This window comes from Strix aluco, chromosome 22 (assembly GCF_031877795.1).
Source record: "Strix aluco isolate bStrAlu1 chromosome 22, bStrAlu1.hap1, whole genome shotgun sequence".
Lineage (NCBI taxonomy): Eukaryota > Metazoa > Chordata > Aves > Strigiformes > Strigidae > Strix > Strix aluco.
Genome location: NC_133952.1, coordinates 2,207,976 through 2,451,768, shown reverse-complemented (window position 1 = coordinate 2,451,768; position 243,793 = coordinate 2,207,976). Strand labels below are relative to the sequence as shown.

General features: G+C 40.3%; 3 protein-coding genes across 10 annotated transcripts; 2 read left to right on the top strand and 1 right to left on the bottom strand.

Moving 5' to 3' along the window:
• The first annotated feature begins 1,145 nt into the window (after positions 1–1,145).
• On the top strand, positions 1,146–70,335 carry PRKCZ (protein kinase C zeta). Of its 7 annotated transcripts, none has more exons than XR_012626164.1 (22): positions 1,767–2,081; positions 2,890–3,098; positions 7,659–7,780; positions 14,013–14,102; positions 14,506–14,556; positions 34,498–34,583; positions 37,528–37,659; positions 38,848–38,929; positions 39,609–39,661; positions 41,668–41,856; positions 44,815–44,912; positions 49,247–49,333; positions 49,988–50,123; positions 51,479–51,566; positions 52,316–52,435; positions 53,390–53,469; positions 54,032–54,121; positions 58,779–58,894; positions 59,073–59,512; positions 60,622–60,757; positions 64,755–64,870; positions 67,541–67,558. XR_012626164.1 is itself a non-coding variant. In XM_074848467.1 (20 exons), exons 3-20 carry the CDS (start codon positions 3,028–3,030, stop codon positions 67,626–67,628), a joined length of 1,779 nt encoding a protein of 592 aa, XP_074704568.1. In that variant the 5' UTR covers positions 1,425–1,596; positions 1,882–2,081; positions 2,890–3,027; the 3' UTR covers positions 67,629–70,335. The 7 variants fall into 7 exon arrangements, 4 of the variants coding, with proteins under 4 accessions (XP_074704570.1, XP_074704569.1, XP_074704568.1 ...); XR_012626163.1 differs by having other exon boundaries at positions 59,073–59,528; XM_074848467.1 differs by lacking the exons at positions 58,779–58,894; positions 59,073–59,512; positions 60,622–60,757 and adding an exon at positions 1,425–1,596 and having other exon boundaries at positions 1,882–2,081; positions 67,541–70,335.
• Positions 70,336–71,310: 975 nt separating this feature from the next.
• Positions 71,311–76,452, bottom strand: FAAP20 (FA core complex associated protein 20). Its single transcript, XM_074848477.1, has 4 exons — positions 76,343–76,452; positions 74,446–74,593; positions 73,175–73,797; positions 71,311–71,787 (listed from the first exon to the last, which is right to left on the bottom strand). Exons 1-4 carry the CDS (start codon positions 76,444–76,446, stop codon positions 71,715–71,717), a joined length of 948 nt encoding a protein of 315 aa, XP_074704578.1. The 5' UTR covers positions 76,447–76,452; the 3' UTR covers positions 71,311–71,714.
• A 9,308-nt stretch (positions 76,453–85,760) lies between these two features.
• Positions 85,761–227,064, top strand: SKI (SKI proto-oncogene). 2 transcript variants are annotated; one of them, XM_074848466.1, is made up of 8 exons: positions 85,761–85,779; positions 108,878–109,799; positions 212,754–212,879; positions 213,368–213,483; positions 215,172–215,446; positions 216,399–216,700; positions 219,293–219,523; positions 222,135–227,064. In XM_074848466.1, exons 2-8 carry the CDS (start codon positions 108,888–108,890, stop codon positions 222,321–222,323), a joined length of 2,151 nt encoding a protein of 716 aa, XP_074704567.1. In that variant the 5' UTR covers positions 85,761–85,779; positions 108,878–108,887; the 3' UTR covers positions 222,324–227,064. The 2 variants fall into 2 exon arrangements, with proteins under 2 accessions (XP_074704567.1, XP_074704566.1); XM_074848465.1 differs by lacking the exon at positions 85,761–85,779 and adding an exon at positions 108,071–108,766.
• Positions 227,065–243,793: the final 16,729 nt, after the last annotated feature.

The following is a 243,793-nucleotide window of genomic DNA, read 5'->3' as shown; positions in this document are numbered from 1 at the left end:
CAAAAGAAGGCTCAGGGCTATATGGATTCAAACTCACCAACACATACACACCCACAACCCCCCATAAAGATCTTGTGAAAGTGATAAATGCTGTCTAAAAAGAACTTGATGTAGGTGTACACAAAGTAACAGCAGGAGACTAAGGATTTTTTCTCTTCCATTTTCAAAATAGAGATATGGCCACTCAACTCCAGGTAGTCCAAAAAATTTAATAGTTCTGACACCTTGGTTTGGTTTATTTTTCAAATTTGGTGGGTTACTGTTGCCAAATGGCAGACATAAATAGATCAACAAAAGCCCCAAAGCAAACCTTTTGCTTGGATAGCTTATTTGCTTGGAAAATCGTTTTAAGAGGCAAGGGAAATAGCTGTTTGGCCAGTACAAGCAGCATTTCCACTAGAGGACTCTCCGAGTTAACTATCCCACGCCTCCATCTGAAGAACAGGCAAAGCCCCGATCTCCTTTACACAGGAGGCGGCTTTGCTTCAATCACGGCTGATTCACACTTTGAAAGCAAAAGATCAAAGTGTCATTAGGAAAACAACAACAACAACACCACCACCTTTATAAAGTTAAGGGCATTAACCATTTCACAGACTTCCTCTTGTGAAATTGTGGTTAATTCAAGAACACTAACACAGCGTATTCCGCTGTTTTTCTGTCTCCCCTCTGGTCTGGCCACTCAGAAGTTTATCTTTGTTATTTTATTTCCTCCTCACTATCTTGGCCGCAGTTTTCATGTTTTAACACTTTTGAAGGAAGCCTCCTAAGGTCGGATGCTACATTTACACTCGTGGCAGATTACACTCCTGTGGAAGGGAGCCTTCCCAGGAAGCACCGCTGACAGCTCCGGAGGCGGCAGCCAGGCTGCTGTGGGGGGTGGGCTTTTATTTTAAGGGTGGGTTGCCTTTTTTTTTTTTTTTTTTTTTTTTTTAAGAGAGCGAGCGAGAGCTGTGCTTGTGGAAGACCACGGCAAAGACCCCCTCCTCCGCAGGACTTCCCGGGCAGCAGCCACCACCGCCTCTCCCAGGCTCCGCTCCGCCCCTCGCCTCAGCACCGCCCCGGCCCGGCCCTCAGGCGGCCCCGCGGTCCCTGTCGCCGGCCCGGCGCGGGGCACCGCTCGCCGGGGAGCCCAGGGGAGCCCGCCGCCGCCACCCAAGCTACCTCACTCCTCCCGCCGAGGGCGAGCCCGCACCGGGAAGCCACAGGCCTGCGGCAGGCGGGACAACTCACAGCCTCTCCAGAGAGCTCCGAGGCGGGTAGAGGCGCCAAACCCCCCCAGCGCGGTATCGGTGGCACCCGCCTCTCCTCTCAGGCCTGGGGCCTCTTTCCGCCACGGCGCTACCGCCTCTCGGGGCGCGGAGACACTGCGCGGGCACCGAAACTCTGCGGCGGGGCCGAGGCGAATGGCGGCGGCAGCCCCCTGAGGGCGCGGGGGAGGGCGGGCCCGGCACTGCCCTCCGCACCTGCCCCCTCAGCCACCGCCCGCCCGCGCGCGAGCGGCGCGCTTGGCGCTGGCCTCTCCCATTGGCTGCAGGTGTTCCCCTACCGCGTCCTCGCTCGCTTTTGATTGGCTGAGGCGCCCCTACTGCCCAGGTAACGGTTCCCGGTTTATGATTGGTCGCGGGTGGGTGGGATCCTTTTTAGGGATTGGTTCCAGGTGAGTCGGGGCTTGCGATTGGCTGGCAGGTAGTGTAGGAGGTGTGCTATTGGCTGCGGGCGCTAACCTCCTCCGTCCGCCATGTTCGGCGCGGTGGCGCCGTTGCTCGCAGAGCTGGCGGGAGCGGGGTGCTGAGGCGGGACAAGGGCTGAGGGGGGACCCGCCTGAGGGGGGAGCGGAGCGTCTCTCCTCATCTTTCTTCTCCGGGGACTCGCCGGCAGGGAGGGCGGCGAGGAGCCGGAATCCATCCCTGAACTTCCTGGCGGGACTTTGAGCAACTTTCAGGCCGTGGAGGTGTAGCCGCGCACTGCGGGGACGCGTCTGGAGAGGCGGGCTCCGGGCAGGGAGCGTCGCCTGCTCTCGGTGGGTTCGCGGAGCAGGAGAGAAGCGGGACCCGTGGGGCCTCCCTCGGTCGGAGCAGGTAGGAGGAAGGGGCAGTCCCGAAGGTGTTGGGCGGGGAGAGCCCGTTGTCCCGGCACGGAACGCGGCAGCCGCCTGGGAAGTGCCGGCGCCACCCCGTCCCGAGCGACAGTGTCGCCTCCCGGCCGTTGTGTCCGTGTCTCCGGTGCTGAGGGAGCGTCCCTGGGGTCGGACAGGAGGGGTCTGCGTGTTCCTCCTGACCCTCGGGAGAGGATAGGTCGGGAGGCCGAATTCTGGGGTCTCTCCCTGGGACCTTTGTCCCTGCTTCCCCAGCTGGAGTGGGGGTTTAGGGACCTGCCTGAATGTTTACATCTTCATGGGAAGGTGGCGACAATCTTGAATAAACAGGATGTTTGTCATTCTCGAGTTGTAAAGGTAACTTAAATTGCTCCTTGGAGTTCCTTTGCTGCCTTTCTTGGGTAAACTTGTAACTAACGTTAATTGATAGCAGTCTTCCATGTGTATAAAAACTATTTTGAATTAAAATACTCTTTGGAAGAAAAGAGCTAGAAGCAGTGTTGAAGAATAAGTAAAGGTTTCTTTGGAGTACTTTTGGCCAAGAGAGAACTGTTGAATGTTTTATTAAAACACATCCTTAAGTGCTTGGGATATTTCTGTAAAACTAAACTACAGGGGTGTCTTTAACTGGTCTCATCTAATTTCTGTGCAGATCAATGGTCTTGTATGTTTTCCTTTGGATTTCTTGCTGTTCTCTGTAAAGCTATTTGTGTTTATAAAATTTGACACAACTCATTTATTTAGTAGTGTGTGTGTATATTCATCTGTATTCTGCTTTTCTTTCTATGTAGCTGGATTCAAAATCATCCAGAGGAGAAACACATATTTCACATGTGGAGCTGTTCACTTCAGAATTAAATGAGTTATCTGTCTTGAATGAACTTACTTCTATATATTTATAATTTTACTCAGAGTGCTAAATACAGACCATGCCTAGCAGAATGGGCTCAAAAATTGGCTTGAACAAAGACTTCATCAGAGTAAAAACACACTATAGTGGGTAAGTCGGTATGTTCTCTCCTTTATATTGTGTCCCATCTTAATTCTGAAGCATACTGAGCAGGAGTTCATAGTCTGACCTAGTGATAGAGTAACCAGGGCACTGGTGGATTTGTAATTAATGTCAGATCAGGTAGGTAAACTTCTGGGCTGTTGAAATACCACCCAGACTCCTGCAGCATGCTGACTGTGGAAAAGAATTGATAGTTTATTCTTCTCTTGAAAGGGGAGAGAATGTGCAGAACTGGCATACAGTTATTCTGGGTTGATGGGTTATTGATTCCTGTTTTGTTACAAATATTTGTGGTCACAGACAAGAATAGATCCATCTCTTGTAGCCAGATGCAGTTATTACGTAAAGAGATGATAAATCTTACATAATGAACTCTACAAGTTGCTGCTGAAATCAGCAGGAGACTATGAAGTACAGGTTTCCATTTACAGATGTCAGTTTGTCACTCTGCTCCTTGGGAGAAAACCTGTAATGATTAATATGAGTCCTTTTCTAGGGGGGATTTTTAGATACTATTTTAACTTAGAGCACTTCCTGTCTTGGAAAGTTAGAGGAGGTGTTTCTTTGTGGATAGATATTTAAGTCTTGATAAGTGGGTGCCATTGTTTTTGTCCTTTTTAGTTTGTCTTATAGAAATTTTAGAAGGAATTATTGGAATTATTTAGGTAAATATGAGAAGTGAGGGAATTTTGCTTACCTTGCAAGTTACCAGTAAATTTAGATGAACCTATGCAAGCTGCTTGAAGACTCAGTTTTAAGTGATTAAAAAAAAAATAAGTCAAACCCACAATATTTGTTTCCTGTTGTGAATAAATACTAAAAGTAAACTCTTGTATAGTTTGACCTTTAATTTTTGATAGCTGATTTCCCCTGTTCTTTTCCCAGTAATTTGACTAATGCAGCTTGAAGGGTGATGAGATGTTAACGCAGCTGCTTCAGTTATCTTCACGATGCTTATTTTTGCAGCTCTGATCTAAGGCAATATTAAAAAGTCATGGTCCTTTATGACATTCAGTCAGTTGTCAGTGGAGTCAGGAATATCTTATTACTTCAGCATGAAATTTTTCAGATGTGTTTAATTGGTTTGCTGCTACTGTGAGGACCTTGTAAGTTAATGTTGTTTTGGTCTCTCCTGTCTTCCTCCAAGGCATAAGTTTAAGTCAATTGAGGAGTTAAATATTTGGCCTAAGTAAATCCTTAGACTTGATTTGAAGTATTTAGACTGAATTTACTGGCGTTTGTTAAGTGACATGAGTCATCTTTTCTGATGTTCTACTGCTAAATAAGTAAATGTTGCTACTACTGTGGTTGTTCTTATATTGTGGTATAGAAAAATGCTGTTTTGAATTAAATGTAATGTAATTATGAAAGTCACTCCACCAAATCTTATTGAAAACAAAATGCTTTCTTGTTAAACTTGTCTACCAGGTCAATGCCAAGTAGTTTGAGGTCCTGAGTTTAGAATGCTAGAACAATTGTATTAATTTGGTAAATGCCAGTAGTTTTCTCATAAATTAATATGAAAATGTATCTGGTTTCACTTTGCCTTCAATTTCTAGCTATGCTACTGACTTTAATTCTTTCCTTATGCCTAGTCATTTGATTTTTATGTCTTCAATTTGCCACCTGTAAATTGAATGTCTAGTAGAATCTGTTCATTTATCTACAGGTTAAGTTTTCATATGAAAATTTGCTTACTAAAAATATAGATAAGCTTTTAGTGGTGAGAATTCATGTCGAAACTTGTGTCTTAACAAAATACAGAGATTTGCTACTTGAAATGAAATACACTTTACAAGAAATCCGTGTATGAAGGTAAATGCTGTGGTTTATTGTTACTGCTGCTCAGTGGTTTCTGAGATGTGTTCATAATAGTTAATGCAGATCAGTTGGGTTTTGTTGTTACTAATCTGCACTATGGCTTTGTTTTGGTTATTTAATAGATGCATGTGAACTGCTTTATGAACTCTGAGTGAAAGATTTGTACCGTATATTTGCCATTAGTAATAATTATTTTCTGTTCTGTTGTCTAATCCTATACCTCTGAATCATGTCATTCATAGGCTTAAGTTGAAAAGAGCACCTGAACTTCAAATACTTGGGTGATGCACTTCTCTGAGGTGCACGGATACACGTGCTTCTCTGAACCAGCAACAGGAGAGCTGCTTTAGCTCTCATTTATCATACATATCTCTATATTTATATATTTTTCATATATACATATCATTTCAAAATCCCAGTTAAAATTCTAAGTATGAGGAAGTTCTAAAACACGTGAACATTGAGCTGTCTCTGTACAGAGTCCTAGTATCTTAAGTATTCATGTTTCTGGGTGTGACAGAGTTCCTAACATAACATAGTATAAATAACTGCGTAAGTAGATTGCAAAAGAAAGTTAACTTGTGTACTTCTCATTGCATTACTCCAGTTACTTTAGCGTATCTGCTTCATACCTGGTTACTTGAAGTCACTTCATTTAAGTAGAGCAGTGATGCAGTATCATTTGCTCTGTTACCTTGGTTCTAAATGGTGGCACATTTAATCTGACAATGTGAACGATTCTCTTGCTATAACTGCTCATAGGTAACTTACTGGTCACTAGTTCTTCATGCTACTTTGTAGTGTCCAGTTTCAGATAGTTGACAAAAAAAGTGTCCTGTGGGATTCTTTAGTGTTGAGCTATGAATGATTTTCGTTTATCTGTGCTCTGATTGCCTAATGTGGCTGTACAGACATTAAGATTAAACACAGTAATTCTCAAAGGAACATGGGCGTCATTGACATAATAATAATTTGAATAAATATCATTAATGTTTGCATCTGCAATAGGTGCTGTTTAGCATACTTCAGCTGTTTTGTCCAATATGAAGTCTATTAATTGACCTGTAGAATGGCAGTGCCATCTGTTAGAATAATTTTAACAATTTAAGGCTGATTAGTATGCCAACTTTAATTGGAGTTTGTAGTGTGCATAGTAGAATATTGTGTTACTGCATAATTTCAGTTTTGGAATGTTGATTAGGTATCTGTGGGAGCGTGCTTGTCCAGAGTTACCCCAGATGTGTAGCTGCTTGAGCTCATGAGGAGCTGCATTTGTTATTGACCTTGTCTTGGTGCAAGGCATTGCACCAGACTTCAGACACTACCTTGAGAACTCATTTGGTCTCTTACTTTCATAAGTGCATAAAAGATGACTTTTTTAACAGGGGTGTTCTTAAACTTGACCTCACCTGACAGCTCTCAGTATTGTAATACTAATACAATTTACAAGTGGGCAGTTAGTGTACGTATTTCTTTTTCCATTGTTATTATGAAGAATTATTAAGTTGCTGTTCTTTGAGAACTTTACAAATTTTAGATTAAAGGTATACTTGAAAAGGTAGCAGTGCTTTTAATCTGAATTTGAAATTTATTACAGTTCTTTAAAATTGTTGTTTTAGAGCTTTGCTTACTGTAGTTTTTCTCAGCAAAGGCAAAATCCAAAGTTATTAGTGCTTATCATTTTAAATAAGTCATATAATTTAAGATTCTTAGTGTAGTACCTTGCGGTTTCTGGTTGAAAGACCTAAGTAGGCAAAATATGTAATATAACACGTTTTCTAAAATTACTTGTCACATAGTAAGAAAATAGGAAAACCATCTGTCGTGTTGGGAAACTTCTGATGTATTTACTGTATTAAACTAAGAGGGTAAAGAATTACACATGCCAGTAGCCATTAACTACAAAACTGTTTTCTAATTATCCCCTAAAAGGTTTTGAAAGCACTGAGATAACTTAAGTACATCTCCTCTTTCTTCCTGCACTTGTTCGATCAGTTGATCTCCTTGAGTCTGTCATTTAAAAACCATTTAGAAAACAGGAGAAAGTCTAATTCATATCCTCAAACTTTGTTCCGCATAATCCATTTGGGTTTTTTATCTTTATCCCGCTTTGACAGCGGTGCGTGGACTGTCATGAGAGGTATTCTCACACTGCATGGCTTACGTTAGCAGAGTTCAGTATTGGGTTCGTGTTCTCAGAACACTAAGGGTAGAGCACGTGATGCAGAATTTGAGTAAGGTTTTACCTCTGTTTTCTTGTAGTGGTATCTTTTGAGAATTTGCCTAATCCAAGCTTTCTCTCTAACAATATGGTGGATGTGAGGAAAAAAATACATTTTAAAAGGATTTTACAATGATTGAGATTTTACTTCTCTCCTGATGGAACAAGTACCTGGATAAAATTTAAGTCTTATGGTTTTTTACAACACTTCAAATGCTGTTAGTTATAATAAGGGAATTTGACTCACCCAAGTAAACATTCGTTGAAGATAGATTACTAAGACAATTCATTCCTCCATACCAAAGTGTTTTTAAGAAGTTAAAGGCTGTGAGATGTAATCCTATTGACTTCTGGCAACTAATTTATGTTAGTAGGAGCATTTTATATGAGGAGTGCTGATTCTCTAAGTGTGATTTTGCAGTTTAGAGTCAGTAGATTAAATTGTTGGAATATGGAGGCTAATGCAGATATTTTCTGATAAAGGCTTTTGTTTTCACCTCATGCAGGGACATCCTGATAACCAACTTGGATGCATCAATAAGCTATGATGAACTCTGTGATGAAGTGCATGAGATGTGTAATTTACAGCAGGAACAGCCAATTACCCTCAAGTGGATCGATGATGAAGGTATTGTACTGAAAATTACTTAGGCATTCTTGGGTGTATTGTTCATTGTGGTATAAAGAAGCGGCATTGAGGAGAACTTGTATGAACAAGTTTTCATGTTGTGGAGCTACTTTTGGTTTCTAAATACCAGGGTACATAACCCTGTCTTATAGACCAGGGAGCTTGGAGAAACGAGCCTCAAAACATCAAGGTTGATTGCAGTAGCACTTGAATTCACTTCTGTAGACGTGAAGGCTTTGTACTTTTCCATACTTTATGCTGAATGCTGTTTAATTTTAGACTTTCACAGGCCTCAAAATTTTCAGTTTCAAATTCTCTGCAAGATCCCTTTTTGATGTTTTTAACCCTGTCAGCTTCCAGAATGACAGGCATTTGCGTCTTCTGATTTGTGATTTATCTCTTGAATGAGTGTTTCTGAGAAGCAATGCAATTGTAATATCAGAAGACTGTTTTTAACTCTTCTAGGATTTTTCTATTTTATGCAAGGTAGGTCCTAAGAATTCCAGTAATAACTGATTTTTCTCTTCTTATGGTGGTTGTCCCTGGCAACTGCATGATTGTCACTGACTGTAGTTTTGATTATATTAATGGTCTAACACACCTTTACGTAAGAATTAGAGGGTAGATGTTGTCTATTACTATCCTGTTGGTGTAAAATGCAGTGACCAAACATGAAATAAAGATGACTTGAATTTGGTTTTGTGGCTTGTGGTTTGTTTTTTTTCCCACTTGACTGATACTTCAGAGCACCATTTTTCAAAGTTAATAGGCATTAAATAAAAATTTATCTGAAGTAAGTTGTTTCCCCATTGCGGTGGGGAAAAATGCCCAGTATATCTGAAGTCAGTCATGTCCAGAAATACAAAATGGAGGGGGGGGTTCATACATGGGAAAAATAGTGTAAACTTTTGTTTTTGTGGAATGTGGGGTTGATAAAATCATGTAAAAATGATTTGTTGTGAAAGTCTGTTTTTTACACTGTTCCTGCATGAAAGGTTGATGTTGCCAGATCTTGCTGTTCTAAGTTATCTTCAGATGTAAAGCAGTTTATCATTATTCTTCCACAAGTAGTTGTGAGAGAAACTTACCTTTTCTTCACCCTTCCTATAGGCCCTGAAATATCAGCATGATGTGAGATGGATTTGCATATTTTTCTGCTGTAAAATGTGGCAGTTCTCTGCAGCCTAAAGTTAGAGCTTTCTGGTTGCTGTGAGTAGTAGTGAAATAGGGATACTTGACACTGAGTGCCTTTGCTACCTTTTTTTGGCTTCATTTTGGAATGTGCGTGTCTGCTGATGATTTAACAGGAGCGTAGTGATGGGCCCAACTCGTGACCTAGTAGGTTGAGAACAGCTACCATGCAGTTATACAACTGCATGGGTGCTCAGTTGTTTTCCTGTGACACCTTGCCAAAGCCATAGTCTACAGCAGAACTCCTGGAACTGAATGTGGAAAGGTGAAACAGTACTAAATTGATTTGGCTAATGTGTAAGTATGAGTTTTGGTTTTTTTACTAGTAGCTTCTACTGTTCTTTTAGCCAAGTAGCATCGTTTGGTGGGTGAGTGGAATTTCAGAATAATGATTGAGGAAGGAGGTATCCTGTAGTCAAAGAAGATTCAGTCCTTTTAAGATACCAAGGAGTAGTATCAATTATTTTTAAATTTTACTCTTCTGATTTTCAAGACAGAAGCAACTGTACTAACTTCAGTTTCCTAACCCTCAGTTTCATGGCAGTCTAATAAATAAAAAGTAACCTGATCAGAAGTGCATGGAGAGTAATTACACTGCATGTGTTTAGCTATTTGAACTGCATGGCTGCTAATAAAGGGAAGATCATTGTAGGAAGAAGAAAACCTCATGAGTTTTGAGTTGAAGGATTTTAAGAGATGATTCTTGTTAGCTGTTTCTTGATTTGGATATCTGTTGCATTGGCTTTTTGAGGTTTGCTTAAATAAAAACAACAATTTTTTTTTTTTAGTTGTAATTCTAATAAGTATTTTCTCTAGTCTTGGTTAAATACATACCTGTACAGCCCTTTTTCTAATTCCTGATTCTAAGTTGTTAAATTTCAACCAATCTGCTGTTTTGGCTGCCTTCAATCCTCACAAGTTTTATAAGTTATCCTGTTTGTGCATATGAGTGAGTGTTTCCACTTATTGCCACACGTAATTTAAGTTCATTTGACCGATCACACAAACAAATGTTCTCTTTGAACTAACTTAAAGCAAACAATTGCTGATGGCTTAATTAATAAAGAAAACCTACTAAAGAGCTGAGGAGAATGAATTTTCTGTTGGGCTTTTTTAGTGTTTGTCTGGTTTTTAGAAGATCCAAAATGTTTGAACTATGAATAACTCATAATAAAATCCCATAAATATATAAGGAATATGGGTTGTTGATTTGCAGTACAAATAATTCTTTTGACTTTTATGTTGCATCATTGCAGTATTTACAGATCATGAAGAGCAGTGGCCTTCAAAGAGGGGTAGATGCACCCTGGCATGCATCTTTTTTTAAAAAATAAGAGGATTTTTTAAAAATTTGATTTAATTTGATTGTAATATGTGCATTGACGCTGGTGCCACCACGTGGCCTGTGTATCATACAGTCACGTGTCTCATGGTGGGCAAGGTGTGCTGTGGGAACAGTGGGTGTTCCACAGAGTTGCAGGGGTTGAGAGTGACACCCTCACTCATTTGCTCGCTTTCAGCGTGTTGTGACGTACTGCAGTTTACGTGTGTCTCGTTAAGTGGATTTATGGATTAATTATCTAGTTTTAGCTAAAATAACCCTCCCAAGGTAATGCTAATAATGTGAGCTCAAGCAGACAACAAGAAAATGGTGGAGCTGACATTTCTCGTACTCCTAAGGATGAACTGTCAGCCACACTGCAGGGTAAAAACAATGATTATCTAATCAGATCTGACAAGTCAGTCAAAGATTCAGAATTATCAAGAACAGTATTTGAAATATGTATTTACATCCACTATTTTTAATGATAAACCTCACCCTAAGTGTATGTTGTGTTTTGAGATAATAGCTAATGATAGTATGAAGCCATCATGAATAGCAAGACATTTAATAACTAAGTATCTAGAACAAGACAAACCTCTACCTCTTTTTTTCACTGATGTTTTAAGTCTTGTGATACTCAATTCAGTACTTTACAGAACTTCGCTAAACTTTATATTAAATTTTTAGAAGCCAGTTTTGAGGCTTATTACATAATAGCAGAAGACAAAAAGTCACATACCACTGGGGAAACACTTGTTCTTCCTGTCATGGTAAAAATGGCTGGAATAATATACAGAAAACAAGATGGGGACAAACTAAAATGTGTTCCCTTGTCAGAAAATACTGCTGGAAGATGCACAGAAGATATTGCTGAAGGTTTGAAGAAACAAGTGTTAAAACAGACTATGCAGTGTGGGGGGGATACGGGATATGTGAAGATGTAGTTTTCTGTGAGTCACTGAAGGAAAGACGTACTGGAAAAGATACAAACTCAACAGTAAATGACTTAAATAAAAACAATGTGTTATGGAAAAAGTGTGTAAGCCTCCACTGATGGAAAGGCTGATTTGACTGGAATAAAAGAAAGGATTCGGGGGTAAGGTTGCAGGGAGCGCACCGGACGGGGAATTCATCCACTGCGTCGTTCGTAGGCAAGCTACTGCAGCGAGGAGTTGGAGCCAGAAGTGTGTGGAGTGCTACAGCATGTCATCAATGTGATTAATTTTATAAACCCAAGAAATTTAGATAGGCTGGTGTTCATGATACTTAGTAATAAGTTGGGGAGTGACCATGAAACTTCCTCGGAGAGGTTAGCTGGTTATCTTTCAGCAGCGTGCTTAGAGTTGCTTGACTTAAAAGGAAAATGCTTAACTCATCTTTATAAAAAGATAAATGTTCCAAATACATGGACACTATCTGTGATGGCAAATGCCTGTCAGTAGTATGCTACCTAGCAGTTTTTTTGAAAAAAAATTAAACACTGAATCCTAATGATGGAGAAAGTAAGTGCTTTTCAAAAAGAACTTGTGCTGTATGGAGACAGCATTTTGAAAATGAAGATTTGGAGATATTTCTATTGCTCCACTGGTACACTTAAACGTGGAAACGGAATTTTCTAACCTCTTAAAAACTCTTCCAAACAGTTTCAGTGGGTTTTGAGCCCATTAGTTAAAAATGCAACTCTTTCAGGTTAGTTTGCAAGAACAGCTGACTGACATCAGGGAGGATGAAAATTTACTAACTGAATGCCAGCAAAACCTTTGCAGAAATGGTGGATGGGTTTGAAGAATGAGTATTATGATTTAATATGGATCTATGTATCTTTGAAGTATCTTTTTTTAATTGTGACACCATTAAAACCAAGTATTGAAATAAACTGAACTTAGAACCAGACCTTTGAATCATGATATCATAGAATATTAAACCAAGATTTTCAAGTCATGAAGCATGTTCAGTCACATAGCTCTCACTAAAAGTTAAAAATATTTTTAGTATTTTGAGAGGTAAGGTTTTGGGCTATTAATAAAAATATTTTTAATATATAATAATTTTTAAACTTGTATATTTTCATAATATACATAACTTATGAATATGTTTTGGGGGGTTGCGCTTAAAAAATTTTAATGATGGGATGTGCTGTCAAAAAAAGTTTGGAGACCACTGATCTAGAGATTATCATGGGCTGTTAACACAGTACTTCTGCCTCCCAGAGAGGTATTTCTGTATTATCTTCCAATTCAGATGTTTAAGATTAAGTAAAAATGTCCTCACTTAAACTGATTAGGATTTATGCCTGGGAAAGGTCATCTTCTGAAATATAGGTCTCAGTAATACGTGTGTTCTGGCTTAGCTTCCAGTTCTCCCAAGAAGCTTTTCCAGTGCTTTCTTTCTCTGGCACCAACAAATTAATTCAGTGTTTTCTTATGTAACATCACCAATGTGTCGTATTGTTACTTCCCAATCATATTGAAGCCTGTTCTGTTAGCTGAGAAGAGCCGTCCTTGGGCTGGCTGTCCTGCAGAGAAATGGAGTTCTCTATTTTCACTGCTTAAAGGCTAAGATCTGTACCACAGGTAGTTTTTAGTCTTCCAAATATTACTAGTTAGTAATGTTTTTGGGACACTCTGCCTGGATACTTGCATTCCTGCATATTTTATTAATATAAAGATAATGGTGTATGTCAGAGAAAAATGGTAAAGGTGTGGATAAGGCATGGTACTTGAGCTCAGGCCTTAGTGTGCAGTAATGCTTGGGTCTCTGTTTATTTTTTTCCCTGTGAATTTAATCCTGAGTGATATCTTGTAGTTTAGGGTGTGTGGGTTTTTTTGTTTTATCTATTTTAATAGTTAGGCTCTTCAGAATATGCTTTAAATTGTGGCTGGCATGTTGCCTTTTTGAGAACTTTTAAAAGCTCTGTTGAATCTGTTACTAAAGAATGTGGGTACAGAAGACAAAAGTCTTAGAAACTAAGGCTTGATATATCTTTCTGAAAGAGTGTGTCATTTGTGGGTAGGCTGGTTTCATTACTTATTTTCTGTTTCTTATTTCTTCTGTTTTGCTTTTCTTTTAAACCTAAGTTAAAAGAAAAAACATGAACCTATTTTCCTCAAAGCATACAAGCAAGCCCTGAAAACTTTAGAGACTATGAGAGAAATTAATTTTACTTTAGATTTCTACATTAGTGTTGACATTTGTAGCCCATCTGTAACTTTCATCCATGTGTCTTATTTTTTTACACTTTTTAATCATAGATTGCTTTTCTGTCAGTCTAGTAAGAGAGACTCACCTAGAATCTGTGTGCCTTCATAGCTTTTATGTTACCATATCATGGTTCTGCAGTCAGTGAAGTTAAGGTAGTAAGATAATGGGCGTTTTAACAAAGGGTAAATTCATTTTGAATTAAATTTTCAGGTTACTAGGAAGTGATCTTGCTTTTTTCTGCCGTGTGTTAAAGGTCTTTAAGCATATCTATTAGCTTTTGTATTTTGTTGTCACCTTGAAAGCCAACATATTTTTTTTCTATCTACTCGGTTTTGATAAAATTAGAAGGAAAAAAAAAAGTGTTGCTATATTTTGGCTTTGATCAAAATGCCAGCTTAATATCAAATGATTGCAAGAAAAGCAATCCTGGAGGCTGATACATTTCTTACTGACTAATTGCAATTCTCCAGTTAATTCTTTGGTCATAAATTTGCCTATGTATTGCTCTTTTATTAGGTGACCCCTGTACCATCTCATCTCAGATGGAACTGGAAGAAGCCTTCCGTTTGTATTGTCAAAACAGAGACGAAGGGCTGATTATTCATGGCAAGTATTACACAGTTAGAGAACCTGTATGAGTTTGTTTATAATCCTAACAGCTTCTTAAATGTCAGATTGGAACATCTTTGTCAAATAACATTATTCTGTATGTAGCTAGTGCCTTCTAGTTTGTTGTAAGAAGGAAGTGTTCCTTTGGGTGTGGAGCCCAAAGCTGAGACTATACAGTAGGCTTTGATGGGGCTTCATGTTCTAAACTGCACGTATTTGTTAATGCTGTAGTCAAGTATAAGATCTTTCCAGTATGGAACCAAACTTTGATTGTGTAATTTTTCACACAGAATTATTTAAATGCTTGCGGAAACTGTCTTTGTGTAAATATATTCAAGAATCAAGGAAAGCATACTACTGAGAATGTTTTGACTTAAAAATCTTAATGTTTTTGTTTTAGTTTTCTCAAGTATTCCAGAGAAACCTGGCATGCCCTGTCCAGGAGAAGATAGTGAGTACTAAAATGTTACCAAGTTTTATTTTTGTTTTTTCAGTCACAAGGAAAACAAATATATTGAAAGATGTTCATAATCAAGTGTTAAGTACATGTATATGTCTTGTGGTTTCTTAATAGAATGTAAAATGTTCCATATTTTATCAACGCAGAAGTATAAATCAACATTGTAGTACTGTTTCAATGTTTCTGAGGATTAATACTGGTTTCCAGTGACGGATATATTGGGAGGAAAAGAGGTCAGGATTTTAGATGCGTACTTGAATGTGGTCCTTTGCTTTTGTGGTTCTTTTGGTCTCTCAACTTCCAGGGCAAAGTGATGTACTGAAGGAGAGAGAGATGCAGCCTTTTTTTATGAAAAGCTTATTAATTTCTAAAAAGAATCCTGTGAAAGGTAGATAAACCTCCAGTGGAAGAATACGTGATTGATGTGGTTTACTTGTATTTCAGTAACAAACTGCACAGGCTTAGAAGTATTAAACAGCTGTATAGTCACTTTTCATTAATGAAGATGATGTTATCAGTACGTTAGTTCATATCTTTGTAAATGTTAAGGCAAGGAGTGTGACTGGGTGTCAGAGTTACCAGGTGATGCTTGGCTAGTCACAGTAGTATGAGTAAAAGCTAACTGAAGAATTGAAGGACCTTTGCTTATCTCCTTGGAAGATACAAGAGCAGATAAAATTAATTGCTGATAAAAGCAAGTAACACATACTTGCTTTTACATGTACTTGCTTGGTGTGGTTTTGAGATTGTACCAATAGGAGAAGACTACTTAGTTGGTTGGGATCTACTGACAGACTGGCTAAAAATGTGTAGTACAGTGGTCAATAGTTGGGAATCATATTTTTAGAGAAATAATACTAATATACTAATTGCCCTGTTGAGAACTTTTACTAAAATTTAGAAGATGGAGATGGAATAAATAACAAAATATTACAGTTTAAATACAATTTTTTACATTTAAACTACAGTAAATGAAAGGTTAAGTGTAAAAAGCAGACGAGTTTTCATGTTGTAGCTAGGTTGTTCAAGTTGTCTTACAGAAAGAAAAAAAGAGTAAATGTGCAACACTATCTGCTGTTCAGCCAGTTAGAGAAAATAAAGACTGTTTTCTATGCTGATTAGGAGTGTTAAAGAAACTATTTTCCTTAAGACGCTTCATTTTTTTTCCAAAAAGATAAAAGAAGATATCTATGTGATCTTCCCAGTTTATTTTTAGGGTGAGCCAAGCAAACATTTGTGTAGCTGTTTTCAATATACTACTTTCCATATATCTGAGGTTTTTTTCATGCCTTGTTTAATGTTGTTTGTGTACTTGCTTGTCTCTATCAGAATAGTAGCTCAGTAGGTTTCTTACTAATTTTGCTCAAGTTTCAACAAGGAAGTGGGCAACTGGTCCATCTTGCTATGTCACATAATGTACTTCTACTGCATGTGCAAGCAAATAAGACTTAATGTCAGTACTTGTTTGTCTGTGAGTTAAAATTCAAGTGAGGACCGTGTAGCTGTATTTTACCATATGTTGAAACTTTATAGATTTTACTATGCTGTCACTTTCCAGTTTAGCGTAACAGCTTGAAAATATCTTGTGGGAAAATATTTTCAGGCTTGAGTTTCATGATCATTCTGGAAAGAGTGGTCTTAGGTTTAAATGTGTTCTTGATGTGAATTGTGAGTTACAGAAGGTGTTATGACCTCAACTGAATCTCTTCCCTGACAAGGTCAAGTTTGGGTTGGCAGGCAAAAGTTGAACCTCTATCTACAGAAACTATTGTTAGCAGCAGTGAAAGTTTCAGTTTTCCCCACACATTCTTACTTTTCCCAAGTATTATTTTGGAAACGATGCTTTAGGATGTTTGGATAGTTCAATGTCTTGTGTGCCTTTGCCTTTTGTGAGAATGACAGTAAAAGAGAAAGTGCTGAATTTGGGGATTAGCTAGCCTTAGAATGTCTGTTATGTTCTACCAGGGCAGATTTTGATGCCAAAGATGAAATATAAGTGTTAATATAATACTCCATCATAAGTCTTCAGATGGTGTTCTGTGAAACAGCTGTCTTTCAGTGAAGACAGAACGGTTGATTTTATTTAAAATTCTAACTTTGGGGTGTCTCCCCCCCCCTTAATTCTGCAACTAAGAATGGAACAACCAAGTCTGGCATCACTACAGTATTTGGGGCTATTTCACAATGTGCTGAAACCTATTTTGTTTTCTTTTTCGAACTTGTTGGATGAAAACTGTGGGGAGTGAGCTCATAGGTGCATCTGGGCCACTCTGCTTTCCCAATATGGGAACTGAAAGAACCAGCTGACTCTAGCTCTGCTTCCATTCCTGTAGCTGTTTAAAGAGGGAAGGAGGAAATAAATCGTGTTGTATCAACCTAGACTGGTGCTAGTCCCAAATAGAATTAATTGCCCTTATTTGTGAAAACACAAAGCAAACTAATGTGAAATACTGTCAAGAAAAGTAAGCTAACTGGAGGAGGGAAAAGGCTGTTCCTTAAAGGGGTGTCTGTGCGAGTGGTGTGGCATAATAAAGTTCACTGCAATTTAATAATCTCATTAAAAGTGTAGATATTTTAGTACAGAAGTTTTTTGTGTTGATTTGTTAGATGCTTTAGTTATCTGAAGCCACGAGATGAACTACATAGCACATAGATTGGTGTGGCTCAGATGACCTGGTTATTCTGTCTGTAGGGTATTCCTCCCTGCATGGTATTACAGGTCATGTTGGATCATACTTTGTTTAAAAAGCCTGTTTAGTAGGATGTGCTCGGTAAATCATTTGTAGTCGGGTTTCTCATAATTTAATGAGTTAATTCAGGGCATACTGCCTCTTTGCATCCATGGGGCCTGCACAGAAATCTGGTATTGTGGCCTAGTTGTAACTATTTTCAAATTGTTTTACAACAGACCTATTAAATGGTGATGGTGCTAATTTAGCATAAAGTAATGCTTTTGATGTTATTGCTTGTTAGCTAAAGGCATACAACAAACATCTGCATTGCACTTAGACTGCATGGAAACGTTATTGATATTGGTGATATAGTTTATTTAAAGGACTGTTTATTTTGACAGGACTAAAATATTGTCCTTTTTTCAGAAAATATTTGGTATGTTTCAAAGTCTTTATTTCTATATGAGAGTATTACGTATGCACTTCTCTAGAGCATCATGGTTACACTATAAAGGAGCTTAAAAGTTTGCCTGAAGTTATTTCCAGAGGCAAATGAACAGTTAACTAGTCACTCTGTCCAAAATGAGCTTCTACTTAAATTAGCAGTCTCTAAGGGTGGACTTCTAGTTTGTTACAGAACTGCAGACAGTTTGAAATGGAATTTTTAACCAAAGTTATTCAATTGCTAAATAATTTAATTTGCAATATATTGCTCAGACTTGTTCATACTAGGTCATGGAGTGGCTCTTTGTGATAGTATGTGACTTTCTCAATTGCAAATATTTTGCAGAGAATTTCTGTAGAATTGTAAGTTTTTCTTTCCACTTCCTTCAGAACAAGAATGCTTTGGAAGAAGAGAGCAGAAATACATACTGAATGGTTTGCATTTGTGTTGAAATCTAATAATAGAGTTGCTAGCTGTCCTGGACCTTTGTGAAATTGATACGGTTTTGAACTGTACCAGCCAGTAAACCTTGAAATAAATGCATGTAATCCATTAATGGAATAAACCGTGTGACTAATAATTCAATTCTATTTGCATGCCTTAAGAAAAGTTCTTTTTGTGCTTGAAGAACCTACCTTCTTCTGTGGATGTGATGCTGTCTGCAAGATAGAATTTGCAGTCTCCAGCATCTGAACTTGTATTGTCTCTGTATTCCTTTTGCTCCTGAAATTTTACACTTTTTTCTTTCTTAATTTATTTTAATTTTGGTGAGACCCAGCTCCCACTATAAATGCACGGCTGCTGTTGCAGCAACAGTACCTTTCACCTTCAGGCAGACAGTTAACCCGTGCCCCCAGACTGGAATGACAGTGCTGCGACGTGGGTGAGGTGCCAGGATTTCTAAACCATCTAGCATCTCTTCCCAGATACTGAATGTGACCTCTCATAGGCGTTTCTAGCATCTGCTGGACTGGAGCCTCGGATACTTTATCACAGTGATTCCTGATAAAGATGGCAGGCTTTTAGACCAGTCTTTCGTATTTAAATTTTTTTTTTTTTTTACTTTTCTAGTAGATGAGATCAAATCTTTTGGATTTGATACTAAACAAGGCTGTTTTTGAAATGTTTAGGTGTGTATTTCTCTTCTGTGCTCATAAGCGATAGCCTTCCCGATAGCCTGATACAAGGCATGGTATCTGATTGGCAGTTTTATAACTTAGTTATTGTAGTCTCAGCTTATTTACACTGACAGATCTTGATCTGATTTATCACTCTTGGTGCTGCAGCGCATTGTATAACAAAGCATGTTCAGCTGAACAATTTCTATCGATTTGTAGGACTTCCCTAATGGAATTGCTGGTTTTATCAGAGAAATACTTGTTTTTGTGACATCAGCTCCTTGACATCCATGCCATGTTTTAGTTTGTGCCTCAGCTGCTAGCTACAGCCTCTCAAGGGAGCCAGTACCACCCGTGCCTGGATACATGAGGCAGAGATGTGAAAGGGAGAGACGGGGGTAACCAGTCTTCCATTAAATATTTGCTCTTAATGTTCGAGCTGATCCTGCCTATTGTCCTTGGTATCTAATGGTATTCAAACAGCGGCATCAGTGGAATAAAGGGAGAATGTTTCATTTCATACCTACTACATTGTAAAGCGTAAAGAATTACATGCTGAAGAAGCTAAAGAATAAAACCCAGTGAGTAATGCATGCTTTTTCTATAGATTTTATGTATCATCATTGTGATTGCTGTTATAAATTGAGGCCATTGATGCAGTATGTGTGTACGTGTGGTGCAGTAGATAATAGAACTCAGCATTTTGGTTATGATACAGTTGCTTTGCCTACCACCCTCCTTTGCAGCCATAGATTGTTACAAATGCAGAGATTCCTGCTGCCTCTTGTGCGTAGGGATGTGGCTGAGAGACCTCTCGGAAATGCTGATAAAATTGCATTGAAAGGACTCTTGGGGAATGTATTTTAGGAGGAAAAGAACAGAAGAGTGAGTGATGCTGCTGCTGCTAATACTGGAGATTAATGAAAGAAATGTATCCAAAAAACCCTGACGGTATGTGTTCAGGGCCTGTTTATTGTAAGATTGCTGATGTAAAGATTAATGATTTAGAAGCATCATTTTCTAAGGCCTTTTTGTTCAGTTGTGTTTAGTGGATTGTCTTGGATGTGTTTTAATTGTGAAATACTTGTTTTGGATTAAGGTTTACTTAGTTTCTAATATTGTCAGAATAAACTGTGCTAGTACACTTTGGCATTTTTACATCTGAACAAATAGATAGGTGTATTTAATGCTTAAATTCGTCTTGGATTTAGGTAGCTAGTGCTAAAAAATTTCAGGGTTGTTTTGCTGTTGGCTTCATTAAATAAAAGAATGCAGACTAGGAAACCTTTAAATAATTTCACAAAAGAGAAGAATATGTTTTTAATGTGTGAGTACTTATGGCCTTAGTATGACAGTAAATGAATGATGTTATTATCTAATATTTCTGGCTGATTTTGCTGCTTTTTTTTTTGGTAATTACACTGTGTTGTGGATGTCTCTTTTGCTCTTTGTTTATCTGCTCAGTATTTTAGTATTAGGTGTTGGGACTTCATTTTTCACCAAGCTGTCTGTCTTGAAAATTTCATCATAGGGTTGAGTAAAGGTATCTTACTAACCTAATTACTGTTGTGAGCTGTTTTATTTTAGGTGTAGATATTTGCTTTTGCTTTATTTCTGCCCGATACTACAAAATAGCACTGAAAGGCTTCTTGCTACAGTAGTGTGGCCTGTAAATATTTTTCTAGCTCATAAGGCAGGTTTTTCCCTTCATTTGTTACTGTATTGGCAGCAGTGATTAGGTTATTCAGAGCACGTGAACCAATTTCATCCCCCAATGAAGAAAGGAACTATTGCGACCATAGAGACTATTCTGAAGACATAGATTGGATTGCACTGGATAATTAGGCAATTTTGAAACTGCTAGTAACCCTCTCCTGGTTTTTAGTAATTGAGCTGACAGAGGGGAAAACTGTACTATTTTTAATGTAAGATATGTTGTTGCTTAGGAATTGAAAATAGCTGTGTCATAGTTTCTTGAGAATACCTGAAATCTGTTCCTCTGTCTAAACTGTGTACCACTTTTTTTTTTTTCATACATGGCATATTTGGAAAATATACATACAGATTATGAGAGAGCATAAGTTAATGAAAACAGAATTGTAGTTAAAGGTCTAGTTTGTTTATAATAATGTAATGTTTTTAATTCTAAATTTCAACACTTTTCCTACCTATGAAACATCCAATGAAGAATGAAGAGCTAGGCCTCCCTTTGATATCTTGCTTTACTTTAAGGTACTGGATGTTGTAGCAGATGTTTGTATACCAATTCATAAACTATAAACTAAAGAGGCAATGGAGTAAGGAATGCTTGGGCTAGTTTTTAAGGTGTCATAACAAATAGCAGGTGTTCTGGTTTTATTTATTTCACACACACACACACACACACACACACACCCCCCTTAGATATTGCTCAGAATGTAGTATAATCATACAGGAAAGATGTTACCTGATTTTAGAAAACTTCTCTTAGATGTAATGTCTAGCCCCGTCCCCCTGTGTTCTCTCTCATACTTCCAATTTATATACTTCGTAGAAGCTGGTAAATCCACTTTTGGTATATAGGCATTGGGGTAACTAAATTGGCAAGGAGGTGATGAAGCTTTTTGTGTTACTTATTGGAAGTAGTGGACATCTGTGAGCCTGTGTAAACCTTTGTTAGGCCTGTCTGTTTTGGTAGCTTGAAAGAGCTATTTAATGTGTGACCTCTTAAATGATATGGTCAAGGTTAATTATATATTATTGTACTTGGGATTCTGTGTAATACTGTCTTTTACAATTAGTTGCTCTATGCTAGTTACGATTTTTAATGTTTAACTGAGCCACAGAAATAGCAACTGAGGCCGGCAGTTGGTGTGAGTTGGTGTGAGAAACCAGATTTTGTGATAGATTTCAGGTGCTGCTTATTTGAAATGGAGAGCATTTCCGAAGTGAAGCCTTGTAAGACTGAGCAGTGACAGCAGTGGCTAGCCTTTGAAGGCTTGTTGTCAGTGCAAATCTGGATGGTAAATAAATCTCCTGAAGTGAAAAAGCCAAAAGTAGCTAACTTAAGGCATGCTGAGAGGGTGTTTTTCAGAAGAGGCATGTGAGAGCCCTAATCATCACTGTCAGTGCAAGAGTTAAGAGTTGAACAGACTGTGCAGTTCTGTCCTTAAACCACAGGGGGAAGGCAGTGACTTGGGTAGTGGGAAAAATGAAAAACTGAGATTCTCAATATTGACTAGAAAGCACCTCATTTGCAATTCTGAAGTTCCATTACTAATGCTTGTGCATTTCTAAGTGCTTGTCCTTGAATTGTTAGCTGGGGAAATATTTAAAATCAGAAACTATCTGGAGGCAAAACTTCAGTTTTTCAGTATGTTCCTCTTTACTTTTACAATAGCATGCTCATTCTAATAATAATAATGCTATTATATGCTGCTTCCAATAATTTCTGTTACCTACTGCGTTCTTCAGTAAAGCAGGTACGGATGCCCTGTGACTGCACAGGACTGTCTGTTCTTTAGGTTGTCAACTCTGATAAAAACTATTCTTACCCCTAGGGACTGCAAAGGAGGAAAGCCTCGGGCAGGCAGTGGTAAAATTGATACTGTAGAGCCTGAAACAATAGGTCTGGGATTGGAACTGATCCATTCATTTCAAGGTGCAATCATTGTTTTTAACAATAGCACTACACGCTGTCTCAGTGTTACTTTAAACTTGTTAGAAGGAATAGCTACCATGAAACGATTTTATACAGCAGATCTCATACACAGGCAATGGAGAGCAGAGTAGAAATGAAGAGGTTTTGGGTGGGAAGTGGTGTGTAAACTTTGTAGATCAGGTATAATTATCTTCCTGTCCTCTGTGGGGTGAGTTGAAAGCCTCCTTCCAAAAGCTGAAAGACAAATACCATCATTAATTTGAAAGGTATAACCATGCTTTCTTTAATGTGTTAAACACTGCAGCTTTCCACTAACAGACCAGATGAAAGGGCAGGTGCATAAGACTGTATCATATGCAGTTTTTTTTCTTGTAAGAATCAGAAGCTCTAGGATGGAAGGTTGCTTTCTTGGGAAACAATAATTCTCTGCATCATAAAAGAATTAACTAAGCTGGAAGACTTACTCAGTTTGCTATTAGAATTAGTGCATAATCATTTAATCCAAAATATAATGCATATGATGAATAACTCCCGAAACTCTTCAGATTTTTTTATTTAGCTACTGTCACTAACTAATAAGTTTAGTGATACTTTATATTGTTGCAAACTCTACTTATGTTATACTCATGAAATGTATAAATGCTTTATCTATATATAGTATATGGGGAAGCTTAGAAAAAGTAAAAGTACAAATGGGAAAAATCTGAGATTAGTTTTATTTATTGAATGATAAAAACTGAGCACAACTCAAAGAACTCAAATTGTGACCTAATAAGAACGCACACTGTGTGCATTTAATTTCAGCTTGCTTTCCTCCTAATATGAAGCAGAATAAGGTATTGTGAGGTACCTTATGTGTCAAAACAGTCAGACTGAAAAGCGATAGATCTGGAGAGTTAATCCTGCTGCAAGGTAGTAGTGTCCTCAGTCATACCGAGGTAGTGCGTACTTCTTGGTATAGCAGACGACTGATTAAATTGGAAGGAATTCAGAGAAATATGCTCCAGAGTCTGATTTCTTAGGAAAGCCAAAGTACACCTTTATGAAGTAATGGCTAAACTGAGTTTCTGTCATTCTACTAATAGTGGAATAATATAAACACTGGGGAGGGAAATGGAACTGTTTTAGGGTGGATCATAAGCTGAAGTAATGGAACCGTGCTGTGAAGGAAAACAGCTTGACTCCGAAAATGTGTCCCAACACTGAAACTGTAGGAACCAAATAATGGTTTCAAGGGCATTGTGAAGGCCACCTTATGAATTTGAAATAAGTGATAAATCCATTTTGACTAGCTGGTGGATTTTTTTGAACAGCTCTGCGTTTTTAGTGATCGTGTAATCAAGCAAGTGTTGATGCCTATCACTTAAGGGCAAATCAAGTAATTCAATATGCACTGGAAAAAACCTTAAGAAATAACATCAACTTAATACAAATAGTAACAATCTAAAAAATAGGAACACCATGCTTCTTATGAGAAGTAGCATGAACAGCCCATGGTAAATGCATTGCTTAAGGGTGGGGAGGTTAGCTAATTTCAATTTCATTCTAAGCACAGGTTTTGGAAACTTTTGGTAGTTCTGTGATCATCAGCTTCATGTTCAATAGCAGTTTGAAATACAAATAAATTGTTAAGGTGACTATGAAATAAGGGGATGGTCAGGTGCACGAGATGGGCCACAGCCAGATCTATGGAAAGGTTTCAATGCAAGAACAAGACTAGGACGTCAACTTAGAAAAGGACAACTGATGAAAAATGACACAATTAATTTGAAAATCATGTATGGCACCGATTAAGTGAAATCAGTTAACCATTTCCTACAGGACAAGAAGTAGGGATCTTAAGTCTTCTAAAATGTTTTCAGGGGATTTGTCAATACTTAGCTTTTTTGAACTTCCTCTGACCTTTTTGATAGACATGTTATCATTTGCCATTATCTCAAGATAAAAAAAATGAGACTAGGTGAAAATTTGATCTGACCAAGTTTTAACTGATCACACTTCAACAAACTGGATTCAGTTCCTTCTGATTGCTGTCTAGCTCACAAAAAATGGAATTTTCACTGCTTTCAATTACTTATAGATATGAATCGTGTACTCAGAGGATTAACTTTCTTCAGAAAATGTGTGGTGTCAAGTTTAGATTAAGATTCCTCCGCAAGCCTTAAATCATGCAGGCTACTGATAACATAAAGTAGAACTGAATTCTTGCAGGAAACTTCACTCGGTTGCTCCTTGCTTCTTTGTTTGCCTTCTTCAGTAATTTCACATTGTGTAGAAGACAGAGGCTTTCTGTCACCAGGCTTTTATTTATAATAAAGTAGTGCTTCATGTATGTAATAAGACATAGAAGTTTATTTAAAAAAAAAAATAGTGGCCTGCAAAGTGGATGCAGATATAGGCTAGAAGAGACAAACATGTTCTGCTGGAGTAATCTGGGCTTTGTGGCATTAGGTGGTTGCTAAATACAAATTATAGAGGTTTAGTTGAAGATGTAAAATTTGTAAATCTGAAAAATGAGCAATGTGTGGATAAAAATAAACCTAGAAAAGGTGCCAGTTTATTAGTTCAGGTAAGTAGAATACTGCTCAGGGGGTTCTGTTGCATAAATGGAGTTTAATACTAAAGAAATGCTTCATCTCCTGCTGAAGTTATTTTGCTACAGATTGCTTAAATATTCAGAACTTCATTTTGATCTGCTTCAGTACTAAGTTAGGTAGATTAAAGAATTAAATAATTTAAATAAGTAGTGGTTCAGTACTCTCTCAGCTTGATTAAAAAAACATTTTAATGCAGATCTTAATTCATGTTAATAGAACAATAAATTCAGTTTTCATTGTAGTAAATTTTTTAATGAAAGTGATTTTTATTTTGGGAGACTGTATGATGCAGTCATCAAAAAGAAGCCTTTTGGTCTTCCATTAACAATGCATTGCGAGCTTGGCTTTGTGGTGTGTGTAACCACTGTGGTTTTGTAAACAGAGGAGCCAACTACACATCATGAAAGGATGTAAAGTTTAAAGTTATGTAGAAGGACAAGTTAGAGGAGGGAAAATTTGAACCTTTTTTCTTTCCAAAGCAATGTTAATCACCTTCAGAAGTATGGATCCACCACCAATTGTCTTCTGTCCCTTTTCATAACGTGTTCTTTCAAATTAGAGCAACAAATACAGTGTCACTTTATCCTGTGTTTGGGCCAGCCTTGCCAAATGTGTATGTGTCGGCAAGAGCCGAGGAGAGGGATGTGTAACAGGTTGTGATCGCTGCCGTGCACAGGATCCTCTTATCGGGACAACTTCACTTCTGGAGTAGCAGCCAGTAACTGAACTCAGTGAGGATTTCTTGAGTAATGCTTTGGGTACTTTGCGATGTTATTTTTCAAGTAGGTCTGATAAATTTGAGATAAAATCATAAAATTCTGATCTCAGATTGCAAAATTATAGAAAAGCCACCACCATTGCATAGAAAAATGTGTTTGAGTTCTGAGTTACTTCTTCAACAAGCAGTAAGAAAAAGGCTTGTGAAGTAATGAAGTGTCTTCTGGACACTGAAAGCATAAATACCTTCAGTCACTTGAAAGTGTTTTAAACGAATCTATTTTTCCTATATATCTGCCATCTTAAATTCTTGGGGTTTTTGGTTAAGAAGGATTTTTAAATAATGCTAGTAAAATAATGCACTCTTATATTAGTTTGTTCTGTAATGCTATCATATTTTGGCAAGTAGTTCCAAAATAATTACTCTCCTTCCAAAGAAAATGGAAATTTATTCATTAGAGTATGCTTGATAGATCACAAAAACTTCTATAGACCTTATATACAAAGCAGTGTATCATTGTATATTTAAAACAAATCAACACTTTTCAGCAAACAGCTGTCTTGATGCATGAATACCAAATTTGTTTTCACTTAATTAACAAACATTTTTGCTTTGACTAGTTAATATACAAGTAAACTCGGGGCTGCTAGTCACTGAGTTCTATTGTTAACAGTCCTTAGTGATGAGTTAATAAATGGTTAGTCTCACAAATGAAAAGAGAATTCCAGTTCTGTGACTTGACTGTTGATGTTCTAGAATTCAGTATGGAAGTGGATCACCGAATTTGCTATAATTTCTCCAGCAGGTGACTGGGAGAAGCCTGCTTTTATACTAGCTTAATACCAGTTTTATCCATCTTGGCAACACTGCAAGTGTATTCAACTGTTCAACTCTTATGTGCACAGCGGTCTTTAATGAAAAGAAACAAATTGGTGAATGTGATGGAGGTATGTTAAGTTGTGCAGTCTTTCTTTGTTGAAGGGGATGTTCAGTTTTGCCCGAGGTTCAAGTGACAACTCTCTGTTCCTGTGCATCGCCCAGCTTGTATGCAGGTGGACAGATGGCCCCTGTAGCCGTGGGACTGGCTGCACTCAGCAGCCTCGCCGAAACAACTGCAGTTCTTACACTTGATGTTAAGGCAATCTGGATCAATTAAAAATGGAAAAAATCTCCAGATAGAACAAAACTCAAGTCTTTCATTTATTTATTTATTTATTTTGTTTGCCAGCAATGTGCCGAATTATCTCATGCATTTGTTTGCCATGATTGTTGGAGGGTTACATTTCCATTCCCATTTTCAAGAAATAATTCTGTAAACTGTGTTTGCCACTAAATGTTTAGATATCTCTTTTAAAGTATCAGTTGATTGTTTTCTTTTGCTCAAGAGGTATTAAGTCAAATCCTTGGATGTCTCCTGTCTGGTAGCTGAAGTAACTGTCTTGTTATCCTGGTAGGATGCATCGTTGTCTTCCACACTGGGTGTCTCTGTGAGGTGCATCTCTGAGGCCTCATCCACAGTATTTTTACAACTGATCAGTCCCTCTGAGCACAAGTAAAGGGAACATTTAAGGACAACTTACGTATTGTCTAGACATTTTATTTCTTGTATTTCTGTGAATATTGAAGTGGCATTATTTCTTTTGCTTGCAAGTAAAAGCCTGTATTTTTAAAAATAATTTTTAGATCCCTTTAATTTCTTAATTTTCTCATATATTTTGAATGCAGTCAGTATTTTTAATGGCAAGGTAATCCAGACTTTCTAATTGCTATTCATAATGAGCTTTTTAACTTGGAGACCAAGAAAGAGCCTAAGGCAATAACGGGTGTGATTGATCTAAAGGGACATTCAGCACCAAGGCAGCAGAGACTTTTCCAAAGGGAGATGTTAGCTCTGTTTTTGTTGGATGGCATAGTCTTTGTAAATGTGACTTACCACCTTGCAGTGGCACGGAGCCATTTTAACAGAAGGATATGAATATGAGCAACCAAGAGATCGTGCCTGAGAAAATAGTGTCTATGGAGGCCAGGTTTTCCACCTAGCAGTCCTGAAGTGGGAGTCATTGACCCCCTTCTAAGTCAGTGTGGAATAGGACATTCTAACGGTATTCTAGCTGTGTTGCAATAAATGCTGAGTAAATATTGCTGTTCTGTGAGATATGGTTTTATTTCCTTATTGGTTCTCTGCTGATGCTGTTTGTAGTACACTTCCTTTGTCATTATTGCTCTCTTAACTGTGCTTGACTTTTTTTTTTTTTCCTATAGAGGTTGATCTGACTTTGTAGTTAATTTTAGTGTCTGTTGAAAAAGAGAAGAAAGATGGGGATATGGTTTCCCAACTGCTAATCAGTTTTAAGTTAAACAAAAAATAAAGTGCTATCTTCTGAACATTTTAATTACTGCAAGAGGTAAAAGCACTTAATACCTATATATTGTTAAGGATACTCTTTTCCTGTTCTAACTTCTGAAAAGGAACAGCAATTGTACATAACAGCTTATTCACAATAAAAAAAAAAGGGCCAATTAACATCCCATACAATGTATGTCTGTTACATGCTTCAGAAAGCAGTTTTATTGTTTCAGTTTAACTATCTGGGACATACTAAGTAACAGATATGTGAAACAATGTCCTATCAAAGTTCTTCAGAACTTTCTTTCCCAGAATTTGTTCTATCTTTATATGTAATTATTTTTATATGTTATCTTTTTATCTAATTCAGTCTCTCTGAAATACCAATATCAGTTTCCTACTTGTAATTCATGAGTTGGTTTTGAAAGAATGCTCACTTGTCTGCTCAGCAAAACATTAAAAGAACAAAACAAAAACTGGGCATTCTCATACTGTCCAGCTGGCAGGCAATGTAATTGGCCTGTAAACAAGTTGCATTAATCTCTGAGAAGTGATTTGCAGCAATAGCAAATTATCTCTGTGCTTAGTATAGTAAAAGATTTCATTATAGTTTGATCACATAAAAGCAGACTTTGGGATTGCATTTGTAAATCCAAATGCAGAAGAAATAATTTTTATTGTGGCCATCTCACTGCCATTCATTGGTGTAAACCACACTTTTCAAACAACTGATGAATTGTCTTACATATTCTGGAAAATACAAGCATTTCTAAACTTTCAGATGGAAAAATAATATTTTGGGCTTGGGGGCAGGTTGGGCCTGTCTTTTAAATTGTTTCTCTTCTCCATGCTGGAAGAATGCATTGTCATTTGGAAAATAATGGAGCCTTCTATTTCTCCTTACATCACCAAGTTATATTTTTCAAAGAAAAGCTTCTCATCCTTTCTCCTAAGTTCTGAGGAGGTCACTACTGATTTGGGGGAGTATCTTCTTTAATTGAGTTAATTTGAAATGAGCACTGAACAGTAGCCAAATTTCTCATCCATTTATATCCACAATTAAATGTATGTGTGTGTATTTAATTTTTTCCTTAAAAGTTTTTTCTACAATATTTGTTAAAATATGAAAAAGCCCCAAAACCCTAGGGGAAATGCCTTTGAAAAAACAATATTAAATATACTTACAAGGTTCACTGTGCATTACTGTTAGTGATGTAGTTGCACAGCTTGACAACAGAGGGAAGAATTGCACAACAGCAACTGTCAGTTGTTTCACACTGCTTTTTACATAGAGACAGCTGGTTAATTTTGTTTCAGACATTCAGTTTGAGTATTTTTATTTCCCTTGTAATCTTAACTTGAAAAACAGTCTCTTTTTTCTCTAATTTTCCAATCTTGGAAGTAGATAAAGTTCAGTACCTTCATTGTAATTAGAATATATTTTTGTGTTCCCCAGTAAAAATTTGTTATCCCTGTTAGCAGCTTAAAGTACCCTCTGAGTTTTCCTCTAAACTTGTTCACATACATAATGAATATTAAACAAAAATTTTTTTTGTTAGGCCAAGGCTTGTCTTTAATACCCATCAGAGAGGAAAGATTACTTTGTTTAATTAGGGATATGATCTCTCGTTCAGCCTCTGAGCAGCTCAAAGTCCTTAATGAGTTAACTGATGTGTACTGTAAAATAAATGAAAAAGTAGCCCTTTTCATTGAACACGGTAATTAAATACTCATGCTTTTGTGCTGGCATTCCTTCGTCTAGGTGGCTGTGATCAGTCATGGCTGGATAAACTTGTTTTAATTTTTGGTTATCAAGAATCACAGAATCCCTTACTTATTTTATTCTCAAGTGTTCTAGAGACATGTACCAAACCATTTTGTTTCAGGTGTAAAAGTATCCTTTTCCCATATGAAGTGTAGGGATGAAATACATACTAAGATTAGTGCTTTGGTCACACATCGCACGGAACACTGACAATAAATTGTTTGTTTCTTCATTCAAGATGCATACTTCCTGCCATTTTAAGAATGTGTGTATTGTTCAGGATGGCTTCTTTGATCTAGTATAGCTTTAGCTAGGATTTTTGAAGCTGATAAACCTTCAAAATAATAATATTAAAAGCTCAAACTCCTTTTTATAATCTGCCATTATCCTTAAGTGAATTTTTAGGGAGGATGTCCCCTTTCATGAGTGCATTACTAGATACATACAGTACACATTTTGGTCCAGTTCTGTAGGTTGTTCTAAGCAGGCTGCCCAGATCACTTTTGAATATCTCTACAACTTCTCTGGGCAACCTGTGCCAGGGCTCAGTGACCCTCACTGTGAAGAAGTGTTTCCTGACATTCAAGCAGAACCTCCTGGGTTTCCGTTTGTGCCCATTGCCTCTGGTCTTGTTACTGGGCACCACTGAAACCAGTCTGACTCAGTCTTAATTATACCTCCCCTTCGGGAATTTGTATACATTGATGAGATGTCTCTGAGCCTTTTCTTCTCTAGGCCAAACAGTCCCAGCTCTCTCAGCCTTTCCTTGTATGAGAGACGCTGCAGTCCCTTAATCATCTTCAAGGCCCTTCTCTGGACATTCTCCAGTAGCTCCATGCCTGTTGTGTACTGGGGGGTGTGGAACTGGGCACAGTGCTCAGGTGTGGCCTCACCAGAGCTGAGCAGAGGAGATCACCGCCCTTGACCTGCTGGCAACGCCTTTCCTAATGCAGCCCAGGACGCAGGTAGCTGCCTTTGGCACCAGGGTGCATTGCTGGCTCATGTTCAGTTTGGTGCCTTCTTCAAAGCTGCTTTCCAGCTGGTCGGGCCCTGGCCGATCCTGGTGCATGGGGTTATTTCTCCCTGGGCAGAGGACTTTGAACTTCACGAGGTTCCTACCTGCTCAGTTCTGCAGGGGTTGAGGTCTCCAGCAGCAAAACCATGTGGTGCATCAGCCACTCCTCCCAGTTTGGTGTCCTCAGAGAATTTGCTGAGGGAGTGCTCTGCCCCATCCGGGTCACTAACAAGGCTGTTGAACAGGACTGGAGCCAGTTTTGTCCCCTGGGCTACACTGGTAGTCGCTGGGCTCCAACTAGGCTTCGTGCCGCTGACTGAATATGGATAACAGACATGAATACTATTACTGGTAATACTAAGAACGTATTATTCTGTCATATAAATTTAATATTATTGTGTAATAATAATAGAACTTGTGATACAAAGGTGTGTCTTAGTGATTGCTGTTTTCTACTTTTTTTTTTTTTACCATGACCCCTTTTAGAAATGGGGAACAGGAATGGGTTTGCCTTAGACTCCAGTCTGAATCAGTGGCAGTCACAGCAATAAACTGTAGGGGTTCCTACTTTTTAAGGCTATGCTATATTAAGTTCAGTTTTTGTTAGACTGTTGCCTCACAAGTATATGATATAAAACCCTGACTTTGATTTAATATTTATCATTAATTAGGGAAGTGACTTGCTCCTTTATTTACAGACTTCATCAGCACAAGCTGCTCGTTAACTTATTCACTTAATATTCCTCATGTCAGTGATAAGCTAATGTTCAGAACACAGATGTATTAGGTTGCCTCCATATGGTGCTTTGTCTAATGAATCAATTAGCTATTTTGGAAAAAATCCTTGTGAAGTTTTTTTTTTCTCTTGATAAAAAGTCATCCTACAAATGATAGAACAGTTTTTCATTGATGTTTATGTTTGAGCGTATTTTTAGGCAAAAACTTTGCAATGGTTTTGCTAGGTTCTCATTTAAATTTTCTTTGCACTTAGGAAAATCAGGGATTTTTGTTTGCTTTAAAGTTTATATTTGGCGGATTTGAAAGAGTTACATGAGTCAAACATATCAAGTGATACACCTCTGTTCTAGTAACTGTATCTTTGCCACTTCCATGGCATGCAGTCTCAGCTCCTTTGAGAAGTTGGGTTTTTTTCCAAATTGTTAACAATTCATTTAATAGTGCAATGCCTGTTTCGGATGCTTGCGAAGTAAACATTTGCACATGCAAATAGAGGAACATATAAATGTTTGTGGATTTGGCACTGCAGATTTTTGGAGTTGCAGAAACTTCAATACAGAAACTTCAATACAGAAACCTCAATGTGCCTTGCTTTTGAAGGACAAAAATAGAGTATCTAAAATTACAATCAGTGTTCACACATTGTTTGTCAGTAGCCTGTGATTTTTGGCTTGCTCAATATTAAGTTAATTTTTCAACAGAGAAGCTATTTACTGCTTGCATTGTCTTTTGACTGAAGAAGTTTGGGGTTTTTATTAAAAAATACTTTTTTTAATAAAAAATACTTCATTTTATTTAAAAATACTTCATCTTTAAGGTGTGGATATCGAAAACTTGACTGTTTAAAACTTGAAAGACAGATATATTGAAAATGAACATTTAAGACAGTTTTGCATTAACTTCTGAGGGTTATAAATTTACAGTTTAATACCTTGTCAGAATGTAAGTAATGTTTATCAGTCAAGTCTATCAAAGTTTTTATATTAGGTGTTCTTTGCTGTATTGTCTGGGGCGTTTTAGTTAATGTTACATATGTTTCTACATACATTATTGGTTGTTGTAGATTGTCCACTTCTGTTAGACTGATTAAAGGACAGCTGTAACAGCCAATATAATGTTGGACTCCCAATTTAAAAACAAGCAAACAAAAAAAACCCTTAAAACAACTCCCCACCCCTGTTCAACTTCCCAATTGAGATTCTTATGGAGAAGTTGCAGCTTCTGTGAAAGGGAAAAATAAAGCAGTGTCACCTGTTAAGGTGACAGAGAAGTGAGGATCATTTTATATTGACCAAATAAAATTGCTTATTATGACACTGAGTAGTTTTGGTTGGCAGAACCAGTGTACCTAGGTACTAAATATAGCATATATGTAGCCATCCACAAGATATCATGAAAGTATGTACTTTACTGTTTTCTTCTCAGATGGAGTTATTTATACCTGTGCTGTTTAGTTCTCCATTCCCTATGAAACTGCTGTATTTACTATTTTTTCTGTTCAAAATGGGTGAAATATATTTTGTACAAGCTGCTGACTGTGTTAAATTACATTATTACTAGTATAAATAACTTGTTTTTTAAAGGGCATACATAAAACTTTGTATTGGGAAATCTTACTCATCATGTTACTGGAGATAGCTTTAAAATAATGACATTGAAATAAGAGTTATTTTAGTCTTTTGCATTGCTTTTTCAAGTAAGAGGATATAACACCCATAAAAACACTCTAAAATACTTTTCCTGGAAATATTTAAGGGGATGTGTCAGACTTGTCTCACTGTCTAAAATGTGTTTATTAACTTTAAACATTACAGTAAACTTAGAGAAGTCCTGAATTTTAATCTAACAGGTGTCATTAGAACTAATTACTCAGAAGTGAAAAGCTTGCCAAATCTGGTTTGTTTTTTGGGGTTTTTTTGGTTTTGGTTTTTTTTTATTTTTATTTTTTAGCCTCTTGATAGCAGGACGATGTAGTCCATTTTAGCATCACTGCTGAATTTTTTCTTAACTCGTCCCTTGCTGCTTTTCCCCCGGACTCCCTGCTCCACCCAGTACCTGCTTGTGTTGCTTGCTATGGAAAGCTCATGATGCTGGGAATGTGTCACTGTTACAGCTCTGGGCAGCTCTAAATAGGACCAGTGTTACACAACACATTTTTCAACGCTTAGTATTAAATATCCAATTCTCTAATTAACTAGTCACACAAAAATTGCACATATGTGTGTGAAAAGAGACAACAAAAGTAATTTGGAGTAGTTGCTAGGTACTATCATGTATGGCCTCTTGGGAAGTCTAGTTTAAACTGATTAAATGATTTCTTGTTGTGATGTTTAGAATATATTAAAAATAATTGCAGACCTGCACTTGAACTGTTTCCATAACAGAAGAAATATTTTGGTAATGTTTAATGGCAAGATAAAAACGAGGTCAAATAATGTACCTCTTAACACTTGTAACATCTTTAATAGAAATACTAAAGCATTATTAGCACCAAACAACCTTTGTGTTTACAGACGAAGGTGACATGGTGAGATCAGGATCGTAATTTTACCAGAGGAAGCTGTTTCTTTAACAGTTATCTGTCCCTCTCACCTGAGCTTGAACAGCAATCGGCCAAGAAACTGTAACAAGATTATGATCATGTGAGGAAAAAGAGACAGGGATAGAGAAAAGGGAGAGGCAGTGGTGAAAGCACATCCTGCAGAAGCTGTCATTTACGGCTGCCTTTAAAAAAAAAAAAAATCAGCAGGGATTTTAGCTGTGCGTTGATATTGAGAAAAGCAAGATTGTTTTAAGGCACAACTTGCTTAACACAGTGTGTCTGGTATTGCTGTGCTACCATGCTGCTGCTTTACACCTTTTTAATTTCTTTCTTAGAATCAATCTACCGACGTGGAGCCAGAAGATGGAGGAAGCTGTACCGAGTGAATGGGCATTTGTTTCAAGCCAAACGTTTTAACAGAGTGAGTACTATTGCATAAAATGTTGGGCTTTGGTAGTGTTCTGTGGTAATTGTTTTCTCAGTCTGTGCTTTTTCTGTATTTGAGTGTTGAAAAGAAAGGAAAAGCAAGATGCTTATTCATGTGACTTCTCAGTCTATGCACTGTTATTCAGGTCATAACAATCAGAAAAACTTGAAGGTATTAGAATTTGGGATGGAGTTAATTTGTGATTGGTGGAAATTATTTATTTTTAGTGTCTCTAAAAAAAATGGTTTTGTGACTATGCATACTTAAAGCAGTTTTTCTCCTCTCCACTCTTTATGTGATTTTGATTACTTGTTAGCATGATCTCTTACCTTCAGTACTTGTTGTCATTCTTAAAGATTAGAACTCTTGATGTTAGCTTTAACTGTTTTGAATCTGAGGTATTACACAATCCTAATTAAGGAAAAAAAAATCTGGTTTACTGAGCTAAAATACAGCTGCACTAAGAATCTGACTTAATCCACATAAGCGAATGTAGCTTTAAGGCTGAGACACCTCCTTCATTTATCCCATTATGTCTAAGTATTGCAGCATATATGCAAATGTCATATACACTGTTGGGAATTCTATACAAAACTGAGTACAGTGAAGTGAGTTCACTTTTTGATTCAGAAGTAACATTTTCTTTTTTAAATTAAATTAGCATTTTTTTCCCTAATGCTCCCCACCCCAGAACTGCATTGAAAGAAGGAAAAGTCCCTTAAAACTCGGTATCTTATCGTTAGATATCTGAAAAATATAAAGTCATATATCTGAAATATAACATGTATTTGTATAATGTGGTGTGCCAACTGAATTTTTAAAATTTATAACATGAAACATATACTTTTTTGTGCTTATTTGCTGCATAGTTAAAACATATCTTTGAAACATAGTGCTGCATTAATAATCCATAATGTTATAGATAATGTTTTAGCTGAATTTAGGCAAATAGTGAATATACACATAAAGATTTTGAAACCTCCTTAGCATGCCCATTTGTCAACAACTCCAAACAAGACTACTTTGTTATAACTGTCCATATACAAATGAAATCATATAAAGCCAGGATACAAACCGTATCCTACTGACTTAGTAATAAAGTTGACATGAACTGTAAAATGTGGCATTAAAATGTATAAATTAATAATAAATTACAGTCACATATGTATTACTGAATGAGATACCAGATTTTATTGTTGACTCAATTTTTAAGAGTGGAGTACTACCTTATGAATCAATTCCTTTTCCAAAATAACCTTTTAAAACTTTTTCAGATAATTCAGGTAAATGAACACACACAAGAATCCGAACTTTAGTCTTGTTGAACATAATGTAAAGGTTAACTCTTTGTTACAGCTGTATTTGTGCATGTTTTGGAGAGGTATGAGAGGGATATATGTATTACTGAAGGAATTTGGGAGCTGCTTCTACATCCTTTTTCCTGTTTTTTTTTTTTTTTTTTCATTGCTTCCCTGCATCTGACTGAAGTAAATGAGATTTATTTTCTTCTATGTCATTTCTAGAGCCTAAAACATTTTATTTAGTCTTAATATTACTGCTGCCAAACCTATACAAGAATACTGAAGGAAGTCTGATGGACCAGGAATTTTGAAAGAAGTGGCTATAGCTGTCCAAGGCTTCCTCTCTTATGAGGCACTAGGGTTTGGGTATTTATTTTTTCCTGGGCAGCACATTTTGGGTTTCTCCTGATCTAGGAGGACTGGCTGTACAGATGAATTAGATGTAGTTAAGTTTTTTGTTTTCTACAACTATCAAAATATGAGAAGGGCCATACAGAAAATATTTTTTTTAAATGATCCATTCGTTAATATTTTTTTTTTTTCCCCCTAATACTACTAGTAAGGATTTGTAGTAGCTTAACGCTTTTGGGCAGGACAGCGTGTGTGATTCATTAGTCTGAGGATCTGAATAACCGCAGTCTGACTTACAGTTTGCTGGGAGGAACAGACTTCCACTGTTTTGTGGCTTTGGGACGGTTGCAGAGTTCTGTCTAAGCCTGAAATGGGGGATGAGTGCAGGGCTTCATGTGCAGCTTGCAGAATGACAGGCAGTGTCTTAGCCTGTTACAGTAATTACTGGAGAAAATTTGCAGATAGGGAATAATGAGTAAGTCTTCTGTTGGCAACTTGTGCACTGTGGAGAGGGATAACTGAGACTATAGGTGACTTCTTGGCATGTAAGAATCTTACATTGCTATTTGGCACTTTGGGTAAAGTGGATAAAATGACCACAGCACACGTACCCTGGAAAAATTATTTGAAGACCTGCCCTGTTAAAGTCAGCAGTAGAATGTCTGGCTTCTTAATTTGTTCTCATTTTGATTTAATTTATTCAGATGCCATTTTGTTGCATGTATGAAAAAGGTCCTATTTTTTTTATACTAAATAGTGCAACATACAGAGTTTATACATCAGACTTGATAAATGAGTTTTAATTATGCAGTTTCCACTGATGTTCTACCACTGTTAAAGTATATAGATGCGGTTATGGAATATTCTTCACACTTGTCTTTTGTAATGTTTTGTGTCAGTATTCTCCAAAGCAGTCAGTTTGGGTGCTTTTTATGCATAACTGTGTAGTACAAATTTCTGTCAGTTTTGTTTGGGTAACCTCTGTCAGAACCTGAAATTCAAAATACGCTTATTCCCTAAGAATGATTTGCTAATGTTAGGCTGTAATGTGTTCCATATGCTTGAGATACTTGTTTTCTTAAGATTCATTAAAAAAGGACTGCATTTAGCTGCATTCGAAGTATGAAGTGTAACCTTAGGTTATTAGGGAAACCCTGGATATTCTAAAAGAACTATTATTGAACATCTATTAGGAGTTGACTAGGGTGGATTCTTGCTGCTAGGTAACTACTCACCTACAAAAAGGAATTGATAATTGAATTGATAATGTGCATTCTGGCTTCTAGAGAGCGTATTGTGGCCAGTGCAGTGAAAGGATATGGGGTCTCGGAAGGCAAGGCTACAAGTGTATCAACTGCAAATTGTTGGTCCATAAACGTTGTCATATACTTGTTCCACTGACCTGCAAAAGGCATATGGTAAGTTTGTGCTCTGTATAGAGCGAAGATGTTTCATTGTGTCCTGTGTCGGGGTTTGTAGCTCTGCACCCCAAGCAATGAAATGCTGTGCGTGGTGGTTGCAGGTTTATAACACTTGGTGGTATTTGGTTTGTCTGTGGAGATCAAGCCTTTAGGTTGTGAGCAATAGAGACAAAGAAAAGAAAACTTGTGATGTGATTTAAGTGTGAGCAAGCTTCTCCAGTAGACACATTGTATTTTACAGATAGATAGACAGTTGTCACTGACGATCTTAGCGTTTGTTCCTTTTAGCCTATGGGAATGTTTTAAGAACGAAGGCACTTGTGTGGTTTTTGCACTGCTGCTTGCAAAAAGGCTTGTTGCTTCCGTGTTCTTGCCACCTCAGTTTCTCCAGCGCTGTTCTCATCCTCTCCATTTCCCTCCTGCATTCCAGTGGCGATGCTAGTGTCTTTCCCAGGCTTTAAATGTTAATCTGTATCCCTGAATTTTAGCCCTTCCCCATACTCATCACAGACTATAACCAGTGTCTCACTGGTGTTGCATCATGGTTTTTCTAACTCAAAACTCAAACCAGTATTTTTCTTTGTTGGTCTTGCATGTGACTTGCCTTGACATCACTACATTATTTGCCGATTTATTGATGCATGTTGCTATACCTACTGGCATAGTCCTACACGTCTCAATGAGTTGTGAATGAGACCAGTGTCCAAATGTACTATAAAACTGTTTAGTATTGTAATCTTTACCAATTTATGCAATACTCATTGCAATGCACAATGAGTGACAATTCATGTTTTTTAAACAGGAAAGAAATATGTTCTAAATTGAGTGTGTAACATCATGCTGAGGTGTTTACTTTGTTGTTCCATGTGAAACAGACTCAGAAGTCTTAAACAGAATTAAAGTTTGAACTTTTCTAAAAGATCAGTGTATTTTATTGCAGACAACTAAACCTCTGTTGTAGTTGCAGAGAATGGTTGACATAGCATTTATGCTTTTGGTGGGCTGGTTTTTATAATGCATTACAAAATGTTAATATTTGGAAGTACTTTCTACAAAATGCAGTTTTCATACTGGAAGATACAAATGGAAGGTTCTTGGATTGTAGTTATATGGCAAGGCATGCTCACTTAAAAGGGACTACATAAATCAATGTTTCTTTTCTATATAACTTATGTATTTTGCAAGGATTCGGTCATGCCTTCCCAGGAGCCTCAGTTAGATGATAAAAATGATGAAGTTGACCTCCCTTCAGAAGAAACTGATGGAAGTGAGTACTTTCTTAGTCAGCTGGAATTCATGTGTTTCCCCATTTGGAGGCCCAGTTTCCATTCCACCTGGTTGGGGTTTTTTTTTAAAGTTTACTTTGGATTAGCTTGTTAGGGACTCAATTACAATAAATGTACTTCTGAAGCATATCATTTGGTTCAGTTCCATCCTGAATTCGTATGCTCTGAAACCATTCCAGAATGTGAAGTTAAGCATGGAGCAATTGGCAACAATAGATTTACTTTTTAAAACAAACAAAAACCCCATGCTTCAGATCCAAACTGTGATGCTAATATAAGTGCACCCTCGGACTTTTAAGTATTTCTTAATTCTGTGCAATTTGGAGTACTGTTTTCTAGGTTAATATCTTTGATCATTTAACCTGTTTAATTTTAAGGGCCCATTCATCATACCCATTCTCCAAAATTACTCTGGCCTTTGTCAGGTACTATTGTGAGCTCAGAGGTTCGTTGATGAATTTCTCACTGTCTCTGAGTTGGTACCCTTAGGATCTGCTGTCAGGATTACAAGAATAAAGTGGAAAAATTTGATCAACTGTCCCATAGTATGTAAAACAAAATGCTGACCCTAAGATACTAAATCATCTTTCCATTTATCAATTTTTAAAATTATTTCTAATAAAGACCTTAACCTCACTATTTGTTTAATTTTTTTTCCAGTTCCCTACATTTCTTCAAACCGGAAACATGACAACATTAAAGATGACTCTGAGGTATGTTTTTAAAATATTTTTGTAATTCACATTTATACACTCTTAATCATACAGATTTTTATAAAACAGCTAGTTATTTGTCCTATTTTTTCTGCTACCTTTTAAAGAAAAAGTCTGGGTTTTCTTTCTGAAAATTGATTTTTTTTTTTTCAGCTTTTTTGTTGGATTTTTCTAATTTCTTCTGTATACAGCTCTTATCCCAATCATGATCTGAGAGACTTTTTTCTCTTTTTCTCCCCTCCATTCATGTTGGAACAACAGTGATTTAGCAGAGGGTTTGACTTTATTGCTCCTTGCAACAAATGGTGGCTTTGACATTGTCTTGTCTGCTCTCTCTAATGGATGTACACCCTTTGTCACCCTCAGGCTACCTCTACAGGCTGTCACTATGAAAGTTGGTTCAGTCTGATAATACATTAACTATCCAGCTCTCTGAGATGTTTCATATAAATACCAACTAATAATTTATAGACAGCTCCTTTGGAAATACAAGTAGCATAACATACACTTAAGCTCTGTTTTTCAGCTCTTTTGTAGGCGGTCTGACACAATCTCTGCATGCCAAGAATGTTGCTCCCTTAAAGCAGTTTGAAAAATCTCAATACGCTTTAATCCTAAAGGGCTTCAAGACATTTCTTTTAAAAATGCTTCTGGCATATTTAAAATAAATAGGATGCACTCTGCAGAGCACTGGCACTTAGTTTGATATCCCATTTTTAACAAGCCCGCATGTTTTTTCCTCTACATCCACGACAATACTTGTCACTGCCATTATTTCACACTTGAGTAGTTGCTGCTCTTGGGTAAGTGACTGCCTTATTTTCAGCCATGTGTCTTTAGATTTTTATCTCAAATTCAGAGATGAAAGGATATAAATTTAAAACACATTAGAGAATTTTAATTGCTATCTATAATTGGTGACTTCTGCTATGATTAGTGCTCAGGTAGATACTGTTTGTGTTTAAATTTTGATAGGTGCTGTTTGCTCAACTGTCCTGAATTATGCTGCTCTGATTATCCCACCTTGCTTTTGAGCTTTACTAAGATAATTTAAGGTATCCTACAGAGAGGAAGTGGCATTCTGGGAGCTTTGTTGACTAGAATCTTTAAGCTCAGAGCAATCTCTTCTAATAGCAGTCAATCCTAGATCAAGATTCTTTATATAAATACTTTCCATAGTTCAGCAGAATGCTGATCTGTCTACAAGTACAGTAGTATGAGGTCAGATAAAAATAGGCCACAGAAGTATGTCAAAGCACTGTATATATTGGTAAAACATGAAATGTCAAATGTTGTTGCATTTCTCTAGTTCAGCTGCTTGATCTTCAGTCTCACGTGTTCACGTTTAATTCCAGCAGACACTCAAGATAAATATTATCTTTTTAAATAATGAATTTTAAAGTAACATTCTTCATAGTGGAATATTTCCTGCAAATTCGCACATTTCAGAAATTGGCATCTACTTCTGTACGGTGCCAGGCACCTATTAGAAATCTTCTTTTTCATTAAAACTATAGTGAACTTAATATACACAGCTCTTGCCTAAACTGAAACCAAGACAGGTATATTCATTATCAAATTATTGTTTCCTTATCCATCATCTTTTTAGATGGCCTTTATTAATTTGTATTACAATATCTGTTAGAATATGAAAGATGCTCTTCACTTAGTGCAAAGGATAATTCTACATGGCCTGCGGTTGAAGAATTTGAATAAAACCTCATTTCTTAAGGCATTGCCTTCTGCTTTCCGGTAGGGAATATTGAAATGATTCATCGAACTAACTACTGCCTTGAAAAACACAGTAATTTTTAGCATGAGCGAAACCAACACCAAGCAAACATTTCTAAACAAATATGTTTTAGTCAGCCATTCAGATCAGTGTGCCAGTAACAATGGCAAGCAAACTCAGCAAATTCTGTCCAGCGCTTAAAGACCTCTTTGCTTTAATAGTTACTTGTTATGAAAATGTCTTCTGTTTCTAGCATCTGTTTCTTTTTATACAGGATATCAAACCAGTCATTGATGGAATGGATGGAATTAAGATTTCTCAGGGGCTTGGACTACAGGACTTTGATTTAATCAGAGTTATCGGACGTGGAAGTTATGCCAAAGTTCTTTTAGTTCGGTTAAAAAAGAATGATCAAATTTATGCTATGAAAGTTGTGAAAAAAGAATTGGTCCATGATGATGAGGTAAAAGTCTGTGTTAACTGCATTCTGTTACATTTTGTAAAAACTTAGTGTGCTTTAACAAAAAAACATCAGACAGCGTTTCTGTAATCGAAGTTTTACTGACTTTTGAACTCATTTGTCAGCAACTGTCTGCATGAAGCACCAAGATTAAATCTGAGAGAAATGTCCCTTATTTTAATACCAATTAACAGTTATTAATAGCTTTAGGAGAATGCACGTGAAAAATATTCCAGCCTGGATGTGCTAATCTGTAAGTGATGAGTTAAATAGGGTGGAATTTGGGCACTTAATTTTGAAAGAAAACAAAGATGTTTCTCAAGGCTAGTGAATGTAGCTGCAAAGTATTATCTGTATTTCAGAACAGGAGTGGAAACTGTGTTCTTAGAGTTGCTATTACAGAGCTTATGTGCAAGTGACACAGTACTCTGGAGTATTTTTTTTCCATGGGTTTAAAAAAATTATGCTAGTACCATTTGAGGTCACTGTGGTTTAACTGACTTGTAAAAAAAATTGTCTGCCATAGAAATCAGTGCAGCTTTTCTTGATTATTTTCAAAATCCTGTTGAAATTTTTTTGATACAGGATCTCAAATGCATGAGTTTGGGGTGGGCAGGGAGAGAAAAAAAAACCAAACCCAACCCTTTTTATTGTTCCTGTAATATTCACACTTCTTGAAAAGTATAGATTTTATATCTATTCTATTTTTTTTTTCATAAATATGATGAACCAATCCTAGCAAGGAAGGGAGGGAGGTTTGAACCACCTACAGTGCCATGAGCCTTGAACCTGCTGTGTTGAGTAGTTGAATGGGGCTGGGGAAACTGGACGTGTGTGGTCAGAGCGCAGCCCCGATACACCAGCCGAGGCACAGGGCAGAGCCATAACCAGTGCTGTCAGGCTCCTGGCTTGACTGGAATGCTGCAGTGTCGATGGCAGGGCTCATAAATATGACACCATTAGGTGTTTGAAGAGTAAAGTAGTGCTGTGTCATCCTTATGGGTGGAATCCCATACTCAAATAAAATAAAATGAAGAGATGGACAATCAGTCTCCCCTCAGAGGGAATATCTTATATAGCTGTTCTTAAAATAGAAAGTGAATTTTCCAAACACAATGCAATTTTTAGGCTGATGTTATATTCATTTTATGCTGTTAGGAAGACTGGATTTCCTGAAAGTAGGATGTTGGGGGAAAAAAAACCAACATTGTTTTAAGTACTATTTGTGTGGTAGTTTCAATCAGTTTCTCTGGCTGCCATCTTTGTCATTATTCCAGAGGCTAGGGTTAGGAGAGCAAAGTTGTCAAGTTCTTCTAAATAGTTTGGCTTGCTCGTTTATTTGATGGTTCTTTTTATGATCAAATATTAGACTCGTGTGTAGTTTATTTACTGGTTTTTTAACATGTATTTTTCCAAGAAGATAGAAGCTGAAGAAAAGTATTACTTAATGAGTTACACAGTTGTTCCTGAGAATCAGAGGTAGATGAGAAAGTCTTTCTTCAATAGTGGCTCTCATAGATAATTACATAAAAGATACAGCTAATTGGTTTTTCTTGCCTGTAAGATAGGCTGTATAATGAAATTCTGGGAATTGGTAGGAAATTCACTGAATTCTGTGAATGCATGAGATAATGCAAGTAATGGAAATTTTACCTACTAAGTGTTTCATGGAGAAAGAAAATTAATTACACAGCAAGTATCAGTATGTTTAAATCAGCTAGTGCTTTCCAGGTAATGGTGATATAGGAGAGAAGCAAAGATCCTTTTCTAAATGAGGTTGAAGCAAATTAAATACCTGGACTTTTCCTATTAAATTTTTTTAAGCTTGATCTTGCTAACAGTAGTGCACTTGCATAGTACCAGTGTACTAGTACACAAGTGCAATGATGAAGGGGTTAGTTTGAAGACTCTTAAAGAGAAGTTCATTCAGTGAAAACAAAAAGAAGTGGAGATGTTTATTGTTCTATTCAAAACTGAATTTTTTGGACCCAGGTTTACCCTTCCAAGGTGTTATGTCTTCAGGAGTGTCTGAACATAAAACCTTAACAGATTTATTTAATTTGATGGTGACATTCTTTGATTTCCTTTGAGACTCTAGTTTCACTAACTATCCTTGACAGGAAGGCCTGATTTCTCAGGACCTGCTATCGCTATCTCCAGATTGGTCAGAAAGCTGAAAGTATCTGTTGGAAATGAAGATTTTTTTGGAACAATTATATTTCTGGTTTATTGGCAGGGTACTGAGTGTTTGCAGGGTAGAACATGATCAGTGCATGAAGAGTGAACATCTACTGCTAAAACCAGTTGTCTGTAAGGTTTAAATTTTGTATGGTTGTATAAAAAAAATTAAATGCTTTGTTATTACAGATCTGAATTTTGCAGTGCTATGCTAGTGTCATTCAAATTTGGTATGTTATTATATGGTATTGCACTGGGTATTCAGGACTTCTCGCTGTTGAAGCATTAAAGGTAGTCTGTGATATTTTTAAGAATAACTTTAGTTGGACAAACTAATCTGGTCGTGGTAGTTTCATTGAATTAATTTTGAGTTTCAGATGAGAAAATTCAGTTTGGTTTAGTTGAACCTTTTAAAAACGGGAGATTCGCATTGCTTGTGTTACTAGAATGAGTTGCTTCAGCCTTAGGATCATTTCTCTAAGATAATTGAATTTATTTCTACGAAGCAGTATGAGCAGTGTATCAAATATTGCAGATGTATGATATTTTTAAATAGCTTAAATTTTGTGTAGACCTTTTGAAATGGTTAAGAAACTTCTGAATATATAATTGAATTAATGTTTTATAACTTCCTCCAGATTTTAGGGGGGTTTGTCTTTCTGAAGAGCATATGTAACAATGATGGTATATGTAAGGGAGCGTAGATGTTCACAATTTCTTTTCTGGGAATACCCACAGTGGTTATCCAGCAGGAGTTCTGATTGTTCAATTACTCTATTTCAGGATATTGATTGGGTACAGACAGAGAAACATGTGTTTGAACAGGCATCCAGTAACCCATTCCTAGTTGGTTTACATTCATGCTTTCAAACAACAAGTCGGTAAGAAAGATCTGAAATTATTTTGTTTTGAAAATCTTGATCATTGTACTAACTGCTTCTCATAAAGCAAACATAACCACTGCCATCACACAGTCAGTAATTTTTGGAAGGAAGCATTAGCGTTGTCAGGGATTTGCTACTACAGCAAAGCCAGTTCTAAGCAGGGCAGCTTAGCCAGTGTGGTGTGGAGTAAAAGGCAGGGATTTCCAGGTCCAGATCTGAGCAAGAAGATGAAGGAGAAAGAGGAGGAACCGTATGCTGCCTTCCTGAGCCCAGGCCGTGTGGCTTCAGGAATAGGAGGATGGTCGTGGGGTAAAACAGAGCTTTGTAAGAGACACTTTATAATACCTGATTCTGCTGAGGAAGGCCAAACTGGTTCTCAGAGGGCCAAACTGTAGTTCTCTGTTCTTCAAAATAGCCTAAGAGTTGGCTGCTCAGTCATAATAGTTTTTAATAATAACTTAAAAACCTACATGTGTGTGAAGTATTTCTTACCTATGAGGCTTATGAGCCCGTAGCACATATTGATGAAGTATGTGATTTTATTTGAAAAAGTGCTTAATAAACTCTTAGCTACTTTGAAATATCAATTTCTTGTCCTTGTGTGCACAATCCAAAGTGGATTATTTGCTTCTTATTTTGCAATTAGAATATGAAGGAAATCAAGAACAACTTTCATGCCCATGTTTATGTATGTCACTGGGGAATTTGGAGGGGGGGGGGGTTGTGGGTTGTTGGGGGGTTTTCATTCTCCCAGGCACCTGTTTACTGTTATACTTCTATGCCTGGTGCCATGTATATCATAATCGTAAGATAAGACGTTCTATTGGGCTTACTCGGACGGAATACAGTGTAGAGTGCCAACACTTTTAAGAAGTTTTCGTGGATTATCTAGTCATTTATCCTTAAGAACAATCACCTGTTCATTACAATGTGTATTACCAATTTTTAACATGTGAAGCCATGAACTGTACCGTTTCTTCAGTCCCCAGACTTTCAAGCCCTTGATGGTTATAGGCATAGGAAATAGCATTTTCCTAGCAGGGAAAACATAGCTAAGATAAAGGAAGTAAAGAAGTTGTGTGAAGAGCTGAAGGTACATGGACTAGGCAGTATTTTGTAGCAGGGAGAAAGAATGATCTCCAAAGGTGACTGACTAATCTGGCCAAAAGAAATTTGGCTTGCAGATAGGGGGGAAAAAAAAAATCTTCAGACAACTAACAAACTGTTGTGAAAGGCCCTTTAAGTTAAATCAGTGTTCCCAAACACCTTCTCACCAAGTACTAAGTAGTATTGAACATATAATATAAAAATTCAAGTGGTTGGGGAGGGTGAAGTATTGAGAATGAGGTTTCTTGTAAATATTGGAAACAGGAAATAGAAATAGGAAACAGTAATAGAAAGATCCTTTGCATGCCACTTCAGTAGTTACACTGACATAGCAGAGGAGCAGAAGTAGGGGAAAAAAAAATAGACTGTAGTCCAAGCTTTCTGTGTTCCTGTTGTATCTTGTCCTGTTTTTCCAGCCTAGCTTCTCCTTGCAGTGAAACTCTAGTTTTTTGTTTATAACTTCAGCCGTTTGCCATGGATATAGCCATAATGTCATGAATTCACAATTTGGTTACAGCTGTAATGTTACAAAATCACAGTTATGACCTCATGACAGCAACAAAGATGAGCACGAAACTGATTTCAAGTGACTAAATGTATCAACATCAGATTGTGTTAACTGGCCCAAAGAGAGCAAGGTGTAATATGAGAACAGTCTGTGTATAAGTGTACTAAGTGGGGGGGAAGTTGCAAAAGAACATGTTCTTTTTCCTAAATATAATTTAAACTAAATTTTTAAGACTAAATGTGTACTTAAAGATGCTAATCAATGCTAAATGTAGCTGTTTACATTGTTACAGATACTAGTGATGCTTTTATTATTGTAATAAAACACGTGCCTTGGGCTTGCCCAGAATTGCCAGATAAGTGTCTTGCAAAGATGGCAACAATCTGAAAGAGAAGGTTTGAGTAAATCCTTCTAAGAACAGCAAGGACTACCAGTATTCACACACTTAGGTGCTTGAACATGACTTGATACAAGGAACTTTAAATTGCAGGTTCTGAGTGGTGGTAAAATGTTGGAAGCTTCTAAGTAGGATAGGAAAGTTGGAAGCAAAAGATGTCAGGAATGCTGTAACAAAATAGATAACTGCCATGAGTATTTTATTTATTATTTAATTTAGTTTAGTGTTTATATTCTTGTGGGGAAGCCGCTGGAAGACTTGCAGGCAATAATTTTTCCTGGTTTACCTTCTAAGTTTTTAACACTTGAAGTGTTTCAAAAGAAGAATCCTTCTCAAAGGGGGCAAAAAAAAAATACCTTTAATTGCTACCAGTTAGATGGTCAGAGAGACTGGAGCATGTTTTTCCAAATGGAATGTTTTCCAGTGTGTGTATATATGGAAGGGAGCTTTCAACTCATGGAAACTTAGGTGTATAAGGAAATACTGCCTCCAGGGACAGCCGCAACCCTCGGAAGAAACTTCTCGCTCAGCATGTTTCTGTCCTGTAGTGCTCTCTGTCCTTGGCAGCATTGCCTGGATCATATTTTCCCAAGGATGGAACCTTTCCTGCAGACCATAGAAGTCTTTTTATACGGCTGATTCCACCTATATTTCTTTCTTCTACTGACTTTCTCTTGCTTATTTTGAGAAGAGTGTTTCAAAAACCTGCTCTACAGAGGAAATAATAAGCCTTGACACTGCAGCCTTTCTGTGCCCAGATCTTCCATTTAGTGAATATGCTGTGTCGAGAGTAACAGAAGTGGGTCCTTTACATGTTCTTTTAATTCCTGTTTTTCTACAGATAAAGTTCTTGGCAAAGTCAAGGGAGGGTGGGATTGCATTATCTGTTCTGCTAGCTCACCCAATTTAGTTTTCATCTCTAATAAATAATGGACATACATGAATTGAGTCTCTCGGTCCTCAAATTCTTTAGTCTCAGTCTATACAAATAAAACAGAACTCTCCTTTTTTTTTTTTTCCTAGGAATGACAGTATGTTTCTTAACAGTATATCAGAAAGAGTTCAGTGATGATCATAGTGTTTAATAGAAATAATTTTGTATGTGTATATTAATAAGATGCTAGATCATGTAACTTTAATTGGAAAAAAGATTATTGTGTCATGCTATTTTTTTTAAAGTAAATTTGGGTTACATTCCTCTTATTGAGTCTTACGTCATCTTGCTTGCAGTAGATCCGTTTGAGCTTTTCAGGAACTGAAGTGGCACAAACAGCAAGCTTCATAGTTAGGTACTAATATCACAAATCCTACAATACATTGATTATTGCCAAATAATATTGCCAGATAGTCATTAATTATTGTTAATGATGAAGTAATGTTTTTAAATGGTGACCCTCTATTGGCAAAACTATATCAAAAATAAAAATGAGAATTTTCAGACTTCCCATGCAGAAACCTTGTTGACTTAGTTGTATATAAACTATGTTTCATCTACAAAGCTCTTCAGATTTGATGCTGCAGCTTGGCTATTAAAAAAGAACAATATTTAGTCAAGCAGAGTAACAATTTAATTATTATTACATCAGGGTAAATCTGTGTCAGAATTAGTAAGAAAGGCTTGATTTTTAAATTGATGCATCTTTTAAAGTATATTTTAAATCTTAAAACCTTTGAGTAATCAGCATTGTTTCAGGCAGGCTTATTTTTTTCAGTCAATCAGAAGTTGCTATTCAAAGCAGTGCACTCGCTGAGCAAATTATGTACTGTGGAATTTTGTGCCATAAAAGTCAAAAGAATCAACATCCTTGAATAAGAGATAGTCATGTAACTGTGTTGTTGTTATGTCTTTTTCCAATGAATGGCAATTTTACCTTTTTTGGATAAACTTTCATTTTTGCCACATGTCATCTTCTAGCATACTTCCATGATTTTGCTGCTATTTCTAAGCAATTTTTAAAGAAGGCTCTATATTGTTATATGCTTAGGGTTTGGGTTTTTTCCCATCTATCGCCGAGTGAGTACCTCATTATATCAGGCAAATGCTGTTGTCTTCTGTACTGTTTAAATAGTTCTGCAGATTTCATGCCAAATAGTAGCCTGTTGTATGCAGCTGCCTCTCCTTTACATTTAGTCTGGCATTTAAATAAAGGATGTGATCCTGCATTATATGGATCAAATAAGTACTCTTTTTTTCTCTTAAATAGTTTATGTAACTATAAGAAATTTAGAAGTCTAATTGAAGTGTAGAAGTGAAAAGGATAAGAATAGTTTTTCTTGAGAGTTTCCTTGGAATCTATTAATTGTATTATATACTTTCAGATTGTTTCTTGTCATAGAGTATGTAAATGGGGGAGATCTTATGTTTCATATGCAACGACAAAGGAAACTTCCTGAAGAACATGCAAGGTACTTTACTCACACAGTTATAGTGGTTTTCTTGTGTTGTAGCTGTTTAATGTTGTATGAAATGCTTTCCAAACTGTATTCCATAAAAGAATCTGACTAGCAAAGAAAGAATGAGAGGTTGATTGTTAAGTTTAGGATGTACTGCCCTGGGAAGAAATGTTAATTTAATTTTTTGAAGGATATGTATTTTTTTAAAGACAGCAAGCATTTGATCAGTTGTTAGTTATTCCTGTTTACTTTTGTTTATTGCATCATATTTAGGTAATGCTTCTTTGATCTGTTGATAGAAGATGTAACTATTCAACTTATGTTGTTCTTATGTTGAATTAACACAGTGTTGATAGGAGAAGATGAAAAATCTATTTTGTATGGCTTTACACAAAGTCTCATTTTAATTCTTAATAAGCTGAAAATACAGATGTTCTATGTCATGCTTGGAATTTTCAGGGAAAAAAATGGTATGATAAATCATAAATATTTTAATTAGTAGAATGAAAAAATACTTCCCCATGTTTAATTTAAGGAATGTTTTTACACTAGACAAGATCAGTGTCCTTATGAATAAATGTAGTAATGTTTTAAGAAGAGATTTTTTTAATTGCACCAAGTTTTGTACAGTCTTAATGCTAATATTTTTCTCCTTCTTAATTTCAGGTTTTATGCTGCTGAGATTTGTATTGCTCTAAACTTCCTACATGAAAGAGGCATAATCTACAGAGATTTAAAACTAGACAATGTTCTTTTAGATGCAGAGGGTCATATCAAATTAACAGATTACGGCATGTGCAAGGTAGGATTTTTCTTACCTTTCTTTTGTCGCTTTGTCATTCAGTAGTTTATCTCTCTGGTTATGCTTTAAAGTCAAATACATTGTTATCTTAATGCTAGTGTTACTCAGCCCAGAATTTGGTTGTAGAATAGGAACTTTATGCTGAAAAATGACAGAAGAATAGAACCACATTCGTAATTTTTTCTTTTTAGCATTTCGAGTTATGTGGCTCATTTTGGGGAACAAAAGTGTAGCCTGTTGGCCAAGTCAGTTTCTCCTATCTGTTTAAGTTTCCCGTGTGACACAAGTTAGAAGATTTGTCTATAAGACAAGCATGATTTTAAAAGTGTCTTTTCCATCTCTTCATAACTGTGCTCCTGTGAAGATGAATTGCCTGTGGCTGCACTCTGCAGGTTATTGACCACCAGGGGCTCTCCGGTATCTCAGTTCTTAGCCTGCAATCTTTGGCACTGAGGGGCAATTTGGAGAGCGTTGCTTTCAAAGCACCTGGCAAAGTGTAGCATGTACTTAATGTGAGCAGGGGAAAGCAAGAAAACATCAATAGAAAATACGAGTATAGAAAATACTAAATTTAGATCTTCTGTGTGTAAAGTTGGAATGCCAGGTGTGATGGAAGTGGTTGTAATCTGACAAGAATTCTGCTGTCCCCTTAGAGCTGATGATTTGACCTCAGGTTTCCTTGTTATTGCCCCACTGTTTCTGACTAGTATGTGAAACTAGAGTAGAGTCCAGTCTAATTCTTGGTGAGAATAAGTTCCTGAAGCCAAAACTGCAACTGGCATTGTGTTGCTTTTTAAAAGCCCAAGAATTGAGTATGCAATGCTAATTGTTATTTAGCTTATTTGAGAACATGGTTAAGGCATGTTATGGTGATGTAATGAGGAAAGCTTGTCTTTTTCCCTCCATAGAACAGATATTGCACCAATTTCTAAGAACGCTGTACTAGAGTATTTCTCCACTGTCAGAATGCCCAGGCTGTGGGGCCTCACTTGGAATGCAGCAATTATGTAAAAGTTGGATTCTTTTATTCCTAAAAATAGAAGGGATTTTTCCCAACATCTATTTGAAAAGGACTTCCAAATTGATTTTGATCTGAAACTTTTTAAAATGTATCTGTAAATAGTAAGTAAAATGTTGTTACAAATGTGTTGTGACTTGGTTTCATTCATTTGCTGAAGATAAGCTGTAAAGTCATGTGCCAGCTTTGAGCACTATGAGTATTTATTTTGCTCTAGCATTGACTTTTTTGAAAGGAAGGTCTTTAGACTCCCGAAGTAACTTGACTTTGTAAGTCTAAGGGAAATTCCTGGAAAAGGAGGTCAGCTTTTAATTTATGAAATGATTTATGCATGTAGGAAGGTTTGGGCCCTGGTGACACTACAAGCACTTTCTGTGGGACACCAAATTATATTGCACCAGAGATCCTCAGAGGAGAAGAATATGGTAAGCTGTGACTAAACAATTTGTAGTTACAATAAATGACAAAACAAAGTTCTAGTTGTAGGTTGGTTCAAATACAATTATTTTTAGATTACCATGTTTTTGTGTCATTATGTGTTGAGAAAATGGAATGCATATTGTAGTTTACTTTTTCCTGAAATGAAGTTATTTTTGTTTTTCTTTTGCAATCACTCATTTCAGCTTCTTTTAAATCACACTTAGCCTGAAAAATAAGTATTGAATGATAGTGTACCAAAACTAAGTCCACTTCTTGAAGACCCTGACATCACGGCTACTGCTGTCCTCCAGACAAGGTTATAGAACACTGTAGCACAGTTACTGCTCATACACAAGTCAGAAGTATGAGCGTGTTTTTAACCAGTGTTGGTAGTTGTGAACTGATCTGATCAATAGGTTGAATCTGTCATTTAGTTATAAGATACTGAAATGTTCAACTTAAGCTGAAATTTTTCAGATTTTATTTTAAAACTAAAATACAGTGTATTTCATTGAAGCATTGCTGTCTGGCAGACGCCTGCAAACGCCTATAAAGGTTACAGTTGTGATCCCAATTCAGAAAACTCTCTCAAGTTTCATCCAGTGATTGTGTAAATCATGATGTCTGCAGCTGCACGGAAAGTAGAGAATTTCAGTACTTTGTAGAACCAAGGGCATTAATCCTCGTTTATATGAGAGATAGCACCTAAATTCAAGGAGTCCTGGCTGAAAATTTGCTCTGCAAATATCTACAGGGTTCAGTGTGGACTGGTGGGCTCTCGGTGTGTTGATGTTTGAAATGATGGCAGGAAGGTCTCCATTTGATATTATTACGGACAATCCAGACATGAACACTGAAGATTACCTCTTCCAAGGTATAGTCATTTTGATTATTGTTTTTCTTTTCCTTCTTGGGGGAGAAATAATGGAAATTAGCAATTCCAGTAGGACAGTTAGGTTTTCCTTTTCCAATGTTATTCTATAGCTGCCTGTAGATCTACTGTAAATAAAGGGACCCGGTATTTCCAGTTCTTCATCCCAGGGGTTTATTTTGGTGAACTCGGATAAAATGGTCTGGAATTATGAAGCCTTCTTCAGACAGTGAAATTTTTTTTTTAAATGTCCACAGTTCAGAAATAAGAGACAGAAATTGTATGCAATGGTGTCTGTTAGAAGGAAATCCACAGGCCAAGAATGAATTTTAAAAATCAGTGCTCTGTGAGGGGATAGGAGGATCTTTCTTGACTGAAACATATCAACCTGTAGTCTTGCTCCAGATAACTTTTTTTTTTTTAACTTCTGATGAAATTAATATAACTTTGTTAATAGTTTTACCCTTCAGGAGTAGTGATGTATGAATTTTTCTAAACAGTAGTAGTGATACTTGCCATATTTATTACAAGAGAAACTGTAACAGTTTGGGGAATTGTGAGGTTGCCTACTCCCTAATATCAGAATCATTCTTTAAACTAGTTACTGCAGTTATGTAACAGGATCTGCCATGGTTGCTTGACAAGTCTAATATTAAATCAGTTACTGTTTAAAAATCACACCTTTTCGTATGCTGAGAACACAGAAAAGTTTCTGTCTGTACTATAAATAATAGAAACGGATAATGAAGCTAACAGTTCTTTTAAGAAATCTTTGGAATGTCATTATAACAGTGCCTTGAATTATTGTAGCTCCTTTTGTTTGCATTAGTTTAAATAATTACTGTATATTCCCATTTTCCAAATGGTAACAGATTGAAATAATACAGTGTTTGTATTGAAATCATGGTCAATGTCATAAACCAAAAAACAATATTGCTGTTTTTAAACCTGTAACAGTTATTCTTGAGAAGCCAATCCGGATTCCAAGGTTTCTTTCTGTCAAGGCTTCCCATGTGTTAAAAGGATTTTTAAACAAGGTAAATAACATTCTCTTATTTTTAGCATCTGAGATCTGGAAGTCAGAGCTTCCTGTTGAAAGCAATACAGTTAAGAAGTTAATCTGCTTACTATTAAGAAAATCTGTAAAACCTTGGTATCCTGTATGTTAAAAAAACCCCCTTCTTAGTTGCTAATTTACTTGAGGGAATTCCACAGCACAGACTTGATTTAAAAGCCTGCACCTAGTTGGAAAAAATAACTATAGGTTTGTTTATAAACTCTTTTCTGTAATAGTTATTACTCATTCAGCTGATTGAAATCTGTAGAACCGTTATCATTTTTAATGGAGAAAAGAAGCATATGAATTGTACATTACTAAATAGATCTATTTTTTTAAGAAGCTGTAAAATATCTAAAAATGAAATTTCAAACAAACTTCATATGAAGAAAAAAGAACAAAAATCCCTTGATAGCCATAATATATCTTAGCAGCAGTTTGCATAGTCATAGGGAATGCTGGAGTCGTGTGTGTGGACTTTTGACAGACACGGACTGTAACTGACTTGAAGAACGTAATACGAGTTTCTGTGTTTTCCGCAGGATCCCAAAGAAAGGCTTGGTTGTCAGCCACAGACAGGATTTTCTGATATCAAGTCTCATACGTTTTTCCGCAGCATAGACTGGGATCTGGTAAAAACAATTACTTCTGTTTATATGTGTTCAAAGTAACAGATTCTTTGAGTTTAATCGTGTGCACATGTAACAACCCCATTAAAAACAGTGAAGTTCAGTTTCCGTAAATGTAAAAGCTATTTTGCTTTCTCCAAGCGATGGAGAAACAAACTTTTTTTCATGGCCATAATGGAAACAAGCTTTATTTCATAACCAAAATTCTGGCTTGCTTCAAAACTCTTAAGAATGGTTACAACTTCTGGCTATCTGTTTTAAAATATAGGATGAATTTTAAGAAACAACATATTAAGACTTTGGTGGAACCATTTATTCCTTGGTTTCTACTTGTAGATTCTGTGAACTCATGCACTGGGTTCTGCTCTATAAAATTTACCCAGCATACACACAAGGTGCCTGCAGTTGTAGTGTGAAGGACTGCACAGGTTTCTCGTGTCAGAATTCAGTGCCTTACTGTTCTGGGTGGTCATTTCATCTACTCTTGTAGATATTTTACTAACACCTTGAGCTCTGCTGAACGGACTAGCAAAGACAGCCTATTGAATGCTGTTCCAGTGCTTCAGCTCTGGTGTTGATCAGACACCTTTCTGCCTTGACAGGAGGGTCAGTAGTTGATTAACACAGCCACAGGCTGGGTAAAGTGTCATGAAACCAGTTTAGATACAGTCATGGAGGATGAGGTGCTTCAGATACATGAAGCATTTGTAATCAACTTGTAGTACATTTAAAAAAAAAAAAAAACCAGACTGAATCAACAAATTACATAGTTCTGAAAATGAGAGGGATTATTCAGGTAGGTAACAGGGTTTAGTGACATGAGTAGGTGTGAGTAGAATCGGGTGCTTTTTTCTTAAGGATGTGGCTTGAAAGCAGTGTGGTTCTTTAAAATGATTCTCTGATTATTACTTTCAGGTTTTCTTACTGCTGGTGTGAGGGAAGTTTTCAGTTCATGGTGGAGTAGATGACTTGTGTTTCAGTGGTTTTGCAAGCGTAAAATTTTACTGAAATTGTACTCTATCAAAAGCTTTGTTACTTTGTAATTGTGCCTCCTTCTGTCTTCATGGTAGAAAACTATCCCAGAAATGACGTTGTGTTTATTGACACTTGAGCAATAAAACAAGTCGGGAACACTGCTTTATCAGCATTACATTTTATTTTTTTTAATACCTAGTTGAATGGTGAAAAAATATGCACATAATATTTTCCTAGTCCTAGGAAGTCTACAGGAAGTGTAGAAACAGGCAGGCTGCAGTGCCTGTCATAACATGAAAGGGGTTCAGAGGAGGAGGGAGAACTGCATGATCACATTTTTCCTTTGAAGCCTGCTGTTCAGACCTTCACTGTTAACACTCCTCAGGGAAGACGTCCACTACATAAGGAGCCAGTGTTTTAAAATACCTGGTGCTTACAAAATTATTCATATTGTGAAGGCTGTCTTTGATTTTGTTGGACATCCATTGTTTTGGTTTCTCCCTTAAGCCTAAGTGCATTGTTTATGTTAGCTGCCTAGTGGTGCTATAATGCAACTTGTGTGAGTTTGTGGAGAGTATAAACGTCACGTACTGCAGGGTTTCTGTTCTGTTTTGCAGAGTTTTTTGAGAGAGGGAAAGAGAAGACTGTGGGATTTGTATTTTGTGTATTTTTATAAGAAACTTGTAATTGGTACTACTTGGTCAACACTTATGCTTATTTGAGTTTCGATTTTTTTACCTATTTTTTTGGATGAAAGCTTTGATATTACTATTTAAAGAAACTAATGGAAAGATTTAGGTGGTTGTGCTGTTGTTTTGTGATATGATTAGGACAAGGCTGCTCAGGAGGATCTAAATGTCAGATAAATTTTAAGCTAAATTTCTAATAAGTGTGTTGGGAAATTACATTCAGGAGAAAATGAAAAACTATTTGGAAAGTTTTTTTAGTTATTAGAATTTTCTTTGAAATGCAGATGATGAGTAGCAAAGATTTTGACTTAAAAGCTTTTTCAAAACTTTTCAAGTTGAAACACAGGGAAACAAGGGGCTAATGTTGACTAAAAATTTTTTGTTTGAAGCTTGAGTTAAATGGAAAAATAAATAAGGGTAAAGTGAACACTTATACTGCAAATGCTTTTTTCCTAGTGTTAGTCATCCGAGCTGTGTGTGGCACAGCTAAGAACATTTTAGATTACTTGCTCGGCATATAGGATGGCTTAACAGCATCCAGGGAAGTACCAAGACAACCTTTTCTTTGATTATTTCAGTACATGAAGTCTATTCTTATCATAGTGCCTTTTTTATGGAGTTTCTCCATTATATGCTGGAAAGAACTACAAAGCCATGGCTACTGTTAACTGTACAGAAGCACTAAGGTTTTTTGTAGAGCTGTACCAACATATTTTTTTCACTCTTTTCCTCAAATTAAAGGCTGCAAGGTCACGATATGGTTTATTTAAGAGTGCTTTTATGCTTTACTGAGTATAACATAAAAGAGGCAGTCTGATGTTTAGCATCTAGTTGAATGCCTTGCTGTTGAAATGTTAATGCATCGCTACGACTGACTCACAATGACAATCTTACCACCCTCCTTCAATTTTTAAATATTCATTTTGCTGTTTCTTTCATGCTGCCATTCTTGTTTGGGAAGAGCTAATTTTGTCTTCCTTACAACTTGCCTTTCGTGATGCTTTCAAAGGCCTGATAGCTGATGGGATGTTGATGTATTGATTCACTACCCAGTTAGTTTCATGATTTCCTCAGGTGTCCATCTGTACTCATCATGCTCTTGTCTCAAACCTGGAATGCAAGATTCTTCTGTGATTGATCATCTTTTTGTTGTTTGTGCTATGCCAAACATAATAAGATGTTCTGGCCCTGAAACCAGGTTTCTTGCCCACGTTGGTACTATAATCATTTTGGTAACTGTTGTTCACTTACATTATGTCTGTCTGGGTTTTTTTAGTTAGGTTATGGGCATTGTAGCTGTGGCTGTTTTTTAACTGAGTATAAATTTTAGAATTAGAATGTTGGTATCTGCTACTACAAATCTGACTACGGGACAGATTTTTGTCTCCACTGCTGCGGTAGTAAGACTTTCAGGTCAAAGGCTAATTCAAGTAAGTTATTTACTCTGTATAAATGTGTTGCAGTTAACCTGGCATGAGTTTCTCTTCCTGTTAAATATGATCAGTAGCTTTCCCATACCTGTATGCTTATATTCCTAAATGGTGAGTTTTACTTACTATACTCTTACATGCTCGGCAACTCTGTAGAACATTAAACTAGAAATCTAAGTATTAAGATCTAAATTACAATTGCAATTTTTATTTATGACCTATGGTATTTCAGAAATAAGTCTCCTAATTGCACACAAATGCTGTTCCTCAGGAAGAGAAGTAAATATACTGTGTTAACTCTTGTGTTGCAGCAGTAAGCATCTGTGTGGGAAATTTTCAGTCCTGAGTGGAATTTACCAAGTTAGAGAAAACTTAAGTGGCTGAATTGCAGCAAAAGGGTTGTTCTGGGAGATGTTCAACTTGCTCGTTTTATTTGCATGTTCTGGGGAGAACACGTGAATGACACATAGACTTGATAGCTGAAGTAGGTTACTGTGACTAGTGTGCAACAACGCGGAGGCCTCTGCAAAATGCAGTTGAACCTGATAATATATAGAGATGTGATAGGTGTCATGCGTTCCTCGTGGTAGCTGGGGAACCTTCTTCAGAAAAAGCCTTCAAAAGAATGTTAATGAAATGGAAAACTATTCAATGTTTAGTCAGATACAGCTAAGGAGTGTGAAGGATCTGCAAGATCTTTGAGAGAATTTGCAGATGTTCATGTAGAAGATCACTCTTTTCACGTGTTCCATCCAGACCTGCAGAGAAGTTGGAGCCAGGGAGTAAGCTGACCATGAGGGTTCACAGGAAGAACAGTCTCTGGTCAAGAGTAAAGCTAGAAAAGGGAGCAAGGCTTTTGGCATCAGAGCTGCTCTCAGATGATAATTGACCATCATCTATTACCTTAAAGAGTGCTACCCCTGCACTAAGAAAGCTGGACCAAAAAATCTTCCTTTGCACTTCGGGGGGAGGGAAGTGGGGGCAGGTTTTTGATCAGTTTATCAAATTCAAAGATCGAGATCTTTCCAGACAAATCTTAAAAATGCAATTCCAATTATGATCAAAATGCATTTTCCTATTTTCTGATTATTTTCAGCCATTTTTACCTTTAATAGTATAAGCCTTCAAAAACATACAGCCACGTTAATTAGGGAACCAGAGAAGTCGGAGTTGACCATTTAATCTTGGGCAGTGATCAGTGATGGACTCTGTGGTAAGGGATCAGAAAGAAAATGATCATTTCTTCAGGAATTCTGACAAAACATACATGACTTCTTTTATATTACAACAAAACTGTTAAAGTTTACTCATCATAAACATTACATTTTCTTATAGCTTTGAGGGCTTTTGAAATGTAATTAATATTGCCCTATATCATTGGAAATTTAGTTATGCTAATTTTGTCTTTTTACTGCAGTTAAACAGTTAAACTTTACTGAAGTTTTAGTCTCCAATTTCTTGGTTTAATGGACAATAAAACACTGAAGTGCAGTTAAGCAGGTAGTTTAAGTACCATCAATCACTGTAAAAATGCATTTTACTGAATTTGTTGTAATTACGAATTAGGATATGATGAATGTGATCCACATGTGAATTCCGTGAGGATGGAATTTAACCAGGAATGAAGCGAGACAGAACTGAAAAGATCCTTAATTGTGGTGGCTTGTCAAAAGGTTTTGGAGGTATTTTTAATTATGGTTAAAATCTCTGCAAGCTTTATATCTTGTATACATTTTACTGAATGTCTTTTCACAACTGTAAAATCATACAAATGGGGTGATTTTTACCTGTGATAGTACTCCTTTAAGTAATGATTGGAAAATATGATTGGAAAATAAGCTAGTTTTCTATTCTCCGCAGAAAGTATGAAATTGCTGCATCTTCTTGTCACCAACTCTCCTTTGTCAGCAGTGAAGAGCCACTGCTTTGCTGCCTCATGCTGTTCTGGAAATGCCTTCACTCAAGTTCCAAATTTGTTTGGCTGCACTGAAGCAGATACCATTTCTTGAAAAGAAGCAGGACTACGATTTGGATCTATAGGCAAAACCAGGCTAAATAAGGGAGTACACAAGTTGAACCTTTTCTGAAATTTATCCAGGAAAAGCCCTGTTACCTCCCTACAGATGAAAGGGCTCAGTTCATTAAAGAGTTGTCTTTCTTCCTAGGCACCCTGAATAATAAAGTACATATCCTACCCAAAAGCATGCTGGGACAGATTAGTCACCCTTGTTTTGTAGCAACATAGATATCTACTTTAAAAGGAGCAAGCATAATGGAAGTTTTATTGGAACAGCGTGGAGGTCTGAATTGTAAAAAGTACTTAAATTTCCTTTCTCATCTCAGAAGAGAGATTATCAAATGATCTAGCTGTGTAAATGATTCATTCTCAGTGATGCCAGAAGACCCTCACGATCTCTGAATTTGTTACTGAATTTCTTGCACTCTGAACAGACTATTCCCCGTCATTTGTGGCGTTCTGTTCCTGCCTTACTGGGACCAAAGGCAGCTAAATATGTCAACATGAAAATATTAAATTTCTCACTGCATAAAAGTTAGTAATTTCCATAAACCAAAGTAGATACTGTATGTTGGTGAGACAGATGTCCTAATGGGAAGTTTTAACCTCAGTCTGTGTTGGAAATTCAGTAATGTTGTTTTTTTTTTTTTTAAAAAAGGGGGAGGGTAAGGATGTGTATGTATCCATAGAAGGGGTTTTTTGTGTGTTGTTAGGGTGTTTTAGGTTGACATATATGGTTCAAAAGTAGAAAAGTCTGGAAATTGCTGGTAGACTGCTGGAAATAGTGTAGAAAGTGAATGGAAACCTAAACAGCGTGAATCATTTAAATCTCAGAAGACAAACTTAGGTACAGCGTGGCTGATGAGATGGTTTAGCTTTAATCAGTAGAAGATAACACAGACACAGTGCGAGCTGCAGTGCTACTGTTTCTTTAATATGGATCTTGCCTTACTGGCAACTTCACAGTAATTAACATTAACAGCAAGTTGGGCTTTACTTTTGCATGAGCAGATACCAAACGATGCTTCAAAAACTTAAGAATTACAACTGGTACTGAATACTATCTAGCATTTAGTATTTCAAAAGATGGTGAAACACAAAGAGAGGATTATCTGCTTCTTTTCTGGCAAGAGGCAGGTAGTGGTTGGCTAATAGCCTGATTAATGTACTTTAATTTTTAAATGAAAACTGTGAAAACAAATCTTCGTAAGGAATTTCAATCTCTGTACAAACCCACGTATTAAAACAGGCTTGTTGCTTTGCCATTTAATACTGTTATCACTGAGGTTGTGTTGCACGAAAACAAATTGTGATTTTCGATTTTCCGTTAGTGTCATTAGGTCTCTTCCAAAGGGAGTTTGAATGTTGATTTTCTATCTGATGTTTCTCTAGAGGAGCGGTGACCTCCAGTGGCCAGCAAGGCTAACCCAAACTGTATAGACCACGTAGGCCATAACAGATCAGAGTGTAATGATCAAGTGTGGTAGCCTGTCTCTATCAAAGCCAGTACCAGAAGCTTCAGAGGAAGGTAAAAATGGTTCCAAATGCTCCTAGCCTGCAATGTTGCTCATACAGATAACTAACTTCCTTCTGATTCATATAGTGCTCAATTTTATGCCCTGTAGCAAGAGTGTTGATATAGATTGTATAGACATATAGCTCAAAACTAACAGTCAGAAAATTCTATAACATTCTGTTTTTTAACTACAGTTTTCAAGTACAAACTTCTGTGGTGATAAATTCCTTAACGGGGAGTTAAGTGGATTATACTTCCTATGATTAAAAAATTAAAATATCTCTACAATTCAGAGAAGGCAGGAAGAATTCACTGAGGCAAAACTTTGTTCTGAAATAATTAGCAATTTATTCTTTTATCAATTGCATGCCTATTGGTATCGTTACCAAAAGGAAAATTATTAGTGGTGAATGAGTTATGCAACATAATTTGGAAACTTATCCTCCCTCTCCTGAAAACATCTTCTCTGGCCGTACATAAAACACAATTTTGCACTAGGTTGGATTTTAGACAGAATTTCCAAGGAATTGAATAAGGATCTTCAAGTTGAAGATATTAAGCTTAGTAATTATGTAGTCTGTCGTGCTGTTACCAGTGAAGGCTAAGCTCTTGTTTTTGTAGAGGCAATATATTTGTAAAATATTCTATGGCCTATCTGGAAGTTTTGAGTGTTGTTAATATTACAGTGTAAACTCTGTTACACAAGTGTTCTGTTTGAGATTCTGTGTTCATATCTTTAAGCCACACTGCTGACTTTTTTTTTTTGAGGGAGGGGAGAAAGGTAAACTGATCTTTGTCCCTTAATGATCTGACCAAAGGATTCCCTCCAGCAGGGACAGGAACATCGCCTGTCAGAAGTAATGCTGTGCATTCACAGATGCCTCCAAGTGATTCTGTTACCCAGAATTTACAGCTATCTTTCCTTCTCTTTGCTCTGTCACCTTCAATTCTGCCCCAGCATACCCGCTCTATTGCGAGGGGATCCACGTGAGAAGTTTTGTACCTCTGTTCTGCTACAGCTCTCTGAGATTCTTTCCGAAGGCTGTAACAGTGAGATGCTGATCCTGTTTAAGGTCCTGTAATTTCTGCTTAAGTGACCCACTGAACAAAAAAGACATATGATTGTAACAGGCACACTCTCAGTATTGGAATCCTGGTTTTATTTACTTTATGTTTTCCTTTGTTCTTCTAATTAATGTTTAATTCACTAATGCTAAATGAGAGAAACAGATCCCTAACTGTATTGTACGTAAGAAATCCCTGGTGTTTTGTAATACCATTTCAAAGAACTAATGAAGCAAAGAATGTAGATTGAAAGCTTCACTCTGAAAATAGCAGGCTTCCTTTTTGCATTTGAGCTTGTCCAGGAACAATTTGTTCATCCCTGCAGCCTCCTGGCACTCTTACCCGACTTCATCGCTCCTGAGCCTGGAGCAGCCACACTGAGCCCCTGAGGATGGGGCTTTGGGCAACCTGGGCTAGTGGAAGGTGTCCCCGCCCATGGCAGGGGGATGAGACTGTATGGAGCTTTAAGGTCCCTTCCAAACCAAACCATTGTGTAGTTCTGTGAATTTTGGACTTGATCCTTATGGGTCCCTTCTGACTTGAGATATTCTATGGTTATGTGAATTTTTAATATCAATTTGTGAGCTGATTTTAGACTTAAGTGTATGACATGTTCTTATTTAATGCTTAGTGAATACAATGGTTCTTTACTTGTTGAGCTAATAAGATTTCTTCATGGCCAGTTTGCCCATAAAGACTTGCCATACTTCTCATTAATATGTAGCTGTGAGGGTCTTGTGTTTGGAATGAAAGGTACTATTAATGGGTTTTAGTTCTGCTATTTTTCTGTCATTGCTTACTGCAGCACACAGACATTTTTGGGTTTCTTACTGTTTCTAATTAGTGAGGCATTAGAAATGCAGAGGTACAGCTTACACTTTCAAAAATGTTACGATTTTTCATGCATAATTCCTCTCCAGCATTAATGCATTCCTTGTTATCTTTCTGATATTCCATGTCTGAATTACGTATTTTTAGTAAAAGGCATATTGCCCACACAGCATACTGACAACTATGGATGTTAGTATTTGGTCAGTCATCTTCGCATAAAAGATGTTTGTAGAACAAACAACTAAAACCACATGATGTTAAGCAACATCACCTCTTTGAAATGCTGTGAATTTCTAGTTAGACTAAGAAGTGTTTGAATAATTAGCTGTTCTCATTGCATGTTAGCTATGTGGTTCAGTTCACACTGGTTTTATTATGTAAGTTCCTGTCTTCGATGCTAAGTGGTATTGTTTACCTATTATTGATTTTTGCAGAATATAATGCTTTGAACTCGCTTGTTTGCTTGTGTGAAGGAATTGAGCAGTAGCTGTCACTTGGCTGTTGTATGGGCTGCGTAGTGTGTAACAGAACAGTTTGAATGTTCCCCAGACTGTATGGATGGGAGAGAGGCAGCTAATGCTGATTTGCAACCAGTGAGTTTAAGCATTAATTGAAGTAATATGTTGCACTTGAGAATTATTTTTTTTTTCCCTTCGCTCTTTATGAAGCAGAAGTTTTCTGTGGTTTGTTAGGCAGTATTTGTATTAGGGTGCAGTGTGAAATTGCAAGTCATGATGAAGAGGATTCTGTTCACAAAAGTGAGTAGTGTATAATTAGTAACTTCAGGAAAAATGTGCATAAATGCATTTGAATAGTAGTCAATTCTGCAAGATCGCCATTGGTTTTTTGTAATTTAGATACTTCGTGTTCTATGACTGGGAGACAATATGATAGATGTAACATGTAGAAAACAGTAGTATGACTTGTCACTTGTGGTAAAAAGAGATTAGCTGGCCATGAGAAACTGCAAAATGGGATTATGGACTGGTTCTGGTATACTGGCTTCCAGTATATCGGCTGGGTTGGTTGCTCAGACTTCCACAAATTAAGACTTGTATCAGGGATTTTTCTACTGGGCGTGGGACTATGACTCCTTAAAAGCAAGCTTGAAAAGGTGGGATTCTTCTTGTACCTTTTTTTGGAACTGCTGTGGGTAGTGATTTAAACAAATAATAACATTAAATCCGTCATCAGTTCCTGTATCACTCAAATGTGTGCTAAAAGCAATCTAAGAACTTTGGAGGGTGGTAGGGATTTACCTTAATCAGAAACCTGTGGATATTGTTGAACATGCTACTGGTATGGCAAATGAGAAAAGGTTCTTCACAACTACAACAGCATTATTTGAGTCGAAACATTTTCCCATGTGTTGACTGTCCCTGCTGAGGAAGATAAATACAGGTTTCCAGTTTCTGTAGCAGAAAACATTGTATGTAAATGTAGTCATGGTTAAATTTTAATTGCAGAATAAAATTCTGGGCTGTTTCAGCTATTTTGTTGATTAGCACCTACTTGTGTTCAATGATTGCTTGCCCATGTGGCCAGCAATTGATTGGGATGTAAATATTGATAACTGTGCTGAATTAACATTAAGAAATAAGGCTGGTTGTGTTGATTTGACATAGTTTAAGAGGCTGCCTTTACAAGAGACAACTTTGGAAGAGCTTATAGAAGGGAAAAATGAGTTATAGTCTCGGAAAGCATCTAGGCCTGAATGGGAAGGTTCTGGAGCACGTTCTTGGTTTGAAAACTGTTGAGCCAGATGTATATAGCAACAGTGCTGCTTCATATATGGGGTAAGAGACTTGAGAAGCAGCTTTTTTCTGTAGTCTTAAAATTTTATTAATTTCTGATAATTTTTGAGGTTTTTTGTATTTAAAACATAGCAGTAGGATACACAGGATGAGCATATACCATTTAGTGTCAAAATCTACTGGTCTAAAAGTTAGTCAGATTGTATTTAATGTTTTTATATCTTCCACCAACATTAAAATCCACTAGAGCGACTTTTCTGTGCCTGTACTCTAGAGCCAATGTATATTGCTGTTCTTAGGGCACTCTGTAAATATTCAATATTTTAATTTTTCCCCTCTCCCATTATATTTTTTCTTAGCTGGAAAAGAAGCAAGCAACCCCTCCATTTCAGCCTCAGATCACAGACGATTATGGTTTGGATAACTTTGATACGCAGTTCACCAGCGAACCTGTGCAGCTAACCCCAGATGATGAGTATGTTTTTCTTTTTCCCCAAATACAGTTGCATATTAAGAAATGAATTAATTATTTGAAAATTACGAAGAGACTGTGTACTTGGCATTAGATCATAGTCAAGTTAAAGTAAATTTGAAGTTCTTTGTATGCTACATATCCTGTGTAACTTACATATTAGAAGACTGCCTAGTGTTCTCAGAAAGTTCAGAATGGAGTATTGATTTGCTGGGGAGCGTGTGCTTGGCTCTGAAAGAAGAGATGGAAATTTGATTCCTGACCCAGGCAGCTTGCATTTCCCTACTTGGGAGAAACAGTTCAGGCACAGCTCCTTGGGTCTCAGAATAAGCTTGAGACAGCAGGAAAATCTGTCAGGAAAGCTATTATTTAAATGTGCTATGGAAAAAAAATTTCAGAAGGAAAAAATATGTATTACTAAAGGAATTAGAAGGCTGAGGAGTGATTGCTGTACACGAAGGCAGAAGCTCCTCAGATACAAGGTAGCATATAAGACAACAGGCTATAGTTTTGGTGGTTAGGTGGGAGACTTGGCTTGCCCAAACTCTTTGAGAGCAATTTTACACAGTTTTAACGGTTTACTGAAGTGTAGAAATGTAAAACTGGAACTTGAACTTCCTTTGGAAAAACAAGAGGAAGCTCTGTGTGATGGGGGAAAATACTGGAGAAAAAAAGTCTTATTGACTTTGTTTGGTTATGAAGCATTTAGCATATGCCTGATGATAAATGTATTGTCGGAGCTAAGGGCAGAGGATGGGCCAAATGCCATCACTGAGAATCCTAGTATTTAATTGCTGAGGAATGCCACACTTTGAGGGAGTGTCCATTCTTATTTTTGTCTCAGGGTGTGTGACTTTAAAGTCTTGAGTGTGTGATGCTGTTGCCAGATGGCGCTTACAATACACCTTTTAAAGAACTTCAAAATATTGTTTCTCATTAAAGAGTATAGTAGTACATGCTTTCTTTTGAAATGTTTATGCTATTCTGTCAATTACAACAAAACTTTCTGCTGCTGGTTTAGCATTTGGATCAGAAATAAAAAGAAACAAAGGAAATAGGGGGTTTATTAAAAATCTTAACTCAGAATCCTGAAATTTGTGCAGCTAGGATTTTTAGGTGAACTTTATTGTCAGAGAGCAGCAAAGATTTTCTTGCTCATTATACATTTCTATTTTTCCAGTGTATTTAATTTACTTATGTTAATTTTTCCTTATCTGACTACGTGCCCTTTGCTGAAGACTGATTCTTTTCAGCCTCTTGTCCTGTTCACTGGTTTCATGTTTGAAGAAAACCCATTTCTTCCATTTCCAGTGCTTTGCATTCTTCGCAGTTCCTAAGTCCTCTATAGAGCTCCTGGTTGATGGTGTTCTAGAATGAATGTTTGGGTCTAATCAGATGTTTAATAAAGCTGATTCTAAAGTGTTGCTTTTGGAAGTGGGATTTTAATAATGGATTCATGAGTTCTACTTTCTTAGATACTGGCTGCAGCCCTGGATGTAGTGGGATCCTGTGTTGGCAAGCAGAGGCTGTTGTGTGCTGTGCAAAAGCTTTAGTAATTAATGGCACAAAATTGTCACATTCCAGCTGATGTGCTTCTGTTAGTTTTCCCTCTTTGTTACACAGCAAAGATAAGCTACTTTGAAAAAAAGACAATACTGTTTCAAAGTCTTTCATAAAGTGCCTGCTAATCCTCAGTCAACCCCCGGATTAGCTAGTTGGTCAGGGAATATTTTTTTTTAGAAATAAATGATTGAATTTGTGATGAACACTGTAACTAGCAATCCATTGCGTCTACTCCAGTGGCAATAAATTCACTGTTGAAGGGTCTTTCTCTCGCTGCATTCTTCGGTAGCAAGTGTTTATCCTCAAGTAATTATGCATTTGGAGCTTTCGTGGTGGGTATTGGGGTGCCTACGTGCTCAAGCTGGAATTTTGTAAAAGCGTTACCTCTGTGTCTTAGATCCACAGTTCACAACCTATTCCCTCTTTCTCAAGAGTCCAGCATAGGTGAAGCGAATAGTGGAATGGAAACCGAAGTGTACAGCGCTTCAGTTTCTGTTTGTGTGCCAGCAGAGCACTGCAAGGCCTGTTCGTGCTTTACAGGTTCTAAACAACAAAATTAGAAATACCAAGTGTATGGGCACCTATAGTGGGAAGTTTTATAAACATCAGATCTTAAAAAAACCTCTGTCTCTTATATACATCAATTTATAAGTCTTCTCTTGCATTTCCTGTGCATACAATATGTATTTTTTGAAAAGTATTAGCTTTGTGCTTAACTCTCCTGTAGTATTTATCTTGCATATAACATTAGCAGCCCTTGCTGACAGCAAAATAGCTGTTTCTTATTTATAAATTGGTGTTGTAAACCGCTCACTCACGCTGCTCTTTGGGCCCTGTGAGTATGCATGTCGCTGAACTGGAAGGGCAGAAGAAACTTTATCAGATGTTTCAGAATTTCCAGTCGTACTGCTTTAGGTATTGGCATAAGACACCGTGTTAAGTATTTGTATGTTCAGAGACTTATTTTTGTCCCATTTATTGTTGCTTTTGTACAACTTCATATACATACATTTCTGTAAGGTATTTTGTTGTTATTTGAAGAAAAAGTACAGCAACAAAATAATATTTGCAATTGATAAAACTAAGTAAATGCTTTTATTTGTTTTTCAGAGATATAATAAAGCGAATAGATCAGTCAGAATTTGAAGGATTTGAATATATTAATCCACTGTTGCTGTCAACAGAAGAAACAGTATGAAGGAATGACATCTTCGTTGTGGACAGTGTGAATGACCTTTAAATTTATCCTTAACTACAGTATATGCATGCGAGGCTGGGGAACTGTAAGATTTTGGATGGAGACCAATGATTTAAAAAAAAAAAAAAAAATTGCTGCTGAAAATCAAAGAAGAGAATAATGATTTTGGTGGGTGTCTTCTGCCACTTAGTGATTCTTAAGTTCTGGGCACTGACACAACTGGCTTCAGTAATGAAGGAATTTGCATTTTGTGCCTGTTTCATGAAGGATTGAAAAGTTCATTGCATCCCTGGAAAAGGACATTCTGAAAAACTGAGATCCACACACTTTCTACAAACATTTGATGCAATGAGCTACCAATTGAAGAATATTACAGTGTAACATCCTGAAGAATAAAATATATTAACGGTGGTGTTGAAGCTTATTTTTGATGCCTTTTTTCACAAGTGGTACCTGTCTAAACGTCTCAGATATATTTAAAAGGAGTTGTGTTTTATTAGCAATCAAAACATAAATTTGGGTACAAGATTTAAGTGCCTAAATGGATAAACTGCATTGAAGAATTATTACATATTTGGAACGTTCTTAAACCTGGTAAGTTCTGCTTGTTAATATTAAGTAACCATTTATGTATGAAACACACTGTTCACAGCTGCAGCCTAATGTTCATTTGCATCTTTATCGAATTTGAAATGCAGAGTGACTCAGCAATATTAATTCCAAATTAGAATTTACAGTATCAATTTCAAAAGCTGTTGTCTTAAACCCCAAATTTACCAAAATGTATAGATTGAAGAAAACTAAATTTGCACACAAAAGATTTCTGAAAATACTTAAGCAGTGCCTACACCTACAATGATGTTGTGTTGTATATTAGATTTTTGAAAAGTATTTTTGTCAACAATACAAATATTCAGAAATAGAGCAAAAGCGTAATAAAGCATAGCCTTAAAGTTTAAATAGTAAATCTAGAATAACCATAATATAAATTACACTTTCCTGATAAAGCACACCTCCTACTTATGATAAACTGTCTGCTTACGATTACTCAGTGTATATTAATAACTAATCATTCTACATAAGAGAATGGGATGTTTTGGTAAAATGATTTGCATCAAAGTAGTAAATTTTTTTAGGTGGAAGAAAAATTAATACCTAAGAAACTGGATAAAGCAAAAGATAACGATCAAACCCCTTCTCGTGGAAACTAGGGGCGGGGGGCAGGGAGAGGGTATATTGCATCCAAAAGGTTAACAATCTGCCGGCTTGGAAAAGCTCCTGTCGCTGCATGGGAGGTCAGGAGGTGTGTGTTGCTGTCTGAAACTTCAGGTGCTGTGGAGATCTACCTGCCCCTGTCAGTAACACAGCAGAGGCAGCGTTTCTTCTTGCTAGATTTTGGGTTAACTCTATTGTGTGGGTTGTAGAGATAGGAAGGAAAAAAAAATTATGTGGGAAGGCAAAAAAAAAAAAAGAGAAACCCTGTGCTGTGACATCTCACCTAGTCTGGTGTAAAATGCAGGATAAATTGCAACACTTCCACTGTCTTTACATGAACATATGGTTTTCTCAGGGTACAGCATTGCATTAGGTGCTGAACATGACATCTTTCGGATTCACATCCAAGTCATGAGGTGCTAGGACGAGACTGCCAAAACATTGTTTAAAATTTTCAATTAATCGTTGATTAACAATCTACATTTTGTATCCCCTCATTAGCCACAATTAGGCAGACCTGTGGTTATTTAGTTGTATTAATCCCATTCAGATTTCAGTTACGGGTTTCTCTCTGTTGGACTGTAGCTTTTCATATTAAGCAAAATGTGTTTTAATCAGCACTAAATTCATTTAACCAGTAAGAAGTATTTGCCTCAAATGCCTGGACTTTAGATACTTTATCTACTAAAGAAAACATTTACCTTTTAAATATAATCTGACTTTTTTTTTTAATTCTTTTTTTTTTTTCCCACCTTCTCCCTGGCAATTACTTTATCTACCCTGAATAGTTTTTCTTTCAGTGTTTTCAACTCCCCTGGTAATAAGTAATCAATAGTTATTAGAGTGACTGCAGGCAGCTCATGAATGGAAGTATGACAGATTAAGCTGTCCTTTGACATGCCAGGGCATAGGACTTAAAAATGGAAATATTAGAAATGTGGGTTGGGGTTTTTTTTAACCTTTTTTCTAGGTTTCAGAACACTTTGGGAGGGAGGGAAGGAAGAACAGAAAGACACATTTGCTAAACAAACATTGTAAAGACTACTTGATTTTATTTAAAAATTTACAGGCATTTACAATGTTGCTGTGTTGCCAAATAGTTTGCTGGATACAAGTTTGGTTGCTCATGTGCAAGTGTTTGAATAATGTTCTGTTCATGATGAAGGGGAAATTTTTTATATAAAGTACTTGTTTTATAAATAAAAGAAAATGAAGGATGTAATTAAATGTGTGGTTTGGAAAAAAAAATCCTAATATATTACAAATGGATCTGGTAATGATATATAGTTGTCTTATTTGAAATAGTAAATGAAAATTCTAGCTAATTTAATGATTGTAAAACAGTAAATATGTTCTTGTAGTTTTGTATAATTAATTAGTTGGGATCTTTGCTGACCAGTTTTAATTGTGCAGAAGATGGTATACTAATCCATAACAGCTAAGATCATTTATATTCTTGCACATCTATTAAAGACTTTAATGAAAAAGTTAATAGACTGTTATTATTTATCAGTAAACTGAGCTATGTCCAACTTGCACTTTTTAATGAGACCCCACTGTAAATTAAATCTATAGGATTCTTCCTGTATTTTGATACCGTAGTCTGTGTTTATTCTCTGTGTGTGGTGTTGAGGTCCAGGGCAGAGGTAGCTCCAGTATCTCCTGGTTTTCTGTGGGAGTTGTGCTGCTCTCGGCGGTGTGAGGGCGGTTGTGGTGGGCAGGGCTGGGGGCTCAGCTCCTGCTCTGGCCCAGAGCCCTCCGCCAGGACCCTCCTTCCGTGGGGGGCTGCGCTGGGAGCCCCGGGCCGGCGTGATGGAGCTGCCCTGCTGGGCCAGCGACGGCACCTGGGGGAAAGGATCAGCTGGCTCAGCCCTGCGCCTCGGTACTGAACTGTCACTAAATGTCATTTATTGTCATTTGCCCAAAAGGCTGCTTTTCTCAGGCTTACAAAACGTTTACTGGCTACTATGAAGTTACCAAAGTAGATGAGTCTTGGGTGTACCTTCCAGGCACAGCCAGCTCTCAGGTGTTCTGTAGTCTCAAACAGGGATGGTTTCGAGGTGGGGAGTGGGGAAACTGATACAAAAAGCAGCTGTTTTGGCTGAGTGCCTATATTAAATCTTGCTTTGCATTTCAGTGCTGTGAAACTGGCAGAAGTGTTCTTTCTGGAGCCTAATTAGTTTAGACTAGTCATGTTAATCAAGTGGATACTGACTTAGAAACCTGCTAAGTGAGGTGATGAATTTAGCTGTGTTTCTTCAGAAAGATTTAAAAAAAAAAACCCCACACCCTTTATTTGGTCTGGATTGTGTTTTCTTTTAGCATAGATATATTCACAGAATTAACTGTTCAATCATATAAATCCTTACTTAGATATTAAAATAATGAAAAATGCTAAATTTGAATGGCTTTTTAATTAAGCTTATTTTCACAGATTACCTGTTTAGAAAAAAAGGGGTCAGTAACCTTTTGGATTAGATTAAATAATAGTTAACTTTTATTCAGCTGCTTTCTTCTACACTTAGAGATTCAGAACAACTGTGGTGCATCAGACAAAACATCGGGGATTTACAGCAGGACATCTTTTCAGAAGTACCCAGATTGCAGGAGGGCCAAGTCTGATTGCCCTGGGGGTCTCTGGGATGTCCTGTAGCACCATTTTCAGAACTAGAACTACTTCACAGGCATTGGAGAGGATTTAAAACAAAAAGATCCCAAACAGGCAGGTGTCACTTGACCTTCTGTTGAGTTACTGGGTTGTGATCCTTAGGCAAGTTTGAGACAAGGGTGTGCTTCCTTGACACGTCGTTCCTTTTCCTTTGAGAAAGGTTCGTCCTTGGCCTTGGTCCTTCGCTCTTCATTCTTCTGGATTTACCACATGACGTCATCTGCACTTTCAGACAAGCACCTCGCAAGATGCCCATCAATATCCAGCTGTGACAGTCTGCAAATACAGAGAATTGGTTCAGTGAAAAACACAAGCCAAACCCTTTGATTTAAGCCATTCTTCACCTTTCACTGTCATTTCCTAAGCAATCACAGAAGTGTTCTCATAGCCTAACAGGTAAGTAATTCCTCAGAAGCACTGCGATCTGCCACAGACTCCAGACCTGCTGCTCGATAGCCGGACAACGGCACTGACTAGCAGACAGCGCTCACACCCCGTCTGCTCAGGACAGCAATGCCATCCTCAGAAACATGAGCCTGTTGCTACAGGATCGAAAACCGTTCCCTTATTCCACATCCACCTCCAACTCGGGGATACAGGAAACGAGATTCCAGTAGAGGAAGATGCTGTTTCATGTCTGCCTTCAGTTTCCTTTTTCGGAGAGCTCTTTCTGTGGTGGTGGTATGACCCTCCCCCCTGCCCACATTACAGTGACTTTTTTGTGAAGCTGCTTCTGTAAACACTGAAACTAATCCTGATCAGCACAGTTACCACTTGCATGGAACCAAATATAAAGACCTGAAGTATGTTCAGCCTTTGTCTAAATCTCTTGCTATAATGACCACCATTTATTAATGAAGCCATCCTTTTGTCTCCTTGTTCAGCCTCTGGAAGAAAACAAAGTTGCAGCCAGTACACCTTGCAGTGTTAGTGCACCTGTTGAAAAGCACGTTTTCAGCAACTCTGACAGCCTAAATCCTATTAAATGGTGTAATTTCAAGAGACATCATAACTATTACTGCAGAGTAGATACTCAATTGATGGGAGGGAGGATTTTTTCTTTCATAAAAGTAGCCTGACAGCAATGGAGGACTGAAGTATCATTTAGCTGATGAAATCTGCTTCCTTCCATCTCGCCCAGACCTTGAAAGTGATCTCTAAAATGAAGAGCACAGTTGCTCAGCTAAAGGCGCCCAGGTACTTGCTGTACAGGTACCAGTGTCACTGTAACAGTCTCGATCTTGAAGAGAAAGGGACAGGTATGAGATTAAACACTTTAGCTCTAAAGTTGGCGTTTAACTATCAAGAATGCTGCACTGGAATGGTATTTGGATTATGATAGAAATTTCACAAAAAGGTCTTTTCATACTCAAGTACTTAAAAATGCTAATTCTGCATATACTAGCAATGTTTACCAAAGAGCTCAAATGTTGCTTTCTTTTGAAGCAGTACTAGTAATCATGAACCTCTAAACTGAATGAAAAGTAGGTAATTTTGATAGTGAAAATAGTACCTTACACTAGAAGTTTTGTCTATTTTCATCATTTTGTATATAGTATATATACATATTTATGTATATAACTTTCATTATTTTGTATATAGAAAATGCATCCAGAGCCATTTTAGGTTTTGCATACTGTGAAGTTGTTAAGAAAAGACTTACGTTCTGCTGAAATGCATCTGACACATTGGACAGCTGTCAAGAGTTGAAGATGCTTCACTCGGATTTTCCATCTTCTTCCAGCTTTCACTTCCAGGTACGCTCGCAAGAGGTGGCTGCTCTTCTGCAGGCACGTGTCCGGCCTCACCAAATGAAATAATCCCTTGATGTGTTTGTATTTGAAGCTCTTTCCTATCATTTTCTTTTCTGTTTTCCCAGCTGTTCTGTACAGTCCCTCTGCACTGCTGTTGAAAGCTGAAAGCTTTTGCAGAGCTTTGCAACAATGCCGAGTTGCGTGTAGAGCTGGCTTGAGTGAGTTTATGTGATCTGGGACTTACCTCTGGGTTTGAGATAACTTCTGTGTCTTCCCCAACCATATTTTTGGCTTGATCTGTAATAGCTACACAGCATGTTTTTTCAGCTGTAGAAACTAAACTTTTCAATTTATCTGCTTGGTCCTGTCCTTTATGTAAATGGTCCATCGGGCTCTCTGTTAGCTGATGCGTGCTAAGATTTTTCAATTTTAGACATTGTTCTTTGCAAAAAGATGGGAATGGTACCCACTGAAAGTCTTTCATTCCAATTGTAAAGACTTCTTGTTTCTGTAGACTCTCTTCCTCAGAACTCTGTAACACACACATATAATGTCTTCAAACAAATGCAGTTCAATCACTACATAAAACCAAGGCTGAACATATTACAAACAGGGAGAAGGCTAAACTACATTGAAAAAAAGAACATTCTATTTTCATCCATCTCCAGCACTTGTAAAGCAATCAAGGACTTCCTGGAGTTTATGCAATGTGTGTCTTCCTTTAACATTTCTAAATTGATACAATAAGGTACTCTTTTAATATGTTCCATAGAGACTAAGGATGAAAACAACCACCTGCTACTGTTCAGGAAAAAAAAAAATTAACTTTAGAAGGACTGTGGCTTGTGTGTTCTGATAATTGCCTAATGCTATCAGAGCGCTCTAATGGTTGTGTCTGTGTAATGAACCTCTCTGTTACAGTTTGCCTTTTCCAGTTTTATTCTGTTAGGGAGATGCTAGTGCTTACGAGCAGTCAGTATACTTATACAGGTTACCTCTTCCCAGCAAAATGTTGTAAAGAATTTGCCATACTGCAAAAATAAAGCCCCTTTGGTTGTCCTTGCTGAAAACCATCTATTTAAAATGTATTTCAGATTGCTTCCCTGTTAACATCATCATTGTTCAGGCTGTCACTATTGTTAGCAGGACACAAGGTGCAGACAAGGATAGAACACGCTACCTTTCCAAAGAACTCTGGAAAACTGGGCACGGATTGCCAGTTCGTGCATTGTAAGTCTTCACTGATGCCTTTCAGTAACAGAATCCATGTTTTTTCACACTCCTTTAAGTCTTCTTTTTCAAACCAGGAACATCTGTCACTTAATGTCCTGTAAAGACAGAGACAGTCCAATAGTTTGAGAGTGGGAGACAGGAAAGAAAATACTCCGCAGTGCTATTAGTTTGCCTCTTTACCCTTCTATAATGCTGATGTTTCAAAAAACATAGCTATCCCTTAACTAGGATTTATCAAAGCATAAGTTTTAAAATTGACTTCTGGCAGCTGACAGTGCATCAACCTCTTTCAGCCCAATTCAGCGGCCATGTGTGGTCACCCCTTTCTTTTTGTTAATGGCTAAGCACAAGGCAGGGATTTTATCATTGAAAATGCATGTAACTTCTGCATTTGTGCAACATAAAACTCCCTTCTTACCTATTTTCTTTTGATCAAGAAGCACTATATGTATTAAACCAAGAATATTTGACAACTTTGCCCTGTCAAACCGCGAAGAGGCACATAAAAAGCATTTCTCAGTAGGCACAAGTATGCAAATGTAGATTTTTGAGTTTGAGAGGCAAGATGGCCTGTGGAGGAATAAAGATTTAGCTGTTTATAGTTGTTTACCAAGGGAACTTCCATCTAGCCTACAGCAACATTTTTTTGGAACACTGAGACATTATTTAGACTGTAAACTAATTTTTACAGCTTACCATGGCTTACATAACTTAGAGCTATCAAAAAAATTACCCAATTTTTAAGAAGAATGTCTGAAAGCCTTGCTTTCTACTTGTAACAAATGCAGGTATTTATTATTGTCTTCACTTCCAAGTGAAACAGTTAAGTGTAGTCACTGTTTTTTCTTCTCAAATACCAACCTCGACACCTGCTGAGCACAGAAATCACTGAGGTGTTTGCACTGAGAATGGCAAGTGCATTGGTTTCCATGTATGCTTGGCCATTCCCACACTGCCTTTTGAAATTACTGATTACCTTTCCACATGAGTAGATCTAATTCACCCTAGGAAGGCAGGTGTAAGGTTTACCTATAAAGTAAGCATTAGGTTTTTATACTAGTAATTTGTATAAAGACAATTTCAAGAGAAGGATGGATTGTTCATGTCAGAAAATGGTTTTCAGCATTCCCTCTTCTTACTGGTGCATTTTCTTAGATTACTGTCCAGGAATGATGCTGTGCTGGGAAGAAACAAGGGACAAGTCTCACAAGCCCTCAGAAACTGGAGCAATCAGCCCTTTGAAGCCTGTTTTTGAAAGGAGCACAGCTGAGAGCATGCCTGCGCATCCTAACAGGCTCCAACACGAACCCAACCCCTTGCTGCCTCTTCACCCTGCCTTTCTTCAATCCTCCCTTCCTCGAGGGCTGGAAAAAACAGGAATTATTTCTGGTCTACTGTGAGTCTTATTCTGAAGAAAAAAACCCTTCATTTTCACACGTTAACATTTCCCATGGGCCCCTTCCCCGCCGGTGCTATTCGGTGCCAAAGAACGTGCGCAGAAGGCGCAGGGCCCCGTGCACCTTATTTTACAGTTGGCTTCTCCATTTTTTAAAGGCACTACGCTCCGGGACGCGCTCCAGGCGCGGCTGCGAAACGCTTCAGGTCGCAGGTGTGTCTGAAGACCCCGCTGCACCCTCACGGCGCGGGGGGCAAGGGAGGGCCCGGCCCTGCCTCCTCGGCCGCGCCTGGTCGGGCCGCAGCGACCCGGCACCGCCTCGGCCGAAGGGCTCCGGCGGCCGCGCGGGCCCCGGCGGGGAAGCGGAGGGCGGGGGCTCAGGGCGGCTGAGGCGGCGCCGTTGCCGGCCCCTCCGCGGGAGCCGTTCCCCAACCCGGCCCGGACTCACTGGCGCCGCCGGGGGGGCTCCCGGCCAGGGCTGGGCTCCCGGCTGCAGGCTGCCGGCGCCTTCCTGGGCTTGAGGCGCAGCTTGGCGGCTCCTTCCTCAGACATGGCTGAGGCGCGGGTCGGCCTCCTCCTCCCACAGCCCTGCGAGGGGCGGTGCCGCCCCAGAGCTCCCCCGCGCCTCGCCGGCGGGCGGGCCGAGAGAGCCGTCGGCTCCTCCTCCGCCTCCTCATCCTCTTCTTCCTCCGCCCTCGGAGCCGCCCTGACCGAACGGCACGGGAGGAGGGCAGCGGGCGGCCACCAGCCGCGGCCTGAGGGGGAGCCCGCCTTTTTCCTCAGGGCGAGCCCGCCTTTTTCCTCAGGGCGAGCCCGCCTTTTTCCTCAGGGCGAGCCCGCCCTTCTTTAGCCCCTCCGCTGCAGTCAGCGTCGCGCTGAGCTCGGCGGGGTCTGTAGTACCCTCACAGCTGCTAGGTGCTCGTCTGCCTCGAAAGCCAACCTTTTCGTATTACCTTTGCTCCTTAAACTTTATGTATTTGTCCAGGTTTGGTGTGTGTAGGGCTCGGATATGGAGCGGCCGTCGTGGCAATGCAGTGTGCCCTGTCTGTGCAGGGCCAGGGCGGTTTATTGGGTGGTCCTCAGGGTGGGCCAGGCGGTGAAGGCGGAATGTTCTGGGCTTTGGTCGAGTTGGACAAAATGGTGGTGGGCTCCACTCTGTTCCTCATCGCTCAACTGATTTTTGTACTGATACCTAGGATATGTTTATTGCAGTATAAAGCTGAAGCCAAAGACTCTTAATCCAAATAGTAAAGAGGATTAGGAGTGCATCTCTGATCTAATTTCTCTTTCAGGAAAGAATCTGTTGAAATGATGCAGTTTGTCTTTTGGCAGGAATGTTGCTGGGTGACAAAATAAAGCACTTGTTAGAGCAGAGCCATCACTGATAGTTTTTGAAATGGGTAGACACACTAATCAGGGTGCAGCCTTTTCAAAAACAGATGTAATAGAGAAATGGTGACAGACTCTTCATAATTCTCCAACCTAAAAAGATCAGAAAGTAACTCTACTGATTAAATTCTCTATAATACATATGAGAATAACTGCATAAGGAAATCTGTTTGTCTGATACCAGGTGTTTATGAGGGAGAGTGGGTACAGAGCGCTCATTTTCATAAAACCAATTTATTATTGATAAAAGATGAATCCAAGTTCACATTCATTTTCCATAACTGCGTTTATGCAGTGCTGAATGCCTTATGGACTGTTTCATCCTTGGACTTTTTAGACTGAAAAGGAGGTATCAGTGTTGACTAGAGCACTCTTAAAAGTTATGCCTGTGAATTCTTGTGTTGAGTGCACAGACCACCAAAAATGTATTAACAGTTGACCTGAGCTTCTACATGTCTTGAACAGATCTGAAGCAGAAAAATGGCATTCAGATATCAGAGTTTATAGACTCACATTTGAAATAGATTGGTAGATTTAACCTGAGAAGTGGCAGGTACAGCCAGACAGCCACTTCCAGCTGTGTTCCAGGCTGAAGGTGATTCAGTTAGAGTGCAGCCAGAGATCTGGGAGGCTCAGTCTTACAGGTTTCCCATGTTAACTCAGGTACTTTGTGTTTCTGTAGCAAGGTAATGTCTTTTACTCTAAGTAATAACTTTTTTTTAACATTAAAAGAGTGTTAACGGGTTTCCTTTTTGTGTAGGAGTGAGGATAAAAATCTCAGAAGTGTAAAGTGTTTGGTTACTGATGGGAACTGTTTAAGTTTCTACAGTAGATAGCCTAGCTGAAAAATAAAAATAATGAAAAACGGTAGTCATGCTAGAGTGCTAGTATTTCTGCTATGTGATAGGCAGACTAAAATGAGAATGAAATTGAGGAAGAAGGAAGTGGCAATGGAAAAGCCAATCACTGTCACACAGACTAACATTTTCCTATATTAATATTTGTTACAGCTACTGCAGTACCTAAGAAATACCGGTACAGTTACAATGTTCTGCCTTTCATTTTTGTTGCCGTTTAGAAGCTGCTTCCCAGTGAGATGAAATGAGATTCCAGGAAATAGGTCCTCCTTCCCCTCTTTGGCAGGAAGGGCATTCTCCCAAAAGTGCCGGGTGGAACAAGGTAAGCTGAACAGAGGCAAGGGGCAAATTTGAATCTGAAGATTTTAGGCCTGCTGAGGTGGTGATGGCAGCAGACACAGAGCAAAGAACAGCAAGAGGAAGTGTATATAAATAAAGCAAAAGTGTAGACTGAAAGAGGGGATCAGCCATGTAAGTCGTTGAAAATGAGATGGCAGAGGAGGAGTAGAAATTTGATTTTGCAGCTGCTGATGCTAACTGAAGAAGACAAAACAAAAAGTACTTCATTTCGGGTTTTTTACTTGCCGGCCTTAATGACTGCTATGAATTATAAGACACAGCACTGATTATCGCCACTTGGCGGCAGCAAATAATATAAAAATCTTGCTTTAAAAAAATCTGAGGGGCAGTGAAATCGGATTGAGCTAATCTCTGCAGGCCTCTACATATTTCTATGTGTATCTACGTTTATGATTGTTTATGCCACAGAGTTTCTTCTTTTGCTCCTGTGCTGTTTGGGTTAGTGTTTTATGTGTCTTATGACTTGGATACTAATTTGACAATCCTCTGCTCCTAAATCATGCACTGTACCAACAGATTTATTTTCTTAGAGATGATTTCTTCTGAAACAGCAGTCAGAAGTGTAGTCTGTTTTTCATGCTGAAGGTGTTGCTGTGTGGTACTGTTAGTACTGTGAGTCATGCATTATAGCATTTGCAAAAGCTTTATTATGGATGAACATAAAAAATGGTTATTGCGCAGTGAGGGCCACAAATGAAATATAATAAAAAGAATAGTGAAAATTATTACTGCTGATTGTAAAAAGCAAAAAGGAAGAACCTAACGTCTGTGGCAACTATAGCTTGTAGGTGTTTTTGTATTTTGTGGATTTAACTGAAAGCTTGATGCTGTAAGATTTTTTCTTTTTCATTGTTATGTTTGATGCATACCCGTCATAACCTATGAGGACAGGCATGAATGTTTTCATTCTGCTTCTGTAACTACCTGTAGATTTGAAAGTAGCTTTCTAGAAATCTTTGTCCGTTACGTGTATGCGGTATTTTTCATCTGCATCTTTCCAGAAATAATAATGTACTTATAGCATGAAGGTGAAGTACAGAATAGGACCTGTTCTTGGTTCTGCCGTGTTGCACAAGATCGTATCTACTGTTTTCTCCACTGACATGAAAATCCTATTACTTCTTGCTTGACTTTGGGTCCTTCAGAATTTAATAATTAGAATGTTCTGTGATCTTAGAAGAAAGTTCTCATAGAAATGCAAAGAGTAGCCTTTATCATCATCAGCCTTGACTTGAGCCAGTGGTCAAGGGATTTGAGCTTTTGGAAGCTAGAGTGGTTCCACAGATTATCTTTAGGGATTTCCTTGTAAATGGAGTGCCAGCATGTGTAGTTATTCCCTCTAGAGTCTCATCAAGCTGCACATGCTTAATCTTTACTTACAAGGTCCCCAATTCTTGCTGTAAAGTGGGCCTTGGTTTTAACTTTTGCTCTTGGGAAGAAGGGGCTATTATAACAAATTCTTATCCTTTTGCAATTCCACGATCAGTAAAGCCTATAAATTGCCTGCCAAACCAACCAAGTGATCTTTTCCTGGGCTGAGGGAAAGAGGAGAGCGTAAAACGCAGGTGCCAGCATTTGCTGGGGAAGAACTGGTACATTATCAACTAATCCGCCTTCTGCTATTTCTGATTTCCTACCCAACAGCTGCAACATTGAATGAGAGCTTCTGCGTTTGGGAAGAATTAGAAAGCCTGGTAATGCAGGGTCTCTATTACAGATACAACAACTCACAGACAGGAGATTTTTGCTGCCGGGGTAGAATTTGGAGTGCTAGGCATTTTATAGCCTGGAAAAATTGTAATTTTCAGCTGTTGTTATGGAGTAATCAATGAAGAGGAGATGCCATAGTTTCTGCTAGGTTTCTCTTGGAGCCTGATGTAATTGCATCCATGAGCTATTATTTTTTTTTAATGTACCACTTTGAGGCTAAAGCATATGCAGGTTTTATTAAAACATTTTTTTTATGGCAACTAATGCTCGCAGATGATTTTAGTCCTTCTGAAATATCTTTGGTTCCGTAGTCTGCAGTGATAGCTCCTCTATCAGATAAAAATGCTCAGAATAAATTGTGCCTTGCTAGAAAATTGAAACATTATTATATATTAATTATTTTATCTAATCAGTGCTTGGTTTAGGAGTATATGTTGATAATATTTTGCCCTTGTCAAATAGCCTGTGACTTCACTCAAGGATCAGCGTGTCCATTCTGCTAAATGTCATAAAGGAAAACATCCCCAAAGATACCACAGGAGACAGAGGTATGTGTAGTAGAGCATCAGTGAAAGCTTCTGCAGCAGATGGACTTTACAACGTATCTCCTCTACAGCCTAATGGCAGCAAATGTAGCACTGGAAAGAGTAACTCAATCATACTGGCTCACTCGGTATTGTGCTAATCACTGTCTGTAGTGAAATGGGAAAGTCTGACTATTTTAATCAACATGCTGTATTACAATTCAAGCCACAGAATTATGAAAGCTGTGTAAGACTTCCTTTAGCATAGTCAGGAGAATAAAGATGACATGCAGTTTCAATTTGAGAAGTGCAGGCTCATTGCTGTTTCCAGAGAAAGTCAGTTGAGTGGAGACAGTTTTGTAGGCTCTCCCTAATTTTAGTTGTAGGTGACATAGTCTTTTCAATGAAGAGTCATTGCCTTTGAAACCTGCCTTCTCTAGTAGCTTACCAGAGCCTGAACTTGTTAATGTAGAGTCCAGTGCACAGCTCATCTGTCCAATTCAGCCTTCCCTTTTCAAGTATTAGGACAGAGCAGTACCTGTGTGGCTGGATATAGAAATCAAGCCTTGTGACATTTATACGCAAGGATGGGAAGACCTAAAAAGAGGACTAGGGAGACTGGCATGGCATTTGTGGGTACCAGGTTGCCAAGGAGGCATATTGTATTGAAACAGTTGCCTGGGAAACATTTAAAAATACATTGAATGGAAAAGCATATGTGATGTGCCCACAAGTGTTCTGTGTGAATGAAATGCCATGGCTGATGATGGCACCAAGAGACTGTTACTATTACATTTAAAGATGCTGCAAGTGATTTTTTTTTTCTTTTGTGTTTTTTGGGGTTTTTTTCCCATACCGTGTTTGTAGAAGGTGCGCCGAAGGAAGATTGTTTTGCTCTTGGCCGATGGATTGAAGCAAATGTAGAGAAAGCGGTACATGCAGTCATCGGCAGCTGGAGATGGTAAGAGCAATTCGGCTTCATTTAGGCAACCTAAACCAGTTGACAAGAAGCCTGCACAATTCCCCCTCAAAAATAACAACAGCACTGCCAAAACTCCTACAGTGTAAAGATGAATGGTTCTCTAAACATTACCACTTTAATTTGTGCTAAAATTGTATTTGGAGGCTCTGATGTCATTACAATAGGACTTATGTGTAAACATCATATAAAATGCAAAGAGTTTATGATCAAAGCAGGTCGGACAGCATATGTGAAAGAGTCTCTCGCTGACCGGATTTTTTTGTTTGGGACATTGAAATAGAGGGAGATGAAGGGAGGAATTTTCAAAAGGTAGCCTAACTGCTCTAGTTCTTCCTCAGATCAGACTCAATTATTGAGAAATGTTACTGACAAAAAAGAATCACGAAGGAAGGGAACAATGTCACTGGAACTAAAACAAACAATTATATCCACTCTCTTGTTTCACAGAAAGAAAACTTTTTTCCTGTGCAGCCAAGAAACAAGGGACCTAGCAACTGTAATCTCTGATATCCTACCTTGGACAAAGAGGTTCATCTGCTAGTAACTTCCAGATATTAAAATGCATCTCTCCTTCACTAAGAATGAATGGCAGGTGTGAGGCTGGTTAGGATTATAATTTTCCTGCCTAATCCTCCTTTGGAGGTTTAGAAACAAATATCCTACTCTTGACTTGCTAGAGTCTTAAGAAGCCTGTTTGGGAGCCAGCAGATTTAGCTTGGTCCAGCCTTTACGTGGTACAGACTGAGACAGTAAATTTCTTGGAAGAGAGACACAGTGGAGTTCAGCTGACTAAGAAGGAAGGTCTGGAGGGTTTTTTGTCAGTAGCAGCTCTGCAAGGATAAATTGCCTTACAGGGAGAAGATCCCAGGGGCTTAGCTTCTTGAAAATGTTGCCTGTTTGAAGCTGTGAAGTTGCTGTTTGTTTGGTAATGTGTGTGCTTTTCCCCAGTGAGGAAGCATTCTGACTGACAGAGACTCTTCTGACTTTGCTGTCATTTTGGCCAGCGAGGGGATGCTTTTTGGCTGGTGATCTAATTTGGGCACGGTCTGCTCAAGGGTCTGAGGTGATCCAATGATTGTGTTGGAAAACACTGAATCAGATGAAGTCTTCTGTGTGTCAGTCAAGTCCTAGTATCACTCATCATTTTTCTGGCCCATTGTGTGTTTGGTTAAATCAAGTCCTGATGTTTCTAGTCCCTGGGGTTAGTGTAAGAGAGGCGGGGAGAATCTGCCTTTCATCTTCCTCTCACAGTTTTGCAATGTGACTGAAAACTGTTGGAGAGAACATTTCAGATCTCAAACAAAGATTAGGTTTGATGGCATGAAGCCGTGGGTTCTGTGGCCTAGCCTAGAATTCTGCTGAGGTAGTTGTATAAGCTCCCCATACTTTAAAGGATTTCCTGAATTTAGGATCAAATAGGGCTTGAGGTTTTCATATTTCTTTCTTGCTTGCTTTCTTGGTGGTTTTTTGTTTTGTTTTGGGGTTTTTTTGGTTTTCTTTTTTTTTTTAATTTTAAGTGTATCTCACAGTATTATAGCCTATAGCACTTTGAGTTCCTCCTGTTTGCTGTGTATCATTCCTTCATTTGAAATCAACATACTAAAGGACTCCACAAACAAAAAAAACCCTTAAAATAGCATGTAATTCAACAGATGAGTATTTATTTATTGCTTCAGGAAATATGGATAGTAGGTTTAGTTAGTTTTCCAATTTTTTTAAGGGCTAGCAATGGTTTTAGAAAGAAAATCTAGTAAATCTGAAGGTATAATCAAAGCTGTAGAGGCAAGTTTAAATCTTTTCACTGAGAAGGGTGTATTTTAATTGCAATTTAGTGGTGTAATAATTTTGTTGCATAACAGAAATGTCCTGGAAATATCCAGTATGTCTCTACTACCCTTCATCCCTTTTTCATATTCACTCTCCCTCTGTCCATCATCAGTGCTTAAATTGATAAAAGAAATACAAAATGGGATTGATTTGGAAGACCTCACAGTAAAATACAGTAGAGCTATAGTTTCATTTTTTCATCTGTTATTTATTTAATTGTATCAGACATGGGCTGCATTTGGTTTATTTACATTGTCTTATACCCACTGAACTGAAACTATCTTGTGACATTGTCAATGTGAAAGGTCATTCTGCCTGGATTATATCTTGTTATGACAGAACTGCAACACCTAGTTAGAGATATTAGTAGGTGTTTGCCTTCCTTTGCTGTCACTTTGCAGCTCCCAGCATCTGTGAATCAAATCCATTTAGACTACTTCAAGAAAAAAAAAGCTGATGCCTTCCTGCCACATCCAAACAGTACTGCTATCAAACAGTAACTTCATGCTACTGTTTCTTTCATGAGTGAATTTAAAATTGGACTGATTTCGGAGTATTTTCCCCAGCTGACCTCTCCTGTTCCCCAAATCCACTTTGCTGTTCCTTCAATTCATCTGTGCTGCTCTTGTAGAAATTTGATTGCTCCCTTTTAATCAGTGAAAAGTACTCTGAAAGAGATGGGTAGTAGCTGAAACAACCCGTTGTGATGCTGGTTTAGGACAGGAAGTATGTTTAGTTAGCTGAAGTAGTTACTCTGGTTTCTACCCCAGAATGGTTCCATTATTAGATTATTTTTTATTAGTATGCCCTACCATACTGGAATTAGATTTTGAGGAAAAGTAGCAGCTTCACAGCTCTCTGTGGCTGTTCTGTACCCTGCATGAAATGAGTTGGTTAGCTTCTATCTAGATGCCACTGGGCAAGATTCAACATCGCAAAGAGCTGCAAAAAAAATTGACACTGTTACACCTTAGTGTCAAAGGAAGAGATGCATCCCTGTCCTTACAAGAAGCTGTTTTGGCCTGATTGGATTGGCTGGACATGATGAGGTACAATCTATGACCAGTGCAGCTTTGTAGGCAAAAATGTCAAATATAGATGCATTTAAGTGATAGCTGCCTCATATTCCCTCTAAAACCAAATGAGCCTTAGAGAAGCCTGCTTGATGTAGTCTGCTGTACAAGGTTCAAAAGACAGGAGTGATCAGCAGGAAACTGTCATCAGTCCTTTTGGGAGTGGGTTTTGGTTTTTGTAATTACAGAGAAACTAGAATTGACATCCCCATTTGCTAGTCTCGCTATTTAGTAAGGGATGGTTGTTCTGAAGAGTTTATCTGTTCAGTGATGATTCAATTTAGGAATTAATTCAGGGAATTTCTACTGCCTGTAGTGTGATGCAGTAAGTCAGAATACCTAACTGCAGTGGTCACTTCTGGCCTTAAAGTAGCCCTTTCTTACCTTATTTCATACTTATACCTGTTTATGAGATCGAACATGGGTGTGCAAAAATTAAGGACCTGAACTCTGGCCTGTTGTTGGCTGGGTCTTTGCGTAGCCATAACACTAACCTTCCTTTCAAGCAGTGTTTTACTCCTAAGGCTTTCAACACAGTGTCTTTTATCAGCTTTGAATTCACTAGAAAATGTTAAAAGATGGGGCATCTTTCTGAAAGTTTTTGCCTAATAGCTCCTGTCTTCCAGAGTATTGATAAATGCAAGTGCAAAAATACAGTCTCCTTTGCCCCAAAGACATGCTCTGGCTTTAGGACCATGCTTTTAATGACAAACATTCACCTAGTTTACCATATGCATTATTTTATCTTAGCTGTTCTCTGTGCATATTAGAAGATTTATTTCTAGTCATAATGTATGTCATGTGTTTTAGCTGTAAATATTGTGCTCGTAAATCAGCCTGGACCATCCAGCCCCAAGGATGGAGACAGCTTACGATAGGTCTGTCTGCTTCAGATTGTGAGACTGTACTAGTTCTCTGTTTTTTCCATTGCTTGGCTCTGTCAGTGGCATGTTGCCAGTCTCCTGTCTCACATTAACAGGAATATTATATATTACTGAATTTAAAGTGTTTTTCCTTCAGGACTAGAAGAATGTAATGGAGCATGCATCTGGCAGCATGACATTATTCCTGCGGTGCGCAGTGTGCCCTCCGTGCAGAGAATCACCACCATGGCTTTCTGCTTCAGTCACCCGGGCATGAGGAGTTTTACGCTGTGCGCTGAGGTATGTCTTAGACCAGGTTGGGGACACCTCATGTCAAGGATTGCATGCACATATACGTAACGTGTAATGAAAAACTGATTCTTCTCTCTTCCTTTCACCAAATTCTCCAAATTAAATACCACAAAAGTAGCAAGTCGGGAGCATAATCCCAGAACTCCATTTTTTTCATCCCACTTCTAGAAACAGCTCCATCTGTATTCACACCTAGCGACCTCACTTTTTTCATCTGGGAGATGGAAACTTGTTTTACTTGCCTCATAAAATGGTTTTGGAGAATTTATTAGTTCATAAAGCATCTGCATGAGGACATATCAATAATACAGAAGTATGTATCAAACTGCCCCAAAACTAGGATTGTTTCTTCTCATTGTCAGGTAGTTTCATTTGGACTCCTCTCCATTTATCCTCTCGTTGGAAGGCTTATCTGCTTGGCAGGAACTGCAAGTATTTTCTGCAGTGCTCCTGTTAAATTACTCCCCTTTTTACTGATTTTAAGGATCTTGTCCTCTCTAAATTCCTGTGTTTGCATGAAACATGGCTGCATCGAGTTACATCATCTAAAGCAATCAATATTCAATAAACTTCTTGGTATTTTAATTGGCTTTTTTGCCAGTCTGAAATGGGCTGAGCTGCAGGGCTAAACTGAACAGAGTCTGTCGTACCAGAAATATTCTGAAGGAGTATATTTCTTTGTGGTAGTGCAGCTGAAAACACCACATTTACTGGAATTAGTGCATATCACACTTGTGTCTATGCTTCTTCTCTTATCTCTATATACTTAAATATGTTTCTAGGTATCTGAGGCCATGTTAAACCAGTGTCTTCTGTTTATTCCGGTCTAATAAACAGACTCGTGATTTGCCTCACACAGTACATCCCAAAACTATAACCCTACATAAAAACCAAGTTCCCCAGAACAGTCTGTGACACAGAGCACATGATGCATTTCAGGAGAGCTGGAGAGGAGAATAGTGTCATCACCTGAGGGGAAACAAAAATCAGAAAGAAACGAGGAGGGGAAATTTCGGTGCTTATTTTTAGACTCCGTGGGTGAGTAGTATTTTCAGCTTTGTCTGTATTAATTTCTACAGAACACAGTGTTAACGTGTGATTAGGCTAGCTACAAATCAAGTATCATCATTTCTAGCTAAGGCTAAAGTAATCACTAGCAGTCCCAGAAGACCCAATTTACCCATTTGTACCAGGATAAGGTAGCAGTCAGAGACAGGACTATAGACAGCGCAGATATGTCTGAGACAACTATAAGCTAGCTAGTTGAGAAATAAACCTTACATATGTATTTATACTTAATGAGTTCAGAAAAATATGTCCATGACACTGGGTCAGTCCTCCAGGTAGCTGAAGATACTCTGTTACTGGCATTAATGGCAGTTAGGTTAAAGCTAATTTTTGATACGTTTATGTGAAGCTGTTCTCATACTTGTGATTGCCTACCTTCTGCATCTTCTCTATTTAGCACAAGACTACACACTCATAAGTTTCATTGAAGAACATGCTGCTTGTTAATCAGCACTTTATTGTCTCAGTATGCTTAAAATAAGCATTTTGTCACATTCAAGAAGAAGAAACTTTATTGGTTTGCATTCTGGCACCATGCTTCATGTTGTCAAGTGCTGTCAGTTGGCTTCTATCTGTAACTTATTTAGGGAGAGAGGGAGCTTGAGATTGAAACATTCTGGTAACAATTTTCACCAGATACATATTGGATGTGTTATAGAAGTATCTCTAATGTTACAAAGAACAAGAGACTTATTGGGTAATAGCCTGATCTGGTGTGCTAGAGGAGCCTTTGCTTGCTGTGTAGGACAGGGAACACAAAGCTAAAATTCCCCTGTTGCACAGTGAATACAGTGAGAGGAAGAAAAGAAGATAGCATCTTATCAAAGGATCTTCTGGTTTCCTTTATAAACAGCTAAGAAGCAGCTTTACCACTTCCCTCAGTATTAAGCAGAGGACCTTTGAGAGGACAATAGATGTTAGGCCTACCAAAATTCTCTTTGACTGTCTTAGAATGAGTCTGCAGTCTAAGGAGCAATAAAAGCTAACACTGTGTTAAAGCCAGATGTTTCTAGTTAGTCTGTAGTGTTGTCTTTTAATTTGATGTGGAGGCAGAAAAGTACAATGGAGTCTGATCTTTGCTTTGAGAAACCTACTTTTGTCACTAGTCCTGAAGCTGGCCTTTGACTAACTCCATGTGAGTCACTTCACCTCTGCATCAGTCTCGTACTTTGCAAACTCATCAGCGGAAGGACTGCTTACTGGCAGTGCTGTACGTTACACAATAGAGACCAGATCTTGTTTGACATGATTAGATATCACTGGCATTTAATTTAATAATTTACAGAAGGAATGTTCTAAATAAGGATCAAGTGCAACAGACATGTTTAAAACTATTTTGCTAGTTTATATTTTTGCTAGCATCAGAAGAGGCAGCAGAGGAGGCCTGATTTTTGCGTTAGCGTAGATAGGAGGAGCTAAACTCTGAAGTGATAAACTAGTAGTTCCCAACCCAGTCTGTGGAACCATAAAGTGTATTAATTACTAAATTCCAATAATCTGTGAAAAGTTTTGAGGCTCGACTGTGGCAAAATACCACAGAAGTTAGGGAAGAATGGAGCTGAACAATATATCTCCTCTACAGAAGATCACATGTAGCTTTTGAAAAAGACTTCTGTAAGCCTACTCAATCTGCTTAGGTTCTTGCATAGTTTACTGTCGTAAATAGATACGGTTAGGGTCTTTCTTAAATGCCATATGTAATAGCATTTAATTATGGGTATATATTTTTAGCCTGTCACAACACATCCCATTGCAGCTTTTTTAAGAGAAAAAAAAAATGAACAAAAAAAAACAACCAAAGAAAGCTTTCTTAGGGCAGGTGGACATAAAATATATGCATGAGATTTTTGCCTCGGAAAATGCAGCAAAATATAGCTAATCTTGAACTCTTATTAGAAAAGAAAGCTGTGAGGATTTAACAGAATGCTATGCAGAATTATCCATGTTTCCAATGTTTTTTGGGTTATTTGTTGAGTTTTACTGTGCAGCAGCTTTTTCAGAAAATTGTAAGGGCCAGGAACATGCAATTAAGTCTTGCTTTGAATCACCCAACTGAGAACAAAATCTAGAAAAAAATAAATTATTTGGATTACAAAATGTCATAAACATATTGATATAATTATCCTTAAAAGGAGATACTGTAGCAAATAGGATGGATTAAGTTATTACAAACATTCGTGGAGTAAAAACACTATTAAAGCATTAGAAGAGTCATACAACCAGTGAACCAAAAGTGTAAAAACAACGCTTTGGAAGTGAATATTTTCCCAAGAAAACTTTCCAGTTAGAACCTGGGAAACTGCACTTTTTCTTGTGGGTGAAAAAAAGTCACATTCCGACTTTAAAGAGACAGTGCTTCTGGAGAACTTACACATTCAGAATGTACTCTGTGTCCTTAAAAACTGTGAAAAAAAGAAGTTTGAGGCCTTAATCTGGTTTGTTTTTTTTCCCCCTAGTGTACGCCTGTTATTCTTTTTGTGTGTTTTTCCATGTAGACGGTAAAAGTAGATGGGACAATTTCACAACTGCTTCCATTTCTTTTTCTGACTCCTGTGTACTTCTGGAATTGCTGCTAGTGGAAAAATAATAATAAAATCACTCTAGGGAGCAGAGCGCACAGCATATTTTGTTGACGTTTTAACATGTATGTCGGTAACCCTTTTCCCACCCTAGCTTTTGTAAGCTTGCTTTTGGTGAGGACTGGTGTGCTTTGCTAACAGACAGCTTTGCTAATGAAATGAGAAATTTAATTGCTGTTTCAAATCCAGTGTGTGCTACTAACAACTTAATGGTTGTTTTCTATAAGGTTATTTTTAAGTGACCCATAAGTAAACAGTTACACGGTCTCAGATGTGTTTCAGCCTAAATGACAAATGCAATTGGTCTTAACTGGTTTCCTTGGTAGTTCTCAGAAAGAGTTCTCAGAGAGAACCTTGATGAGTTAGTCTTAATATTGCTCATTCCTTTGACTTTTGCTGATGGTTCTTGGAAGCTTCTCAAGGCATTGTTGATGGAAACATACTGTTGAAATAGTGTAAAAGTGAAGTCCCGCCCTCTTGCTGACAGAACTGGACCTTTTGTGTAGACAAAGGACTTCAGTCTCCAGGGCTGTCATGTCTGATACCCTTCAATGGTAATAAATGCACAGAAAAAAGGAGAAAGAGAGTGCAGAAGTGGACCCTTTCTGCTTCAGCTCCCTTTCTGTGTGGAAGCACAGACTTGAGCTTGTAAAATCTACCATGAAGCACAAATTCGTATATATATATAGATAGATATATTTAACTGAGTACTGCTGGATATAGAGTTGAGAGTGTGGAAGGATTCAGAAATGATGGGATATTTGTATGGCTACCAAGAACACCCGGATTTGTTACAGTAAAGGTCTTTAAAACAAAACACAGCAACATCAGAGAGGAAACAAGAGAACCCTTTTAACTCTTGGTGGTGAAGGAGGGACTTGTTTGGATTGATGCCTCTTGAAGTGTCTTAAACTTTTCTGTGAGGCAGCTAGTCGTGGCCAATGTCAGGAAGAAGATAGTGGACACTATATGTGATGCATTCCAGCAATGCCTGTGCTGAAAATACCACCACCAACATTTGATGTCAAGACAAACAGGGTTGATCCCAAAATTATTGTGGATCAGAGAAGTAAGCTTTTGAGAGAGGAATAAAAATGGAACATAAGGCCTTATTTAAGACACTTAAAGTGCTTGTTCCTGTGAGATTTTTGACAGTGTTATTCTATCAGCATAAATTTATTTTAATCCAGTAGTGGCCATCCTCCTCCCCGCCTTTTTTCTTTTTCTTTTTTTTTTTTTTTGGCTTAGCTAACTGTACAAATTACTCAGTTTTCCTGTGTAGAAATTCAAACAGAGAGAAAATAATCAAATCTCTGGATTCTAAATTCAAGTAGCTTTTAAATCAGAAATAGTTTTGAAGCAAGAACAATAATCTTTCTGGTAGTGGGTGGCATAAAGAGACTGTTTTTCCATTCAAGGCTTTTTCTTTTAAATGTATTCGATTTAAATTGATTTAACTTGGTGTGGGTATTGAAAGTCTGACTGTGAAACTTCCTGTTCTGAGTTGTGGCTTAAGTGAGTTGCTGGATGAATGTGTCTTGCCATTCTTGTATCCTCTTTCTTGCATAATGATCCTTGATTCTGATGAGTTTCCATCACGTGCGTGGGCTTGACGAGGCAGTGCACTCATGACTGGTTAAAAGCACAGGAAATCTGTGCTTCTATCCAGACGTCCTACGTTTTTGAGAGAATTACTTTGTTTCTTTCTTTTGCCTCAGTTTGTCAGTACAGTGTAACTTTTGTAAGTGCTTTCAAACACCAGCACTTGTTGGAATCCTTAGGTGGAGGTTATGCATTATATTCTACCAGATGCTTCTTTACCAAGCTGGTAAATAACCTCAGTACTTGGAAGTGGAAATACTCTACCTTGCCTTTCATTCTTAGAACCCACTTCATTGTTCTTTCAGTAAATTGGTACTTTTCCTGTTTCCAGTACTTTAAAGATGTTGTGGAATGTTTAAGATGTCTGTGATAGTTCAGGCCTAGTCCTCCACTTCGAGCTAAGCCATGTTGAGCAGGTTGGTGCCAGAGGTTTCCCTTGAGAAACAGTCCTGTCTTTCCAGGCTGTGCAGTGGTAGCCTTCAAGTTACAGCAACATCTACAGATGTTTCCCCTCTTCTGACTACTTGTGTCGACAGGAAATGGCCAATATGCATAGTGGCCTCCAAACTTAAAACCTCTGCAAGTAGTACAGAAAGAAATCAGAGGTATGCTGGTAAATTCCAGTTCAGAGAAAGGTTTCTGGGCTCTGGAAGTTCATTGGATAACTGGTTGAAAGAGCTTTTGCATGGTTTTGACTGGGCGAAGTAGCACTTTCCCGGTTTCTGATTGTGGTTCAAGAGCTGTTGTGAGCCAAAGCCCATTCCTACAAGGCGCTCTGCATTCTGCCATGCTGTTTTAGAAGTGGGTAACAATGTTGTGGACGTGTGTTGTGGCCACATGGCATGAAATGCTCCCACAGAACAAGCTCAGAGTTGTTGAAATTAGTAACACAGATCTACGCACGGTATCTGGAATATAGGGGAAATACACGTTGATTGTGTGATCCCATTCACGAGAAGTTGTATATTGAAGCCCATATCCTAAATATTTCTAGATATTTTTTTAAATACTAAACTCATTACTTATTTACACTGAACTTAACAGTTACTACTTTCTTACATTTTTAGGAAATTTTCCCTTTCTTTCCCTGAGTCAATTGATATAAACTAGATGTCAGAGCAGCTCTTCATGATGAAAATGTGCTGGCTTTATCTGTTCTCTGACATAATTTTTGCAAAGAAAATAAAGAAGGAGGAAAGAATCTTTGAATCTTTTTAGTGTAATGAAAAGTATATAGAAAATTTTTCCTTTCTGTGCTTGAATGTATGCTCTTTTCAAGGTTCTCTTGCTTTCTGAAGAAAGTTTTCAGAATCTTACTGATTATATTGACCTTCCGGATTTCTTTCTGCATTTTATATTTCTAGTGAGTGATACCTGGGAGCACTAAGTAACAGAGTCCATTGTTGAGAACACGAGACAAATCTTTATGCTCTTCAAGTAGCGTAACTTTTTATATCAAATCCAATGTCTGGGAAACAAAATCTTAAAAATCCAAATGTTAGTAAATACAATTATCATGGGTTTAGTGAGCACAAAATTCAACTTGACAAGATAAAGCAGGTAACCTTTAACTTACTACAGACCATCAGCTACACAACCTCCTCTGCTGAGGTGCAGAGGCCTTTGTGCTCAGCCACTGACAAACAAGTCCTAAGCATAACTTTGTGTGAACTCTCTCTCATTGCCTGATTTGTGTTCAGTTTAGCAATCTCTTGGAGGTAGTTGACCACCAACCCTATGCCAGTGTCATGTTTCTAGGGACTGTACACTCCCTCTGAGCACATTGCATCTAACCAGTCAATAGTTTTGCTCCTTAGCTCCCCTTCCATTCCTGTGAAATATTTGCAGAACCTGTATTTCATGATTGGCCCAGTTACTGATTTATCTCCTGTACTGTTTATCCCGCTGGGATCATGTTATTTTTTCAGAGATGACCTCCCTTGCTCACAAACCACAGCTAATTTGGTCTTATTTCCCTCCCTGCCCCCTCCTTCTGGCATGCTGATAGCGATTCTAACTGGCTGTTAACTCCTACTCTGCAGTTGTCACCGAGCCTTTCCGAGTTAAATGAAAATCAGAATATGCTTGGCACTGTCTTCAGCTGGAGGTGCAGTCTGCACGTTAGGCGGTGATGGCCATTACCAAATGTCAGCTTTGGAGAGATTCGACAGATGGGAATGCTCTCTTTTAGATTATCTGCCCATGTATTTGTTTAGACAGATTCACGGGCACTTCAAATGCCTTTGGAAGTCAGCATTCCGGTGCACTGCAATGCGTAGCACTGGAAAGGAAGAGAAATGTGGAGGTATAAGCAAGTGTTTGTAGTGCACGTGAAGTGCTTTCAAATAAGATTTTGAAATTGCACAAACAGTGCGTATTCCTGCTCCCTTAAACTGTGTAGCAGCACAATCCGTTCAAAGAAATCTGGACAGCTGTTCACTCAGGTGCCTGAGACCAGCGCAAACCAACTCAACTCAGCACCCACCTCAGAAAACAAGGCGGTCAGACCTTCTAGTTACTCAGTTATTGATGGATGTCTGGGGGAACAAAGCATCAGGAATAGTAGCTGAAACTTTTGAGAAGCAATTTTTTCTTGCTTGCTTTTCCTAGGACTAAAATAAAATGAGAACAGGATCTGTGGCCTGGCATATCTCCAGAGGAATTTCAGGGACTTTATTAATCAATTATAGAAGGTAAAGCACAGGGTAATGAGCAAAAATGGCAAAGCATCTATGTGAACTTCTTGAGGTTTTCTAGTCAGCCCTTCTAAGGACCTCATTGTTTTTGCTGCTGAGTGAGAAGAGTCTCCCTTCACAGAGGATATTAAAGTGGGCAGCTCCTTTTCATGATGGGTGTGAGAAGGAATAAAAAGATGGCGCAAAAATGTGCTTAAGATAGGTAACACGGTAGGTCACGACAAAGCTGTCCTCTCATTTCTAGTGCTAAACCTGATCCAGTTGACTGTTTCCTCTTGTAATACACAGCTCTTTATATGACCCCATGTAAAGCTGTAATAAAGGAAGTCATAGTATGCATTTCCACTTCATGGAAGAAGGAAGGGAGCACTGACTTGGTGAAAATGACCTGGTCAACCTGGGGTAGAATCAGAGATTCAATTCTGAAGTTTCTTAAGTCCATCATGCCATGTGCCTTTGTAATTGCAACTGATAAAAATGTCAATGATATGAGTATAGTAAGGGAAAGGAGATGTGAAAAAGATTAAATATGGATAAATTGCAGGTGAACTCCACATACACAACTCCAATGTGGGTAAGACCGAACATTTCAAAGAAAGCATTATTATTGATATTGTGAGTCATTGAGCTCTTTTAGGTATGAACAAAACAATGAAAAGCAGTATAAATCTGTATCATATACATTTTTTTTTTGCATGCTTTTTTTGCATGCTTTCTTTAACCTGGATGTGCTCCCCATGGAGCTTCTGTAGGCCAGCACAAAATAATTTGCATTGATCCAAACAGACTGTTAATTTTCTGTGTGTAAGATGACTAAACTTGGCATTTCTGTATCTTACTAAGCTTTTCTTTTCAGGCTTAAACACAGGAAAGACTTCAAACCTAATTTCTAAGCTTATTGTGCAAATAATATTCTGAATCTTGCAGGATCATAACTTTTTGTATAAAGCTTTCCAGCTGTTTTCTGTTGATAAAAGACTTAGCTGGGCACCAAGAGATAAGACTGTAGGACCAAGAAATTGCTGACTTAGCCTTGTCATCTTCCTGCACTGCATTCCCATAGGGAAGTCATGGATAGGTGTAACTCTGTGCAAGTTAATGTTCTAATCCTTGAATCCCATGCAATGGCTCAGCCATTGGATTTGATGAAAATTTTGGGCACCTGACACATGACAGGATTCAGTTTTATATACAGCGTTTCGATTCCTGGCAGATTGTCAGTGGAGAGCTCAAATTGATTAACTTAGTGCTGTTACTCTGAATCCGAGTATGTTGTGTTCTGAGAGCAAACCTGACTGGAAACTTCGGTGACACCTCTTGGAAAGACTCTGAACTTTCAGGATCCAGATTAGGAAGAAGTGTCAGGATCAAATGTGATTTATAGCATCAAGAACTTTCTTTAGTATTGCCAGCTGAGAATGGCAATGCAGTCTGTGGTAGCCTAGAGCTTGTATTCTTTGCTTCTGAGCAAATATGCTATCCATACTCCTGCTGAGATAAAGGCTTGTCTTGATGTTCCAGATAACTCTAATTATATAGACAAAGAGATAAAATTAAGACAAATTAATTGGAAATGGAAAATTAGATAGACAAATGTCAAAAATACATACAGATGGTTAGAAGCACCTAAAGTCCCATGTGGTGCAATGGCTGCTAAGCCAGCTAGCAATTTTTTATGAATGAGAAATCTAATAAGGAAGGGAAACCAGTTAAAATTTGCCCTAGAGCAATTGTAACTTCCACACCTCTTTTTTTGGTTCATAAACACCTCTGTCTCCTGCAAAAATACTTGTGAGGATACTTTTTAATATGGTTTGCTAAGTTTTGTTGCTTGACTTCATTGTTCCTGCAAATCAGCAAATGAATTCCATTTGCAGTTCAATTTTTTTCTAAGACAAGGAATGTTTATGCCAGATTGCTGTTCCTACCTTTACCCTTAAAACTCACACACCATAGGAACTGTCTGGCAGAAATACATGGCTGTAGCGAAGTGTATATGCATGTGGAAAGCTCTCGTAGGGCCAGACTCTGACGCATATTTTGCTAGTGCTAATCCATTAGGTAACTTCAGACATACATTGAATAGCACTTTTATCTCACGTTTAATTGTTAAGTACGATCAGTGAAGTGGTTAGATGTGTGTCACAGTCCCTTTGTCTCACCTTCATCTGAGAATCATTCTATTCCTTTCACTATATCAAATCATTCCAGTTTGATGCTGATGTAAGACAAAACTGGGTCTTTGAAGTCAGATTTTTCCCTGGAGTAAGGAAGAAGAGGTGATGTTCTCCTTAGCTGAGGCAGTTAGTGGGTTTTTTTGTTTGTTTGCTTGTTTATGCAGAAGTTTGTGACTTCTTAATATTCCCCACTGTGGAGAAGATGCCAGTGCTGTTGCAAAGTACATAAAGAAAATAAGAAGCCTAGAGTAGAAGAAGTCTAAAAATCAGAGAAGGCTATGGAGCTGGTGAGAAAATGAGAGGTGACATGAGAACAGGAAGGAAAGGGGAAGGTTATGTCATTAGAGACTGGAATTCAATGTTTTGATGAAACTCCATGGATACAGGAAGGAGCAGGGCGGGTAAAAATAGCTAAATGAAAATGGTATGAGTTCCAAGAATTCAACTCTCTGTAAAGAAAGAAATATATGTTCTTGCTTAAAAACAGGTGGAAAAAGTTAAGTGTTTTTATGAAGCATTAGAAAGAATGAAGGAGAAAGGAAAGGGGCAAAATTTGCTGACTGCAATTTCTTTTTTTTTTTCCCTCCAACCAAAACTTTAAATTTTCTGTTGTTTTTGCACACATTTCATCCAAATCCTCAGTGGCTTGCTTCCCAAGAGAGAGAACACTTTTTCGGTAAAGTCGTCTCATCAGAAGACCTTGGAGGCTGTTCAAACGAGAGGGGTTTTTTGGGCTGAGCACACGCTAATGCTTACAGACACAAAACTCTCTCACTCCCTGACTGATACAAAACACTACTGATCATTATATGTGAAAATGGCCATAATGTATAGAATAGTTTACTTTTCAGGACTTAAATTTGTCCAAAGCCAGCAAGCAGTTAGATGGAAGTATCTATTTTTTTTGTACTGAATTGTATATGCTCACATCCCCCCCGTAGAGATTCACATCTTATCTATAAAAGCAAAAGCTCTTACTACAAGAAGAAGAAAGAAAGAAAATCAACCAATTTACTTACTTAGATTTTGCTTTTGTTAATTTCTGAACAGATGGTAACATACCACAATGGAAGTTTTATAAAAATTTCCATCTTTTAACTGAGTACAGGCCTGAAATTTTTCCCTGGTGAAAATGCGGAGCGTGAGTCATTAAACATGCTATGCGCTATCTGCATGGGATTTTCACTTACTGTATTCAGAAAAGTCAGAAAGCCATTCCATTACAGTAACTGCTTTTTTTTTTTTTCTCCTCCACCTGGGCAAACGGCCAATTCCATCATCTCAGGCTGAGCACTATGAACAAGGAAGGTACAGTCTGAGGAGGGGATGTAATGCACAGACAAGGGGGGGGGCATTGCTCCACAGTCCAAGAGCAGGACTCAATTTCTAAAGATTTGAACAATTGTCAAAAGAAGTGACCTGAGTTATGATTTCTCCAGTTCAGTCTGAATTCACTAATTGAAAAGTTACGGCCTGGTTTTACAAGTGAGAGGTTATATTGCCTGCAGAGTGTTCAGCACCTACTGCATCTTGGCCCCAAATTATCATTATGGAGATAGAGAGTCTAAACTTAATCTTTGTTTGGACTCCATTTGAAATTTGGCACCGATTGCTGTGGGACAAATAAGGCCTGGAGGTGCTGAGTGTGATTTTTTCTGCAGGTCTGCTGATTTGACCTTGGAGAGCTAGAGGAGTTCAAGCTCTCCAGTCTATAGTACTGTTCATCTTAGTGAAGTTATAGAACTTCGCTGGGTGGGGGGGAATATAAAGGGATTTTTACATTGAGGCTTCAAGGCATTTGTAGAATCCCTTGGTTCTCTCCAGGGCCCTGACTGCAGTCTCTGATGCCTAGTCCTCAATATGCAGCACCTTCCTGAGGAGCGCAGTGCTCATCAATTTTGTCACCCTGCTCTTTCTTGTATTGGTCTTTGTAACACGGGTGGATCAGAATTACCTTGGAGAAATCAAATCCGGGTCTGAAATCTGCAGTTTGGAATTTCCTTTGTATCATCTCAAGGTGGTATCCACATTCATTTTGGAGTGGAGATGTGAAAAAGGCCCCTTAGTTACTTACAGTAATGGGTGTGTTCAAAATGCAGAAGGATGGATGGATGGATGGATGGATGGATGGATGGATGGATGGATATATCATCTTCCAAGGTCTCTGTCATTCAGGAAAAGATTAGTTAATTATTCTCAGTTTGTATGACAGTTAATGACATCTAGAAGAAAGGTGAATGGCATCTTGTTGGATGGCAAGGATAATATAGAACACAATTTCCCCTGAAGAAATAGCTCACATACCTTATATAATGAATGAGCTCATTTTGCCTGTGTTTGCCAGAAACAATAAAAGTTAGAAAATGTCCCAGTAATTAAAATAAAGTGTTACCCAGATTTATGGTGAGAAATGTGAAATGTCAGGCAATTGAGTGCAGCTCCACACTCACAAATAAGCTTCACATTCGTTAGAACAGGTTGCATTCATTACTAAGAACAGTGTGGGTCCAGTGCTAGCCCCAGAAGGCAATGAATGGTTTCTCCTGCTCAGGGAAAGAAAGCAGAGGGGAGGGAAAGGTGCCAGCTGGCATGTTAGCTGATGGATCTTGGGTCCTAGTGGTAATGCTGCAGTGTGCGCAGTACAGACATGATCATTGCTTCAAGATGGGCTTTGGATTACATGATGGATAGTAGGAAGGAGGCAGAGAGTACCATTCTCGGGCCTGCCATGTGCAGAAAAATCTAGCAGAAATTTTTGAAAGGGTGGAGATGAAAAAGGGGAATCTAAGCAAGACCAGCCTTTCCTGCAATCCTTCCTCTCAGAGTCACTGTTTATTTTTTTTAAATACAAATGCTATACCTATGAGTAGTATAGAAGTATATGAATATGAGTTCATCGCTTGCTTAAAATAATCTTTAACCCTAATTATTCTGGAGACCATTTTTTTTGTCAGAGGGTCACATAAGACAAGTGAAGGGGGTCTAATCTATGTAAGTACTATGCATATAGACATAGGGAATATTGAAAGTGTAGAACTGTTGGAAACAGAAGTGAAACTCCCTGAAAGTCTATGGGGTAACCTTATTTGAGCAGTACCCCTGCAAGTCATGCTGAAACACTGCAGTTGCCTTTCTGCTCTGTATAGCTAGAAGAGGGTAGGCTGCTGAAATGTCCTTCTGCTGTGACACGGGGATTGTGATACTGACAACCCACTGCCTTAACTCTCTTGTTGCTAGCTTTTGCACTCCTCTTTTCTGACATAGCTAATTAAAAATTGAAGAAACTTGAAATGAAAATGCTTTACATAAAAGCTAGTCTGACAATTTAAGCTGTTTAGAAACGAAAATGTTGTGTCTTTTCCTGAAAAAGAGATTGGGGCAATGTTAGGTCACAGGCACTTCAGTGAATATGTCTTGTGGAGGACTTTCATTACCTGATTCTACCAGACTGAAGGTGTCTGAAGAGTCTGGTGCAAAAAGCAGCCTGCCTTGTCCACTGGAGTATGAAAGAGGTCTTATGGACAAAACAAACAAAGCCCCAAAACCTTCTGTCTTTTAGTGTTGGATTCTTTTCTCACATAAATTTCATTTGGGAATAATTCTAGGAATACCAGTGGAGTTCTGTTAGAAAAAAAATAGTCATTACGTTAAAGCAGTTGATTTTAACTTGGTCAAAGATTTGTATTCTGATAAAGATCTGCAGAGTGGCCTTAAGCCTGCTGTATATCCTCTCCGTTCTTCAGTTCCACATCTGTAAAATGACAGTATGAATTTCTTTTTCATTACGTGCTTGTAAGAAAAATCTCATTATGCTAATGAGGTGTGGGCATGCTTTAATCACAGGTTCATTCAGAAAGCCCATAAATAAAATAAATATGAGATCAACCCATAAGAATTTGTGAGGAAGGAGTAGAAATTCCAGATTTTTGGGACAGCACGTTCTGAATTACTGAAGTGATGATGCAAGCACTTATCTCCATAGAGCGCCTAGTGCTCTGTGTGTTATTTATAGGAGACTCAGGCCTTTAAAATAAATTGCAGGTTCATATGTCAGACCAGCAGATAAAGGATCACTTTACAACAAGGGGTAGATATCATAAATTTCAAGCAGACTGTGAGGTTCATTCCCTGCCATGATTTTGGATCTTAAGCTGTTGTAAAGTATGTACCAAAGAACATGAGAAAAGAGACTAGAATCGGAAGCCTTAGTGATAATGCAACTAGCAGATGATAAGGTCTTACAGCATCTTTCTAGCAAAGGCGCACTTAAGCATATCAATATTATTTGCAAAATATGGATACCGTGATGATGAGTAATTATCTCAAAGATGGAAGAGATTACAGAAAAGTTATGTGAATTCCTTGGAGTCTGCGAGAGGCTATTGAGGAAGGGAATGTTTAGCCTTAAATTTGCACATGGGTTTCAGGTGAAATGGAAATGAGGCACTATTAATCGTACCATCATGCAAGTCGATACATGCTAGTTGTAGAGCCCAGCTCTGTTGGTTGCCCTTTTACTCACCACAGCAGCTGCAGCAGATCAAATCAGTATTCCCACAGCTTCTCTGCATGATAGAGTGTGTGTGGGAGGGCAAGGGAGGGGACTTAACCCACTTTGTTTTGGTGAAGCTCAAAGCTGAAGTTTTGCTAATCAGTAACTCCTGTAGTGCAAGGTTGACACACTCATTTCCTTTGATACTGATTGCTTTGGGATACACTAGATGGCTATAAGCCCTGAGCTAGGGGAGATACTTTGCTTAAGTCCTAGGTTTAACTTTGTCTTAAATGTGTTGATTTTCCTCCCTAGAATGGTGATAGAGACTATTTGGTCATAGCTTGTGTAAGAACCATGCTAGGAGGAAATGTTGAGGGTGGATAGCAACAGCTCAGTTGCCCTTTTTACAAGGACAAGGCTTTGGTTTGGTATTCCTATCCCTTCCTCTGTTGGATGTGTATGCTCTGCCTTGTTTGCTTATTGCTGGATATGCTGAGAAATGAAAGATTCTGTGTTAATATAAATGACAAAAAGTCTGTGCGGCCCTGAGTCACCTAACAGGACTATTCTGTAAGCTCCTTTGGGAATTCCAAGACTTCCAGCTTGTATTCCCCTCTTTGGTTCTGACTTTGCCAGTAAATTAATTTTTTTATTGGCAGTAGCAAGCAGGTATTTTTATTTTTCTTTTAATGAGGTGTTTGGCAGCGTCCACTGGGGCATGTAGGTACAGAGTGTGTGGGTGGGAGGGGCAGCCCTGAGCAACATACCAGGCAACTTGGGACAAAAAAAAAATCTAAAAGATGGAGAGCTCTTTCATGTGCTTTTAACAGCCCCTCACCTTCTGTGTTTCCTAGGATGCCTGATGATTTCTTGCAATTTAAATGTGAATTTTGGGTGTGAGAGCAAGTCATGTTTTAAGCAGGTCGTATGCTCATTACATACATTAATCATGGATGTATGCCCGTTAGTCAAACTCTGCGACCATTCAAGCCAGATCTTAAGTTCAGTAGAGCAGAGAGCTCTTGTTCTGAATAGCCTGCTGATCTGTGTTAGCTGCTACGCTGGCTAGCACTAGGCACTGCTGGAGCAAAGAGCAGCAGTTGCTGTAACCTGAGCTTAAAGGCCGAATTTTATCCTAGATGATTATCCTCTGAGGATCAGGAGTAGAGAGGAATCCAAAATGTATATTGATCAAGAGGTTCTGTACTTTGGAAAGAAGTAAAAGATATAAAAGGGGATGGGCTACGGAGCTGACAGGAACTGAGAATTGGGAATGGGGTTAAGAAAATGGGGTTAAGAAAATAATTGTGAATAGGGTTAAGAAGATAATGATGACTTCTGAATCCATGGGGTTCTCTCCTTAGTGGTGGCAGAAGCTGCTATGAAGGTGGTAAAATATAATCAGTTAGCTGAACCAAACTCATAAAATATAGCATAGCTAGCTGCCATCACTGAAAAGATCAGATATTAAACCAATATGTTTGGCAGAGGAAGGAAAGGCAAAACCCTGAAGAGGAGCACCATTCTAGAGAGCGGTTGCTTTATTGTCTATGCCCAGGTCATGGATGCTAAAAGGGAGGATAAGATCTCTTCTGTTTTACGTGTGCCTGCTTTGTGTGTGTGCCTCAGAGTATGTTTCCAGCATTCCTAAATTCTGTCACTTTAGTTTTTTTCTTCAGTTTATTCCTTGGTCTTGAGTCTCGCTCAAACTCTAGAAGACTGTATGTGGCACGGTTAAGCTGGCTCTACCTTCCAGGAGGTAGAGGTCAGCCTTGTAGCTCCTTAGCCTTTGTTCGAAATACACAACTTGTGCATTTTCACTGAAACTACATAGCATGGTAGGATTGGGAATAACCTGTGAAAAGGGAGCTCTGCTTTTCTGCCCTCACTCTGGACTTGCTGTCTCAGTTTTCCCATGATTTGGACCCTACAAGACTTTCAAGCTACTGGGCAACTGAAGGTAGAGATGCTGCAGGATTGCAGTTTGCTCTATGCATTGGATTCTCTTTTTAAACCACCTTCAAAATTTGGCTCAAAGAAGTGAATGGAAAAGCCTAGGTTTTTTTGACTCGTACTATCTTGTAGCACTGTTACCTTAGACATACAGTTACAAATCACATCTTTCAAGTCGTATCTTTAAGGAACCACTAAGAGATTTGGTTGCATGTCCTAACTGAAAATCAAGACCATTGTTTGGGTGCTTAATGTTAAGACCTCAGGTCTGATCTTTATTGCCATAAAGCCAATGTTATGATCTTAAAAAAACAAAAAGAAAAGATTTTCAGGCATGTTTAGGGGTCAAAAAAAGTTTTACTTTAAGGCTCCCTGAAAAAAAAAAAAGTCTGCATTTCTTGCACTGTTCAGAAACTGGCTGCAATAGCACTGAGACAGCATATGTGCCTTAGAAGGTGGTAGGTGGTACAAACACTCAGTAGCTTTTCCACAGGTGGATTGTGGAGGGTACAATCGTCCATGCTTTCTCTCAGGAAGAGAACAGATTAAGTCCAGGACATGACAAGGTGCCTGTTTCCTCAGCCAGTGGTGGAAGGGGCTGGAGAGTAGGACAGCAAGGTGAAGTGCACGTCGTTCTGTGCCATCAGGCAAGTGAAAAAATTCCACCTGCTTGTTTTCGCTGCTGTTTGAATCAAGCTAGAGACAGCAAGTGAAATGCGCTGCTGTTCTGTTTTATCTGTTAGTAACTTTATATACGCTGAATGGCTTTATGAAGAGAAAATGATCACTAAACCCTGAGCTCATTAGCTTATTGATCCAAATACTGATGGTGGATTTTCCCTATAGCCAGAACACTGCAGTAAGATTCACAGAGGGTGCCCTGGGAACGCCAGAAGAACCCAGATTCAGTTCCAGCTCTGCTTCCCATGTGCTTTTTTGAGGGTGGAATTCCCCACTGGAATGACCTCCCGCTTATCCTGTTATCCAAGGTTATCTTAAGAAATCTTCATCAACTGCCAACTCATGTAACTCAGCAATTTGAGGAAGTTTTACATCTACCTATATACCACCTCCCCACTTAGTCTCATAATTACCAATTTTGTTTTTACTGCTCCCAGAATAGATCTTGCCCCACTATTTTGAGAACAGTAAAATCCTAAAATAACCTTATAAATGAGCTGTTAGTATGTAAATCAAACCTGTAACCAGTCTGTATGAAGTGTAGGATAGGGGATAGACTTTTGAGGCTGTGCAGCATCCCAAAGCTCACCTAGAGCATGGTAGGACTTGATATATGGAAATACCATGGAAGTCCCAGCACCTCACTGAGCTCTTTGGCCTGAAAGGCATTGTCTAAATAGTTGATTTTTCCATTAATTAAATAAAAAGAACATTTTTGTTGATATGAGTCCATCGCTGTCCTTAGACAGTGAAATTTTTTATTTGGTTCATCTTAAATATGACTGATTCATGAAACCTTTTTTTACATCTGATTTTTTAGATGTTTTAAAATTCACTTATTTCAGTACGTATCTAAGAGTAATATGTACAAAAAAATGTGGTCTCTTTAAAAAGAAATGTTTCAGAATTTGTTTTAGCCCAAAAGATACGAAGTTGGAACACATTTGTGAAATAATTTTCTGTAAGTGGAATCTGTGTGTTGATGAAAAATTGAAATATTTGATTGAAAAAGACCACCTGACTCTCAGATATGTCTTTTTCAGCTGAGAGTTTGAAACCTTATTCTGCAGGTTCTGGATAGTTTGGCATTCACCAGCTTCGCTGTAAGGGAAATGATCAATGAAAATGATGACCTTAAACTGATAGTCTCTAAAGGAAAGGAGGGAAGGAAGTATCCTGGTCATGCAGAAATTGTTTTACTTCAGTACCAGAATGTCACAATTAGAAATGAATATGCACAATACAAATATGGAGAAATTAGATGTTCACTGCTATAAAGAACTGTCTAACGTGAGCTATAGTAGGGAATTTTGTCGTGTCACATTTGCACCCATGCTTTTATTTTTCACTTACTATTGTTCTTCACAATCTTCCTATCGGCCCTTCCCAAACGTTTTGTCAAATAACTGCAATATGCGGCATGGTCCTTGATAATCCCCAGTTCTTCCTGACTAAGCAGGCATCGAAAACCGGAGGGGGACTGGGGTGAATTCGTTTAGAATATACTTTTCATATGCCTATATAAACATATGCATAAACATGATATCCTCCACTCGGGGAACGCGTAAAAGGTGGGACATGATACTTGTGAGAGGCACAGAGTTCTGCAAATGAAGGCGGTGGGGAGGGAAACAAATTGCCTGTTAAATATGGAAAATGGAGTCTGCTTTTTGTTCTGGGCCTTTGGAATCTGTGGGTGGATTGGAACTGGCAGGCAGGGAGCAAACACCCACCCACCATAGGGCTGTGTGGTTCAGAAGTTTACAAGAGTGTTTGTGTTCCAGGAGCTGTTGGCCTTGAAGCCAATGGAGAGGGGGAGGAGAAGAGGGAGAGAGTGAGAAAAACACTGTGGTGTTAGGGCCCTTCCTCCGAGATATTTTTCCCCTCTCCTTTCTCTAGCTAGAGGGCTTTGGAACTGGAGCAAGAGAAACAGTTACTGGGGGAAAGATTAATATGGTTTTAAGATGTGCAGTGCTCACAGTCCGTCGTCAGGGGAGGCAGAGACTTCAGAAGCCACTGCCACCTTAATCCCAAATGAGAGCTCTTGTCGCTCCCCCTTCTCCTGCCCTGCTGCTGTTTAATTCTGCAGAGTCTGTGGGATATAAAGAAATTGAAGTTTTACTGTATTGTTACTGCAGAAGTTGAAAATTGGTTTCTGTCCCATCGTGAACTGAGGTTCAGAAGCTGCCACTCTAATTGGTCACCATCTGGATATTGCAGATACAGAAACTGAGGCAGAGAGACTAAACAACTTGCCCAAGGCAACAGGAAGTCTGTGGGAGATCTGGGAATAGACCCCAGATGTCCTGAGTTTTCTGTCTTAACCACAAGACCATCCTTCCTGTCTTTTTGGTAGTCCCCTCTGCTTCAGGAATTCTGTTTATGGATTCCACCCATAAACAATCTGTTGCATGATCCAGTGATTTACTTGCATAAAAGAGTCATTTGGAAGGGAAAATGGCACCTCTCTCAAAATGAACTGCAGTTACTTCTGTCCTTTCTTTCTAAGGGGTAAAGGAGAGGGAGTGCAAAAAAAAAAAACCCAGCTTCCAGAGCTAAGAAGCTTCTCCACTGCTATCCAAACTTCCTGCAAGCTTTAGTTTTGTTCTTTAAAAGAATCAGGTGCTCCATACATGATGTTTGAGTATATCTTGAGTATATCTATTTATATTTTAGTGAGTTAAAAAAAAAATGACTGAAACTGGCCTAAATCCATCTAGGGAGTTATTCTGCTGCTGTTCACCATCAGATCTGAGTACCTTCCGTGACAGTCAGTTCGACTGCCCTATCCCTAATGGACTTCGCTGTGCATCTGGCACGTCTCCCTTGTCATAGTTGGCACTTTTCTAAGATGAGGCTGAAAGGTGGGAAGAGTTTTATTTTTAATAAAGCACACCCTTTGGTTTTGAAATGATGTAACGGGTGGAATGTCATAGATGTCCTAACTATTATCAAAAGGTACCATACGTAGTTTATGAAGCATATTATTGAAAATAATTCTTAACTAAAACCTTCTAGATACCTGTTACTCAGTGAAGAATGTTCCTAGCCCTGCTTCTTCTTAATGTGGTAACCTCTTTAGCATCAGGAATCAACAAGGACTGCATGGCCTAGATTGTTAGATCATACCTTTAGACCTTGGTATTGCCGTAATATCTAACAATTCCACTCGTGGATCACTAAATCCATGTGCAATGCATTGTATACATAGAACCTCAAAGGGTACATCTTGCCATCAATGGCTTTCTATAATAAAGCAGTTTGGTAAAGATTCTCCAAGTTTCTTCTCTCAGCACGCGAAGACACAACTGACGACTTGGACCAATATGTTTGGTTCTTGCCTTCTCTGAGCTCCCCCGTAACTTTAGGGCTTAATGTCTAAGTTGGGTACGCGAGAGTGGGTTCCTCTCTGGAGAAATGCCGATTCAGTTGCAAGATCAAAGCTCTTTTGCAACTCTGTGGCACCTCTTTCTTTTACTCTGAATGGGTAAAAATACAAAGATGAGAGCTTGCTGCATTCCCTGCCCCATTACACTGATGCTGAGTAAATCGTAACTTCTTGTTTTCTGCTTGCTCTTTTAAACAGTGTTTGGATATTTGTCTACTTGTTCCTTCTCTTTTGTCCTGATCTACCTGTTTTTTCTGCCTTTATAGGTAATTTTTTTTTTGCTTTTATATGTAATGCTTTTATGGTAAGCTTTCAGAGGAGACTCTTCGAATGCTCAATTTCTGCGTCACTCGGTGTGGCCAGATTCTATCCTATGAACAGTGCTTAAAGTCACTATTGCATTACAAACGATATTTTAACAGCTGTGTTGGTGTAGAACTGCTCTCCAGCCTTTTTTTTTTGGCACCCACAGCTGACAAGAGTTTGGAGGTAACAGGTGTGGTAACCTTTTCATCTTGTTTCTTACGTTTGCACTTAATTTTTTAGAATTCGAGAACTTGGAATATTTTTTAGAATTCTAGCTGTGCAGCCCATGGGGGGAAAAAAAAAGGGAGAAGCCCCATTTTTTCGTCTTTGAGATCTGATATGAAGGGAGACTAGAGCGCACCTCGTTCCCGGCGGGAACCAGAAGATCCCCACAGGCTCGCGGCCGCTCCGCGCTTCCCGCCGCTGGGGCGCGCGCGGGGCCGGGCCCGCGGCCGCGCCTCGCTCGGTAGAGGGCGCTCGCCTCTGGGCCGGCGGTGGCGCGCGGCGCCTGGGCCCGCCGGCCTCGGCCACCCGCCGGGGTTGGGGCAGAGGCGCGGAGCCGCCCGCCTGTGCGGAAACCGCGCGGGTTTCTTGGCCGAATCCGACTCGTTACTTCAGTGAGGGCTTGGGTTAGTTGTGTGGCGGCTGTGCCTCACGCTCCTTCCACGTGTAAAGCGTCGCGTGTGACACGTGTGTCGGGAGCGGGGCACGCGTGGGCGCGCAGCGCGGGGTCAGTGCGGTGCGCGGCTCGCCACGTCGTGCCTCCCGCGGGGCGCGCTGCTTTCGGCCAGAAATTGTGTTTGTACGCCTGCGATTTCTGCTCCTAGAGAGGGGCGTGTGCTCAAAGTTGAACTTAAGCGTTGTAAGCAGGTTTTGCGACGGACAGGTTTGTGGGTTTGTTGGGTGATTTTTTTTTTTTTCTTTGGTGGCGTGCTGGCACTTGGTGCGCGTGGCAGCCGCGTTTTCTCTCGTTCCCTTTTTTACCGCTGCCCAGCCAGCGAAGCGGCGAAAAAGCCCTCGCCCTACCGCCCCTCCTCGGCGGCGCGGCGGTCTGTGAACCCAGCAGTTTACCCGCCCGCCCTCCCCGGCGCCGCCGCCCGGGGCCGTGCCGCGTGCCCGCCGGTGCAGAAGCTGAGCGCGGAGCGGAGGGGGGAGGCGGGCGCTGTTCCTGGAAGAGCCCGGCCTGGGGAGTTGGTCACATTCTTGGCTGGGATTCAATGACTGAGGCAGACACCAACAAACAGAGGGGGGGAGGAGGAGGAGGAGGAGAAGGAGGAGGAGGAGGAGGAGGAGTGAGGGAGGCTGAGCCAGCCTGCATTAGCTCAGCTCTCAGGCACTCTCAGTCTCCGGTGGAAAGAGGAGCTGGGAGGATGTGCGCTCTGTTACCGCGGCTCCCCACGGCACGCCGAGAAGACCGAGAGGAATAAGGGAAGAAAGGCGAAGCGAGAGACGAGGAGTCCTCCCAGATCAAGCTGAGGGACCACGAGGGGGAAGGGAGCCTGCTCGTTGCCCGTCCGAAGCCCCCGCGCCGTTTTGGAAGTGCCAGAGATTTGGGCCTTTTCCTTTTCTTCTGCGTTGTTCCCTTCCACAGCCCAAGCTTTCTTCCTCCTCCTGCTTTTTACTTTCCTCCCCCGCGCCTTCCTTTCGGTGGATATGGACAGAAGGGTGATTACTGCAGAGAAGCAGCAGCCGCCAGAACATATTTGAGCCCGTGGTGCTGGGAGCGTGGCACAGACTTTTTGTATTTCTGTGGGTGGCGTGTGTGTGTGTGAGTGAGTGTGTGTGTGTGGTGGAGGTGTGGGAGGCGGGATTGGTTTGCCTGGGGGGTTGGCTGAGGGGGTGAGTGCTCGGATGAAGACCTCTTTTTGCCGTGACTCTCTGCTCCATCGGGGCAGCTTGGAGACTTGGAGGTTTTGAAATTGTAACGAACCAAGAGAAAAGAAAGAAGAGAGAGACACGCATACAAAAGGATTTATTTCCTATTCGTTAGTGGATTGTTAAACCTGAGTGGGAAGGAGAAAAAAACAAGGGTGGGTTGTTTTATTTTGTTCGTAATTTTTTTCTTAAAAAAAAATCCCTTAAGTGGATTTGTACCAGGGTGGAAGATAACTGGGGATTTTTGTTGTTTGTTTTGGGAATAGAAACTAAAAAATGGAGACTGTAAGTAGAAGCAGCTTCCAGCCTCATCCAGGACTGCAGAAGACCTTGGAACAGTTTCATCTGAGCTCTATGAGCTCCCTGGGTGGCCCTGCTGCTTTCTCAGCACGATGGGCACAGGAGATGTACAAGAAAGACAATGGCAAAGACCCAGCAGAACCTGTACTGCATCTGCCCCCCATCCAGCCGCCTCCGGTAATGCCTGGTCCCTTCTTCATGCCCTCGGACAGATCCACAGAGAGGTGCGAGACCATCCTGGAAGGGGAAACCATCTCCTGCTTCGTGGTGGGTGGAGAAAAGCGGCTTTGCTTGCCCCAGATCCTGAACTCGGTGCTCAGGGACTTCTCCCTGCAGCAGATTAATTCGGTGTGTGATGAGCTACATATTTACTGCTCCAGATGCACTGCTGACCAGCTGGAAATCCTCAAAGTCATGGGCATCCTGCCCTTCTCCGCTCCTTCCTGCGGGCTCATCACTAAAACTGATGCTGAGAGGCTTTGTAACGCCTTGCTTTATGGTGGCACCTATCCTCCCCACTGCAAGAAGGAATTCTCTAGCACGATTGAGCTGGAGCTTACAGAGAAGAGCTTCAAGGTGTATCATGAGTGCTTTGGGAAGTGTAAGGGACTCCTGGTGCCAGAGCTTTACAGTAACCCCAGCGCAGCCTGCATCCAGTGCTTGGACTGCAGGCTGATGTACCCACCTCACAAATTTGTGGTCCACTCTCATAAATCGCTGGAAAACAGGACTTGCCACTGGGGCTTTGACTCTGCAAACTGGAGATCCTATATCCTCCTCAGCCAGGATTACACTGGGAAAGAGGAGAAAGCTAGACTGGGCCAGCTCTTAGATGAAATGAAAGAAAAATTTGACTATAACAACAAATACAAGAGGAAAGCCCCCAGGGTAAGTGATGCCTTTAATTTTAAAGGGGGTGGGGGAAGAAAGAGAAAAGGAATTTTCTATAATTTCGGTAACATTCGTTGATACACCCAATTTGTTACCAGCTGCTTTCCCTTTGACTCATTTAGCAATCTAATCGTGTTCTTAATTCTCACCACGTGTGTGTTAATGTAGACGAGCAGTGTTTGAGATGGCACCTTTTTTTCTCTGGTTATGTTCTGAACACGGTAGTTGGAGTTTGTTTAAATTATATATGTGTGCTTGCATCTCTTAGTATACATGGAACCTGATCTTTGAAAGCCATCATGCTACTCCAGACTTCAGCAGGAAGTATGTGATTTCGGGTCTTACAGAGCTTCAGTTAGGGGTCAAGACAAGGAAGAAGGCAGAAAAAAATAAGTTACTGATCGCTCCAGACGCAAATATATACAATTTTCTGTTCAACCGTGTGCCGCCAGGGATGGAGGTGCGGGCTAAATTGTTTAAATGCTTGTGCTGAAATAAAATGTGGCTGCAAAGAAAAAATCCTGACAGTAATGCAGGTTACTGGTGTTCAGATTAAGTGTGTGGAACGGGAATGGAGAAGTCCCTGCTTTTAGAGTATCCCTGTGGAGTCTGAATCTCCCCACCAGCCAGGCTTTTGTATGATGGATTCTGTATACATTCAGTAAATGAATCTGTCTAGGGCCAGCTGCAGCAGCCCCTTAAGGTATGCCATGCCGTGCTGAGCCAGACAGCTAAAGCACATTTTTTTAGGTGTCTTTTGTTTTTCTTTCAGTCTGAGCTGCCTTTAGATCCCAGAATCCCCGGTGTGTGCGTGGGAGGCAGCCTTGGCATCTGGCACCGGTCCTGATCAATGGGCAGCGGTGCCACCAGGCCTTGAGGACTCGCCTGCAGACACCGGGATGTCTGGCTAGCTGGCGAGGGGGCAACTGGCTGTGGGATGAGCAATTCGCTTCCTGTCTTCACCCCCCCGCCCTGCCCCCAGTATAAGGTTAAAGCAAACTCTTGCTTACTGAGTTTTATACTGCAGGTTTGTTGGTTGGATTCTGCCTCATCTGCTAGAGATTTACGAACTTTTCTGTGGTTTTATGTGTCTGGAGTGGACGGGCAATGACACAAACCTCATAAAGAGAAGCAACATTTAAAGCCCACTGAGAATGTTCAGTAAAATTCTTCATTAACTTACCAAACACCTGTTTAAAGGGGCAGAAGCACACTCAGACTTAAATAAGAGCTTTTATTTATAAAAAAAGCAATAAAAATACCCAACCAAAACCCAGGATTTTTAAAATATCCTGCGCAAACAATGCAGCCGTTCCTACAGCCACCCTCAGAGGCCTAGTTAACCCGTTTGACTGCGTTTTTAGATTAAGGAGTAGAGTCTCACTCGTTCAAGTTCCAGTTTCTCTCCTGGTCCGGTGCTTAGCCCCCGTTTCAATCCTTGTCCTCGCCCCTCCTTTTCCTCCCGCTGGAGTGTCAGAACCGCTGTGACAAAGCTAGGCTGTAATGAGCCACATTATCTCCGTGGTTGGAGGTGGATGTGTTTTTAATGGCTTGTCTATTCTCCGTCAGTCATGTGCTAAGATGGAATGGTGGGGTAGATGTATATGAATGTCTCTGAGAGGAGAATACGGCTCTGAAAGTGGAGGCATTTTTCGCGTTGGGAAGTGAATTTTCTAGGGTGTGCTTCGTTTGGGAAGCAAAATTAAGAAATCTCTACGTTCTTGCTCCTCAAAGGTACTGTGTCCCTAGCTTGGTCATTTCCAGAGTTTAATTAAAATGAGTGTTAGTAGAGGTGTGCTTTCCTTTTCTTACAAGACTTTTACGGCATTCTGTTCAGTTGTACGATTTATCCAACACCCCAGGTGAGGTTGCAGGGAGAGAACGGGAAAAGATTACCAAGTCTTGGCTTTGCCTGATTCTTTTGGTGACCGTTTAACAGGTCCTAGTTCGGAACATGGCAGGCACCCTTCCCCCAGCCTCCAAAATCGGCACGCAGCGCAGCACTTCTTGCAGAGTGAATTCACGATCCCTAATAGTGGACGCCCAAAATTATGTAAGGAAATTGTGGCCATCTATTTCTCAGAAAATTTTGCCAAAAACCTGTCACCGTAAAATGTTAAGTCCTGCATGGGTTCATTTGGGAGGTGGCAAGGAGTTTGATGGGGAAGAAGAGAGTGGTGTGTGCTCAGATGATGGAGTAGGGTAAAAAGAATGCTTTATCATACATCCTATGCAAAACTGGGCTTAAGTTTCAAGGCTTTTGAGCTGTCTTCAGGGCTCTCCTATTAATCTGGTGCAGTCTTGAGGAGGCCCTGACAGTGCTGGCAGAGTTTTGTACGCTTATCCTTCCTTTTTCTGAAGTCTTTTTCCATTGGGCTTAGCCAACGGATATCATATGCTAAGGTCATTTGTGTTGTAGCAGTGTGTGCAGATAATTACGGAGAGATTTAATCAGGCTCTAAGATTGGTAAGCTGTGGCCAGGGGCAAGTAACATTGGAGTAAAGTTTAGATGCCTAGTAAGGAAATGAAAGAATGGTCCCATGTCTGCGTCTGTGTGTTTGTGTTAATTACTGTCAGTCTGTGTGGGTTTTGTGTGTCTGTTGGGCTCTGTGTCTGTCTGTCTCTGTGGATGAAAGGGTGAAGCATATGTGTCTTTGTGGTGGTCTTCCTTTTTGATGTAGATCTCTGCATTGCTTTGTTCTATTTTATACAGAGGTGTTTGTGTGTGGTGTGTGCCATAATCTGCTGTGTCAGATACTCGGTCTTCTACTTTCAAGAATGGGCTTTTTATCAGTTTCTCCATTTATGTGTGTGTACACATTGCTTTGTGAGTTGTGTTTTCCCTGGGGCTCTGTTGGTATGTTGGTAGCATGGGATACATGTGACCATTCTTATGGCTGTTGAAGAAGCAGTGAGTTTTTTTGACCTTTTTGTGTGTCTTCATGAGGTTCATGTGGTGAGGTACGTAGCTTTCTGCCAGCACAACTCTGCCTTTTAAGGGTTTGACTTAAATGGAGGAGCTGGGTTGGCACAAGCCCCTGTTGCAGATTCAGCGTACTGGCAAAACTGCCTTTTTTTCCTGTCTCTTTTTTTTTTTTTTTTTTTTTTTCCCCTCCCCTTTTTTCCTTGGTGTGGTTTTAAAGCATTGCTACAAGGCATAGCTTTACTGAGATACTTCATTCCCAACATGTATTTCTATGTGCACCAAGTATCTATTGTGCACATCTATTCATCTATATCGGGAGATGGATACACAGATGCAGATATACTGTCTCTCAGTTGCCCTGGTTGGTTGAACAAGATGCATGTTGCCTGGTTTGCCACTTGCAGAAGATGCTTTCGTCCAGATCTGTATGAAGTCAGCAAAGGGTCTTAACCAAAAACCGGAGGGCGTTGTGACAGCTGCAGCCCCTGCTAGAGCAGGAGCATAGAGGTCTCAGCCGCTTTCCTTACCCTCTTCTAAAATTTATTATTTTGTATCCTCTCTATTGATCCTTGGATGAGTGATTGACCTCCCATAAGCTCCTTCACTTTCCTGCCACTGCCCAGAGCACTTTCTTTTCTTGAGCCATATGATAACTTCTCCAGGACACTTTGCATCCTTCACTGGGTTTTCCACCTTCTCACATGCTCATGCAGGGGTTTTTTTCTGCTTTGTTTTCTCTCTGGTCTTTCAGAGTCTCCATGCACCAACACAGCTTTTACTTGAGTGGGTGTCCTGTTTCCCTACCTGTCTCTCATTTCATCCACCATTACTGACATGGAGCACAGCCATGACATTCTGGGGTATTTCTAGAAATCTAAAATGTGAATAACCTGACAGCGTTGCAAAACAGGGTCCTAGAAATCTGTCATCAGTGCCAAAGCCTTTTTCTTGAGCTCAGCAGCTGGTGCATGTTGAGTGTTCACTTGCCGGTATAGATATGGCCTTGGTGTGTCTCTCATGCTCTCTTTCCACTTCTGTGTGACAGACAGCTCCCTGCTTTCTGAACAGCAGTATGCCTCCGCTGTGATTGAATTAGTTCAAAAAGCAGGCCTGAAGGCTTTGTTGGTTGCTATTTCCAGTAAAGGAGGGTGGGTTCAACTCCGTCCCTTCTGAACCCTTTTTTTTCTTTTTTAAATATTGAACCAAGCAACGTTTTGACAGTGCTTTCATATTTCCTACCTGTGTGCCAGACATCTGTACGTTCAGCAAAACAGTGTGTGATCAGACCCTAAGAGAATAAGAGAGCTCTCCTTGCACACGTGTGAACACACCCACACACGCTAGCACTGCAGTGTTCCCACGGTTCGAGTCCCAGCAGCACTTCTATGAAGTAGCTGGAAGCTAGAAGCAGCATTCTGGGTACTGACACACAAATGAGCACATAAGGCCTCCCACTTTATTTCACAATGCCTACCAACCCGGTGCTGCCACAACATGCAGCTTTCTCAGCTGGAGTAGGGTTTAGCCAGGTCAAGTGTGCAGCCAAATCAGAGAACAAAACTTGCTGGAAGTGAAATAACGCAGAATGGACCGAGGTGTAGGGTAGCTGTGGACTTTTAGGTGCTGCACAGTGGTTGCTGTGGGTACACCTGAAATGCTGCAGTAGTAGAGCTAGAATGCATATCTTTCTGTATCCTAAAGTCCTGTCTCCTAGCAGTAGTAACCTTGTTTATTTGTTAATAGTATATATCCTATGGTAGGTATAGCAGAGAGGTTCTGACTTTATTCACTGGTTTTCAGACTGCTGGCTGGATTTATTCTTGTTGGTACAAACTGGCTTAATAAGTACTCTTGGAAAATTTTGCCGAAGAGCTGAGGGTTCAATTGTTTTTTCCATGGAGCAATGAAGTAATTTGTCCTCTTACCTGATGTTCAAGAATTATATTAGAGATTCTCCAGTAGAAATTTTGAAGTCCCTAAAACAAAAATCTGGAAGCCTTGAGGCAGTAGTTTAGTTCAGAATCCTTTTGCAACTTAAAAGTTGAACTTCAAAAACAACACCACGCTTAAACAAAATCCCATGTACCTGAGGAGATGTCAGTGTTTAAGCAGACATCAGCATTTTTTTCCCCAAGCGTGCGAACGGTTTTATAGATGTTGTAGATCGAGAACAAAGAAGCAGGTACGTGCATGTGTGTTAGACAAAGAATATGCTGCAAATAATGATCTAATGATGTTGAGTCAACTATGGCTCTCTGCTGCCCCAGAATAGTTCCTGAGTTCAGTCCTCCTGAATTAGGGAGGGAATTACATGCAACGTCTTCTTTTGAAAATCACTGCCTGAAATATTTAAACATCTGCCTCTCCCTTCATTGTCTGGGCTGTCTCGCTTGCCTCTCCATTTCTGTGGTTTTGGGCCTGGGCGTATGTTCTGCCCAAACAGTAGCATGCTTTGAAGATGCATGTAAACACAGTTTTTTGGATGTGTTAGGAGCCTGACACCTGGTCTCTCTGCCAGGATATGAACATGGTTATCACTAGCTTGAGCTGACTGACCGATGAGGGTGTGTTTTCACTTGCTGAGAGGCGCGTTTAGATCAGTGTTGTAAAAGCATCTGGAGGCGTCTGTATGAGGCTGCTCAGAGCATGTCTAGACAACGCAGTGGTTAAAATTCTGGCAGCCACTCATACCTTATCTACACCTTCCTTGATTCTCAACACTGCTAGAACAGGGGGAACTTTGGTGCTACATCTAGGTGGTTGAGCCCAAGCAAGATTTGGATATCTAAAGAGATGCATTGTCCGTTCTTATTGAAAACTCTTGTTATTTTCAACTATTGGCAAAGTTATTTTGCCAAAGTTGAGGGGTCTGAATGGTACCAACTACAGTAAGGAGTGGGCCGGCTGTCTGTTACTGGTGATAACTGATGATTGGAACTCACATTGCTGGCTTAGCTGGCCAGACTGCTTTGCCATTGCACAAAGAATTGTGTCTCAATGCGAGCAGTACTTGGACCCAGAAAATTTTGTAGTTCTCGTGTTTTTTCTAAAAAAGACAGTGAACTTTGAACTTGACACTGTAACTCTTATTTAGAGGGAACTGTCATGGAACTGTTACGCTAAATCCAACAGGGGATTCTTGGAAAGAAATTAGACCTTAGTCAAAAGTAACTTTGACTGAATTGTAGAGACTCTTATCGATAGAATACTGTCAATTACTAGGCTAATCTATTTTAGCTGAGTGACCATAGAGCACTTAATTCAACTTGACCTTCACGTACAGGAAGTATTACTATAAAATGTAATATAGTATGGTTTGTTTTAAATTTGTCAATTATAGTATGTGTGTTAATGATACATTTCATTGGATAATACCTAATTTGTTTGCATATGTTTTCTGAATCTGGGTAATACACGTTAGTAAATCTGCACTACTTTTTAAAATGCTATTCCACTCTCTCAGTCTCTAATACAGTCAGTATATGTTCTTGGAAAATAATCAGAGAAGCAAGTTTGCTCTGAAAAGATGTGCTCTGGTCCCTTACCTTCCTCATTTACACCTTGTGCAGTCTTGTATGTCTTTTATATTTCATTGTCAGTGTAGAGATTCAAATTCAGATTATTACTAAAATCACCTGTTCCCATATCTTCTGGAATGTATGAGGTTAATTTGAAGGTTTGGGGCTAGTTCTACAGTTGTCGCTCAAACAATCAGCTGTCTTAGTAATTGGAACCAGTTCACCCACAAACCACAGAAGACTGGTACATGTATCGGACTTCTTCCTGTGTGTTGACTGGCAGTACTTGGAGTCCAGAATAAAGGGACAGATTCTGCACCAGAATATATCGGTGTTGAGGCAGAGTAGCTTCATGAAGTTTGTGGCCTCACCTGGCATTTACAGGACTGTGCCAGAGCTGAGAGCGAAACCTGTAGTTTTGCTACTGCAGTATTTTCATTTTGCTCATTAACGAGGTGTTGGTTTCAGAGCCCTTCGATGGTGTTCTGATCCTGATGGATCTTACTGAATGGGGCGATAGTTTCTGCAACTGGGACCTGGCTTCAGACTGAAAGCATTTTGTCTGCTGGTCGCTACAAGCAAGGCCAGGTTTTAAGGTTCTTCCTCTATTTAGGATTTGTCAGTTATTTTTTTCATCTTATTTTTTTACTGACAAGGAAATACGTCTAAAGTTGGGATAAGGGTCAGCCTTTTTTTCTGATGCAAGTTCAAGGACCATAAACTTGGCCTCAGAATTGTATCAGGTGCAGGGGCAGTTCTCCCAGTGTGCGTATTGCTGGTATTGGGCAAGCCTGCTGGCTGGTAGAGATTGGCCCCTCTGCACTGAGCTAATTATTTTGCTTGGACTTTTGGTCGGATGAGGTAACAAAAACACTGATACAAATTCAAGCTCTGATCCTGTCAGTGTTTCATGGACAGAGCTCTGCTGGAAGCCAATGGGAATTCCCATGTGTGGAGCTCTTATCGTTGGCTCCATCTATGGTTTGGTTGCTATCACATAAAATTGGGCTTCTCCAAGCAGGGAATGCATATTAAAGCAGCCTGATAAGCTGCACAGTCGTATGTTCTGTTAAATGAGACAGGTCCTGCCACCCTTACTCATGTTAAATAGTCTTTACGTGTTTTAACAGTCTTATTTAAAAAGTCAGGGAAAACGTACATGAGGAAAGAGATTCTGTGTGTATGTAAAAATTGCAGCATCATTCTGTATACTGGAGATAAACAGCAAAGGAGCTAATCAATAACTTGGTCTCTGGCTTTGTTGTTTATTGATTTATGTACAGTTACCTTTGCACATGCTTTGGAGAAAATGTGACTTTTATGTTTGGTTTTCTGGTTTGCTTTTTTTTTTTTTTTTTTTTTAAATTGAAGCTGTTTCTGTTTTGGTATGAGAATCGGTTGCAGGAAGCACAAGAATTGCTTAGGCTTTAAGAATTAAAAGGCAGCAGCAACATTAACAAAATAAGATACAGCCTAGTGCTTGTCTTTTCCTGTGGAAGATTTCAGAGATACATTCAGAAGACATGTACCCCTGTGCTTTGTTCTTCATCCTCTGTTCAGTCAATGGTATCGTTTTATAGAATAAGGTCATTGACTTGGATTGCTTCTTGGTTTCTCAACCCTTTTCACCAGCCAGTTTGTGTAATGTCTGTCTGAAACATTGAGTAAGGGCATTGAAATAGCAGACAGGATATCAAGTGTTCGGAAGTCTGGGTTAAGTATAACAGACAGTTCTGGCTGGTGAAAGGGGAGCAGCCCCTTGCGCTTGGTTACAGATCAGTCTCTGTGGAAACAGGAGACTCTGGTCTTTGCGTCCCTGTTACAGCTTTTCCCCTCTGTTCCCTCCACACCCATATAATTAATTGTGTGTGGGTGCACCTCTTTTCTAGAGATGTGTCTTCCTTGTTTCTTAGTGGCACAGAATTGTGTGTAATAATGTCTCTTTCTAAGGATTACATAAGTTGAAGATGATTTCTCCACTGGGAGAATTATGCAAGTTTAAACTGAAATGTATTTAGAAAGCTTTTATGTATATGTTTTCTGACTCGCAATGCAGAGGGTGATTTATTTGCATCCTTAATTGGACAACATCTGTTAGGGTTGGAAGAAAAACCATTTCATATCTTTTCACTGTCATATCCTGCATTTTTCTGAAGTCCCCTACTGCCTCCACTTCCTACATTACCTGTGTTACAGGCTCTGATTCTTCATGCCCAGGTAGAGTCAGCCAGGTACTCAAGCTGGATTTTTGGTGTTATGTGCCAGTGGTACTGTTAAAATCACCAATAGTACCACCTGTTTTCTTTCAGTCTTTAGATTTTCTCCTTCTATAAGAAGTTGTTGCCTTTATTACCATTAAACAGAAGATAATGACAGTGAGGCTTCCCAATTCTGTCAGTGAAGAAAGAGTCTAAAATATTTCAGTAATGCTGCTCTTAGTAATCTTTGACCATTTAGTAGAAACTTCCTGGCTGCTTTTCAGCAAAATTAAACTGGTTTGTGTCTCTTTAATACAGAAAAAAGCTACTGCAGTCAAGTGCGTTTATTGAACTTGAAGAGGCCAAAGTAACTTCTTGCTTAAATGTGAACTTCTGCATGAGGTTATTTGTGTGACTGTATCGTGCAGTCCGAAATCTGGCAGCACAACCCCCAACAGTGGGGGGGCGGCACGCATCTCAAGAGCTGTCCATGCAGTTCACATGGCAGAAATGGGATCATGACAATAATTTTCTTTCTATTATTATGTAATACTGGAGTGCTGCGTATCTTGGACTGCGTATGTAATGCTTGTAGGTGCTGTTCTCAGGATCTAGTTAACAAAATTAATCCTGCTGAGTATTAAAAAATACAGGTTACACGGAGATCCTGCTGCTTACTAAAACAGATTGTAGTAGCACCAATTAGAAGCAGTGAATTACTTAAAATAATTAAAAAACCCTCTGTAATTATTTAATTTCTCTAGGTCCTATATTTTTTGACAAGCACCTTTGGGGGGGAAAAAAAAAAAACAAACCCCGGACCAAACCAAAAATCCACAAGCTTGCTCAGGGTTACATATTTATACCAGTAAAATAAGTTTTATAGCTTTTATACAGAGTAATGGGCTAGAAAGGCAGAAAATAGACAATATTAAGGCTACAATGTGGTCTGATTTCAGTAACCTTCGTTGATGTAATAGAGTTCAGATTTACACTTTTGTTATTAAGAATTTCTCATGAAATTATATGTTAAGCATGCTTTTCTAAAGTACCATCATTCCACAGTTGAAAAACTTATGAGTTGAAAGATAATGGAGTGTCATTCAAGGAAGAAAAAAAAAAAAGACTTCACCATTCTTAACTCCCCACTAGCAGTTTCAGTTTATTCAGTGGGTGTGAATTATCTCACCCATGCTGGTATGATTTAGAAATATTCCTTTGAAATAAATGTATTTAGAGCAGTGCAGAGCTGCTGTGAGAAGTAAATCAGATTCAAAAGGGTACAGACTGCAGCATCAGGTCCGTTATTGGTATTTCTTTGTTCCCATTCACTAACAAGAAACATGCCATACAATGAGTCCCTGCACTAATATACCCAAAGATTTAGTTTTGTTTGGCTTTTTGCCTTTTTTTTTTTTTTTTTTTTTCTTCCCACAACAGTGTAGTTTTTTGCAAAACCGGTGAGGGCAAATAATCTTTGGAGCATGTTCAGCAGTAGATAGGGATGTAAGTGGTGAAGTGGTGTGAAGTGCTCCGTTATACTGTTCAGTGGATGTGCACAACTACTGTTCAAAGGCCTTGGCCCTCACAGCATCCCAAATTAGGAGTTCCTTTTCTAAAAACTTAATTTCTAGAAATATATTTATGTGAAAATCTTTTTTATAGTGGGTTCATTGATCCTTCTTTAGCCCTGTTGATTTTCGAGCAAAGATTGTATGTGTAATAGTACTAAATTCTGAAGGAAAAAAACCCCTATATATTAGCATATAATTTTTATATTTTAAATTATTGTATAATTTTATTATATAAATTGTGTGACTACAAATAGAAAAATGGGTGATTTAAAGGGAAAAAGGAATAGAGGTGTTGGCAGTGCTGTAACTACTATTTGCTTGTATTTACCATACGACTTGCATCATTATTTATAGCATTAACTTATCCATGTGTCTTTTAAGTAAATTTGGTCTTTTTGCAGTTTTTTTAACAATTAACCTAGCTGTGATGAGGCTTGAATGAATATCATCTGCACACCTGTTTAATATTAAAGATCAGGCATTCAGTGCTTTGTGGCTTTAGCTTGAAATTCAAGTTGCTTTGAGTCATCCCTTTCGTCTTTTGTTTGGGTGGAAAAAAGGAGTGGCAGTAAACGGCCTGCAGCTAAGAAATGAAAGAGTTGAATTAGGTTTTAGAAATGTTAGTCTTGGCATTTGGGACATTTGCATTTGTACAGATCGTCACGCTTCGCTTTATTTTGAGTTTAGCAGTTCAGTGCTCAGGATGAAAAATGTTACATATCTTTTTCCCAGTTACGCGACACATGCATACTACTCTGGAAGAGTGGAAGGAGCTGAAGTGTGAGATGTGGTTTCACATGTCGACCAGATTACGAGTAATAGCAGCCTATGGATTATTGCCCCACCTGTAGTTTCCACGCTGTGCTGCACAACCAAGTCAGTTTTTTTCTGACAGCAGCTTCTAATTCTATGAATAGAGGACAGTCCAGTGTTTAAAAACCAAAATGAGTCAATGACACAGAAATTGCTAAGAAAAAATTGCAGTGTCCTCTTTGTTTCACTAGATTTTGGTTTTGTTTGTAGAGCTTTATGGGTTCAAGTGTAGCTATAGGAGAAGCTATACTAACAAAACGGAGGGGACGGTATGTGGGAAGTTAACAGCAGGAATATCTTCCCCTGGTATCGTTGAGTATGGTGTAAACACCCATCACTTGTGTTACATTACTGAATTGCCTTAATGTGTAGAGTTATATTTATGTATTTATAGTTGTGTAGATGAGGTTTAACTTTTAGCATTATAGAAGAGAGAGAATATTTTAAATGACTCTGTGGTCTAGACCTTGAGTGTCTTTAATCAGTTTATTTTGCCTGGTATGCAGTAAGAATAATCCACTTGACATTAGCGTAGTTGTGCTGTCATGCAAACTATGCCAGGAACTGATTCAAAAGGAAGAAATAGGAGCTTCTTTGAAAAAGACCCTGAAGTATAGTCGTTGTTGGACCTGATGCCTTGCCTTAATTCAGGGAAGATCGAACTCTGTGGTTGTTTTGCTCTGTGGTTTGACTCCAGTGAAGTCAATGGACCTGGTCCAAGTTTATCAAAAAGTGTCTTAGAGTGGAAATCACTTGTCATAGCTTCTGAATGCAGCTGGTTTTTCCTCACTGGTTATAATTTGAGGGTCAAATTCTGCTGAGATTTTACAAGTGAAAATCTAGAGTAATTAATGGGATTTGATCAGAGGTTATCTTTTCAGAAGTCTGCTTCTATATTTAAATTCTACTCTTGCAAATTTACATGCAAATTTATAATTTGGGTTTCTAAAAATTTATCAAGTTTGCCCTTATTAGCTGGACTAATTTATTGTTGCAGTTTTATTATAACTGGATGTCATTTCAGTAGATTCATGCTAAACTTCATCTATTTCTTTCTAAGAGGGATGTTCATTAATATTCTCCTTAAAGAGCAGCTGGATCCCATCTTGACAGATGTGAAAACCCTTACACTGAAGTTGCTGTATTATTTTTGTGGGTTTTTTTTTAAAAAAAAACCCCTCTTTTATTAATTAGGCCCCCCCTCCCTTTTGAACTTTTTTACTCCCTCAGTCAAAATCAGAATCCCCTGTGACATCAGAATTAATTGCTGTAGACGGTTTTGATGTCACAAAATGAGCACAAGGTTTCAGGGAAGAGAAATATGGAGACACATGGATCCTGTTTCAAACAAATTTCTTAAGAAAAGGTTGCTTGATTTTTGTTTTCATTTTAAAAATGGAAGCAAATTTTGCTTTAGATTGTAATTGTGAAATAAAAATTGAGTTGCTCCAAATTCACCCCGCTAAATCTACCTCAGTAATCATGTAAAAGATTCTCCAAACTGGCTTTCTGTAACTTCTGTTTTGGCAGGGGAGAACTGCAGTTCTGTGGGTTATATTACTGTAGGCCCAAAACTGAATTGCTACCCTGGAAAAACTTTTTAAATGGCTGGCACGGCAGATCCATGTCCTAAAGTAGTAGTTTGCAGAAGTAAGTTTATAATTACTGTCTCAGCTGCTCCTCTTCCTGCTCTTTTGGACCGACTGGTGACTTTTTTCGGGGATGGGGGTGTTTTTGTTTTTTGGTTTGTTGGTTTGTGTTGTGTTTGTTTTCTTTTTTTTTCCAAGCTCCTTCTGTAGGCTTCTTGCCCAAGTGCATTTTGGGATTTCCCTTTTGCTGAATGAGCTGCTTGTTTGAGAGGGAGGAAGTAAGGTCCCTTCTGGATTAGGAGGGAATGGGGGTGGAGGGTGGGGAACTGTCCTGTTTCATATGCAAAGCACACTGAACTGAAAAAAAAAAAAAAACCACATGAAAACCTTTTAACAAAACCATCCATGTCACAGACTGGCAGAGCAGCTGCTGGCTTTGTTAGGGAGAATATTAATGTTTGAAAGACTTGCAGAACCTTTTAAAAATGAGATAAAGGATGGAATTTTTTTTTTAAGATACAAGCTGAGGTAAAAAAAAATCTCCTTATCAATACCTGTGTATGGAATGTGCTATCAACTGATGTGATACCAACTTCCACAACAGTCATGAGCTCAGTGTGATACATTGTTACAATCTACACTTTTCTTTCTGAGATTTGAATGTAAAAATGGCCCTGATTCTTCAGTTGCTCAGGTCAGTATTAGCTGCAAGTAATTTGTCTGCAGTTAAGTTTCTCCTGCTTGGCCTAATAAGTGATCTAGCAAAAGAAAAAAAGTAGCTTCTCCAATCTTAACATAATGTTGCTTCAGCTGGGAGCAGTAAAATCTGTGCAACAAATGAGGAGTCCTGTGTTGAAAATTTTCTTTTTTTTGCCTCAGTGATTGTTCATCAAGAATCAGATGGGGAGGTTTCTGTAACATGGGAAAGTATGGAGGATAACTGTGCTTTGCTCAGTTGTCTGCAGTCCTCGTTCCCCTTCCTGGTCAGGTCAGCAGGAGATCAATTAAAAAATAGTTTACGGTAAAAAAACCGACCAGTCAAACAAAAAAAAACCCCAAACCCTTGCTTGTATTTGTCTCATTAAAGATATCATAATAATGATTAGTGTTAAATCCTGTTTAATGCGGATGTAAACCACCACCCCCCCCCATTTTATTACTCAGCCTTATTTGTCAAAGCAAATACTAAAGCAGAGCGTTGTACTGGCCTAAGGCTGCAGCGTCTCTGTTGTAGCTGCTAGTGTGGCAGTGGTATCAGCATCATCTATCTCAGCAGGAGCAGTATGAGGCTCACCCTGTGGCCATTCCTGTTGCTGTTTGTGAGATTGTGAGTGTTTCCATTTCTGGAATAAACAGGGACTGTTGCTAGATTATAAAGTTTGTTCTTGGACTATTGGTATAAGAAGCTACACTTGAGAAAGCAGGTTATTAAAAGGAACAACTCATAGCACTGGCCTTTCATTTCAGGATAGTTTACAAGTAGTAAACTTGATGGCGATCTCACATAATCCTGTTTTAGTAATGGTGCAACCCCAGGCATCAGAAGTGTTCTGATGGTTTTGTCGGTGGCTGTATATAAAATCCTTTTGCCTCGAGATAAATAGATGTCTTTCATATTGTTTTTATTTTTCTAATTTAGAAGATCAGAAATGATAGAAGTTGATAATGTAATAATAACAACACTTTTCAACACCCAGAGTATCTCTCTCGCATCAGTACAGCGTTTGAGATAGAAGGAAGTACTCTACTGCAGGCCTAGCAGATTTCTGGTTTGTATGCTGAACTCATTTTCCTGCACAGCATTTTCAAATGCTATAGAATCTCATCTTTTGAAAAGGGAAGTGTGTTAGCATCATTTCTGCAGTGGTAACCTTCCAAATGTGGGTAGGTATGAACTTTTGCTGTAGTGTCTGCCTGCGTCTGTTAACCAGCCTGAAACAATGAGGCCATTTTATGTTGTGGGGAGGTTGTGTTCTTGACTCTGAATCCATATCCACTTAGATAAAAAAAATCATAATTTTAACACCCTTGGAGCAGGGCTTTTGACAGACTAGTTTCAATCCTGCACACTTTGGGTCATTTATGAACAATGTAGCTGGCAGATAATTGCATGTTTTCCTTGACTCTAGTTGCTCTTACAGCCAAAAGGGGTTTTTTCCTGCTACAGGTCTGAAAGTTTTCTCAAACCTTCCTTTAAATTCATGCTAAGTTTAGTGGCAGAAATGGGCAGACATTGATACTTTTCCTCCTACAGTTATTGAAATGGAGGTATTCGGGGTTTTTTAAGCAGAAATGGATTCTCTCTTGGACATAAACCAATTTTTGAGAGTGAGAAAGAGGTGTATATATGAGTGGACAGTAGTGATCACAGGTTAAAGTAGGGGAATAGTTAGGATGGTTATAAAATATTTGCTGGGGTTCTGAACGCTGCTATTGGAATATTAACTGATTGGAATCAGTTTTGTTCTGATGTTCTTAACAAAAAAATGTTGAAAATCTCAGTTGAAAATTCTGTTTCATTCAGAAACAGCCATTGCTTTTTCTTACTACCCTTAACTTATTTTACTTAGCTGCCTTCTGCACAAGGAAGTGCTTGTGTGATGCCCAAGCCATTCCCATTCCTCACTGAATGATATGCAAATCTAGTCAATTAAGCAGGGGGGATTTAATTAGCAGTTTAAGTTCATGTGTGAAGTGTCTTGCCTTAATTACTTAACAGTTTTGTTGCAAATTTGCTAAGTTTTTTTTCCCACAGAACTATCAAAACTGTGATTATTTTTTTTTTCTTTTTGTGTAACATTTTCAAATACTGAGTATTGCCCAGTGCGTTTGACCTTTGTACTACTTCTGTGTGTGTGTGTCCCCCTCTATTTATAAAGCTCTTCTCAAAACTGTGGGGACGAAGCAAAACTGTTTATTGTCTCAGAGTAAAACAATGCATTTAAAAAAAAAAAAGAAAAAAATTAAGGATTTTTGTACTTAAAATTTGGAGTGAAAGGCTATTTATTTGTTGTCCTTTGTAGCTAGATGACACCAATATAGTAGTATCTGTGTAACTGCCTAATATGGTTGCCATGCATGATACTAAATGGGTGCTTTTATTCCACATTCTGTCTGGACAAGTTGCGTTTCTACACCACTGCAGACTGTCAGTAGTTGCTGTGTCAGTGGGGTTGCAGTGATGCAAGTAACTCAATACAAACAAGAATACTTCTGTGCTGGTGCAAAATGTGGTGGTTTTTTATTTCACATCTTCTCTGGAATACCTGAGCGTGTGAGAGTGGCACCATTTAATTCTGTGATATTTGGAAGGCCATCCCTGCCATTCTGATTTATATATCAGGATGGTGCTGTCTTGTGGCCTCGTGTTTGGTTTCTTAAAACATTAAGGGTGAGAAAATGTGCTATGGAATGATGTGGTATCACCCATTACTGTATCACCATTCATATGACTTGTATATACATCAAGACTGTAAGTCAGATTATTGATTGCTGTTGCTTCATATTTTATTACTTCTCAGTTTGATATTGATGGTTGTATTCTTGAACTGATAACCGAAGCAAGAGGACTATTTCTGAGAAAATACTTTGTTCAAAAGGCCCAGTATGTTTTTTAAATTGTGACATCACAAGAAAAATACTGTTGAGTTTAAGTGGATCTCCCCATAGTCTGGCCCAGGACCATCTGAGACTCCAGCTAGTTTTGTTGGTTCTTCTCTTCCTGCCTTCCCCTCCTTAATTCCCCACTCTACCTGCCCCCCAGAGTGAGAATCTCTGGGAATGGTAGAATTAAGGCAAAAACATAGGACACAGAGGAAACTAGATTAATTTCTATAAATTGCTCCCTTAATAACCCCAAATCACATTTGAATGTATCCCAGGACAGATACAGGTATGTGACCCTCCCTTCCTCTGGCTCAGCACAGAGGATGGTCTAGCATCCTGGCACATTGCAATTTTTAGTATATCTGGGTTCAGTTCTGCTGTTTTGATACCCATTTTCATCAACAAATAGTATTTATCCCTATGATGGCAGATATATCAAAGCCAGATACGAACTGCAAACCAAAGTTTATCATCTGTTCTCATTGAGGCGTACTGTCTCTAGAGAAGAACCTGGCTAACTTCATGCACTTAGCCTGTAGGTGTTTCTCTTCTTCGCTCCCCACCTCCTTTCCTGAAGTTGCCAAATACCAGGATGCCGCTATACATGCACACGAAGAAACAGGAGTGATAACTGGTGGAAGGTCTGCAGGATATCTAGCTGTGAAGCACCGTGCTGTAATGCAGCTTTTGGTTTGGAAGGTGCTGTTCTGGTACAAAGAGTTTCCCCTGACCTCCCAGCTGCACTATTTTAAATGTTGCACTTTATATAACAGCTGCCTCCTCTGACTTGGAAGGTATCTCTAGGCAGTAGTCAGGTTGTAAGTGAAGGGGTTTAAGAGCCTGGATGGCCTGTGTAGGTTGTATGCTGACGTTAAATATGATAATCTGGTGTTATTAAGCGGAAGCAAAGCTTGCTCCTTGGGGCAATGGTAGCATGCAGTCAGTGATCCCGTGGTTCGTTAAAGGACCCCATTCTCATTATGGTCAACCACTGATCGTTTCTGCAATTTGAGGGTGGCACAATGGGAACATGTGGGAGGTCAGGGAAGAAGGGTGCTGGGTGGCAGGATGTTGAGCAGGGTTTACTCAGAGAAACGCTCGGGAGTACCCGTGGTGCTCCTCGGCTTCAGCAGTGGCTCCTAAGGGCGACAGGTAGCGTGGTTGGATGGTAGAAGGGTTTTTGTCGTAGCCTGACTCTGCTGCTGCAGGACCGAGCCATCGTGAACTCTGATACATTGAAGAGCCGTTCTCTGATGGACTGAAAGTGTCCATCTGTTTGTGTCTCATAGCAATATGCTGATTGTGATTCCTTTTACTGCTTGTTGGCTCCAGTTTTCGATTGGTGCACGTGTACATGTACATACATGGAGGAAAGGCTGGGGAGGAACAAGAACAACATTTTCACTTGTAGTCCACTGCACCACAGATTTACAGGTATTATCCAGTGATTGTTTCAGAGGATCTGTTCTTTAGGAGCTAACATAACTTTTTTGATTTTTCCAGCAGTACAGTTAGAAATTTTGCTCATGTGTCTTCCACAATGCACAAGCTGCCTTTAACTTCGCTGTATAGTTGATGGTGTAGTAGTGACATCCCCAGTTTAAAGCTTTTGGACTTGAAAATGGGGTTTCTACTAACCAGGAGTTTGAGACACATGGATAAGAAAGTACTGCGTTAGTTCTAGTGAATCTCGCATTGTGCATCTTGTAGAGTATAGATTTAAAATCACTTTAACGCACAGATTACAGTCTGCAGTAGCAGTGTTGTTAGAATCACTTTAGTCAGCAGACATCCAGTCTGGGCAAAGGGCTAGGATGCTCCTGTTTCCTTAAGGTCCTGTGATTAAAGGATCCTGTTGGAAGATTTACTGTAGCACCATATGATGGGAAATTCACCCTATCAGTAATTCTTCTGAAAACAGAAGAAACATTTCTAAACCTGAACTCCTCATTTCATACAACTGCTTTTGTAAATTGCTTTTGTGAACCAAAGCTATGTTAGAAAGAAAGAAAAAAGTACTACACTTCTTACACTTAAGATTTCAGTCCTTGCTGTATCTCCACCACCCCAACCCCAACTATTAGTGAAATTGTCAGGGAATACCGTGATACGAAGTACTTCTTCCTTTCCACAGAGTTGCAGTACATTTTATATTATCCTGTCGAGGTCTTCCTACTCGCAGTGTAAGGGGATCAAGAAGGCAAAAGTTAACAAAATGCATGGAGTCAACTGACCTGTTTGGTTTCCAAATGAAAGTGTAAATGCTGTGATTCAGAATTCACATTTTACTTTTAAATATCATACCGCTTCTAAAAATGTAATAATAAATAACATCCACCTTTTAATTGGATGTGTTCATTCCTTCATTTTTTCTGTGCTCTTCCAAGCTAGGTTCTGGAGGCACTTTCTTCAAATTTATTAATCTTATTAAGATCCTGTGTTGGCGCCAGGATATTTTTTAATAGAATTTCTTTCCAGTTCAGCAAGGGCAACCCTTTTGTTGAACCTTCTTTTGGGTAGTGTTCCCATGTGCTGCGAAGGCGCTGACACATGACCTCGTTACACATAGAAAATCCTAAATGTCCTGCCCCTTGCCAAACCTATCACAAAACTACCCATCACCCCCTTTTCAGGATCCCAGATGGTAAATAGCAGCAGGAGGTGAAAGGGGAGCTTTGTCTCCATTCTGAGTCCTGTTTTAAGTATTCTGTGTCTGTCTGTATCCCTCTGCTTTTCCCACTCTGCCCATAAATTAGCAAGCCAGCTTTTCTGACAAGGGAAGACAAAATGTCCATAAGCTGCAGTAACATCACCTACTCAAGATGACGTTTTTGAACAGTCTTCAGTTTCATTTTATCTGATTGTGATCTCTCTTCATTTGGGTAGAACTTCTGGCTGGCTGGCTCACTGCAGAATTCAGGGAAATGCAGCTTTTACCGAGTAGCAGGCTGCAATTTATAATTTCTGTGGCATCTTCAAAAAAGAAAGTATCGTCACGTTGAAGTTTACCTACACCCTGGGTGGTTGAGCTCTGATTATTTTAAAAAAAAACCAAACCAACCAAAGAAACAAAACCCCAACCCCCAAACAAACAAAAAAACCCCTGCTACAAAGATATGCTTGTCTTCTACTGTTTTTGTACAGCCAAAGTTGCAAGAGGAGCAGCAGTTCTGGTAGATGGGGTGCTCTGGGAGCAGCTGGCTTCGTGAGCGTATAAAGGGATTTATTAGGCAGGCAGTGAAAGGAGCAGGGATATGGTCAGTGGATACAGCAACAGAGACGGAGCTGCCGTGCAAATCTGTGACCATTTTTAGAAGCTGTGCTTCTGGCGCTCAGGATTCATCAAGCAGGATATTGTCTCTGCACACTCTTCCCATGGAGTTTCCCTAAGTGGCAACAATTTCCTCTCACTTTGTGCAGGAAAGATGTGGGCTTTTGTTCAGGGGGGGAGTTCTGTAGTATGAACTGTGCTAGTGTTGCTTCTGGAATAGTCTTGGCAGTATCTGTTTGTATTGAGATGATAGCTAGGTATTTGTGGTTGGTTTGGGGTGGTAGGTGTGAAGGATATGTAAAATTTATCTATTGATCATCTCTCAAAACAAAGTGTCAAATCCACGTATACGTACAAGAAAAGGAAATGTGATCATTTTTTTTGCCATGCTATTTAGAGTTTTCATATTGTGTGGATCTAGTGGCTGCTTCTACTAAGAAGCGCTGATTTATGCTAGCTGAGTGTATGTCCTTGTTTGCTGGGGACAGGTTGTTTGCTTTTCCTTAATTAAGATACTGCATTCTCCTTAGCCCCTTATAATTCCAAACCCATTCCTGCATTCATCCTGAACCTGAAATCTGGCAGCTTTGTCAGTGTGAGATTAGTCTTTCCTCTGACCTGGGCTGCAGCTGAAGTAATGACTTTCCAGTTTCAGCTGATTGGAAATCAGAGACTGCTGAACTGAAATACTGAAGACTTAATGAATTCCCTGGATTCCCTGGAGGTTTTTTGGTACATCTTTATTTTAAACTGTTGAATATTAATGAGGAAAGGGGAGTGGGAGTGCAAGGCCTGTTTACTGTCTAGTACTTGAAAGGGGTATTCTTTTTTGTTTGTTTGTTTCATTTTATGTTGCAAATATTGTAGAAATCCTGTGTGGTTGCCAAGTTTCTACCTAGCCTTTGGATGCCAAGTGATTGTCGGCTGGGAGGGATTTAAAGCAATATTGCCTCTTTTTGCAAATGTTGTGGCTCTCAAACCTACAGCGAATGCACCTTTAACCATTTTTAAATGAACCTTCATTTTTAAGTGGTGAGAAGGATTATGAGGGGGAGAGAGAGAGAGAAGAGCTCATGTGCGTTTTGCTCTGTTTTCTGGGTAAGAATACTCTTCTTTCCACACTGTAAGTTAATTAGCAAAGGTTTTTTTCCTCCCCTGGGATCTCCTGTGTTTCTCCTGACCTGTAATTCTATGTATAGTCATCAAGTAAAATAGATCTGATGGGCTCAGTTCTGACACGTCGTGTTTTGACAGCACATTTTGTTCATGCTGAGTCAATACTTTTGAAGCCGTAGTTGCTTGGTCACTTTAATTTGACATACACCTAGTTGCTGCCAAAACTCCTTTTGGCTTCTGCCCTAACACCAGCCTACTGTTCCTGTCACCTTCTTTGACTGTCACTAGTGCTTTTATGGCTGCACAATGTGCAACAACTCACCAGGGAATCAATCTGCCTGAAAATTAGTCATTATATAAGGGAGAGTCACAAAAATTAACTGAACAAATGTGCTGTTGAGTGTACAGAAAAAGCAGGTCAGGGTTGGTTGGTTGGTTTGTTCATTGGCGTTATGTGTTATTATTTGAGGTTGCCAAAGGTATGAAAGTTTCAGTTAAAAATATGGTTTACATGTTGGTGCTTTATCCTTTCCTAAAAACAAACAATATAGGGAACAGACCAGCAACGGTGGGAGTGTGAACTAGATAGAATCAAGTAGTACTTCAGCCCTACCTTCTGTAATTTGTTAAACTTCTGTGTAGTAGATGTGGCTGCTAAAGATTAGGTCAGTATCTTTTCTTTAACACCTTATTAGGCTGTTGCTCTAAACCATGAGCTTCTGGGAATGCATTTTTCATTTTTTTAGATAGGCTTTTGATGGATGAAGCTGTAAAATGAATAGAAATAGTGTCTCCCTCTTCCTTTTTCCTCCTACTCAACGCTCACACACAGTCAGCCCTGGGGTCTTTTCTTTCTGTGTGGTTGGCAGAACAGAGAAAAAGAGAGAGAGAGAAGGAGACTGTCTGGGCCCCTAGTGCTGTCATGAGAAGAATAGCAGTGCTGTTACTGCTAAATCTAAAGGGACAAGCTTGTATATGTATGCTGCAGCAGCCAGCGGGCTGAATTAGTGGCATTTAGGCACTGCTAAGAGGCTAATTGAGTCACTGGTACTTGCTGATTAAACCAGCAAATCCAATAATGTATGGATGTGCATGTTTGTGTTTGGTTCTGTGCTCTCTGAAAAATAAGCATGCTTGGTTTTCTTTAACCCTTTCCAATTTGGTCGTTACTCTGTAGCTTAAGGAATATCAAAGCATCTAAATAAACATTTTGGGGAGATTTCTCTTACTTTATACCGTTCTTTTCCTCCTGCTCTGTGCAGTGGAACTGGATGAGAAGGCGTTAAACCACTTCTATTACCGATTGCTGAAGTCTATGAGTTTTAAAAATGCCATATTAAGTGAGCTTTTGGTTTAAGATGGGATAATCCAAATTGTGAGGTGACAGAAGGTAAAGAACTGAAGCCATCCATGAGGGATGATACATCTGTGCCACGTAGGTATGACAAATGAAGCCTGTGTTGGAATTTTGGTTGGCATCCATCTCGAACCACTCCGCCTTCCTCAGAATTGTGTTAGTAATGCACAGGTGGTGATTGCACCACTGCTTCTGAATATCTAATCTAGTAAATGCATAAACAACTCAACTGTCATCTATAATGATGAGGATTATGGTGTAGGTAAAGAAAATCCTAGTTTTAAGTGAGTTGTAAGGGGAGGACATAGAGAATCTGTAAAGCTGACCTAAACTTTAATACACTCTTGCAATGTATTTTCTAATCCATTGTCACTCCTGAAATCTGCCCACAGGCAGGCCCTGCTTTGCTTTTGCTCTCAGTGGTTGTTATAATGATGGTGCTTGATTGACTTTGGTAGAATTATTCCTAATTTACAGCACTCTAACTGGAGAGCAGAATTAGATTCTTGTGTTTTTCTTTGAAGTATGCAGTGCTCTCAGGGAGGCTGTTGTGCTGAGGGCATATTGCTTTCAGTGATTCTTTTAAATTTTGTTTTTAACGTTTAAGAAGAATAAGACGCCTCTCAATCTAAACCAGAAGGACATGTATGAAAAAATAGTAAGACTCATAGAGGCGAATGGTGGGTTCAGAACCTTGTGAGTCATTGCAGAGAGATTGACAGTTTGGGAACATGAACGCGGAGGAGTGAGGATGGGATGCTCAGGGACTGATGAGATAAGGGAGTCTATAAAATGTCAGCAGAGGGGTCAGCAGCAGCATGCATCTCATTCCAGAGTTAAACTCAGGCATTGGGAAATGGCATTCCTTGATGGCAAACACAATCTGACAGTTCTCAGCTAGCTACAGTATTCACCTCCTCCCCCCACCCCAACTGCATATCAGTGGATGCTTTGGAGATCATGTCTGTTCTTGCCTTCAAAGCAGCAACAAGAAAATATTTAAAGCCACAAGCACACCTTGGAGGCTTTGCAGGGTAAGTCAGGTTAGCAAGAAATTTATGTACTTTAAAATTTGTGTCCCTATTCAGGCAGCTCAGTTCTTGGGGCAGTCAATCTGTTTTATCTCCTATTCAGAGATTACGAAGCTTTACTCTGTAGGTAGCACTTCACTTCTGTCTTTCTTCCTCTTCTTTCCTTCTTTCTTTCTTTCTTTCTTTCTTCTTCCTGCGTATGTGAAAGAATTTCCTTCTGTTCATGGGCAGGCCTGGACTGGATCAGCTCCTGGAATTAACTACATAGGAGTTCGTTCATTCCTCCTCTGAAATTACTTGGTGTTTGCTAGGTATAAACTTGCTCATGGGTGGTGGGGAAGGATCTGTCCTCCCCTTGTTATTACCAGAGATGCAGGGATGTAGTACTGCCTTAGTGGGTAGGGCAGAAGACTTGAGTCAGGAGAATTTTTTTTTTTATAGTCCCAGCTCTTGATACCATTTACCTGGCTGACCTTAGGCAAGTTACTTCACTTCTCTGTGAAACAGGACTGACAGTGTTTACCTCCCTGCCCAACAGGGGTGTTAAGAGGATTTTTGTGAAGCATTTTACATATATACAGGATTGTATAATTGCTCAGAATTGTTGTTTCTTTATTAATATGTATGAAAGGTGCTAAGACACTACCTCACCTTGGCCTTCACATGCAACTCATTACAGGCTTGTGGTTGCTCTGAATTTGGGTAGTGGAAGAGACAAGGAGTGTTGTCCTCAGAAGCTGTTGACATCCTCAGAAGAGAAAGTGGCAAACCCAGTTTTTCCTTCTCTGATTAGCACTGTGTTAGAAGAAAAATATATTTATTCTGAGTATGCAGTCCTTTGGGTAGCGTTTTGGGGATGGGGCCTAGGAAGGTGTCTGTCAAACTAAGTATGTATTATTTTTCTGTAGACCTTTTTGTGAGATTCTACAATACAGCTCTTATTGCTGAGGGAGAAGGGGAGAAATAGTGATGAAACGTTGTGCTATAGTTTTATTTTTGAGTCCTGACAACTGAGCTTTGACAGGGGAATCAACAGCACAGAGACCCCATGAGAAGGTTGCACAAGCACTGTCTCCAGGGTGTCACTCTTGTGGTGTCAAGGAAAACTTCCTCTTTTAATCAATACCGCAGTGCAGCTGTGCCGCTTTGAAAGAGTGGTCATAGCTGGGAGGGTTTCCAATTTGTAAAGGAAAGAAGGATGTGATCCTCATCTCATTTGATCTTTTACACAGAGTGGAAACAGGGCAGGAACGTTGTAAAGGAGACCATAGCAGATCAGTGTTGTCGAGGGAGAATTTTCTTTGGCAGAAACTGAAGAATATGGCCATAACCTTGCCTTATATGCTCCTCTTGCAAACTACAATGTGCTGAAGATGGAAATGTCGCTCAGAGTGACTTGATATGGCCATGACCTTAGTTTGAACTCCTGCACTGATTTGTAGTGGTGCTGGTGCCCATACAGCCAAACACTGGTTATTTCATCATAGATATCTGATCCCAGATGCCACGTGAAGAATTAGTGAATTCTTTTTTAAGGTTTTATGGATGTTACTTTTGAGCTCTATCAGAATTTCATTCTGTTTCAGTTGTTCTGTCTATTTAAAATAAATAAATTTTAAAAAAATAAAGCACACCTTTTTGCATTGAGTTGTTATAGGACTTCATGTTTGGGTTGAAGTTGTTGAAAGACGTATGTGAGTACCAAGTGCTTTATAATAAATATTCCAGCCTTGTAGGTTTGTAGGTCTTCTCAGGTGATAAGAGTCAGTTGTACAATGACAGCTATCAGATAACATCTTCTGTCCCAGCTCAGAGCCTGCAATCTTAGGTTTAGTCTACTGTGTTGGCAAGGCAAGTTTAGGTCAGATAGAAACCTGTCAGAAGCTCTGATCTGAACAAACAACTGTGCTTCCTCTATTCTGGCATCTTTTAGTTTGTGCTTTTTGGCCAGAGTGTTAACACTCATTTGTAAAATCTCATTGCGCTCACTGCACACACTTGTGGGTATCATGAATGAAAAAGTGAACTTGTGACATGAAGAAACGTAAACTGATGTAGAATGGATTAAGCATCACTGTTGTTCTTATCAGTTTGCTAGAAATTTCCAAAGTGATATAGCCCTGTCTTGTCCACAAGTCCTATCAAACTGAATGGTTCAAGAGATGCAATGGATTTTCATACATTTAGGGGAGTTCTGTGATATCAGGTTTAATTACACTAGTAAAACATTTGCTGCTCACTCTTCCCCCAAAAAAACCTCCTAAAACCCCTACATGAATGGATTTCTATGCTAACTGAAAATACTCAGACACGCATGGCTACCCATCTCCCTGTCCCTTTCTGGGACTCATTCTTGCAACTTTTTCAGCTCACACTCAGCTGAGAATTTCTAGAGGAGTTCTGTGCACTCAAGGTTTATTAGCCCAGATTTATGATAAAGGCTGCTGGGGGTTTGCTCAGTTTGGTTACAGAAACACTTTTGGTTTTTAACTCACAGAAGCTGTAAACTGGAAATGCTTCATATGATCAGATAGTGTCCAGTCTTCGAGTGAATCCCCTGAAACATTTCTAGCTAGCATCTTGGTGCGCAGGGATTGCCTCATTTGCAGGGCTATCCCTTGTGCGCTTTGTGCCTTAGGTTTCTTGATTTCCTTAAGCCATATTTGTCTTCTTGAAATCTTTGAAAGAAACAATGGTATTTTTACTCCATTCATGTGACTTCCAAGCAGATATATACCTTTATTCACAGAAGCATACTTACAGGTTTCACGTGGGGTTTCTAAGTTTTCTGTGTGTAATGTTTGCAGGGATTTTGTAAATGCATGTGCTCTTTTAAAGTTCTGTATTTGTGTGGTTTAAAATGAGTATGCTTTACCTTTTAAGTGAATGAGCATGCTAGTGTCAACAGTTTGTGAATTATAAAAAATTCCTCATGTAACTCATTATTTACAGTTTTGGCCCCATATTCAGATTATTGTTTGGAGGAAGGAAAGTTAGTTTCAGTGGTGGAAGATGGAATGAAATTCAAACTTTTTGTTAAGTGTTGTTTTGAGGGAAATAGATCTCTCTCTTCAGTACAGAACATACCTTTCCCAGATTGCAAGCAACATGCTACATACAAAAGAGGAAAGTCAGGTTGATTTTCACTAGAGGCAGAAGTTGCTGTCTGAATTCTCTTATTTTAGGGTTCGGGAGGTTTTTGTGGCTTGTCGTAGCTCTGTGTGCTCTTTTACCCCTGATGCAACCCTGATCATGTAAGGGTCGTGTGATCACAGTGGGGTGACCTGTACTAAACAGCCAGATGTTACGTAGCTGGTGGTGACTGTTTAAAGGAGTAAGAAATTTTGTTTAACCTGTTCCTTTGTCCTCCTCTCCTACCCCACCGTTCTCTGCTTTGTATTGTAAGGGTAAGTTTGAAAAGTCTTTATGTATCTATTTTAGAATTGCATCGTCAGTAGGCTTCACGTTGAGGATTTGTATAAATCAGAACTTTCCACAATAGTAAAAAAGTTTCACATAAAGCAAATGCTTTGTTTCCTTGTTTTAAACACAAGTGCACTGATTAGCACTTCCTCTCTGTATTTGTGACTGACTTTTCACGTTGTCATATTCGTACTTGCAGTGAGATATGTATGTCACTTAGCACCTGATTCTCCATGCAAAGGTCCTGTCAGACAGCTTTCATCAGAAGTATCTTTTTGTGAAGTACAAAAGATACTTTCCAATATGCTTATATGCATTTCATGGCACTTTTGCATTACCTCTTTACTCAAGTGACAAAGGGAGTTTAGTGTAAATGAGAAACAGTTTGTACATCTCTTAGTAGGAGTAACATTGCCTTGAAAGCACCACTCAGAACAGTGCAGATGGTTACTGGAAAGGTCTCGTTCTGGTTTGAGGTTGGACTTCTTTGTAAGCAAGAGGGGAATTTGAATATGGGCAGTTACTTTATATGAAATGTGTTTTCTTAATTGCACTTGAAGATACACTGGCATGAATGGTGCTATGAAAGGGTAAGTCTGTGGCAATAAAACAGGAATCTTGCAAATTTCTATTCTGTGAGAGGGATGCTTATAATGGAATTGAATTGTTTAGTTGAAACTGTTCTTGTTCGAGAAAATTAGAAAGGCTTCATTCCTGTCATAACAGAATTGGGTCACTGTCTTTTTTAACTGGGTCATAGGAGTTTCCAGCGTGGGAGGCCTCTTACCATGTTTGATGAGGGTAAAGCATTAGAACAGCCCAGTCCTGTTAATACTTATTGCAAGGCATTGTGCTTTCTGCCTGAAGTAGTCATGAGGAAGCTTCCTGCCCTCATAAATGCAAGGTTCTGCCCATTACAGATTTTTCTGGTAACATAAGTATGAGCCTGGTCCAGTTGATCTTTACTGGTACGCATCTGACCTGAGCTGGAGATGTGGAGGTGAAGCCTTTCCAAGTTAGCCCTGTGTTTTGGCTTCTGTTGTGGCTGGAGGCTGTCAGATATTTCACTGGAGGAGAGGAAAAATGCAAATACATGGAACTGTGACTTGAGCGCTGTGGGCTGTTTCAGTTCACTTACCTATTTCAATGAATCTTGCTTTAAAAATACTGTGTTACTGGAACACTGTGTGAGGGTGGCTCCCACCCTCAAATCACAGTCTGGGAAGGCTTTAAGAGTTACGGAGTAAACCCCCTCTCATTAGGTAAAGTGAGAGTCTCCCCTGTTTGTCTGCTTTCTGTGAAAAGAGGCAGTGTCTAAAAACCAAAACAAAAAAGACCACAGCACAACAACTGGCCTTCTTCCATGAACCAGCCCTATTTCCAGCCTGCCTGCCACGGTACCAGGGGCACAGACTGTTATTGAGAGGCTGCTCTTGTATGTACATAAAGCCTTGTGATTTGTGTTTAGAGCCGAGAGTCTCCTAGAGTTCAGCTCTGCTGGAACAAAATGTTCAAGACAATGCTGTGGGATCCAGCTGGAGGTTTAGCATTAATGCAGTGTCAGCCAGATGGAAATGAGGTGGAGAGGGTTGCAGAGGGGTGGGGGATGGGGAATCTCGTCTCTTCAGAGAGAAAAGAAAACAATAGTTACTCTGCAATACATATTCACATGTATCTATAGTGTTAAATGCTAGCTATGATAGGCATGTTCTCATTCAGCTTCTTGCCAGTAAGATGTCAGTTGTGCTTTGTGTGTGGTTGATGCAGTAAATAGGGCAGAGACTGCTCTCAGTGAAATGCCTGTGTAACTCACTGATTCTGGATGTACACTGACAGAACTAGAGCATAATTTGCTCATTGCCTGTGATTTTCAAAAGACCTTAGTGAGTTTGTGTGTACCTCTGGCCACGCCTGGTGTTGGCCTGCTTTTCCAAAAGGACCAAACACGTACATTCTAAAATTACCAATATTGCAAGATACGAGTAACTCTTCCAAAACTTTACAATTGTTTCTAGATGCAGCATGCAGCTGGTAAGCAGTGATAGCCCAAATTTGTCCTTTCTGACACCTTTTATTTCTGCTGCTGTGAATGAACGTGCTTATGGATAGCTGTGAGTGCAGAGCAAGGTCCCTCAAGTTTTTCAGGATTTTCTATTTTTACAGGATTGCTTTGTTCTTTGAAATGGCTGTGATGGGGTAAGGCATCATCTGTTTGAATAAGATGATAGTGAAATGAAGCTTCCAACTCCTATTTGTGCATTTTGATGCAGTTGAGGTTTTAGATAGCTCTTTGCACTTGATGCCAAAATTTGATATGATGAAAGTAATTTCACATTAGTATTCCCTTTGAAGAAAAATCTGTTCTGTTTCATCTCTTGCTTGCCATACAAGACTGGAAATTGTAAACTCCACCGAGGCTCTGGAAAATCTAGCTGCGTGACCATGGAGAAAAAGGGACTGTTAAGTTCATGTTTTCTGTAGTTGAGTCATGGTGGTTCTGTCCAGGAGTGGTGAAAGAAGGAGGGAAAAAAAAAAAAAGGGGGGAGGGGGGGAGGGGAAGCAGCTATTTGGAGAAGACAAGGTAACTTTTTTTGGTTCCATGTTTCTCAGCCATCCAGCCTCCTGATGCTCTCCTGAGATAAAGCAAAATATTCATCAACCTACTCTCCTTCACATCTTGCTTTAAATGAGCCAAAATCCATGGTGTTCTTCTAAGGATATCTGAAGGAGCTGGGTAGGTGGCTCTTCTATGGAGCATTGGAGGCTGCTCATATTGTTTGTCTTTCTCTTTTTCTATTGGTTTCCCATTTGAACTGAGCAAAAGCAGAATTACCTGAATGCAGATTCAAAGAGCCAGTTCTGCTTTTGCAGAAAAAGGATTTAGCAAGAAAGAATATTTCCTCCTCTGCTTTTATTAGTCTGTTTTGCTCTTTCCTCTTTAAGAGGAGAGGTCAGCAGGTTCTAGTAATTTTTCTACTTGAAAAGATTGAGAAATACGTCATGGTCCATTCCTGTAAGCAGTCTTGATTCAGTAGTAAGTTTTAGAACATCTCCGGAGGTGCTGTGGTGTTCTAAACCATGTTTCAGGACCCCTCTGAGTAACATCAAGGATTAATTTAACATCACAGAGCCTGGCTGGCTGCAGCTGGATGGGCAGTGGTACAGCGCTGCTTTGAGTCCTCTGAGAAACATCTCTGGGGAGAGAACACTTCCTTCGTGTAAGAAAGGAAAAACTTCTAATGTAAGAAGAAGAATGAGGAGAGGAAGCACAGTGGTATTCCCCTTAGTGACCTTGTCTAGGAGCACTCAGTAAGCAAGAGGAGCTGTATTCTCTCTTCTGGAATATTCATAGGTCATTCTCCAAGGGACTGAAGACTTGCAGTATCAGAGTTGGCTGCGGTCATGTGTTGGATGCTGAACTGTTAATTAAATTACCCACAGCACAGGTCCCTGGCTAAAGCCTTTAAAAGTGTTTAGCACTCTTTCATCTGTGCCCTAGTATCTTCTGGGAGCAGCTTGCAATTAAAGTCAGATACTGATGAAAAGTGTTGAGGCTCTCAAACAGCGCGATACTAGTAGTAGTAAAAAGCCAGCGAACTCGGTGATTTAGTGGTGGCGGGTCAGTGCTGGGAAAGCCCGTGCCCCTTCTTTAAAATAGTCCCTTTTAAAGTTCTCCCAAACATGCAGTTCCCAGGCTCCCATTCACTACTCATTTAGAGAATGAATGTCTCTCTTTTCTCCTCTTATGTATCTTCCTGTGGTCTGTGTGATCATAAGTTGCATTGCTCTGCTCCATTTTCCACTGCCTGTGGCTTCTGGGCTTTTGTGTGGCTTCTTTAGAATTTCACAAGTACATCACAAGATGCTATTTTGGGTCGCTACAGGATAAAGAGCGTTTAAGATCTTCAGAATGCCCTTTGCCACTTTCCATTAAGACTGTGGAGATATTCGGAAAACAAAATGAATAAACGAAAACTCTTGGTAAATCTTAGTCCAGCCTGTTCACTTTTACTTGCATAGATGAGTTCAAAAGGTGTTACTTTTTTTTTTCCCCCAGAGTTTACTTTGATCCTGGCATAGGGTTTTTCCATATAGATAGCTCTTTTGTCATATGTCAGGAGCATATGCTTAATCAGCCACAGAACTTAAGCATAGATCTCAGTCCCTCAGACATTTCTTAAACACTGTACGTAGGCAAAGGAGCTGGGCCAAGCAGGAATAAACGTGCTGTAGGTACCTTTTTTTACCTGTCTGGGGGCTTCCCGATGACTGTGAATGAGGGGTACTTCGGATGTGTCTGAGCATTTAGTGGGCTATATGGTGTTACGCTGTAACTTCTGAGGTCTGATACACAGAACAGGCTGTACTTTACTTCTCTGTGAAATGTGTCCCCTCCTTATATTTGTGGTGCCCCTTCTTTGGAGTGGGGTGGCCCGTTGATAATTAGCGTTGCTTTTAAAGGGCAGGCCCATGACAGTGGCGTGTGCTGGAGAAGCACCTGCCTGTAATCGGCTAAAGGGAACCTGTTGGCAAGAGAGCTCTCCTGTCGCGCCGCGTTCCCGTCGGTTCCCACTCCTGCATGAAGCTTATGTAACTGTCTCTGAAGCAGAAGAGGGGTCACTTCAGGTGGCTGTTTTGATCTGGTAGTGTCTCCTCTCCTCTCTAACGCTGTCTGGAAGGATTTATTGGATTCTTTTTTCAAAAGGAGAGGCCAGGCGTGCACGCACTTTCGCACACGCACACGGTGCTGCCGCACTGGCATTTAAGGGCAAATGGAAGCCAGGGCTGTGACAGGAGGCGTGATTAGGAATACAATCCTTTCACAGCGCTTTGCTTTTGCATTTAAAGAAACTTCTGTGTGCTCAGCATTCAGATTTGCTGCCCCAGTGACATCACACGCTGTCAGAACTGCAGTTACAGCAATACCACCAGCAGTGCTTTGCCTTTCCTGCTTAGTTTGCCTGAGACTATTAGAATCATTTACATATGTTAAACAGCCATTGTGTGACCCTCTGACAAAGAGTTTTATTTTATCTGCTCCTTCGAGGAGTAAACTGAGATAGAGAACGACCTGACGGCTTGTCTGTGGCCACACAAGAAGTTATCTGGTGGACCTGCAATTAGAACCCTAGAGTCCAGGCTCTGCTGTGTTCTGATGGCTTGATAAGCTCTTCCTCCTGGCATGCAGCCTAGGACCAGCGAGCCTTCACCTCCAGTGGGGTGTTCTGACCTCACTATTGTATCTCCAGACCTGAGAATAAAAGCTGGGCGTCATGACTACCAGTCTCTTGTTTTAAGCAGCAAGCCTGCAGTATGAGTGCCCAGAGGAAGCGGTGTAGTCAATGGGGAGGCTGACCTGCCAGTCTCCATTGAGCTAGCGCAGCCTCACATTAACTGAGCGTAGACTCGGTGGCTGCCCTGCAACTTGATTCCCTCCCTAGACACTGCTAGAACTTTTTGGATGGCTTTGATCAGCACTGCTCTAGATAAGTACAGATGTTCTCTCCCCCACCTCCTTTTCAATTTTTAGGTTTTCAGCTTTGGGATACTTCCTTGGGGTCTGACTTTCAGATGTATGCCGTGCACTATAAAAATAGAGGCCTACTAAAATATCCAAGGAGACTATCCAAATACAGAGGTTTCCAAAATCACTCATCGTTTTAGGAAATCTGGATTCTTTCTCAAGTTATTTTACACCCACCCCGCTTAGGTTTTCCTGTCGGGCAATCGTAATGTGCTCTTTGCATGCCTGGAAAGTTATCGAATACCATGAAAATAAGCATGTTGATGCTATTGCATGGTCTTACCACCTGTATGGAATGTCCCAGGTGAGACTCGGTGAACATGATAGCTAACTTCAGAAAGGCTGCATGCTGGGGGGAATGTCATTAAGGGTATGGTTTAGGATTAGTCAGCTGTACAGCAGTCATCACTCTGGTTGGGAGGATGATGAGACACTTAAAAAGGGGGTGAGAAAGAAACTAATACCAGGCTTACGTCAAAAAGCTTTTCTTTTAAAATAATTTCCATGCTTTTGATGGGATTCTGTGTTGGAGGCAATGTTACTTTCTACTTATCTTCATGTGTCTGTACTGGCATTTTTGATAATTATCTAAATCATTTAAAATTATATCAGTTTCTGTGTGCTAACTTTGTATGAATTCTGCACTTTTGTTAGAAAATGAAATACACAATCACTTTAGAGATTCACTAAGATAAGAGAACCTGCGGTAACGCATACTAGTTACACTGTTATAGATAAATATATGCTTTATTGAGACTTACAAGACTGGTGAAGAAAAAAACAGATTTTTTTAAGAGGTAGTTTTTGTAGTGCACAGCTAGATGCAATTTATTTAATCTCTTTTTTTGTCTGTTTCTTTCCTTCTTCCTCTCAGTTATTTCCCAGGGATAAAAGTAAATGTTATGCCATTTCACTTTGGCGATCCCAATTAACAAGGAGATGAAGGAAGCCTTGTGCCTGAGATCTTGTCTGTTGGGGTGTAGATTTTTCTTCTAATGGGCCACAAACTTCAAGTTACTGTTCTTCCTTAAAAGGTTATCGGGACTGGTCAAAAGTTAGGATGAAATACCATGTGTATATAATTCCAGGTTATACATGAGCAGTGTAAGAACTCTGCTCTGCAAGCTCTTTTATGGTTCCTTGCCATATAAATAGGCACATGAAAGTCCAATTTATGTCAGTTGGAGTTCTAAGTCAAATTTGGGGTTTTTTTTAATAGTTGATACCGTTAATATAACTCCAGGAACACCTGGGCCACAGTTAGGAAAGTTTAATTTTCAGACCTGTATTGTTCCATGTGCTCCCATAGCGTGCCTTCACATTGACTGACATGCAGCTATAACCAGTAAACTATTAACCAGATAGCAAAATTCTCAAGACAACCAGAATTTCATGAACATCATGAACAAAAAAATTATGGATGATTAGTATGTACCTGGTTGGTTTCAGGCAATGTACAGCTCTGGTTTTGTGTGAAGCGATCATGTCTCTCCCTCTGTGGCACATCTGATGTCTTGCCTCTGAGCCTGCCTCAGTTTCCCCAATAAGTGCCTGATCTGTGTGCAGCTCTTGGTGGTGGTTTGCTTCTTTGTTTTTCTTCTACCCATTCGAATGGATGCCTATGGACTTTGGCGATGTTGTACTGTCTTTACAAGTGAGATAGCAAATGTAATGTTCAGAACTTTCCTTTCCCCAACACTTCAGCAGAGAGCTGGAACAAGGGGTTACAGTCTGCTTGAGTGGAACTTTGAGTCAGTTGCAGAAGAAAGATGTACCTTAAAGAAAATCCAAATGCTGCCTTTGGCCTGGTGAGATCTTGGAAGGACTTACTGCTGCCCTTTGTACACACACAAAAGTTAAGCAGGATCCTGTTTGGTAATGTGGTGCCTCTGAAGAAGTAGAAAACCCAGAAACCAACCCCAGTGTAGGAGAAGAAAGATAAAAGTTTGGATGATTATCAAAATGCCCTGAGCTGCATTCAAAGTAGAGTTTCTTAGGAGTGTAAATTACAGTGGGGGAATTAAACAGCACTGGATTGACACATCACAGTACTCTTTCCCATATACAGTGTTTCTTTGTAAAACGGAAATTGTGTTTAGCTCTGTTTTTTCCCTCAAACTGTATTCCACATTTGTGTGGGAGAAGTATCTATATGGCATTGCATGTTATGAGAGCTTTCTGCAGAAACATGCTTTGCAAACTAGTATTTATTTTAATGAAAGATGCTTATGGTATGTTACTTTATAGAGAAGATGCTGAAGGAGATAGTTAACTATTTACCCAAACCTCTTAATTATAGCAAGAATTGACTGTAAATAAACTAAAACTTTGCATATCTTGCTTTACAGTTAAGCCCTGAATTCATGTTCCCTTCCTCTAGTTCAGCTGTACACAGTTTGACTGGCTCACGTTCATTCTAACTGGTTCCTGGATATCTGTCGCTTTGTTAAAGAAAAATTAGGGGTGTATGCGTAAATTCCTAATTTTTTTTAAGACAGTGAGCCCAGTTGTGTTCAGGCGCCACTATAAAAGGTATCCACATTCCATATACCCCTTTCTCAAAATGTTTCCCAGCACAGTTTAATTAATAAAAAAATGCTCTTTTTTTCCCCCCCGGTGTTAACTTATTTATAGGCAAAGTGCATGTTAAATTCAGTAAGTAACTTCCTGCATTTTTATAAGTATTTTAAAAGTATCAGACTCTTTGGCAGTATTGGCAGGATTCATGTGGTCTTTGTTTAGTGTTGGGATGTAAGTTACATGCATGCAGTTACTAAGAAGGATGTATCAACCCTTCTGCTGACCAGATGTTAGATGAAAAGAAAAACAAAACACAAAATCCTAAACCAAAAATAGCAGAAAAAAGATGTGCTAAGAATTTACTTTTCAACTCTATGTAGATTTTACAACAAATAGCAAGAGAACTCAGTATGGCAAAAATAATGTATCCTTTGTCATAGGAGTGAATAAGGAGAACTCCATCACGGGAACAGAATTAGAACCTCTTCCATTTTTCTGGAAGTGGGGAGAGGAGAAGAGCCGACAAAGATGAAGCTGGTTTTCCCAAAGAACTCAAGGCTCACTTTTAAGGCAAAGAAATTTTCCCTTTCAGAACAATGTTATACCTCTAAGAGAAGAGATTAGCAAAGTATATTTATCCCCAAGTGGAAAAATTGGGGAACTATGTTCATATTCTTTGGTTCTGGTCATTAATGAATATTGGACTATACTGACCGTTAAACTGATTTCTTTTTGGGACTCATTCATCAGTAATTTACAGTTTTAATTCTGTTGTATGAAACCTATGGAAATTTGTTTAGAGTTGTCTAATCTAACATACTGTGCACCCCTACGGGTTTGTTTTGGTTTTGTTTTGTTCTGTGAAGGACTGATGTGTTATCTTGAGGATGCCTGCTAACATCTGAGCTTGTTATATAGCAAGAACAAGATCAGGATCACAAGGGAAAGAGAAGTAATGAGTATTGCAAAGTCTTCTGGGACTGTCTTGTGTAGAAAATTATATCAGACCAGGATGAATCCATACAAGAAAAATAAAACTTAAGTGATGATTGAACCTGAACAAATCTGCATGTAAATAAGAAATTCTACCTAAACCAACCATAGGTACTCATTTTGCATGTGTGACTGTGGCTTCCTGCTAGTATTGATTTATCTGTGCTACTGTCTTACAATCACATACTGTACCACGCTGAATAAAGAGAGCACCTAAGGAGAAGAGGGAGCAGTGGAATCCAACTGAAGTATGTGAGAGGAGGATCAATCCCCTAATGAAATCTAGGTGGAAAAAATTAAGGTACATTCTGAGCTCGTGTAGGTGCATTTCCTAGTAAAGTTCATGAGAAGTTAAAGATGTGCGTAATAGAGAGAAGCATGGAGTGGAGGCTTTCTCTGGTTTTGAAAGGCCGAATTCTTTTCTTTTTCGTTTTCTTTCTTTCTCCCCCGTCTCTGCTCGTTAAAAAGGTGCTATTTGTGGTCATTAGGAGGCACCCAGAGCAATTAGGTCCAACTGACCTTCGTGATAGCTATTCAAGACAGAAGCTAAAGCAGGATTGTATTGTAAACAACAACAGAAAGGGGGTCACACTAAACTTTATGGCTTGTTGGTATGTCGGGGGGGGGGGGGGGGGGATGAGAGGATGATGCAGTCAGCATCCCTGTAAATCTTATTTATCACTGATGTGGGGGAGGATACCATATCTGAGGGGAATCCTAGGACAGTGAGGTTGTGAACTTTGGGGTTTTATCAGTTAAAATGGCAGAGGGAGTAATGGAAGAAGGAGGGAATGAAATAACAGAATAAGGCCAAGTGACTCAGCTCTGCATGTGAACTGCTTGTAGGCTGGAGTTAGAAGGAAAAAGAAAACCTTATTAACTGAGGTATGTCAGAATGACCATTCTGCACATCCATCTAACCCAGTATCCTGTCTCGGAAATCTAATTCTGGCGCAGAAAGTGGACAACAGTAAACGCTGAAGGAGAGAGAAGAGACTAGGCTAAGGATACAGGGATACTTTCCCCTATGTATACTCCAGTCATGTGTGGCTTAAGGGCTTCCTGAGTTGGAAGTTATGTCTTTGTGTATAATAGCCTTAAGGGACTTTCCTTCCTTGAGTTTGTCAGTACTCCATTTTAGCAATGTTGCTGTCTCCAGTGAAAAGCTAATTCTGATTGAATACTGGAAAAGTCAAGTTATATATAAACAATCACTGGCATTTGAATTGCCATACCTCATCATCAGCTGAGCTATGATAAGCAAGTGGGTATACGTAGTCTTAGCCTGTTATAAGTGGATCTTAAACAAAACATATTTGCTTGTATCACCCTCATGGCATTTGTGATGGGATAGGGGTGTACCCACCCCCGGCAATGCAGATTAACTGGTGATAGTAGTTCCTTTAGTTTCATCATCCTGTTTGTCCCTGTAGGAAGAACCTTTGGTGTCCATGCTTTTTTAGCAGTAAAGATCTATGCAGCTGCATTAATTGAAAGAAGCTGTGCTGATTTACAACAGCCCTTGAAGTAGGAGCAGCATATGACACTGTTTAGGGAAGGAAATGTCCAGAGGAACATGGTTAGGATGTATCAGTAACCAGATTTGTTAAAATGGAGCCACTGCCTCCCTAGTGGCAATTCCTAATTCTGTGGAAAATAAGGCCATGAGATTTTTGGGGTTTTGGTGGGAGGTTTTCCAGTTTCTTTGGTGTCTGCTTGGGAGAGATGAAAATAATCTTTGTAGAGTATTCACAAGTTGAATGGTTACAGTGCTGGGTTAGAGCAAGAGAAAAAATGGATTCAGGGAAAAGAATCTGGACAGTTATGGCAAAACAAGATAGAAGAGCTGTATGCAACTGTAGTAGAAATAGGAACAGGAAATAGAAATAGGAATATCTTCCCCCTCTGCCCAAGACTCTGCAGTATCGCTTAGTCTTAGCACAAGCAGGTGTGGTTGGGAGTCTGGAGCCTGTCCATGTGGGGAATCTGAGTGCAACGGAAAGAAGAGTCCAGTGTAGCTTCCACAGCAGCTCCCTGCCTGGGCTTTCTGTATTCCAGAGCTCTGCTGGGGAAGCTCACTAGTCGCTATGGCATAACATGTCTTTTATTCTAGAGTACTATATCCACACGGGAGCCATTCGGGGATAGGTGCTGCAATTTTTTTGTGTCTCCACAAGCCAGTATCTTTAAAATTGCAGTTTTGCTTTACCTGTGGTGATTGTGTTCACTCACTGAACAGCAATCAGGAGAAATAGTGGCAAAATGTTCCCTAGCCCTTGTTTACATGGCAGTATCAGTTTAAATCTGCTTCTCAGGGCAAGGAGAAGCTCATCTTGTGTGTGCCTCTTAAACATGTTATGTACTTTTGGTATGTTTTACGAATAGCTAACCGATTCTAAATCTGGGCGTGAATTCCTTGCACAGAATTGAAAACACATTGGTACAAAGGGGATCAGCTTCTTTAAGGTTTGAAGGTCTCTGCATCCTCCCGTGGTGGGATGGGTAGAGAAAGGTTCGGCCCCTTCCAGTTTTATGTGGGGTCAGGCAGGCGCTGTGGATGGAAGAAAGTTCTCAGTAGAGTCCACCATCTGGCAATCATAAAACAAGTAATCAACATTTTTTGGAGGAGGATGGTGAGGAAACAAGCTGCAGACGATTGTCGTGGGATCACGGCCCTGCACAGACACCTTTATGGCTCTTCTCGGTTCTGGTTGGGTGTCTGCGCTACAGGTCAAAAGTTCAGGCTGTCCTCTCCCCCTTCTTTTTTCTTCCAAAGATGGGAATTAGGCAGGGGACTGGAATGCCGAGAGACTGTAAAATGGCTTGTCCTCGCTAGCCCCTCCTACCCCTTTCTTCCCTTCTCCCGTATGTTGCTGCCTGGGCTGTGGGTGGAGGCTGGGCAACGCGGGCTCGGATTGCTGGAGCACTTGGAGAACAGAGAAATTAAACACAGCTTGAACTTTGTAAAATGCTCTACTTAGATGAAGCGGCCAGGCAGCCTCCCAAACAATGAACTGGCAAGTTCAGGCTTTTTGGTTACTTTTTTTTTTTTTTTTTTTTCTTTCTTCCTGAGCACAATTAGTAGCTTATAAAAGGTTGTTATGCTGCTGTACCAGACCTTGGAGGAAAACAAGAAGATGAAGATTTCAGAGACTGCTGTTTAGAGTAGCACGCAAAGTCTTTTCCAAAGAGATGATGTATTGTCAGTAGAGCACTTCTGGGCAATACTATCACAGAGGCAGATGATATTAAAGGGGAAGACAGGTCAATGATTCAGCAGATCTGATACTTCTTTGAATTATACCATAGGAAAGTAAAAGTTGAGATAACTATATAAGGTTTTCTCTTCTGCTGACTTGCATGTTGTACACAATTATAGCTCCTCCTACTCAGCTATTTATCCAGTGATGTAGCCACCCTCACTTTAAGGATGAAAATTCCAGTTTACCAGATGTGACAGGAGGAACATCTGACAGATATGCTTTGTGCATTAAACGAATGCCATAACCATTTGGGCTGTTTCTCCTCCTCATAATGAAAATAAGGAGCATGAGTAACTGCATCAATGCATGCAGCTACACCCACTGCAGAATCAGTGGGCAGGCAGAATGAGGCTTAAGGTATCATAACAACAACAACAAAATTCAGAGAGAAATGTCTGAAACCAGGAGCAAGTATAAAATACAAGGGCGGTTAAACTGTGATTATGGAACATTTTTAAGGTGATAGATGAGCTTTTTCTAAACAAGAGAACTCAAATTTATTTTTCTAAATAATAAGGACCGTTTTAAAATGGCCATACCTGGTTAATGTGAATCATTCTGTAAACTGTGGTTCCCCCCCAACCCCCCGCACAACACAGAACCTCCAGATTAACAAATATGCTGGAATGCAGAATGCACATCTGGTCTGCATTACTGTGGACCCGGCTGTAATCACATGGAGAAAGCTACCTTGGGTTTTTATGTAGAAATGTTTGTATTATACAAAACCCCTGTTGCCAAGCAATTTTTATTAAAACGGCCAGTTTATGCTCAATATAGTGTCCTGCTGAGGAGCTCAGAATACCATGAAAATCTGTGCACAGCTTCACTCCCATTGTTAAAGCTCCAGGGGCTGAGAGTAACCAGTGGTGGGTGAATGCTGTCTGAGTTTTTGTCTACACTAACACTTTTCTTTTTGGAATATCCAGTTGTTGCTGCCGTCTTGACAGCCTTGCCTATTGTAGTCATAGTGGATTGCTAAGGAAGCTGGAATTATAACCGCCATTTTGCCTGAATCTGCAGCAGATCTGAATGACATGGAAATTAAAATATCACTACTTAGACTAAGCTAGTACTCCTGGTGGACCTCTAGTCTAAAAGTGGGGAATTAAACCAAAATGTATAGTAGCCAAGGGGAGCATGGCAGGGGTTAGTTTTGAGGGCTGGAGGGTTTCTAATGATGCATGGAAGATTAGAAATGCTTACTTTGAAATCCCAATTCTCAGGACATAATTTTAGAAGTTGCTTAGGATAATTCTCTTAGGGACTTAAAATGATTAAGATTTACCATGTGCTTTAAAGATGCTTCACATTAGAATACCGATCTGACCTGACTAGCAATGCTTTCCAGAACTTGAGTCTAAAAGTGTTACTATAAATCCAAAAGTTTGAGTCAGTGAAATTTGGGTTAATAAATATCCATGAAACATCTCACAAGGCATATTCATCTAGTCATGCTGGGGAGCTGCCTAGTAGTAGAAAGTTAAAATAAATCCTAGCAAAACTCTAAACCTTTATTTCTACCCTGCAAGAGTTAAAAGAGTTGGTACTCTTGGTAGATTAGGAAAACTTCCACAGCATTTTTCAAGAACTAAAACTCTCGAGTTAAGGATGTTATTTTGCATTTTCAACTAAAAGCAAGCTTCATAAATTCTTACATACAGTAAACCTTAACAAGTGGCACTAAAGGTCATAAGGCAGGAAAGGGAAGAAGGAGGGCTGATTTCGCAGTGTTGTGCCAGTCACAACTGTCTACGGGAAAACCACAGAAACCTACCTTAATCTATGCAGACGTCCAGTCACAACATACTTTGTTGGCCAAGTGGTTTTTTCCTGTCCGGCAATTCTGCATGTCCTCATACAAAGTACTTTGTTCTCTTACCCAGTGTGTCCAGTGGGAGATCAGGGAGCTGTTACAGAATGTGTGCAAGTTTATATCCTGCTCTGGAATAAATTGTTTTAGTTTGTTTTAAAATGCTCCTACATAGAGAAGCAAAGACTGATGGCTAGAGAGGCTACAGGTATTTCATCTTCTTCCAGTGCCGTTTCCTTCATTTCACAATAGGGGTATATTTGCATGCAGATGAAAGAGAACTTACACAGTTCCTGTCCAGACTGCTAAGAAGAAATTGAATTTTTTTTTTTTCAAATAGATGTGACAATCCTTGATGGTTTTTGTCACTATTGTGACTTGTGTTGACTGTTTCCTGCAGTTTGAGTACCCAAAGGTTTGCCCAGCCCTGGAAATCAGTTTGATCTGAGGTGCTCTCTGTGCTCACCCGCCGAGGCGCGCAGAGGTGGTGAAGCGGCGCAGGGCACACAAGATGTTAGCGCGCATCTAGAAGCGCGTGACTTGCGTGCTGCTGACTTGGCCGGAGTGCCTGTGGTTGAACAACACTGGAACACGGCATGTAAAGTGTCCGGAGGGCCAGCACTCCAGTTCTGTGCCCACATCTTCAGAAAACGGAGCTTACCCTGCTCTTACTCAGTTGTGCCTTAAGGGAAAGTGCCTGCAGCACTGTCTGTGGCAACTTAGTAAGTCACAGCCCTGCTCTAAATATGGAAACACACGCTTTGATACAGAAGCCATTTCAAAACTGCTGGATTCTTCTTGTTCAGCAATGATGACCTAAGAACTGGCTTAGCAGTCTAGATCTCAGGTTGATTTAGTGTAGTCTGTTCCTAAGAGTGCCCAGGTAGGTAGGTGCATGACATCCAGTGATACCTTCCTAGTGTACCTTTCCTAGATACTGTATGCAGATCCAGAACTTCCTGGCCCTTTTTATTACATCTTGATAGATTTTTCTTCCCCAAATTCCTCTGATGCTTTTGGAGCTTTTACAAGCTTTTGGCATCCACCATATCATGTGGCAATGAATTCCCCACTTGTATTTGAGATATGAAAAAGGTCTCCTTTTGTTTCTTCCCTATTTTCCCAGATGTGTCAGAGAACCTAGAGGTGAGGGAATTTCTGGCACTTTCACCTTACAAAAGAAAAGCTATCTTTTATACTGTATTTTCTTCAAAAAGTAGTGTTTGCACGCCCTTGCTTATTGTGCTTATAAAAGCTCCTCTGCAGTGGTTTTTTTTAAAGTGGTGGTTGAAATATTTCATCTTACTAACTGTAATGCCTGTATGGGGTATAAGAAGTGGAAGCAAGGAAAGGAAAGGATATTGTGTGCTGTTTAGCACCACAGCTTGTGATAACAACAACTCCTGTGAAACCTACCTTAAATAAAGGAAGGGTTGAGATATTTTTCTTTCTTTTTTTTTTTTTTTACCCAAGAGGAAAAAATAATATTGTTAGGCATCCTGGCTGACACTGTAGCTCAGAGTGGGCTCTGGATGAAGCGGTGAGCGGTTTGTAGAATCAGGTCCTAAGATTTTACACATCTGGGATCCACAACATGCTGTGTCGACATGGAAAATCTGCGTAATATTTAACCTAATGGGTGAGTTTAAACTCATACAGCTAAGTCAGTGCAGCTGTACTTGGTATGTGTGCAAACAGACCTGGTAAGAATGGTCTTTTTGTTTAGATTTGTCAGTTAGGAACATCTTAAAATTAAGTATAACCAACACAAAATATGAGTCCATTGCTATTGACACTAGTTTAGTTTGAAACTAGTGCAGCTTTTCAGTGTAGAAATGGTGTTGGTGTTCTGTTCCTCATGCACAGTTTAATTGCTCTCCTTTAAAGAGGAAATTTAAATCTCCAACTGAGTGTATGCCAGACTCCTGACATGCATGATAATTGAACTGTGTCTTTTTCTGCCGGCTATTTAACAACACTATTGGCATATAAAAATCACTTAAGTCGAATGACTTGGCCTAGCTGAAAGTGATGTTAGGTGCAAAGATAAAAATAAGGTAATATGAAGTTGCTTTGGTAGCATAAAACTGAATTTTGCCCTGATACTCTTACTACAGTGATGATTTTAAAAAAAGTAAAAATTACCCCTCTCCTGTAACAGTAGTTTGTACAGCTTATTAAATCCATATACATCCATGTAGTGAGGTGCTATTTTCCCTTTATTTATACTGAACTTGCTCATTATATTTAATTTTTTTTTTGTTATTGCAGGAGCCCTGTTAGAGCTTTAGATGTACCACCTTTTTTGAACACATTTTCTTGGCACAAATTGGTGTGTTTTGTTGGTCTGTCACATCAAGCAATATCCTTGTCAGTGCCAACTAATTGCTATCAATCAACTGCTGAGCATGAAAGGCTGGTCTGATATTAAAGCATGTTAAAAAGCACAGGACACATGATTTCTTGTAAAATGTGAGGCTAGAAGGGTGGTTCTGTAGGAAATAGGCTGACACATCTACATTTTGCATTTAGGAACTGCCATGCAGGTGGGTAGATGAAGCAGGCGTGAGTGATTTATGTCAGGATTTAGTGCCTGTCACTTGGGAGTGAGTGTGAAAGTGGTCAGGAAGAAACCGTTCCTCCTTGATTGCTGTGGGGACCATCAGGGACCATCTGCTTGCTTACAAACTCTGCTGGCATAGTTGTTACCGATAGGATGATAGCACAGGGCAGCAGAGGAATGCAGGTGATACTTCACATAATACAGCTAAAATAATCCGCTAGCATCCTACTTAGATAGTTTAGGGGATAATTGACTTGAGTCTGAATTTTTCCCTCTTGTTAATTAATTTGTTTGCAGGCTGTTCATTTTAGTGTATGCCCGCCTCTTTGATTGTCTTGGCATCCAACTTGACATTTAAATTGCATATAATTTATTAAGATAACAGTAGTTTGTAGCCTCATTGTCCGAGGCTGCTGGTTTTTCTGCCTACCTCGCTCAGTGGTTCAAAGCCAGGGATCTCTTAAAAGCCTTGCAAGCACGAGGAGTAAGGAGCTGCCGCCACCACAACTACCAGGTATCTTCCCCCCATGGAGCTGTCTTGTACCTTTGTGTAGATCCAAAGCTCAAAAGGTCATAGCTCTTGTGTGTGTGAGTGTGTTTATTACCTTCCGTTTAGTTCTCAGGAGTCCCATTTCATGACCATCATCAGTCCTGGCCAGGGCATCAGGCAGGTCAGGGGTCTTATCTCTTTCTTTATGACTCTTGGATGTTTTTTTTAGGAGAAGTAGTCATTCCTTCTCAGACGCTCATTTGAAAGTTCTAGAAATAACGTTGGTTATCAATGTTTGAAACATTTTTATTCTTTAAGAGAAGCTGAGTGTTTACCTTAGTTTTAAAACAAGACAAAAACTTCAAAACCCAAAGCAATTGTGAGACTTCCCAGCTGCCTAGAATAACAGCCTAAGGTTGAAAACAGGGGAGAAACAGCTGTGCATCGTTTTTGCCTCTCTTTTCTAACAACAGGAATCCTTCTTTTACCCAGTGAAGGACTCGTACGCTACTGCTTACTGATGCCCAGTACCTTTATAAACCATTTCAAGGGCCTTCAGGATTTTTTTTCCCCCTTGAAAATGTGAAAGTTAATTCTGGGAAACAAGACTTGATATGACACAAGGCACAAAGAAAACACACCTAAATTCTGATGAGAAATGAACAGGCTTGGGGAGAAGGAGCAAGAATCATGCTTTCCCCCCCAGCCTTTTTTGTTGCTCTGTCTGTGCTGAATGGTGGAGTAGGTAAGTAATGCATATTTTGAGCCTTGTAGTTAAATTGTGGCAACAGCTTTGGAAGATTCTTTCCAGATAAATGTCTTGCTTTCTGACTGGAAGACATGTTTTGTCCTTACTGTGACCTTCGAAAGGTGGAGCATATCTGCTGTTGTTTCACAGGGGAGTCCTTGTGGTTTTGGGACTTCTATTTTGTAATAGAAGTAGTTTAGTTCCACCCCTCCCAATTTATTTAAAACAAGCAAACAAACAGAATGTAAGCAGATGATCATTAAAGCACTTGAACACCAGAACTATGTATTATTCCTTCTTGTTAGAAGACATCTGTCTTACCATTCCTATGCATTGTCATCAAATTACATTTTAATTCCCTTGTAAACAGTATAGGAAAATATTTTCCACATGGATTCCTCTAGGGCTTTGTTGATAAGAGACAGTAACAGGGCATTTTTCTGCAAAGGTACAGCAAAAGTGCTGTTCTCTATTACAGTAAAGAAATATATCTAAGAGCACTGATTACCCGGGTGGACTGTTTGAGAAGTGCATGATCCCCAGTTGCATACTAGCTTTCATAATTCACTGGTATCTTTTCTAATCCATCACAGTCCTCTTCTGAGAAAACCCCAAAAAAGTTAGTAGAAGGAGACCTGGTCTTCTGCTGAGGTAGCCTAACTAAATACATAATGGAAAATAGCGTAAATATTGAAATAGGTCCTTACATTTCAGATGCTACTTTAAAAACAGGCTAATATTTTGGAACAGTGTTTTTTCATTAAAAATGAAAAAGTACAAGACTCAAAAAGAAACATTTCCTCATCAAGTTGTAAAAAATTAAGGCTATGAACAGGCAGAAAAATGAAGATGTGTTTAATTAAGATAAGGATCTCCATTGAAATAGCAGAGGGATTATACTGCAGTTCCGGTTTTAATTTTTGCTTTCTCTTTTCATACTTCTAGGGAAACCTCGGTTGTCTTGATTAGAAATGTTGGCTTTCTTTTTCAGTGAAGTTGTGCTTTGCAGATGGCATTGATATAAAAGGTTCTGCTGAGATGCTGTTTAAAAAGCAGCGTTCAAGAGAGGAGAGAGGCGCATCCTATGTTAGTCCATACAATGTTAGTGTTGTGGTATTTTGGTTTTTTGTTGTAACCCATTTTCTTGAGGAACATGGCTTCAAGTTGGTTGACTTCAGGCCACAGGGCTTGTAATATGGGCTTTTCTGGGGTTTACCACTACCAGATGAAGCATTGTTTTCTGCATGCTTGAATTTCGTATTTTTAAAGACACTAAATCAGAAGTATCTAAAAAACACGCTTTTTTTGTCCCCAATGAAAATAAGGCCAACTTAAAGTTTGTCAGATCTCAACTTTCCTCTTTGTTTTGTTTGCAGGCTGACAGCCTGTCGGCCCAGAGCTGAGCTAGACCTATCCTGGAACTTCAAGCTGCTCCTGATAGTGTTTTAGTGGAATGAGTTGCAGTCTTTGCTTAGCAGTTCACAATCAGAGTTCAGCATCTTGGCTGCTATTGAACTTTCCCCATTTTGTCACAAAATATTGAAAGTGAGAAAGTGACCATTTGGTTTTGGTTGTCCAAACCAGAACCACCTCAAAAAGGTTCAATTTCTGGGAAGCAATAAGCACTTTTGCAGATATGTTATATAGTGTTCCACAAAATATTATTCAATTATTGCATATATTTTTAGTCATAGTTTGCTTGTATTATGGTAGAAATTGGAGGTACTAAAGACAGAATAGATGTTCCCACTCCTGAGGAGTTTAGTATGTAAGCCCAGAGAAAACTAACTGGATGCAGTAGATAGGTGGAGGAACAAAACCTAACTCCTCAGTATGCAGTGGTACATGTGTGGTAAAAGCAACCAAAAATCTCTCGTTGCGATTTGCTTGATTATCAGGCTAAAGCAATTTACAAACTGCAAAAAGCAGAAACACCATTGTGAAGCACTGGCATTGTGTCCCAGGAAATAACGATATTGCACCATTCAGATCACATCAAATCTGCCTGTCGCTGCTTGAATATGGAATAGATCTGATTCCCAGCTGCACTTTCAGAGGAAATCTGAAAAAGGAAGGGCCACAGGGAGGTGTCCCTGTTGGCTGCATAACCAGTTACAAGCATACTTGCTTTTTTGGTATATCCAGTGACAAGTGGCTGGTCTGTATTTGTACACAACTTGAAAGCAGAATGATTTGCATGAGATAGCACAGATGCAAAATGGACATATGGACTGTTTTGAAGGAAGTGAAAATTGTTTTGTTTCTGCAAACTGGTGCATTTAAAAATACATTGTCAAAAAACTTCCAAACCTGCTTTTCCGTCAAACAGTTCTGTGAAAGCTTGTTTAGGGGTTAACATTACAGGCTTGAGTGACTTGAAGTTGTAAGAACCCTTGGAATGTGTAAAGAGGGGAAAGATTCCGTAGATAAGGCTGAACTCTGAACTCAGGGCACAATCCAGTTTATACGTTAATCTCCCATCAATAAAAGCAGCATCAGCTGTCTGACTGAGTCAGGACACTACTCCTCCCGTTCAGGTTGTTCAAATAAAGAAAGTAGGCCATTACACCTGAGAAGAGGGCAAAGAAGGTGTATTGTGTTATTCTTGAGCTTTGAAGCACATAAAGCAGTAATGTAAAAAAAACCCCACCAACATAGAGGAAGTGTTCTTCTGAGGTCTGTTCAGTCTCATGAAACTTGGTCCTCTTGCAGGGGAGTTCGTGTTTGTTTGTTTGTTTTTTAATTAGACCATTGCTCTGACACCACCACTCTCCCCCCCACCCCCCTTGCCCATTTCTATTCCTGTATATCTCGGCATTTGCAGTGTTGCAGATGGATTAACAGTTGTGTTAAAAATTGTGGGACTTTTTTGTTTTTTTTTTTTAAAAACTTAGGGTTTGTGCTTAGTGTGACTGGGGAATGCATTTTACTTCAGCCAGCAACGGTTTGTCAGAGGCAGCAAAACAGGCTTGTGAAATAGCTCATCAATGGAAGGTGTCCACAGGAGCACTGTCATGTCAGGGGGAACTCTATCAGTGACTGTGTTGTGCAGCTGTGGAAGCAACAAATTAGGAGCTACCTGCTTCTGTGCAAGCAAGGAAGAGGGGGGAAGAGAGGCATCAATTGCTGCTATGCTTTCATTTGGAAATACTTCAATTTCAAAAAGGTAAAAATCTGACTTGGACATCACTCCAAGTACAATATTTTTATCAGTACAGGCTTATTATTTAGTTTGCATGTTAATGTGCTTTCCTTTTCATGATTGTTGTGGTTACCTCCTCCCAGCTTCACCCCTCGGTGAAGTTCTAAGAAGTCGCCCATGTAGAAAAACATGGGAATGAATAGGTTTGTGCGTCTTATATTCTAAGACACAAAACTTTGATTGTTTAAACATACATGAACATGACTGATTGCTAGTCTTAAGTATTTTATGTGAGGAAAGCCTCTCTGAGGAGATTCTAGAACATAAAAAAAAATGGTTTGTGATTGTAACAGCAAAGTAGGATGAGACTTAGTCTTGGGTCATAGTTATATCTTGATTATAATGGTCATAGAGTGAACCCGGAGGTATTTGAAAAGTAGAATTACTAGCTATTTGAAAATCTGCAAGAAAAAATGAAATTACATAAACTTTAAATCCAGGAATTTACATTCTTTTCCAAAAGCTGCTTGTGAATTTGGGTGGACTACCTAAAACAGCCAGTGAGCCTTGATTTTTTTTAAGACAGTAATGACTGGGCGACTGTTGAAAATTAGATCTCCTTATCTTGATTTTTAGGACCTAGTTTTAGTTCAACTCCACTCTTGCCCTCCAGAAATGAAGGCATGTAAAATCATAATTTGTTCTCAAAATTTTAAACCAGTACTGCAGGCAGAGCAAACTGTTATTTGATCATTCTACCTGGAGCAACATCTCATGACCTTATTAAAATCAGGAGGTTGCTATGTCATTCTAATTCTCATTTACTCAATATCTTTTCGTTTTACATCATTCCAGCTGATTTTCTGACCTAGGACATCATTTATTTTCTTACGGGCAGAGTATATTGTGATCTTAAGAACTGGGCATGGGCGTGAAGGTCAGAACAATTGGTTTCTATTTCTGTCTGTTGCTGAGTGATGGACTCAAAATCCTTGCCTGTGTTAACCTATCTGCAAAAATGGAGATAATGCTGCTTATAGACTTATATGAAGCACTTAGAGGGTTATCTTTTTTGATAGGCTGCTTGTTAGGGAAGGATAAAATGGCTTGAGTACTTGTGCCAAAACTAGACTGCACTGAACATTTGGAGAAATTGATTTTAATTTAAATTTTCACTCTTGCTGCTAGTGAAAGCCAGAAGGGAAGAAGTACTTCAAAAAGCAAGTCTCACTAGCTTTTTTCTTTTAGGGCTCATGGAAAGCAGGAAGTGCAGCAGTTCCCATGAAAGAGGTGCAACCCATGTTTTTAATGAATAAGGCTGGAGGATCACTGACAAGACTGCATTCTTATTTAAACTAAGTTTCAAACCCTACTACTAGTGTTGAAGGACACAATCCTATGAGGTGCAAAAAATACTCTATTCCACCATTCCTTTTTAATTAGGGACTGCTCAGCACCCTGCTAGTTTGAGCTAAGGCTCTTGCTTAGAAGGTTTCTAATGAAAGGATCGGACTTTGAAGTGGAGACGAGCAGAAAAAATACCCTTAGGACTCTAAACTGTACAGTACCTTTACAGTGTATAGGGCCGTGCTGGCAAAACTTTATTGTCAGATGGAAAATTTATTGTTATGCCAGACTTGGAGGTGATGGCAAGGGTTCACTATTCCCTATCTCTACAAATCAGGTATTTCAACGACTCCTGTGTCACACTGGACTCGATGTTCATAGTTACTATGTTATGGGGATGTGGATAAAGTGTTTTGCAAGTGAAGTGTTGCCCCAGTGGCTATTTTGCCCTGCCTACTTCCTGCTTTGCCCTCAAGAGCTCTTGCAGATGGCTGGGGGTTAGAAAGGGGAGGTAGCAGTTGAGGTGAGGGAGTGTCTGCTTGATTGCATAGAAACCTGTCCCTTATCACCTGCCACCACTTCTTTGAAAGGTTGCTCAAGGTTTAAAGTTCTGGGTTTGAGTAATCAGTCCAGCATAAGACCTTACAAAGGGAAACAATGGCTGAATACAGTGCTATAAATGCTGTCACTAAGGAAGTGGCTTGGTTTGTCTGAATTTACAACCTTCCTGAGACAATTCAAAATGCACTGCTTAGATTCTGCCTTTAAAAGAAAAGTGTTCTCTTCGCTATATTTTTCAGCCCAGTTTCTGCCACACACCCCCCCCCCCCCCCCCCATATTTTTTTAAGCCACCATTTTCTTCCTGTGCTTGTTCTCTAGGGTTTTTTTTGTCATTATATCATGTTTCTCAGTGGAGATGCTTTTTTTTCTTCAAAAAAAAAAAAAAAAAAAGCAGCCTCTCGTCAGAGGAATGTGCAAGCAGAGTACATTTAAGAGCCACATTCTGTGCTGCCATGGCAACCAGAGTTTTAAAAATGATACCGTCGGTGTTCCAAAATGATGCAACCTACAATGAACATCAGGAATAATTAAGAAGAGTAGTGTGTGCTCTGTGCTCAAGAGAAGAAACGATGAGGGGACCACTTCTCTGTTGATTCCCCCCGCCCCCAGTGACATTTACTGTTGTTTGGGGGTTTTGTTCTGCAGTGGTAATAATCTCAGTGGTCAGTGGCAGGTTTGTTAGAGACCTTAACATTTTGTCCCTGGGTGGTTTTATAAGGTGGCCTGCTGGTGATACTGCTGAACCTATTTATTTATTTGCTTTATTTATTTTAATAATGGCAGTGCTGGGATGTATCTCCATTACGTAATAAGGTCTTGACCCAAGGGCCTGATGGTAGCCTTCTTCCAAGGCCTTCCAGTCAGCGATGGTATCAATAGCAAGGTATTCCTGTCACAACGTACAAGCTCTGTCATAATATAAAGGCCGTGTATTTAGTATTATCACTTTTTATGCTTCATTTCCATCTTTCATTATACTACCAGTAATGGAGAGGGAACGGTAAAAAATGGACGTCCCAGGGGTAGATGATGGTGCATGGAGGAGTCAAGAGGGCTTGAAAATGGCAAAGGTCACAGGTTAAGACCCTTTATTGGGAAGAACAGAAGCAGTCTGAACTTGTTAATGAAATGACTGGGATTTTTAGTGTTGGGTAGAGAAAGTGGTGAGACTGGGAAAGAATAGCAGCCCAAGCTTTCTGTGAAGGCTCATGAAGCTTAATTGTGAATATTGCTGCTAATCCAATGAACTGGATACCTTCTCCTACCTCATAACTTTTTTCCAGATAAACTGTTCAGTCTGTTCAGGAGAATAAGCTTGAATCCTGCTGTTTCCCAGACACCAAAGAAACCGTACCTGCTAATTAAATTACTAGAATCCAAATAGCCATCAAACTTCCAAACAGGATTGCATACTCTGGGGAAAAATTAGTGCATTTCCAGTTTGAGGACAAACATTCCTTTAACGGACAATGGAAGGTTCTGCTCTTTTGCTGGTACATCAGATCTTCATTACCAGCCAAACTATCTTAAACATAGGTTCATGCATGAAGGTAGTGTAAAACAAGGAAATTGCCCCTGACTTCAGCTTCCTGAAAAGCCTTTAAGTTTGTCTTTTCCTGCTATGCATCTATTCTTTCTGTGCCCTAGCAGCTCAAACAGAGAAGCCCTGAGAAACAGATTCTGTATTCTTTTAAGATTGTTTAATGATGTATCTTAAACAACAACGATAATAATAATAAAAAAACCAGCCAGAAGTGAATAGTACAAGGACAGCTCACTCCCATATGTTATAGAATTAGGTGAGATTACACATCCCAGCAGTGTAATTGCCACCCACAGCTGTACCTCCACACCCCCACGCTCCCTTCCCCCTCCTTCCAGCATCCCCACCTGGAAAGTAAAAAAGAAACATCTTTGTGGTAATGTGGAGTTTCTTGTTCTTAACTGTTCAAGGTGCATTTGTAAAAGAACACTGAGTTCATGCCCCAACCACTTCCCAGGAGTCTGGTATTATAAGAATCTGATTTCTTTTCTCTTTTGCTGACGAGACAGATTGAAAGTGTATTTTACGGGCACACCCTTTCAGGTTTCTCTATCTCCTAGCTTGCATTAATTTTTAATCACTTCCTCCAGTTGACATGCAACAACGCCTCTAAGGACTGGCAAGCACTACTCAGCCTTTATCAAAAAATCTAAGGTGACATGACCTTAAAAACTTCAGAAAATGGATTCTAATTTCAGATACGCTGGTATGCATTGGCTTCAGGGGAGCAATACGAGCCTCGCTGAGATTGGAATCTGTCTACAAAAAAAGCCCCTTGCATTGTAGAGCAAATTCAGGCTTCTGGATTTTCTGGAGCATCATGTGTGTCTGTAGTGGAGGAATTCTTTGTGCAATTATGGAATTAAGGAATTGCTTCCCAGTTTTCAGGTGAGAGAAGGTCCTGCTGGTCCATTAACCCTGTTGAAGTTTTAGACTCATATTTCAGCAAGCAAAGTGAATACTTAGAAGGATGTGAATGTCTGTCTGTGGATACATATTCCAAAGGTCTATATATGAAATACTCCGTAGATGATTAAAGATGCCATTTCATTTCCCAGGTGATGTGCCAAATTGATTCCAATTAGAACATGTAACTAGAAAACCAAGATGGGGGAAGGGGGATTTGTAGTATATTGAATGTGAGTAACCTTTCTATGTGAAGGATATGTCCATATTTTGAAAAGTAGCAGGCACTACGTTTATGGCATGCAAACACTCTTTTTCAATACTCTGTTCCCAGGCACTCTGGTGGCAATTTTTAGTGCCAGAACCTTGCTATCTGTCTAACAGCCTTTTGCTGCTAGTCTGTAGGCTGAGAATTCAGGTCAGAAACCTGAAAGAAGCTCAAGGTAATGTTTAGGGTGGAGCACGTGGACGCGTGCGCTTGCATACACAGAAATACAGAAAGCAGCAAGCTTCTTCCATGCAAATGCTTCTTCAAACCACGGGTAGGGGGTTGCCTGTCCTGGAGGCATCAGAGGAAGTCATGCGGTGCTGGTGAATGAATTTGCCTTGGACATAGTCCCAGTGAGGGAAATTGTGTGACAATTTTAGGGCAAAGGTTCCCCTTGGGTGACGTTCGACAGTATTTCAAATACACTGTGCGTGTTGCTGAGCCTGTGTGTGTTACTCGTCTGCCCTGAGACAAATAAGGCTTCAGAGAATTAATGATGTGTTCGCTGGGGATGACCCTGCTTGTCCCTGAATGACAAAGGAGTGGCTGATGTCTGCAGGCGGGGTGAGCGGCTGCCGTCAGCGCAGGACCGCGCTGTCAGAGGCACGCTCAGGTCTGGGATTGCGAAGCGCGCTCGCCATCAGAGATCGCCTTTCCTTAAACACGCCTACAGGTGCGCGCACACAGAGCACTGCTGGTGTCCACGGCATGTAGCACAAATGCCTATTAAAGGCCACGCGATGTGCATCTTACATACCGGTATGCCGTGCCGGAAAACCACATATGGATTTACCAGGCCATCAAGGGAGAAGAGCCTCTCTTACCCGGGCCTCCCTGCTGCGGCTTCGAGAATGCCTGCGAAATGCGTCAGCGCTGGCGCGGCGGCCAGCCGGCCAGCCGGGGTGTGCGCTCGCAGGGCGGAACAGCCGCAGTCTGGGCTCCCAGCCTCCTGGCTAGACTGGAGAAACTTATAATTGAGTTCCTGAGCCTCCCCTCCCCTCCCTGCAGCTCGGCTGAAAAACACCCTGGCTCGCAGCCATGCCCTTTCACAGTGACCTTGCCTGCAAATAGCGCGCAGGAATTTTTACAGGCACTGTGCACTTGGAAAAAGGGCTGGGGGGGTGTCAGTAGGGAGCTGGGGAGGGGGCATGCTGGGCCCTTTGGTTTAAAGCACAAATCTCATCAGCTTCCCTTGTCAGCCTCACCCCCCACACGAAAACCACTGAGCCCATGAATTGCAAATTTCACTTCCTTGTACTTGCTCTTTTTTACAATGCTATAGATTAATTTCTCTTTTCTGATGGTATGACAAATTGTAAGTCTCTGAAGATTGATGCAACTGATTGGTTTAAGGGGAATTGTTTAACGCAGTGGCAGCATGATACACTACATGCTTAGGTTACTTGCACATATAATTATTCTTTGGCATATATGAAAAAATACATCGATAAAATACAGGGAGAGCGAGTGTGTATATGTGAATGTATATATGAATGTATAAAAATGTTCATACATCCAGTTATGCATGAACATAATGTAAAATGATACTGGTAATGGCTGTCTACTTAGTATATATACATAAAAAGCAGCAGCAGCCACTAGCTAAAAATAACCCCAAATTCTTCTCTCAGATTACATCAATTAAGCTTAGAACGTTTGATTTAAAAAGTTGGGCTGTTAAATTCTGTTGAAGGATTACCGGTTCTTCTGGGACACTGTAATGGCAGGCTCTAGAAATCACTGGGCTAGGGACACAGGAGCCTCATGTAATTTTGCTTCTGACCAGCTGTTTGACGTTGAACAAGCTGCCTTGACTCCTCCACTTTCTATCAGCAATATTAGGTCAAATTCTAAGCTTTTGTGGGAGGGATGAATATGAGGGATATCAGCACAGGCATCCCCTGAACCCCTGTTGAGGCTTCTCAAGTGCTACTGTAGCAGTGTTACCACTCCCGCGTTTTCACCTAGCGCTTTGAAAGTAATAAGGAAAGATTATTGCTGCTTCGTCTTTTGGTATCGTAAGAGATTCTCTTGCTATAGCTGCATTGTGCAGTCGCTTGGATTTGAAGGTGTTCAGCACTTTGCAGGATCATGCTTTTCACACGTTGCCACCTTGCTCTCAATCACTGAATCAGCTCATGTAACGTGTCACTTGTATCACGCTCTTCAGATGTGTATTAGAACTTCATGATACAAAAGGGAAAACTGATTGTCTAGAAGTGGCTTTAATTAAAACTTGTTTTTCTTGTCTGCTCTCCTGTGTTTATGTCTGTGGCAGCCCACTCCCTGTAGTCAGCAAGCTTCTTTTCACTGCTCTCAAAAGTTCAGCTGTTGCAATCAAAGGTAATTTTGTTTGTGCAAGATACTCATCTCCAACGGAAGGGCCAAGAGTAGGGGTGAAAGAGAGGACAGTAGGCAGATGACTTAAGTGTTTCTATTAGGCCTTTCTGACAACCCCAATAATTCTTTAATGGCTTCCTAATAAAGTGTAACATCATTATGTCTGAGAGGTTTTTTGGACTGCTTTTCTATTCATTCACTAAAGGGTACGAAAAAGCAGCAGTCCAAATCAGAAGACCTCTGTCTGTGTCTCTGTGCTGTGTTGATACACTGCTACAGGAGTGTCCGAGTTCTTTTTATCTTTTATAGAGAAAGGGAGCAATGGACTGAACATTGTTACATGTAAATTCAACTGCAAGATTCATCAATACATACTATGCCCCTGGCACCTTTTACATAAGCAAGCTGGAGTTGCCCCAGAGCATTTAGATACCTGCGGGATCAAAAAAAAAAAAAAGAAAAAGGGATTCTTCTGTTGCAGGATAGAATTTGCTTAGTGTGACTTTCTCTGAGACATATGGTGCAGCAGCACCTGTTTTGTAAGTATGATCTCAGTGCAGAGAGAGCAGATCCTCAAGAATAGAGGAAATTTCATATCTCCTTCCCATAATTCCACCTGGCTGCCACCTGCTCCCACATTTAATTGGCCCTAGTCCCTTGGCTCCCCACACCGACCGCAGGGTAAGCAGGAGGAAGCGGAGACAGACAGTGAGTATGCAAAGTGTTGTGGGGAAACAAAAGGGACTTCGAAAGAGCAGCTCAGATAGAAGCCAGGCTGGTTCCTGTCAGACTTGTCAGTCATCAAGGGGCGGTGACTGGCCGAAGTACCATAGCCTGTCACTTTGTGTGGAGACACAGTGCAGCTTCTTGTCCACCTGGGCCCAGTAATCTCAGGAACTGAGTGTAAAATGCGTGGCAATTCACACTTGAAGAAAGATCCGTTGCCATTTGATACTGGACTAGCGCTTTGGAAGTTTCCAACCCTCTAGTTTTGTAGCACAAAATAATGGTGATAACAGCTGGAAGTATCCAAGTGTAGCTGGCAGTAATATCCACACACCAGGGATAAACATCCTGACAAAACTGAAGTGTTTATTTGCATGTGGATGTCACTGCTTGGTAAATTCCAACACATGTGGTTATCACCACTGAGATTTGCCAATAAAAAGGAGGGTGTTTTGCCTCATTTTTCCCAGAACAAAGTGAGCATGGCTGTTCATGTAAAGAAGGTTGGAGAAGCTGATACTTAACAGATTTCAGTCCTCCTTGTCTGTGTTCACCCCCACCTCTATTGAGTTCAACCACCTTTTTTCACTTAGTACAACCACAAATATTTAACCACGGTTTCTTAACTTCATCTAACCACACTGGTAGCCGTGGTAAAGACTAGCAACTTTGGAAGGAAAAAGCTGTAGTAATACAACAAACCTGTGTGGATCTGTTCTGTGAGCTGAGCACTTGTTGAAACTCTTATACCATAATCACATTGGGGTAAATTGCAAACGGTGCCAGTGTGCTTCATTACTCAAAAGTGACTTTATAGATTGTGGAATGTTAGACTCTGAAGCGAGTTCAAAAATTAAGTTGTTAGTAATAATTTTAAAGCTTTTATATATTGCACAGATCAGTGTTTTATAATGGCAGGTCACTACTATCCCTGTTTCTCCTCTGGGAAAACTGAGACAGAGAGGGGAACAGCTCAAGGTTGTTCACTGAATTGTCATACAGGGAAAACCCCCCACTTCTAGTGCAGTAGATTGTAGAACGATCTGTTCCACCAGTTTTATCCTTACACATAACGTCTCTCTCTCTTTTACACATGTACACTGGACAGCAAGTTGGAGTTAAAGGCTTGGAACACTTGAAATAAGGACTTTTTATGCAGATGGGCCCTGAGTTACAGGCATAGCTCATATGGCTCAAACTAATTCTTGGTAAAGTCAAGATTCACATGAGTACGCTGCTGTAAAGTGATCAAGCTTTCCAGTTCTGAGTGAGGCCTCCACTTCCTTACTGTCCCACAGCAGCTTTCCAAAGTGTTTTCCAACCATTTCTGCCACTGAAAATACGCAGCTCTAAACTATTCTAAGTTCTTGAAGACCAGAATTTCACTGACACATGTTAGGAGATGCTTCTCAATTAGCCCAGGGAAGCCTTTTTCTATTGTAATATTTTTCTTTTGCTGTGCAATGAATTGGAGCTCTTGGATTTCATTTCAGCACCTGGTTGGTGGTTAGTGGATGGACACCTTCTCCGTCTCAACACGCAGGAAAAGGGAGGAGAGGGACATCTGGAGGAAAAAAAGTTGCTTACGTGGTCTTGGCATGATGGAGAGACTGTCTGCAAAGAGTTTGGTTGATAATACTGCATGCTGGGGCCAGAAGAGGCACCCAGACAGTGTGGTGTAGCTCTTGCTGATTTGCAGCATTAATTAAAGCTCCTTTCTGTGTTACTGCATTTTCACTTCCTTTTCTAGAAAGATAGCAAACTGTAGATAAATGCTGTTCTTATTGCCTGTATGCCCCATATGCATGCTTTTAGGAACGGAGCTGTGCTGCAACAGTGGGGAGAATCTGTGGAAGGGGAGATAAGAATACCACCTCAGTGTAATGAGAATTAATTGCTTTTGCTTTGGTTCCAGAACATTCCTTCTATGTGTAAGGCTCTAACGGTTACTTTGATAAGTAGAGCAATATATGAAATTGTTTTCTACCTTATATTCTGGGAGGCTTTGAATTTTCTTTAATGCATGCCTACATGAGATGTCAGAAAAATGCAGGAAGCGGGTCTTACTGAGCTTTCTTATAGTTTGTACTATTTCTGTGAAGGAATATGTGCACTGTTCTTCAGGTGCAGTGCCCAGTTGCCAGTGTTTGGGACACCGTTAGATTTAGTGGAGGAAGAAGAGGCTCAGATGGCCCTTGTTTAGCTCTCCCTCAATAATCAGGCTTGTAGCTTTCACCTCTTAGTTCTAGATTTATTTTAAAACATGGTAAGTATTCAGAAGATGGTGGATGTGAGGGCTCAGACGTCTGGGGACATCCACAAGCAGTATCCTTAGCAGTCATTCCAAGGTAAGCTGTCCTTCTCAGTCAATTAGTTCTTTCAAGCAGCCTCAGGGCTGCTCTGTCCTATTGTTTCTGGGTATAGACATATCCTTGAAGTGTGCAAACACACAGTGCACTGCTACACCTGTGGTTGGGCAGAAGCAGAACTTGCACCATTACAAAAGCCATTTGTATAAAATCTATTCTTACAGGGCCTTTTTGTTTATTTTGAGGCTCCTTTATGCTGCTATAAAGAGGGTTTAATGCCGTTTAGAATGCACTGCATAGTCCGTCACCAGCTTCCAAGCACACAAATGGGAAAATTAACAGCTGTTTTCAAGTGTAGCTGATTTCCTGAGGACCACCTCTCCCCTACTGTAACGGAACACAGAGATGATAGTGAAATGCAGTAGCAGAATAGAACGGCAGGAGTTGACCCTCTAAATCATCTTGAAGTCAAACAGCATTAAACAGTTCCTGATGCCGCCTGCCAAGTGCATATTATCTCTGCGTCTCTGAGTAGTGCAGCCATTTACAGATAAGAAAAGGTTAGTGCCCTCAGAGGAGTGGGATAGTGTTTATAGGGGTGTCGGTACCAATTTAGCAAGTCAATAACAGTACCTGTTTCTTTGCCTTTTTTTTCATATTTAAGGGACAGTCCAGCTTCAGGTAGCACATCTGTTACTCAGAGGCAGGCAGACAGGGTGTCTTGAGCATTGGAGGTGGCCCGTACACAGCGCTTGTATCGTGCGTCTCTTCCTGGTATCTAGATACAATTTTCAATGTGGCGCATGTGATGATATAGTGAAGAGTCTTGCAGTTGCTCCAGTGGAAGCTGGGACCAAAGATATGTAAATTTAATTCCTTTGCCGTATAAATTCTCTGTAAGCATGATCCAAATTGTCTTAATCCGGATCTGTAAAAAGGGGCCTTTCTTTTCCTCTTTAGATTGCAAACTCTTTGGGATAGGAATTGCTTGTATATGCTTGTGTTTGTAGCACTGTGCTCTTGTTTGAGCTATGTACAAACTTTTGCAGTGTTCATACTGGAGGAACGGGATCAATTGAAAGTGTTTGGAGAGCGCCAGGTCTTGTCAGTGAACTGAGAATTCTTCCCCTCTGCCAAGGGGGGAGCAAGGGTACAGATAGCCTACTACTGTTATTTGATTGCAGAACAGAGAAGGAAGTAATTAGGCCACACCCTTTATATGTTCCCTTCCCCTGCACGGATGTGAATTTTGGACTGAGACGTAAAGAACCTTAAAGGTAAGGGTGTACTTGTTACCTAGAAAAAACCAGACTCGATGGTACAGAGTCCACGCAAGCTGTTGTGCACCAACCTAATCTAGTTTTGCTGCCAGCTGAAACAAGAAGTTACGTATGATTCTGTTTTTCTCCTTTCCATATTTCTTTTTTCCATTAGCTTTAGAGTCAGTTAATGTTTATGCAGACTGAGTCACCCATCCCTACCCAGCCACCAAAGAATGCATTTAATTCACAGCTCAAGAAGCAAACTGAATGTTTAAATTGACTCAACCTTTGTGGAGGCTTTGATCCATTCTGAAGAAGAGTGACTAAGTGAAACCAGGGGAAGTCAGCTTGCAATACCCCAGCTTATGGCTTTTGCTGTAGGATCATTTTCACAAAGAACACTGAATGTTACAAGCAGTTTGGGAGTGGCATCATGAATTCTGGAGCTGGGACAATGGCTGCTTTCTGCAGCGCACAACAGTGCAAAATGACTGGGCTGGAGCCAGTATCACAAAACATTTGGGGTTCTTCAGACTGTTTTTAGGAGTGCCAGACCCTTCGAGTGCTTGAATTTGGATACCTTAGAGGGATTTAATTTTCAGAAAGTGCTGAATGCACACGTTCTGAGAAACAGGACGCTGGAAACTTGTCATATGAAAAGCCTTGGTCGCTGCCTTTTTTGAAATGTGTGCTCTTTGGTCAGTTTTTCAGGTGTCAAACCAATGAGATTAAAAAAGTTGATCAAATATGGTCAAAGACCATAGCATTAAAACAACCCTTATTCTCTGTTGTTTCCCTCCCCCCTACATTGTTTGTTATACTTTTGGAGCACTGAAGGATTTTAATGCAGCTGGATTTAAGGTGTAAATAACTAAGCTGTGTGTGGCTGGTTTGGGGAAGTATCCTTGATCTCTCCTCTAGAGACTCTACAGTATCTGGAAAGGATCCTTTCCAGGATGTAATGCCCTGCTCATGTCTCTGACCACTATTCCAGACTGAACTAAGTGCTTCATCAACTTGATTTCAGAGCCTTGAAGAAAGGGGGTAAATTGTCTCTTTTGAGTCGTGCAATTCCTGTTGTACGTTTTCTGGTGAGTAGCCAGAAATCCCTGCACACTGCCTCTCTTTTCTCCCTCTTATGCACACTCTGTCTCTCCAGCTTTTCCCTTGCCTTTTGTGCCAAGAATGTGGTGGGGGAAGGGGGAACCGCACAGGAAATGCCTCTTCTTTTCTCTAACGACATTTCCAGCTGCATTTGGATGGGAGAATTCGAGGAGGGGGAAAGCATCAAATCAGTGGAAAGTTGTTCAGCTGCCAAGTCAAACTGGTACATTTTAGCTCTGGAGACAGTAGAGCCTTTTCTCCTGAATTTTGGCCCATTTTTAAAGTTCCGTTTTTGGAAAAGCAGGGGGAAAAGAAGTTAGTGACATCAGTGCTCCTGTTTTTTATTTATATGCAATTTTTTTTTTCAGCAAAAGTCAAGCTAAATTGTAGCTTACTTTTAAAGGTTGAAAGTGCAATCGATTTAGGAAAGCTTAAGAAGGGTGATGCTTCCTTTTTCTTTCATAGCAAGGAGTGTCTGCCTGCCTATCCATCTTTTGTTTATCTATCCACCCACCCACCCCCAGGCAGTGCCAGAACCTCCTGCTTACTGCTCTTCCATCCTTCCACTCGATGTTATTGTTCAGTAACTTGCCTGTCACACCTGGGGCATACATTGTAATGTGGGATCAGCCCTTTTGCAAGTAGCTGTGGCTTGATCAGTACAAGGATAGCCTTGCAATTTATGAGGTGCCAAGGAAGCAGAGGGTTATTGCAAAGTAAAGAAATAGGAGAGATGTAGGTAGGACAGGAGATGAAAGGTTTTCTAACCAAAGAGCGTCATTTCTTCATCTCAGTCCAACAAGAAGGAGTTCTCCCCAGATTTTCTAAGTGCTGCAGGAGGAGATGGGCTTTGCCTGTAGCATGCTAAATTTGGAGTTTATCTCTCTCGTTGGTTCAGAGCCCAGCACCCTGAGATCTTTTGTTCAATTCATGTTCAAATAGTATTCTTTCTGTGGCTTGTGAGAGTAAAATTTGTGGTGGACCTAATAGAAGCGGCACTAGAATCTGTCTGATGGTGAATGTTACAGTCTTAACAGTTTGAGTGCTGTGCGTTTTGCAACTGTTTGTCATATAAACTGTGTTCCTTTGAGTAAGGTGCAGTAAGACATCAAAGCTCTGCAGCAGCTTTACCTTGTGAAAAAATATTTTAAAAGGAGGAGGAAAGAAAGGGGAGGGGGGGGGAAGCTTGTTATTAGCAGCCTGGTTGTCTGCATTTAGAAAACCTATTAAAAATGCATCATGCTGAGGAGACAGTCTGCACAGTGTGTAAAAAAGATGGGTTGCAATAATTCTGTCTGGGTGTTTTGAACCACAGCCTCAGACAAAATACATAGGATGGGGGAGGGGGGTTGGGAATAAAATTCTGAGAAAAGTTGTTTATTGCTAGTTCAGTTGCATTCTGGACTCAAACCAAATGCGTGACTGCGCGAGGGTCACAGAGGAACTGCGGCAGGCAAGAGGAAAAACGGGAGCAGGATGTTGAGGGTGCAGGAGGAGGTCTGTCTTGTGATGCTGAGATGATATACTGGGGAAGCTACAGTGAGAGCTGGAGTTCAGCTCAGCTGGATTGATCCCAGTCTCTCTGGAGCTAGGGTAAATCAAAGATGACTTTCTGGAAGTCACGTGGTGATATGTTGATGGGAATCTCCAGTCTGACTTAACTGAAACACAAGAGTTGTTTGATTCTTCTTCTCTTTGCATTTGTTACGGTTAAAAGGAGTGCGCAGAGGTAGCAGAATGTTCTGAGGAAGTGGGGGGGGGGAACAGAGTCCCGTCTTTTAATTCCCTGCATTTAAGTCAGTCTCTATCTCTCTGCTTTACACAGTGGATCGCGGTTAATCCCCTGGCACAAAGTTTCTGCTCACTACCAGCAGGGAAGGTGAATCAGTCACCTGCATAAGCATCTTCTTCATGCATGTGAGTGTTCTAACTGCCACCGGAATCATGCGTCCTGTTTTCACCGTGTGCCACAGGCCTGGCTAAGTCACAGGCATGGTGTGTAGCATCTCACAGAATCCAGCTGTTAGGCCCAGGGCTTTTTCCCCCCAAATCTGCACTAGCTGCATTTACCACATAACCGTATCCTTTCTCTGACAGCATGGAAGAGCAGATGGGGTCTAGTATAATGCCAGCTTCTCTGGTGGTGCTCTACAGCCTTCTGTCTCTCTATCCGTAAAGAGAGAAGAGGGGAGGGAGTATTGGAACTTCCATCTTTCCAGGGTTGAATCACCCTTTGCTCTGAGGGACTCCACAAAAGCAGGAGTCACCAAACTTGTCCGGCACATGCTGTTTCATAGCCTCCAGGGTAATGTTGTTGGCTGTGAGCAGTCTCTGCCCTTTTTCTTCCCCTCTCCAAAAAGCTGGATTCCTTCAGCTTTCTACTCGCAAGCCTTCTGTGGCCTGTCCTGTTGTCCTTACTGCTTTCTGAGTGCACAAGGGAGGCCAGTGAGTGTGCCAGGGAGGCTAGTGTTTCCTGCAGATTGGGAGGGAAAGAGCAGCAGGGAGCTTTGAGCCTGCCTCTTTTGATAGCAGGAACTGTTTTCACTTGGCATTTCCATACTGTGTAGCTATGCTGGTTTTCTTACCTAACATTCTAGAAGAGTAATTGTAATACTGCAAGGCTGGGAGTTCACTTACTCTGACCTTTTGGAAATCTTTTTCTTCAAAGGTTTGAGGCTTCTTGTGCTGAAAGGCAAACAAAAATTACTACAGAAACCCCTAAACTGTGATAAATAATTTCTTCCATTTGTTACTCCTTTGTTGTTCTCCTCTCTTGCGGCAGTTTGTTGTATGAAGATCTTTTTGAGTGCAGTGCTGTGCAGTAATGGAGCACATCAGTATGCAGCAAGGTATTTTCTCACTGTCTCTCCACTCAGAACTTCATTTTAACATCGGAAACAGTCTTCTGCTCTCGCAAGCGTAAAGCCTTATTGCTTGATAAAGGAGAACTGTCTGAATGCTACATGTGGCTTTTGACACATAGCTGAGTTTATTCTCAGAATCACAGAATCGTTTAGGTTGGAAAAGACCTTGAAGATCGTCCAGTCCAACCATTCTGTACCATGGGTTAGGGTACAGAACAGAATTTTAGAAGAATTGGGTTTTGTTCCTTGTTGTACTGGCCTTTTGCAGCAAATTATTGTGTCCTCTTATGTCTGTTTCTCCAACTGCAGAAAGTCAGTTAAAAACGTCTGTGTTATTTGTATGCATTTTGATGTCTGCAAAGTCATATATGAATGACGTATACTGCAATATGGTAAACTGTCATGACAAACTGCTGCTTATTTAGTGTGATTCTGTGCATGTTATTTTTTCTGTCGTGTTTGAATTTGTCCTTAATTATCTGTGATAGGTGCTGTTTCATAATATTGTTATGCTTATTTTATATATGCATGAGAACATGCTAAATAGGGTCAAGGATCTGTCCTTATACATCAGGGTAGAGAAAGAGCTCAAGCGTCCTGATTCACAGTATTGTCTGAAGGTGGTGGACCATTTCAGGTGTCCTTCTGGGCACCCTTGGTTTCTGCTCATAAAATTTTATGTTTAAGGCGTGACGTCTTCTGTGTCCCCCCTTTCTATTGTTATTTGTTAGCTGCAACCGTTGACTTACTATAAGCTGCATTAGAAGGATGTGACCCAAATAAAACAATTTAAGGTCAGTTGGTGATTTACAGTGTCCTTTTTGATACTTGACTTAAAGAGATTTGTGAAAGGCCGGGGCAGCGTGTGTCATGCTGTGTACAGGCTCTGACAGTGGTGCTTCAGAAATGCTTCAAAGGCAGAGGAGTCCTGATGTCTAGTGGGATATGCTGTGACATTCACTATGGGCCAGTGAGCACTGAAGAGCTAAAATGGAGAAACAGATAGCCAAAATACTTAGTTTTACTTTGTTTTCAGTTTTCTTCCATATTGTCTCAATTTTGGGGTGAGCTGTTATTTTTATTGGCACGTGGAGATTGATGAAGCTACAAGAATAGCAAAAGTATATGATTATGTGAAAGGTGATGAAACAGTTCTTTTAGTTGCAGAATTGTTCTTAATCTCAAGATGACTTGAGGCAATAAAAGTTCCAAAATAAGATACTGTGCTTGTGTCAGTGGAGTACAATACACATTAAAACCTTTTACTTCTTTCATTAAGTTCACCTCCATATTTTAAGGGAAAGTGAGAAAGGAAAAGATAATATTTACTATAAGAGATAAATATTTACCATGTTTGGGTTGGCCCACAGGCGTCGGAGTCCAGCTAGAACCTTCAGAGCTGTGTAAGCACCTTCCAGAGCAAGGGCAGTGCCAGTCAGCAGCAGGCCTCTTTCATCGCTGCTTAGTAGAAAAAACTCCAAAGAAACGTCCCATTTGCAAGAGCAAGCATGTCAGGAGTATTACGTGTGCATAACTGGATGAACAGTAAGGCTTTTACACAGTAGAGGGAGTCAGCCTGTTTTAGGGAAGATTCCAGGGCTTCTCAAGGCTATTTCTTTCAGGCAGCCCTGCCCTATCAGAGAAGAACAACAAATTAAAGTAACCGTCCTAGCTCACCACTGTACAAACCAGCATCCTGGAGCTGCTGGCTTGATAATCCCTTTCCAGAAACGTGGGCTTTTCTGCTGTAGCTGGGAAGACACAGAAGTCCAAAGGACTGAGGCCGTGGCTCATAGATGGCTGGGTCTCTGTACATACTCCCCCAGGGCAGCGGTGATTTTGGTTTGGTGGCGTTAGCACTCATATCCAGGAAGGAGAACACCTGTGAATTGGAGGTTACTCAGAATCCTTGTTGTGTGCAGTAGAGTTTGGGAGAAGGAATGTTACTTCTTTTCAACCGGCTTTACACTGGAAATCTTTGCTGGTCTACCATTGCCACTAGTTTTATTTCTTTTTGGAAACCAGCATAACCTTTTCAAGAGTTGTCTTTGTATTTATATAAATATATATTAAGTTATATATCAGAGATATCTTTTTAGTAGGGAACAGAACGTATTTAGGCCATTTTTGTGCAAATACTATTTGCAAAGAAACATGAATGAGCTGTTCAGTTTTTCTTCAAGGGTTTTAGCATTATGCAGTCTGGTTAGTGTTCTAGAAGACCCTCTGAGCCTGGTACAGTCTGTGTGTGGATACCTGATTCCTCTCCTTTTGTAAGTGTTCATTCTCCTGCTCAGTGCTGGAGAAAAAAAAAAGGAGACAGATAAAAAGCAAGAAGTTCGCAAAACTTTTGTTGATGTGAAACTGTATCTATGGTGTGAAGTAGAGGGCACAACATTCTCTTGCTTTCCTGGATAGGCCTCACAGTACTAGATAGATGGGACTCTTGCCTTTATCCTGAGTAGTTTAGAACAATGCCTTGAAGGATCAGATGTGCTTGGCAGCCTGTGGGTATCCTGGACATTTCTTTCCATGTCTCCGTGTTTCTCTTGAGTCTGCCTTGGGCCAGGCTGTGTTTGTGGAGCTGGAGGCTGGCTCAAACTTGCTGTTATGTCGGTTTCTATGGAGGAAAAAAAACATACGGGTTGCCAGACCTGGAAGAGTATTAAAAAAGAAGAAGAAGGAAGAGGGGGAGGGTGGTGAGGGGAGTATGGGGTGGAGAAGAAATGTGATCCTCGTGTGCTCTGAAGGTGAAATCTTGATTTCTCCCCTCTCCCCCCATTTTTGAACTGTACGTGGTGGTTTTTAACTTCCCAGGCTTGCAGAGTCAAACTGGAATACCCATATCTTTAACAGAGGTGTGCTTTCAGCAGGGGTGGTTTCTGACCCTGAAGCCAATTTAGTTGATAACTGAACCCAGCCAGTACATCCAGTGGTGTGGGAAACAGATTAGGGTTCACCCATGGTAGATCACAGCAGTGCTTTAGGTTGTATTTGTGTCAAAGCCTCTGGATGATCTGCAGAATTAGAGATTAATGGAACGAGTGTTTCATGCAAGTGGATCCGAACTTTCCCTTCCTTTTCTTAGACTTTTAAGTCAATCTCGGCAAGCTCTATGCTCCACTCTTTTAGAGTAGTTTCAAGCTGCCACCCCTCTCTTTCCATCTACATTGTAAGTTACATTTCAGTAGGTGTCTTTCAGTAGCAACCTCTGGCATCAGATAAAAGCCCCTGCAACTTTTCTGTTAATGGAAGTGAATGGGTTTTATCATCTTGCTCTCCGCCCAGTATAGAAGACGTCTCTTAAGATCTTGACTCTAGGGAGTTCTTGTAGCTTCCTGTAAAGTGGTGAGGCATTATGTGTTCCGATCGGGATGCAGAAGGAACCAAAACAGATCAAGAAGAAATTATTTGCCCTCAGATTAATATTCAGGCTTCCATCCTCTTGAGAGATGTTGATTTTTAAATATATCACTTCATAGTTGTTTTTTTGGATGATTTCCAAAGTGTTTGCATCTCTAGTCTTATTAAGACCGAACAACTCCAGCCAGCCATTGATATTAACCCATCCTTGCAAACCCTTTACGTGTTTTCTGTATGCAGTGGGAATCCTGCATTCTTGCAGAATTTGAGCCTCCATTTTTTAGCTTTGGGCTGGTGTATAACTAGAGGTGAGACCCCTGCCCTCATTTCACTCATGACAGAAACAGAAGCAGTCCTGAACAAGGGCTGGTGTTCTCTCTCTGCAGTGTCCCAGACCTCAAACTAGAAGGAAATTCTAGGGTCTTCAGGTGTCATTATAATAATTCAAACTTGGACTGAGGTTGAGATTTGGAAACTTTGTTTTCTGACCAGACCTGGAGCTGGGTTTCAGGGAAGCTGGGAGCAATTTATGGTTTTGTGTAGAAACCAGACAGAATTTCTGTGGTTTTTTCCCCCTGAGTTTTTGTTTTATTGCCTTCAGATATATTCAAAGGACGTATACAGGCATATACAGCTGAAGTAAGAAACCCCATCAGTGCAGTTTCTCATGGTTGAATATTCAGTTGTTCCTCATTATAAGGAATTTCCCTATTTTTAAGACCTGAAGGTACCTCTTTCAGAAATGCTGAGTCATAGAACTTGGGTATCTTTGCCTTTAAAAGAAATCATTAGTTCTGGGTTGTGTAAACTTTCCTGTGCTGATAAAAGTGTGTCACATTTTGGGCTATTCCACATTTTACATTAGAAATGAAGACAAATCAAGGAACAAACTCTGTACTCTGTGGGCATAATTATTTGCAGCTTAGGGCTCGGTATCATTGCTTTTACAGGTAGATAATATTCTCAGAAATATTCAACAAGCATGCTCTATTTTATATCTTGTTTTTACAGAGAAAAGATAGTTTAAAAAAAAGAGAAGAAACCAATCAGAATCTTGCACATTAAAGATGATCTCAAGATAAATGTATGCTTACTTCAGGCAGTCCAGTGTATCTTTTCTTTTTTTACTAAATAGAGATCGTTTTCTTTTCAAACAATGTTGCATCTGCCTGCTGTATGTTGGTATTTTTACCTGGGATAGGACAGGTGAAAGTACAGGACAAGGTACAGGCATACACAATTGATCATCATCTGTTTGGCCGACAATGAAAAGTCATTTTGTGGTAAGAAAAAGATGGACTAGCTCACGTGGGATGTTGTTATTGTTAATGTTGTTTTGAGAATCTGGCTATTTCTGTTGGATGTCCTGATGTCCTGTAGGGGGTCCTGACATTTTTGAACAGTGTCAGTTTGAAGAGCGTTTTAGCTGCAGACCAAAGGTGAGCATTGAAAAGAGCCTAGGAAATGAGGATTTCCTCCAATAGTATCATAGAATACCAGGTTGGAAGGGACCTCGAGGATCAAGTAGTTGGTTCTAGAACACTTAGTAAACTTAACCACATTTGCCCTTTTATTTTGACAGTTCAGACACCGACTGCAGGAACGGCAGTTTCAAATATCTTGATTGCAACATGGTCTGGAGGGTGAGACATTTCTGTTGTAATCCTCCTTATTTCAACAGCCTAGCCCTGGACTAGTAGATGAAGGCATAAGGATCTTGTGCCATTGCACACTGAAGGATACACTTCCATGGTGGTGTCTCTGGGACTGAGGTGTTGAACCTGAATAGTGCCTAGCACGCTAGGGAGGCTAGTCAGTTTACTCCTGTATATGACCACAATAAATATGATTATTTGTAATGACTCTGCTAATAAGGTGTAGCTGAAAAAGTCTAATAAGGAGGCATGCACGTGCACAGAAAAGCAGCAGTGGGTCCAAGCCACTTGCTTGGAAATTGTGTATGTGGTAGGGGGGCACAGGCCAGCAAGTCTGCTGGAACTCTTCCACCCTCAAATCTCCTTGGTTCCTAACACTCCCCTCAGTAAACATTGGCCTCAGCTGGCAGCTAAAGCAGGGCAAGAGTTTATTTTTATTTCTTGGAATTCGGTAGACCTGAAATCTCTGTTAAATGTTAACTTTCAAAAGACACATGCATCAGCATTCTGAGCCACCGCTGGTATGAAAAAAACAGAGATTATAGAGGACATAAATTGAGCTAGATTTTGTCCTTTCCCAGCCTTCTGTCTCTTCCTTCCTCTCTATGTGTTTCTGTATGACCTGTAAAAGAATCTGCAGAAAACTGTGCACTATCTAGTAACTATGATTTTTCTACTTTTAATTTGATCATAGAAGAAACTGAGCTGGCAAAGATTTAATCCCATTCCCTCTTTTATTTTTTTTTTTTAGAATATTTTCATTTAAGTCATTATGGTGGTTGCCATAGGAAAAAACCAGCAGTTTAGAGAGTCAGTTGCTGAAGTGTTGACTCATAGATTGAGTGCTAAATAGGTGTTTAAGTCTTGGCTGAACTGTTATCAAAAATGGCACAAAATGTCTCTCTTGACTCAGTTTGTAAACTGCATATGCATATATAATTAACAAAGAGACCTTGTTAAATAGACAGTTTTGACCTCAGAAAGGAAAAAAACATCCAGTGTTTTAGCTTAAGTTTGAGCAGTTTATCGTCCAGATTCAGCTTTATTCTGTAAAGACCTGAGAGAAGAAATGCCTTCCTATTGCGTTAGTTAATTTGTTACTTTTAAGAGTTTCAGTCAGTCATTTTAATTAATTTCTTTTCTCTTTCTTCCCAACAACAATTTGGAATTACTCCAGGTTTATGTCAAACTAGGACACTGGGTAGACAATTGAAAGAATTGAATTTACGTTGAATCCTCTCCCACTTCTGAGTATTTGTGGTTAAGGAGGGTGATCTGTGCAAGTGAATGGTCTGAATTTTTTCCCCCAAGTTTCAGATGTTATTTTTATGACGGTTCTGTAAATCTGGAATGGCTCCATTGACATCGTCTTAGCATTCATTTGTTGACATTTGTTTCTTTCTATGCTAATAGTAGTATGGCCCTTTCTGATTATAGGCTCCATTTCACAGTAATACCAAGAGCAGATTCATTATTATTCGCACTGTAGTAGAGGCTGGAAACCAGAATCATGACCTTCTGTGCTTAGTGCTCTATCAATGTATATAGAGGCATTTACTTCCTTACTTCTTGAAATCTAATTTAGCAGAAAATGAAGCAAATGAATGAGAATGTTCAGAGGACAAAGGTAATGAGTAGGTGTAGCAGTAGTCAAGATAGCTGTTGTGCAACCTGATTGTTTTCTCACAATACTAATATACGTATATAAATGTAAACCATATCGACTCCCTTCACCCAGTACAGTCTTTCAGTTTACCTGAAATCGTATTAGGTATGAGATCGGAAAAGTGTTCTAAATAGAGGAATGAATAAACTCAAGCAGGAGAATTCCATCCGGTGAACACTCTTGCATGCAAAGATGGCACATCCATGCAACGTCACTGTGCACGTACCAGTCTGTCACCTTCTGCAAAGTTTCTTCCACAGGTTGGAAGATTGTCCCCCAAACATTTTCTATCATTGATACTTTGTGAAATAAAGTCGTTGGTATTTGGAGAAGAACAGAAGTGATGGGAGAATCAGAGTTTTTGGAGTTTGGATTTTTGCTGTTGTGTGGTTTAAAGATGAATTCCAAAGCACCTCAGCTATGTGTAAAAATAATAATACCCACTTTGTCCTTGTTCATGTCCCATGTTATCTGTGCATTCCATCATTCCAGCTGTTCACACTGAATTTGGGCAGAAACATTTGCTTCTCAAAAAGATTGTTTATACTGAAAGCATTTTCTACCTTACTGTAAGTCTGAATAGCAATGGTAAACTATATTGACAAAATATAAATGCGTAACAGCTGTCTCAAAGTTAGCACAAACTATAGGAGTTCTGCTTTGAGTGTTTATAGTGCATCCTGAAATCTCAAGTAAGGCTCCTCTGGCTGTAAGTGTCCTTTTAATTTACACAGATGTTTCTTCATCATCTATTCTTTTCAGGCTCTTGGAATGATCAACAATTTAGTCTAATTGTGCTGGATGTTTGGGTTGTAAGGCTGTTTATTTTGTCTGTATGTCTGGAATATTCACTCTTTCAAGGACTTGACTCGACTCCACAGACCGCACATGATTTAGAGAGGAATGGGTTGTGTGTTTGTTAAAGCCTTGAAGATGATGTTCCCAAGCTTGGTTTTAAGCACTGTTCTATTCCTGGCTCTGCCATGTGGCAGGTTGCTTCACCCATCTGCATGCCGTGTGTGTCAAATGGTAGTGATGGTAATAATTACCTGTTAGTATAATGGCTTGAGATCTATGGATAAGAAAGGGCTATTATTCTGCTCATAGAGAATAATTGCCCTTTTCTGGAGACTAAGATGCCTGTAGTCAATTCCCATATTACTATGTCTTCTGGGTCTGATTTTCTTAAATAAAGACCAAATTTGGCAAAATAATGAACTGAGCATGCTTTGCCAAGCTATGATAATCTTTGTCGCTGAACAAATAATGTATGATGCAGATAGTAAAATGCTCAAGTTCCTCCATTGAGCACTTAAAACATGGGTTTCAGAGTTCAAGTTCACGGTGGCAGATCTTGCATGGGAAAGCTGTGAAGTCCTTTCTTGAAGACTGTTACAGGATGATTTTTCCTATTGTTTGATGAGTTTATACTGAGTTAACTCTCCACAGACAGGATTCATAGGACATTTTGCTTACTCTAATTGAATTTATTTTCCACCATTAATTTAGTTTGTTCTCATGCTAATAAATAAATTCTGTATACAATGCAAATACCAGAAGTTGTTGTGCTTACAGAGGACAGAGGTAAATATTTGACTTTTGTATTGTTCTTGAATCCTTTACTCATAGTACATGCGGGAGATTACTTTAGCATCTAGAATCTATGTATGTCTTTGCTGGAACAGCACTTGCAGAAGTTACATACCAAATCATCCAGTACAAACCCCCCAGTTTTTGTGTTAGCCTTGACTTCACGCTGTTACATTTGAGGGAGACTCTTTCAAGTGCATTAGCTGCAGTTTCTCAGTTGAGTTTGTATTGCTTGATAATAAAAGGTGGGGTTTATTGTGGTTTGTTTTTTAAAAAAAATAAACCCTACATTATTAGCAGTATGGTTTTTGTTTCATAATGAACATATTGATTGCAAGTAAACATTTATGATAGCTCCCAAGTCTGACAAAGCAACCAACTGGGGGGGGCGGGGTGGCTGTCCTTGGAGAATTCAGTCTGGCACACCTCAGTCCGTGAGGTAAGCTGCAGGAGATCCTCGCTGGTGCCTGTGATCCCTAATAAAAATGGACTTTGGTATATCCAAGGAAGGGAGAGTGAAGAGAAACTAAAAAAGCAATGGAGTAATTATTCCCTTTTTAACAAATCCTATGGATCTTTAATAGCTGTAGTCAAACAACCCTTCTTCACCTCCCTTGATCATGATAGATAATCAATTGTATAGGACAACTGATGTGTAATAAAATACCAGTTAGTGCAAGAAAACCCAATGCATGGAGAAGCAAAGAGCCTTTAATGACTATAAGACTATTATTTAATCCCAGTACATTCCTTGGAGAGTTCCTGAGTTTATAGAAGTGTCTCAGTCTACAATACATTAGGTTTGCGATTAATAGCTGGTTTTCACCGATTAAAAGTATTTACAAAGTGACTCAAGTATTGCTTTTTAACATAACTAGTCCATTTAGATGTGTGTGTGGCATCTTGTGTTTATAAATAAGGGTAGTGGTTTTACCATGGAGTTATTAGTGTCCGTAGTGTACACACAGTTGCATTGGTGGAGATGGGGCAGAGGTGAGCAAAATGTACCTTCTTTTTTTAGGAGTGCTGTCTTGAAATTCGCCCCTAGACACTATGACTTTATTCAGTAAAAGTGTTAGTTTTCCTTATTACCAAGAATAATAATTTGAAAGACTGCAGACCACCTGATATAGGCCATTTACTAAGTAACATTTGACATATATAAAGTTAGTGGGTTGGTTTGTCACTGAGTTTTTCCACGGTGAGCTGTGGGACTTTGGGAGCTTTTGGGAAGATTGCAGAACTGTGTGTGTGTTGGGTGCGCTTTCCACCTCAAAGCTGGTCAGCTGCTTACATGCTTTCCTAGTCGTTTTCAGTGTAAATGCATTACCTTGGTTTGTGTTTTATTTCTCACAGGTATGCAGACCAAATTTTCTTGGTCACATTGTGGTGGTGATTGATGGATCTGCAGGTTGCAGTTAGGTCTGATCACTGGAGCACAAGGAGAGTTGTATACTACGTATTTACTGTTGGGACTTGGGGCTCTCTGAGCCCATGTAAGCAGTGAACATTAAGAGCAATGTAATGATAACTTGACCTTTTCAAGAGGGACTAGGGCAGTCATGAAGCATTATTACTGCCGAATATTCCAAGTCATGCAGCATGGGACTGGGGGTAATGAATAATGAAAGCGTGTGTACGTGTTTCTGTGCAAGAATAGTAGCCAATAATAATAGTGTAAGCAATGCTTTTCGAGTATCTCCATGACACTCCACCCCCCAGAGGTTGTCAGTTGTAGATCTTGTGAACTGACAGCTGCTATTAGCTTTTCTCATTACATTAACTATTATATGAATTGATCAGGTTTTTAGGTAAAACTCCATTTGAACAAAAGCACTAAACCCTTTTGAAGACAACCTGTAAAAATGAGATTGCCTCTTTACTACTGTATTTTTTTGTTCTTTTCTGGGGGTGAAGAAGACAAGACACCACGTTACTGGAATACCACAGAGGGCCGTATTGCCTTCTTGAGCAGTTTCTCTAATTGTGTGTGCTGTCTGTGGCTACTGATATGTAACATTTTGGGAAACGAAATACTTAAAACCTGGCAGCTAAGCAGTAGATCTATGAAGGGGAATCTTGGATGAGATGCTTGTGGGAGGAAGAAATCAACCACCCTGCACCCTCCCCAGGCTCTGGGTAATTGGTGTAGTTGCAATTATGTCATAGAGTGTACATGTTGAGAAGAACATTCAGTGCCATGATGACTACAGTGGCGTTACTGGGTGTTTCTTAATCTCTTCTTGCATGGATAGATCAAAACTTTTATGGTTGAGGCACGTGCCTTTTGTTTCAATGGGCCTTTTAGAGCAGACAGTTACTATGGAAAAGGAAATAATGGAATACTATAATTGGGGTTTTTGTCTCCCACTGCAGATAACTTATATTTGTAAATTGTGGTTTGGTCATGAAGTTTTCACAGCTACTTCCCTAGGGGGTGCACATGCTCCCGAACAAGCTGCATGGGATTTCTCCCAGTCAAATGTGCAGTAACCTGCAGGGTGAGCAAGGATCCGGATGCATTTTGATGTCTGAGTGAGGACTAGTTAGTATTGTACATCCTTGAAACCTTTCATTCCCTATTCTGTTTTATTTGGCTTTTCTTCTAAAACTGTGAGCAGTAGCACGTCCTACCCTTTCTCAGCTTTCCAAAAGTTCCTTGAGTTCCCTTTTCTTCTTAATTTACCTAATGTTCTCTTCCTTCTTTCCTTCCTCGCCCCACCCCAGTTTTGATCCCTCCTTAGCCTATTTCATCATAATTAAACTATAATGTATAATTCATCATTCTATGCCAAACCATGAATCTTTTGCATGGGGGGGAAGAGGGGGTGGGGAGAGAGAGAGAAATTTGAACAAATAAAAGGTTTTATTTTGCATGGAAACTTGGCAGCCTTTCATGTGCCAGCTTCCAGACACAACTAATACTGGGCTTATTTTGCACAGGGGGGTGATTTAAAGAAATATACCTCTTGCTAGAAATACTAGGAACTTACTTTCTTCTTGTTAATCCTTTTCTTTTACCACCTTCAAAATTGTGTATTTTGCAACAAATTACTTTTGCTAACATTCCTCATGTATGTCTTTAAGGATAATAGCCAGTGGAAATAGCTCTTTCCTGTTGCTCTTTTTTCTGTGTGTGCAAATAGTGATAGTGCTTTGCAATTCTATCTATGGATCTCGGAACACTTTGCAAGTATGTGTTAATGACAGACTCCTGATGGGTGGTCTTAAAATGTTACAGTGTTACTGCAATGAACAGAAAAATAATGGTAAGCCATCCAGTACATGACTCTCCTTCTTAAGCCCTGTTCACAGTACAGACTTCAACTGTGATTGTGTACTACCCAGAAGTTGTCCTCTTTTGGTGAATAGCTGCTTAAGGCAGAAATGTTAGTCCTGTCACAGTTGGATGTGGTACATCTGTATATACTCTACAGCCTGTCAGTAATAGCATTCCATGAAAATGTGGCCAGCTGTCCTAAAGTGTAGTAATATCAGATCTCAGGAGGAATAGTATTTTAAAATACATAATGTTACTTTCCTGATTCTTAAGGTGCTGTAGTATAAAATACAACATATTGTGGTTTCAGATCTGTCTGTTTTCCTCTGTTGGTCTCCCGTAACTCTGAAATGGCTTGGTTTAAAAATGTTTTGCAGGCCCCTTAATGTGTTTCATTTCATTGAAGGTGGGAAAATGTCCAGCCAGTGATTGATGCTTTTTTGGAACTTGTTCAGACATTTTACTTAGCTGGGATGGAGAGGGTTCTTCTATTTGAATCTGATCCAGCATTCCCTGTGCTGCACAGCTCCTGCTGGCTTCTTACTGACTTTTTGCTCTTAAATTTATAAAGAAAAGAGAGAGAGAAAAAGCAGCAAAAAGTACAGCAGACCTGAAATATTTTGGTTGATTCTGTGTTGAAGCTGAAAACTAAGACTTCAGAACAGGTAGGTTTCCACTTTCTCTCTTTTTCCCACTGTCTTGTTGCACGGCCTGGATTCCTGTGTGTAGCCTGGGGTTTTCTTCTGCAGTGCAAGGCTGGCTGATCAGGTGATTTAAATATGAACAGTGTTAGTGGACAGTTCCTTCTATGAAGTTCTCAGCGCCAGTGAGAAAATTTCCCAAGTTAAGGATTTCCAGGGACCCTGTTAAGCCCTATTCTGAAGCTTGTGTTAAATGCTAAGCATGAATTGGGACCTCATTCCAGGAAAAAGAGATGTAAGCATCCCTGAGGGAGTTTGGGACAGGTGTGTCCCAGAAGCAGCGGATTTTCAACAGCGTAGCAAAAATGACAGCAAAACTCCTCCTGATATCTTTGCAGAATGGGGTTTGGAAAAATGACTTAGAATGCAGGCCTGGTTGCATCCTTAATGCTGGAGCAGCTTTCAAGCAGCTCTATAATTTGGAATGTGAGTGACGTCAGTTCTTCTGGCCATCTGGTTAGAAAATCTAGTTGTAACTGAAAATATCCAGCCCTTTTTTCTCCATTGCTAGGTGGTGACTACACACTTATGTAATTTAACAGCTCAAATTCTTTTCCATTCTGGTGATCTCTTCACGAAGTCGTAACAGAGTGGATGCTACTGAAAGGATATCATCAACCTATTCAACATTAGCAATTTGTCAGCTAAAGGGTAACCGCTTCAGAGGGAAGTACAAGGCTGGGGGTTAGAAGATGCGGTTCTGTTTGTTCTGGTACTAGTTTGGTATGTGACCTTGGACAAGTACGTTCCCATTTTTCTACCTCAGTTTCCCCCACTTATTAAATAGTGATAATGACACTTCCTATCTTACAGGCATTGTTAGGATCTAATGAGTCATGCTATGAAACACTTAGAAAGGCAGCAAGGTATTGTTATAATTACTGCCTGCAGTGTTCTGCTCATTCCCTGCTTTTTTTTTTCCTTTTTTTTTTCTGCTCGGCACATCCAAACATCCCATTTTAATGCTGTTCTTTAAATACTTATAGAGCCTCACTGCTCCTTCTGCAGAGGTTGTAGACTGGATTATAAAATTGTATTGGTGAAAAATATGCATGAAAATGCACTCTCTGGTAGCGTATGAAAAATAAAGGGATGCAAAACTGTCAGCCATTTTGTAAAAGCTTTTTTAATGGCAAAACTCAGAAGAGCCCAAGAACAGGTAGTAAACTAAGAAGCTGTAAACATAGCCATACAAACTTAATATTCATATAGCACATTGCTTTTTGATTTACTCAGATTCCCTGTAAATAAATTTTCCAAGCAGGATAGCCACAACACCCTGTGTTTCATTTTTGTGTTTAGTGTTTCCTCTAATTCTTGATGGAAAAGTTAAATCTTTTTGTAGTATTGATCCTTAGTGCCAGCAGAGTCCTGAACCAAGCATCCCTTTAGTTCCCCCACTACACCAGCTCAGCCCAGTCATCTGGCTGAAATGCCAGATGTTGTTAGTGACCCTGAAAAGAGAACTGATATCACTAGGGAAATGTATAATAGAAAATTTGCTAGGGAGGAGCTGAAGTTTTAGGATCTAGGAAAAAAAAAAAGAGTTTTTGCATATTCTTTTCAGATTCTCAGGTCATGGATATTAAAATTTAACTTGGAACAGAAAGAACTGCTCTGTTTTATTATCCCAAAGGAGTGTGTGAAGGGGACAGAATTAAAAAATTGTAAATAAAATAGAAAACAATTTGCTCAATGGAAGTAAGAAATTATCACATTGTTCTGCCCCCTCCCCTTTTTTTAAAGCAAACCAACACTTTGTATTGAGGTAGAGGGATTTAGAAATGAAGAATGGTATGTAAAATCAGTCAGCAGATCTAATCAGTCAGCAGATCTACTAAAGGATAATAACAGGCACACAAACACATCACTGCAGGTAGGCTGGGATTTGAACTTGCCATACACCCGCTACTTTGATAAAAGACTTTTAGCTTCTGTAAATACATGGTAGCTCACCCATTAGTGGGGAGGGGAAAGGAAAGCTCTATCACTGAATGGAAAGCTACCCAGGGTTTCCTCTGGCTTTACAGGACTATCTGGCTGTTGCTGTAGAGAAGCTCAAGCACTGTGTATTTGCTCCCTGACATACTTGCTTATATGCCACCACTCCTGTGCTCTTAAGAAATAAATTAGAAGGATCAGTCGTCAGTGAATAAATAACAAAGAGAAAAACTCCCACTCTTAAGGAAGGTTGTCATAGGCAGGAAATATCCTCATTTGTATAATATCAAAAACATTCACTATACAATAATTCTTTTTTTTTTTTTCTTCCCTGAAAGCTTTTCCACCTGTCATGCATAGATGAAAACTTTAAATGACCGTTCAGCTGGCCACAGCACCCACTACTGTGGAACAATAAATCTTTGTATCGCATCTCTTGTTATAATGCACCATTTTTGTACATTAATACTGAGTTGGAGCTCTAGAGCTTACATTTATTTTCCTAAAGCACTAGAAAGAATGATTTCATATTAGGGGGAAAAAAAGGAGTGGGAATTACTCAGTGGTTAGGTTTAATTGTTCTGAATCCTTACAGTGTTTCATGAGAAAATGTACTGAAGAGATGTGCAGTGTAGTGGGAAATGTGATGGAAAGGTATAATTTGACCACCTACCACTAGCAGCTGAAAAGTAATTCTAAGGGCTGCACGCCTATCAGAATTAATCACTATTTCATTATTGAAAATACCTTCTTTTTCACTGCTGCAATCCTTCATGATGGGCTCTAGGCATCAGAAGGTGTTTGCCTGAGGTAAATAGGAGCTACAGTCCAGCTCTGCCTGTGAGGTGCACCTTTTGTTTGGTGCAATTTTGGAGTCTTTTCTGTGAAAATTGCCTTGGTAGAAGAATGGGAAGAGGCCTGGAAGGGCAGGCCCCCCCATCACAGAACAGCATCTCATCTCTAGACAGTTTATGGCCCCCCTGTCTAGTCATTTACCTCCAACTGAACTCTGGCGATGGACGTGGCCAAGTGTTTCATTTGGACAAGAAAAAAAGAGCATTATTGAAAGGGACTGACCTTTCCATCACCCTGTTCTGTCGTCATGGTGCTTTTATAGCATTTCTCTCGACCAACCCCTTCCCTTTTCTAAACCACAATAATTCCCCTCCTCCTCTCAGTCCATCCTCCCAGGAGACTTGGTGGTTTCTCTTTGTTTTCACAGACACCTGCACTGCTGCAGTCCTCCCCTAAAATCCCGTGAGCTTCTGGCAGAAGCTAAAATAATCAGCTTTGGTCCATCAGCAAAGCTTGGAGACACTGGGTTTCCCTCTCTTCTGGGTGCACGTGCAGTGCCTTGCTGAGCAGGCTGAGGAGAGGGACCAAGACCAAATGAGCCTTGGAAATTGATTTCCTCTTTTGCTCCGAGAAGAGTAGCTGAGGGTATTTTGCATGGCACTTGTGCTACTGGAGCATTTGTTTTATAGATAGAGTGGCTTTTAGTTTATCGAGCAGGGAGTCTAGTGCCTTTCCTCCGATCTAAAATCCATTTTGGTGTAGTGGGAAATAATCCTGTTGAGCCCAGCAGTCTTTTTCAGAATTGACTGTTAACTCTATTAAGGCACAAGGCTGTCAGCACTGATGTAATAATTCAGGCAGAGCAGATCTATTCTGGACACCTGTCTGTAGGTAAGCAATGGATAGAGGATGCGTGGCCGTGGTAAATGTGTTTATTCTGAGTGAAATATCAAGGCTGAAAATGAGATTACTTATTTTCCTTAAGCACGTAGTAAATGTATTTTTGTCAGTGCAGAGGTAACAGTGCAGGGGTATTTATTATATCTCATTTTTATTTTCTGTACAAAAATTCCTGGGCAATCCAGAAGTTGAATAGCTTTTGTTTAAAATTATGGATTTACAAAGTATTTGGAAAAAGTGGTGTGTTTCTATGAATTTGTATTGATATGCACAAAGGACACAAACTGTGCAAAGTAGCACATTAGCCATTTTCTGGGGAAATCGAGGTGCATTGGGCATGGTGATCTTCATTAAAGAGTTTTGGTTGTTATTGGATTCCAGGGATTATTCTATATTCTGCGTGCAACAATTTTACCTGTGCTGCTTCAGTATATTTTGCATGTTTGGGACCTTTTGTACGTATTTGTTCTGACTGTTAGGGTCACCCAGACTGTACGTACTGTACCTCCCGAGTTTCACACAGACCCAACAGGAATGCGTGCGTAATTCCAGGTGATCCTTTGTATTGTTCTTATCGTTGTGCATTCAGTGTTTACAATACTGGAAAACACTGCGAGCACAACTTTTGGAGGCCTAGTCTCCTAGATGCAACCCCTTTCTCAGTTGCACTGACTCTTCCTACATACCTGACACTAACAATGTCCATTCTGAGCAAGCAGGGTGGTGGCAGAGCTCAGGATTCAACCTCCACGTAACTTCGCTATGACTGAGTGGTGCTATTAGCACTGTGGAACTTCCCTGTTGGAATCTCACTTGAATTTAGGGTGGAATCGAAACTTTACAGTTCACACAGGATTCAAGTCAAGACACAGGCTCAGAGTGGTGGATGTTTAGATACTGATCAAATATTTCTGCCTAAAAACCTGGCATACTTGTGGTAAAGTAAAAAGTGCAATGAAAGCATCATGCTTGTGCATTCCTTAAACAAAGATTCATCTTTGCATGCTTGGAGATGTAAAAACTGGATTTTGCTCAAACTTCTGATGAACATTAAAATTCAGTAGTTATACAGTGGATTTGGGCTGGGATCCTCAAGTGACAGTTATGTACAGAGCCTGTTTGTCCATTTGAAACATTTTTATTTAAGATCAAGTCCAACGCTAGAATCATAAGAAAGGGTTAATTGTGTTCAGTCGCTCTAGTGAAACCTTGACTGGTAAGACAGCTACGTCCTTGCTCAGGTTGTGTGTCTGCTATTTTTATTTTGCACCTCTGCAAATTTTAATCTTTGTAGTAATCATACTTACTAGGCATGAGGCTTGAATGTAAGCCAATAAAAAGAAGAAAGAAGACAAACTGCTGCCAGGTTATTCTACCAGCCATGTAGCTGGCTTATTGATGAACCATGGGCTGCAAGCCAAGTTTTCCCAGCCTCGGAAAGATCCGGGGTGAGCGGAGGGAATAGAAGAGGGGTGGTGCTTGCACTGTGCGGGAAAGAGCCAGACAGAAAAATTGATTGTTACTTTAATGTGATCTGACATAAGAGAAAGTGGAAGTAGAGGACAGAGGAAAACTGCAATCTCAGCACTGCATTAGAAGCACTGTGACTTTATGGAATATATTGGTGTCCCCTTTCTCTCCCAGAGATGAATTAGTAGAATCCTTCTTAGCAAAAAAGAAAACAAGGGAGTGAGTATGTGTAGTTCAATTCAGTTGTACAGTGTTGTCCTGCTAGGACCATATGGACAAAGGTGACATTAGTCAGACTGTTGACAATTCCTGCAGAATTATAACGTTCCCTTAATAGTGCTGTAAATAAACCCATTGGAATGGGTAAAATCACAGCTAGAGCAGGTAAACATGATTCAGGCATGCACTTGGAGTGGGTAAAAACCTTCAAAACTGTGTAATGTGTATGACAGTTAAGGCCTTTTACACAAGGATAATTTATTCGTGATCTGCATTTTGGGTGCAATTTCAGGCATTTACAGGTAAAACGTCTTTGGCAACAGGAGGGAGTTGTCTTTCACTATCTGATTACTCAAGGGTTTTCTGTATATTGGGGGAAATGTACATCAGTTTCTTTGCTGTTCTGAACCAGAAAAGTATTTTTGTCCTTCTGAAAAAGGTAATCATTAAGAGAGCCATTCATTAAAATAATACTTTAGCGTCATTGTTTCATGTGGAGGAGAAAACACCACAAAAATAAATTTGACTTATGCATGAGGCATAAAAGTGTTGTCTAAGATGTTAACAAATCTTGGTCAGCTGATGTGAGTGAGCTGGGAGAAAAGATGCTTGAACATTGCCCCTTTACACAGGGACCAGTCTCATAGAGGATTTCGACCAGATTTTCGAGGATATTTAGACGCTTATTTCTCTCTGTGGACGTCTCGTCCATGAACCTGAATAAACGTAGGAAAGTTACTGGTTGCCTACAGTGTAGGCGTCTTAAGTCTCTGCTAACTGATAGATTATCTGATATGTTTTAAAGCATCTACTTTAGGACAAATTGCAGTCTAAAAGTGCGTTTTTGTTGACTGCAAGGGAATCTAGACACCTATCTCAAAGGTAGACAACTCCATTGTAAACATCTAAAAGCAGATGATACGATTTTAAATAGCCATATTCTGCACATAGGTACTCAGGTTAGAACTTGGCACATAAACTTACTGTTTGGGAACATAGTGAAAAGATTTGTCATACTGGATCAGGCTACAGATATGTTTGGTACAGCATCTTATGGTGAGATGTGTCAGGAAAAGGAGCAAAAAAAGAGCAACTCTTGTGGAATGTCCAGTTTTGGAAAACATTATTGTAGCCTGACTTAAATCTTCTTAATTAAACTGCATGCTCTTGTTCAGAATGGTAAACTGAGACATTTGGAAGTTGCAGAAAAAGGTTTGGAAGCTGAATGCTCAACATGTAGAAGACAAAACTCATGAGCTCCATCTTGAATTGTTTCCCAGCTGGAATTAATGGTGCTTAACCTTATTAAAGAATTAGGAAAATTAGATTCTTTGGGTTTTGTTTTTTATGAAAACATTAGTCTCATTTCTCTAGTGCCTTTTATTTGAAAATCTCAAACTCCTTTAGAAATTCTGATATTGTTTACAGTAATGTAGTTTCATTAAACGTATGCGTTATTTGAGTTACCTAAAGCCATTCAAATAACATCAGTAGCAGAGCCAGGAATAAAATACAGTAATCCTGACCTTCAGGCCTTTGTAACTATCACTCTTGCCCTAAAGCAAATAAAGAGATCATTCTCTGAATGTCAGAAGGGGGAGGAGGGGGGTATTTTCTTCTGTTTTAATATTTTTTCTGTGAAAACAAGAAACAGTTACTGGAAATATCCACGAGAAGGGCATGTGCCCTTCATGTTAGCTCGAGTGAGATGAAAGTAGTGAGAACCAGTGGATTTTGCACAAAACCTAGGTCTTTGACCCTAGATTTAAAAAACAATTGTGCCTCGTTTGATTCAGTGGATGTTAAAATTAGGCTATTGGCATTTATTTATTCAGTGTCCCTACTCACTCTTAGCAATGCTCGAAGACCACTTCATCACCCCGTGGTAGGAATTTTGGTTTTAGACTGATAGGCAAACTAAAGAAAATGACAATAAAAAGAGTGATGAGGTTTTGGAGTTTGGGATTTTTGTCCAGCTTTAATATTAATGATAATTAAAAGGGGGAAGAAAGAACACATTAACATGAATGCTTTCCCACCCATCTGAAAGCTACCCCAACTTGCTTTCCACATGGGTCCTGTTAGTTCTACAATGACTACTGCTAACAGCGCATGATTTTAGTATCTAATCCTATTAGTCATGACCCAAATCAGCTTTAAAATGGTTAAACGTATAGAAGAGGAGTAGGAGTAGAGTGTCAAGAATAGCTTGGAAGAAGATGTTATCCCACATACCAAGGAGTTGGTATCTCAAAGGTGTCACAGTGATGGAAGTGAGGAGAGGACTAAACTGCCAAGCAGGCTTACCAAATAAATATTGACTGCCAGTGGAACATGCACTAATCCATTAATTGAAAATATCTCTTGGTACTCTGATGCAGAGCTTCCATGAAGTTCAGGAGAAGTGGTTCTTGTTCTACATCTTTGAAAATAATACCCATCAGAACTGCCAGTGATTTCTTGTGTTTAGAGAATAGGATCAGGAGCCAGAATCCAGCAGCCTTCATCCTTAGCTCTGGCATTCGCTGGAGTGAGTCACTTGGCCTGTTTTTGTTGTGCAGTATGAAGATGGGAACAGAGCTCATGCATTTGATGGCACAGCTTGTTGGCTCTTCATACGGGTCATGATTGAAGTTGCTGTAAAATTAGGCCTAATTTCTGAAATTAATTGTCACTAAAAAAGCATTTTTGGCCTTAATGTTTGGTTTGCTCTGTGTAGAGCTGTGGAAATGCTGCTCCATTTACATTTTTTATACTCTTGTTTCTCACCACTCTGAACATGCTATCATGCTGTCTTTGGATGGATGAAAAGAACCACAGACCTACAAAGTAGCAAGTGGAAAACTGTAGGAAAGAATGTCAAGAGCACTGACAGGGTCTGAGGTAGCTGTGCTGGAAATTTACAGTGTATGTGTTGGAGTAAAGTGAGTGTCAGAAAACCCACCTTCAAGGATGTCTTGATGGTGTTAATGCATGCACATTAAGTGCAGCCCTTAATTCATTTGCATATCTTAGTTTCTTGGTACTTACCAATAGCTTTGCGCCCTATCTAGAGGGAAGGTTACCCAGAAGGTAGCAAATTTTCAAGGTATTTTAGAAGCATAAGTTTGCCAGATAAGTATGGCTTCACTTCTGATTTTAAAGGGGAATGGGGGAGGGCTTAATGTTGCAGCTATCCCTTTAAGGATTGTGGTTATAGTCTATGTTTTAATCGCTACTTTGATCTGATTAAATCCTCAGCCACAGAGAAATCAGCTTAGAGAAACATGTCTCCTGTTGAACCTGAGAGCAACAGCAGTTCAGAAAACCAAGCCAAGCCAAATACCATTAGGGGGGAAAAAAAAAAAAAAAAAGCAAGCTTTAGCTCTCATGAATAGTATGGTGATGTTGTAAATCACATAGCACTGCTTTACAACAGGATATTTCAAGTCTACTGATGGTGGATATCCAAAATGAAAATCACCTAGCTATACTGTGGTTTCATCTCCTGTGCAAACACATTGAACCTGTCCCAGACATAAAATGAAACCACCTGGATTTTGTTGGGTTTTTATTCTTGTGCCTTCTGCCTCTTAATACAGTGTCAGGAGTCAGGTATGTGTAGGATGGAGAAAGGGGAGGAGTTATCACGCTTTGCCTGGGAGTTGGGGATCAAGTGAAGTTTTAATCTTCTTTCAGTCTGTCTGCTTTCTTTTTACACTCAATCTCTTTTCAAGATGTTACTCAAATCCATACATGGGTCTCTTTACCAAGATCATAATGCAAGAAGTAGCCCATTAAAGAATTCTGATGGCACCCAACAAAAATCGTTAATCTGTGGATCCATATTAAAGCTGTATGGAGAAAAAAAAATAAGGGGGGGAACCCCACTTATTTAAAACGAGAAATATTTTTTTCTCTGATCTTAGATTTACCCTAATATTACTTGCAGTGTAGCTTTCAGCAGGCTCTGTGTTCATCCTTACTACTATAGCCAAGGAACATCTACCACTGACTGCTAATGCTAAATTAAAGTTACTACTTTTTTTTAACGTTGTTTTACCTGATCTCTTGAGTCAGCAGGACTACAACAGTTTCATCCTGGAGTGAAAATTGTTTCTCCCAAACTCACATGAAGTAGGGGTCAGGATATGTGAGTCTTGGTTACAAAAATTCTGCAAGAAAAGTCAAGTCTTTTCTGCCTGTGTCTTTATCTGAAGTTCTGAAGAAGCTATGTTTTGCAGCTAAGTCCTTGTTTACACTCTCACTTTAGCTCTACTAAGCCAGAACAGTTAGACCATACCATTATGTAAGGATTGCCATTTTAAAGCTATTCTGCAAATTAATCAGCTTCACAGCATTCCTGGGTGACATAAGCATTAGTTTGACCGGGGTTAAGTGATTTGGCTAAGGTCATGCAAGTCTGCAGTATGAGAGGCAGGACAAGGATTATGTTTTACCATGGTGTCCAAAATCTTAACAAACCCATTTTTGGCCATTTTTGGTCACTAAACATTGTGAACTGTTAACAGGCCCTGTTAGCCCTCAAGATGCTTCAAGCTCTGTTATACTGTACACAAACAGAACGAGTGTCTCCACTAACCTTTTCCCTTGTTTGTAAAGTTTCTCAGTGATGACTAGAGCAACAGCAGTATTCCTGCCTGCAGGCAAAGCAGTGATTTTGACAGGTTTGTTAGTTGTCGTGTCTCCTGCAGCATGGCATTAGCTTTGCTCTAGGAGAGAAACTCAACAGAGGAGAGGGAACTGAGAAGAACTAAATTTCAAGGAACTGTCTCTGTTTTGAGCTGAGTTATACTAGCCCTTGCTGAAGAACTTAAAGCCTCCAACTGTCTCCTTGGTCAGCTGAAGGTAATTGGAAGACGGGCATGCAAGTCAGATGCATGGGAGATGCAGGTGACGCTTTTTTTTTTATTTTTATAATGAAGCTGCAGGGGAGAAAAGGCATGTACAAAACCAAACCCAGATCTGCCTAGAATATAGCCAGCCAGCTATTCTGGGAAGGCAACAGCTAACAAAAGATATGAGAAAGGCAAGAAGACAGAGGGCCCCAACCTATTGTTTCCCCTCTTCATTCCAAATAATCATGACTCCCATGACCTCCTGGCTTGTTCCCTCCAATGAGGATTTCAGGACAGCTGCTACCCTGAACAGCTGAGCCAGGCATTATTTGCCTGGTTTCCCGCAGTTCCTTCCTCCCACTTCAGCAGCAGCAGTTGAAACGATCAACTTATCTCCCACAAAATTGATCTGTATTTCTTAATAAAGGTTTGGGATTCTATTTGGTATTTCAGATAATTTTGCCTTCCCTCCTGAAATTTGCTGCTTTGCCTCCATTCCCTGTTCCATTTGCAGAGTTTTGTTTCTGTACAGTAATGGCTCAGCCTGTTTCTTATGGAAGTTGACTAAAACTTGGCCTTGTTGAGAACAGGATTGCAAGTTTGTCGGAGAGAGTTTAGCAGAGGTGGTGAATTTGCACCATAGTTCAGTTCTTTTCGCTCTTAAGCAGAAGTCTTGGTATTGTGGTTGGGAGAACCTGCCCAAATTTCTTGGAAAATAATCCTCAAGCTGCATGTATGGGAGAGCTTAGATGACTGCGAAGGATTTTTGCCTTAATGTGTTCGAGGCCTTCGAAGCTTTTGGCTGTTGCACTAGGTAAGTTTAGTTTTATATCTACCTAAAGGTGATGATTTTTGTTCCCATTGTTGGCTGGCAAGATTCTCCTTGAGATGAACTTTTCTTTTTCTCAGCCTCAGTAGTGTTTCGTTAGGTGAAATGTCAACTTCCCTGTGATTCACGCTTTCTAAGCTAAATTTACACCAAGACAGTATGGTGCATTTTTACCAGCAGGCTGTTATTTTTTTCCTTGGGGAGACAAAAATCTACCCTCTCTGGAGTCATCCCTCCACCAAAGCCATCTTGTCCACTTTTGCTTGATTTCCATATGGTACGTTACCTTCTCGAGCCTCCTTCTGCCAGGCTGGGGCCTTGCACAGAGAGAGGAATGATTTTTCAGCCAGCCAGCTACACACCTTGTCTGGCTGGGATAGCAACCAGTGCAATACTTCATTGCTCTAGTTCCAGTGCAGGTCTTGGGCTTCAGCTAACATAGGTATATTCCATTAAACCTTCAAGTTAACCTGAGTTTTTTTATGTCCAGTCTCAGAAAAATGGAACAGAGAGATCCCTAATATGAGACAGGTAAAGATTCAGGGATTACAGCTGGTGACCTATAGTCTCATGGTTAAGCAGGGAATAAAATAAATAAAAAGCATTAGTTGGAACATCTCTTCACCCCTAATGCCACCTTGTAACAGTAACATCTGAACCATGACTGTGTTTATCCAGGCTCTCCATTTTATGTTGGGCTGCACAGGTGAATGGGTGGTTAGTCTAATTTCGGATTTTTCTTTCATGTTTGAGTTGTGCATTTTTTTCTTTTGGCATTTCAGTGCAACAAGACACTTGAGTGTATGGTGGTTTGCAAATATGTGAAGTCCTTACACGAGTTTATTCTCACAGTTTCGTGTTTCTTTTATATATCCTTTAAACCATGTAAAGCTCTGGCAATGTAAGATTGGTTAAATTATTCTTATGAGGAACTTCAAAGATCAAAGCAAACTGTAGGACTGCCTGTTTTCCAGTACTGGAGGACTCCGTTGTTTGATTCTTCGTATCAGCTGTGACTGTGCTGGCACAATGAGTGATACTGGGATAGATTGTTTGCTTGGGTTTTCATTATTAAGTTTGTTACCTGCTGCATTTAAGTCAGATCCATGAAGGTTACACAGCAAGTAGTTGTTTATGGACTCGCTTCCTTTGGGGTGGTGGGGATGTTAATGGCAACATTGGAGAGAGAGAGAATAAAGAAAATTGTCTTCCAGAGCTGCAGAAGAGAAGGAATTTCTCTTTGCAAGAAGCAAAATGGGTTTGGTGCTTTTTGGAAGGTGTCAGGCCATTTTTCCATGCAGTTGTCTTCCTGGTCTTTGTCCTTGCCTCTGTAGTAACAATAAATGTGTATGCAGCAAGTGCAGGCTGGTATATGTGGTGCACATACATACTGAATTGTCCAGGAATACGGAATAGTAGTGCAAAGCCCAGCAGCACAGGACCTGGTGCCCAAATCTGTCCTCTTGAAAATGACTGGTAGCTCTCTTCTTCCTTCCTTCCTTCCTTTCAGAAGCAAGGGAGCATGTGCCTCAATGCAGATGTTCAACATTTCTCATGCCACCCCACAGATCTAAGCCCTTCATCTATGTTATCACAATTTCCTGTACAGGACTCAGCCTATGGTTATTAAGTTCCCTTCTGTGCATGATCCACCCTCCCTTCAGCTTCTGTCAGACAGAGATTTCCTATCCCTGTTCTAGATGGATAGGCACCATCTCTTTCTCTGATTTTTTTTTTTCTTTTTTTTTAAGTTTGTTGCATACTGGATGCATGAAAACAGCATTGAAATGCAGACCCCGTCAAACTATTTGTGTTCCTGAGCAGTGACATTCCCTTCGCACAGGTCTGATCTTGCTCCTTCTGCTCAGACTGATGTTATGGTGTTTGCTTTCATGGAGTGAGGGCTTGATTCAGTCTTTTCCTTGACCCAGGACTTTTCGGTCAGGCATTTATTGCTAATTTATACCACAGCTTTGGCAAAAATACAGCACAGTTCTACTCTGCCCAGCATATGGAAGACCACAAACCTATGCTTATGTAAAGGTTTTGCTTGCTTCGTTTTGGCTAGGCTGCTCAGGGTGATTTTTAACATAACAGTACTTCTTGAAGTCTTGTGTGTTTCAGTCGCTGCATTATAGGCTCTGTTAGAAAAGTTCAACTCACTTTGAGGCTTCAAAGTTTCAAGCAAAAGAAGAAAATAAAATATGAGACTTTGAAGCCATCGTGATACCAGGGCTGAATTTCGATTCTGTGTTGATTCCGTGATGCGTTTGGTGCAGTGTCAGTGTTGTGATAGCATAATTCCATCAGAAGAAAGGAAGGCAGACTTAGGACTGTTACATCGGAGATCTTGCTTACTTTGCAGTTTGTAAGTCAGTTGTGTTGACAGTAAGAAGAAAAAAAATCCATCCCATGGTTTAAGAAAAGGAAAGTGGGGGAAGGGAAGTTGGCGTTTATAGCTCCAAACTTTCTCTCAACTCCTTTCTTTGTATTTCTGATCTCAGGCTGCAGTCCAGGCTCCATGGTGGTTTGTAATTAAACCCAAATTTTGAAGGTTCTGTGGAGTTCTCGTTGCCTACCAGGTCAAGCTGAATCTGGTTTCTATCATGGAATATTTCAGTTCAGTTACCCCTTGAGGAAGTATGGGAACAGACAGTCCATTCATATTGAACAGATGACCGAGGCTTAAAAAAAACCTTTTTGTCTATTAAGCTTATGGCTAAGATATTATGAAAACGGCTTAATAATGTGCCCTAACATTTATACCACACTATTTTCTTACTTTAATTTTCCAGGCAATTAAAAATAATTGAAAGTTACTGCCAAACCCCCTGAAGATATACTTTTTCTTTCAAATAAGCTTATTTTCATACTTGTGAGGTCACCAGATATTTATTTGACCATCTTTATAGGGGTCAGGCACGTTACACACACAGAATGGGGATGTGGAATAGAACTCACATTGTAACAAGAAAGTGAGAAGTAAGAGCAAAAAACCAGTATGTGTCGTGCCCGGTGGGTGTTCATATTTATGATTTAGGCACGACAAACATAACTCATTATATTTATACCAACTGAGGCCTAAATTCTGCAATTCACTTAAATACTAAAAGTTAAATCTCTGTTTAAAGCCTATTAATTTTGAATAGATGTAAACAAAAGTTTGAATGCTTTGTCAGATATGAAGGATGAATTGGGGCCAGCAAATACCTCAGGGGGGTTACTCAAGTGAGTACGGTCCAGTCCTGGGTGGCAGTTGGCTCCAGTGGGCCCTTTTGGGGTGCTGTGGGCATTCCTGCATCCCCAGGAGTCTCTGTGGCAGTGAGGAGAAATGCAGCGGGGGGAGAAAAGCAGGAATTATATTGGTAGATAGAGACTGCATATAGTCAAACCTCTCTAATCTTCTCTCCTATTAATAGAGTTGTAGCAGACACGACCCATGTGGCTGCACAGTCACGCTGCACTGTAATATTGCCTAGCCAGTTCTCCCCCTAAAGGCTTAAAATCTATCACGTTATACAAGAACCAAAAGCGGTCTTGTAGTGTCCCAGATTTCCCCCTCCTGTCCAGCCTATTCCCCTTCCGGTTTTCCCTTCGAATTATCTTTTGCTGCCTCATTTGATGTTACACAAAATAGTTTTTTTGAAATGTGTTGTGTATCTCTCTCTATACCTATTCACATACATTTTGTGGGCACTTCCTCTTAGATCTCTTATCTGTAGTCAAAAGGTGAATTTATGCTGGGGAAAAAAAGAAAAAAGGGGTGGGCTTTTTGTCAAAAATTTATCTATTGAATGAGACAATTTGCTAAAGAAGGCCACTTTAGTATTAGTGTTCATGTTGATCATCCCAGTGTAGGGGTAATATTTTGCTCAGTTACTTTAATTTTTTTTGTAATTGTTGCAAATGTTTCTCTGTTCTCAATGTTGCCAGCCCTTTTGAAGGACAAAGGTCCTTGCTTCTACATGGTGAATGTCCTAGCTAAAATTAGTTCTATTTAGACAAGTCACTCACTGGAACAGAAAAGGTTCTTCCAAAGCAAACCCTTTTGACAGAGGAGGACTGATTTGCTGCATGGGTTTGTTGGAAAGAGTAAACTAAAGGGCCCTTTCCTCTCCTTCATTCCTCCTCCACCTCCCTCCCCTCTTAAACCACCCCCACCCCCCCTTAACTCAGCATCTGGTGGAAAGAGCATGTGATGCTTATTTCTAAAGGCAGCAAAATAAGCTTTGAAAGTCTAAGACTGTAATTGGTTGTCTGCCTTTATCCTTGGAGCTCTGGGGAGGTTTCAGAAGTAATAACTGTTACTTAAAGTAGATGAGCTTCTTGTGGCTTTCTTAGAATTGTAGAGCACGTTAGTTGTCGGGTGCTTAAGGAAGCATCTGCCTGTCTGTAGCTTTCAAAACATTTCGTAAGCAAAGAATTTAGGTTTTTCCTGTCTTCTATATATGGATGGTGAGAAGTTACTCCTCAAAAAGTGTGTTCTTACAGAAATGGCCTGCCTTGACTGAAAAGATACTAAGGAAAAGCAAGTTCCTTTTAATGATATTAAACTTGCTCAGTATCTTACTTAAAGCTATTGGCGCCTAAAATATCCTTAACTATATGGTTACTACTCTTCTCCTTCAGTCAAGAATGTTGTCATCTTTTGATAAAAAGACTCAGGGTGGTAGTTTCCACTAGAACGGGACAGATAACGGATGCCTTGCACCATTGTTTCACTGGGACTAGGGGTTTTCTGTTGCACTTCTAACCTTCACAGGATTTGTAACTGTTAATCCATGATCAGTGTATTGGCAGTATACTTTCACCAGTATATGTTTAAAGGAGTCGTGGGTTTAAAAACTGCATTGTCCATTGGTTAGAACAGAAAATTCAACCTCACTGGTGATGTGTTATACTCAGTCAGTGACTCTGTGAGTATATTTGAGCTAGTTGCAGTTGTTTCCCTGTGCCTTGTTGTACTTGGGCTTCAAGGCAAAGAGCCTGGCTCCCAGTCGTGTCATGAGACACGGAGACCATATCTTCCAGAATAGTCTCAAGGTTTCCTATAGTCATCTCAAGTAAATTAAATGCAAGTGAAAAATAAATGTACTACAGCCCTAGGGCAGTGCTGCCTTTCTGCAGCCTTGAGGACCCCAGTTGTTTCATAGAGTTTTTATTCTAGTGTATTGTTGATTACTGAAATGACCCTACAGCCAAACTAAATCTTCCAATAAAATGCATTTTCATTAAGTAGAAGGGTGGGGGTGCAGAGCAGGTTGTCAGAAAGAGTCATATAAATAAATACAGGTAAGTATGGATCACAGTGCAGACAAGTGGGGTTGTATTTGCTGTGCTCTACTAGCCCTGGAGACTTTGAAGACATCATGAAGTAATTCATCATGATGTTGTTGGACCGTTGTCCCTGGCTTAGGCTGGCGAAAGACTCTGTTCCATTGCCCTCACCCCTGTGTCACATGCTTGCACACATGTGCCAGGCTTTTGGCAGAGGTCTTGACATAAAACCAGCCTGCCACAAATACCAGATTAGGTGTTAAGAGGAAGAGTAGGGTGATGACTGAAAGCCATATTTTTCAACTGAATGGTGAGAGATTGTTAAATACACGCTGCTTATTGACACTGCTATTTTATATGCTATTTTCTTTTCCTCCCATAATTACTCTTGATTCAAAACTGACCACAGACCTTTGAGCTTTGTCTTAAAAAAATGCACAGCCAATTAAATATACAAAATTATTCAAGAAACCATAGATCTGGTAACTACCCATAAAGCTGATCCGTATGATCTTGATCGTATTTTTTGCCTGATGTGCCCTGCTGTAAGGGTGGTAGGGTTTTGGATTAGCATCAAGGTTCCTAATGAAGTTTTGGCACAGAAGGCTATAGATGGGAGACAGTTGGCCCAAAGGCTCACCTTGCATTGCAGTTAACTGCACTGAGGTGTCATGGCTTCAGGACATGCACAGTTCTTGGACTTGTCTGGGAGAAACCACATGTGCTCTGAAGACACCAGATTCTAAGCAGGATGGGACTTTGTAACTGCAGTAGTAAAATAATGGGTAACCCTAATAGTCATGAAACCTGTGAGTATGGCTTGTGCTTAGGAAGGATGCCGAAGTAAGAGAGGTGAAAGTCAGATGAACCCAAGAGGAAGAAGTTCTGAAGGGCAAAAGGTCTCTTAACAAATGCCTGTCCATGTAATTTTAAAAAAAAAAAAAAAATAGTAGGGTGCTGGTAGCTTTTAAGTTTCATCACCATATTGAATCAGGGGCAGATTCTGTGCCCTCGGGAGCTCTGCAGGCACAAGAGGAGTTGGAGAAGAACCCAAATCAGGGCAGTCTAGATCTTGGCAGCTGCCTGCCCAGGTACTGCAGAAGACTTTGACAAAAGCACCACAAGCCCATCTGTGTTTCATCAATTTAGAACCCTCTCACCCCTTTCCTGGCTTCATAAACTGTCTGCTTGCTGAAGTTTGTTGTGCCTTGGTTGGTACTTGGGGCTGAACACCATGCCTGGTTGGTAGAGAGCTGATCTTAGTGGAAATCACAAGGGAGTACTCGTCCTTTTATGTAACATTTGAAACTAAAATGAGATTCTTGGCTGGCAGAGTGGACATGTCTCCACAATACAGAAACTGATGCCTTGGAAAGAGTTTGAAGCTGGAACTTAAGTGCAGTTACAGCAAGAGAGCCTGGTTTCATTTCAAAGAAGATGTGAGGAGAAAATTTTGTCCGCAAACGGCTTTTTCATTACCAGGACCGTGACCCCACAAACAATTCAGCAAAGACCGGGCAAAGCAAATCTGTTCATAGAGGAAATTTTGATTTTCCTTGATGAATCTGATGGCATAGCTTCCCTCAGCTTCAGTTGCAACAGGAGCCGAGCCCTTAGTTCCTTCCAGCTGCCAAACCTGCTCTCTGTTTTCCTGGAACACCCGTGCGGGTGTCTGTGTAGGCGCTAACGCCTGCTCCATTTGTTTTCCTCCGTCGGTCGCGCTCTCCTTCCCTTCATATTGACAGGGCATCGGAGAGTTCCCAGGCGCCTGTTGCCAATAAAAACGACCAGAGGAAAAGGGGCCATTCTTTCTTCTTAGCCCCTCTGACCTGGTTTATGCTAGTCTCAATCACTGGCTCTACTCAACCAGTGGGAAGTGTGAGTTGAACTTTTTTGGTTTGTTTTGTTTTAAACCACAGGGCAGGGAATTCTTTTCAAGCTGTAACTTTTAGTTTCCACTGGATGGGCAAAACAGACTCTTAGCCAATGGAAAAGAGGCTTCCAGTTGCATCAGCCAAGAGCCAAAACACAAGTACATAGTGTAACAAATAATCAGCTATCTTTTCAGATGTTTCTTTAAAAGAAAAATTTTAAAAATCAGGGGGTACTTTATTTGAGGGATTTAACACTGACATTGAGATAGCTGACAGTCACATTCACACACGGCTTTTACTTTGTTTCTGGCTTATTTCAGTTTTCCCATCTGTGCAGTGGGTATAATACTACGATGATTTTGTGCTTGTGCTTGCCCATAGCAGAGGGGTTTCAGCTAGAAGAATCAGCGAAGCAGAATCACTTTGAATGGGAAATACTGATTTTGTTGAGCAGCCACTAAAGATTCATAGAATTTTGAGACTAGAAGAATGGCTATTAAAAAGTCAATGTTTGCAGAAGATTTGGAGAGTTTTAAGGATTTACAGGATCAGATCTATATCAAAGAGTAATTTTATATGATAGATTTACGAGCAGAACAGTGAAATAAAAGAGTAATTGTTGAGATCGGGGATTAAACAGCCAGTTGAACTGGCTGAGCATTTTTCTCAATGCAAGTTTCCAGGTAGCCCCAGCTGCATCTTCATGCTAGGTAAGCTTCACTATTACTGAACTCAGAAAAAAGTTAGCAAGGTGCAGTAAAGTCTCCAGTGGCCCAGAAGAATCCCAGAAGGCTTACCAATCCTTGTGAAATAGAAGAGTGGTGAGATTATTTGCATTTCCTCCCCCCATTTCAAAGTCAAGTTTCTGGATCTGGGGTTTACCTGGGAGGTTGTTGCTGGTTTTGCTATACCACAACTTACTAGAAATGCCTTACTGTTTGCTCCTTAGGATAAGTGCAGTCATCAGATGTCATCTGGCCTCATTTTTGTACTAGAAGAATAAAAGGAAAGAAAAGAGAAAAACTCTTTCTTTTGTGCTAGCCAAGAAGCTTTGAAACTGGATGATGACTTATGCCAGGGGCTATGTAGAGTGTTCTAGAAAATAATTTAAATTCGCCTTTACAAAATTAATTCATCAAAGGGTACTCTGTAGGAATCTACTTTAAACTGAGATAGTGTCTGAAATAAAATAGTCCAGTCCCTTTTCACTTCTTCTCTTGTAAATTTTGGATGTGATTCCATAGAAATTAAAGATTTTTGCACAGGGGTGAGGAAAACTCAGTTCCTGGGTTTTTTTAAGATAAACTTCCTATACTCCCATGTGACTAAGACATTACCTCTTTACATGTTCATTCCTTTAGACTAGCTGGGAAGTTGCATTTACTTTGCTATCAGTGAAGTAAAATCAGGCCTTTGCACAACCAGAAGATCCCCTCTTAGGAAGAGACGAAGTGACTCCTTGTAGGCTCATCAATAGGAAGGAAGAGCAGGTTAGTTCCAGTGAGGGTTTTTTTCACAGCTCCTTTTTATGCCTGTGCATAACAGGCGCTCTCAACTGTGGTTTGTGAAGATTCCCCACAGGTCAGACTTGGGGGACACACTGGCAGCCAGCATGTGTGCTGTGAAGGCAAGAATAGAAAGCAAATACTTCCCGTAATCACACATCCCAAAATGACAGGGTAAAATGAGTACTTATGCTTCCACCAGAGCAGTGAAAAATGGGAAGATGGAAAGTCTGGACTCCTGCCCAATGAAACCAAAATTGTAAAAAAGAAAAATAAAACAAATGCTACATATACTCTCTAGAACTGACACTGCAATGTGGTAGCTTTTTTTCTCTTTTAAATATATACAGTAGACAAGCAGTAAATCTTCTTACAGCTCCGTAGAACAGCATTATTTTTAGCTTTTTTTATTATTAAGACAACCCTTCATAGCTTTCAATCTATAGCTAAATATATTTATTTTTTTAATCCACGTGAAAGTGCAGTACTTATAAAGGACCTCTAATACCTTATTAATCATTTCTGGACCACGTCACAAAGAGGCTTTAGGAACCAAGTGTTCTATCCATCAGTTGACGTGCTTGCGAAGGCTTAAAGGATGCAGATAAGGGGCCCTTTTTCCCACATTGAAGATACCTCTCATTTTGCATTTTTTAGTTTGATTTTAACTAGAAGTCTGAAAGAAGTCTTAAGACAACCAGAGAAGCACAGAGCACACTCCGTTCTCATGTGGTGCAGCCTGTTCTTGGATAGACTCAGGCCTGCGGTTCATAAAAGCACCATGTGGAGATTCTAAGTTCAGTTCCCAAGTTTAGGAATTGTGGTCTCGGTAGCCTCCAGAAGTAGCTTTGAATACTTGTCACTGGTAAAGGTAAATTTCTTCTGAAATGCCACTTTACAAGGCTGGGCAGCACAATACTATCATTGTGGCAGCAGGAGCCTGAACCACTCTTAGGGCTCTGAGAAAAAAATTACATGGGTACTGCTAGAGGAAGAGTTGCCACACAGTGCCATGACTTCATTGTGCTTAAAATAAGACTTTGCATCCTCTTCTTCTAAGTAAAAGTGGAAGATAAACCTCATAGGACCCTTTAAAAATGGATAAGTAATATCACCTGGTTTATACCTACAGGTCAGCTGAGTATAAGTAGCTGGTCCATGGTCACACAAGTGAACAAGTAAAGCCATTTAGAATAGAACCTCAATGTTCTTCTTTTGGTTCCCACTTGCATTACTTCATGGAGTAGGAACACGACTCATATACTCTGATTTCTCAGCAATGGTCTGTGCAGATATTTTCTGGAGACTTTCCTAGGGCTCTTCAGGCATTACTAGTAGCATGAAATACAGAGATTGGGGTAGTTGCTCAGAATTGCTTGTCATCACTGAGTAAGAAGTGTAGAAATGCTTTCAGAGCTTCTCGTACTTAGTTTATTTTATTGAATAGTTGTGCAGGTAACAAGAGTAATAATCTCTACAATTCTTTGCTCCCTTGCTGTGCTTCGACTCCCAACGTTTCTGTAGTGCCTTTCCTGCAAGGAAACGTTAATAAAGTATTAAAAGTTTTGTCCCAGTAATGGTTAACAGCTCAGTTGCCAAGTCAAATAAGAAGCACTAGTAGCATTCTCATACGCTTCACTTGCAGATGCCATAACTGAATGCAGCGCAGTTGCCTGGAAAGGTAGTTTCAATCCATCGTTTTCACTGTGTATAGGGTTTTTTTGGCTGTTGGATAAGTTTATACTTAAGACCAAGCTAGTGTTGGTGAAATGAGCTTGGCAAAACTGGAGAATAAATAGAGCATCTCAGTAGCATGACTCCTCCTGGCTTTTAATGTGCTTTTGCTCTGGTGCAGCTTATCAGCTTTCGAAAATGCCATCCATCCTGCCTAAATTCTGACACAGAGGAACACCTCAGAAGGTTGTGAAAGATTGTTGACTAAACTCCCACTTGGTCCTTGACTTCCCCAAGTATGTTAAAATGATGCTGAGTTTTCCCAGTAAGATGTGTGCCTGTCCAGTCCATTCCTTGTAATCCAGCAAAGACCTAACGGCCAGGTTGGTATAAAGTAGCGAAGCCTGTTGCTGGCTGGCATGGCTCTTGCTGCTCTGGAAGACTTTTGGTATCCATAAATTGAAATAGGTGAAAATCTTCAGGCACTTTTGTAACATTCTTCCTGGTATATCTGTAGTGTCAGAGGGGTTTATTTTTGACACATCTTTTGAAGTAAAAGAGGGTTGGTTTCCTAGGGGAGAGTACTGGAAATTATTTGCTTAGGATCTTAGAAATCAATCAGTAGCAAAAGTTGGAGTCACAAGCCCTTTTCTGTTTGTGTTTTCCACCCCTGTTCCTGCTAAAAAATCATCATTCCTAGCCAGTTTACCTAAGGAGGAAAGTTTTATGGAGAATAGGTGTTAGGCTAGTCTTTCAGACTTTCCATGGCCCGTGGTGCAGATGTGTTTGTTGCCAGTAGGGTCTCACACCTTTCCTGCTCTCTGTAGGACAGCTGCTGGCTTAGGTGTTAGCCTAAATTCCAGATTCCCTTGAAGTAAGTAGGTAAATGTGAGCTGAGATGGTCAGATGATAGTTTTTAACAGGAAAAACATATTAAATAACAACCAGATAATTTTTAATCAAAGGTTCATTAAGTTAGTGAAAGACCCTGCTCACCCAGTGGACCCAAAGTGAACCTCAAGGACAGACCAGCTGAGCTGGTGGTGCTGTACTGCTGCAGCTTTAGCACTCAACGCCAACGTGGGCATTTGATGCTCGTGGCAAAATGTGCTCGCTGTCAGCTTTTTGCTCTTTTAATGTATTTTTATCTTCTGATGTCTGACACATTTTGAATCCAAGTAGTCTCTCTCTGGGGTTTCTCCGTGCTTATATCAGACCAGCGTCTGGTCTTGTGGTTTGTGCCCCTAATGAGAAAGCTGCTTAATTTTCACACCCAGACGGAGTATCAGATGAGACAGGAAGCCCCACCCTTTCTCATGGTATAACTGAACTCAGCTGTTTGCATGAACTAGCTGCAGAAGCAATAGCTTGAACAAAATGATCATATGCTATCTATAGATTTACAGCCTTTTTTTTTTTTTTTTTTTTAAATCTTGCCTACTCTGGTTGCACATGCTTTTCTAGCTGCAGAGTTTTCAATGGAGACATTTCTGATTTACACTGGAATTAGGAATATGAAATTGAATTTTTCAGCCCCCCAGTATTTTCCCAATTAATTTTTTTAAGAGACTGAAATACAGATTTCTATGTGTTAGGATAGCTTGATAGCTTTTGGGGACGTTAAATCTTTCATTTCCAAAGATGCCACATAGGATGCTGTGCTTTCTGCTGGTATGGTATCTGCATTTCCAACCCTTCTTTAAAAGGAGTGAAAGGAGCCAAGGGACAGATTCCCCAGCCTCATCAGAGTGTCTGCACAGAGCATGCTCTGTCCCCTTCACTGTCTGGCTTTTACACAGCCATGAATCGGTAGCCCCACGATGAATCGGTAGCCCACGCGGTGTGGGTCACTGCGCCTGCCCCCAGCCTGTCGGGTGTCCTCAAAGCTGCAATAATAGCAGCTATGGCACCAGCCTGGCACTGCATCACTGAACTTGAGGAGCAGAGGAGCCTGGAGTTTTTCTTCTTTCACTCATATGCTTCACCACACATAGTGGAAGTGCATTCACACCTAGCCCGGGAAGGGTTATAAACACAGATAAACCCGTGCCATTACCCCGTTTTAACAGAGATCTGGTTTCAATGAGGTTTTGGAATTTGATGCCAAACTTAAACCCAGTTATGGGGAGATTTTATCGGCAGAGAATAGATGAGAATTTGGAGCATGAGCTGCTTTTCTGAAGGTACATTTGCAACATAGCAAAGCCTGGATTGACAAAGGCCACACTGAAGTTTGAAGGATTTTAAGAGGGTCCTTTGTGCTTTGTGAACATGGGGTTGCACGGCGGTTTCCCCGTTCGATAGTGCTGGTTGGTTTTTTACACCAGATGGAAGTGTGGGCATTTGGCAACACATGCCTTTATGTAGGCCTAGACTGTCGGTTGCATAAGACCAGTTGTGGTTCCATTGATTTTACCATTTTTCAGGCTTTGGCCTGTATTGGTGGTGTGTCCTTCGCAAAGGGAGCGCTGCCTGGCCTGTGGTGGTCTGAGCTTAGCCCCCGGGGCATGGCTGCCCAAAAGAAAGTGAATTACTTTAGGAAATGTACTTTGGTAGATCCTCAGAATCATACCTGTGAGCACTCCCAAATCTTAAAATGTAAGAATCTTTTCTGGGCTCATTTTCCGTTCGGCGTTGCAACGAAAAGGAATGTTCAGGTATCGGGCTGACCTGGTACTTGCTTGGTCTGCTGGTTCTGTTCATGGTTTGGAGCACTGGGGAAGGCTTGTCTTTTTGACAAGGAGAAGGTCAAAAACTCTTTCTACTGGTCTCATGGTTTGTTACTGTAATACTTAATTGAGGTAGAAAATTGGATCTGACATGTCAAATGTGGGCCTGGTTGGCTAGAGGCCAAATTGGGCTGCTTCATTTCAGTCTGCCTTAAAATGGCTGACATTAAAGTTCATGTGCCCAAATATCCCTTTGGAATGTACTTTTGAAATTTTTTTAGTAATTTTATAAATCCTTCTGTATCTATTTTTCCTCAAAAATCAATTGCTTCAGAAAACAAGAGTCCAAAAGCTTAAGTAAATGTTTCATGTAGCATTTCTGGGCCCACTTTGTATCATGACGTTTCTTACATCTGTGGATTGGAGAAAATGTATATTAACAAATCACTTTGCCCAGCACAAAGCCCATTTGACAACAAATTATTAAGTTGCCAACAATGGAAGAAAATGGAATAGGAAATAAGGAAGCATTTATTTTAGTCTTCTAGGGTTTGGGTTCAAGTTTTTTGTAAGTCATTTATGAAGATGGCAAAAAAGTTACATCAGATTTTCAGTATTTCTTTTGCAACTTTTTATGTTTCATTATTTGGCAAAGAGAGAAAATGAAATAAAATCATCCATATTTGAGCCAATACCAAGGTTTGCTGGCTGCTGTGGCTGGGTTGGAAGTGTCAGAGTGGGGTATATTGTTGCCTGGAATCTGTCCTAGAGTGGGATGTAATCGGTGAGTCATATGAAAAGAAGATTTTGTGTTCTGTATCTAGTCTTGTTCCGCATCTAAGTATCTTCCTGCAGTTGTGAGCAAATTTGCTTCTCTGCCTCTCTCAGCATCAGAAGGCTGCGCAAAACAAGAAGAGCGCAGCACTGACCTGCTTTGGATATTTATAGGTGGAAGTTTTGATGGGTTCATGGCACAGCCACAGTATTTCTGCGAAGGGGGACAGAAGTGTTTTCAGTGGGATGTCCAAGCAGATAGAAATCTAGAAGAGCAAAAATCTGATCAAGTGGCTACAGGTTGTAGCCAGAAGCCTTCTGCTTTGTGAGGTTCAGAGATGAACCTCCATTTCTTGACTAATAGCAACATGTAGTGCCTCAGTATTTCACAGACCAGGTGGGGAAACTGCTAGCACAATTACATTCTTAATGTTGTTAAAATAGAACCTAAATACATGGTGGGTTTTTTAAAGCATGTAGTGAGAGGCAATTCCAGCCTCAACCAGCAGATGCTCTGTGTAAACAAAATGGGAGAGTGGATGGAAGGAAAATTGTCAGAGGTCATCACAGCAGTTCAAAAACTTATGTTGGCAGCAGTCCTTCCATGAGTCCAGCTGAAGTGCTTTACCACTGCAGACAGCACTAGTTCCTGAGGAATAGTGAAGAGTCCTGTGGTGGGAGATGAAGTTAGAAAAATCCACACGCTTCACTTAGCACCTGCTTTTCTGTCCCCCTTTTTTCACCCCATTTCTGTTCCCCTTTTTTCACCCCATTTCCATCTTGGGCAAAGCTGTTCTTCCCTCATGCACACACCTTGTTTACTGCTTTTTTCTAGCAGCAGCTCATGTTTTCAGATCAATACTGGCTCCTGGCAACAAAAGGTTAAGCATCATTTCCCAGGTCTACTGAAATGTTTTGTGCTCAGAGCCCTCCTGATGGTTGGTGTCAGCCTTGGTTTAAAGGGGAAGGAAGGGGGACAGTGGAAGAAGCTGGAGATGAGACGTGATTTCTTTAAAAATGAAAATGAGATCATTCCATTGAAGTATCTCCCCTCGAACCTTTCTAAAACCTGGCCCTTGCTCTCCCTTTCCCAGAGCTGCTTGTTTCCCTGCAGGCCCGTGGTGCCGATCCCACGCTGGCCGTGCGCGTGGCAGGCCGGAGGGTACCGGCCCCGCGGTGGCCGTCTCCACGCCTGCCTGAACAGAATGTTCCGCAGACAGCAGAGCGCGGATGGTCGGGGGGAGGAACGGGTTTCCATGCTGAGTCTTGCCACCTGTTGCCTTTTTCATTCCAAGCCCCCCTTCCTCCCCACCCTCCACCCCAAGTTCCCCTCCCCGCACAGCTCACCATCCCCAGTGGATAGGGTTGGGATCAGTAGTCACTTGCCAAATACCTTTCTAATGCTGTCACTAAGTCTGCACAGACAGCATCTCTGAAAGCAAAAACAAATCTTTTCCAACGCATTGTCCTGCCTTTTCTACAAAAAGCATTTAGAAATGCCTTTTCTTAGTTGAGTTAGATGGGAGGGACCATGCCACAGCCACTACAAGAGTCAACCCTAGGGAAGCCTGAAGCTGCGCCGAAAGAATCCTCTGCAAATTCGTTGAAGCTGGCATTTGGCACTGGCATGGGCTAATTTTGTACTTGGGGTTACACATATACACACCCATGTCATTCTTCTTCATCTGCTACATATGGAAAGCTGCCCCAAGCTCCAGAGTGCCAGGGAATGTTTTGCTAAAACCTCTAGACTTGGTTTGATTATGTTACTATGCACACGGGGCTGTAGAAGCGGTGAGAGTGGTGTGTGCTGCCAGCTGAACTGGCGTTAGCTGGATAGTCATCGGCTTGAGCCGCAGGTCCGGGCTACTGCCCTGCTTCCATGAAAGCGGGAGACTGGTCAGGGACATGAGGTCATAATTTCCTCCTAATTAAGGTGCACAAAAGGGATGGCATTGCTCTCCTTACATAGCTGTTGGGTTTGCCTGGAAGTCAGTTGGGAGTCTGGAGAAGCGCATTTTAACAATACTGCTTTCAGCTCCTCTGTACTCTTCAGGTAAAGTCATTTAGCTCACAGCTTTCAGGAGTGAATAATGATTTGGAGAAGCAGTCGCTAAGTTCCCAATTTAAGATGCCTTGAAGGGGACTGATTTTTCAGAACGCAAGACATTGGCAAATAAGATCCTTTCTTTCACTGGCAAATAGACCTGGTTTTGAAGCATTTCAGGCTCTCACAATGTTGCCATGCCTGTGTTTTACAGACACACCTGTATAAATACTTGTTTGCCCACAAAAATCACAGTGAGGTATAAGGATGAAAAAACGTAATGCAAATAGGAGCGATTACTGGTTATTGCAGCATGGTTCTGCCACCTTACTTAGGACCGGGTTGAATGGGAATATGGACAGGTAGAGAGTTCGGAATTGCAAAAAGAAAGAAAAGAAAGAAAAGGGAATAGAAACTGAGGTGGTATGTTTATTTTAGTATTTCTAGTCGTGATGCAGCATAAGGTCCAGAACCTTCTCCCTCCCTGCTGATAGACGTGTTTGAACTGGCAAAGCTTCAAGCTGGTATCCCCAGTGCACCAGTTAAACCAGTAGTTACCAATTTTTTTGCAAGCCACGCTGGGACTATAGGAATTTTATTCCTTCACAGTGTTGAAGGAAAGGAGTTTTGCTTGCCAAAGGGCTTTCTTATGCTTGAGGATGATTTATGGGCCAAGCTGAGCCACTTGTGGAAAAGGCAAAGCAGCTCTTGGCAGCACCTCCAGAATCCACTGCAGCTGTGGGGTAGTGAAGTCATCGGCATAACAACCACTGCAAACAGAATAACAAAGTCTGTTCTGTTCTCGTTTAAAATAATCTTTCCAGTTCAGCAACCACATTAAACCTTACCTTTCTGCATACAAAAATAATAAAAGACCGATAGTTCTCTGCAACATGGTGTGAATGTCTCACTTATATTACTGCATATCACTCCTGCACCATCTACACTTTATCGGAGTATTTTAAATGAAGGAATGAAGCCCCATTATGTCATAGTTTGTGTCTGTCCCTTGTTTTCACTCCTTTGTTTGTCCTTAGGTTTAAAAAAGCAGAAAAAAACCCCAGTGTTTGTTTCTTTCAAATACAAAATTTGCCTTTGCCTTGTAACCTGTTTGTAAGCTGATTGCAAAATGAGTAATTCTGTCTTTGATTTTTCCTGCCTGTCTTTGTTTCAGGTCCCTTCAGATCCTCCTGCTTCCAAAAAGCCCAAAATAGATGACTCTGCTTCCCAATCTCCAGCTTCTACTGAGAAGGAAAAACAGTCCAGTTGGTTGCGGTCCTTATCCAGTTCATCTAATAAGGTGATTACTGAATATTTTGTAATCAAAAGAGAGATCAAATCAGCATGTAGCATCACTCTTCTGAAACCAGAAGAGAAAAGGAGAGAAAGAACTTGCCCAGGTTTTCTAAATTAACAACATTTCTACCCTTTTCCTAGTAAACATTGAGCTCTGCAGTCCTCCCAGTTCCTTGCCATCTTCACTGACCCTGATTGTGACAGTGAAGTAAGCAATCCCCTCATGCCTTTGAGCTACAAGAATCCCGCGAGACTCAGGAGGTCTCTGCAAACTACATATAACTTATTGGCAAAGAAAAAACTTGTGAGGTTTTACATTAGTGCAGTTCACCTCTTCCAGTGGAATCTACTAAATAATTAGGCCCAAGCCAGTGGAGGAGTAGTTTCAGAGGTAATAGAATGTGTACTGAAAAGCATCACTAGCGCTCCCTCGTGATTTATAGTTTAAAAGATTGTTGGTATTTACTTATTTTTCTTTTCCCTTCTTCCCAGAGTATTGGCTGTGTCCATCCTCGTCAGCGTCTCTCAGCTTTCCGGCCCTGGTCCCCTGCTGTATCGGCAAACGAGAAGGAGCTCTCAACCCATCTTCCCGCATTGATCCGAGACAGGTACGGAGACGTGGGCTGAAGGGAGAAGGGGGTTGGCAGCCGTGGAGGTTTACTTCACAGCAAGTTGCTTTATGTTTGTTCCCTTGCACTGTTAACTGGTGGCTTTCCAATTCAGTCAGTCAGTCCACTAGTGTCAGATTAAAAAGTGTTTGCTGCTGCAGTGTTTTAATTTGCAGAAGGGAAACAAAAAAAAGTATTGATATTTTGTGCATTCATTAAATAGGTTTTCTTGCCATAAAAGTCTGAATGCTGCTTCTATGAGCTTTTGATCACTTTGGGGTACAGTCCTCAGTTCTCGGGCCTCACTGTTTAAAGGAAGATTGAGTTACTCTCTATGGGCAGGTGGTCAGGGACCAGCCAGTTATTTCCAGGCAACTGCCAGATGGTAGCACTGGCCCGTCAGCGTGTGGCCGGCGCAGCTGCAACCGGCCTGTGGTGCTGAGAGTGCCCCGGGAGGGCGAAGGGCTGAAGGGGCAGTGCAGGCTGCCCCACTCCCTGGCGATGGCCGGTGGTCCTCGGGGCTCCGGGAGGAGCAGAGCGGGCAGGAGACCCGGCAGAAAGCTGTAGGCCGGATCCTGCTTTGGATGGGAGCGTAATTAAACCGGTACGGGAATGAGTCACCACCCATAATAGGTGGGACTGCTGGTGTCACAGGACGGAAAGTGTCAGGGCAGTTACAGGTTCCTTTGCCAGACTGGAACTGTTCAGTCTGAAAAATCTTTGTGCCAAATTTCTGCCTGAGGGTAATGATTTCTTTGGAAAGTTTGACTAAAGTGGCCAGGTGTTTTTAGGGAGAGTTATGGAGAACATATTTTGCTGCCCTTATGAACAAGTTTCGTAGAAGCTGTGGGGATTGATTTAATAAAAATAAAAGGAAAAGAGAAGAAAGTCTACCAGCATATCCTTGCTTTTAAACAGAGTTTTAAATTAGGTAGGGAGAGAAGGGCTAAACTGGTGTAAGAGTATGGTATACCCTTGGTATCCCTGTGAGAAACCTGGCCAATTTAAGTCTTGAGGGAAAAACCCACCTTCAACAGGTTCAGGAGAAATTTTAATATATCACTGAAGATACATCATGTAGTAGATGCTGAATTGAAGTTGCAAGAGACCATCTTTGCTATGTTTTTTGCAAAATTCTATGTATTTGATGTTACAATATTACTGTCCTTTAATGCAGGTTTGTTGGGTTTTTTAACTGTGGTTTTACATACACTCACTCGGATGCATGCTGTGTCAAAAAGTTAAAGATACACAAGAATATGCTTCTTGCGCTCCCGTGGCCTTTCTTAAGGAAGTGCCGTTTCCAAGTTTACAAAACATTTGTGGATAGACAGAAGTAAAACTGTGCAGCTCAGTAAAATAATAATGCATGAGGATCATGAGGAAACGTCACTGTAAGTTTTAGACCTTGGGAGATCCGATCTCTTTGGTGCTCTTAGAATGTGTGGCACTTTGAATACGATCCCTTCTGAACGGGATGGAGATGAGCTGTGTAAACCATCTCCATGTTTAAAGAGTGCAAAACACTGAGCAAATAGATAGGCAGATTCTTAGCTGGTGTAAGTCAATGGAACTTCACTGTCATTCCAATGTCTTGCAGTTTCCATGCAACACATGGATTGGGAAGCATTTTAAAGCCAACAGTATGACTCTTTTCTCCTTCCTTTTGCTTCCCCCCCCAAAAACAGTTTTTACTCCTACAAAAGCTTTGAGAACGCTGTGGCCCCCAACGTGGCACTTGCACCTCCAGCCCAACAGAAAATTGTGAGCAACCCCCCCTGTGCCACAGTGGTGTCACGGAGCAGCGAGCCACTGAGCAGCACTGTCCAGCCGCGGAAAAGAAAACTTGCTGCCGAGAACACGGCTCTCCCCGAACCAGCCGCCACTGTCGCGGCCACTGTTACTGCCACTGAAGAGGATAAGGAATCAGAAGCAGAAATTGAAGTAGAAACCAGGGAAGAATGTAAGTGACAGTTATATCTGCCTTTATTTTGCTTTATATTTGCTGGATTTTCCTTAGTAATCCACAGGAGTTGCTGCTCAACTTCTCTTGTGTTTCAACATAATTCTGGAAGCCTAATACCTCAATGGGATGTAAAAATACAACCTTAAGTAATAATGAAAACCAAGAATGGAACATAAGTGGGGGGGGATTTTCCTGAGAGAGGAACGTGCATTGACAAAAGGAAGCACCTGAACCACAGGTGTCCACTAACCCAGAGTCTTAAAGGAGGTAAATGTTGTGCAGAGGACAAAATGTACGTGGTGTTCACACGAACAGTGATGGTTTGCTATCTGGTCGAGAGCCTTCTATAAAAGCCTTTGCGGGATACACACAAATAGCCTGTAAAAATTCCAGAGCGTGCACACGTGCAAGTGTGGAATTTTGTGTCAGACAAAGAATGTGGTCACACAGTTCCAATACAGCATCCGTGGAGCTGAATGTGTCAGGCAGAGATCAAGAGTCCGTCTGTTCTGAAACAGTGTTCTGGCGTCGGGCAGCTCGGGGAAGGTGAAGGAGAGCCCGTATCCCCTCACTGATGTCACCTGGGTAGTCCTGCTGCTGCCCTTGCTCAGTGTGTGCGGTTCATGCAAAAAGAAGAAACTGCCCCCTGAAAACAGCAGGATCATGTAGGTTTCCCTGAAGAAATCTGTTGCTTCACACCCACAGAGAAAACACAGTGACATAAATTCCGAAGTCACAATTCAAGCAAATTGTGCGTTGGTCCCTTAGGTCAGTCACGTTTGCATTTTCATCCCGTTTCAAGTATCAAGTATAAAACGAGTGTTGTCTTTCTTCCATTTTTTTCATTGAATACTGAGTATCTCCTCTGCATGAAAGGGCCTCAGCATATTTTGAGTTATATTAATTTTAGACATTTTTTTAATTAATTTCCAATGTTTCTGTTTTTCAGTCACCTCCTCCTTATCCTCCCTCTCCTCCCCATCCTTTACTTCATCCAGCTCTGCAAAGGACATGAGCTCACCTGGGATGCAAGCCCCCGTCGCAGTCAGCAGTTCATACGAGGTTGCAACACATTCTGACTCTCACAGCAGCGGGCTGGAGGCTGAGCTGGAGCACCTAAGGCAGGCCCTGGACAGTGGCCTGGATACAAAAGAAGCCAAAGAAAAATTCCTCCATGAAGTTGTTAAAATGAGAGTGAAGCAGGAAGAGAAGCTAAATGCTGCCTTGCAAGCCAAACGCAGTCTACATCAGGTACGGTTGAAAACCAGATTTCTCTTACCACTGTCTGCAACTACTCTTCCGGGTAGAAGCCATTAGGTAGTCTCATGTAAAATAGAATTGCCTCATTTTTCCCAAATAGCAACAGCCTGTACTGGGGTACTGTTTGTAAATTCAGCAGGGAAACCAAAGTATACAGGAACCATTCCTACATTTTTAAGCTTGCCACCTGTTTTTGCCTTGGGGTATAAATCCATGGTTACCAAAATCAACATCTTTTCATTACTGAAAAAAAATCTTCTAGTCCAGCACAGTTTATTTTGTTTTCATTTCACTGAACTAGAAACATTTCTGTCCTTATGGAGGCTTTATTTGTAGTTTTAAAAGATTGGTGAAAATCCTGCCATTGCCCGGCGGAGGGAGGGTATTCCTGGGACACGGAGGCACTTGCTCCACTGATGAGCTGAACTGCAGCTCTTTAAGCATCCCGTTAGCCAGGCTTTGTGAAAGGTTCTTGCCTCATTCAGTGGAGAAGCTCCTTATTTCTGGAAATCCCCTATACATCGATCATATCAAAGAAAGAGTGGACAGGCAAAAAAAAAGCTGCAGATCAATATTGCCCATTAGCAAATCCCCGTGGCTGACCAGAGCGGCGGGTGAACTTTTTGTTAATTTGAGCTGGGGCAAAAGCAGAACATGGAAATGGCAGAGTGAGGACGATTCGCGCGTCGGCTTCGAGTGGTGTGTGTGGAGCTGTGACCCAGCTAGAAGTGCAGCTAAGGGCTGTGTCCCGTCTAGCACGGGAGAGACGCAGGTACAGGGTCTCCTTAGCTGGCACAAGGCGTCTTGTTTCGTTGGAAACAAAGGGCAGAGGCTCACAGATGGGATTTGTGTCCAATATGGCTCCTGCATTTAAAAAAACACCCAAAACCCATCCCCAAAACCCCAGTAGGAGATTCAAGTATTCTACTAGTAGGCAGGAGGAGGTGAAGGAGAGATTGTGTAAGTGTGTAGATATTATCACGATCAGAATTTTAACAAAAGTTTGCCAACTGGGATTTCTGCAAGCGCTGCAGTAGAGCGAGCCAGTTTGTGCCGCGTGCCTCTCGCGGGACGGAGGCTCCTGAGGTACCGGCCGCCGGTCCCCGTCCCAGGGAGGGGAGCCCAAGAGCTCTCTGCAACAGAACTGCTTGTTCTGTGTCACCTTCAGCAAATCACTTCATTCCCTTGCGTTTCAGTAAATATATGCTTTGTTTTATGTATTTATAAGTAAATATTTATAAGTAGTATGTATTTAAAGCTAATTTTTCAATATCTAAACTAAATACACAGTGTGTACTGCAAGTGAAGTGGGAATGACATGTGGAATAGTTGCTGAAGCAGAATTGAGTGTCGAGGCGTTAAATCAAGCAACATGTCAGAGTGAGAGGGAAGACGGTATCTGGCCATCGTTTTCCACTGGGGCAGCTGCGGGTTTCCAGTTCCACACGCAGAGAAAGCGCGTGTGCGCGCTTCCAGGGCGGCGGGGCTGAGCTAACAATGGCCTGGCTGGGAAGTGAGATTGTCAAAAGAGTGAATTTCCCATGACCCGACTGCAGTGTTACTTAACAGAAACACGTTGCTGTGAGGGTTTGACTCTGACAGAGAGGAAATGCTGCTTCTAGGGGGGAAAAAAAAAATCGAACTTTAGTTTCTAATTTAACCATTTAGGAGACAGACCATTAGTGAGCGACATTTTTGTGCTTATGATGAACCTGTCTTTTAACAACAGCTTCTTAACAACTTCACCGTTTCTTCCTTTGGACCTTCAGCTTCCTTATCATTATTGCCTCGATTAATGGCGCTCTCTTGCATTTGCAATTTCAAGATGGCAGCTCCTAGTAAGAACCTGGACAGTGAAAGTGGCAATTTCCAGAGCAAAGCATGGTTTCGATTTAGCTTAAGGTTTCAGCCTGGAGTTTTCCAGCTGCTGTGACAGAGCAGTCCATTGCCTGGTTGCAAGAGACTTGGGGCTTCACACCAGTTACCGGTAGCAAAACAAAATTGCCTAGAGTTAGAAAGAAGGTACACGGTTTGTTTTTTCTCATACTTGCCTTAAGTGGATTCTGGGGGGCTTGATAAAATGGAACTGCTTACTGATTTCTCCAGCAAGTGGTAAACTTTCTTGTTGAGCTTTGCTGTACACAAAGGGCATTCACAAACTGCATTTATCGTAATGTCGTGTATCTTCAGTGGCTTCAATTAAAGTGCAGGCATTACAGTTGGTTTGCTTGGAACTTCGAGCTAGTGTAGAGCACGTTGCTCGTAGCTCTCTCCAACTGCAGTTCATCTTTATTCAGTCACAGATGGTCACAGCTATTTTGCTTGACAAAGCAAAATGTGGCTGTAGCGTACAGCTTTTTATTATCCAAGAATTCAGGGTATCTTGAGTGTAGGATCTCATGTTGATTTAAAGGAGAAGAGCTTGTACAAAGCTCTGAATGAGGTTTAGACATGAGCTGCCTTGGTCGTGACCAACAGGAGGGGGGAATTTAGTTTGGATCGTTTCCTTCACAGTTCTGTTTCCTTGCACTAATTCAGTCTCTGCTCCTCAGTTCTCACAAGATAACTGCTCTTGTATTCTAGGAACTGGAGTTCCTAAGGGTGGCTAAGAAAGAGAAACTGAGAGAAGCAACAGAGGCGAAGCGCAACTTAAGGAAAGAGATTGAACGTCTGAGAGCTGAGAACGAGAAGAAAATGAAGGAAGCCAACGAGTCTCGGATACGACTCAAGAGGGAACTGGAACAAGCCAGGCAGATCCGGGTGTGTGACAAGGGCTGCGAAGCGGGCAGGCTTCGGGCCAAGTACTCAGCCCAGGTAAGACCCGAGCACTGGAAGCTCTAACAGTGAGCGAGCTCCCAGTTTCTGCCGCTTCCGGGCTTAGCTCAGGCGTCCGTCTGCCCTCCTGCGCCAGAGGCCTCCTTTTGTCTCACCTGACCCCAGCCCAGCTCCTGTTTGCAGTGTCTCTGCCCCCTCCCGCAGCTGCCAGTGCACGGCCTTGCCCACGCTCCGACCCACCTGGAACCGTGTGTTTGTCACTTGAAAAATCACCATTTTACTGGGAAGTCAGAGAAATGTGAGACTTTATTTCAGCCCCACTGACGCTCTGCTGGCACTGCCAATGCTCAGGGATCCATTTCAGTTCTGTAAATATTGCGCAGAGCCACTTTCTTGAATAGTATTTTCCTTGAAGATCAGCCTAGACCTACAGGAACTGTTTAAGACAAGCGACCAGGGCCCGTCAGCGAGCGAAGGGCAGTGCCGGGCAGGAGGTTTTTTACCTGTTTGCAGGTACAAAGCACAAGAGCAGCAAACTGTCAGCTCCCAGTTTGATCTCAGTGAAAGTTCTAGGAATGCAGGAACATGTTGTTACAAGCAACATGTATGCTTTAAGCTTTCCACCTAAAAATCCCTCCCTGCCCTTCCTGCATCAGATCCTTTATTAGTTTGTTCAAACCACCCAAAGCCGAGCGAACCAAGAGCTGGGGCTGCTCATCCCGACACAGCCTTGTCGTGTCCCAGGGCTGCAGGACACACGGAACGTGAGGCTGCTCCAGCCCCCTCAAATGACCCAGGAGAAGGGGCTGAGCTCAGAGCAGAACAGCAGCCTCCTGGGTTTCCGTGAGAAACAGCCCGGAAGAGGGATCTACTGCATGCCCTGCCTTCCCCTTCCTCCAGTAAAACAATCCCAGGTGCCCAGTCATGCCTTTCCTCTGAAAGGGCACAGTCCCACACCCGCTGTTAACCCCCCCAAAGCTGCCCTCCAGCTCTTTTTCCTTGCCATGGCGGCCTCCCCCTGGTCTTGTCTGACCGGAGCGTCCCTCTGCACCCACTGTCCCCATCACAGCTTCCCATGCTAAAAGCCCGGCTGAGAAATGGGTGAATAAAAGGCAAAGGTCAGCGAGCCTTAGCAACAGGAGGTCTCTGAAAAATGGGGTATGCTTGCCTAAAGTTAAACTCCTACAGCAGAGGTTTATCACTTAGATCCAAGTGCCACATAGGTGTCACCTGTTTGCAGGATTACCGTAACGACTCCTCTAGAGCACGTTTACTGCAGCACCTTCTCTGCCCTGCACCTTGTTAAACACAGGTGCTTTGTGAAGGCATCGTTACGCCTGAGACACGAGCTGTGACTGTTTGGTGTGGTCACTTTAAGGGAGGGGGGGAAGGAAAAGAAAAAGCAATAGCAATCAAAAATTCTTCTAAGCCCAGGCTCTCAATAACGGGAAGGGGAGTGGTTGGCTTGTACCACCCTGAGACACGTCTCACCCTGAGCCCAGGAGCAGGAAATGATGTGGGCTTCCGCTCTGGCATCACAGGATGTCTCGCTGATAAGAGGTGTCCAGACTAAACAGAACCAGATTGAGCGCGGCTGCACTGGGCGTTACCAGCAGTTGACTTCCACTGAGGAAAAAAAAAAAAAAAACAAAAAACACACCACCCATGAGGCAGCAGCAAGTGCAGATAAGTCAGAGCTGCTGTCCCAGGCAGCGCCCGGTACGTCCTCCCTCCCTTTGCAACCATCAGCATCCTCAGTCTCCTGCTACATTCCCTCCTTGGGAGGGAATAAATGAGGCTTCCTGATCTGAAAGTCTAAAATCACCTCAAAAAGAATTCAAGCAGCTGAATATTCTGCAGATAATGGCACACGTGCAGTATCAGCTGCCAGGCCCTGCCGCAGGAACACGCTGGCTGTTACAGCACCGGGCCACGCGCTTGGGCACAGCCTCGGCTGGCAGCTCCGGCCTCAGGCTCTGGAAGAGCTGCTTTATCCAGCACCTACCTCGGACATCAGGGCACAGCCCATGGTGGAAAAGTACCTTAAGTAACTTCAAAGTCTGAATTCTACATGATACCAGTATGACTTGAGTTCTTAAGTTAGTCATATAAGAAATCCTGAAAGCAAGCTTTCTACAGCCGTTTGTCTTTAATTTGGAGTGCACACAGGAAGGTTGTTGCTCACGTTGTGTTCATCACTACTTATTATTTTTGAGGAAACCACAATTCTCTAGACAGGCGTAGTCTGAGAGAAATTGCATTAGGCAACCATGAGCGGAAATAAGACAACACCTTCAGGGGTGTAAATGTCTTTGTGCGAGTTTAAAGTATTAGATGCTTAAATACCTACTGAGTATCAGTGTGGTTTATGCCTTTCTTTTTTCTTACCTTTTCTGGGCGAAGTCACTGCACACTCAGGCCTCTGCAGTCCCATTCCTGCCCTCCACAGTCCAGCTGCTTAGTTAGGAGGTGAAATGGTGCCAGTTAATTGTCACCGCTCAGTCCGAGGCCTCCGGCGTCCCCTTGCCCTCTACTTTGATAATCTCAGGGCTGGAAGTACATGGTTTCATTACTCTGAAAGTCTACAAAATCACAATGGAACTGAAATACTAAAATAGTTCATTATGTTTGTTCCTGTGCTTTTCTCTAGATTGAGGACCTACAGGTGAAGCTTCAGCATGCGGAAGCTGACAGGGAGCAGCTCCGAGCTGACCTGATGCATGAAAGGGAGGCTCGGGAACACTTGGAAAAAGTAGTCAAGGAACTTCAGGAACAACTGTGGCCTAAATCAAGCAGTCAGCCCGGCAGCGAAAACACAGCGAGCAACATGGAGAACTAAAGCACCACCACCTCGTCTCGTACACACCCAGGCTGGCCTGTATGCACAGTAAGGGAGGACGTGTGGGGTACGTGTGTAAGTGCATGTGTGAGTAGTTGTGTCTTGGCACACAGACCTAGGAATATGGATTCGTAGTAGTTGGAAGGCAAATGTTACTCTTTATAACAGAAGCACTGAATTACGCCTCTTTTTTTTCCCAATCCATATAGCACAACATCTTACTGTGCCTATAAAACACAAAGTGTTTATAAACAAAATACTTTTAAGTCCACAGCAAATTTTCTACTGGCAAACTCCAAGCAAGCAGCATCGTCCAACTAAAATCAGAGTCAAAGGCGAGCATGGCCGCGTTTTTATGTTGCCCTTCTGCCTGTTGGGACATTTTGGAATTTAAAAAACAAACAAACTTTTCTTATAAGCTATTTAAAATAATTCATTACACAGACTTGGTATTAAAAAATTAACAAGATTTTTATAATGAACCTTTAAAAGCAAAACAAAAGAAACCTTCGATGCACAATTTTTAATGACTTGTTATAGGCGCTGGGATTCTTCACGTAGAAGCCCTCTGGTGATGATGCCATTTCATTAGCAGTTTTCCAGCCATCTAGGAAGCCATCGCAGTTCTAAGCCCGTCACGGGGTTGTATGAATTTCGGAGTACTTTTCAAAGTTGATTTTTTCCTTAGCAAGAATTATCTTCATTTCCTGTCCTGAACACAAGAAGAAAGGAAGATGCAGGATTGTAAAGGGGGGGAGGGGAAGAGGTATGCTTTAGAATTACAAACCCAGCCTTACAGACTTCCGTGTTTGCAACTCACGTCATCTTTTCTAAAGACATCTTCATTAATTGATGTGTTCAAAAGACTGACTTCATCCAAGAGCACTTCAGCTTTAGGAAAAGACAGATGGAAATAAAAGAAGGAAATGGATGATCTGTTAAGTTGGTTGAGAAATAAAGCAGAAGACATACACGTTCTGAAGTCATTCTGAAATCTTTACTTCAGCTTTCAGTTTTCTGGAAAACTCATCTTTGTTGCACCATCTTACCATAAATTCAGTATTTACCTGCTTTTATTATGAACTGTCAGTCAGGATTTCTGTGCCCAAGGAGAGTGCAACATCACATTACCGGATACTACAGAAAAGAAAACAACATTTTTGCTGCTGTGAATAAGCCTACATCGTTTTTAAAAAAAAAAACAAAAAACTTTTTTGTTTTTAAAAAGAGAAATTACTTTAATTTTGGGATCCAAGCCGCAGCCCCGGAATAAAAATGCAGCATGCCATCACATTGTCTTATTGTTGGTGTTGTTGTTGTTGTGGTTTTTTTTTTTTTTTAAAAAGCCAAACTGCACTTTGTCAGAATCTTACTCAGCATTTTATTCCATATTTCTAAAGTTTACAAGTTGAGCATTCTCGAGCCCACGCTGCCAAACCGCCGTGGCAGTCAGTGCCCCGTGAGCCCGCGTCATCACGGCCGTTTCTCAGGAGGACGCAGCGGGGAGCGGGCGCTGCCCAGCGTGAGCTCCCCGAGCAGAGCGCTGCGGGGGCTCCGCGGGGAGCGGTGGAGACGCTCCCGGCAGCGCTTCACAAATAAAGTTGGTGCTTTCCTGAACAAGAGGGAAAAAAAAAAAAAGTTATTTTCACCCACAAACACTCACCTCTTGTACACTCAAGCTTATCAGCATGAAGTGAAAATTTGATCTGGGGCTGCAGATGTGCCTTCCAGCTCATTTTTCCCCTCAGCATCTTGTATAGGCAATGCTGACACTTTTTTTACCTTAAAGAATAAAAAGAAAAAAAAAAAAGAAAACCCTATGCATCATCATACACAGAAGTTATTCTAAACGAAGAAACATATTTCCAGTAATCTTTATTTGCTTTTGGACATTAATGCAAACTATGTAAGCTTAAAAATTATTTCCCAGTAGACAGAAAGCGGCTTCCAATCCTAAAATTATAGTATTTACTTACAGTACATTAGAGAGATTTTTTTTTTTTAAACAAGAGCTGTTTGCTTGAAACCATTATAATAACCATTATAATAACTGTGAGCATTAACAGAGAAGTTCATATATATGTTTTAGGTACAAAAAGAAGAAATATGAAAGGAGTAGAATTACTGGGACAATGTAAAACTGTTGGGAGCAAGAAACAGTGACACCAAGTAAATGACATGAAACTGTCCGTTCCTGCAGGGGTTTGCCCTTGTGTTTGGGATGCTGGAGACTGAGTCTAGGTGCAGATCTCCTCTTCTAAAGTGCAATGCAAAAGGAATTTTGATTATGCTTAAGCAGGTTTTTTTAATGTGGTTTGTTTTTTGTTTTTTTTTTTTTTTTTGCTTCTTTGTATGTTTTTTTCTGCGATTATTAAATCATATGCATGGAATTAAAATCTCTGCCATACATATACTCATTAATGGGCATTATTACTGTCTTATGTAAAGGGTTTATTTTGTTATGCAGTATGCATAAAAATGTTCTCAGCCTTATGATTTCCAGATCTGTGTTATTCACTTATTTCTTCAAGGGAAACTAAATAATTTTAGCCATAGTTGATCATTGTGCATTTCAGAGTCTCATGTGCTACGCTTCACTGCCATGTTAAGAAATTACACATAGAACAAATGTATTCCCACCCCCACTGCCAGCTGCCTGGTAGCTTTTTACTTTCTACACTTTGTTTGGGTTTTTCCCCCTGATCTTTGATTGTCTCTCTCCCCTTATGACTCACCAGAAAGCAGCAGCACGGCCACCTCGCTCTGTGCTGTCACAGGGAGAGCAGCCCCTTGCCCGCAGCACGTGACCTAGTTCTTCCTTCTTGTGTGTCTGGGGAAGGTACCGAGGCACCAGCGCAGCTTCTTCTGTGCGCAGGACACTTTTATCCTCCAAAATCAGTGAAATCTGCATTTTTTTCCAAGGAAAAATAGAACAGTTAATAGTCTTATCAATAGTCTTGTCAACCAACCAGCATCTCCTGCGCTTCACACGTAAATGGGATGAGATTCACAAGAAAGAAATCTCCAAAATAAAGTGACAACTGTTGTTACAAAACCACAGTTTCTTCTTCTGCCACACATTCCGGTAATTCTGTCAAGTGTCATATATGACATTCACTTGACACCGTCTGAGGGTAAGACTTGATCACATTTGATCCTTGGGAGCGAAAACTTCCTAGTAAAAACATTTCTGTAAATTAAGGTTTAAAGTCAGTAAGATTAAATAAGGTGCAAGAAGAATGGGAACAACGTTCTACACCAGCAGTTAATCAACAGGAGAAGTTTACAGGATCGGAGTCTACCTTAAATAAAATGTATTTAGGAAGGACAAAATTATCAATAAAATCTTAATTTCTGCAGAATATATAATTTATTTCTAATTCAAAATTCCCATGCATGTATTTTTAAAATTGTCAGGAGATGGCCACAGAGACACTAATTCTAGAAAACGGCTGTCAAAACGGTGGGAATCTTCAGAGCAAAAAAATGTCGTGGAGGTGCTTACGGTGAGGGAGTTCTGTGTGTAATTTCTTGTGTGCAGCACGTCAGCAACCCCCCGAGAGCCCGGGCGGGGGAATCGCTTCTCCTTCGGCTTCCCGCGGAGTCCCGGCCGCATTCCGTTCGCGCTCCCGGCCCTGAGTGTAGGAGCTGTAGAGTCACATCTTCTCATTTCATCTGCTCTTTAGTTTCCTTTAAGAAGTTAAAAGGGAGAAGAGGTGTTTCATACAGGCTGTTGACTCTCCCTGTACTTAAAAATATATTACTTAATACTTGTATATTCAGTTTAATTACTCATTGTTTCTATTACTGAAAGAAGACTTAACGAAGGGAAAAAAAACCAACAGCAATAACATTCATATCTATGGAGCAGCTAACTAGTATACATAATATTCTGCTTTTCAAACAGAACTAGCCAATGTAAAAAAAAAGTTAAAAAGTAAATTCAACATGTAAATACTTTTTTTCATTTTACACTGTTGTATTATAAGTGTATATGGTGTTTACTTTTTCAAAACTCTTTCTTACCTGGTAGTTGTCTTGTTTTATGAGTTGTGTTTTTAACTAAGAAGAACCTTTGCTGTCTGTTAGGAAAAACAAAACAAAATCTTTTTGCAAGTTTTAAATGTGGGTTAACCTTTCTCCATCATTTGCATTTTATTTGTCCTTATTTTCACTGTAAAGTATTTTATTACCAAAAGGTTGATTCTCTTTCCATTCTGCCCTCTCATCAGTCCATGTGTTTTAGAGAGAAGTTTTTTGTTGGTTGGGTTGTTGTTTTATTTTGGTTTTGGTTTTTTTTTTTAAATCAAAAGAACTCACAGAAATGACATTTTTTCAATTGAAGAAAAATAAATCTTTACATTTATAATAGCCAATAGCATTTCAGCACATTTTTGTTATCCTGGTCTCTCCTATGCTGCTGCTAATGACAATATTATGACTTACTCTACTATTCTAGAACTATTTTTATGTAAGTAATGTATGCTTTCTTGTTTATAAATGCCTGATTTAAAAAAAATAAGAAAAAAGCTTGGCATATTTATCTATTTCGCTGTGTACCTTGATAGTCCTTTTCCACCCCCTTTTCCACATCCCCTCCCCTTGAAGCAGATAATATTGTAAAATAAAGGACTTTATGAGATTATGTATGAAAATAGCTATGCTTATATACCACAGTGACTGAATGTACAGTGTATAGACGCATTACCTAAAATAAAATTGTTTGTCCAGAAAAAAATAACTTGCTATGGCATGTTTGTTGAGTTTTCTGTGCTTGTAGCTGTGACCTAATCCTTCAGGACAGGCAAACATCAGAGACCCCACAGGTGCCCGAAAGAGGGCGAGGTGCATCTGTTTGAAAAGTCAGGACTTCTCAGTTTTAAGTTAAACACCACAAACTTCGAGAAGCTCCTGTACCCGCTCGCACACCCGGGAGCGATGCCGTCGCGCGCCTTGCCTTCTCTTCCCAGGTCGCACACGTAAACGTGTCTAAAGCACCACCACGGGTAACAGCAGCAACAACGGAAAACGCCGCCTTAGGCCAGTGCTGGAAGGGAAATCCGGCTTCTGAGAGTCAGACTGAAAAGATGCTCCTGGGCAGGCGCCCTGGTGACCCCGGCGAACCAGCTCCAGAAGGGTCGGAGATGGGTGACGCTGCTCAGTCCGCCGCGGCATTGCCAGGAGCCAACAGGCCGCGGGCCAGCGCGGGCACACGCGCGCTCAGAGGCTGGCGGGGGCCCCTTGCAAGGCTGAGGACAGAGAGAGTTACTACTCCATGTATACTTACTGCTCACACGCTCAAGGGGTATTTTATAAAGCGTCTCCAAGCCCATCTCCAGTTTTGAGATCAGGTAACTTACCCCCACACTCATCCTCTAACAGACACCCCCCACTGATAACGAACCCGGTTGTCTACAGGTGGAAGTAGCATTAAATTCTCTTAGATGTTGGCGGGAAGCTCAGATTTCCTGCCCTGTTTTATCTTTTCTGGCATACCAAAGCCAAAACCCAGAGGCACACCAAGAGCCCGAGGCTGCGCGTTCCAACAGCCCCTTGTTCCCGGACAGCCCAGCGCTAAGCCTCTCTGCAGCAGCATTTAAACAGACCATCGCTTTCAGGTCTGCACGCGACAATATTGTAAGGAGAATGGAATTTAATTGCAAACAACGCACACCACTTTGTGGGGAAATTCTAACAAGGGAGTGAAATTTCTTTTTAATAGTGAGAATTGTAAGCATATAGAAGTTTGCATCAGGTCAGAGAAAAAGAAATACAAGAGGGGGGAAAATGTAAAAAGCAGAAGATGGAAACATATGTTAAAGTAATTCTCTCATGGTTTTCTGAGAAATGGCTGCAGAATTTCCACAGCTCTGGTACATTTCTTAACATGCCCTTGTAAAACAGTGGAAAAGCCAGAGAATGATCGAACAGCTTAAAAAACCCAAACTCTACTTGCTATTTGTGACTCACAGCAGCCTTGCTTTCCACGGGGCTGGTTTATTTCCTGTTTCTACCACCTGGGTATTAACAGTGGGCAAAGCCAAGCTGAGCTGCTGCCTCTTTCTCCGAGAAGGTGAAACCTGTGCAGCGCTCCTGGCCTGTCCCACTGATACAAAGCTATCGCTGTTTTCTTCCGACATGCCCCAAAAGTTCACTCCTCTGCTGGCTTTTTCTTCTCCCCCCGCCCCCTTGTTGACAGCAGCAGCTGTAAGCCAGCCTTTCCTGGGGATGGGAGACTCCGAGCGGAGCCAGCCCTCCCTGCCGTCACCTTCTGCGCCAGTCAAACCAGGGGACCTTTGCTCCCAACCATGCTGGAACTCCAGGCCCAGAGTCTGGAGCCTCGTGTTTGAGGATGAGCTGGTAGAGACACGTCAGCGTCCACGGCCACCCCTGTGGCAGGTGGAGAGCAACACCCCTCCCGCTCTCAAAATAGAGCCCAAAAGAAAACTGTGAAACATTTAACACTTTGATCCTGTCTTTTCTGCTGTAGGGCTCCTGTTCCCATGCTAAAGAGTCTTTTTTGCTAAAATCTCATCTTGTGGCATAATGACAGCCCTCGAGCTTCTGGCACCTGTATCGCTTTCTCCAGTGCTCTGATCCCTTCTGCCGACAGGCAGCACAGACCTGCCCGTGAAAGCAGCGCTCAGTACCAAAACCACTTCCTACCCCTCTGTGACTCAGCGGACACTTCAGAGTGTTGGGAATCAAAGAGATCATTTCATTCTCCTGCGCCCGACAGTGAGAAAATCAAAAAAAAAAAAAAAACAAAAACAAAACAAAAGAAATTGGTGCGTTTGCTGGAAATGAAGAGACATTTAGAAGCCACAACAGCCCAGGAAGTGTCCTGGGGAGCAATTTGGTTTTGGAGCAAAAGGTTCCTATAACAGCTTGTTGACAAAAACTTCCCTTGGAAAAAATTAGAGAGAGTAATAAGATGATGACAAAGGGTTAACAGTTAACTTCACACACATTGTATATAACATCTTGACACAATTAATTTGAAAGCTACAAAGAACTCTGTCAAAAGACCATGGGCGAATTGACCCAAATTCAGAACCAAGGCCGAGTCAGTTCCTGGAGGTCCCAAGAAGCGAACAGAGATTAGGAACCTGCAGACACTACCCGTGCAGCCGGGCAAGTGCACAGAACCTGCCCAGCCTTTTTGACTCAGGCTTGTGTGTTCCGCATGTCTACAGCCTTAAAGAGTGGGATGCAACTGCATCAGTAATTCCCGCCCCCAAATGACTATCAGCAAAATGGTGTTTTCACCCATTTTTGGGACCAAGTGGAATCAGAAAGCTTTTAGGTCTAAACACAGGTCCAGATCCTCCACTTGTAAAAAGACCTTGTACCCCCATATCCAATTCATGCACATCCTTTCACTTGTAAATCTGTTTCTATGATTTTGGTTTCTCAAATTAAAAACAAAAGTTCAAATAACTTTCCTCGATTGACAATTATCTTCTGTAGTTGAAGTACACAGCTGACAAATCTTTTAAGTTTTCTGATATAGTTAAGCAATACACTTCAAGTAACTTTGTTCCACAGATTTTCTACACAAAAAATAGGTCTGAAGAGACCAGATTGCCAACTACTTTCAGGAAGACCAGCTGTATTTCTGTCAGCACATAACATCGATGTTTTCTCAGAAATTTTTAGTATCTTTGGAAATACCCCGTTTTGGAGAAAAATGGCTTTAAAGAAAGGAAGATGTTGTCATATCACAAGGGGCAGGAGTCACACTCCTAGCTCTTTAAAGAATTCACCAGCTCATTTTCTTAACTTGAAGTAGTAGAATTCCTCCAATTAGGAACATGGGGAAAAACTTCCCACTTCATTTACCATTCTACTGCAAATCCATAAATTAACTCAAATTCACATAAATACAGTTCCTACTACCCCCACACTGATAAAAGAACACTTCAAAATCATTATGCAAGGAGACAAAGACAAGATACAGATTTTTCCAGACCACAAAAATGGCTTCAAGCAGACTCAACACCCAGTGCTAGAACCGCAGTTGTAGGCCAAGGTTTGGTACAAGAAGCCCTTCCTGGTAGGAGAAGGGCCATTCCCCCACAAGAAGGGGGCGTAGCTTTGCCACTGCAGACAGGACTGCCTCTGTATCGGCCCTGGCGTGGTGTCAGTTGCCAACGCAGGTAAGAAGGCCATAGTGCTTCCAGAGCTTTCAAAAGAATTTAGGAGTAAGCCTTGTTTGGTTTAGTTTCTTTCTAAAGTTAGCTGAGGCTAACTTGGAAATAAGGCTTGGCCTCACACATGGAAATCTCTGGTGCCTGAATCCAGCTATCCAGTAGGACTGGACACCTTCCTTATTCTTGGACTATCCCTTCTCAGCTATCCCAAATTTCTCTGGCTACTCTGTATTCTAGAAGCCTTCGTTTAACTGACCTAGATTACAAGCACAAACACACAAAGAAAAAAAAGAAAAAAAAGTGTTTTTTGCATTTGCCTCCTCCACCGTGCTGAACTCAGTCAAGACTTTCAGATGGGAGATGTGTACTTGAGATGACTGTCACAGATCCCCACGGAGCTATGGGTAAATTTCGGCAAAACTTGAGAAGACCCATAAAATTATTATGTCTTTTTTTTTTTTTTCTTCTAACTGGCTTATACATAAAACCAAGAATCACACAAAAAACCCCCAGAGCTTCTAATTTGCCAGCTACAGCTGTGTATCTAGGACGCCAGTTTAATTTGACATTGTAAATTAGGTGTTCAGAAGTGGTTTGTGAGTCTAAACAGACAGCTGGGGACACACTGAGAAGAGCTGTATTTTCCAAAGGCATTAAGTCAGGTGCCTGTCAGAGAGTTTCTTACTGGGCAGCAAGAAATTGAGATGTCCAGAACACTCATAAAATGCTTTTCTTCTACTCCATTTTTCTCACCTTTTCTGGATTTTTACAGTCTTTCTTTTGGCAACCTGCCTCCACTGAGGCAGCTGCAGTTCATGCACAGGTCACCGCTACCTCCTGCCTTCCCCAGCCATCACCTGAAATGCCCATTTGCACAGCCCGGCCGCAGCAGGACAGCTGCTCTTTACAATACAGGGCAAGTTACAGATGGTGAAAACAGGAAAATGAAGCAGTTTCTTCAGCATTGCTTGTTCAACAATTAAACAAAGAGTTAATGAAGAACTGTTACTCTGTTTTGAGGACATAGATCCATAGAAATTCTTATTGCCTAACATGTTCTATTAAATCACACAGCACTTGTGACTGAGGAACCTGCCTGTGTCTAGAGCAGCACATTGCACCGAAGAGATGAGCCACTTCTGGTGTTACTTGTCAGTGACTGACTTTTCATGCTATTCCTGTTACAGAAACAGAATATAAAACCAGATTTGGATTGATAGGTCTTAATAGCAGAGGCTGAAAACATCTGTCACCAAGGCGCTCTGAGTGCAACAACACATATTGGTAGGAAAGACCAGTCAAGCTGCCTTGTGTTTATGATTAAGGGGGTAACAGGGTTTTGAAAATCCTAGTTACTCTGCCAGAATAATTTTAATTTACTTAATATAAGAACCAAAATACTAGGAATCAGACAGGAACCTACTCAGTTGAACACTTTTGAGTACCTCCAAAACCAAAAGCGCATTCACCTTGCCACTGCACTGACTGAGTATTGGCATGACATTTTCTCCTTCTACATCCTCAGAGTAAGCTATGTGAAGGGAACAGCACTGGAGGAAATGTTTTTGCATATACTGGCTATCAAGTTGTTAAAAATATGTTTTCTATATTGCAAGAAGTCCTACAGGTAAGTTCACTACTGGTCAATCGACTGGTTGTTACCTATTTTCACATCCCGACCCTCTTGCCACCATCCCCGTTCGCCTGGAACGAGGGGTCGCTAAGCTCGTGGGCCCCTGCAGACCTCCGGGCGTTCTCTGGTGGGGAACGTTGAGGATGCTGAGCACCTCAGGCAAGCTCCTACAGGGAATCCGAATGGCCGCAGAATGAGCACAGCTCAGTAAGCTGTAGCCCAGTCCACAGCCAAAAATCCAGGGATCCGTTCTTCCCGAGCACAATAAAAATAATTTGAGATCAATTGATACTCTGAGTTCAGCTAAAGCTGGCAACGTACACAGAAACCTGACCCATGGAACTCAGTGTGCTTAAGTACCCCTTGAGTTCAGCTTAATTTCACAAAGTAGAAATAGTTAAAGAGTCTAACACAGGCCCCAGCCCCCTTTGAGCTCAGTTCTCTACAAACGCTTAGTGAGCTACCTACCGTTCCTACCCCAACAAACTTTCATTCAAACAGGATCAACAAAGAATAGGGGGGGGGAAATCAATAGCAAAGTGAGCTGAAGTGACCCAAGCTCCTAGCTGCTGGAGATCAGAAATAAAAATCAAATTTCCTGAGGCCTGAAGTAAAGAGTCTTCATGTCTTATTCAATAGCTTATGTTATTCAGCCACCAGGAAAAAAAAAAACACCACCACACACACAACACAAAACCACACACACACACTCTTAGAGCTGCTCATTCTGAACGTGGTACGTACACAGTAAATTAAAATCCTTGTGTGGAGCACAACTGAAAGAAATGGCTACAAAATACCAAAACTAGGATTCACCAGCAGCTCAGTGCTGCACCTCCATCATTTCCATTTTCCTGCAAGCAGCACTCCTTATTTATACCTAACAGATGGAGCAAAGCGAAAACTTAACACGTACGTAGCAGAGTAGAGGTTCGACAGGGATTTTCGGCAGAAATGATGGGAGCCCTTGTTACTGCCCATGGTATCCAAACCACACTTTTTACGTGCTCCCACGTTCGTTTGCTGAAAGGGTATTAAAGAAATACATCTTGGCACATCTGCAAGGAAGGGGTAAAGCTTGCAGAAGATGATAGGAACCAGGGAAGCAGTAAAAACCCAGGAGTGTCAGAGTTAATGATGATATGTGAGTAATCCAGTTATAAAGGCGCTGTCAGTAGGAAGAGAGCACAAATATAATAAAACACAGCTGTATGACGTACACTCCTGTGGAATTTTTATTAGATGGCTTATGTGCACTTTAAGTATACCTGACTGCAATGCAAATTCCCACACACTTTTATTTGGGAGGGAAAAAAGTTTCCACAGATCTCAGTGCTGAACTGATTTAGTTGAATTATTCTACACAGTATCTACGGGTTTTCTGGCTCATCTTTTTGAATTTACTTTTTTATTTGTTTTCTGCTGAGTCAGCTCCTTAATCTGGAACCTTGAGAATTTCATGCTTTTAAGTACCTCCCCAGAGCCTATTCTGGCCCAGCTATGCTAGTCCTCTGGCCCTTCTGCCACTTATCCTCAGTGACCACTCTTGTATCTCCCATATGTGCGAACTGTAAGAGAAAAACCCCATAGGACAAGGCGAAACCTGTATGGGTCAAAGGAAAATGAGGTTTTACTGCTTCAAAGGAGGTCAGATTTGTCTAAAACTTGCTCATTTCTGTAAACACCATAAAGCCTATAAGCTTGTGTGATCATCATTATTTTGGGAAGAAAGCTTACAAACAGAAATTTATAAACCCAGTTTACCTACTTGTTGTTCTGAGTTCATGAAACAAGAGTGGCTACATGTGCTGTCAGCAGGACTTGAGCTGCAGAAACTCCTTTATTGGCTAGTTGTTAAAAAATGGCATTAAACCCCTACCTTTATGTGGCCAAGGTATAAAAACAGGTACCACACGATGCATTAACAAAGCCGTTGGCCACGCAGCCCACAGGTCCAACTGATCCAACCAGTACAAATGCATCTTTCTTGCAGCATCCCAAGTGACAATCTTCATGCTGTTGTCTGCATGGATCATTGTTCTTATTTGTTCATACACCAAGTAGGAAGCACCTACCAAACACCTCCACAGATGTACTGGTGGCCTTTGCAATGTCAATTGTGGGCCCAGGAAGGGAAAGTGGCATTTTGCAGAGGGTAATACTGTTAAGCACTCCTAAGTATAGCTCCTGGACTGCAACATTGCCTTGCAAAATGAGTAGCCAGTTAGACATACAGAAGCCAAACATACTTTACTTACCTCCCCAACCCATAAGGCAAGTGAAGTGAGAAGCAGATACACCAATAACAGCAAAACACCAAAACCCACAGCAATGTGCTATGTTTCCTCGCATGTTAAAACCCCCACCCAAAACCTCTGTAGGCATCACCCTGCCCCTGAACTCAAGGCCCATGGACCGTCACGAGATCTCAGTGCTGGATTACATGCGATGCTGCATGACTGTGTTGCCAAAAGATTCAACACGTGTCATTTTTAAGTAATAGTTTTACTAGTTCTGCCTCTGAAGCGTGCAATTATTGTACCTTTGCTTACATCACCACAGTCGCTTCCTCTACAATCCTTTGCATGTAAAAACTGGGATGTGGTGAGCAATGAGATACTTTTGGCTACACCAAAAAAAGAGAAAGAACATGGAATCATACGTTAAGAGCACAAGCAGACACAAGGTTCACAGCTGGAACCGGTGCTACCAGGTTACAGGTTCTGTACGTTGTTAAGTTCTGAACTCCTCTTGCACACACGAGTCCTGCTGACGGGACTGGATGCCTGAGGAAGAGCAAGCGAGAAGCAAAGCGTAGCTCCCCCATATGCCTTGCCCATGAACCGGGCTTACTATAAACAGATTCTCTAGGCTCTGACTCTCACAGTGTGTAAAGCAGGGATCCCATGCTGCTTAATTCAATTTGGCAGATAACATTGGTGAAAGGCATTGATTTCTTCCCTCGCTCCCCCCTTCTCTTCCATCAATTTTCCCAGATAAGAAGCCTGTGGCTCAGCCCCTGCTGGTGACGGATGCCTTGTAATTGCTTTGAATGGATTATCACCAGACATCTAGCAGGCATTTACAGAGCTACAGCTGTAATCAGAAACACTCTCACCCAGGAGAAGGACTCTGCGGAAGAGACAGCTGTCTCTGTGCCTCTGCCTTGCGTCTCTGTTCTTCTATTAAGCCTAACTTTATTTATATTCTTAATACAGTAATATTGAGGGCATCCAACTGAAATCAGGGTCCAGACGGGCTGAGTGCCATTTAAGCTCTAAGAACCTTTCTCTGCTCTGACAATGTGTCGTACAGCTCAGGCTACAAGAGGATTGTCCTTCCACACTGCTGAAATCTTGCATTTGGCTAAATAAGTATCCCCCCATATCAGTGGGTAACATCAGCAAAAAATTGGGAAGTCAAAAAATACATATTCTGTTCTGGCAATTATTGGCTAAAAGACTTTAGATAGGAGACTTCTGTTCTTGCTGCTGCTTACTGCTGCTTTTCTCACTCTGCCTAGACTAAACTGTCAGTAGTTTACAAAGATCACAGTGACATTCTAATTTGATATCTGGAATTCCATTTGTGTAGCAGGGGGTGCAGAAAAAAAAAAAAAGAATAAATAAGTGTAAGCCAGATTGTTACATAGGAACAAAGTTAAGCAATTTTATCTACTGTATTTTATATTAATTTTATACAATTATACGTAGCTGCCCAATACCAAGAGGCAGTAGATGCATGTCCGTGATGCTTAAACTGAAAATTTGATCAAAGTTATTTTGATCTGCAAAGTTTCATTAGGGGTAACATGAGGAATAAGCCTCAAAACGCTTATCTGATTGTTCAGAAATTAAATATTTACAGTATCTGAGTATGATCATAAATACACATCGATCCTGCACCACAAATACGCCATTAAAACTTGGCACAAAGATACTCACACTTGGCCCTCTTTCCAGGAGCTTCTTCAGAGGTGCAAACGCCACACGGAAAGGTCACAGGCCTCTCCCTATCACCACCTCCCTTTCCTCCGGCAGACCTTCTCCCCTGAGCAGAGAAACACCCTGAGAGGGCTCAAGAGGACAAAACTGATCCCGTTCCACATTTTCTGTCACTATTTGGAAGGTCGCATTCACTGGGGTTTCTTCCTCCAACACAAGTTTTACAACAGGATTCCTACGTTATACAACAGAAACCATGCATTCTCTTCCTCGAAGAAGCAGGACTGAGACACTTGTTTTCTTGATGTGTAACTTTTTTTAGTGCTTGTGCCACACTGTCAGTCCTGGTTTTAATTCAGTCACTCATGAAGCATCTTAGTTTGGTCAGTCTCTATAGGACATTTATATGGGCAACAGTACCTTGAGAGGAAAGGTTTTCATGTTTAGTACAAACAGTACAAGCTTCACACTTCCAATCCTTAATTCCAACCAAAAACCAATTCTACTGTGAAACAAATTTCATCTAACACTATGTTCCAGCTCAGAGCTCCCTCTGTTATCTTTGAAGACAACGTGAAATCTTTTGTGGAGCAAACGAAGAGTTGCTGTCAGTCTGGTGTTTGGATCATCAGTGAGAATCCTCCCCTGCATATGCCATACCTACTTGTCTAACAAAACACTGAAGGGCCTCATTTTAAGTGATGCTAATTTCCCAGAACTGCAGCAAACGGTAACTTCGAATGTTGCATAGTGGTTTATTACAGGAGCAGGAGACAATTAATATAAAAAGGGAGCTTTTTAAAAAATTTTAAGACACAACAAGCAATATGAAAATCCTTTACAATTTTTGCACCTTGAAAAGCAGAATGAAGGTGGGGGAAGAGGGACAGTGGATTTGCTACCACACGTGTACAAACTGACTGCAGGGCTTGTGCAGCTGGGAGATAATGTGCTTTGCAGGTCATTGGCTCTTAAGCACTGTGTTATCTCTCTGTAACATACACCTTGTTGTGTCTTACTGCTTAATTACAGCTGATATGCAGGCCATAATATTGCTTATCATTAGCCAGAGGATGACAATTACAATTTAAGATTAAACTGTTTTCTTTTTTTCTACAGCCAAGTCTCTGTATGACACTTCCTTAGCCCAAGAAAAGATTTCACATGCAGAACAAATCCATATACTAATTGGTTATGTGCCCCTCGTAATGATGTATAATTTCCAAAGCATGCGTTGCATGATGAACATCATGAACAGTATTCAGTATCGCACGGAGCCTATGTCTGAACTTGGAGGGTCAGCTAGTCAGATACACTTGCCCGAAAAATCTCAAGTCAGCAATAAAGACAATGAAATACCGTGACCTTCTACGTGGGACAGGTTCCAGCCTGGTGGCTGCCAAGGGCAGCGCCTCAGCCTGCAATAAGCTCAGTCCTTCCCTTTAGCCGCCTCTTTTCGACTCACCCGCCACCCCATCGGCTTCACCCGCTCTTCTTCATTCCTCTCCTCCCTGTTTTCTGAAAAGGCCTGGTAGTGTTTTAGATGACATCTGTCATACAGGCAGAGGAGCAGCTGCGTGCATCCATCCTCCCCCTATTATTCTCCTGCATTATGATGCGCTGCAGAAATTTGGGGCTTAGTTCAGCAGAACACTGAAGCATATACTTGATTTGAAAATAGCGTTTCATACATCCCAAAGTCTTTTTGCTTTATCAGGGCTTTTATTTCAGAAATGGACACAGTTAACAGAGATCCTAGAGTTGGGAAGTAGTTTGAAAGACCAGACTATTAAAGGATCAGCAAAAAATGATGAGTCTGCTCAAGCTGAACTGTCATTAAGTAGCTACGCCCTTTTCAAGAAACAGAGATGCGTTATTCTGCACAAACAACCCGATGACTTAAAGATTGCTTACAAATATTCTGCACTAAAATCCACAATGGCCTGAGAGGAGATTTAACTACTGATCACCAACAATAAAGTTTAAAAGATTGAATAAGAACTGTGTTCCTGCACTTCTGCTAAGCATTTATGAGACTCCCTCAGAGCAAAGCCTTTAACTCCTGAACATAAATGTGGTAACATACAGTTGTGATGACTCTTAATGTCAGGGGTCAATGGTTTAAATCTCGTGTCCTGTAGTTTGTCAACTCCCATTTATCCTATCCAGCACAGCACAAGGGTACGACACATAAATCTTCCAAAAATGTGTTCTGATCTTTCACCTACAGTAGATTAAAAATAGCCCAGAGCAAGAGCTTTTAGCATTTTGTCATAGCAATTTCTCTGTCAAATATGATAGATAGCCAGCTACATGGAAAAAGAATGAACCAATCCAGAGATCAGATAATGAAAAAGTCTGAATTACACCTCCAAGAAGCAGGAATTCTACTCATGGTGGAAATCCCCACTTAGCTCACCCCGCTGAGCCTATGTGCTGCGGCACGGAACATGTCAGACTCATCCAGCAAGGCATTTCTTTCCTCCCTGCACATTTTTATTTAAACCTCGTAACAGTTTTGGGAGCTCAAGCAAGAGTCTTGAGTTCTGTTTTGGATTTTGCAATCTTCTAGTATGATTTTGGGCAGAATGCCCATTTCAAGTTTTATTTTAAAAAAATAATTATTTCAAGACAGGTGTTAATTTTAGCCATCCAACATAATTATAAGAGCTTCAACCACTCAGATTTTCTGAAAACCAGCTGCCTAAAGTGTCTCAAGTTAAAAGCCAGAAGTGAATACCCTCAACAAAACATCTTCCTCTAATAATCTTGCGGAATTGCTCTGTTAAGCCTTGCAACTCTTACTTCTAGGTATCTTCCAGTGATCTTGCAGCAATGAGATGTATTTCGCCATTATTAAAGCATGTAACGCCTCCTCACTACCAGTAAAAAAGAGAATCCTGACAGCAAACCATCCTGATCTATGACTGCTAGATACTGATAGTTTCCTTCCAAAAAGAAAAGTCACACTGAGATTTATACACGTTCATTTTCACTAACCAAATTTCAGACAGTTTTGACAATGTTAAATACTAATTTTACTGTAGGTTTCTGGATTTTGTATCATCAACACTTTCATGAAACCCTCCCAAGATGACTTCTACTCTTGTTTATCATAATGGTTTTTAAAGGAGCTAAACTAGCAAGAGAAAGCCACAAAATGTACTCAGCTGTCAGAAGGCTACAAGAGAGAAGGTTCCCTCTGCATTATGTACATTCATTAGCCAGGTGCAATAGTTGAAGTAGTATTAATAAATCCAAAGGATGACTTAACTGCCTGGAAGTGAATCTATTTTTCTAATGTTATCAGTTGGTTTAATAAAAGATAGTGTCTATTTCTGCAAACTATGCTTTACCTGTATCTTTAGAACACCACAGCCACAATCACCAAAGTGGAATAGACATCTGAAATATTTATTCAGGAAACGAAAGGTTCCAGAGCTGCAGCTGCTTCCATATTTATTCAGAATGATGCACGCTTTCCCAGCAGCTTACAAAGACTGGAACATCTGTTTACCAGACACCTCTATGACATTCTACCTCTCTGAATAACGCACTAAGATTTAAAGTTATCATGTTAAATCTTGCAGAGGTGCTAAATAAACTGTACCCAGAAAAAAAGCACAGAATTGCTTATAACCCTTCCCTCCTCCCTAGACTCCATTCTCCAAAGACTCAGCAGCACAAAAATACAGGTATTTATCAAATGTAAACCAACCAGTAAAAACAGATACTAGATCATTTTGGCATCTCTGCTTCTCATAGATTCTACTGTGGATGCGATGCAGCACAAAACATCCATGTGAGCTCCCAGAAGTTACTTTGAAAGACAGAGAAGGTGGCCTGGGGGGGACGACACGCAAGAACAAAGCACACAAGACCCAACAATGCTTTGACCTACGAACTCCAGAAATGCTTGAGAAGCTAAGAATTTGTACCCTCTCTCCAACAACTCAGGTCCCAACTTTCAAGTTTTCCTGAGAGGTTGTCCATTTACTGCAGGCTGAACTCGGATCCCATTTTGTTAGAACATAAGTAGACACAATATTCTGTATTATAGGTAGTAATAGAAAAACAAAAAACCAATTTGGGAAGCCCTCAAAACAGCACCTGTAACATACAGATATATAGCATAGGTGTTACTCACACAAGTTACCAATAGGAGTACTTCTTTTCAGAATCATGTGAGATTAAATGTAAAACTGTTTTCATCTATGAATCACAACTGAGTAAAGACCACAATATTTTACCCATTACTTTAAACTGGTTTCACTTTTTCAAAGCACATTATCATTTTGATCAGACTTTACCTTTGGACCTGGAAGCTAGAGTCTGTCTGCTTTGTCTACCACCATCACAACTATAACAACCTGTGACATCAGAAATTTCCACACTTTTCTAATGGGATGCTCATCAAAAAAAAAAAAAAAAAAAAAAAGGCTTCATTCTGCTCTCTTAAATCCACATGTTGGCTCTTGGATTAGGGCAGAAAACATGAGAAAAAAAAAATATATTTAGGGTTTGAACTAGATGATCTTTAAAGGTTCCTTCCAACCCAAACCATTCTATGATGCTCCTTGTATTTGTGTTTATGTTTTTCCGTAGGCTTTTTTATATGCCTCAGGGAGAGATTTGCAGGACCAAACTAACATGGTCTTCACATGCTCATGTAACATGTTCACCTCGTTTTTGAAGCCTGGATCAAGAGAAGAGATCCTATGTTATTTTTATGCCTATATTGTATTTATGTTATTTTAAACCCATGAATGGGCCTGTGGAAGGAAAAGAGACCATGAAAAATGAACACAAATGACAGGATGCTTGGGTTAATTCAGATTGAACTGAACCCTCCAGTATCCTTAGAGCTCCCTTAGAGCTTTGGGTTTTGGAGTGGTGGGACAGGGGGTGGCATAGGCTCTTCTAGTCCCAGTTAATATCAGCACAGATTTCTGTCTATTTGGTATTGCAGTGTTTTCTGGCTAATGTAGTCACGTAAGAAACTGTCTGTCATACAGAAAGCTGCAATTTCACATACTGCGGCACTGAGAGGGAACACATAAAAAAAAGGTACAGCTGCTAAACTTCACACCGGAAGCCAATCCAAAAGGAGGAAATGTGGGTGATTCAAGCCAGCCACAAAAGCATCACTAAATGAAAGATGAAAGAGAAAATAAAGGAAAACGTGTTTATCACAATTATACTGAAAGATATTTGTGATTTTTATTACTCACATTTTGTTGATTATTTACATTTGGATAGAATTTGGAGAATCAAATTGAGTATGAGATTCAGACCCAGCCCCAAATGATTTGTGACGTAGATAGATATGCCAAACAAAGCGGTGGGAGAAAGACAGGCATTGAGAAAGGAAGGAAGTGACTCTTCCAACACCACACAAGTCAGCACTGGGAACGCAACGCATCTCTTCCGAGAACCATTCAGTGCATTCTAGTGCCGGAACAGGCAGCATCTCCCCATTTTCTTCCAGCTGCCAGTCATCATAATACCTTCTCATCTGTATTCTCAAGATAAATCCCATATGCATTAGAGACCAAAGGGCTCTGGCAAATTCTAGCTCGTGTACACTAAACAGCACAAGTGTGAAGGGAAACAATTTTCTGCCTCTGCTCACAGAGCTACACAGGGGCTCGCAGCCCTACCAAATCATGAGAATCTAGTGGATCTTCATAACAGAGGCCAAACACCCTGTCCTCTCCTCCTCTGTTCCTGTCCTTAGTCACACGTCACACTAAGTTTCCATTTATGAGCAGTTTATACGGAGGCAATAAACTATTCACCGATGTTATAAACGTCTTACAGGTCAGGGCACTACACACTCTAGGGTTAACAATTATTTACTAACGCAGCTATTAATCATTTACAAAATGTATATGAATTGAAACTCAATATAGTTCATTACTATGTCTAAGGGCTGTTATCTTGGCTGCCACACTGGAGATCGGTCCAAGGATCTCTGCAGTTCAAAGATTAACCATACACCTAAGGCTAGAAACAGCTCTGATTCCCAAAAAGAAGCTGTGACAGGCTCACACCTACCACAGGCTGGATTCACAAAACTACGACCAATACTGGGAAGTTAACAAAGACTCCTTATTGAAAGGACCAAAATGTTGCTTCTTCAAAAATGTATTGAATTTCTCGGTCCTGATTTTTCATTATCTACAGCTTGGACGATCAAGGCAAATCAGATGGTAACCACTCATTTGTACACATATGAATGACTGCACCAAAGTTCATGGAAGAAATGCAGGGATGTCCAAGTCCCCTGAATTTTAGGTATCCTGTTATGATTGGTGCTTTCCTTGAACATCTGGGAGTTTTTCCTGTCCACTTTGGACGGATACAAAGGAATTGCTTTGGCATTTATGGTGGGATGAGTAAGAAAGTCATAAGTGAACTCCAGCTGCTGAATGTGCTGGTATTTTCAGACACCTCAAATACTTCTCTATGCCCTGAACGATACCCTTTAAAGCTGGTGTACAAGGCCAGATACATGTATCTCTCTTTAGACAATGCTGTTTATCTGTCTGAGACTTGAGACAACCAGCCATGAAGCAAGGTACCCTATCCAGGGAAATTTTTCTGAAAAAAAAAAAAATCTCCTCCCTTTTCACCGAAGACCTGGTTTTATCTCTTGCAAGCAGCTGAACTTCTGGGGAACCAAAGCCCTAAGCCATCTGGCAGAAATCATCAAGGCATGTTTTTGACTCACTGTCACAGGTCATGACCTACAACCATTGCCAATGTTCCAGGGCTTTTTTCTCTTCCCCCTGTCTTCCCCAAAGCAAACTCAATTACAAATTAGAAAAATCCTGCAGTGAAATTTTCCCCTCATGGGGCTGAATGTCTGTCACCTCTGTAAGAACACACTTTGCAAGAATTCCACAGTTGTTGGTTAGCTGTCAGTCCCGGTTACATCAGTGATTACAGAATATTGAGCGGTTCAGGTTGGAGGGCAAGAGAACAGGTGACCTATTATTCCTTCCACGACATTTATGCCTTGATTGCTGACTGCACAGGCCGCGTTAGCAGTGAGCATCAGTGTCATCTCCAGGTTTCTGTGACCCAAGAGCCTTATGAAATATAAAACGTCTCCTTACTTTAAAAGCAACATTACTTAGTCCCAGCAACAACCTGCCCATTGATTGGGTTTTTCTGGGGATTTTTTTCTTCCCCAGCATGAATTCAAATCACAGGCACTTATGCCATATTTCAGTTATCCATTACATAAGTGATCTTCTGCATTAAATCTGATTTAATTAGAGTTTAGTCTGATTTGTTAGAGTTTACAATACAGTACATCCACGCAGCAGCACTTTCTTCAGCACAACATTTTCCTTCGCCAATATTTTTCATGCTTCAAAACTACTTGTGTACTACCAGCAAAACCGATACTTCCTTGCCCAGTGACGCCACTTGCAACAGGTGCATACTTTTCACATTTAACTATTCAACATCAGAACCTATTTGCACCTTGCCAATTACATCCTTTCTGCTCCTGTACAGATGAACACTTACATGATAAGTCAGCCAACCTCAAACTCTAATCTGAGGAAATGTTTAAGCATATTCTTAACAACGCAAAAGAATTACCACTAAGTGGGACTATTCAATTGCTTAAGCATGTGCTTAAACACTTTCCTGAATAGAGACTGTGTTAACCTACAGGGCAGGCTAGTCTTTAATGTAACCCTGGAGATGCAAGAAGAGTGTCCAGGC

What these genes read in the sequence shown, in the direction of transcription:
- FAAP20 (XM_074848477.1), bottom strand. Translation starts at nt 76,446, where the DNA reads ATGTCTGAGGAAGGAGCCGCCAAGCTGCGCCTCAAGCCCAGGAAGGCG. An exon ending in TTCCAGAGTTCTTTGGAAAG is followed by an intron (nt 73,798 to 74,445) that starts GTAGCGTGTTCT and finishes TGTGTGTTACAG; the next exon opens with AGTTCTGAGGAAGAGAGTCT. An exon ending in CAGATGCATTTCAGCAGAAC is followed by an intron (nt 71,788 to 73,174) that starts GTAAGTCTTTTC and finishes CTGTATTTGCAG; the next exon opens with ACTGTCACAGCTGGATATTG.
- PRKCZ (XM_074848469.1), top strand. Translation starts at nt 3,028, where the DNA reads ATGCCTAGCAGAATGGGCTCAAAAATTGGCTTGAACAAAGACTTCATC. An exon ending in AATTGGTCCATGATGATGAG is followed by an intron (nt 41,857 to 44,814) that starts GTAAAAGTCTGT and finishes ACTCTATTTCAG; the next exon opens with GATATTGATTGGGTACAGAC. An exon ending in CAGCTAACCCCAGATGATGA is followed by an intron (nt 64,871 to 67,540) that starts GTATGTTTTTCT and finishes TTTGTTTTTCAG; the next exon opens with AGATATAATAAAGCGAATAG.
- SKI (XM_074848466.1), top strand. Translation starts at nt 108,888, where the DNA reads ATGGAGACTGTAAGTAGAAGCAGCTTCCAGCCTCATCCAGGACTGCAG. An exon ending in CCCGCATTGATCCGAGACAG is followed by an intron (nt 213,484 to 215,171) that starts GTACGGAGACGT and finishes CCCCAAAAACAG; the next exon opens with TTTTTACTCCTACAAAAGCT. An exon ending in CCAAACGCAGTCTACATCAG is followed by an intron (nt 216,701 to 219,292) that starts GTACGGTTGAAA and finishes CTTGTATTCTAG; the next exon opens with GAACTGGAGTTCCTAAGGGT.